This window comes from Fundulus heteroclitus, unplaced genomic scaffold, assembly GCF_011125445.2.
Source record: "Fundulus heteroclitus isolate FHET01 unplaced genomic scaffold, MU-UCD_Fhet_4.1 scaffold_48, whole genome shotgun sequence".
In the NCBI taxonomy this organism is placed as follows: Eukaryota; Metazoa; Chordata; class Actinopteri; order Cyprinodontiformes; family Fundulidae; genus Fundulus; species Fundulus heteroclitus.
In genome coordinates this window covers 2,281,126-2,566,004 of record NW_023396901.1, presented here as the reverse complement: position 1 = coordinate 2,566,004, position 284,879 = coordinate 2,281,126, and the positions used below count along the sequence as shown (strand labels likewise).

General features: G+C 40.2%; 16 protein-coding genes, 2 long non-coding RNA genes and 2 gene segments (V, D, J or C); 13 read left to right on the top strand and 7 right to left on the bottom strand.

Annotated features, from left to right (window-relative positions):
• Positions 1–5,350: 5,350 nt before the first annotated feature.
• On the bottom strand, positions 5,351–5,839 carry LOC105924751. The segment is given in 2 exon segments: positions 5,351–5,697; positions 5,797–5,839. Coding segments are annotated over 2 exon segments (390 nt in total).
• Positions 5,840–18,919: 13,080 nt separating this feature from the next.
• On the bottom strand, positions 18,920–23,211 carry LOC105939879. The segment is given in 7 exon segments: positions 18,920–19,014; positions 19,160–19,305; positions 20,052–20,381; positions 21,300–21,614; positions 21,702–21,986; positions 22,117–22,404; positions 23,151–23,211. Coding segments are annotated over 6 exon segments (1,374 nt in total).
• Positions 23,212–27,225: 4,014 nt separating this feature from the next.
• cabp5b (calcium binding protein 5b) lies at positions 27,226–32,309 on the top strand. Its single transcript, XM_036132220.1, has 6 exons — positions 27,226–27,464; positions 29,196–29,226; positions 29,335–29,478; positions 29,838–29,947; positions 30,062–30,209; positions 32,078–32,309. Exons 1-6 carry the CDS (start codon positions 27,411–27,413, stop codon positions 32,104–32,106), a joined length of 516 nt encoding a protein of 171 aa, XP_035988113.1. The 5' UTR covers positions 27,226–27,410; the 3' UTR covers positions 32,107–32,309.
• Positions 32,310–36,161: 3,852 nt separating this feature from the next.
• On the bottom strand, positions 36,162–44,547 carry asphd1 (aspartate beta-hydroxylase domain containing 1). Its single transcript, XM_012882239.3, has 6 exons — positions 44,460–44,547; positions 40,294–40,761; positions 39,914–40,120; positions 37,526–37,733; positions 36,988–37,101; positions 36,162–36,898 (listed from the first exon to the last, which is right to left on the bottom strand). The coding sequence occupies exons 2-6, from the start codon at positions 40,732–40,734 to the stop codon at positions 36,789–36,791; spliced, it is 1,080 nt and encodes a 359-aa protein (XP_012737693.1). The 5' UTR covers positions 40,735–40,761; positions 44,460–44,547; the 3' UTR covers positions 36,162–36,788.
• Positions 44,548–44,606: 59 nt separating this feature from the next.
• On the top strand, positions 44,607–64,738 carry sez6l2 (seizure related 6 homolog (mouse)-like 2). 3 transcript variants are annotated; one of them, XM_012882234.3, is made up of 19 exons: positions 44,607–44,777; positions 45,458–45,538; positions 46,844–46,972; positions 47,077–47,292; positions 52,047–52,180; positions 52,907–53,099; positions 53,534–53,719; positions 53,815–53,998; positions 55,531–55,694; positions 55,995–56,189; positions 57,769–57,907; positions 58,985–59,181; positions 59,299–59,493; positions 60,389–60,583; positions 60,680–60,871; positions 61,629–61,667; positions 61,837–61,954; positions 63,273–63,384; positions 63,506–64,738. In XM_012882234.3, the coding sequence occupies exons 2-19, from the start codon at positions 45,481–45,483 to the stop codon at positions 63,533–63,535; spliced, it is 2,676 nt and encodes an 891-aa protein (XP_012737688.2). In that variant the 5' UTR covers positions 44,607–44,777; positions 45,458–45,480; the 3' UTR covers positions 63,536–64,738. The 3 variants fall into 3 exon arrangements, with proteins under 3 accessions (XP_012737688.2, XP_012737691.2, XP_012737690.2); XM_012882237.3 differs by having other exon boundaries at positions 45,439–45,538; XM_012882236.3 differs by having other exon boundaries at positions 44,608–44,777; positions 46,844–46,909.
• A 9,690-nt stretch (positions 64,739–74,428) lies between these two features.
• On the top strand, positions 74,429–83,306 carry kctd13 (potassium channel tetramerization domain containing 13). 2 transcript variants are annotated; one of them, XM_021308490.2, is made up of 8 exons: positions 74,429–74,833; positions 75,773–75,856; positions 76,498–76,758; positions 79,195–79,364; positions 80,670–80,759; positions 80,923–80,975; positions 81,061–81,256; positions 81,915–83,306. In XM_021308490.2, exons 3-8 carry the CDS (start codon positions 76,521–76,523, stop codon positions 82,158–82,160), a joined length of 993 nt encoding a protein of 330 aa, XP_021164165.2. In that variant the 5' UTR covers positions 74,429–74,833; positions 75,773–75,856; positions 76,498–76,520; the 3' UTR covers positions 82,161–83,306. The 2 variants fall into 2 exon arrangements, with proteins under 2 accessions (XP_021164165.2, XP_012737694.2); XM_012882240.2 differs by lacking the exon at positions 75,773–75,856 and having other exon boundaries at positions 74,430–74,833.
• A 6,092-nt stretch (positions 83,307–89,398) lies between these two features.
• LOC105939882 (nascent polypeptide-associated complex subunit alpha, muscle-specific form) lies at positions 89,399–97,688 on the bottom strand. 3 transcript variants are annotated; one of them, XM_036132217.1, is made up of 4 exons: positions 97,571–97,688; positions 92,518–93,059; positions 90,840–90,993; positions 89,399–90,432 (listed from the first exon to the last, which is right to left on the bottom strand). In XM_036132217.1, the coding sequence occupies exons 2-4, from the start codon at positions 92,914–92,916 to the stop codon at positions 89,513–89,515; spliced, it is 1,473 nt and encodes a 490-aa protein (XP_035988110.1). In that variant the 5' UTR covers positions 92,917–93,059; positions 97,571–97,688; the 3' UTR covers positions 89,399–89,512. The 3 variants fall into 3 exon arrangements, with proteins under 3 accessions (XP_035988110.1, XP_035988111.1, XP_035988112.1); XM_036132218.1 differs by lacking the exon at positions 97,571–97,688 and having other exon boundaries at positions 92,518–92,734; positions 92,806–92,884; XM_036132219.1 differs by lacking the exon at positions 97,571–97,688 and having other exon boundaries at positions 92,518–92,731; positions 92,806–92,884.
• Positions 97,229–100,990, top strand: LOC118560755 (G-protein coupled receptor 84-like). The gene is made up of 2 exons (XM_036132165.1): positions 97,229–97,270; positions 99,725–100,990. The coding sequence occupies exons 1-2, from the start codon at positions 97,229–97,231 to the stop codon at positions 100,316–100,318; spliced, it is 636 nt and encodes a 211-aa protein (XP_035988058.1). The 3' UTR covers positions 100,319–100,990.
• Positions 100,991–107,979: 6,989 nt separating this feature from the next.
• On the top strand, positions 107,980–108,872 carry LOC118560776 (parkin coregulated gene protein homolog). Its single transcript, XM_036132207.1, has one exon. The coding sequence runs from the start codon at positions 108,081–108,083 to the stop codon at positions 108,753–108,755; it is 675 nt and encodes a 224-aa protein (XP_035988100.1). The 5' UTR covers positions 107,980–108,080; the 3' UTR covers positions 108,756–108,872.
• Positions 108,873–118,989: 10,117 nt separating this feature from the next.
• On the top strand, positions 118,990–119,708 carry LOC118560778. The gene is made up of 2 exons (XR_004929574.1): positions 118,990–119,032; positions 119,587–119,708. It is a non-coding gene; the product is annotated as an uncharacterized LOC118560778 (long non-coding RNA).
• Positions 119,709–120,341: 633 nt separating this feature from the next.
• LOC118560777 lies at positions 120,342–121,027 on the bottom strand. Of its 2 annotated transcripts, none has more exons than XR_004929572.1 (3): positions 120,954–121,027; positions 120,649–120,749; positions 120,342–120,440 (listed from the first exon to the last, which is right to left on the bottom strand). It is a non-coding gene; the product is annotated as an uncharacterized LOC118560777 (long non-coding RNA). The 2 variants fall into 2 exon arrangements; XR_004929573.1 differs by having other exon boundaries at positions 120,353–120,440; positions 120,638–120,749.
• A 4,574-nt stretch (positions 121,028–125,601) lies between these two features.
• On the top strand, positions 125,602–134,941 carry hirip3 (HIRA interacting protein 3). The gene is made up of 8 exons (XM_012882238.3): positions 125,602–125,741; positions 127,880–128,000; positions 128,259–128,400; positions 130,299–130,640; positions 130,739–130,872; positions 131,206–131,353; positions 131,870–131,968; positions 134,407–134,941. Exons 1-8 carry the CDS (start codon positions 125,665–125,667, stop codon positions 134,589–134,591), a joined length of 1,248 nt encoding a protein of 415 aa, XP_012737692.2. The 5' UTR covers positions 125,602–125,664; the 3' UTR covers positions 134,592–134,941.
• Positions 134,942–135,340: 399 nt separating this feature from the next.
• Positions 135,341–140,057, top strand: antkmt (adenine nucleotide translocase lysine methyltransferase). 8 transcript variants are annotated; one of them, XM_036132214.1, is made up of 6 exons: positions 135,341–135,388; positions 136,007–136,127; positions 136,514–136,618; positions 136,696–136,836; positions 138,008–138,058; positions 138,456–140,057. In XM_036132214.1, exons 1-6 carry the CDS (start codon positions 135,360–135,362, stop codon positions 138,681–138,683), a joined length of 675 nt encoding a protein of 224 aa, XP_035988107.1. In that variant the 5' UTR covers positions 135,341–135,359; the 3' UTR covers positions 138,684–140,057. The 8 variants fall into 8 exon arrangements, with proteins under 8 accessions (XP_035988107.1, XP_035988106.1, XP_035988103.1 ...); XM_036132213.1 differs by having other exon boundaries at positions 135,372–135,388; positions 135,967–136,127; XM_036132210.1 differs by having other exon boundaries at positions 135,387–135,474; positions 135,929–136,127.
• Positions 140,058–141,244: 1,187 nt separating this feature from the next.
• On the top strand, positions 141,245–167,486 carry xpo6 (exportin 6). Its single transcript, XM_012882233.3, has 24 exons — positions 141,245–142,056; positions 142,876–142,966; positions 144,894–145,006; positions 145,544–145,741; positions 146,138–146,297; positions 147,555–147,632; positions 147,793–148,312; positions 151,754–151,880; positions 151,964–152,073; positions 152,166–152,274; positions 152,458–152,550; positions 155,128–155,197; positions 155,280–155,439; positions 155,578–155,670; positions 156,157–156,301; positions 158,663–158,812; positions 159,080–159,269; positions 159,390–159,545; positions 160,757–160,871; positions 160,979–161,150; positions 162,935–163,096; positions 163,219–163,317; positions 165,143–165,373; positions 166,825–167,486. The coding sequence occupies exons 1-24, from the start codon at positions 142,054–142,056 to the stop codon at positions 166,924–166,926; spliced, it is 3,447 nt and encodes a 1,148-aa protein (XP_012737687.2). The 5' UTR covers positions 141,245–142,053; the 3' UTR covers positions 166,927–167,486.
• Positions 167,487–170,043: 2,557 nt separating this feature from the next.
• Positions 170,044–176,411, top strand: nme4 (NME/NM23 nucleoside diphosphate kinase 4; the record flags this gene model as incomplete). Its single annotated transcript, XM_012882280.3, has 5 exons — positions 170,044–170,380; positions 172,547–172,680; positions 172,766–172,867; positions 172,997–173,109; positions 174,442–176,411. Coding segments are annotated over 5 exons (807 nt in total), but the record flags the coding sequence as incomplete, so codon positions are not given.
• On the bottom strand, positions 176,037–188,965 carry eps8l1a (eps8 like 1a). The gene is made up of 14 exons (XM_036132169.1): positions 188,770–188,965; positions 186,791–186,910; positions 186,621–186,679; positions 186,121–186,256; positions 184,880–184,968; positions 184,713–184,787; positions 184,471–184,619; positions 184,195–184,389; positions 182,618–182,726; positions 182,389–182,529; positions 182,178–182,310; positions 180,430–180,592; positions 179,721–179,853; positions 176,037–177,045 (listed from the first exon to the last, which is right to left on the bottom strand). The coding sequence occupies exons 2-14, from the start codon at positions 186,906–186,908 to the stop codon at positions 177,001–177,003; spliced, it is 1,545 nt and encodes a 514-aa protein (XP_035988062.1). The 5' UTR covers positions 186,909–186,910; positions 188,770–188,965; the 3' UTR covers positions 176,037–177,000.
• An 8,553-nt stretch (positions 188,966–197,518) lies between these two features.
• slc6a16a (solute carrier family 6 member 16a) lies at positions 197,519–222,460 on the top strand. Of its 2 annotated transcripts, none has more exons than XM_012882277.3 (12): positions 197,519–197,928; positions 207,908–208,127; positions 208,278–208,435; positions 211,256–211,382; positions 211,469–211,644; positions 212,510–212,620; positions 212,748–212,989; positions 213,111–213,291; positions 214,642–214,843; positions 215,739–215,898; positions 216,014–216,176; positions 218,737–222,460. In XM_012882277.3, exons 1-12 carry the CDS (start codon positions 197,926–197,928, stop codon positions 219,085–219,087), a joined length of 2,094 nt encoding a protein of 697 aa, XP_012737731.2. In that variant the 5' UTR covers positions 197,519–197,925; the 3' UTR covers positions 219,088–222,460. The 2 variants fall into 2 exon arrangements, with proteins under 2 accessions (XP_012737731.2, XP_021164153.2); XM_021308478.2 differs by lacking the exon at positions 197,519–197,928 and adding an exon at positions 204,419–204,551 and having other exon boundaries at positions 218,737–219,087.
• A 3,422-nt stretch (positions 222,461–225,882) lies between these two features.
• slc17a7a (solute carrier family 17 member 7a) lies at positions 225,883–250,604 on the top strand. The gene is made up of 13 exons (XM_012882279.3): positions 225,883–226,157; positions 239,370–239,622; positions 241,758–241,876; positions 242,017–242,131; positions 242,210–242,297; positions 242,489–242,575; positions 243,601–243,743; positions 243,855–244,004; positions 245,476–245,608; positions 246,133–246,243; positions 249,627–249,754; positions 249,834–249,903; positions 249,974–250,604. The coding sequence occupies exons 1-13, from the start codon at positions 226,096–226,098 to the stop codon at positions 250,267–250,269; spliced, it is 1,755 nt and encodes a 584-aa protein (XP_012737733.1). The 5' UTR covers positions 225,883–226,095; the 3' UTR covers positions 250,270–250,604.
• A 9,044-nt stretch (positions 250,605–259,648) lies between these two features.
• zgc:55558 (Ras family GTPase) lies at positions 259,649–265,458 on the top strand. The gene is made up of 5 exons (XM_012882290.3): positions 259,649–259,951; positions 260,275–260,387; positions 262,635–262,813; positions 263,253–263,412; positions 264,354–265,458. Exons 2-5 carry the CDS (start codon positions 260,277–260,279, stop codon positions 264,465–264,467), a joined length of 564 nt encoding a protein of 187 aa, XP_012737744.1. The 5' UTR covers positions 259,649–259,951; positions 260,275–260,276; the 3' UTR covers positions 264,468–265,458.
• A 735-nt stretch (positions 265,459–266,193) lies between these two features.
• Positions 266,194–282,794, bottom strand: pold1 (polymerase (DNA directed), delta 1, catalytic subunit). Of its 2 annotated transcripts, none has more exons than XM_021308489.2 (27): positions 282,666–282,794; positions 280,892–281,080; positions 278,176–278,289; positions 277,878–278,018; positions 277,572–277,697; positions 277,207–277,375; positions 276,024–276,138; positions 275,733–275,862; positions 275,461–275,627; positions 275,241–275,345; positions 274,592–274,732; positions 274,393–274,503; positions 274,111–274,302; positions 273,092–273,180; positions 272,877–272,993; positions 272,422–272,535; positions 272,037–272,184; positions 270,236–270,331; positions 269,968–270,105; positions 268,152–268,327; positions 267,899–268,051; positions 267,685–267,787; positions 267,433–267,565; positions 266,917–267,030; positions 266,721–266,773; positions 266,515–266,612; positions 266,194–266,425 (listed from the first exon to the last, which is right to left on the bottom strand). In XM_021308489.2, the coding sequence occupies exons 2-27, from the start codon at positions 281,076–281,078 to the stop codon at positions 266,338–266,340; spliced, it is 3,318 nt and encodes a 1,105-aa protein (XP_021164164.2). In that variant the 5' UTR covers positions 281,079–281,080; positions 282,666–282,794; the 3' UTR covers positions 266,194–266,337. The 2 variants fall into 2 exon arrangements, with proteins under 2 accessions (XP_021164164.2, XP_035988074.1); XM_036132181.1 differs by lacking the exon at positions 282,666–282,794 and adding an exon at positions 282,002–282,013.
• Positions 282,795–284,879: the final 2,085 nt, after the last annotated feature.

Below are 284,879 nucleotides of genomic sequence, written 5' to 3'. Positions count from 1 at the left end.
AACCAGATGATCTGACTGAGGGTCTCTGAGAGACGATGAAGAGTCAGTTACCTGGAAATCTGTTCAAAGACAAACTATTTACAATCATCTGAAACAGGAGAACTCAGAGAGCAGAGAGACAGCAACCAGCAGAAGAGGGACTGCGTTGATTTCACCTTCTTTCCACCAACTTTAAAAGCTAGGAATGACGTCAAGTAAATAATCCCTTTCTAGGAGTATTCCTAAAGAGATGGGACGATTCTGATTCATCTTTAATTGTCAACTTTGCTAAAAGATTTTAGTTTTGTTCATGGATTTTGTTCAGAAGACTAAATGTGGGTTAGAAGCTTCAAAAGAAGGTGTTCTAAAATGGTAACAAAACACTTTTGGCTCAGAGTCCTCCACTCAACAGGTAACAGCAGATGTGCTGCAGGAATTAATGCTTAATAGTTTCACAGTGTGACCGGACTTTTCAAGACTTCAGTTTCTCTACCTTAAATAGTTTAAGCATTTCCTTGAGAGAATATAAGGAACGTTTTTTGGAAGTTCACAAAAGTTGATTTCTTTGCTGTTAAAGCAGTGGCAAGTCAGGTTTATTTGTATAAAACATTTCAGTAATAATTTTATTTGCTTTTAAAATGTAACTTAATATTAACCAAGACAGAAAACTGTGTATTTCTTTTATAGAACAGTGAGAATGTATTTGTGGTCTAAGAGCGCCTCTTCTGGTCATTTAGTAGTAGTAGACATGTTCAGGCTCTGAGGGGTTTTTGTACAGCTCTGCTGCTTATTGTCTCACTGTGGTTGTATCTGGCACAGTAATACACTCCAGAGTCTTCAGGCTGCATATTCTGTCCGTTTAGAGTCACTGTGCTGCTGGAAGTGTCTACATCGATACTGAACTTGTTCTTCAGTGAATCTTTGTAGCGTGAATCTCCATCACTATCGTTCATCCCAATCCACTCCAGTCCTTTCCCTGCAGGCTGTCTGATCCAAGCTGTCCAGTAGATCAGATCATAAGAAACCTGACAGCTGATGGTCAGACGTTGACCTGGCTGCACAGTCACAGAGGCTGGCTGGTTCAGCTGTTCACACTTCACACCTGCAGAGGAAAATGTTAAGTTTATAATTACCACCTAAACAGTGATCAGTCAGTTCATTGTGCTCATGCTGTAAAAGTTTCTGCCTCAGTGAGACTCACAGGATCCAGCAACCAGCAGCAGCAGCAGAGCTACAGAGAACATGTTGGTGTTGATCTGATGGGAGTTTCTCTTCTGCAGCTGACATCAACAGATCAAATCAATAAAACAAAGCATTTAATTTACATAAAGGCAAAACCAGTTAGCGTTTTTGACCACGTGTTGCATAAATATCCATCTGTTTCAGCAATACAAAGAGACACTGACTGAATTTATAACATACGATGAGGTCAAATTAGGTCTGATTTTACTAGAAATAAGACCCATGATTTAAACTGAAACATTACTGTGACAGTAATGTCACTGATTATCTCTTTAACTAGAAAAAATGAGTTCACAGTATGTCAAACAGACATTAAAAAAGCTTTTCTAAATTAATTATGTTGATTTAAGTTGTGACATGATTTAAAAAGAGTTGTTCTAGGTTTCTAGGAAAAAACTGATTAAAAAGACCAGCTGTGTTTAATGCTTTTGTTCCTGAAAGTGGAAAATATGTGAGACCTTTTACTGCTTTGATGTTGCTCAGCAAAATATTTTAGCATGAACACATGTGTTTTTGTTTTTTTATATATCTAACACCAGTCTTCATTTGTTTTGTTTTTTACAGTATTTATGGCGTGACATTTTTTTATCTGGATACTGTGCAGCCAGATGCTTGCGGAATAAACAAAAATGAGGCAATAAAACCTGAAAATGCACATGTACTTATCAGTAGATTTTTTTGTATCATTATCTACATTACATTCTTCTAAATGGATAAACTGTGTCATAAACATGTTGGTTCTACTTTGTGATAGCAAAGAAGCAATATAGTAAAAAAAAAAACAGAAGGCAGTGTTCCAAAGGCACACAGATGACTGGCATGGAGAGGGTGTTAAATGATGACAGACCAGCGAGGAAATGAGAACAGAGGGAGGTTTAAATAGGGGAACTAACAGGTGGGAGGAGTCTGACTGATTGATTAGTAAATAGCTAACAGGTGCGACTGACTGCAGAGGGAGTGAAGTGAAGGCTAAGTGAGAAGGGATGATGAAACTGAAAACAAACAATAAATAAAGTCAAAAACATAACTAAAAACCCAAACAAGGAAGAAAAGTGAAAGCTAATGGTAAACAGAAGCCAAACCAAAAACTAAACCGTGACAAAGCTATGCTAAAATAATAAAAAATGTGATAAGTCTCTAACTTCACTCATGAGAACTGAAGGCAGTTTAAATCTTCTGTAAAAATTATGTGAGAAATGTTCTCTCAACGATAACAAATCTCAAATGTAACAAATCAAAGAAGTACAACTGAGATATAACAAAATAAAACTTTATCAACAGAGACAATGAGACTGTTAACTGTTTACCAACATATTCTACAAATGTGAAAATGCTGTCACGTTTAAGGCACCATGCAGCTGAAACAAAAGTATTAAATGTTTATTTTAATATTAACAGGTACCAGCAGATTTATTGTTGATATTAGCAAACAACACTTTGATTTTCGTGAATATTAAACATCTCAAGAACTTATGTTGTGATCTGTCAGTAGATTCTGGGTCAAAAATACAAGCATTAAAAATAGCTTAGCATAAGATTTTATGGTTTAAATAAAGTCTTTGTTTTTCTAGTCAAACCAATGTTTTGAGCATTGATATTTCTTCTAAGCTTTAAACATTTATTGGTTTTCCTGACTCATCAGTTCTCAGTTTAGTGGAACAACAGTGTTACTTAAAACAAATCAGACCAGCCAACCCTGATCCATTCCAGTGTTTTCCCTCAGCTTGTCTGATCCAGTAACTGAGAAACCAGATGATCTGACTGAGGGTCTCTGAGAGACGATGAAGAGTCAGTTACCTGGAAATCTGTTCAAAGACAAACTATTTACAATCATCTGAAACTGGAGAACTCAGAGAGCAGAGAGACAGCAACCAGCAGAAGAGGGACTGCGTTGATTTCACTTTCTTTCAAGCAACTTTAAAAGCTAGGAATGACGTCAAGTAAATAATCCCTTTCTAGGAGTCTTCCTAAAGAGATGGGATGATTCTGGTTAATCTTTAAGTGTCAACTTTGCTAAAAGATTTTAGTTTTGTTCATGGATTTTGTTCAGAAGACTAAATGGGGATTAGAGGCTTCAAAAGAAGGTGTTCTAAAATGGTAATAAAACACTTTTGCTCAATGGCTGAATATTGACAAAGACAGAAAACTGTGTATTTCCTTTATAGAACAGTGAGAATTTATTTGTGGTCTAAGAGCGCCTCTTCTGGTCATTTAGTAGTAATAGACGTGTTCAGGCTCTGAGGGGTTTTTGTACAGCTCTGCTGCTTATTGTGTCACTGTGTCACTGTTGTCGTTTCTGGCACAGTAATAAACAGCAGAGTCTTCAGGCTGCATATTCTGTCCGTTTAGAGTCGCTGTGCTGCTGGAAGTGTCTACGTCAATACTGAACTTGTTCTTCAGTGAATCTTTGTAGAATGAGTACCAATTACTTTTCATCCCAATCCACTCCAGTCCTTTTCCTGCAGGCTGTCTGATCCAAGCTGTATAATAGCTGCTCAGAGAATAAGAGACCTGACAGCTGATGGTCAGACGTTGACCTGGCTGCACAGTCACAGAGGCTGGCTGTGTCAGCTGTTCACACTTCACACCTGTGGAAATAAATATTTTATGTAATATTAGTACATAAACTGCAAACAGTTAGTTAAGTGTGAACATGTTTTAAATGTCTCAGTGAGACTCACAGGATCCAGCAGCCAGCAGCAGCAGAGCTACAGAGAACATGATGGTGCTGAAGGTGATCTGATGGGAGGTTCTCTGCTTCTGCAGCAGACAGCAACAGATCAAGTCAATAAAACAAAGCTCTTAATTTACATAAAGGCAGAACCAGTTAGCGTTTTTGACTACATGTTGCATAAATATTTGTCTGTTGTTTAGAAAGAGACACATCATGAAGAGACACTGTGCCTGAATTTATAACATAATGAGGTCAAATTAACTCTGAATTGATCAGAGATAAGACTCTAAATCTAAACTGAAACATTACTGTGACAGAGGCTAATTAATTTTCTTTTACTCTTTATGTCTTGAACTAGAAAAAGATAAACATAAAAAAATAGCTTCACAGTATGTTAAATCTAGTTATAAAAAGGTTCCTTTCGAAATGAATCATAATTTCGATTGATGCTGTGAGATGTTTTAAAAACAGTTCTTCTAGATATAAACAAAAAAAACTGTAGAATTCTGTTATTTTCTGATTAAAAAGACCAGCTGTGTTTTTAGTGCTTTTAATTCTGAAAGTGAAAATATGAGACATTTAACTACCTTGATGTTGCTCAGCAAAATATTTTAGTATGAACACATGTTTTTTTTTAGATGTCTAACACCAGTCTTCATTTTTCTACAGTATACAGTATTTATGCTGTGGAATAAATGAAAATTAGGCAATAAAACCTGGAAATGCACATGTATTTATCAGTAGATTGTTATGTATCATATTATCTACTTTACATTCTTTCATTGCAAGGTGTCATTTCCAACCCATCAATTAGTAAGCAAGTCTGTATGTCAAAGTCTCATCAATCTCATTCTGCACAGATGTAATTCCTGAACAACTGGAAGATGAAGACGGTTTCTCTTCTAACAAAAAGCTTCAGTTTAAAATTTCTATTAATATGAAATATGATGGCATTTAAAGGGTATTGCTGTAGATACTATCATATGCTTTAATAAATCTATATAATACAAGTTAATCCTGATTCAACAGCAATTCCTACTTTATCACTACAGCTTACCTTTGTTTTGCCTCTCTGCTGGAATCAGCTGCATCCGTCAGAACCTCATAAAAAATGTATTTCTTGTACTGTAATTTTACTCTTTTGAGTTTTTTTAACGTCTGGGTTTGACATAAAAAAGAAAAAGGATAATTGAAAACTTCTTTTGTTTGTAATATTTTTAGCCATATATTATTCCTGAAATATTAGTCTCTAACGTTACACAAAGAGCGGATAGGTGATTCATCAGAAATAAAATAAATGCAAAATCTGCCTTCCTGTTAGTTTTACTTAGTTTTTGTTGTTTATTCAACTTAAAATGTGACTTAATATTGAAAAAGAAAGGAAACTGTGTATTTCCTTTATAGAACGGTGGTCTAAGAGCGCCTCTTCTGGTCATTTAGTAGTAATAGATGTGTTCAGGCTCTGAGGGGTTTTTGTACAGCTCTGCTGCTTATTGTCTCACTGTGGTCTCTAGCACAGTAATACACAGCAGAGTCTTCAAGCTGCATATTCTGTCCGTTTAGAGTCACTGTGCTGCTGGAAGTGACTACATCTATACTGAACTTGTTCTTCAGTGAATCTTTGTAGTATGAACTTCCATAAATATTTTTCATTCCAATCCACTCCAGTCCTTTCCCTGCAGGCTGTCTGATCCAAGCTGTCCAGTAGCTCAGATCATAAGAAACCTGACAGCTGATGGTCAGACGTTGACCTGGCTGCACAGTCACAGAGGCTGGCTGTGTCAGCTGTTCACACTTCACACCTGCAGAGGAAAATCTTAAGTTTATAATTACCACATAAACAGTGATCAGTCAGTTTATTGTGATCATGCTGTAAAAGTTTCTGCCTCATTGAGACTCACAGGATCCAGCAACCAGCAGCAGCAGCAGAGCTACAGAGAACATTTTTGTTTTGAAGTTGATCTGATGAGAGTTTTTCTTCTTCTGCAGCTGACAGCATCAGACCAAGAGTTTAAACCAGAACACTTCATTTGCATGATGACGATCCTGCCTGTCAGGATCTTTGACCACATATTGCAGGAAGTGCTGTCCTTTATCACAGCATCCAGAAACAGTAACTCTGAAAGTACAAAGTTTATGTTAATATTGTGTTTTTCATCTTCTGAACTGATTTATTACCGTTTTGTTGTGTACACTATTCGTCATGATGTAGTTTATTCAAGTATATTAAAGTTTACCACAAGGTAGGTTTCATAGTGCATGGATTATTAGTTTTCCTAAATTGATGGTCTAATTCTGATTAATTTCAAAGTTTGAATTTTGCTAAAAGATTTTAGCTTTGTTCATGGACTTTTTTCAGAAGACTAAAACAGGGTTAGAAGCTTCAAAAGAAGGTATTTTAGAAAAAGGTAATAAAATACTGTTGGCTCAGAGTCCTCCACTCAACAGGTAACAGCAGATGCGCTGCAGGAATTAATGCTTAATAGTTTAACTCACACTGTGATCGGAGTTTTGGAACTGCAGTTTATCTACATTTAAATTGAAAGAAGATTAAATACATTTTATAGAAGTTCATAAAAGTTGATTTCTTCTCCATTAAAGCAGTTATATGTAACTCAGTCCAATGGCTCCCACTGTGGAGGTTTTATGTTAGAATAGTTCCTGAACTCAGCAGTTTATGAACCTCTTATCTGTTTTAATGCACAGTTTTGGCTGTTTGTTGAAGGGAGAAACTGAGGAATCTATTTATAGTCTTTTATACCTCTTATCCTCTGTCTGTAGATCAGATAGTCAAAGAAGAGAAGTCAGTTAGTCTTTGCTCATCAAGATTTTAATAAAATTAAGAACAACATTTCTCTGCAGTGTTTATACGATATATGTACTTTGTTGTTTTCTGCTACTCTTAGTTTTTGTTGGTTTTAGAGCTAAATGGACCTCTGTGCAAATTATGTCAAATTCCTAAATTTAGAACAGCACAGTACACATGTGCCATGGCCATTTTAGATTTGGAGAAACCTTGAGTGGGAAAACTTTTAGAGTTTACCGTACTTATGAGAGTAAAATAGTGGTCCTAAACGTATCCTCAACCAACATATTATGGTAAAACAAAACTCTGCTGCGTTGGTTTTTGAGTATTTGAGTGACTCGCAATATGATGATTGGGACCATATGAAAGGAGCTTTTTTTCATTAATTTTCCTACACCTCTAAGGAATGCTGAAAAATGTCAGGGTTGGATGTGAGATTGTAAGGGACAGGACTTTACTGTGGAAAATCTGACTACCTCTGTGTGTCTCTACATTCAGTGGTAAGGAGCCGACAGTTGAATTTCCAGTGACTGCAGCATCTGTCCAGGTACATTTATATGGATTTTTCTCAGTGGAATAGAAACATCATCATACAATCCATGACATCCCTCATCATCGTGATCATAAAATCACCACACACTGCAAACTTGTGCTGAAACAGTCTATGAAATGGGCTGGTGGTCTTTTTGATTGTCAGCAGGGGTGTTAATGTGTGTATGTCAGCTCCAGTTTAGCCTAGTCTGCTTTTTAGAAGCGACTTTGGGCTTGTTTTTCTCTAAAGCTGCTTGCAACATTTGTGAGCAGCAGGTTTTGTTTTTTTGGGGGCTTGTTTTTGAATATGAAATCATTTATTTGGACTTGGCTTTTTTTCCAACAGAACCCCTTTTTCTTTTGTGTGTTGGAGTCAGCTACCTCCTTCAGGCCCTCATAAGCAACGTATTTCATACTGTTTTTCTTTTTTGTAAAACCTCTGTGCTCATTTTAACCTCTTCCCCGGTGCAGTAAAACACAGTTGAATCATCTGGTTTCATTTGTTGAAGAGAGACAGAACAGACATTTTCTTTTTAGCCAGATGATGGTATGAGGCAAGATGAGTCCCTAATGTTACACATCCAAAACACCTATTCACACGGGATAAGCATTATCTGGGAACCCCATGTGACAAGTAAATTACTCCCTACAGCTGATTTTTATGTGGAGCATTTGCACAAGATAACCGAAGCCTGAGATTTTAATGAAATTTACTGACATTTCCCAGTTATGATGTTAAACCGAAGAAAGATGTGAACCAGTGAGTGAGTTGATGTTAAAACTACTTTGCAGGCTACAGCTACAGCTCAGCTGTACAACAGAAGGTTTCCAACAGAAAAAAAATATTTTTACCTCACAGTGCATGATGTGATCCACCATTTGCATAACTAATGCACCTTCTCTTCAGCCTTTTCATTTTGATGCTGTACGTTAAGGGCCGATAGGGTTTTGCTGGCTTGGAACCCAAAAAGTTTTCTAAACACGTCAATGAAGCCTCCATTGTTCACCAAAAGCAAATAAAAATGCACGCAGGAACAAAAGTTGACTTTTCACATATATGATCGTGCCCATCTCTGACCAAATCACAGAGAAGCCAATTCATATTGGATCAGTATAATCACAGAACCCCAGAGCAAAATGTAGTAGGAAATTAGCAGGGGACATTTTACCTGTTAAATTACTGAGATTGCTGATTTGCACAGGATTAACAACACAGACTATCTCTGCAATTATTACAAATCACATGTGGTCCCTCGTTACAATGAATCATGTCAGAATAGGACTAGAGCTCTGGTTGGATTGTTGATTCATTAGACATAAAATAAATGCAAAAATAATGTTCTTCTTAATGTTTCTCAGTTTATTTGTCGTTTATGTTGTTTATTTCTTTTGAAAATATAGGAAAAATAGTCATTGACAGAAAACTTTAAGTTTTGTTTATAGAACAGTGGAAATTCATTTGTTGTCCAAGAGCGCCTCTTATGGTCATTTATTGATAATAGACGTTTTCAGGCTCTGAGGGGTTTTTGTGCAGCTGTGATGCTTGTTTTTGTCACTGTGGTTGTATCTGGCACAGTAATACACAGCAGAGTCTTCAGGCTGCATATTCTGTCCATTCAGAGTCACTGTTTTACTGGAAGTGTCTAAGTCAATACTAAATTTGTTCTTTAGTGAATCCTTGTAGTATGAATCTCCAGTATGTTTCATCCCAATCCACTCCAGTCCTTTCCCTGCAGGCTGTCTGATCCAAGCTGTGTTGTAGCTGCTCAGAGAATAAGAGACCTGACGCTGATGGTCAGACGTTGACCTGGCTGCACAGTCACAGAGGCTGGCTGTGTCAGCTGTTCACACTTCACACCTGTGGAAATAAATATTTTATGTAATATTAGTACATAAACTGCAAACAGTTAAGTGTGTACATGTTTTAAATGTCTCAGTGAGACTCACAGGATCCAGCAGCCAGCAGCAGCAGCAGAGCTACAGAGAACATGTTGGTGCTGAAGATGATCTGATAGAGTTCCTCTTCCTCTGTAGTTGACAGCATGAGGTCACGTCTTTAAAAGTTATTGTTTAATTTGCATAACGCAACACACAAGCAGTCTGTCAGTTTTAACAGATCATAGGTGGGAACTTCCGTTCAATTAAGCAGCGTTTGGTAAACTTTTACTGTATTTCATTTAATAAAATAGATGATAAATTTTGATATTATCATTTAGACTGTCGCTCATCCTTGTGATTTTTGCTCTACTCACAGAAAGATTTTTTTTAAATGAAAAAAAATCAACTAATTTTCATTGTCATTGTTATTTACACACAGCAACAATCATCTTACTAGGTACGCAAAGTTAGTTTTCAGATCAATGTTGGAGTTGATAAAATCCAAAATGCATAACTTATATTGTGTGAAATTAGTGGCTCACAAAGCCATCACATTATCATGGTTTTCTCAATATGTCTGAAGACATAGTAAACATAGCCTAAATTAATTCCTAAATTTAAAGAAAGGTATTAAAATGACATCTCTCATTTTTCTGGCATTTTGAACATTTTTGAATTTTTGTAAAGCCAACTGACCTAAAATGGCAAGGTTTAATCTAATTTAATGTCACCGGGGAGGGAAAAAAAATAGCGTTTTATAATAAGTGTGTATAAACATCTGGATTCAACTCTATGTTTATTTATTTGTTTTTGTCAAAAAAAAATCTAAAAAATAAAAACTAGTTAGCAGGACACAGCAGAGACTTGTGGTTTGTATTCTTATGAAGAAGGGGAGAGTAAATAGAGTTTTTTAAGGTGCAATTTGTTTCAGATCATATTTTCGTGAAAAAATTGAATTGTTGATATTTATCTGTATACCTAATCATCTAAATAATTTTAATCTTATAAAGTGTCAAAGCTCACATTCTGTAAAACCCAAAGAACGTTTTTTTTAAATAATCACGACTAGCTTCCATGTCAAACCTTGACTTCAAAGCTCAATTAGTGTCCCACCATGAGGCCTACTTTCAATTTTTTCAGAATGTATTTTCAAAGCTATAGGAAGAAAGGAACAGCCATTGGGGTTGAAAACAAGTTAAGAATCTATTGAATGCATCAGTTTTACTTTCTGAAATGAGTGACAACATGTTTTTATAATTATACAGCATTAACATTTTTTTTAAAATGTACCTGTATATTAGGAGGGTCAGGTTTCAATTGATATTTGCTTTCTAATATCATAATGTTGATTTATATTGTGACATCTTTATAATAATTAACACCAATGATTATTTTCTACTGGGGAACGTGAGCTCTGTCCCCATCTTGTTAGAAAATAAGAAAACATTAGCACAGCAAAAAATCCACCTGGTCTTAATGTCATGAATATGTATCAAAGTTTTCAGAATATTTTGAACATTTTAGAAAAAATTATAAAGAGTAAATATCTCAAAAGTCTTTGCCCTGAACAGGTTTGAAATCTTCAGTGGTCTAAAAGCTCTTCTTCTGTTTTTTTTTTTCCTTCTTAAAGCTCTGAGGGGTTTTGTACAGCTGTGCTGCTTGTTTCTGTCTTAAATAACCCTGAACAAGAACAGTCCCATCAATGTAAAAGGTGCACAAGTTACGATAAATTATGTGCCAAAAACACAAACCTGTCAACAGCCTCAGGTCTAAGTGAAGCCCGGTGACGTGTGATTGCATTTCTACCAGTACTAAATATCCTGTCTGATGGGAAACTAGTTGCAGGCACACGCACATACTTTTTTGCCAAATATTTCACATTTGGGAATATTTCGTCAATGCCCTGCCACTACTGCAGTCTTGCAGTCCTTGTGCAATTAGCTCTGCTGTGTGATCTTCTGGGAAAAAGCTTGTTTGGAGGCAGAAGCGTTTTAACTCCCACTGGTCGATGTAAGGTACAGTTAAGCAAAGACATAGTTGGACAATTAATTAATAAAATAGAAAATAATAACGCATTCTAACTGACTTTAATATATAAATGTACTTTGCAAGACAGTATTTGTGCTTCTGATTTATTGCTGCTGTAAAGCCAAGTGTAAGATAAATGAATTAGGATAAGAAAAGATGAAGAAATAGCCTCTATAGCATATTTATTTCAAATAGACTATCTGCTCTTTGTTATAAGCTTTGCATAATTGAGGTTATCACATCAAATTGGTAAATAATATAAGTCAGCCTATTTTAACAGATAGAATAATTAAAATCTGGCCTTGTGTCAGTATTAGTCTAATCTTTGAATATTTTTCTAAAAAAAAATATTTAAAACATCAACAGTTTTCTTCTTGTAAATCTGTGGTTCTGAATCTTTGGTGGTCTAAGACTGCCTCCCTTGGGCCATACTTGTTATTTCACATCTTCAGGCTCTGGGAGGTTTTTGTACAGCTCTGCTGCTTGTTTTTGTCACTGTGGGCTTTCTTGCACAGTAATACACAGCAGAGTCTTCAGGCTGCAGATTTTGTCCATTCAGGGTCACTGTTTGACTCGAAGAGTCTAAACTGATACTGAACTTGTTCTTTAGTGAATCTTTGTACCATGTAGAATGTCCAACACCAGATCCACCAATCCACTCCAGTCCTTTCCCAGCAGGCTGTCTGATCCAAGCTGTCCAGTAGGTTCTGATAGAATAAGAGACCTGACAGCTGATGGTCAGACGTTGACCTGGCTGCACAGTCAACGAGGCTGCCTGTGTCAGCTGTTCACATTTCACACCTGAGGAAACCAATTCATGACATGTTATAACATCTAAAATGTTTGCTGTGGGACATCAGTGTCTCGCTCAGTGAGACTCACCGGATCCAGCAGCCAGAAGCAGCAGCAGCGTTACATAGAACATGTTGGTGTAGAAGGTGATCTGATGACACTCACTGTATGGAACGTGGGTTTTTATATATGCATACAACCTGGGGAAGTTTGTTTTGCATAGTAAGGACACTGCCATCTAGGCAACCAGTCCTCAAACACTGTAAGAAGAATGTCACTAATCTTTTAAGATGCAGGGGCAAATCTAATTCCTGAAAGGTTTATTATAGGCTTTGTTTTTATCCTAATGTCAAAGATTTACCTTTTCCATTTTATACTCAATTATGTCACAGTAATGAACTTGCATAATATAAGAAAAAAACTAAATCAAATAAGAGGCTACATTTAATCATTTGATTATCTTGATAAAATGTTAGGATAAAGCAACAGAACATGCAAATATTTTTGAACAACATATACCATCATCTAGAATTTATGCCTTAGTAGTTGATCTTACTGCTACATTTGACACCATGTCACACATTTGTAAATAGCTCTAATTGAGTGGATATGTGGGCAAATGAAGGAGTGAGAGCACAGATTTAAAAAAATTAGTATGTGGATGTGCTTGGCATGTGTGATAATGAAAGGATATTTTTTTAATTAGTGATGGTGACTGTGTGAGTAAGTGAATGTGGAGGAGAAAGTGAGAAATAATTGAGGAATGTAGTTAATTTTGTAGATTTTAGAAAGGCAAAGCCAGAATTTGAGAATTAGCACTAGTTATAAATACTTTGTGCACCACATCAGTTGCAAAGTTGCTGTACTATGTATGAAATAGTGGTGCCCCGATACAATACTGGTATCGGTATCGATACCCGGTACTCTGAACAGATACCAATTTTCTTCCTAGGCTCAGCTACGCAGCAACCAAAGACTAGATGCCCCTCTATACCAGGTAGTGGTGCTGTACACCAAGAGGTTGTTTACTGACCCTTCAAAATAAAAATAGAGAGAGAAGATAACTGAAGCTCTAACTGAATTCATCTCCCTTGATGGTCAGTCATTTTGAGCGGTCAATGATTTTGTTAAGTTATTTGTGTTCTATAAGTACCAATTTATTAAGTACTCAGTATTGATACTTGGAATCGGCAAATATCTAAACTGAAGTACTCATACTACTCGGTCTGGAAAAAATGGTATTGGGACACTCCTAGTATGAAATGCATTGTCCCTGTTAAATACACAAATAAATAAAAATGTCTTATTACCTCCTGATCTATTGGCTGGAAAAGTGGGGATAACTACTATACTAAACTAAGTGAAATCTGATCTGGCAAACACAGACTACTTTGTATATTTTGGTAAATATAAACTTGGGTGAGCTAAAACATCGTGGGGTTCCCCAAGGGTCCATTCTTGTACAACTTTTATTTAACATCTACAGTACAACATCTCCTACCAAGCGTATTCAAACAATACATAAGTTTATATTTCCATCTCACCACATGCACACTCCAGCACACTCACTGTTGACTGTTCATAATATAAATGATTGGATGGGTTCAAAATTTCTGCAGGTTAATCAGGATAAAACATAAATTAAAGAAATCAAGCAAGCAGCTGCAGTCAGTGATAAAATGCTGGTGCCTAACCAACACCAGAGAAACACCTCATTTCACACATTTCTACATTACTGCACTGGCTCCCTGTTTGTCACAAAATAGATTCTAAAATTCTGTTATTAGTTTTTAAAGCATTAGATGGTATTGGGCCAAAATACATTTCTGAACTGCTTGTGACGTATAAACTACATAGACCCTTCAATTCTTTTGAGACCTTTTGAGACTAACTTAACTAAATGCTCCCAGGACTAAAACCAATCAGAAGTTAGTTTCGATGCTTCTCAGCTCTGGAACAAACTCATTTGAATACCTGGGTTTTGCAAGAAACTGTTGGTTCCTTTACATCAGAACTGAAAACATATTTTAACAAGAGCTTTTAATAAAAATATCTGAGTAATAAACTGTTTGAAGAGTGAGGTTGGATCCTAGATGCTGGATGGGATATACATTTGAAAGTACATTTCCATCCAAAGTCTAATTTAAATATCTTTATTATCACTATATCAACATCTATTTCTTTTGTGAAATGATTTACCTTCAATGTCTTGTAAAGCAATTTATATTGCCTTGTCTATGAACAATGCTGGGTTAATAAAGTTGTATTGGCTTAAACTAATGTTGATAAAACCCATTTTGGTTCAGTTCCAGCATCCAGTTAACTTACAGCGTGTTTGATTCACCTTATATGAATTTCATCTGCCCCAGTGGAGTTTTATTGATATTTGCTCATGTGCATCCTTTAGCTAGTTCTCCCTGAAAACCAACCAAAATCGTGTTGATGAATGTGTTCTAAAACATGAATTTGGTAGTCAAACAACCCTGAGCACCAACAAAAAATACGATGCAAACACTAAAACAATGTGGATGCAACATTATGCTATGGATATGCTAAGCTAGAAAACTGAAGTTTGTTTTCTATTTTACCATCCCCAAGTTATTAAGATAATGTGAAATTCAACAAAAGAATGTGTTTAAAAACTGAATCTGCGAGAACATCTATGGAATCACCTGAAGAGGGCTGAGAACAAGAAATGTCTTTCCCATCTGACAGATCTGGAAAACCTTTCAAGGCAGAGAGAGTAAATATTAGCAGGTCAACACCTGGGACGCTGACAGACTCTTATCCAATAAGAATGAATCCTAAACTGGATCAAAAGATGCTTTACCAACATGTTAGTTTGATGGTGATCTTTTTTAATATTTACCTTTTTCCGTGCTTGTGTAAATATATTTAACTATTAAGTCTGCTGTACATGAGTGTTATGTACTTGTTAATGTTGTTGTTTTTTCTGTACATCTTAAATTGGTCTGCCTCAAAGCTAATGTCACCATGGCCACATATGGTGACAATAAAGTCTTCTTGATTCTTAATCTCGATTGATTAATGTGTGTTTTTCATTATTGACAGGATGTATAACACACTGCTTGTATAAAAAGCTCGGATTTATGTAGTATGGTATCAATTTGTCAGGTCTCAAAAACCTGCTCTGTTAACAGGGGTGTAGATAACACTGCCTCCCAACTCCATCTAAGGGTTATGGTTGATTTTGGGTTTATCTTAATGTCTGTGACAATTAATCCAATCAAGTACCTCTAAACATTTGTAGCTCTCAGTAATTAATTAGCTAAAACTGAAGAAAATAAACCAATGAGCAAAATGTATTACACTCTTTAACAATCGTGTACAAATGTAAAAACAGTAGAAAAAATCGTTCAGATGTGAAACACAACCACTCTTTAAGGGTTATGCTTGTTTTGCATTAGCAAAAAAAGAAACTTGTTCTCTGTTTCACTTTCATGCTGCTGTAAGCTGCTCGGCCTAACTTCCATTGTAAAATAAATAGAGTTTTAAACATCTTTATCTAACCTGGGTTGCATAAAATAAAATATAAGGTAAAATGCTCAGTATACTGTATATATATACTGTATCTATCTATCTATCTATCTATCTATCTATCTATCTATCTATCTATCTATCTATCTATATATATATATATATACTGTATGTATATATACTGTATATATATATATATATATATATCCGTCCGTCCGTTGTCTTCCGCTTATCCGGGGTCGGGTCGCGGGGGTAGCAGCTTCAGTAGGGAGGCCCAGACGTCCCTCTCCCCAGCCACTTGGGCCAGCTCCTCAGGAGGAATCCCAAGGCGTTCCCAGGCCAGCCGGGAGACATAGTCCCTCCAGCGTGTCCTGGGTCTTCCCCTGGGTCTCCTCCCGGTGGGACGTGCCCGGAACACCTCTCCAGGGAGGCGTCCAGGAGGCATCCTGACCAGATGCCCGAGCCACCTCAACTGGCTCCTCTCGACGTGGAGGAGCAGCGGCTCTACTCTGAGTCCTCCCCGGATGACTGAGCTCCTCACCCTATCTCTAAGGGAGAGCCCAGACACACTACGGAGAAAACTCATTTCAGCCGCTTGTATCCGGGATCTCGTTCTTTCGGTCACGACCCAAAGCTCGTGACCATAGATGAGGGTAGGAACGTAGATCGACCGGTAAATCGAGAGCTTCGCCTTTTGGCTCAGCTCTCTCTTCACCACAACGGATCGGTACAGCGCCCGCTTCACAGCAGACGCTGCACCAATCCGCCTGTCGATCTCCCGCTCCATCTTCCCCTCATTCGTGAACAAGACCCCAAGATACTTGAACTCCTCCACTAGGGGCAGGACATCCTCCCCAACCCGGAGAAGGCACTCTACCCTTTTCCGGTTCAAGACCATGGTCTCGGATTTGGAGGCACTGATTTTCATCCCGGCCGCTTCGCACTCGGCTGCGAACCGCTCCAGTGAGTGCTGTAGATCACGCCCTGATGAAGCCAATAGGACCACGTCATCCGCGAATAGCAGAGACGCAATCCTAAGGCCACCAAAGCGGATCCCCTCAACACCTTGGCTGCGCCTAGAAATTCTGTCCATAAAAGTTATGAACAGAATCGGTGACAAAGGGCAGCCTTGGCGGAGTCCAACTCTCACCGGAAACGAGTCCGACTTACTGCCGGCAATGCGGACCAGACTCTGACACCGGTCGTACAGAGACCTGACAGCCCTTATTAAAGGGTCCGGTACTCCATACTCCCGGAGTACCCCCCACAGGATCCCCCGGGGGACACGGTCGAATGCCTTCTCCAGATCCACAAAGCACATGTAGACTGGTTGGGCAAACTCCCATGCCCCCTCAAGAATCCTGCTGAGGGTGTAGAGCTGGTCCAGTGTTCCACGGCCAGGACGAAAACCACACTGCTCTTCCTGAATCCGAGATTCGACTATCCGACGGACCCTCCTTTCCAGAACCCCTGAATAGACCTTACCAGGGAGGCTTAAGAGTGTGATTCCTCTGTAGTTGGAACACACCCTCCGGTCCCCCTTTTTAAATAGGGGGACCACCACCCCAGTCTGCCAATCCAGGGGGACTGCCCCCGATGTCCACGCAATGTTGCAGAGCCGCGTTAACCAACACAGCCCCACAACATCCAGAGCCTTAAGGTACTCAGGGCGAATCTCATCCACCCCCGGAGCCTTGCCACCGAGGAGCTTTTTAACAACCTCGGCAACCTCAGCACCAGAGATGGGAGAACCCGACCCAGAGTCCTCAGGCTCTGCTTCCTCAATGGAAGACGTGTTGGTGGGATTAAGGAGGTCTTCGAAGTATTCCGCCCACCGACGCACGACGTCCCGAGTCGAGGTCAGCAGCACACCACCCCCACTGTAAACAGTGTTGGTACTGCACTGCTTCCCCCTCCTGAGACGCCGGATGGTGGACCAGAATCGCTTCGAAGCCGTACGGAAGTCTTTCTCCATGGCCTCTCCGAACTCTTCCCACGCCCGAGTTTTTGCCTCGGCGACCAGCCGAGCCGCCTGCCGCTTCGACTGCCGGTACACATCAGCTGCTTCCGGAGTCCCACAGGCCAAAAAAGCCCGGTAGGACTCCTTCTTCAGCTTGACGGCTTCCCTCACCGCTGGTGTCCACCAGCGGGTTCAGTATATATATATATATATATATATATATATATATATATATATACATATATATATATATATATATATATATACTGTATGTATATATACTGTATATATATATATATATATATATATATATATATACATACATATATATATGTATATATATAAAAACATTGAACACATGTTATACAATGTAAGGTAGGTTGTAGATGTAGTGTTTTGTTAGACATTCGTTTGAGAAAATATCAGTTTTTTGTTTCTACATTTTATTTCTACTTGCTTTTATTCTGTTTTATTTTCCTATATTTTAATCATGTAAAGCACTTTGCATTGTCTCTGTACTGAATTGTGCTACACAAATAAATGTACCTTTGCCTTGCCAATGTGAGTAGAAGATAAAACAATCTCTACCAAACAAGGCATTTTTAAAACACTACACAGCCAACAACCTTATTTTCAATCAAGTATCAAAGTGCAGAAAAGCAGTTTTATTGCCACTCTTATATTTTTAAAAAATCACTATGAAATGCACATATGATTTGTTAGCACTTTTTAGGGTGTTTGACCCATGATTGATTGATTTCTGTTGAGATTACATAACTTAAACATAAAAACAATATTTCAACATGAGGCGTGTGTGAGATACAGGGCGTGTTGGGGAGTTATCAGAGCATGGCTGAGACGTTAACGACAGATTTACACGGCAATGAGGTTGATATGTATCTTATTTTTCTAATGCTTCAAAGAACCTGAATCCACAGAATATCAGTTACTTCGTTCACTGTTAATATTTGATGCTTGATCATTTTATCTGAGGATGTAACTCAGGAAGCTGCTTGAACCGAGAACAACAGCTGACATTCAAATGAAAGGAGTCAGATGTGTTTCTGGCATCTGAAAGGTTTATTTATATTTCTGGAGGTTTGTACAGAGTTTCACAGCTGCAGGTGTTTTCTCAAGGGGAGTAGAGACAGCGAGGACGTGGCTCTCTGGGGGAAACTGGAAACCTGCAATTCTTAACTGATAACAGCGAGTCACGCTACGGTGGCTTCAAGAGTCGGTATCTCAACATACTGGTATGCTCTGCTCTGATGACAAAAACCTCAAAAGTTCTCATTTGCATTTTACATGGTTAATATTTGTAGCACAAGAAGAAATGACAAAAATACATAGATGCAAACCACAGCTATTCTTCTTTTGTTTTGTTATCTATATATCTAAAAAAAAAATAATAACTTCAGACTTTGATCAACTTCACCTGGAAAGGGTATTTAACAATTTCTACAAAATGATCAGAGATTAACAGATGACTGAAAAAAATTTTTTTAAAAAAAAAGCATAAATAGCATGAACAGGAAACACAGAACTTTGTGATATTTTCACCTTCAGTTAGTAAAATAGAAGAGATGATTACTGTATTTGTCCCTCATTCCTCTCCTCTTGTCTCTTCTAAAAAAAAAAAAAGAAGCTGATTAAAAATGTATAAATGTAGAAAATATGTTAGTTTCTACAGGTTGTACTGCTGTTCTGTGACATTTTTTAATGTATGCTTTCATTTAGTTTGTCACCAAACACAAACAGCCAATCTATTTACCTTGTAAAAGGTGAGCATCAAGCTGTATGAAAGAGTGAATATGAAGAGGAATAAGAAAGACGAGGCCGTGAACCACAAGCTGCTGAATTCATCTTCATCGCCTCTGTGGTCAGCGCAGCTCAGAGCAAATTTCCAAGTGAAGAAGTCTAATTAAATCAACAACAGACAGACAGATTAGAAAAATCCACATAAATTATATTATTCAACAGTTATGTGACTTCTGAAGGCAACTGGTTGCACTGGATTTTGTTTGAGGTATCAGAGTCATGGGGGCCTGAATACACTGGCATGCCATACTTTTCTGATTTTTAATAGATGGGTGAATGGATGGATGGATGGATGGATGGATGGATGGATGGATGGATGGATGGATGGATGGATGGATGGATGGATGGATGGATGGATGGATGGATGGATGGATGGATGGATGGATGGATTTTTGCTTGCACATCAGTGTCTTATTGTTCATTTGTTCATTTGATCAAATAAACAGAGCTTTGACCAATAACTGGTTAAGCTTTTTCTTTTAATCCAATCCTTATTATACACAACATAACATTCTAATTTAATTTATTAATCTTTGCTGATCTTTTGCTGCAAAAAATTCTATTAACTCTTTTGCATAATTCTTTCTCATCAATCATTCATTGACAAACATACAAAAAGGTACTTCCATGCAACATTTATTAAAATATTTGAGCGCTGGACAATTTGACAGAGACAAATCCATGTAGAAAATTGACCACAATGACAAAAACAAGAGACATGCTGTGTGTTCACATATACTGGTGGCATCACAAAATACACATTTTCACAAAGACAGAGCAACATATTTGCACATAATGGCACATTTAAAGATAAATCTAGACTGTTTCACACTCAGCTGAGTTACCCATGGCCTCAGACACTCCTATGGATTTCATGCGATTTTCACGCCCAGCCGGCCACACGTTGCAATAGAAGATGTAGCCTCCCGTCCACTTCTCCTTGGTGGTGGTATAAACACTTATAACTGAGTAGCTATTTTGGGTCTTTCTTGGTGGAAAGGTGATGCCATCGAAATATGCTGAGTTGCTTTGTCCAACATCTTCAGTCCAGGCAATGTAATAATCCTGAAACACATCACTGGAAACCAAACACACTAGAGTGACCTCAGCTGACGCTTCTTGGCTAGTTTCTTTCTCAGGCAGCATGTGGATCGTTACTTTTGGCTCTGTCCCAGCTGGAAAAAAAACATATAGTTTATTGAGCTATTACAAACCAGGTATCCCTTTTACACCTGGAATTAAAACAGAATACAGCTCCTCGCAAAAGTAATTACACCTTTCGTAACCCTGTCCTTTTTTGCATTTTCTCCCATCACGAATAAAAATTCAATGAATTAAACTGGGATTTTATTTGACTGACCAATACACAATAGAGCATGACTCGGGGGTTGAGGGAAAATGAAAACATGAATTTCAATATTTTTCTGTTCTCGGTGTCTGAAAAGTGTGTTTTGGGTAAGTATTCAAAGGCCTCCAGAGATCCTCAGAGATCCCAGACGAAAGCCATTTCTGGAAGAATGTCATAAGAATGGTTGTTTAAAGTTTGCCACAAATAATGAAAGGGGCGAAAGTAAGCATGTGGAAATAGGTGCTCTGGTCAGATGAATATTCATGTTTGGAATGGCCCAGTTAAAGTCCAGACCTAAATCCTACTGAGATCTCCAGCAAGAAGTGAAACTCTCTATCCAATTTAATGGATCTCAAGATATATTGCAAAGAGAACGCCACACGTTAAAGTCTTTAGATGTACAAAGCTGGTTGAGATACACGCTAAAAGACTTGCAGTTGGGATTACACCAAAATGTGGTTCTACAATGTCCTGACTAACAACAGGGCTGAATACATTTGTTCATCTTACTTTTTAGGTTTCTTTATTTGAAAAATGTTTTGAACGCCATCTATTTTTTTCCCACTTTACAATAATATGTGCTATTATTATGGCCTCTCACATAAAATTCCAACAACATACTTTGAAGTTTGTAGCTGTGACAAAATTCCAAAATGATGTCAATACTTTTGCAAGGCACCACGCATGCAGGCCATCTGAACTGCCTCTTCCCTTTATTATCCACTCTTATTTTTCAGTAACATACCTCCTTTGTTGACAGTCAGATCCCGAACAACTGGTCCCATGTCTTCTGCCACAGCAGAACATCTCACTTTGCTCACGGTCCACCAGTCAGAGTAGTTATAAGTGACGATACTGCGTTTACTGTACTGACTGCCTTCAAACGCTGTTACTTCCTCAAGGTTACCGCTCGCATGTTTTTGTTCATTAATGTACCAGGTAATTTTAGTCCCGGATACAATGACGTTGTCCTGTCCAGAGATGATACACTCTAACTCTACCTGGCCATTGCTGAACATTATTTTAGGACTCGGGGGGTTCAGTGTCACCGTGATAAGAGCTGAAAAACAGAAACAAACGGTTCAAATATTAATGACCTAAAGTCTGTTCGCCAGCTTTAACTGTTGAAGTCTAAATTGCATTTTACCTTTAGAAGCTTTCTTTGTGTATGTTTCTCCAAGGTGAGTCGCTTCACATGAGTAGACAGCTTCAGTGTCCCAGTCCGAGCTTTTCACCTTCAGGACGCTGACGGCTGAATATGAGTCCCCGAGTTGTTTGGGAAGCCAGTCGTTGTGTCCGTACACCTCGTTGCCATTCTTTTTCCACTTGATTGACAGACTTTCAGAAGAGAGATCCTCAACGGTGCACACAAGTGTCTGACCAGCTCCAGTTGTCTCTGACAGCAAAGTCAGTTGCGGGGGGCACATGGCCTCTAAGCATGTGAGGAAGAGAGCAGAACATCTGGCAGTGTAACTAAGATCTGTTTATCCGACATTCAAAATGTTAGGGAAAAAAAATGTCATTAAAGGTATTAGATATTAAACTAATAAGAAACTGCTTACTTTTTACATTCACAGTCTTGGTGCCGCCAGGATGAGTCACTGAACACTGATAAGACTTTAAATTTGCTTCTGGTCTGGAAACTTGAACCAAACTGACTTCAGTGAATCTGTTGTTTGTCCCTACTGCGGGATAGCGCACAGAATCCAGTTGTGCTCCACTCGCATCGCTCCACTCAAAAGAAAGACTCTGAGGGTAGAAGTCAAGAGCCAGGCAGCTAAGGGTGACTTTATCTCTAGAGGCAGAATTAAACCAAACCATTGGCACCAAAGCTGGAGGGACAGGCGCTTCTGTTGAGGAAAATGTTTAACTTTCAATCACAAACTGGGAATAAGGCATGATAAAACACATGATCATTAATCAACCAGTAACCCATAATACATTTTTACTATTTTTCCCAAAGTCAATTTCAAACAACTACAGGCAATCGACATTAATATTCTTGCCTACGAACTACCTTAACCTTAAATTTAAAAGATTATTTTTAGAAAGCTGTTTCTTCTTTAAAACCTTTTATTTTAGCTGTGCAAAATAATTTCACATAACTTTTTACACTATTAACTGCTTGAAGTAATCTATTGCTCCTGATTAGTTAAACTTATTTAAAAAAAATAATATTTATTAAATATAAAAATATAACAATATTTTTACTAGTCATGAATACATTTTAATGTGTTTTAATATCCTATATGGTCATATTACAGGGTATTATGAGTATTGGTATATTGGATTTTTTAATAGGTTTTTCTTCATTATGTTTATTTATTAGATAAAAGCATGAATGTCCTTATTCCATGTGTTAGTTATGCACCATGTAGTTTAAGCCTAGCCAAACTATAAAAATGTGAGGTTTGAAGCACACATTTTCTGGTTTTACAGTTGTGATAGAGTTATGGGACACAATGTAAAAATATACTTTTTAAAACCATGCCGATAGAGTCCTCCAGGTACTTTATTTAAAAAAAAAATCACTGGATAAAAAATGAGAAAAAGAGCAAAAAAAGTTTTTTAAATATTACATGAAAACCCATCCTACCTGAAGTGACTGTGAGTCTGGTCCCGCTACCCCAGTAATCTAAGGCATCACAGTGCTGCGTTCTCACTCACTGCCTGAACAAAAACACAGAGCACTAGAAAACACACGCACACGCCTTTAAATGCTGATAAAACAAATACTGAGCAGGTAAATTTTATACATCAGTATGATATTCTGGAGCTTGTGCCATTCCATAAAACTTAATCAATTTTAATCATGTGCAGGAACAGCAGAGAGAGCAACAATTAGACCATAACAAACATATTTATTATCCTGAAGGAATTTTTAAAATAGATTTTTTTTATTCAGCTTATAAACTAAGCATCAATATTGCTTATTATAGATTTGATTTGAGGGGGGGAAAAAAGGCTTATTTTGTTGTGCTTTTACCTCTTATTTGGGTGGCTTTTTGTATTGCTGTTTTTCTCAGTGGCATAGCCTCCTGCCCACCACTGTGACAAACTTTAATACAAAAACCATCTGTTTAGCTCAACATTAAACTGTACAGAACTCTACTCTTCAGGCCTTTATTTACACTAATTATGATGATTTTCATATTACAACCAATTCAAAACATTTAACATTAGACAATCACATTAGACCAATTAAAAAAAAATTAACGCAGAAACATGGGCTTAATGAAAAGTATGTTAATGTTATTTTCAAAAGGTACTGATAATGGAGCCTCATCAGAATGCATATTCCAATTTATTGAAGGTGACTGGATGTCAGCATTCGAGGCAAATGATATGTAGGCAAGTAAATGAAATATGTTAACCTTCCTTCATGATTAAGACATAACTGACACGGGGACCAATTTGATCAGTTAAAAAAGAAAAGGAAAAGAGTAGTATAATGCTGAAAAACGTTTTTCTGTCAAAAATTAAGTTTGAAAGTTGAAAAAAATTAAACAACATGGATGGATGGATGGATGGATGGATGGATGGATGGATGGATGGATGGATGGATGGATGGACAACATTTCATTGCATCATAAGAAACATGGTGTTATGTGAAATTTTAAATTGAATTCTGTTGATTTTATATTGTATATTTTGCTCTGCAGATGCCTTATTGTAAAATTATAAGGGTGATAAATAGCCTTAAAAGTGACACTTCAAATTCAGAGATGGTCTGTTCTAAAGTCTCTGAATTTGTTCTAACAGTAATTGCCTGCAACTACAGGTACTTCATTTGGATGTGAATTTATGAGGATTTAGAATGGTTATAGGTTTTCCTGCTAATGCAAACACTATTTTTAGAACCATTGTCAAATCAAATGACTGTTAACACTTAACTTTATCATTAGTTAATTTTTTTTTTTTTTTTTTTTTTTTTGCATCAAACAACTTTAACGATCCAGGGAAGAACACTGAGGAATAGGGTACAGTGCTGCGTCTAAAGGAAAAAGCTAATTATCAACCCATCCATCTGGTGATGCACCTGTCGCACTCTGTCATCTCTGGAGAGGTGAAAACGACTCCAGATGTGCAAGGAGAAAGCAATTAAGATCATGTGACCTCTGAACAATAAATACAGAAGACCATTTCTTAATTGTGAAGGGAATGAAACAAAAATATTATTACAAGTAAAAAAAAAGAACGTTTAAAAATCGGCTACATTTCTTTTTCTTATATTTTATTTATGTCTCTTGAACTAAAAATATTAATTTCTTACTGTTGAGCAGGTACATTTTTGTACATTATGTTTAGGATGTATTATAATATGCTGAAAGAGGGACCCCCATTGCTTGTCATCGTCTAGGAGGTTTTTGCATGGGCGGACTGGTGCTTTGGGTCACTGTGCCGTGTGAGCGCAGAAGTACGTAGCAGCGTCTCCCTCTGTCAGACTCCTGATGCTGAGGCGCGCAGTGATGCCCGACTCATCATACGACAGATCAGAACGACTTGCAAAGGATGAAGAATATTCTTCGCTGGACCGCGAATGCCTCCCGATCCACTCAAGGGCTTTTCCTGTCTTTTGCCGTGTCCAGTGAACAAATTCGCTGTTTATGTCAAATCCATTCACAGCGCAGGATATCGTCACTGTTTCCCCAGGCTTTTTCACCACAGAAAATGGTGACTGCTCCAGTCTGATTTGACTCCAGACTTCTGTAAGTCAAGAGATGATGTTGGACAAAGATAAGAAGCACAAAAACACACAATAACCAAAGAGCATTGAGCGTATAAAATGACTGTGTTTCTCACCATGAATGGTGACCGCAACCAATAAACTCCAGGTGGCTGGATTTGTCATTCTGCACGAACTCAAAACCCACTGGTTTCTGATAAGCTTTCTTTTAGGAACTAAACCAGCTCCCAGTTGTTCTGCCACAATATACTGCTGGTTAGAAAGGCCCTTCCCCTATGGCTTTAAATACTGGACCTACTTCTGAACTATTTGCATTATTTACAAAAGGAAATGACTTAAATGGTATCTTTGCAAAGAAGCTCTGTAAAAGCAATGCAAAAGGGGTGGTGATGAGCTTTTTTTAATGTCAAATGCTTATATAGCATTGATTGTTATATGTTCCTTAATGCTAAACTGACAGCTATAAAAATACCAAGCAGTTAATTCAAATATATACCAGCAATAACTGGACATTTCACAGTTAAGTACATTAATCTGATTTGGACAGGAAAACTAGAGCACAACAGCCTGCCATTAAACCTGGCTGAGCTAGATTAGTATCTTTTAGCCATTCAAGAAGGAGAGTTATAAAAAAATAACTTGTCTAACAATCCTCCAGCTGTTGACAGCACCAAAATATCTGACCGTGACTGTTGACCTCATCAAGTTCTTATCTCCCTCGAGAGTTTTTTTTTTTTTTTTTCTGTTTGACAGAGGGAGTTTTTAGGAAACAAGTATACTGAAGGAGCGTGAAGGCTGTGCAGCCTGAAGAGGATGGGACGTAACAGATTAAAAGACACATTTTGGGGCATTTCTGTCCCATTTCTTTCTGTTGCATAGACTATTCAGTTGTACGAGTTAATATCTTGTATGGATACTGACCTCATAAGATGTATTAATTATTTACCAGTTCTCCAGCTTCCCTTATATTGGCTGCTCAAGAGTGTCACTTGCAAGTGAAGAGAATTACTCCATTATGATGACTGGGTTTACCATATTTATTCATTTATTTTTCAGAACGGAAGATCTAATTGTGATATATTCCTGAATGTGGTTAAAAAAAATCTTCAGCCAGCTTGACATTTTTTGCATCTGCATCTGCATTGCTTGCTCCCCCGGGCCAAAACATAATTAGTTTATGTATTAGTCAATACTAAATACAGTTTATCATTAGCCAAATCAGTTTACATCAAAGTACAATATAGCTGGTTGAATGAAACTAATGAAATAATTGTCCGTCTTGTATTTTAGTTGACCTTTTTTATTGTGTGCATTCTGCAAGAGACTTGCTTATACGTTTCGTCTTGCATCGTATGTAACATAATTGTTCGTTGCTGTTTCTTGAAATAAATTTGCATTAAATGGACACAAAAAAGCACTATTCAGTGCTTTAGCGCTTGGCCGTATTCCCTGATAAATGGAAATTGCATTAACAGTTCTTTACAAAGCAGGAGACATTCGATCTGTTGTTGTGAATGCCATCTCTGCTTTATTCATTAAGTATATATCAGATGTGAACATGATTACAGCGAGGGCAATAACGCTGAAAAGAATTTATGCTTTTATCATGTCAGACAGGATTCCTGTTTTACACTGCATCATGATAGCTCTGTTGCCTTACAGCAAGAGGGTCCTAGGTTTGAATCCCAACCTTGCATAGAGTTCTCCCCCCTACATGCATGGGTTCTCTGCAGGTCGTCCTCCCAACAGTCCAAGAACATGACTGTCACTCTAAACTGGCCTTAAGGATGAGTGTACACCCGAATGGTTGTCTGTCCTGTGTGTCTGCCATGTGGTGGACTGCCAACCTGTCCAGGGTGTCCCCTGCCTCTCGGCCAATGAGTGCTGGAGATGGGCAACAACCACTACCCTTTGACTATGTGAAACTATGGTCCCCATTAAGCCTATGCTGTCTCTCCGGACAGGAGCTGAAAAGATAATCCACACGAGACGTCACCGCTCATCGCTGCAGAGACCAGTTCACCACTGCTGGGCTCATACGCAGAAAGATCCTCGTGCTCGTCAAGGATACTTGTAGATGTAGGCAGGTGGAATGTGAGGCAGGAAATTCTATTTTTATTTTTACCAAGCTATAGCTATTAAACAACGATTTAGACTGAGTGTCCCATCATGAGTGTTAAGCAGCCCTGCATCTTTCTCAGAGGAGGAGGAAAGCGGAGACAAGTAAGTCAGTGGGGTTTGATTATTTAACACTAAAGAGTGGAATATATATGTCTTGGGTTTTTTTTATATTTTTTTTAGGGCTGGGCAACGATTAAAATATTTAATCGCGATTAATCGCACTGATTAATCGCGATTAATCGCGATTAATCGCATTGTATTTACAAACTCCAAGAATGAATTCAAAAGTAGTGTAAAGAGCACTTTTATTTTAATGTTCTGCTGCCATATGAACAAAAGTGTTGTAACATTTGTAGCACTTATCAGTAACACATATTTAGTGTAAAGCTCAACTTAAACATGTAAAACAAAAAATAGCAATAATAATAAATTAAAGCTTATTGCCACTGACAGGGAATTCTCTTTATGGGGAAAAAATCTACCAAAAACAGGCAATTTCTGAGGTAACAGCAGGGAGCAGCATTACCATTTTATGTAATTTATTTAAGTTTAACTTGGCAGTGGTTCCAACTAACTTGTTTCTGTCATATTCCATGCTGGAAGAACTTTAAACTGAAATGCTTGCTAACTCGATATGCTTGCGTTTATTTGACGTTGACACGCGGTTTTTTGTTGTTGCTTTCTCGCGCGCATATAGTGAATGGCAGGGGGAAAACAGGCAAAAATACATGGATACTTTGAAACGAGAAGCGACTTCACCGACGGCGTCGATGCAGACCCCCCCGCTCCGCTCCGCACAAAACTTGTTCCGGCCGCCAACTCACCGCCTCGCCTCGCCTAAGCTCGCTCGCGGTACCTGCGGGAAACACCGTCTTCCGCATGTCAGCTGTGTTTTTTTCCGGCCAGCACCTTTCTTCCTCTTTGAATCTGAGGCTGGGCTGACAGCGAGGTTATTGGCGCATTATCGCCACCTACTGTTCTGATTCAAACCCCTACACCGCAGCAACAGACCTTCACAAAATAAAAGCATGTGACCAACATGCGTTAACGCGCGTTAAAGAAAATATCGCCGTTAATAGTCTAATGAGTTAACGCGAAATTAACGCGTTAACTTGCCCAGCCCTAATTTTTTTAAATGTGTCCTGATCTTGAAAAAGATACCAATGCGAATGATTGAAGGAAATTCAAATTCAATAACTAACTAATCTTTGCATTAACATGTTTATTGTAGCAGCCAATCATTATGTGACCTTTGAATTACTGTACAAAAGAAGCTTAAATAAGTGTATTACAGGCTGCGGACAAAAGAGCAAACTTTTGTAGGTTATGGGGATTTGGCAAGTCATCAAATCATTTTTTATATTCAGTTCTTTTGTATTTTTCATTTATGTTCAAAATTTGACCAAAAGCTAAAACTCTCACAGGAAGTCTAAGTTGGAAGGTATACAAAGACCTTATTTTGGAATCTGTAAAATTAGTTACACTAAAATATTTGAATAGGATAAAATATTTTCAAGACTCAACTTTATATGTGTTTTTATAAGTAATAGGATAAAATAGAAGTTTTGTATGAAACTTCTAAAAGGAGTCTCGATAGATGAAACAGTCGTATTTTAGTTTTATTTATGGGTGGATTCTTTATTATTTTAAAAAAATTCCTACCTTGGCACATGTTTCTTATTATGAAATACACATTTACATATTATACATTAAACTTTAATATTTTGTAAACAAACAATTAACATGATTCTACAGAACATAACTTTATAGTGTAATTGATACTTAATCTGAGATATTTTTGACTCTGTAAACAAAGTTTTTATTGCTTCACAGACAAGAAACCTTACACCAGATGAGCTTGAAGGTAATGTTAATTTGGTGTTTTAATAAGCAATCATTAACAAAATAATGTATTTTTAAGCTTTTGAAGTTAAACAAATGTCAGTTTTCCCTATTTCTGTTTTATTTTTAGAGCTACGTGAGGCTTTTGTAGAGTTTGATAAAGACAAGGATGGCTTCATTACCTGCAAAGACCTGGGGAACCTGATGAGAACCATGGGCTACATGCCGACTGAGATGGAGCTGATCGAACTGAGCCAAAACATTAACATGAACTGTGAGTGCTGTGGGTTAAACTGGCCTGGAAAACATGTTTGCCTGAAGTTAAAATGAAGGGCTTCTATTGGTGTTACTATCTCTCATCTGCAGATAATAAAAGATAATATAGGCTTAGAAATAGAGCTAGTCATTTTTGTAAAAGCATGTACTGCCAATCATCTTTTTTTTCTTTCTAGGAATACTCAACAAAAATTAATTCCACCATGAAAACTCAAACAGCACATGTTCCACTGTTTTAGATGAGCAAATGTTTTTAGCTGCACTTATTCAGCATTAACAATAATAATAGTCACAATACCTCCTTGCATTGTGAAATAAAAAGAACAATTCTGTCATTTTATTGTCTTGTTGGCATAGTGGGGGGACGGGTGGACTTTGAAGATTTTGTAGGTCTGATGACCCCCAAGCTTCTGGATGAGACTGCCGGGATGATCGGGCTGAAAGAACTCAGAGATGCTTTCAGGGAGGTGAGCTCGACATATGGTAGTCATTTTTTCTGTTATGCAACATGAGGACTCTTAGGGGATATAAAATGAACTTACTAAAAAACAGATCAAATTTATTCTTCCTTTTTGGTGCAGTTTGACATAGACGGTGATGGCACTATCACGTCTGAAGAGCTGAGATTTGCTATGATAAAGCTTTTAGGGGAACAGGCGAGTAAGAAAGAAATAGAGGAAGTGGTCAAAGACGTAGACAACAACGGAGATGGAAAAGTTGACTTTGAGGGTAAGAAACAAGAAGACACAGTCACACAGACACCGTAAAATGTCAGTCTTACGTAACCATCTGTAGTCATGTGTTAAATTAAAGGATTGCTTTGTGAAATTGCATAATTAATGTGGTTCAAAATGCAATAATGGAACATTTGTTGTTATGTAAAAGAGGATTATAACTAACTTCTTTCTAATACTGCAAGGCAATCTGTTGGCTTTAATTGCTTGAAATGTTTTTGGTCTTTGATCATTTCTGATTTGCTAAATCTAGACTACTCTGTATTGAAAACGAAGTTATTGAATTGAACTTGATTGAGTGAAAATGTTTATAATAGATAAAGTATAATCGTTTTTAAACTGGAGTTTAAACTTTATGTTACTTTTTTTAGGAAATATTGATACAGTGAAATGAATTGTTTATTGTCTATTCAATTGAATTGAATTTATTTGATTTGGTTTTATTTGAGTTAAGTTGACTTAAACTGAGTCTATTTTACCTTATTTGTCTTGAATTTAGTTAAATTGACTTGAGCTTAATTTACTTGTACTAGTTTGATCCAGTTGGATTTTATTTTATTTTGTTTGATATGAGTTTAGTTAAGTTGAGTGAAGCTGGGCTGAGTTTTCTTGACTTGACTTAAATTTAGTTTAGTTAACCTAACTTGAGCCTGATAGGTTTAATTAAGCTGAGTTATCTTGGCTTGAGTTTGAGCTAAGCTGAGCTGCAGTGACTTTGACTTGACCTAAGTTTACTAGTGATTTACCTGAGCTACGCTGAGTTTTTGTTGTCAGTACTATACTAAAATTAATTGAATTGAACAAAATAAAGATTAATTCAAATTAAATTTTTTAAGTTCACTTGAACAAAATAAATACGACTTGATTTTCCTTCAACTTAGATTAACTTAAATTAAGTCTTATTTGGCTGACTTGACTTATTTTAGAGTTCATTTGATGCGATTTAAGGTTATTTGAGTTAAGCTGCGCTGAGCGGAGTTGAGCTGAGTTGACTAAAGCAAGGTTGACTTTGATCTAATTTGACATGAGTTACATTATCACTGAAAAGTTGGGGTCACCCATAAAGTCATGTTTTCTGAAGAAAACTGACATTTTATTAATCAAATGGGTTGCAAAATGAATTGAAAATATAGTCAAGACATTGACTATGAGGTTAGAAATCATGATTGGTACTTGAAATAATAATTTTGTCCTTCAAACTTTGCTTTCATCCAAGAATCCTCCATTTGCACCAATTGTTGCCTTGAAAATGTTTATGATTCTAGCTGTCAGCTTGTTGAGACAGTCCGAGGAAATGTCTCTCCATGTTTCCTAAAGCATCTCCTAACAAGTTGGATTATTTTGATGGGCACTTCGTATGTAACATACGGCCGAGTTGCTCCCATAACAGCTCGTCAGGGTTGAGATCTGGTGATTGTCCTAGCCACTCTATTATAGACAGAATACCACACTGACAATATCTAGAAAGCAATTCTGATTAATTTAATGTAATTTTTGAACTGAAGAAAATTGTGCTTTTCTGTTAAAAATGTAAGGACATTTCTAAGTGACCCCAAACTTTTGAGCAGTAGTGTAAGTTGAGATGTCTTGGCTTAATTTGAGCCAAGCTGAACTGAAATGAATAGAGTTTAATTTTTCTGTTTTGTTTTCATTGAGCTTTTTTTTTTCTTTTTCCTGCTTTCAAGAACAACAATGTTGGTCTGGAAAGTAAATGTTCTTGTTTCTGATAGTGTATTTATTGTTCATTAGGTAAACGTTATGATTTGAAATCATTCCTAATTTTCAATTACCTAATTAATTGGGCACCAGTTTTCGGTGTGAATGAATAAAATAAAAAAGATGTGTTGTTGATTTTCTCCCCAGAGTTTGTGATAATGATGTCAAAGAAATGAGGACAACAAAATGAAGACAGAAGAGGATCCTACATTGTTTTCAATTGTTAAATTATAATTTTTGGAAATAATCTTACTTTCTACTTACATTAGCATTACCGGTATGTTCGCTGATTTTGTAACAATTTCTTTGTTAAAATATGATTGGTATACATTTTCAGGAGCCGTTATTAAAAATAATAATAATAAAAAAGAAAAAATGGTTTTGGATGTATCATTTCACTGGGATTTTATGTTTGTTAAAGTTTTATCTTACATTATTCAGATCTCTTCCAGTAAATTACCAGTTTGTGTCAATTGTTCAAAAAATATTGTACAACTACCCCAGAATAAAGCATATTTTATTGCCATCAATACCTATTATAAAAGCTAAATAGTACAATAGCATACGCCAGAATTTTAAATATAAAAACTGACTGAATTAAATAAAAAGGTGCTTGGCCAGTCGCTGTAAGGGCTTTGGACTTGAACCCTTAACTCTGATGAATAAGGTAAACAAGCTACTTGAGTTTTAGGTGATTATGACATAAAGGTGAAGTTAAGTTAGTGCACTTGCACTTTAATAGCTCAAGGCATTTTGATAAGATAATTGTATGACGTTATGTCCTAGGAAAACGTTTTGAGATGAAAATCCCTTCCTATTCAACTTTCCCAACAGATATTATTTATTTGGTGATTAATGTGGAACACTAGATGTGCCATGCATGATAGAGTGCAGTTTTAGTGGGGCCCACTGTTGTGTGACTTTACTTCGTCCTTATTTTATAATTTGGCCAGATTTTAGATTTCTTTTCTGCTCTGCAGCGATCTGTTGGATGTAAAGCTTGTGTGAATGTCATAATATTTATAATATACCTTTATACGGTCCCTTGAAAAAAGGAACTATCCCATATTTAGAAACAAAAGTATGTATTTAATTAAATTCAGGTTTGAGTCAAACGTTTGCAAAATCATTTCACAACAAAGAAAAAAAAAGATTCATCATGTCAGCAGGGTGGAAGGCAATGCCTGGCCAAGAATGTCCCTTATTTATTTTTCAAGGAGTTGGCAACCCAGTTATGTACAGACAGTAATTGCTATATTTGTTTGACTAACATCATTTGATCATGTTGTTATTCCAAGAAGCTAATTAAACTATTATGACAGCCATACATGTTAAGCAGCACTGAAGAACAGGCAGTGGAAGATATCAGCAGAATTTCATATGAGAACGTCGAGGCTGTGGCCAGTAGAGACACCTCTGCCGTGATGGACTGCAGCTTCTTCAGTTTTACTGGTTGTGTCTGCAGGGAGCTGGTCTGAAGGGGATCTGCCTCCTTAACACAAAAGTTGTGTCTGCCTCCTCAGCATTACTGCAACCTTGAATCAGAAAGGCAGTTTTCTGTCCCATTGGTGACATCTGGAGGACAGTCTTAAAATTGCGTCTCAAAATGTTTAATTTTATTCTGCTTTATTAGTACTTAATCTGAAAGATATATTAAAATTATTTTTAAAACTAAAATTCCACAATTTCTCAAAATATTGTTTTCTTCTTGTGATCTTTTAACAATTTTTGACCAGGTGTGTTTTTTAAGATATATGTTGAGTTTGGAGCTTTTTTTTTTTTTTTTTTGCTTTTTTTTTAATGAAGAACATTAATTTAGTAATTTAAGAAGACCTTATTTAATTAGAAATAAAGTGGAAAATTCCAAAAGATTTTCCCATGAAAATCATTTTGTAAATCTCGTTTTTATGTCATTCTGAAAGCCTTTTTTCTGTTTTGCAACCCATTCAGTATTATTATTTAATTTGTTTTTTGCAAGCCAGGTGACAAAAAAATCTAGAGGATGAACCCCAATGGGCAACACAAACATATAAAATTAGCACAAAACAATCCGCAAATGTTGTAATACCACAAATAAAACACCCTTGTATGTCTATATATATTTGTTTCTGCAGAAGAGTAAGATTTCTCATAATAATATGGTATATAGATTTTTAGCATGTACAGTGCATATGTAAAACTGATTACTGTGTGCTATATAAGTAATGTGCATCCACTAATACATAGATGTAAATTTCGTGCCCAACATTAATCTAAGCAAATCACAAGCTTATACCCACCACATTAATCCCAGCTCAACAAGTATGACTGGCCTGGTATCATGTTTAAATGACAGCTTGCTGGGGAAATAGTGGATTTTTTCTTCTCCCCAACCACTTTGCTCGTTTTGTAGATTTTAACAAATCTTATTGCATAACAAAGGAACCTTTTAATAATGTCAATCAGCTGTTCTTATCAAATAAATATATCATAGTCTAGTCACAATAGTAGGTCTAAACCTTGAATGCATTTATCAAACAAGAATGCAACTAGTGACTTGCAAACATTTCTGAATGAAATCTGGCAGAAAAGGCGATATTTTCTTGCCTACAATCTGCCTGAGGCTAGCAGTGAGTCTCATACTCAGCAATCAGTTACAGGAGCGTTTTTGAATGAACTTGACATGTACCCTTTTGCTTCCTGTTGCACCTCGCCTGCCCTGTATATAGAACAGAGGCAAACGAGTTATACATCCTGAAGCAACATTACATACAATCACATGTCAACAATCTCGGGACTAATCTGTCTCTCTGGGCTGGGATTAGTTCCAGTTCTGTAATCCTCAACATGGGACCCTCAGATGAACAGATGGCAGATAAGATAAAAAATCAGCACACTAATTCTCGTCTACTGTCTAATGACACCAACATGATGAATAGGTAGGAAATTTTCAACATGATGGTGTTGTTTTTTTGTTATATTGAAAATATATATATTTCAAATACATGTGTAAATTTTGCTGGCTATTCACTGGTATAACATCCTCTGAGCTTTTATATAAAACCACATCACTAAGGTAGTCCAAACAGGAGAATTGTATTGAAATTAAATGTAGAAATATAATTTTCTCCTCTTAGGGATGTTTTACAATCTGTATTTTACATTAAATTATTACTACCAATTTCTTTGTCCTGTCAAGTTATAAGTCAAGATTCAATCCACCCATCAAACCATCCATCCATCCATTTCTATGGCCTTAATCCTGTTTAGGGTCACAGAGGGGGCTCCAGTGATCAGTGGGCAAGAGGCTGACCCTGACTGGTCAACAGGCAATCACTGGGCTATCACTTAGACACACAAGGCAGAGAACAATGCACACACATGCTAATAAATGAGTTAGTTAGAATAGCTATAATATGCATGTTACCTGCAGAGATCCTCAAAAAGGATTATTTTAGTTTCATTAGATCACAGAAGATGTCACAGTAAGTTAAGGTCTTTGTCTCAGAGTGTAATCTGGCTTTTTTAAATAGTTTTTGGAGGAAGGGCTTCTTCTTCTCTGAGGGACCTTTCAGTCCATGCTGGTACAGAAGATGTTTCACTGTGGATTACGACACTCACGAACCAGACTAAGACAGCATCTTCACAAGGTTGTTTGCTTTTGTTATGGGGGTTGATGTACACATTTCACACAGAAAAGGTTTCCTTTCTGGGACACAGAAGCTGAAATTTCACACAAGGATGAACCAGACCGGTGGAAGTCCACAGCTTGATTACTGATGTCTTTGATAATATCTTGTGTTTTTTTTTTCCACAATGCCATACAAGGAGGCAGTGTGTTTTGAATGTTGCCTTGAAATCCATCCACAGGTTTCACTGAAGTCAAATATTGTGAATAAACTTACAGAAAGCTTATAAAGACGTCACATCATCATGTGGGCTTTCCCAAAATTGTTTAAAAGTTTAGTAATCTAATCTTAGTATATGTAAACTTCTGACTTTGAAAAACTAATATTGGGGGGGAGGGAAATCTGGTATTTAGAAATTAGAAAATAGAATAATTATAAAATGTTGGTAATCCTGAGATTAAAAATAAAAGTATAGTCTTGTGTAAATAAATATAAGTATAATATATAAACAAAATTTGTGTGTAAACAATTAGTTTTAATTGTATTTTTTATGTTCTTTATTCTGTTCAAATTCCTGTTTTGATGATCTAGAAAAGAATTCAGATTTAGTTATAAGTTCAACAATTTTTTATTCAAGAAAAAGACATCCTTGACACCAACTCTCATTTATATATTTTTTTGACATTTTACTGTACATAAAATATGTAACAACAAAGAAACTAACATAGAGAATTAGTAAAGAAAACTAAAAATATAATCAGATTGTATGTGTGTATGTCATTTTGATTTAAGTATTCAAAGTTGTTTGGGTTTAATCATCAGTAGTCACACAAAATTTCAAAATATGAGTATCTAAAGGTTCCCATGCACATGCAACAACAGCTCAGATACGACCACTAACTATATCTGAGGCTTTGCATGCACACATTAGCATAGTAAATGGCATTAAGGTGCTAAAACGTACTGCAGTTAACCCCAGCTCTGCTGTTTGTGCTTCCAGGTGTCGTCAGTTTCTATTTCTAAATCAGTGTCAAACATTGAAACATAACAGCAAAATTCAGTTCGAACATTTATTACAAACGTGGACCAACTGGCCAACACTGCCTGAATGCATCGCTAATGGCTTCTCTAATTACTGAGGGAGGATTCGCACAGTGATTCGCTGACTGGAATGAGACGCGTGATACAGGACGAGCAGGGCTAAGTTAAGGCATCCCTGCACGGTGCTCACAGGAAGTGCAGGGGCAAACTCAGACGTCGGGGATGAACATGAAGTCCAAAGCTTGTCTCTCGGCTGCAGCCACGTTTGGATGCCACAGGTCCACATTGAAAATGACTCTGGGTCCAGATTCTGGAGAACCTTTAAAGACACAAAGAAACTGGTTGATTGGTGGTTTCATGCAATCAAACTAAAATAGATTTGGTTCTCGCCGGATTTGGCTCTCTTACCCCTGTGAGAGATGGTGTGAAGGAACGAATCATCAAGAAGGAGGCAGTGCCCCTCCGACCAACACTGAGGCTCCCCTCCCACCACCAGCTCACATGAAGGGGGAGTCTGCAAACCTGTGAAAGAGGGCTTTGTGTTGTAATTCAGCTTCCAATATAACAATACACAGAAATGTCCCATCTGTTTTTAAAACTGAAGGGATTATTGTCAGATGGGCCAAAGTACAAGATGCACAACAGAGAAATTAACCTCAACCTCTTGCTAATGCATTTCTAATCATTTACGTAACTTTGAGTACAGTAGTCTCATTGGTGAGTCTACGGTGCTAGCATGAGCTGATTTGTTTTGTAACAAAGTGCATGTAAAGTTCATGTAATTATAGAATTGGATTTAGAGGAGGATCCCTACACTTGTGAAGGCTTGGACGATAGCAGAGCGATGCACTGAAGCAAATTCTAACATTCTATGAAAAACAAACAGAACAAAATCACGCCACGACCTGTGAAGTTGTTTAAACAATAAAGTACATCATTCACATACCAAGGTGACAGCGCAGGCGTGTATTTGTTGGTCCGTAGGAGCTTCCCAGTACAGCTCCGGGGCCCAGCAGCCAGAACCCTGCAGATCCCAACGAGTTGCTGTTTATGAATGTTCGCAGAGAAAGAAGTGTGCGGTATGTGGAGGGACAGGAGCGACAATTTTCTGCCACACAGACACCTGCGCTGTACAAGGGAAACACAGCCTGGCTCTGAAAGGGAAAAATAATATTCCACATTTAAGTCACAGTCATGATTTAAACTTGCTCTTCTTTTTTCTTTTTTTACTTTTTTTTTCTTTTTTTACTTTTAAACACATTTGCTCTAAAACTAATACAAATGAAATCTAAACTGAGCCACAAACTTTAAATTCAGTAATTAGTAGCTGTTTTTTGGAGAACATCTCTTCATTGAAAAATTTGTCAGATTGGGTGGGAGTAAAACCTAACCTTGCTTTCCAAGTCTTAGTGTGGCTTCTCAACTGAATTTAGGTCTGGAGTTTGACTGGCCTGTTTTTACATCTTCATATAAATCCATCAGAACTCTATAAGCTATAAAAGCTTTTTAATCGGGGAGTCCAACATGTCCGCCAGAGGGTCCATTTGCGGTTTTTATTTTGTGTTTTTGTATGACCCCCTGATAGCAGTTCAAGAATGGTAGGAAAAAAAATTACCCTCCAGCAAATGAAGCTGATGCAGAAGAACACATTTTGTAATTTTTTTAGGATGAGATTTTCAATGTCAAATCTATATTTTCCAAAGATGATAATGTTTGGTACAACACAGAGTGTATTTTCTGTTATTAACCATGTGTTCTTTTTTATTTTTATTTGAATATCATAATAAGCATGGCCACAAATGCCCAGCAACGTTTTACTGAAAAACAGACATCCATTCATTAAGTTTTGTTAAATAAAGCAAACGTTTTGGTAGACAGTTTTGTTTTTGTAGATGGGAAACGTTGGGAAACTGTACACCTTTTTAACATCTTTTGTTGTTTTAGACTATGAGAGCTATAATAATTTGGTATTTAGCACTTTGTTTTATTTAAGTTTTGCCTGTTTATTTTTATTGGTGAGCGAGTTAAAAAAAAATTATTCAAAATGATAATATTTTACATTTTTAATTAGAAAAAAACAATCATGCCCTCTGAGTATGTTCAAGTTGCTGATTTTGGCTCATGGTGCACACGGTGTGGACACCACTGCTCTAGCTGATTTTCGTCCAGGAGTGTCCTGTATTTAGTTTTATCCATCTTTATGAAAACTCTAACTAGCTTCCTTGTCCGTGCTAAAGAATAAAATCCCTCCAGCCTGACATTCTCACAACCTCCCATTCTCCTGTTGAGATATTGCGTTCAGCATGATGAGCAGTTTTATTTTTATGACACGTAACATTTTACATATAGGCAAAAAAGTTTTAGGTTTGCTTTCATCTCACAGAGCCCCTACGTTCACTTATGCTATATGTCCCCTACATGTGACAAACTTTGACAGGGACATCTTCTGGCTCTCTTGAATAATGGCTTTATTCTTTCCTCTCTTCGACTAATAGTTATCCTATAGATATAGAGCTATAGATTGTCACACATAAACTGTGGTTCTATGACACTCCGTTTGATTTTACGGGCCTTTTCTATGAATAATGTTCTGCTGGATGGCTCTGTCAGTTTATGTGAAGGATCAGGTTTTAGTAATTTTGCCCCTGTGCTGTAGTCATTCCATTCTCAGGTGATGGATTGCAGTGGCAGATCTTGCATCAGTGGTGCCCTGGGTGAGATCCTCCTTCCACCATCTCATAATAAATCAAAATGTTGGGAATCTTCAAAATTCTGGGGTAGGACAAAATGCAATGCTGTCTGCCGTAGAGTGGATAAAATGAAGCATGGGGCACAAACTCCCCGTTGGCAGCATATGCATTAAAGATATATTAGAAAATATTATAAAAACCCGTTCATGTATTTTATCATCTTTTGCCTGTGGTTCCCCATCCCACAATTTTTGCCTGCACAGCAGAATTTGTACTGAGGTTAAATTACAGGCATGTGGTCTTTAGTCAAGACAGGTGGAGGCACTGGATAATGTTCAATATTCAATGTAAAGGGAGCTATATACAGAAAGACTGCTTTTATTAAATTTTAAATAGCAAAAAATGTTTAAATCCTGTGATTTATAGTATTTAGTTGTCAAACTTTTGTGCCTTTTCATTCTGGTCACTTCTTTGAAGTGAACTTTCAAATGAAGAGAAAAATAAAGTTCCTAATTTCCTATCATCTTGTCCCTAGGATGCTGCACTGTGTTCTTAAGTTTTGTGTTAAAGCAAAAAAACAACAACATAATTTTCATTCTATCCAGTCTATATTTCCTGTAACTCATTAGGTTTCTGTTTTTTACCTTTGGTCCCAGACAGGTCCAGCCTGATTTGGAGTCGATGCCTCTCTGGTAAACAGCCTGAAATTCAGCCAAGATGACGGGGTAGTTAGCTTCCAAGACCTCGATATCATGTCGATGAGCATCACGTGGGAAAAAAGGAACACTTGGGACATCTGGCAGAAAGAAGAGATGAGGCTTCTGTATGGTGGAGAGATCATTCAGTCTGTCCTGAATTTAGAGAAATTACAAATTAGCTTTTTTTATTCTTTTTTTGGCAGTCTTGCTTTGATTTTATGTATTTATTTAATGTATTTTACTGATAAAGAGAAATCTGTGAAAAGTAAAACCTTTTAAATGATTCATAACTCCCAGTGGGGAGGAACAGGTTAGGAGTCGCTCACCTGCTCACGAAGGCCTTTATGAATGCGGCCCATGCCCACCCAACTGTAACGCTTGGCGTACTCTTGGAGTGCTGCGTACAGCTTTTTGGCTTCTGCAGATGCCTGGGCTGGAAACGAGGCATGACTCAGCACTGGCGTGAGGTAGCCCTGTCCCTGCTCCTCATCCTTTGCTGTTTCCATGGAAATGAAAGGAGCAATTTGATCGCTCCTGGACAACTTGGACCTACATTTTGCTCCCATACACACACCACTACGTGAGATCAATGACCGCCGTGAGCCCGACTTTAACTTTCCAGCGTGGCCTGGGACTGGCAGGTCAGAGCCAATCCGGTAGCAGTGCCACAGAAACAGGAAAAGCAGAGTCCAGAGAAGGCCACTAAGTGAATGGACCCCGAGCTCAACATATTCAGGCAAAGGCAGTGTGTTTATTGACCAGTCCATCCTTTGGACGTGGCAGACGCAGAATAACTGTAAACAAAACAGATGGGAAAATAATCAATAGATATATATGCTTAACATTAAAATGAACTGTACTTGTGGTGAATGGCAGACACATTTGAAGCTCTGAAACATTTTTATATTTTGTCATGTTACAACTGCAAACTTCTTTGCAGAGCCGGCTGGAGGCAAGAGCAGAATGTGCAGCTGCTAGCATGGGGTGCCAAAAAGCTGGGAATCTCACCACAACGTGTAGTTTAATAGGTAGATTCCCCACACATTGCATTTTTATGTGCAGCAGAAAGTGTGATTTTAATATCATCAACATCAAACTGAAAATTGTGCTTTAATTTGTTTATATTTTCCCTTACTAATGCTGTGGGAGAATAAAAGAGGACTCAAAAAACTGTTTTCATATGGAATAAAAAAAAAACAGGACTCAAACACCAAAACAGACAAATGATTGCCTCTCATAGCCAATATGGGGGACTTTATTCCAAAAGTATACCCTAGTTACAGCATACTTTAATGTAGCCAGAAATCTGCATCACAATATCCTGCAGCCCCAAGACTTCAGAGCATATTTAAACTAATCCATTGCTGTCTATGTGCTGACGTATTCAGCCACACAATCCTCATACAAGACTTTATGAGGCACCTTGCTTTCTCAGTCCTCTGCTTGTTTGCTTGCTCTTCAGCTCGGCTGGATTCCATATTTGGAGAGAATATATTCGTCTTGCACAAAACAGTTTCCTCAGCACTCCTTACACATTAACTCTGTCCATTTTTGGACCCCTTCTGGCAGGACTCTGCTTGCACTAATATCTTTCAGAAACATCTTTACAGCACTCTTCAACACCGTTATGAAATAACACTTCCACTATAATACACAGTCTCTATGGGATGTTCCGAGTATGAAGTAATATCTTATAAGCTAACTCTGCTAACCTCTACATAAAATCATCCTGAGCCTGTCTTCATCAGACTGATTAATCATGCATTTATATACTTCAAAAATACAATTAAAATCTAGTACAACTAAATGTATTCAGAACAGTGTGTGAATATGCAGTGTAAATTCTTGCAAGGGACTGTATAGTTGTATTTGCTATTTTTTGTATTCCTTTCCTTAAGAATTATAATAATACTAATATTAATAATGAATCACAGGGCTTTCGTCTATCTTCAGCAAATATTAAAGAGACAAATACAAAGGTTTACAGCAAAGAGGACATGTGTTTATTGCCTGCTTAATCTCCTTGTGGGTCAGTATGGATTGAGGGCTTTTCCCAGCATGATATAGGTGACAATTTGATTGACATTTAAGAGCACAGAGCCAAGGACTCTTTGGAGTTTCCTCTCAGCCAAATGATGTCATATACATCTAGATCACATGTTCTCTTAGCAAATTAGAAGTAAAGAAAGATTTACCGCAGGAAAAACATTGAGGTCATGTGTTGAGTGCTTATAGATCTGTCCAAACCAACATGAGGGCAACGCTGACCTTGTTTAGTTTCTGGCTTTTACAAAAACATTGTGATTTCTTACTTTGAGCTGGTGAGGCTGAAATAATTTACCTGAAATGATTGTCAATTCAAGGCAAAAAAAAATTATTTTTGTAGAAACGATCCAATTAGAAACTGTGTCTATGATGTTCAGTAATTTATACACTTACTGAAAATCTAGGGGGGAAATCTCACCTTTATTTTGGTTACATAATGCAATTATCAGTGGGTAGCACTGTTGCCATACAGCAAGAAGGTCCTGGGTTCAAGTCCTACTCTTGCCCTGGGTCTTTCTCTGCATGGAGTTTACATGTTCTCCCTGTGCATGTGTGGGTTCACCAGGTACTCCGGCTTCCTCCCACAGTCCAAAAACATGACTGTAAGGTTAATTGGCCTCTCTAAATTCTTCTCAGGTGTGAGTGTGTGCGAGAATGGTTGTTTTTCCTGTCTGTCTCTGTGTTGCCCTGCGATAGACTGGCGACCTGTCCAGGGTGTACCCCGCCTCTCGCCCATTGAAATGCTGGAGATAGGAACCAGCAACCCTCACCACCCTTCAAGGGATAGACGTGTTAGAAAATGGATGGACGGATAAATAATCCAATTCTAAGAAAAAATGCACATCTTGTAACGTTCTGTTGTGGTTTAGGTTATTTTTTCAGTTAGCCAACTTTTCGGTCTTAGGATTTATTTGTGTTTTGTATTGTTTTGGATTGATGCTTAGTTTGTTTTAAGTTATCTGGTCTTTGTTATTATTTTTATGTCAGCTCATGTTCGTTAGTCTTTGTTTTGCTTTCTATCTTAAGGTTATTCTTTGTTAGTCTGTATGTTCCTTTCATCTGTTTTGGTTAATTGGTCCCGCCCTGCTCCCCTGTTCTGTTCTCCTATTTAAGCCTGCCTTAGTTGTCTGTTTGTTGCCAGGACATCTTGCTTTGCCTCTACTTACTCCGTCAGTGGTAAGAGTCCTCCAGCGCCTGTTTATCTGTCTGTTTACCTGTCCGTTACCTGTCCTGATCTGTTTCTGTTTTTGAGTCTGCCCATGCTTTTTGTTTTGTTTTTTGCCTGGATTACCCTTCTTCTCCTTTAATAAATCTTTTGCATCAGCTCCGTCTGGCTAATATAGGATTCCTCCAAATTCATTACACATCTAAACAAGTGCTTTTATAAACTTGACTTAAAATGACTGAATTGTTGGTACCTCTGCTGCCTCTCTGGCAAAACACCCTTTTATCAACAGGACAGCAGTCATTCTTAAATAACTGGCTGACATATAAGTTATTTTACCTACCTAACCACCTTACTTGCTGTCTTCAGTGGTAAAATAAATGTGTCCTGTACAGTCAGGTGGCAGTAGCTAAGAGAAAATTAGCTCTGAGATAATATGTATTTATACTTCAGGGATACAGAAAGTCTTGGATAAATAATCAGTTTCTCCCACTAACTATAAATGCTGTAAGTATATTATGTTGCAAGATTTTTAAGGGTTAAAAATATTGGAGACAAATGTTCTTCTGTCACATTTTTTTAGTTCTTTTCATGCCATTGTTTTTGTTTTCTTTAAATATTTTTTTTCTGAAATTAAAGGTTGGATTTTCCTAAAACCTTTCTGCACACAATTTTTATACAGCTTTGTTAAGGGAGCCATTTAACAACAAACATGATAGTTATGAACCTAAACTATTTTTAATTGATTCCAAATAAATGAGTATAGATGTGATTTTCTGAATACCATTAAAAAGCTGAGAGTATTTGGCTAAGCATTCAGTCATCTTTAGACCATGAATCCTTCTCAATGCGTTTAGAGGGTTGATAAAGAGGCAACAGTGGAAAAAAATTAAATTCTTTGTAATTTTGTTGCCATATGTGGTTACACTGGGGCAGAAAATCAAAGTGCATGCACAGTTCCGTATGTGTGTGCATGCAAGTTTTGGATCATTGCTTTGTTGCTGCAGACTTGTTGTTGCATCAACATCAGAAATGCTCTCCACTGGCGTCGGATGCTCCTAAATTTGATGCTTCCGTCAGCGGCGTGAGCATTCATTTTGTTCTTTGCTCTGCACCAGCCCGCACAAGCTCAACTGGCTCATGTTTACTCACCACACTGGCATAAACATCCACCATTCACAGAAAACCCTGGCACTAAATGTTTTCCATGCATTAGCATGCCGCACATGCAAGCGAAACTCCCTCATAGCGCCGCAAATCCCACGTCTCCTGTCAGATTACCTTGATGCACCGTGAAGCTCCGCGTCTGGCTGTTTCAGCACCGTGTTGGTGGACAGCTCCTCCAGCTTTCCCAGCTTTCCAGCAGACAGAAATGTGGACTTGCAGTCTGCCGTTCGGCCGCTAGGGCGCACTTGACGCTCCAGCACAAATGCCCTCACATCATAGCCGAATGCGTCAACCACACGGTAACCAGCTAGAGGCAATCTCACCAGCACAAACACAGCCGTGTTTACGGCCTTAAGCAACGCTGTGTCCGCCGAGATAGGAGATATAAAAAACAGCAATAATAAACGGCTGCGGACGCATCTGGGAAGACAGGTAAGCAGCTGGCACCTTTTATTGTTGTTGCGCAAACAACAGCGGTGGTGATGTTAAAAAAAAAAAAAAATCGTCCTCCGCACAAAGAGGGCCGGGTGATTCTCCCTCGAATAACCCCCTGTCATTTATGTCACACACACGGCTGGCTTTTTTTTTTTTTTTAGAGGAAACGCCTCGAATGGCAGCGGATAGGCTTTTTTGACACAATTAACAGGTTGGAAACAATAAAATTAAGGAGGAACCTTCGGGGCTCGCTTGCTGGATTTTAGAATAGCGCATTTTTTTTCGGCGCGTTGTAGCAGATTCGGGTGAGAAATTGCCGAGGAACAAGTCGGAATAATAAACCTTGAAACTGAGTGTGTTCGTATGTATTTTTCCAACATCTGTGACCATGCTTTGCATATAGATTTTCCTCGCTGCGTTTTATTCTACGCACAAATTGCATGTGCAGAGCCTTTTACAGTATCATGTCGAGATGATCTGATTCCAGTCAATTATGGCCTGTGTGATGTAAATAAATCAGTCAGATATGTGGTGACTAATAGATTGTTGGCCTATTCATTACTGCGCTGTGGTTTATTTGCCTCTTGTTGCTATTCTGAGCTTTTAATAGGCAGAGAAAAACATTTGCAAATTCACAGAACTGATTCTTTTCATCCAGCTCCCTTTAACCTTCTCAGGTCATTCAGCTTCATCCAGAAACATGGGGTTCGCACAGCTTGCTGCGATGTTCTCTGTCACCATGATGCACATGGTTTCAGGTAATTTTGTTTGTTTTCTCCAGTGCATAGAAGGTTTTTTTTTAATGATGTATCAGGCTAATGCATGATTTGTTTCTCCCATCTAAGGTAAAGGCATCCCCTCTTTGTCACATTTAGTCAACTTGCAGCAATGAACTTCAATTCATTTTAGTGGGATTTTAGGCTAATGAGCAAATGTAGTAGAGGATAAATGATACGCTGTTTTTAATTTACTTTTTTTGGCAAATCAAAAATGTAAAAAGTCTCTCCTCTCTCTTTATTCTGATCCCTAAAAAAAAACATTGCAATCAGCTGCCTTCAGAAGTCACCGTCGCTTAGTTAGTACAGGATATTTCTAGGAAATTTAACATCAGCAAAAAGATTTTCTTTAAAGCCCTGTGAGGTTTGTCAGAAAACATTAGTCAAAAAATATACCAGACATATTTAGGGTGTAAAACAAAATCCCAAGCTTTAAACCTCTCACAGAGCCCTACTAATGTCAAGCAGTTGAGCAAAACAATCAATAAGAAATCCTGTTTAAACTTGTCATAAAATGGTACAGCAAACATGTGGAAAAATGTATGTTGTTCAGATGAAACAAAAATTTCACTTCCTGGCCTACACATAGCATATAATTGGGTGGAGGACACTAACCCCATGTAACACCCAACACAGTGGTGGCAGCATCTTGCTGCTGGAATGCTTCTTCTCTTTTGGGATATAGAGAATTCAGTCACACACGATGTGTAGATGGATTGGGCTAAATATGGGACAGTCTTGAAGGAAAACCTTCTGGAGGTTGCTGTAGCCCCAGGAAACAGACCCTTAAATACAGCTATAATTAAATGCTATAGGTCAAAACACCTTCATGTGTCAGATGGACCCAGTCAGAATTGGGACCTAAATCTCATTGAGAATTCCAGGTAAGACTTAAAAATGTATTAAACTTTCAATTCATCCTAAATTAATGCTTGAGTTTATTTGCAAAGGAAATAATACTGCAGTCTCTTGACACGCATAGCTGGTAGAAAACTACCTCCAAAAACAGCAAAAGTTGGTTCTGCAAAGTACTTCTTCAGAAGGGATGAATACAAAGACACACCAGACCTTTTAGGAGCTCCTTTTTAAAGAACTGTTTTAATTTTCTTTCACTTTATGCTCTACATTGTTTCATCACACAATTTCCTAATGAAATACATTGAAATGTGAGATTGTAAGGTGACAAAATGGGGGAAAAAGTTCAGGAGATAAAAAAGTTTTTGCAAAGCACTGTGTTTTCTTTTGGTCGTAAATAACAAATATAGTAACTAGTGTTCACTGTTTCAGGTATGACCTTCATGACTCCTGAGCATGATACTTCACCGACGGCAGCTCCAGACTCCTATCCACCAGGTGAGCTGATACACGCTGCCCTGCAAAGTAAAGAGTACCTGGGACAGGTCTCTGGAGGCACAGGTACACCGCCAGAGAACTTTGCCGGAGCTTCTGCATGTACTTTAATCTATTAAGAGATCTCTCTTTTGAGAAAAAAAATTAAATTGAAGCTGTTGAATTTGCAGGTACCACCACCAATCCAACACAGGCCGTGCCTGGGCTGGCACTGGCTGAGTCTACAGCAGCAGCCATATCGCCGGGGCTTCTCACCACAGCTTTAGGGTCCTCCTCTGCTGCAGGCAAGACGGGATCAAGGAGTCCCATGTCTTCGTTCCCCTTAGAAGAAGAGACCACCACCACTCTGATTACCACAACCACCATAACCACAATGCACATGCCAGGTACAGTTTGCCTTCACCTTCTATTGCTTTGAAAGGGATGTTATTTTGGGGTTTTTTATGCACATTAGCTGGTTTTATGTATGTATCAGTCCTTTAAAACTAACACTTAGTTTTAAAGAACTGATGTAGTAAATGTAGTATTTACATTTTGTTTTTGATACTGGTACAAGTTCTACACTTAGCACATTTTAACCCTTCTAGATTTTAAAATAGACCTTTTAAATTGTGCAAATGTGTTTCCTGATTGCCGTCATTTGGGGTTTTCTCCTATAGTTGCCCTCTGTGTCTGCACGGTCATATTCATTCTAACTCATGGTCTGACAAACATCTGAGGGGCCAGGGGAAGTAACGTTTCCCTGTCAAGAACAAATATGCACACCACAGGGCTGGGATTTGAAACCCCCGTTTTCTGATTGAAAGATGCTCACCTGCTCTTACTTTGCATAGATAGCTACACAATTCCAGGAAATCGTGCAATGTTAATATTGTTAAACATTGCAGTGACGTTATCAATTGTGATAAGTTAAGATTGTCCCCACACCTCTATTCATCAACTCTCATTGCAATGCTTTCAACCTTTTGTGGCCATTGGCATTTTTGTCTCATTCACCTGCATCAGGTGTCTGTGTCTACTACTGGCAGACTACAGTTTAAACCAGACATTTGCATACACCATATAAAAGACATTTAGCTTTTTTCCTCACAGTCTGAAATTAGATCTAGCCTATCACAGGAAATCACAGCCACACACAGGACAAACAAACATGGACTCACACCTGAAGTGTGTCTGAAGGGCAATTCAGATAAAAATTAAACTAACAGTCACATTTTTGGACTGTGGGAGGAAGTCGAAGTACCTGGAGAGAACCCACAAATGCACAGGGAGAACATGCAGACTCCATGTAGAAAGACCCCAGGCCAGTATTGGAACACAGGACCTTTTTGCTGCAAAGCAAAGGACTACCAGCTCCACCACTGTGCATCTGTCATTAAAATGATATATATATTTGCTAACTTCCACAATGAAAACACATTTTACCTCATTGTAAGTCAGAGGTTCACATCAGTTTCCTTAGTATTCGGTAAGATGGCCTTTTAATTGGATGATTTGGAAATTTGGCTCATTCCCCCGGTTAGAACTGGTGTAACCAAGTCAGGTGGGTTGACCAACTTCGTCAAACACACTTACTCTAACTTCCTAGCTAATGTCTTAGGATGTTGCTTCACTATTTTCACGTAATAATTTTTCCTCATTGTCACCTATATTGTGAGGCACCAGTGCCTCCAGCAGCAGAATACCCGACACTTAATGCTGTCGATCCTGTACTTCTCAGTTAGGATGGTCTTCTCAGGCTAATGATGCTCATATGATGAAAAACTTTAATTTTAGTTTAATCAGAGTGAAAGGTAAGATTCCAGAAATTATTCGCAAACTGTTAAATGGCTTTTTATGTTTCTTTTGACGTAATGGTCTTTTCTTGGCTCAACAGTCTTTCAGCCAACGTCAGAAAATGACTAGTTTCACTGTTGAAAATATAGATAATGACATTCTCTTACCAGCTTCAATAAACATCTTCAGGAGGTCTTTTGCTCTTGTCTTGTGAATTATACTCGTATTTCGTATCAATACACATTCCTTCCTGGGACACAGAGCCTGCTTTCCCCCTAAATAGAGTTGCTGGACATTCCCACACTCTTCAGGTATAGCTAAGCACCAAATTGTGCATACCCCAGGAAGATTTTGAGTCAAAAATAATTATCATTACATGAATAGGTAAGTTTTTCATAGGAAGTAAGACAAGCATCTCTCAAAAGGTATAGAACAGCATGTTGAAATTATTTATAGTTGCTGATATTTTAATAACTAATATACTATTTTCAACAATCAATAGAAAAAAAAATATCGGCTTTACAGAAATAAGATAAGATAGGAAATCCTTTATAGTCCCATAATAGGGAAATCCCGGTGTGACAGTGGCAAAGACACAGAGTAACACACAGTTTATAGTAGTGGGGGGATATAAGATAATCTAGTTAGTTCTAAAGCAGCAGAAGATGAGCTTTATCAGAAATGCCAAAAAAAAAAGTAACAAATCAATGCCAGAGTAAATAATGCACCCTTATTCATAATATGGCATACTGGGTTTAAAATAATCAAAATCAGCATTATGTTGGAAGGACTTCTTAATCCTTCACCGTCATTGTTTGCTCCTTCCAAACATTTTTATGAGATTCAAGTAGGGGCCACTGCAAAACGATAGTGTCAGTGTCTATGCAGAAGAAACATGCTGGTAAAAGGAAAATATTATTTTAAACCTAAATCTTTCAGGGTATGAATAATTTTGGTCTTAACTGTACATTCTCCTCTTTGCCTTCATTTAACTCCAATGTTTTAAAGCTTGCAAAGCCAGAACTTCATCGTCTGAGTTTCCACAAATTGTTGGAAAGTACTGTAATTTTAGTGTAATTGAATGTCTAAATGTAAATAAAGTAATCAATAATTTTGGCATTAAGCAAACTGAAATAAGTTTGGTAATCCTAACTAACCTGAAACAGAAGGTTTTTGTTTTTTTGTCTAAATCAGTGTCAGACAATGAGAAGGAAAGATGTTTATACAGCAAATGTATATCCCTGTATATGTATATCCTTGCTTTCAGTGGAGTATATACAGTTGCTTTCCAACCCTCGCTACTTTAATAATTTTATGATTTAAAACTGTGCACAGATTAGATTACAATTGTTTCTGATAGGCTCCATACCCCAAACGTCAATGTTTTCAATGGCATTTTAGGGGATATACCAACCAAAAGCAGCGAGAAACTGGAAACGGACACTGTTTTCAAATATTTCAGACAAGAAATCAGAAAAGTTGGATATGCATTTGTATTCATCACCCGTCTCTTTGATAGAACTGAATAAAATACAGTGAACCAATGGCTGATTTTTTTTTTTTTTTTTCATCAACTTGATAATCATGCTCTGCTTTGTGCTGATGGATCACATAAATGTAACACAATGTGACAAAAATCAAGGGCTGTGAATGTTTTTTGGAAGGCGCCGCATACCAACCACAGGGATGAAGATGATATTGAGCTCTCCAGCTTTGAAATTTGATGTAACCCAAAGCAAGAATAGAAATTCAATATGCGTTAGATCTGTTCTATTTATTCCATTTTTTTAGCCTTAATGCATTGGATGGAGTCAATACCAGAAATATGTGATGAATATATAAATAATAATTGTGGCACTGTCTTTGTCTGCCTCTGGTCTGTCAGTCAATACTATGTCTGATGACCAGCATGGGGTGACAGAGATGATCCTGTGCTAATGAGTGTCAGATAAGACACCAGACACCAATACAGCATTTCTATTGGCTCAAGTGCCTGTGCAGCTTTCATAGCTTGTGTTTGAGAGCTGGTGAGCGGCCGCAACGAATGGGAATGAAGGAAATGTGGTCCAGCTGATGTGCAGCAAAAGTGAGGAGAGAAATACCATGTGAGACAGATGATCTCAAAGGGTGTGACTGTGCTTGAGTGAAAAAGATACAGGGAGAATCACCTGGGTCTTGAAGTGCTTCCCTTTTTTGCTGATCTCATGTAGTCTCCAGGATGCATCTTAAATATGTTTGTTCGCCAGGCACTGCCACAAAGTTGCTACCTTTTAATATAATGCTTCAGCTCTCTTGAAAATGTCCGCGTCCCGGCTTGGTTGTGCCGTGGGGCATACTAAATTTGAGTCTGCAACAACGTGTTGATTGATTTGCAGTCGCCCCGCATAAATCTGCAAACGGCGAGGAACAACTAGAAACGATATGGACGAGTGGGAATAAAGCTGGTGTTGGGGAAAATCTCCACCTCGATTATCTGGGAATTAAGGACACAATTTCATGTTATTAAACCCCAGAGTCAAAGGATCAGTTTTAACCCAAGTATATTGTAAAGAGTTGAATTAATGCTAAGCATGTAACCATACATGGACCTTGCTCGCTTCCATCAGCGGATGAATCGCATGCAGACGTTTCTGTTTGGGGCCTTGAGCGAAAAAGGGTGCCTCACCTTAGCAGCACATCTTGGATAGGAAATGTTCAGCTATCTATTTCTTTCAGGCAGGGTGTTGCCACAGTTTTGGACCTGACAGCCCCTTACACAGAAACTAGTCCCGATTTTTCATCAGATGATTCTTCCTTTGCAACTTTTAATTATTTTTTTAGCTTTTCTTTTACTTCTGCTTGTCTACTTTTCCACGACTTCTTCACCCCTTTATCTTCACTTCACGCCAGATGTTTCCGATCAACAACACGTCATATAGACGGGGAACCTCACTCTGCCGTCTACATAATTGCACAACACATTTTCCGAGAACTATCTCTGTCCCCGACCTTTGGCTCTGCACTCACATAGCTTTATTGTCTAGTTCCAACACATTCTGCAACACTCCTGCTCATCAACGTATTCTTAGCCTTTTAATTCTACACTTTAAGCCTTGCTGTTAATTAATGTCCAAAGCTCTTTGCACATTTCTTAGCCTTAAGCAACTATATAAAGGACCATAAACAAAGATTAAAACAAATAATAATTTTTCACACTGGCCTAACAACGAGAGTGTTGTTCGAAAGATACATGTTAGACTTTGTGTTTTTACGAAATGAAACATTTTCACAGGTCTTACCAGAACATCTGCATTATTTCTGTTCATAGACTACATCTTTAGATACATTTTTAATTCTTTTTCCTGTTATTTCTCTGTTTTTATAGTGCAGTGCAATGCCACTTTGTCAGCAATGGAGGATTTTGTTGAGTCTCCAGATCCTGGATCATCGACCTCATTTTCTACCCTGGAATGCACCTACAGCATTACTGTGTATCCGGGCTACGGTGTGGAAATTCAGGTTGTGTGAATTGAAAATCCTTAAGCCTGAATCCTTTCAAATTTAATGAATGTTTTTCTGCAGCGATGCAATTTATTCGGTTTATTTTATCTTAACTTTGAACCGAATATGCAGACAATATAATTTATATTATTATTAAATTGCATCCAAATTTATTTGGAGTACACCTTTCGTGGATATAAGAGCAACACAAAGTGTTTTTAGTGGTTGAGAACAGGTGAACAACACTACAAATTATCAAACTAATTAAATAAATTAAGAGCATTGTTAGGCAAGATGAGATTGGAAATGATATTTTTTAAAATGTATAAAAAACAAAAAAAAAATTTAAGAATCTAAAAACATAAATTTGTAAACATAAAAAAATCAAGATATATTTGATCAAATCCAAAACAATGAGATAGAATACAGGATATAATCTAATCATTTTTGTTAGTAGCAGTAATGGTTGTCTTCAGAGCACAACTTAATAAAGATGGCAACATAAAGCAACATGCAGTGATTTTAAACAAAGATTATACCACCATGTAACATGTTCATGTTAAGACTAAAGTAAGAATAGCAAAAAATAAAGTCATGCACTTGAATATTTTGTAGCCAAAGGTGAAAATCAATATACGGCAATGCAGTAGATTTGCTCAGCCAGTAGGATTATTTCATCAGTAGCTAAGTTGCTTGGAGCTTTATCTACTAAAGTGTGTTCATCTTCTTTTTTCGTCCTCCTAGGTGAGAAAGACGAACCTCTCAAAGGAAGAATCTCTGGTGATTATGGGTCAAGGCGGTTCAGGGCCGGAGCTCTTAGCCAATGAGACGCTGATGAAAGAGGGACAGGTGATCCGCAGCACAACCAATCAGGTTTCCATTCACTACCGCAGTCTCCGGCAGTCCAACCATGGCACGTTCAGCCTTCACTATCAAGGTAAAATAACCTCTGTCTGTTTTAGTGTCACCAGTAAGGCCTAAAAAGAAATAAACAAGTTTTTGCACAGTTCAGTAAAAGCATGTACCATACAGCGCAGTTGGGTCTGTGGAGAATTTATATTCAATGTGAAGCCTGTGATGATGAGCAATACTCAAGTCAGACAAAGGAGATAAAGAATGAGATGCAGCAGCGTTACAGATAGCCTGCCTTACATTGTAATAAACAACACCCTCCAGATCCGTTGAGAATGGGAGCATAAAGGCTGAGTGGAAATGGAAACACAGTGACAATAGGCATCAAACCCATTTGTAGAAGACTGAATGCTTGTCAGAGTGGATGGAGGTGAAACTCAACATTAGGAGATGTCGTAAGGAAGTATCAGACTATTTCTGCATCTTTAGCATTAGCTTTTCTTTTACCTTTTTCGCCAGCCTTTCTACTGTCCTGCCCTTTCCCCACGTCGCCTGTGGGCGGCGGAGTGACGGTGACAGACATCCATCCCGGAGGCCAGGCACACTTCCACTGCGATCCGGGCTTCCAGATCCGCGGCCACGAGGTGTCAGCGTGTGTCAACACCACGCAGCCCCACTGGAGCACGCCTGAGCCTCAATGTGTTGGTCCGTATGATGATTAGGATCCGTAATGATAACCCCAGCGCTGACTGGTTTACAGTTTGTAAAAAAAATAATAATAATACCATTTGTTTTCTCAGTTGTTTCTTGTGGAGGATGGATTCGGAACGCCACTGTCGGACGGATACTGTCTCCGCCTCCTCCACCTGTCAGCAACCACAGTAATGGAAATAATCTGAGCTGCCACTGGCTGATAGAAGCCAAAGAAGGACACAGGCTGCACCTACACTTTGAGAGGATTGCTCTAGATGAGGATGATGACAAGTAAGCTTGTGTTTTGGAGATGTCATATCAATACTCCTGCGATTCTGAATCTATGGTCGCAGAATGATGAAACGGATGAGGGTAGAAATACCAGACTAGTCTCTCTAGTGTATAAACTGCTTTTGATAGCATGAGCTTTTTATAGCTACAGAGGGGATTTCCTGCTCTCGCTCCTCTTTATATTTCACATTTTATAGAGGACACTGTAGTTTGTGCTCCTGCAGGGTCGGGTCTGGGCATCAGCAAAGTAAGTTGCTGTTTGCAGCTTCCAGGCCTGTTGGCCCCCCTCACCCCAAATGTTTCTCCCACCGAGATCTCATAACTTCCCATTTGTACTTATAGTTACATACAGGGAAAAATCCTCAGAATCTGACAGCTTTAACAACAGTCAGGATTTAATGGTGGAAGTTTTTTTTCACCTGCTGCTTGTGTTTGTGTTGGAGGCACATTTCATGCACGTATATTACTGCAAATCATTCCTGATATGTAACCAAACACTGTTCTGTGGTTGCTTGTAGCCGAACCAAATAAACAGCGCCCCTCCTTCCTGACTCTGTTAATAAGTAAGAGTAATAAGCTTGTGTCCACATTTTTTTTTCCCAATAAATTACGTGAAGTGACTAATGCAAGGGTCAATACAATTTATTTTTGTTGATTCGATTGTTGGCATACTATAAGCCACGGAGGAGTGTTAAATGGCCAACAATACAATATGAGTGATGGTTGGATGCCTGACAGGAACAGCCTAAACAGGGAGCGGGCCCCAAAAATCTAAATATTTTTAGGTTCCTTAAAATCCCAGATCAGCACTGAACTGTCGACTTAGAGGGAGAAGGTATGACGGGACAATGTTGAGTTAAATTAAACTTGCAACTGACCAACAAGATGTCAATATATCCTTTATACAGTTCCTTTAAGATCTCATTAGGCAGACCTGTTATCTTTTTCGTTTTATTTTCAGTTTTTAAGTTTTTTTTTTGTTTGTTTTTAAACAAGACGTTCTTTCTTTTGCAGGTGTCATTTGAGCGATAAGAGAGTCAGACAGAAGCAATGTTAACTAGTTTCTTTTTTGTTTCCTATTTCATATCCAGCTGCTGGCCTAATGTAGTTCATTAGAAATTTGGCCATTACTGAATCTAGACTCACAGCAGAGGTTTTTGCCACATGAAAACATTTTAAAGTCATGAAATTGATGATACCCCTTCTTTCAGTCTCACTGGCAAATGCTTCTCCTGTAGTGCTGGGAATGCTTTCCGTCTGAGTTTTTGACCATTACTTTTCTTTTATATGTTTCCTGCACTCACCCCCAGCATTCATTATCATTAGAGCAGCAAGCATAACGGCATCAAGATTATTAGGGGAAATCTTGGGTAGTCTTTCACGAAAGAAAGATCAGATGATGACAAATAGTTCAGAGACCAACATGGTTTACCAAAAAAGCAATTTTCCGTTTGCTTTCCATCCGCATTCCTTATTGAGACAGCAATCGTGGTGCTTTTGCACATTTACCAGTACGTCTTGTCTTGTTTCAGGTTAATTGTCCGTAGTGGGAACAGCTCGTTATCCCCGCCGCTCTTTGACTCTGATCTTGACGACGTCCCGGAGCGCGGGCTGCTTAGCGAGGGCTCCATGCTGTACCTGGAGCTCACAGCTGATTCGTCCTCCATTCCTCTGCTGCTGGCACTCAGATATGAGGGTGAGAGGGTTCTTCAGATGCTCAACCCGCATTTTCCTTCTTACATATTATTTTTTTTTTTCAAATTCTGCCAAACAGGGGAGCTCTAACAGTGTTTTTTTGTTGGAAGAAATATGTAGCTAGGATTTGTTTCAGTGGGATACATTTAATGTAATCTGTTAAATCTTTTAGTGCTTAACATACTTTTTTGGCAGCAATGTTCAAAAATCAAGATCGGTTTGTCAGCAGGAAACTTCATTTTCTCCACAAGTCTTTTCATCTACGCAGTGGTCGCTTATTTCTTCTTCTCTGCTTCTGAAGCTTTTGACGATGAGCACTGCTGGGAGCCCTACATGCCTCATGGAAACTTCAGCAGCAGCGACATCTCATACCAGCTGGGCACCATTGTCACCTTCAGCTGCTCTCCAGGATTCGTAATGGAGCAGGGTTCAGGGACCATTGAGTGTGTTGACCCCGGCAGTCCCCACTGGAACGACAGCGAGCCCGTGTGCAGGGGTAAGTCTGATCTCTGAGCTTTGGTTGCACAACAGAAATACCGTGAGGAAATCACACTTTATTTTCTGAGCTCTATGTTTTAATTTGTATTGTACCTAAAGATGGCTTCGGCATCACTCTGTTCTTATTTGAAGCACGTGAGGTTTCCGGCGCGTCTATTTCTGAACGTTCACGCTGCATTTTGATAAGACGGGTGCCTGAAGCTGCAACATGTTGTATCCACAGTGGTGGTGAGATGTGTCGGTATGCTGTGAAAACGAGGGGCAGGATCAAACCTGTGACTCACATGAAACAGACTCAGCTTCTTAGAACCTCAACCAGGCGTTAAAAGCCAGATACCGCATCAAATTTTCAATTGCTGAAATATTTTGTCAGCTGCCAACCGCAATATTTTAGGGAGGGGAATGATTAGAGAGTAATGAGTTGAACGCTTGAGCATCCGTGTAGCGCAGCAGAGTGGGAACCTCGAGCAGCGCCGGGCTGACAGGCGTTTGTCAGAGCAAGTGTTGGTATCTGTGATTCAGAATATGTGATTCACAGTGTGCAAGAATTTATCAGCATGGTTCTGTTTTGACTTAGTCCTCCTATATCAGCTTGAAGTCTCCAAAATAAGCAGTGATGGCCTTTCCTTAATTTTTCCGATTTTGGTTCTCACAAGTCAGACATTCCTGTAACCTTTTAAATTAGTTTTGCAAATATTGCTTTAAATTTTTAGAGAGCATTTTCAAAGAAGCAAAGTGTTGCTTCCAAACACTGGCCTAAAAATTATTCATGGATGGAAGGATTGATGGATTGATGGATGGATGGATGGATGGATGGATGGATGGATGGATGGATAAAATGAATAAAAATGTGGCATAGTTGGATTATCCACTGATGCATCTCTCAGATCCTGTGTCAGATCGAGATGTGATCTTCAGATGTTTTTTCTTCTGCTGTAGATTATATTTTAGTAAGACCTGACAGTTTTGTGTGGTCAAGTAAAAGGACTTGGCAGGAAATGAGAGAGAAAAGTAAAAGATTTCAGTAAAAACCTTCAAAACCCTGCTTGAAGCCTGGAAAACTGCTGGTTGTGACAATTTTAGGAGATTATGAGACAGACGGGAAAGTAAAAAGAAAATACTGGCAAATGAACTGTACAACCTCAGTATTGAGGTTAAATGTACTCTGATTACTCATCAGGTTAGACTTAGGGCAAAAAAAAAACTTGAAAGTCAAAACCTTTCAACCATATTGTGACTTATGTACAGCTCTTTCTGTATAAACAAAAAAATCCTGCCTTTGTTGTTATGTAATAACATTTATATTACAAATAGTTTGCCTCATTTGATCAGTTTCCCAAAAGATTACAAGTAAGTGTTTTTTTTACAGGAAAATCTATAGCAATGGGATTAATGTGCTTTCCATTTTATTTTCTATCGATTATGAGGCCAAAAGCCTGTTCACAAATGTTTATTTATGCTCTCCCTTTAATCACATTTGATTCATTCAATCTTTCTGTGATCTGTAACTTACTGATTCCCCCTTTCAGCGGTCCAGATCCTTAGTTAATACTTTCCTGTCTGCTGTGCTCTGTAAGCTTTGTGTGGAGGAGAGCTGACCGAGCCTTCTGGTACCATTCTGTCCCCCGACTGGCCCCAGAGTTACTCCAAGGGTCTGGACTGCGTTTGGCAGATCCATGTTAATGAGGAGAAGCGAGTTGAACTGGAGGTCCAGATGTGAGTATATTAATAAAGGAGTGCTTGTCATTTTGTCACAGAACATTATGGGGGTGAAGCGTGCGTTAAAGAAAGAGTGACTTAAATTTTATTCAGTTATTATTCAGATTTTTCTTGAATACAAATGTTATTAAAAAAACTTTTGCTCTTGGTAAAGGAATTGCCCGATGAAATTTCCAGTGTGGCAAAAGCCCCAGTTTCTTTAATTTTCAAATCGAGCTTCTTAATTTTCTTTGGAAATTATAAAGTTGCATGAAACTGCAAATGGCAGTTGTGGCACATGGGGACCAAACGCCAGGAGAAATTGGTTCAAATTTCCAAAAATAAAACAGAATTATTCATTATTTTTATTTGATCTATTTTTTTTTATTATTTTTTTTTTTGACTGATTTTATTTTCATGTCATATTGTTAAAAGAATGGGATCCCAATAACTCAAAAGATTTTCATAACTCAACAACAAAGCATAAATCATTTTTAGGAACATTTCCTCGTGACTACCCACTGCTATATTTTCACATTTAACATCAATTATACAAATTAAAGGTTTACATTTATATTAACTTGCAGTAAATTTGTTTAAAAAGCTCAATTGAAAATAATGAGCATTTATTATAAGTGAATTATTTAGAGAAAAAATGCTAAAACTGTTAGGAAAAGATAAACATGCAGTAATGAGGCGTAATACACAATAATGTCAGTGCATGCTATACAAGAATGTCAGAGTATTTTGAAATATCCCAAAGGAGGTAAATGTGGTCCACTGGGGAACACAGTATTGGTAAATGAAGCAGACATTAATATGATTAACAACTTCACAAAGGCTGAAGAAAGAAAATGGTCTAATTTCAGTTAAATATCAGCTCTTGTTATTTAGTAATTATCAATGAAAGAGACCGAGAAATAACGTCATGGTTCTGTTTTATATAATCTACTGCCTGTAGTGCCTCTCCTTTCTTCTTCTTCCTCTTCTGCACTGACTAAAATAATGCACCAGGTGGGTGGATTTGCTTGACTTAAGAAGCAAAACCTCTCTGAATTGAAAGCTGATTTGTTTTTGTCTAACTTTTTCTTTCAGCCTCAATATTCGGCACACTGACGTCTTGACGGTTTTCGATGGCCGTGACCTCACCTCTGACGTGATCGGTCAGTACCTGGGCTCCAAAGAGCGCTTTCAAGTCGTGTCTGTGGGGTCAGAGGTCACTATTCAGTTTCAGAGCGACCCAAACGATTCCAGTTTCATCCTCAGTCAGGGGTTCCTCATTCATTACCGCGGTGAGTGAGCTTGAAACCCGACAATGTCCACATTGGTTTTCTGAGGTCCTGCAGCTTAGGAGTGGCACGCACAACCTGCTGTCACCAAGTGTCTCTCCTGCTCTGTCTGGTCTGCAGAAGTTGAGCCAAACGACACCTGCCCCACCCTCCCTCAGATCGAGTTTGGCTGGATCAGCTCCTCTCACTCCTCTCCTGTGAGAGGCAGCGTGCTGACCTATCAGTGCCAGCCAGGTTATGACATCAGCGGCTCAGACATCATCACCTGCCAGTGGGACCTGTCCTGGAGCAGCGCCCCACCCACGTGTGTTAAAGGTGGGAGAATCAGTAGGGTGATACGAATCATCAGAAGTAATGTGTTAAAGTTGGAAAGCTAATTTTGTGCCACTAATTAGCTCTTGTGTATATTAACGCCAAGTTATGGTTACATTTAGCAAAATAAAATTACTTCCCTTTCTCCCTCTTGCAGCAGTTTCTTTATTTCCTCATGAAAAAAATGTGCTCTTGTGTATTTCATTAGCTTTCAGCCATTGCCCAAAAGATTTAAGATCCGTAGTTCTTGCTAAAAAAAAAAAACATCTTCTCTTAGACATAGACTACTCCTGCAGGATTCCTGTTTATAAATTGTCAGACTCTTGGAATTAAAACCCTGATTTGCTTATGGCAAAAGTAGAGGAATATTTCTAAGGCCTTATAGCTATATGAACCTTGTAGAAGTATTCTTACTGCTTGAACTTAGAAGTCCTTTAAGACATGTCCACATGTTTTGTACGTCTAAAGACTTTAGATGTTTGCCCGTTTTTCATTGGAAAATAGCTCAAACCCATTCTAACACATGCATACGCTTTGATATTCCTCGACTGGGCTGTATGTGGTCATGATCCGGCTGGTGGGTGAACATCTGCTCCACTCCTGGAGCTCCTAAAAGGTTTTCTTCCAGGATTGTTGTGTATGTTTATCTCTCTGGGTTTTCCTGTGACCCATGATCATGTCTGAGCTGGAGATAAAATATCCCCTAAACAACTGTTCCTTTAAAAAGATGGCTTTACTGTGACTGGACACAAGAATGAATGGGACATTTATGGGACTGCTATTTATCCATCATTCACGTGGCCACTTCTCTCAAGTTTTCCTTGTACAGAATCATTTTTACATTTCTGTTTGCGTTTGTTTAAATCTGTGTCACTCGTTTTACACTTTATCCTCTCAGTCCAACATTGCCCTGATCCGGGAGAGGTGGTGAACGGGGCACGCTCAGTGCGTCCTGAAGCCGGCTTCGCTGTCGGCACCGTTGTGCGTTTCTCTTGTAACCAGGGCTATCAACTTGAAGGCACCAGCCAAATCTCCTGCCACGGGCGGGACACCGGTACCCCTAAGTGGAGCGACCGCAGCCCAAAGTGTGTCTGTAAGGCCTCTTTTTGTCTCCTCCCCAACATTGCACGTCTTTAATGGTTGGTTCTGTCCATTTAAACTTAAGAGTGTTTTTGTTTGATTTGTGCAGTGAAATATGACCCATGCCCAAACCCGGGGGTCCCTGACAACGGCTACCAAACGTTGTACAAACACAGCTACCAGGCCGGGGAAACTCTGCGCTTCTTCTGCTATGAGGGTTATGAACTCATTGGGGAGGTCATCATCAGCTGTGTTCCTGGCCACCCATCTCAGTGGAACAGCCCACCACCCTTTTGCAAAGGTCATTTTTTTCTTTTCTCACCCAAAGGTGAACTTGTGGCAAAAAATAAAATCAGAAAATCTTTTTTCTTTTCATAAATACAAAAAGGTTTAATATATTTAAACAATCTTAGTCATGGATGACGCTTTATTGGTTTCAATAAAAAACAGGCCATAGTATGAAAAATGCAAGCGCAATAACAAAAATATCAAATTCAAATGTTTTGTAATGCACAAATAAATATTTAAAATGTCTTTATTTTACATGGCAAGTAAAAAAAACATTACTGACTGTATAGATAACCAACGTTCAGGTTGAATTGTTTTATGTTTTGAACTAGAGATGATCAAATACAGTCCAGAGTGAAATAATGCAGAACAGAATCCACAAATAATACTAACATAGTGGTCATGTCTGTATTTTCTTCTACAGCTACCAGTGTGCATGGCACTTAGGGGGCACTCATTCCCATACATACAGAAAAGCAATACTAATATTGTTTAGGGGTCAACTGAAAGCTTGAGTTATTTTTCAAGCACTTGTGCTGCCCCCTAACCACATGGCATTTTTCCTTTTATAAACCACCATCTGTTACTTTGGGTCAAAGAATAGATCCTTTGTTTAGACCATCAATAGTTTTAACAAAGTTTAACTTCCAGCTTTGTTGGTTATAAATGTATTTTACTCCTGTATCTCCTTGTTTCAGCCATGTCATACACCTGAATGAAAGCGTACTGATGGGATTGTAACTTTTTTAATGTTATGTCATTGTTCTCAGCATCATACGAGGAGCTTTTTGATGACCACAAATCAGAAGGTAAGTTCATCATCTCGCCCCCTTTTTAAACCTAATTCCTGCTTTATTAACAGCTCCCCTCACGGAGATCTAAATGAGTTTCATTAGTTGTATTTTTTAACACTAAGCAAAAGACACTTTTGCTTAGTGAAAAAAAAAAAACATCACAGTTGACTTGATTTGTTTGCAGTGTCCCAGTCTTTCGAGCCATCCCATCAGATACTGAGTGAAAACATCGCCTTGGCGATAATTCTGCCCATCATCCTGGTCATTCTCCTGATTGGAGGCATTTACATGTACTACTCAAAGTAAGTGTTGCGGTTAACCAAAGTAAACACATAATAATCAGTCACCTTATTAATGCAGAGTGGGTTTTTTAATCTAGGCATGGCTCAGTTATCTGTATCAAGATTTTTATAAGTTCCCTGAACATTTTCCACCAGAGGATTACCATACCAGAGTTCTGCCCAGTTTTAGAAAACAGTGTAATGCAACTTTGCCCCTTCCACACTTGTTGCTGCTCGATCTGTACAAGTGAATAAAATAGACAATCACTGCCATGATTTGGGAGGTTTTTGCCGGGTCAAAGTGCAGACAGGAGTTGTCATAGTGTTAAACTGGATTTAATTAAAGAAACAGATGAACTTACAGAGAACAAGGAGCAGAGGAACATACTGGAGGTAGCATAACGCAGGAGCAAGTCTATATAAACCAGGCAGTTTATGTACACAGGGAGAGTGAAGAGAGAAGGCATAGGAAGCAGGTGTGAATAATCGGATGGGAATGGGCAACAGTTGGGAACAATGAAGGCTGAGAGAGATGAGGGAGAATGAAAATAGGGGCATACAGGGAGGAAGACAGGGAAGAAATCTAAGATAATCCAGTAACTAACCCACAAAAGCAAAAATAAACACCCAAAAGGATAAAGCAAAGAAGGCACGATCCAGAAACTTAAAGTGCAGGTCCAAAACACAACACCTGGAGATGGTGTCGATCCCAGCATAAGTAACCCACCTATCCTGATGCAGCAGAGCACTGTAAAATCCACACTACCCATGCACTATTCAGAAAAGAATGTCATCCAGAGGGACACACACACTCCAAAAACAAGACAGGACTATGTTCCACTAAATCTCCTTCAGTTCTTCCAGGTTAGACCAGTTTAGACCACATGATTTTAATACGCCAGCATACATGGCAAGGTATGGTTTTTGTTAAAGAAACTTTACTAATAAAGGCAGAAAGGTACATTCTGTGCAATTAACTTAAAAGTCACCTGGTTGGCATTTCTGTATTCTAGGTATCAAAATCTATTTAATAAATGCATGTTAGTGGTAACATCATAATTGTAATAATCAGTATGTTATTTCACTTAAAAGCACCAACTGCTGGGTGCTTTTCTGTTTAAAATAATAGCATATCATTATATGATACGTACATTACATAAGTTACACATTTTTGTTAAATATTTGTGTCAATACTGTGAAAGTAAAGTCTTTTAGTCAAGGTTTTTAATAGCGTGAGTTTCTTATACCGGCCCATACCCAGATTTAACGCGGCTTTTTTAAGTTCTTTGCCTCAGTTCTTTACACAGTGTTGGATGTATTCATCTTCTGTCTCTTGTAGTATTTGCAGACTAGAATGGAAGCCTCTCTTCTGGAAGTCTCTCTCTCACACGCACTCCTACAGTCCTATTACAGTCGAATCGGATTTTAACAACCCTCTCTACGAAGCGGGAGTAAGTACAGGACCCATCATTTACTGAAATCCCTTCACTTTGCCCCAGTTAAGCTCTTAGCCTCTGAATGTTCCTCATTTCAAAGCCTAAAGCTCTCCCTCCATTTCTGCTGTGATCACAGGACACACGGGAGTATGAAGTATCCATTTAAAGAAGAACATTTCTGGGTGAGAAATAAAACCACAGAAGCATCTAATTCTTGAGGAAGACAACGTCTTTTTGTATAAAAAGGCCTCATTCCCCCCTGTGTTACTTTTTTTTTCTCTCTCTCTCTTTTTATTGTTGCACCATTACTGCTATGAAATACTTTATATTGATTGTGCTGCATCTGCCAAAATTGAGACCCAGGTAATAGTCTAACTTTCTGTATTGTTAGGACTGGTGCCTTATGAAGGATGGGAAATTGATTTAAAAAAAATAAAAAAATAAAAAATCTGAAACGATTGTCGGCAGAGAAACTGTAAATGAGAAAAGGGGGAGTTTTTAATTTCTGTTATTCTTTTAGGACGAGGCTAAAACATGAGAGAACATGGCAATACTTTATTTGAAACAATCAAAGATTAAGTTCATGATCCTGTAATACATGCTGAATGTTTGTTTCAACTTTCTAAAGTGGTTCTTATTATGTTTTACGGAGTTTTGCAGCAAAGAGGGGGAAAAAAACTCTTTTAAAAACAATAATCTTTCTCTTCCTCTCGTTTTTTTCCCTCACAGGTTGTAACAAATTCACACTATTTGAATGTAAATATTTGACTTAATATATAAACTCGGTGGCAGGAGGTTATATATATTTTCCTTATATACATATAATGAAAGTTCTGTGCCAAAATATAATGTTAAATAATTTAATGTCTCTTAGTGTTTCATCCGTTGTTGGAATAGTGTTTACAGAGGCAGTGTTTATTTTATTCTTCGCTGTTTCTGCCGTCATCAGCAAACTGTCACGCCTCACACTGTATAAGCAAAGGTGAGGACATGAATGTCATAATGCTTTGAGCATGCACTGATTGTAAATTATACTGCTTATGCTCAATCTCTTACATTAGCATTATAGTTACTGGCAGGTATCATTGTTATCAAATTTGGTGTTGTATGCAATACGTTGATGAGAAACTTTCAATCTTGCCGCTTGCTGTGATGCGCATTATGTATTTATTTACGAACGATAGTTTGAACAGTGAATTTCTCGTATTCACTGGACCAAATGAGGGGGTTCCTGGAGACTGTTGCTTTGTTGACTTAAATCTTCTACAATCATCAGCAGCATTTCTTTGCTTCATATATAGACACATTCTTTCTTAAGACAGTGAATCATTTGCAGAATTGGAAATAAAGTCTTTGTTGAATGGTGTAACAACTTCTGAAGTGTGTTTTCATTTTCAATATAACTTCTTCATATGAACTCAAACATATAAAATCATTAGATGAATAATTTACTTTAATTGAGGACAACCCTGGTGAAGGAAATATGAAAGAGATTTATTGATTTATTCTATATATCTACGCACTTAGTGGCTGCTACGCCCAGTAAAGATGTGACAAGGCCTTTGTCATGATTGTTTACCGATGTACTCAGGACGCGCACACGGGACTAAAGGTTTTAAGAGTTTTATTACAAGAGGTTGCTGGATGGTGGGTGATGAAGTCCGGAGGGTCAGGGTTGCAGAGGATCAGAGATGTAGGTGATGATAGGAGCTGACGGCCCGGAGCTAGAGTCCATAATGATCAAAAGTGGCCAGGAAGCTCTGTGCTACTAGTTAACAGTTCTCTGGAGACACTGTGGCACAGAGCAGAGCTTCTCCTGGGCGGCTAGTCAGGTTAGCAGTTCTCTTAACAAGAGAGCAAACAAATCTTCCAAGGCAAACCGAGGACTGGCATGGAGAGGTGGGTGACTGAAGACGGACCGGCACAAGAGTGAGACAGAGGGAGGCTTAAATAGGGAGACTAGCAGGTGAAATGCATCTGACTGAATAATTACCAACAGGTGTCACTGGCTGCAAAGGGAGTGAAGGGAAAGCTTTAAGTGAGGGGAAGGGAGGAGCAAAGACAAACAGAAATAAAGGTCAAATCATAACTACAACCTAAAAGAGCTGAAAACTGAAATATAATATTAAACAGAAAGCTAAGTCAAAACTCTACCATGACAGCCTTGAAATAGACTTTTGTTTTATTGCAGCAGTTTATGACCTGAAGAAATTAAAAAAAATACTTTTATTTATTTTTTACTTTCTGTAATGTTCTGAGGAAAAGGACCCAGAATTCAGCCAGACCCGCAGAGGTTTCTTTAAAAAAAAAGCTCTTTAATCACCAACTCAAAAAACAGGGGAAAAAATCCAAACAGACTGTTGAACAAAAAGATGACACAAAAAATAAACAAACGAGCACGGCAGACAAGGCAGGAACAGACCGGACAGACTGGCTCAGGTTTCTGGAGAAAAAGGGGTCAAAAAATCCAAAAAGCAAACCTAACACACAGAATTTGCAGGAGGAGACTCACTCATACTCAACAGGACAACCTGGCACTGATGTCTGGTCTCAGCAGTTTATATGGAGGTGGAATCAGGTGAAACCGGTGAGAGGTGATTGCAGCAGGGGTGGAGTTAGGCAGGTGTGCAGAGTAAGTAATTAGACCAGACATCAGTGCCGAGGCTCAAAACAAGAACAAATAAAAAAAAAAAAAATAAGAAACTTCTGAAGACATAACAGAATAAACTACAACAGTAAACACTAATCTAAACAAGAAACCAGACTAGACAGAACTCAAAACAGCCAGATAACAAAAGACAGGAAAGAGAAGGAAAATTAACACTAACAAACCATAACAGAACCCCCCCCCCCCCCCCTCAAGGGCGGATTCCAGACGCCCTCATGTGTATGAAAGTCAAAAACAGAACAAAAATAAATAAATAAATAAGCCCGGGCGGGAGGAGGGGGTTCCAGGACGGAGGGTCAGGGTCTGAAACAAAAAACGGTTAATAAAGTCCAAAAAAAGTCCAAACAAAAAACAACCCACATAGGGCGAATCCAGACTAACTGAAAAATTTCAAAAACAGGTTCCTGAACAGAGAGTCTGGTGAGCGTCCCGGCGGACGACCCCAGCGAATCAGGACGTCCGGCAGTCGTCCCGGCGGACGTTCCAGGCGAATCAGGATCTCCGGCGGGCGGCCCCGGCGTGACAGGTTCTCCGGCGGACGATCCCGGCGAGTCAGGATCTCCGGCGGTCGTACCGGCGGACGGCCCAGGTGAGACAGGATTTCAGGTGGCCGCCGGCGGAGCAGGGCTACAGGAGGCCGTCGGCGGAGCAGGGCTACAGGAGGCCGTCAGCGGAGCAGGGTGACAGGAGACCGTCGGCGGAGCAGGGTGACAGGAGACCGTCGGCGGAGCAGGAACCTCGGACCCCAACTCCTGCAGAGGGGGAAAACAGAACAGGGTGCCGGACTACAGGCCAAGGGAGGCGCCGGACTACAGGCCAAGGAAGGCGCCGGACTACAGGCTAAAGAAGGCGGCGGACTACAGGCTAAAGAAGGCGCTGGATTACAGGCTAAAGAAGGCGCCGGACTACAGGCTAAGGGAGATTGCGCCTGCTTAATGGCGGCGGTACCAGGTTACTGGCTAAAGAAGGAGCCTGGCTACAGGCGTCTGAAGAAGGAGCCTGGCTACAGGCGTCTGAAGAAGGAGCCTGGCTACAGGCGTCTGAAGAAGGAGCCTGGCTACAGGCGTCTGAAGAAGGAGCCTGGCTACAGGCGTCTGAAGAAGGAGCCTGGCTACAGGCAACTGAAGAAGGAGCCTGGCTACAGGCGACTGAAGGGGGAGCCTGGCTACAGGCGACTGAAGGGGGAGCCTGGCTACAGGCGACTGACGGGGGAGCCTGGCTACAGGCGACTGACAGGGAGCCTGGCTACAGGCTGCTAAAGAGGGAGCCTGGCTACAGGCTGCTAAAGAGGGAGCCTGGCTAAAAGCTGCTAAGGTGGGAGCCTGGCTACAGGCTGCTAAGGAGGGAGCCTGGCTACAGGCTGCTAAGGAGGGAGCCTGGCTACAGGCTGCTAAGGTGGGAGCCTGGCTACAGGCGGCTAAGGTGGGAGCCTGGCTACAGGCTGCTAAGGTGGGAGCCTGGCTACAGGCTGCTAAAGAGGGAGCCTGGCTACAGGCTGCTAAGGTGGGAGCCTGGCTACAGGCTGCTAAAGAGGGAGCCTGGCTACAGGCAGCTAAGGTGGGAGCCTGGCTACAGGCAGCTAAGGTGGGAGCCTGGCTACAGGCTGCTAAAGAGGGAGCCTGGCTACAGGCTGCTAAGGTGGGAGCCTGGCTACAGGCAGCTAAGGTGGGAGCCTGGCTACAGGCAGCTAAGGTGGGAGCCTGGCTACAGGCGGCTAAGGTGGGAGCCTGGCTACAGGCGGCTAAGGTGGGAGCCTGGCTACAGGCGGCTAAGGTGGGAGCCTGGCTACAGGCTGCTAAGGTGGGAGCCTGGCTACAGGCTGCTAAAGAGGGAGCCTGGCTACAGGCTGCTAAAGAGGGAGCCTGGCTACAGGCTGCTAAGGTGGGAGCCTGGCTACAGGCTGCTATAGTGGGAGCCTGGCTACAGGCTGCTAAGGTGGGAGCCTGGCTACAGGCTGCTAAAGAGGGAGCCTGGCTACAGGCTGCTAAGGTGGGAGCCTGGCTACAGGCAGCTAAGGTGGGAGCCTGGCTACAGGCGGCTAAGGTGGGAGCCTGGCTACAGGCGGCTAAGGTGGGAGCCTGGCTACAGGCGGCTAAGGTGGGAGCCTGGCTACAGGCTGCTAAGGTGGGAGCCTGGCTACAGGCTGCTAAAGAGGGAGCCTGGCTACAGGCTGCTAAAGAGGGAGCCTGGCTACAGGCTGCTAAGGTGGGAGCCTGGCTACAGGCGGCTAAGGTGGGAGCCTAGCTACAGGCTGCTAAGGTGGGAGCCGGGCTACAGGCTGCTAAAGAGGGAGCCTGGCTACAGGCGACTGACGGGGGAGCCTGGCTACAGGCGACTGACGGGGAGCCTGGCTACAGGCTGCTAAAGAGGGAGCCTGGCTACAGGCTGCTAAAGAGGGAGCCTGGCTACAGGCTGCTAAAGAGGGAGCTTGGCTACAGGCTGCTAAGGTGGGAGCCTGGCTACAGGCTGCTAAGGTGGGAGCCTGGCTACAGGCTGCTAAGGTGGGAGCCTGGCTACAGGCGGCTAAGGTGGGAGCCTGGCTACAGGCTGCTAAAGAGGGAGCCTGGCTACAGGCTGCTAAGGTGGGAGCCTGGCTACAGGCTGCTAAAGAGGGAGCCTGGCTACAGGCTGCTAAGGTGGGAGCCTGGCTACAGGCTGCTAAGGTGGGAGCCTGGCTACAGGTGGCTAAGGAGGGAGCGTGGCTACAGGCTGCTAAGGTGGGAGCCTGGCTACAGGCTGCTAAGGTGGGAGCCTGGCTACAGGCTGCTAAGGTGGGAGCCTGGCTACAGGCTGCTAAAGAGGGAGCCTGGCTACAGGCTGCTAAAGAGGGAGCCTGGCTACAGGCTGCTAAAGAGGGAGCCTGGCTACAGGCTGCTAAGGTGGGAGCCTGGCTACAGGCGGCTAAGGTGGGAGCCTGGCTACAGGCTGCTAAGGTGGGAGCCTGGCTACAGGCTGCTAAGGTGGAGCCTGGCTACAGGCTGCTAAAGAGGGAGCCTGGCTACAGGCTGCTAAAGAGGGAGCCTGGCTACAGGCTGCTAAGGTGGGAGCCTGGCTACAGGCTGCTAAGGTGGGAGCCTGGCTACAGGCGGCTAAGGAGGGAGCGTGGCTACAGGCTGCTAAGGAGGGAGCGTGGCTACAGGCTGCTAAGGTGGGAGCCTGGCTACAGGCTGCTAAGGTGGGAGCCTGGCTACAGGCTGCTAAGGAGGGAGCCTGGCTACAGGCTGCTAAGGTGGGAGCCTGGCTACAGGCTGCTAAGGTGGGAGCCTGGCTACAGGCTTCAGGAGGCCCCGGGCTACAGGCTTTGAATGAGGAAGTCTGGCTCCAGGCTGGAGTGAAAGCCAGACCCTTGGCAACAAAAAGTCTTAGGATCTCAGAAAGCGACATCCAATACAGTCTCTCCCAGAGTTGGCTGTCCATGAGGGCTATAAGGGGTCTAGGTTTATACGCAACACCGAGAGGCTCAAAGTCTCCAGGGGACCACAGTTGCTGAATCCTCTTTGGAAGTCCAGGGTGCCCGAAGAGCAAAGGATCCCTCCGAGTCCCCGCCTCACAGGTCAGTGACGGACCCCTCTGGGTTCCCACATCGGATGTCGGCGACGGACCCCTCTGGGTTCCCACGTCTGACGTCGGCAACGGACCCCTCTGTGTTCCCACGTCGGACGTCGGCGACGGACCCCTCTGGGTTCCCACGTCGCTGGTCAGAAGAAGCAGATCCTCCTGGACCCCCTTCTGTGACTTGGGTGGAGGCAGGTCCTCCTGGACCACCTCTCTGGACTTGGGCAGAGGCAGGTCCTCCTGGACCCCCTCGTTGGGCTTGACAGGAGCCGAGGCATCGGCCAGACCCTCGGGGACAGACTCAGGAGCCAAGGCGTCGGCCAGACCCTCGGGGACAGACTCAGGAGCCGAGGCGTCGGCCAGACCCTCGGGGACAGACTCAGGAGCCGAGGCGTCGGCCAGACCCTCGGGGACAGACTCAGGTCGGCTGTAGAAAGCCTGGAGTGCTGACCTGTAATGCCCCTCCACCTCCTTTAATTTCTTCTCCAGCTCCTCTGAATAATGGCTGAAGAGAGCCTCCCTGAGGCGTTTAATGAGGGGAGCAAATGTCCTTATCTTCTCCTCCAACATCCTGCGGTCATTATCTGAGGAGACACTAGGAGGAGCTGTGGGATTAACCGAGGCAGAAGGCGGAGGGTGCTGGTCCTCTGGACAGGAACTAGCCGCATGACCCCTAGCGACAGGGACCAAGGTCTCAGCCAGACCAACTGCTCGCCGGCATTTGCGACGGCGAGGCGGCTGCAAAAAAGCACTGCTGCCTAAGAGGTGTCGTCTCGGACCAAACCCGGGGGGACAGACCACCAGCCTGGAACCCTCAAAAAATGCCCCCTGGTCTTCAGCTCTGCCGGGGACAGAGCTCCGGGATCACAGCAGGCTCATGCTGAGAGAAAAAATAAATAAAAAATAGGGGAGGGAAAAAGCAAAAAAAAATGAAACGTGCTGATCTGGCGATAGGTCCTAAAACTGGCCAGGTTGTACTGTAATGTTCTGAGGAAAAGGACCCAGAATTCAGCCAGACCAGCAGAGGTTTCTTAAAAAAAAGCTCTTTAATCACCAACTCAAAAAACAGGGGAAAAAACCCAAACCAAAACTAAGAAACTTCTGAAGACATAACAGAATAAACTACAACAGTAAACACTAATCTAAACAAGAAACCAGACTAGACAGAACTCAAAACAGCCAGATAACAAAAGACAGAAAAGAGAAGGAAAATTAACACTAACAAACCATAACAGAACTCAGAATTTTACACTTTCTGTGTGTATTTCTTTAAGAAATACTTGTTTTTAATAAAATGTTAATACTTTGCACAATCCGCTTTTGAAAATGGAACAGCACCACTTTCCAGAAAAATTACAAAAGGTTGAAGCATCTAGAGATAGAGGCCATAGGAAAAAGTTTTTTATTGTCTCGTAAGCTGTGTTTTTTTTTTCAGTGTGTTTTTTTTTTATTATTATTTATGTATTTTATGCACTATGACATGGTCCACCGGGTCCTTTGGAGGGGAAACGGCACCAAAGCATCAAAGGTAGAGTCTATGATTTTTTCCGGAAGTTCCTCCAAGACCCTTTTTTAATAACTGTGCATGTGCAAGACCGTCTTACCTGCTCTTCTGCTCCATCAGGGGGATCGCGTAAAAAGAACATCTCCCAAATCCAGTATTATTTCTTTCTACTGAGGCATTCCTCTTCTTCTCGTCATAAACTTGTATTTGGTTTGCCTCTTAAGACTCACGACCACTGTTCAAAGTATACAGTGAGAGCAGCAGAGCTACAATGGATGGCTAACACCAAAGCTAACTGGATACATAAACACCAGGGCTCTCAACTCTCACGCATTGACCGTGTGACACACGCATTTCACTGACTTCACATGCTCACACGCAACACATGACATTTCACACGCAAACATGGAATTTCTCACGCATAAAAATCACAAAGCCCGTCTGGGCTGCGGACGACAAAACTCCACCTTCTGCTGAGATGTTTCGGCTTCTTTCACAGCTTGTGGCCATCAGTAATTCCTGCTGCAGTTCTTTTTAACAGAGCAGCAGGAAGAGTGATCAGAGTTATGAATAATTTTAGTCTTAACCAGTGGTGAAAGTGAGCCGGTAAGGTCCTGTACCACGTACACAGGAGGGGAGGGGGCGGGGGGAGCTGCTGCCAGATGACCGGTTCATTCAGAACCAGTCATGGCTGCACGCTGGATAATAAAACAGTTCTGCTAAACAGATGCAGTTTAAAAAGCCACTTAGTCTGTTTCGTTTTTATTAATTCTGCATTTTTTAACTACATGCACCGTATTTCTGTGCCTCCGCGCTTGCTCTCCCTCCCCCTCCTTTCCCTCGGAGCAGGTGCTTTTATCACCATTAACCATTCAAAACGTGAATCACTACGTTTATTGTCCTCACATCGGTAGCAACATGTGCCAGTTAAAGTCAATAGGAGAGTTACTAGCTGTGTTTCATGCTATTTTTTTTTAACAACATAGATTCAGTGGCGCTTCGGTGGGCGTGCTGCCTCGCGCTTTAATTCAGGTGCGCACTTTTAAGGGTCATTTTAAAGAACTTGTAACATCAGGGGCTTCATCTCAGATCTGTTAGTACCCCTGTTCCCTTTATAAGAGCCCTTTACAGTATTTAGTTATGCATTTCCCCACTGTTTATCCCTCGCACGCAGCGCACGGGGGTAAAATCCGCCCACCTCACTGCCCAGAGCGCACTGACGAGAGCAATAGAGATTTGACTGATCAGCGCGCCGACTGACTGAGAAACCTGTCGCTGTGAAAGGTGATGAGAATGTTATGAACTGTAACAGTCTAAAAGTGCATTGAGCTGAAAGGAGGGAGACATCAGCAGCTGGATCGTGCGTAAAGACGCAGCGTGAACCTCTGTGTGCTTTAGTGTTGCTGCTGAGGGGAAATGTTGACCATAAAGGCTTGATGAAACTCAGCCTGATTCACCAATCAGGTTATAGATTTACAATGATAAACAACCCATAGATGAATGTGTAACAGTGTAATAATTCGGTCAATAACTTAAAACTACTTAATTTTATTCAGTATTTTTTGAACAATTGTGTATTTTTTTATGTCTTAATCCATTAACTGAACAATAAAGTATTAATACGTCTCTTTCTCTTTTTAACAAAAGTAATACATGTCTACTTCATTGTCTGGTGGGATAAAAATGAGATGGAGTTGACTCCACCGGCTCTTCCAGGGTCCGGTTAGCCCCGCCCCCAAACAAGCCCCACCCCCAAATTAGCATAATCTCACTCTTAACTTTTGATAAAAGTTGAGAGGTCTGTAAACACTAAAAGTGTGCATGTGCAGCCAGCAAGCGGAAACTAACAAGGAACGAGTGCACTGTGAGTGCGTCAGAATGATTGGCATGTGGGACAACGAATAGATGAGGTGATACCCCCAGAACTTGGTCCTCTGGGACAGAGGGGGGTGAGGGCAGGAGCAATCTTCTGACCAATCCCTCCCATGCGGTCTAAATGACAGGATTAGTCAGAGTCTTTACAGACCTGCTGCTCTAACAGAGATCTGTTTTTTTAACCTCCTTTTTCTGAATATGTAATGTATTGACTACCGTCAGGATAGATAGACCATTTCACCCAGTATAAATGGTAAAATGGTAAATGGCTTGTACTTGTATAGACCCCAAAGCGCTTACCACTACAATCGGTCACACACAGATTCACACCCTGGGAGTGGTAAGCTATGTTAGTAGCCACAGCTGCCCTGGGGCAGAATGACAGAAGCAATGATGCCACCGGGCCCTCTGACCACCGCCAGCAGACAATTCAGGTGAAGGGCCTTGGCCAAGCACACAACAACTGAGACCGTTGGAGCGGGGGATAGAAGCGGCAACAAATTAATTGGCAACCCGCCAGGATGAACTCCCTAACTCCTGTACCACTGTCGTATAACAAAAGTGTTTTTGCACAGGATTACCAACTATAGCTTTAATAGTGGCCATGAGGTGCTTTCCTGACATTCATTCTTTGTTCTGTTTTATGCCAGACCAGGATTATTTACTGGCAAAAGCTCAGTCTCATTGGATCAAGACACACAGTTCCTGTTAAGTTCTAACGTGTTTATCCCAATATTCCTTCAAAACCGCCATTTGGCTTGTAAATAGAATCTATTTTTTGTTTTGGAGACTTAGAAGCCCTAAGTTGCCACAGAGCCTGATACAGTTTTTTAACAAAGACCTTTGACAATTTTTATGCCCCTATTTTCATTCTGCATGTGGTGGCAATATAAATATGAGTTCTTTCCAGTGTTATTTGCCTAATTTCCAGTTTTGTAATACTCAATAAAGCCGCTGTACTTAGAAACGTGCAAGTTTAAGCAAGCAGCAATGTTCTTGTATTTGCTGTCTTATACAGATCAAAGCATATTTGCCTTGTGTTCTCTTCTCTTTCTTTTTTTTTTATTGGCAGTAATGATAAATGGGTCTTTGTTTCGTCATACCTGTAAACCAAGTAAATTGTGTTTTTCCAATTATTTTTTTGCGCTGAAACAGAATGCAAAACGTAGACAAATAATATTTTAGCGTTACTGAGTAGAGAATTAACCTTTCTTGCGTAGAAATTTCCCATTCTAACCACTTGGAGGCAACAAAGCTTAATCTAACTGCAAATGTACAAAAAGGCCATTTCCTGTCCCGTCAGGCATTCTCAGAAATAACTTTTATGAGTATTTTTAGGCATTTTCTCCTATGCTTTTAAATACAAGTTCGGTCAAGCAAACAACAAAGGCTCAGCATCTGAGACTGAAACTAATAAGAGCTGCCAACAGGGGGCGGTAGATTTCACTGAACTTGCAGAAAGAAGCGGAAGAAGATCGTCTGGCTTTCATTTCCGAGTGACCTAGTTAGCTTCCAGCATTAGCATCAGTTGATAGTCAGCGTCTGAAACAATGGAGATGGCCCCAGACGATATTATAATGTGCTTATTCGATTAGCACATTTAGACTGGCCATCACAGAAGAAGCGGTACTCGGCAAATTACATTTATTAGCCGGAAGCGTATGAAACTGCAGTGCCGTTGTTAGCTTGTTTATATGGGAAGGTGCTTGCGGTTAAAGAGAGAGATGTCAGTGCTAGCTGCGTCGTAAATGGTCGTGTGTCGTTTAGCTTGTTTATACTAGCTGACAGTGCTTGCTTTATTTATTAACGCTACTCTCAGAAGAAGAGTTTCCCCCTTTTAGCACCCTTGGATGTTCAGCGTGGTGAGTACATTTTATAACACAAGCTAGCCGAGAGTCATCTGCGTGTTTACGTTTGATATGTCCGTGTCTCGTCGTCTCAGGTGGACAATAGTTGGTGCTGTGATGTGCAGTCATGTCTTGTTTTTTTTACTGGAAAGTAAATTTAAGAATGTATTTGCAACTAAGAGAATAATACCCCTTATAGATCCAAGAACTTGGCTGTGAATTGTGTTTTCTCAAATTGGAAAAGGATTAGGCAGGATTACAGATAATGAAGGAAATTCCGATGAGGACGATAATCGATAAAATGTAGGCCCAGTCTGAAAAGAGGGACTCTTATCACAGTAGCCTATTTAGTAAAAGAAATCCTCCCACGCATTTGTCTTATTTCCTGATTTGATGATAACTGCTCAAACCAAGGTAGGCTTTCAGTTTACTCACATCACACGACGTGATGAGGTTATATCTTCTTTTTTTTATCATTATTTTCAAACTGTTTAAAACATCCTGTAATATAACTGGTATAGCTAGTGTCATTTTAAGAGATCACTTAATTGAATCTAGAATTTTTTTATTTATCTATTTTTTTAAACCAGAAATGTTTTGTTTTGCCGTCTCAGTGTAGATCTTTAGTAACTTTTGCCTAAATATGTCAAAGTTAACCCAAACTGCTCCAGTATAATTTAGCTCTCATCATGCCAGAAATGTTAGATCCTCTAACTAGTTCCAGTTTTTGCTTGTTTCCTATATCTGTACACAAAAATGAACTGAAACTAAGATTCAGATTTAGACCAACTAATGGCTGTTTTTGCCCTTTCAAAACTCAGGGTTTTTACTGGGCCTTTAAAAAGTCATTTATTTAGAAGTGCACAATATGGAGAACCTTATTTTGATTAATCTGCATTTTCCTCCCTCTTGGATCATAAGCATCCCGTAAACTTGCATCTCTATGTGCAACAGGGGTGGGGAAGCTTCATCCAATTACAGATGCAACAATCAACTGGAATCCGCCACTTCTTCTTTGTGGGTTCTGGTAACTAACAGGTCAACAACTGAACAGCTTTTTATTGTTCTTTTAATTTAATACAGAGAAATTAACAACTCCCTTACTTGTTGGTCTATAAAAATGCATCAACCAGCAGAATCTACTTTTTTGCACTTTTTTCAGTCTAGTCCATCAGTGCACCCGACTGTCCAAATATAATATCACCATCCAGGGTATGAATGCATGCCATTTCAAACATAATAACCTGTAATGCATTGTCTTCATCTTTTTTTCCTCTTTTTTTTTTATTTATTTATTTTTTTGCAGAAGTAATTCTAATCGGCATACACTGTAGTGATGTCAAATGAAGTTAGTTATACTGTACATCTCTAAATGTATTTGTTTTAATGTTGGGCTTAGAAATGTCTTCAGCATGGCAGCTTTTCTGGATCAGGTCCCATTTAGTTGCATCTTAAATGTGTATGTTCGTCCCCTCCATGCTTCTTTGATAATTTTCTTGTTGATTTGTTACTTTTGTGTTTCATCTTGGACCTAAATAGCTGCTATAGTAAAGTCAGCTTTCTGAAACTGGGAAAAATCCAGCAAACAGCTAAAACAGTGTGATCATCACCCCCATTTTTAACTACCTAATTTTTCTGTTTATGGGAGAAATAAGCTATCCTGTTCTTGTGCTCTGCAGTCAGGAAGTGAGCCCACAGCCCCATGTCTGCGGAGGCTTCAGTCGGCAGTCATGATGCCGACTCCGTCCAGTCTGCTGTTCCCCAGCCTGCCTGCCACAGCACAGATGAGCACAGAAATCCGGGTCTGATGGGGAGCAAGTACGTCAAGTTAAATGTTGGCGGCTCGCTGCATTATACGACCATCCAGACGCTAAGCAAAGAAGACAGTCTTCTGCGAAGCATTTGCACTGGAGCAACAGACGTTACCATAGACTCTGAAGGTGAGTGGATGTGGCTGAAAGCTATAAGCTAACCTGATTGTATATTGTACTGTCTTGTGTCTTGAATGCATAAAGAAAGTCACAGTCAGCCTTCTACCACGTGGAGAACATTTCCAGGATTAAAGGACTGATGTCCCAACGCGATCTAGAAAAACACCTCCGTGCCTTTATCTTAGTCACATTACTGCTGCAGTGTTTTCACAGGTCTGTCCAAAAAATCAACCAGAATGCAGCTGCCCGCATTTTCACTAAAACCAGGAAGATGGAGCACATCACCACAGTCCTAAAGTCCTTACACTGGCTCCCTGTAGCTCAGAGAATAGACTTTACAGTTTATATAGATTGCTTTGACCTGTTTGAAGAAACTGGCAACCTCTCAATTTTCTTCATCACCATCTCAGCAGAGCAAAAGACACCTCCTGCAAATGAGTTAACCCATTTTCATTGGTTTCACTCATTTTCCCCACCCTTTTGCAAAACAGTTAACGCAGATGTCATTCATGCAGTCCAAACTCCATTGCTTTAGCTGTGGAAGCAAAACAGAAACCACATGTTCCAAGCTCTTAGAAACTTCTTGATCAGAATGAAATCACTGAAGCACCTGATTGACACTTCTTTACACAATTTTTCAATTTGCAATCAGTTTGCAGGCTTTACGTAAAAGGTGTCATGTTGTGTGTTGTTCTTTGCAAGCTTAGATGTTCTAAGGCAGATGAGAGTCAGAGTAAGAGGTAGATGGGTCAGGGGAAGAAGATTATGAGTAAGAGGAATCCATGTGTGAGGTGGAGGTGTAGCTGGAAGGGCTGAAGTTACAGATGAAATTCAGGCAACTATGATTGATCATGTGGTAAATCATGGCATTTCACTTAGAGGTGCAGGACAAAGAGTCCAACCTTTTCTAAATAGAAACACGGCTGCATCCATTGTAAGAGTTTTTCGGTGGGAGAGCAGGTATTGCTGCTATACAGTATAAACAGATATATCTCTATCTATTCCTATAGAGGAATTCTTCAGTGCATGGAGATGGAAAGTATATGATCACGGCTCCTATGAGCAGATGCCGTTGCTCAATGCAATGACTGCTGCTGCCCTTGATATAGATACAGAGGCATGTCAAGGATGGATCAGGAATGCAGGAAGATTTTTCCCAAGGTGCATTGCAAGGGAAAATATTGAATATGACGTAGATGAGGCCATGTGGCCTATTCATCAGGTCAGAATGGACTAGAAGGAACAAACAGCCCTAGTATTTTCTGTTGGAATCTTTAATTTTTTGGAATATTTCATTTGTTTATCTGGGAAAAAAGAATGAAGAATCAATCAAATTTACATCACAACATATTTGCTTCTGGATCCATTTTTTGCAAAAAGGCAAATTTGACTACAAATGACACTGACATGCAAGCTGCATACAGTCGTTGGCTACAATGAACCAGCAATGCTGCACTGATTCACATTGAGTGTGGTGTTTTGAATTTTGTTGCCCCTTGTGTAACGAATGATTGGAAGGGCTCAAACATTTGTGTGCAAGTTGTGTTGTTTGAGGGCAAAATGTGCTTTTGGATCATATGTTAAATGTTTTGGCAGAGTTGGAGCCTTTTGCAAACAAAATGTTTAATTTTGACCATTGGTGCCACTGTTTAGGCCTCTGCGTTAACTGTTTTGAAAAATGTGGGTTTTTGAGTTGACTGCTGCGTCAAAGCAACCAATAAAAACTGTAAAATACTTCTGTTAGTTTATAAATCTCTTTAAGGCTTAGGACCAAAATACATTACAGACCTGTTGTTGCTGTATAAACTCTCCTGATCTTCTGGTTCTGGTCTACTCTGCATACCCAGAACCAAACATGGAGAAGCAGCATTTAGTTCCTATGCTCCACAAATCTGGAACAAACTTCCAGAAAAATGCTAATCAGCCGAAACACTGAATTCCTTTAAATCAAGAATGAAAACCCACCTGTTCAGATTTGCTTTCAGCCCATAATAACATGAACACTGACCAACATATTTGATCTGTATTGATGTTTTCACCTGATACAATTTAACGTTTGTTACTGGTCTCACAACCGGTACCTGTTTCGACGTGTTTATGATGATTTTATGTTTTCATGATGTAAAGCACTTTGAACTGCCTTGCTGCTGAAATGTGCTACACAAATAAACTTGACTTGAATGTCAAAAATGTCAACATTTATTTATACAGTACTTTAAAAACAGGTGTATAACTGCACCAAAGTGCTGTACAAGAACAACAAGAACACAAATTGATAAAAACAGAGTATCATGAATGCTGGGTCAGTTTTAAGAACCCTGGTCCATTTGATAATTTTAATGTCAGGAATGTCAATGATCATTTCCATGTTTGCGAATCTATTTACTTGTTCCTCTGCAGTTTGCAAAGAAACATCAATGTGAGAAAAATGTTCCTGTTCTATAGGTTGGGTGGTTTTGGAGCGGTCTGGCCGACATTTTGGATTGGTTTTGAACTTCCTGCGAGACGGCTCGGTTCCACTTCCAGAAGACCACAGAGAACTTGACGAGGTCCTGAAGGAGGCCCAGTACTACAGAGTACAGGGGCTGGTCCAGCACTGCCTCAATGTCATGGAGGTAGTTAGAAGAACTTACAGGAAAATAAGATTATAAAATGAGCTGGAAAATGTCACATTATATATTTATATAATTTTATATAAAATAATATTTTACATTTATATAATAAATATAATATATAATATATTATATAATTTATATAATTCATGTATTTTGTCCTAATTATTTCAGTGGGTTAACTTTGATACTTTCCTAACTAGAACTATGTAATGACAATTTAATTATTTTTGCACTTAAAATAAGAACGATTTATATCCGTTTTATGTCAAGTACAGGATATCTAATTACTTTATTTTAGGGTTAAAAATACTCATTCCATTGGCAAATAGTCGTATTTAGCTGTTCAAATCAAGGAAAAATATACTATTTTCAAGAAAATCGTACTTAATTTTAGTTCCCTTTTTGCTGTGCGCCCCTCCTGAGAGGGAGAGCTATCAGTCTCTGCCGGGAGGACAGAGTAGATGGACTACACTGCCCTGTTTCTAACATAAGGCCAAAATAAACGTAACTTTTATATTGAATTAACTTACTAGGTTTATTGCTGCTAGCGCGTACTCCGGGCACGGGCTGCCTTACATGAATGCACTTCTAGTTTCGACATTACAGTCAGGCAGTCTTGTAGACAGCTAAGGGGTCCAATCAGGTAGTGACACAGTGTACCGTAATGCTCCGAATATCCATTGAGCGGAGCGGCATCGTTGCTAACCAAAGTCGTACTTGCACATTTTAACAGATTTTTGAGCACTATCAATTTGTGAGAAAATGTAAGGATTTTAAGTGTTCCTTGTTGTCTGAAAAATACAGTAGTCATAGTTAAAAGATTTCATTCATTTCTTTTGTAATCAACCTATAGTTTTGTTTGATTCCTTTAACTAATACTGAGATCCTATTGCTTTGTCTCTTATTTTACAATTTGTCAGAAAATATCAAAAGAAAGTTATCCGGCTTTTTTATATATATATATCAGAATGGTCTGTAATTTTCATTTCATTGTCATTTTGACTTAATTTAAGTAAACTGTTCAAACACTTCATTGTTTTGAGAGCTCGACACCAGGAAAGAACCATCCAAACGCACCTCAGCGTTCACTAGAGGGCTTGTTTTTCTGTATCTCTGCGATAAGCTTGAGTCGATTCAAAGTTTTATAGAACATTTCCAAAATATTTGTCATTAAAGGGTGATTTTATTTTTTTTATTATGGTAATGGACATTTCTCGTTAACTGAGACATAAATTGTTAAAATTTTCTCATGTTTCCTGCACGTTTGAAAATAATCTGTTGTTTTGCCCTTTTCTTCACGTTCAGAAACAACAGGATGTTTTTGAAAGCGTGTGCCGCATTCCAATGATCACATCAGCCAAAGAAGAGCAGAAGATGATTGCTACATGTAGAAAGGTAACTAAATCTAAAACTCAGAGGATAAAACAAAAACCCTATGGGGGAGATATTGCTGTTTTCTGTTCCCAGCCACATTAATCACCTTTCCTCTTTTTGTTGTGTTTTTAATGACATCTAATCCGCCGTATTTGTCTCATTTATTTGTGTTTCTGATCTGCAGCCAGTAGTCAAACTCCAAAACAACAGAGGGAACAACAAATATTCTTATACTAGGTAAAACACTTACCGAGCAAGTTTTCTATAGATGTACATTGCTGATCGTTCTGCTCGTCCCAATCATTCTCTGTCTCGTCATCAGCAACTCTGATGACAACCTGCTGAAGAACATCGAACTGTTTGACAAACTTGTGCTCCGGTTCAACAACCGTGTGCTGTTTGTGAAAGACGTGCTCGGCGATGAGATCTGCTGCTGGTCTTTCTACGGCGAAGGCCGCAAGATCGCCGAAGTGTGCTGCACCTCCATCGTGTACGCGACAGAGAAGAAGCAGACCAAAGTAAGCGTCGCGTGGATCCGCAAAACCACTCATTCACTCACTGGTTTAGGCTGAAAGATGCGTTCAATTGCCAAGGAGATAATTTTTACACACAAAACAAATGTGGAAAGTGGTGTGCGTTTGTGTTGAGCCCTCCTTGCTGATACCACAGAGTAAGAGGGGTGAAAAAACCCCAGTGGATTCCCAGCTGGACAACTGTCAGTGACCCGTTCCAAAAGTCTGACCTTTGATGAAAGCAGAAACTATAAGAAGTCTAATTTATAATTTAAAACCATGTAAGAGAGACGGTAAACATGTTTTAACGAGGTGCTCTGGTCAGATTACACCAAAGTTGGACTTTTTGGCATACATGCAAAAAAGGCTCCACCATTCCCATCGCCCAGCAAACACCATCCACTCACTGTGAAACATGGTGGTGGCAGCATCATGCTGTGGGGAAGCTTTTCTTCAGACAGGGAAGCCTGTTGGATTGCATGAGACGGTGGCTGGAGCTAATTACAGAGCAATCATGGAAGATTGTTCCAAGCCAAATAAGCCTTAAGATTGGGGTGAAGGTTAACTTTCCAGGAGTATGAATATCTTTAGAAGGCATCTGTTAAAGCAGTCATTTTTTTAAAAAAACAACAAAATAAACAATTTGGCACGTTTCTGTTTGTAGGTTGAGTTTCCTGAGGCGCGGATCTTCGAAGAAACACTCAACATCCTCATCTACGAGAACAACCGATCCGGTCCAGGAGGGTTGCACCTTTTAGATTCCAGAGGCTCGGGTTCGTCGCTCGGGGCTGGCCAATCAGAGGAGGAAGGAGCCGTGGGCGGGGACAGGCGAGTGCGGCGGATCCACGTAAGAAGGCACATAATGCACGACGAACGAGGACACGGCCAGCAAACCGTGTACAAGGACTAACTGTGACGACAAATACAGCATGGAAGATGTTCATTATGTTGGTTTTTGTTTATTTTTTTTTTGTATGTTTGCAAAATGAAAGCTGTTCCTGTTCACAGCAATAGTTCAGCCTTTGCTCATTTCCTCAAATGTCTTTAAGCACACTCTCAGAGATCCGGTGGTTGACTGATTTGCAAGCGAGGAGAGAGTTTGTGATGTTTACAGAAAAAAAATGATAATTTGCGTACGTTTTTGTTTTTTTTTTAAAGTCAGCTGCGACTGAAACCTCCTGCATGTTACTGAATGAGCCTCGAAACCCATTTGTCTCACAGAACAGGCCACCCGCCGTGTACATGGGTGTAAATAGTTTGTCCTGGCAGCTTCGTCTGTGTTTGATATGTAGGAAACATTTATCCAGGCTGTGATGCATCCGGTTTCTCCGTTGGGGGGGACGATGGTACTGCTGAACCGAGGCCGACTGACAGAAGTCGGCGAAGTTGAGCCGCGACACGTTAACACTGGAATTAAAAAGAAAAGCCATCAAATAGTGAAGTTGTTGAGCAGCTCGGGTTTTCTCTGTTTAAATTATTATAAATGCTGCTTTGAGCTTTTTCTTCTTCCTTTTTTTTATTAATTTATGAACTTAATTTATTGTTTGGTATTTAACTTTTGTAAATGAAATCAATCTTTGTTACCTGATGCTTGAGTCCTGATTCTGCCATTATTGAGCGCGCTTCATTGCGCTCAGCAGATTTGTTTTTTATTTGCTCCTCTAGATTAATACAACCGTAGCTTTTGGCTTTAGTTCAGTGTTTAAAAAAAAAAAAAAAAAGAGCTGTGACTATTTTATTCTGTACGTCTTTCTGAGCCATGTTCTCTCTCCATATATTTCATCTTACACGAAATCGCAGGATTTAGCTTGAATGAATTAGCCACAGTCGGTAAAAACGTCATGTAGACTTTACGGTGGTTTCAGGAGAGGGTTAAGGTACTGTTTTCGTTCTAATTTTCACTAGTAGTTAACGAAGCACTCTTTTAAAGAAGGAAAAAAAAAACATGTTGAATGCAAATATGTATGTACGACCCTTTACCTTGGAACACCTTGGAAAATGCACTAATTCAACTTCCGTCCTGGAAATGTTCAAAATAAATAGCTTATGAAATCTATTGTCTGCTTCCTATTTTTATTTTCTTCTTAAAATGGATCAAACCAGGGCGATAATTAAACAAATGATACAATAATAGATTAAAATACCATTTGACAAAAGCGTGTCTATTCAAAAATGCTTAGTGGGGGCATGTTACTGGTAAATTCATACAGTCCAGAATAGAGCCACACACAGAGTCAAATTAATTCATAGGACTCCAAACAGTTTTTTTCAAAGATAATCAAATGTCTTGTTGAATCATTATCATTCTATTTCCAGTGAGTTGGACACTTTACAAAAGTGCGAGGCCTATTACACACACTGTCAATATTTTATTTGCCAGAAACATGCTGTGACTGTTCCTTTTGATTTGTACTTATTTGCGGTGTAAACATCCAAATGGGGCGACTGTGGCTCAGGTAGCAGTGTGGTCTGGTTCTCAGCGTGTCAACATGCCTAATTCCTCTTGGGCAAGACACTAAAGCCCAAGTTGCCACTGATGCTGTGCATCGGAGTGCGAATGTGCCGAGGTCTCCCTGGTGCGCTGGTTGGCTCCCTGCATGGTAGTGACTGACAAGTGTATTAAAGGGTAAATGTTGACTTGTAGTGTAAATGCACTTTGAGAGGTTCACAAAACCATAAAAGCGCTAAAAACCTTTACCATATTGACATAATTTTAGGGTCAAGTGAACCGTCCATATCCATGCAGTCATAAAAGCCCAGTGAACCACATCACTGAAACTTCCCAAACTCCAAGAGGTACGTGGATACAGTGAGATGACTTAGAAATATTTGCTCATAATACAAAAAGACATCAACTATAAACTACACTAAATAAAACTGATAAGACTTTATGAAGTTTCTTCATAATCATCCTTTCCCATCAGAACTCTATACATTTATGCACGTGTATCTGACCATACAAATTATTTTTCAAATGCAACAATAAAGCGCCAGTAAACATTGAGCTTAAGTTCCATTTAAAGATTTCCTGCTTTTTATTTATGTTTATACATATTTGATTCCATTAGAATCTGTTGCATGCATCCAATTGACAGGCAATCTGTTGCTTCTTATGCCAGCTGTGCCTTTGGACATGAATGTAATGGGTACGTCATAAAAACTGTATAAACGCCTCTTTTTCGTCACAACACACAAACTCCACACAGTGATTTGCCGTGATGTCTGGTGTTTTTAATAAGTGTTGTCTCTGAATGTGCACTTTCAGGTTCTTTTGTAGCAGTTCCAAGTTGCACAAACAACATCTGGTTTTTCTGTGCTTTGACGGCAATATTTTGGGGGTCTTCACCACTGTTGCTGGAGCTATGGGACAAGTTTCAAAAGCCTTAGTCTCTGGCGCCAATGCTGGTGAACCTGTGGTCCTTGTCTGCAACGCTGGTAAACCTGTGGTCCCTGGCATCAAAGCTGATGGACCCATGGTTCCTGTCTGCAAAGCTGGTTGACCCGTGGTCCCTGCTGGCAACGCTGGTGGACCCGTGGTCCCTGTCTGCAAAGCTGGTGGACCCGTGGTCCCTGCTGGCAACGCTGGTTGACCCGTGGTCCCTGTCTGCAAAGCTGGTTGACCCGTGGTCCCTGCCGGCAAAGCTGGTTGACCCGTGGTCCCTGCCGGCAACGCTGGTTGCCCCGTGGTCCTTGTCTGCAACGCTGGTAAACCTGTGGTCCCTGGCATCAAAGCTGATGGACCCATGGTTCCTGTCTGCAAAGCTGGTTGACCCGTGGTCCCTGTCTGCAACGCTGGTGGACCCGTGGTCCTTGCTGGCAACGTTGGTGGACCCGTGGTCCCTGCTGGCAACGCTGGTGGACCCGTGGTCCCTGCCGGCAAAGCTGGTTGACCCGTGGTCCCTGTCTGCAAAGCTGGTTGACCCGTGGTCCCTGCTGGCAACGCTGGTGGACCCGTGGTCCCTGCTGGCAACGCTGGTGGACCCGTGGTCCTTGCTGGCAACGTTGGTGGACCCGTGGTCCCTGCTGGCAAAGCTGGTTGACCCGTGGTCCCTCCTGGCAACGCTGATGGAACAGCCACTGCCATTGCTCGGCGTAGACATAGGCACTTCTTAAAGTGAGTGAAGAAGTACTCTTTTCTGATAATAATTCTGGGGCAAAAGCCACAGTGATAATGACCGTAGGCCACACAACCCAGGTGGCATTTGTAGACTCTATATCCTTAAAGAATGACAAGAAATTTATTTTAAACACCAGTGTTGTACATGCATGCATTGATACATTTTCAGAGCAACAACTTTGTCAGAATATATTTGTACTTGATCAGAGGGTCTATGCATATAAAACCTAAAATTTTGCAGACTGAACGAGTGAGCCTCAAACTGAGCTAACAGTCAAAAAACGATTGTATCATTGTTTCAAACACTATTGGAGGCTCAAAGGACACATGAATATAATATGGACCCAAATAGCAACTAAGTCCACAATGTCTGGATGTTTCTCTCTCAGGTTGAATCAATAATGCCGGTTAGTATGGTTGGTATTTTATCATACTACTGCCATAATTAAAATCTTATTAATTCCCATCTCTAGTGATTATATATAGATGGACATACCTCCATAGTTAATGCAGGCCCTCTGGTGGCTTTGTAAATGCGGTACTAGCCTGTGATACGGCCCAACCTTCGGGCAAAACGGGCACTGGTAAGAGTCAAGTCCCAATCTCTTCATTTCTGGCTTTGTGCCGTCTTCAAAAGTTGTTATGTTGGTCTGTAGGAAAATAAAATATAATTAAGGTCATTCTTCCGAGCTTTATAAGTTGTGACGAGAAATAAAGAATCAAAAATCAAGAATCTTTATCGTTACCATGCATCACCATGGTGAAATTTCCTTTGAGACAGACAATAGGATGCACACGGATAACGTAACACACACAAACACAGAGTATAGTTTTTTGTTTAGAGCATGCAAAAAAAAAAGTCAGGATGTGATAAAATTTGTATCCAAGTCCAAGAATTCTGATATCAGTCCCTTTGCAAACAATTTCAATTACCGTAAAGTTTTAAACCCTCTGCACTCCTAAATGACTAATGCAAAGATATTTCTGTTTTTTGTATAATAAAGTCTAAAACTGCATAGCTCACAACATAGGTATCAATTCCCAGACTCAACCAGTACCTCATGTTGAACAAAGGCCCAGTCCTGCTTACATACACCTGAACACCTGGCTCCACTAGCCTTTAAATTCACAGAATAAGGTAATAAAGCACAAAATAAAAAGCTATTTAATTTAAAATGTGCATATCCACATGGAAACAGAATAACTTCTAAAAAAAATCTGTTGCCATGTGTCAATCTGTCATATTGGAAACCGGTACTTACTTTAGAGCCAAACAATACACACGGTTTCATACATAAACTGTTGTGGGCTGTCTTTGTCATGCTGTATTACTCAGTTCCTAGAATAATTTGGTGCTCCTCTTATCTTAAAGATGTGCTCTGGGAAAAATGCTTCAGCTCAGCCACAGTCAGACTATCTTTGGTGATATGCATGTCTTTGAATGTACTGCTTTTAATTATTCTGAGCACTGTTCTAGTAACCTCACGCTCTGTGAAACCTTCCACTAGACCAGGGGTCTGCAACCTGTGGCTCCAGAGCCGCATGTGGCTCGTTACACCTTCAGTTTTGGCTCTCAAAAACTTAAAAAGACCAAAAATGTGGGGGAGGAAAAATTGGTCAATTTTTCTCCGTATAAAGGTAATTTAAAATTGCTAGCTTAAGCATGAATTGTGCAATATATGCACATTTCCAGAAAGAAAGAAGCTAATGGTGTATGGAATATTTTACTATAGATAAATGAAGTATCTTTTTGTCAGTAGGTTGCAAACGACTTGCTTTTTCATCATTCTGATGCCATTTGCTATAAAAATTAAATGTCCAACTGAAGAAAATGTATTAAACCTAAACATAAAACTACTGTTAGTTAAATAATAAAACTGTTGATCTTTAATTGAAGATATTTAAACAGATTTACTATAGTATACTATAACAACAAGCTCTTGTTTCAAAGAGATGTGTAACTTTTGTGGCTCTAAACAAAATTTGTTTAGCTGGACCCAGGGCAAAAATGGCTCTGCGGGTTGTAAAGGTTGCTGAGCCCTGCCTTAGACCGTCATCAACTTCCTTACACAAGCAGTTAAAGCTCAAGTCTGTATCAGAATCTAAGATTTGACCACCACGAGCCCAAAATTCTGTACGTGGAGGTAATGCAGCGTACAGGTAAAGGGTCAGTTTTACCAACCCTTTACCTGAACTGCAACCACTGGTGTTGACACTCTCTTGTTTATGATGGGTGCTGCTACGATCGGCTCAGTCTCGGACACAGATGCTACTTCCGCCTCATCTGCCGACTGGTGCTGGGCTCCGGCCTCTGCTTCCTGCGGTGTTTGCAGTTCATCAATGAGGTCACGAAATACCAGCAGACGAGACATCCCACGGTCCTCCAAGCTCCTCAGTTGTTTACTTCTTAAGAAATCAACAATGAAGTCAAAGAGTTCCACCTCAGTCGAATCCTCCCTTAGCACCTCTTCTCCCACCTCATCTTTGCATGATCCTGCTAGCTGGTGGAGCAGGTCTCTTCTGGCCTCATTAACCAGCTGGTGAAGCTGCTGTTGGATTTTCCACTGCAGCTCATGCAGGGCGGCCATCTCTGGACACCAAAAGTCTTGCACTTAGGTCATCGGCTCACAGAACAGGCATTCACGGTTATTTGACAGATGGCACCAGTCCAGCGGGATGCACTATCCCGGACGGGCCCCCAACTTTGTCACCCGTCAATTGATGCGTGATGCTGCGGGACAGAACAGATGAGACGCACGTTAAGCTTCTTTTATCATGTCAACAAGAAGCTTTATTCTTTGTAGAAGCCACACCTAAGTGAACACACTTGACACAGCCTACTTCAGGTATAACGGAGCTACAACAGATAGGCGTCAAGTCACAATCAAAAGAAGGCCAGAATATGCTTTAAAAAGGACAGGAGTGTTTTTAACAAGCCCGGTTTAGCAGAATAAATTTTAGCACATTACTACATCTTTTTACAGAAAGCTTTAGAAATTTATACTACAGTAACTTGAATTTCAGTAAACTCAACTTAAATATCTTGTCATTTTGTCTTAGGTCATTTGTATGTTTTATTTTTATTAACATCATAAAATATGAATTTGTTTTATTTTTACAATTTTATTCAACACATACGAACTACCCTTTCCATTTTAACCTTTAACTGTTCCCACGGCTTTAACAAACTTCATAGCTTTGTCTCCTTTGACACCGCTATGTCTACCAAACTCAAGAAAAAGTGTAATGCTGCTTTAATGGCGTGTCTCTTCGCCAAGCTTTGCTACCATATAGTGTCTCCCGTTTTGGCAATAAACCATAAAAAAAAATAACTTTCTGCAACCAACACTAGCAAAACAATGTAATTTTGTATGAAATTGGTTTCAGGAAATGCAAAATGAAAGAGATTCAAATGAATTCTAGTGATGTGTCCAGTGTGTCGATGCTTCGGAGCATATGTCAGGTAATCCAAACAGAGGGTTTGTCCAAAATGTTCTAAATATCGCTCCTAGCTCCTGTTCCTTCACCTTTCATGGGGTCAACAGTAAGAACTCTATCGTGGGAAGGAAAGGAGCTTCAGACTGCTGTGCTGATTTCAGACAGCCTTTAACTTGTATGTCATAACCTGACGGAAACGCAGCTGGATGATTCTAGCCAATCTGGGCCTCCAGCCATCCGAAAAAGAAATACAAAAAAAATGAAAGTTAGGTTTGGTACCTACTCACGCACAAATATACAGAGGTCTGTTTTGTATTGTGTTATTTCTTACGCTTTCCCAATGAAACTTATACAGACTTTCTAGTTCAAACAGTAACAGGTCCAATTGCTTGTTATTGTCTTCTTGCTGGTGATTTCATTGCTTCCTTTAATTTAAAACTTTGCTGACACACTGTTGGATCTTATTTCCTGCAGACAACAAAGGTGCAGATGGCTAAAGGCCTCTTATCCACATGGATGACCAACAAGTCATGTAATATATGAATTCTCTCCTCTCCAGATATTTTTGTTAATTTCCATGAGAACGGCTGTGCATTTATGTTTATACATATTTCATTCCATTAGAATCTGTTGCATGCATCCAATTGACAGGCAATCTGTTACTTCTCATGCCAGCTATGCCTTTGGACATGAATGTAATGGGTACGTCATAAAAACTGTATAAACGTCTCTTTTTCGTCACAACACACAAACTCCACAGAGTGATTTGCCGTGATGTCTGGTGTTTTTAATAAGTGTTGTCTCTGAATGTGCACTTTCAGGTTCTTTTGTAGCAGTTCCAAGTTGCACAAACAACATCTGGTTTTTCTGTGCTTTGACGGCAATATTTTGGGGGTCTTCACCGCTGCTGCTGCTGGAGCTATGGGACAAGTTTCAAAAGCCTTAGTCTCTGGCGCCAACACTGGTTGGCCTGTGGTCCCTGGCATCAAAGCTGATTGACCCGTGGTCCCCGCTGGCAACACTGGTTGACCCGTGGTCCCTGCTGGCAACGCCGGTTGACCCGTGGTCCCTGTCTGCAACGCTGGTGGACCCGTGGTCCCTGTCTGCAACGCTGGTGGACCCGTGGTCCCTGCTGGCAACGCTGGTGGACCCGTGGTCCCTGCTGGCAACGCCGGTTGACCCGTGGTCCCTGTCTGCAACGCTGGTGGACCCGTGGTCCCTGCTGGCAACGCTGGTGGACCCGTGGTCCCTGCTGGCAACGCCGGTTGACCCGTGGTCCCTGCTGGCAACGCTGGTGGACCCGTGGTCCCTCCTGGCAACACTGGTGGACCTGTGGTCCCTGCTGGCAACGCCGGTTGACCCGTGGTCCCTGTCTGCAAAGCTGGTTGACCCGTGGTCCCTCCTGGCAACGCTGGTGGACCTGTGGTCCCTGCTGGCAACGCTGGTTGACCCGTGGTCCCTACAGGCAGCGCTGATGGAACAGCCACTGCCATTGCTCGGCGTAGACATAGGCACTTCTTAAAGTGAGTGAAGAAGTACTCTTTTCTGATAATAATTCTGGGGCAAAAGCCACAGTGATAATGACCGTAGGCCACACAACCCAGGTGGCATTTGTAGACTCTATATCCTTAAAAGAATGACAAGAAATGTATTTTAAACACCAGTGTTGTACATGCATGCATTGATACATTTTCAGAGCAGTAACTTTGCCAGAATATATTTGTACTTGATCAGAGGGTCTATGCATATAAAACCTAAAATTTTGCAGACTGAACGAGTGAGCCTCAAACTGAGCTAAAAGTCAAAAACGATTGTATCATTGTTTCAAGCACTATTGGAAGCTCAAAGGACACATGAATATAATATAGACCCAAATAGCAACTGAGTCCACAATGTCTGGATGTTTCTCTTTCTCTCTCTCAGGTTGAATCAATAATGTGCCAGGGTTAGTATGGTTGGTATTTTATCATACTACTGCCATAATTAAAATCTTATTAATTCCCATCTCTAGTGATTATATATAGATGGACATACCTCCATAGTTAATGCAGGCCCTCTGGTGGCTTTGTAAATGCGGTACTAGCCTGTGATATGGCCCAACCTTCGGGCAAAACGGGCACTGGTAAGAGTCAAGTCCCAATCTCTTCATTTCCGGCTTTGTGCCGTCTTCAAAAGTTGTTATGTTGGTCTGTAGGAAAATAAAATATAATTAAGGTCATTATTCCAAGCTTTATAAGTGACGAGAAATAAAGAATCAAAAATCAAGAATCTTTATCGTCACCATGCATTACCATGGTGAAATTTCCTTTGAGACAGACAATAGGATGCACACGGATAACGTAACACACACAAACACACAGTATAGTTTTTTGTTTAGAGCATGGAAAAAAAGTCTTAGGGTGTGATAAAATTTGTATCCAAGTCCAAGAATTCTGATATCAGTCCCTTTGCAAACAATATCAATTACTGTAAAGTTTTAAACCCTCTGCACTCCTAAATGACTAATGCAAATATATTTCTGTTTTTTGTATAATAAAGTCTAAAACTGCATAGCTCACAACATAGGTATCAATTCCCAGACTCAACCAGTACCTCATGTTGAACAAAGGCCCAGTCCTGCTTACATACACCTGAACACCTGGCTCCACTAGCCTTTAAATTCACAGAATAAGCTAATAAAGCACAAAATAAAAAGCTATTTCATTTAAAATGTGCATATCCACATGGAAACAGAATAACTTCTAAAAAATCTGTTGCCATGTGTCAATCTGTCATATTGGAACCGGTACTTACTTTAGAGCCAAACAATACACACGGTTTCATACATAAACTGTTGTGGGCTGTCTTTGTCATGCTGTATTACTCAGTTCCTAGAATAATTTGGTGCTTCTCTTATCTTAAAGGTGTGCTCTGGGAAAAACGCTTCAGCTCAGCCACAGTCAGACTATCTTTGGTGATATGCATGTCTTTGAATGTACTGCTTTTAATTATTCTGAGCACTGTTCTAGTAACCTCACGCTCTGTGAAACCTTCCACTAGACCAGGGGTCTGCAACCTGTGGCTCCAGAGCCGCATGTGGCTCATTACACCTTCAGTTTTGGCTCTCAAAAACTTAAAAAGACCAAAAATGTGGGGGAGGAAAAATTGGTCAATTTTTCTCCGTATAAAGGTAATTTAAAATTGCTAGCTTAAGCATGAATTGTGCAATATATGCACATTTCCAGAAAGAAAGAAGCTAATGGTGTATGGAATATTTTACTATAGATAAATGAAGTATCTTTTTGTCAGTAGGTTGCAAACGACTTGCTTTTTCATCATTCTGATGCCATTTGCTATAAAAATTATGTCCAACTGAAGAAAATGTATTAAACCTAAACATAAAACTACTGTTAGTTAAATAATAAAACTGTTGATCTTTAATTGAAGATATTTAAACAGATTTACTATAGTATACTATAACAACAAGCTCTTGTTTCAAAGAGATGTGTAACTTTTGTGGCTCTAAACAAAATTTGTTTAGCTGGACCGAGGGCAGAAATGGCTCTGCGGGTTGTAAAGGTTGCTGAGCCCTGCCTTAGACCGTCATCAACTTCCTTACACAAGCAGTTAAAGCTCACGTCTGTATCAGAATCTAAGATTTGACCACCACGAGCCCAAAATTCTGTACGTGGAGGTAATGCAGCAACATCTGTCAGTTTTACCAACCCTTTACCTGAACTGCAACCACTGGTGTTGAGACTCTCTTGTTTATGATGGGTGCTGCTACGATCGGCTCAGTCTCGGACACAGATGCTATTTCCGCTTCATCTGCCGACTGGTGCTGGGCTCCGGCCTCTGCTTCCTGCGGTGTTTGCAGTTCATCAATGAGGTCACGAAATACCAGCAGACGAGACATCCCACGGTCCTCCAAGCTCCTCAGTTGTTTACTTCTTAAGAAATCAACAATGAAGTCAAAGAGTTCCACCTCAGTCGAATCCTCCCTTAGCACCTCTTCTCCCACCTCATCTTTGCATGATCCTGCTAGCTGGTGGAGCAGGTCTCTTCTGGCCTCATTAACCAGCTGGTGAAGCTGCTGTTGGATTTTCCAATGCAGCTCATGCAGGGCGGCCATCTCTGGACACCAAAAGTCTTGCACTTAGGTCATCGGCTCACAGAACAGGTATTCATGGTTATTTGACAGATGGCACCAGTCCAGCGGGAGGCACTATCCCGGACGGGCCCCCAACTTTGTCACCCGTCAATTGATGCGTGATGCTGTGGGACAGAACAGATGAGACGCACGTTGAGCTTCTTTTATCATGTCAACAAGAAGCTTTATTCTTTGTAGAAACCACACCTACGTGAACACACTTGACACAGGCTACTTCAGGTATAACGGAGCTACAACAGATAGGCGTCAAGTCACAATAACAAGAAGGTCAGAATATCCTTTAAAAAGGACAGGAGTGTTTTTAGCAAGCCCGATTTAGCAGAATAAATTTTAGCACATCACTACATCTTTTTACAGAAAGCTTTAGAAATGTATACTACAGTAACTTGAATTTCAGTAAACCCAACTCAAATATCTTGTCATTTTGTCTTAGGTCTTAGACTTAGACTAAGACTTTATTGTCATTTTGTATACACAGAGTGCATACAGAACGAAATTTTGTTTTCACACAGCTCAGAAAGATTGCAGTAACTCTACAGGATACCTTGCAATGAATTACAGTACAGGATAAAGTGCAGTGATAAATCGCAGTCACTTGCAGGATATGTTTCAATTGACTTCCGGATAAAGTGCAGCAGTGAACAGTAGGCAGTTGAAATGTAAACAATGTAAAACAAATGTAAACAAATATGCAGTAAGGTGCAGCAGTGATTTAAAAGTAGACAGTTGTATTGTAAACAGTTTTGCAGTACGTTTCTGGGTAAGGTGCAGCAGCAATTTTGCAGGATACGATACAAATGTGCAAATGTGCAAATGTGCAAATCAGCGAGTCGAGTGTGGTACACAGTCCATTTTTATACTTCAGCAGTTTAGCAGTTCAACAGTCTGATGGCAGCAGGGAAAAAGCTTTTGCAGAACCTGGTGGACCTGCAGCGGAAGCTGCGGAACCTCTTTCCAGAGGGTTGCAGGGAGAACAGTCCATGGTGGGGGTGTGAGGGGTCCCTGATGATGTTACGGGCTCGAGACACACAGCGCTGCGATGAAATGTCTTTAATGGAGGGAAGAGGAGCCCCGATTATACCTTCTGCTGTCCTCACCACTCTCCTCACGTTCTTCCAGTCGGAGGCACTGCAGCCTCCACACCACACACACAGCTGGTCAGAATACTCTCTATGGTGCTTCTGTAGAAGGTCGTGAGGATGGGCGGGGGCAGGCGGGCTCTCCTCATCCTCCGCAGAAAGTACAGTCACTTCTGTGCCCTCTTCACCAGTGACGTGGTGTTCACAGTCCAGGTGAGGTTGTCCGTGATGTGCACCCCCAGGAACTTGGTGCTGCTGACCACCTCCACCGCTGAGTTGTTGATGAGCAGTGGAGCATGGTGAGGCCGGTTTTTCCTGAAGTCGACGATGATCTCCTTCGTCTTCTCCACGTTCAGGATCAGGCTGTTGTCTCTGCACCAGTCCACCAGCTGCTCCACCTCCTCTCTGTAGTCCTGGTCGTTGTAGTCTCTGATCAGGCCCACCACCGTTGTGTCGTCTGCAAACTTCACGATGTGATTGGTGGTGAACCTGGGGACGCTGTCGTGTGTCATCAGGGTGAACAGCAGGGGGCTCAGGACGCAGCCCTGAGGGGAGCCCGTGCTGAGGGTGATGACATCAGAGGTGTTCTGTCCGACCCGGACTGACTGAGGTCTGTTGGTGAGGAAGTCCAGCAGCCAGTTTCGTAGGGGTGTGTTGAAGCCCAGATGCTCCAGTTTTCCCACCAGATGTTGTGGGATGATGGTGTTGAACGCTGAACTGAAGTCCAGGATCAGCATCCGCATGTGGGTGTTCTTCTCCTCCAGGTGTGCCAGGCTCAGGTGAAGAGCAGAGGAGATGGCATCCTCAGTGGAGCGGTTCCGTCGGTAGGCAGACTGGAACGGGTCGAGTGTTGAGGGGAGACTGGAGACGATGTGTTCCTTTACCAGCCTTTCAAAGCACTTCATCATGATGGGAGTCAGTGCAACAGGCCGGTCATTTGTATGTTTTTATTCTTAACATCATAAAATATTAATTTGTTTTATTTTTACAATTTTATTCAGCACATATGAACAGCCCTTTCCATTTTAACATTTAACTGTTCCCACGGTTTTAAAAAACTTCATAGCAGCTTTGTCTCCTTTGACACCGCTATGTCTACCAAACTCAAGAAAAAGTGTAACGCTGCTTTAATGGCGTGTCTCTTCGCCAAGATTTGCACATGGGCAGCCAATATAAACTCAGATTACACTACCATATAGTGTCTCCCGTTTTGGCAATAAACCATAAAACAATAACTTTCTGCAACCAACACTAGCAAAACAATGTAATTTTGTATGAAAATGGTTTCTTGGAAATGCAAAATGAAAGAGATTCAAATTAATTCTAGTGATGTGTCCAGTGTGTCGATGCTTCAGAGCATATGTCCAAAATGTTCTAAATATAGCTCCTAGCTCCTGTTCCTTGACCTTTCATGGGGTCAACAGTAAGAACTCTATCGTGGGAAGGAAAGGAGCTTCAGACTGCTGTGCTGATTTCAGACAGCCTTTAACTTGTATGTCATAACCTGACGGAAACGCAGCTGGATGATTCTAGCCAAATCTGGGCCTCCAGCCATCCGAAAAAGAAATACAAAAAAATGAAAGTTAGGTTTGGTACTTACTCACGCACAAATATACAGAGGTCTGTTTTGTATTGTGTTATTTCTTACGCTTTCCCAATGAACTTATACAGACTTTCTAGTTCAAACAGTAACAGGTCCAATTGCTTGTTATTGTCTTGTTAAACAGATATATGCATTACTGGTATATGCAAAAATAAACAATGTGTAACACATAAATGACCGGTTTAGTTTTCACGGTTAACATATGTATATATACAAATTACATGTCATCACATCCAAGCTGGTGATTTCATTGCTTCCTTTAATTTAAAACTTTGCTGACACACTGTTGCACTATCGGATCTTATTTCCTGCAGACAACAAAGGTGGAGATGGCTAAAGGCCTCTTATCCACATGGATGACCAACAAGTCATGTAATATATGAACTCTCTCCTCTTCGGATATTTTTGTTAATTCCATGAGAACGGCTGTGCATATAGGTCATGTCACGCAAAGGATTGTGGGATTTCTTATGGCTCCTTAGCCCCAGTAAGGGACATCACCAGCTCCCTATGTTAAAGGAGCTTTGATGGGACCCATGCAGCCTCCTTTTTTTATCTCCTTCCTTACTGACTGCACTATTCGGACAGCACCTATCATGGCGACCGCTGATGCACTTCCACTTTGGCTAAAGGGTCCTTACCAATTAGACTTTTTCGGACGCAGCCAGATTTTTTATGAAGCGCACATCAAGGCTTGTGTTGATGACGTAGGTGGTGACGACTGAAGCCTTGAAAGCCAGCCGTACCACGTGACTGATTCAAGAACTTAGTCACCGGGTTGCGCGTCAGTCGAAGGGACAGCTAAACATGTCCAATTACCCCATCACATCTTGTTGTCTCAGCATCATCTGCAATATTCAATTCCGACTTCCTTTAACTGAACAATGATAAAACTGAGATCCTCCTGGTAAAAACCAAACCTATATTATCCAAAGCTGACAGTTTCTCCTTTACACTTGATGTTGTTTGTTGTTCTATCTATATAGCACTGCTTTTTCTGTACATTGTCCTTGAGTGAGAGCTTTTTTATATATAAAATGCATTATTATTATTATTATTATTATTATTATTATTATTATTAATAATATGTAATTTTAGCTAATCGGCAAGAAAGAAGAGTGTTGGAACAGAAAAAATATTTAGCCCAACTTATATAAACTTGCTGTTGCTCTTCTCGCTCACTCACTTCATCTGTGACCTGTTAAAAGATATTTTATAAACCAGTTGTGACAGCTGTGTCCAGATGATTTCTGTTGGTGTAGTGGTTAAGTTACGGCAATTCACTGGTGAGTCATAGGTTCACTTCCCCGCCCGCTAAGGTTTATAATTGCTCTGTGTTAGCTTGTAAAATAGATTTATTTATTTTTTACTTGAATAGGCTTTACCTATAAATGTCATCATTATAAGCACAGTTACAAAGCAAGGTAAGCGGATTTGCATCACAAACCTCGACCCTTAGTCTTTCCCTTTGACTTCAGCTATTGCATCAAGAAGACAGATTAGGATCATAGGAAGATCATGACAAGAATTTGTTTATTATCATCACACACATCGCTCATTTATTCCGTTTAAAGCTTCACAAACCGAAGTCATGTCGTCGATCACTGCCTGCTATATATTTATTATCCGCTTGGTGGCGCCGCAGAGCTAATGAACTGACCTGATGCCTCCACATGAGTGGATGGAAAGCCTCAGCGCGTCAAAAGACATAATCTTACCATCACTAATGAATTCATCAGTCTTTCTGTTGTTTAACACACTACACCCAATGCCGACAGCATTAGTATGAGTTAACATAGAGCAATATGCTCCGTTTGATAGGCCTTTATCAAAAGTACTCATCAGAAACAACCTCATTCAAACATACTAGTCAAGTCACAAACATATAATCTGTTTAACTCTTGAAAGCCAACAATATAAGACGCTTACTGACCTGCTGCACATAACAGATGAGATGAGGCACACACGTCCGGCTTCTTTTAACTAATCAACGGCCGTTTCTCAATTCACAAGAACGCGAGTCCGTACTCGCGTTCTCGTCAAGTCTGTTCTCGGTAAGAACACAGGAAGATCGGACTTGACGAGAACGCGAGCACGCAGCACGTATTGTGCATTGGAACAGAAGTATACTCGTGACGTCATCACACCCACAGCTCTTGAGCATTCCTTTAACGTTCAAAACTATTTATACACTACACCATCATATCTTATTGAAAACGTTTTTTATTTAAATTATTTTCTAAAAAGTCTAAAAAATATCTAAAATAATTACAGAACTGTGGGTATAAAACCAGCAATAGCGTGAATTTATTTGTTGGGAGTTGTAATTGGTGTAGTTGCAGAGGCGATTGAATCTTCTTTAAAAATCAGCACTTTGTAGAAGCAAAATGAGCGATACGAGCAATATTACTTTTGCTTCGGTCGTTGGTCAGCTTTACCAGCAGGCTGAAGAGGAGGGGATGCAGTTGAGGAGGCAAATCCGAGCAAGGAGAAGATTGATGCAGCAGAGGAGGCTCAGAAGGCAGGCTTTGCTCACCCATCTATTGCCAACTGGTAGGCATTTTAAGATTGACAGCCTATTTCCCACTTTTATCTTTAAAAAACCCATTGATGATGATATTAAAAACGTGATCAGGTTGAAATTGTGACTATTTTTCCTATATTAATAAAAATGAAGACCCAGTTTTAACATTACAGTTTTTATTGGTTGCTTTGACACAGCAGTCAACTAAAAACCCACATTTTTCAAAACAGTTAACGCAGAGGTCTAAACAGTGGCACCAATGGTCAAAATTAAACATTTTGTTTGCAAAAGGCTCCAACTCTGCCAAAACATTTAACATATGATCCAAAAGCACATTTTGCCCTCAAACAACACAACTTGCACACAAATGTTTGAGCCCTTCCAATCATTCGTAACACAAGGGGCAACAAAATACAAAATACCTCACTCAATGTGAATCAGTGCAGCATTGCTGGTTCATTGTATCCAAAGACTGTACGCAGCTTACATGGCAGTGTCATTTGTAATCAAATTTTCCTTTTTGCAAAAAAAATTTATCCAGAAGCAAATATGTTGTGATGCAAATTTTATTGATTCTTCATTCTTTTTTTCCAGATAAACAAATGAAATATTCCAAAAAATGACAGATTCCAACAGAAAATACTAGGGCTGTTTTTTCCTTCTAGTCCACTCTGTCCTGACGAATAGGCCACATGGCCTCATCTACGTCCCATTCAATATTTTTCCTTGCGATGCACCTAGGGAAAAATCTTCTTGCATGCCTGATCCTTCCTTGACATGCCTCTGCATCTATATCTTGTGCAGCAGCAGACATTGCATTGAGCAAGGGCATCTGCTCATAGGGGCGGTGATCATATACTTTCCATCTCCATGCACTGAAGAACTCCTCTATAGGAATAGACACAGATGTATAAACTGTATAGCAGCAATACCTGTTCTCCTGTTGAAAAACTCTTACCATGGATGCAACCTTGTTTCTATTGAAAGAAGTTTGGACTCTTTGTCCCGCCCCTCTAAGTGAAAGGCCATGATTTACAACATGATCAATCATAGTTGCCCAAATTTCATCTGTAACTTGAGTCCTTCCAGCTACACTGCCACCTCGTACACGGACTCCTCTTCCTCATAATCTTCTTCCCCTGACCCATCTACCTTTTACTCTGACTCTCATCTGCCTTAGACCATCCATGCTTGCAAAGAACAACACACAACATGGCACCTTTTACGTAAAGCCTGCAAACTGACTGCAAATTGAAAAATTGTGTAAAGAAGTGTCAATCAGGTGCTTCAGTGATTTCATTCTGAGCAAGAAGTTTCTAAGAGCTTGGAACATATGGTTTCTGTTTTGCTACCACAGCTAAAGCAATGGAGTTTGGACTGCTTGAATGACATCTGCGTTAACTGTTTTGCAAAAGGGTGGGGAAAATGAGTCAAACCAATGAAAATGGGTTAACTCATTTGCAAGAAGTGTCTTTTGCTCTGCTGAGATGGTGATGCTGAAAACTGAGAGGTTGCCAGTTTCTTCAAACAGGTCAAAGCAATCTATAAAAACTGTAATAACAGTACCTGCTCATTTACAGGAAGGTCAGGATTGCATCAAAAGCTCTGCTCCGCTACCGGCTGAGTCGAAACTCTTCCAGGAAGAAACCTGCTCTGTCAGCTCAGGGGACGGATGACAGCGGAGTGGAAAGTGGTGTGGGGAAGACATGCAGCTCAGAGATAAGCAGCCAAGTAGAACCAGACCAAAGCACAAACGAGAAAGAAAAGGCTGTTGTCCCATCTCAGAGCTCAGCCGCACCCCTAAAGTCATCAGAAGACAGGCCAGCGACCCGGACCGCTGCTCCCGCTTCTCACGCCACAACTTCGGGAGATGATAGCGAATTCAAGCGAGTGACCCGCATGTGTTTCACAGTTTTTCTCTGCTTTGTGTTCTGCTTCGTTCCCTTTATGTTACTGAACATAGCCGACAAAAACAACCGCGCCCCCCAGATGCTGCACATGTTCTGCGCCAACCTCACCTGGCTCAACAGCTGCATTAACCCCGTCCTGTACGCGCTCATGAACAGACAGTTTCGACAAGCGTACGGCGACCTGATCACCAGAGCCGCCGCTCCTTTCAGCTGCCTCTGCAGCCGACTTCAGGCCCGCAAAGTCTGAACTCCTGTAACTTACTTTTGACTGACGTAAACTCAAGGGATTTTGAGCCGCTGCCGGGTAAATTTATTCCTTTGTTGCTTCGAGCTTCCTGGCTTCTGTGGGTTCATGCATCAAAGTTCAGGGAGAGCTCCCGGTGCAACAAGAGCAAGAGGCCATAAAAGACAATTAAAGGCAAATTGTGGTATAGATGAAGCAATAAAATTAGTGTTGAACAATGCATTGCAATAAGGCTTGGTCTTCATCGTGGTGCTTTTCTGGAGGGGGGTACACACACCTGGCCTGCATAATTTAACAAAAAAAAAGGAATAATGAAAATAAAAGTAATGACATGTGATGAACACAAGGCAGAGTGCCATGCCACAATGATCCTGATGAAGCTTGGTCCCAGCATTGCTATTCAAAGTAAAGCCATTTTCAATGTTTCTCCCCTTCTCCATAGAGACCTTTGTTAATTTTTATGGCCTCTCATTTCAGCTTATCTTAGAAATTGCTCAAAGTAAAATTTTTCTGTGCAGTTATTCGATCGTGTAAAAAAACAACTTGATTTTACATCACAGCTCCCTGCTTGTATATCTCATAGATATTTACATATATTTAATTTTGAAGTCCATGTTTAGGTTAGACTTTTAAAGTGACTGTCCACAGATCTTTGTACAAAATGACCTATTATTGTTTGTTGTTTTTTATCGGTTGCCTGTGTCATGAGGTCATTAAAAATGTGAAGGAAAAACCGGCCTATTTGTCATCACAGCTTTGTGGAAAGGTCAATTACGCCACACCAGAAAAGAGTCGTTGCTCAACCGTTTCAGGCCAGCCCCGGCTAACACAACACTTCAGCAATGCAGGAACTCGTGACTCGCCTCTGTCTCAACCCTGTGTTGACTGTGCTGACTGGACATGACTAAAACTACCCATCCAGGTAAATTGCCATTTATGAGGATGTAAAAATGGGTGGAATATGTTTGGGCATGCACACCAGAGAAATGCTAAAGCTTTGCTCTGAGAACCCAGACTGTGTTTTTTTGGGGGGGGATTTTTTTGAGGGCCTGAGGACACAGATCACACCTGACCCAGGTTTATTTAAAAGACAATAACAGCTGCAAGGTGTTATCTGACTCATGATAGTACAGGTAATACTTAGACACTCTTTAATCTACAAATCACAACTATGTTATTTAAGTGATTCATACTCCCCATGATAAATTAACCCATTAATGCAGGAACTATGATATCATTCAGGAAGTATTTACATACATCTTTAAAGCTATAGTTTGTAATCCTGTTCAGAAACACTTTTTGTAATACTGGGTAAAATGGTCCTTCCATCCAGAAAGTAGTAAATATATTATGTAGTCACAGAAATCATACATTTTTTTTAGGTTTCTTTCACTTAATCCTGGACTGTTTCGCTGGGAGATGCTAATGCCCGTCAGCCGCTTCCTTGTTTTAACCTCTGCTGCACATGCGCAGTATGTACTTCCATTAAACTAACAAATTGATTAAAAACAAAGCATAAAACATCAAAATAACAACAAATACGCCAGGAGGTTGTGGTAATCTTTCATGAAAAGATGCAATCCCTCTGAAGAGCGTAAGGGCGAGGTAAGCCGGTTTAGCTTATGCACGGCTATTCACAGAGACTTGGGGAAACTTCCGGAAAAATCGCCGACCCTAGCTTTAAGAATAAATAACTGCAATTAATGTATCAAAACATTATTAGAAAGTATTGAAAGTTCTTAACATGCACACGCGAGTGGACAACATATGTTTTGATTGACAATAAACTACTATTATGAATCTTAAATGTGGAAATTTAAAAGAACCAACAACTATTATCTTCCCGACCGGAGGTGTCATGACTGAAGCACAATATTGTGGAAAAGAGGCCCAGGGTCAGGGTCTGTCTGCTGTGCAAAGACTCCCCCGTTCCAAGTGCTTCAGTCCCACCTGGCACCAGTCGAGGCCAGAGAACAGGAGTCTACGGAGGCAAGGGCTCATCCATGTGGGGGAGTTGTGGGACATTCAAGGGCCAAAGGAGCCGTCTGCAACTGGTATCAAAGGAGACGGTGGAAGTGAGATATGGTTGAGGAGAGTGGAGAGGAAGTCCATAAACCTCTCCACCCCACAATTGGTTGTGCGACTTTTAGGACTTTTTCTTGCATTTTTTTTTTACAAGAATAACCTGCGACACCGTTTAATTGTTACAGTCCTTTGTATTTCTGTATTTTGTTCACAGATCTTGCATTTGTTTGCTTCATTTTAAAAATAAATCTCTTTTTTTGAGCACATTTTTTTATATATACACAAAACCTAGCTTCTGGGAATTTTTTTTTTCATTTGCCAAGTGTCCGTGATTTAAACACTCATCACTGGTTCCTGACTGAGCAAACAAAAAAGGCACACCTGAGGTTTTAAGCTGAGTCACTTTGACTCCCTCCCAGGGTCACACAGAGAGGCTAGAGAAGGATGGGCAAACTGTGGCTCAGTGACTAGAGTATTTGTCTTGCAATCAGAAGATTGTGGGTTTGATTCTTGCTTCTCTTGTGGTGCCCCTGGGCAAGGCATTTAACCCCAAGTTGCCTACTGATCTCTGTATCAGTGTACTCATTAGTGAGTGCAATTGGGTGAATGTAGTGCAAAGCCCTTTGAGGGGTCCGTATGAGTAGAAAAGCACTATATAAAATCAGTCTATTTACAAGAAAAATAAACAAGATAAAACTAAATAAAGTGACCACATCTTTTACCCTTTTCCAAAAAAGAATTTGTGTGTGGTGTAGTGGGGATAGTTGATAATGAAAAAGAGAATATTTTGACTGTGTATGTCCCTGTATTGTCCCTCCTTTTAACAGCTGTTAATCTTGACTATTCTGACCCTCAGTTGTTCAGCAGCGTATCCTAACAAACATTTTATTTTGGCAATGAACTAAAAACAGTCAAATAAGCTTCTTCTTTTTTAGCTTCCTGATACCTTTTGTGTTTTAATCTTCAGGATTTAAAATTCTGTATGGTCAGCTCCCTGAGCTCTATCATCACCAAGTCTATAGTCTTTTATTTTCAGGGGAGACATTCATGTACCTAATCAATGTCAGCCTCTTTGGACTAAGATGCTTGGTCGGCAACCCTCCCTGCCTCTCTTTGTCCCGTTTGTGTGTTTTCATGCATTGTCTTTTTATTTATTTATTTTTTAATGGACGTGTTTTAGCTTGTAGCAATGTACAGCACTTTGTTTCAGCTGTTGGCTGTTTTTAAGCGTTTTATAAATAAAGATGGTATGGTACTGCACCTAAGACTTACAAAATTAAAATCCATTAACTGCAACTCACATCAAAACCAATCTGCAATATTTAGTAAACGACAAAATAAACAAAGCTGCAGTGGCTGAGGAGTGGACAGAGCTGAAAGGGTGGTGGCTAAGAGGCGGCAGGGGTGATTCAAGAAAAGTCTGGAAAAGTCCAAAACAAACAACCAAAAACTCAATTCATGACATTCAGATCTGGTGAGTGATGCACAATGTCCTCTTTTATTGGCAGATATTTCGTTTTAATTTCCTTTAATATAAAAAGACTCCAATATGTAAACAATGATCAACCTTTGGGTGGCTGGTGTTACTAATATGTGTAATGGTGTCATGGATTATGCAATCTAATGATTAGATTGCCGCACAGTGAGAGACCAAAGAAGTGGTGTGCTTTGAGGAGCCTGGAGGTTTAGCTCCACCTCAGGAATATTAATCATTGACAGATGATAAAATAACCATCAGCGGTAGCACCAGTTTCCACTGAGACCGTTTTCAGGAACTTCTGTGTGCATAGATTACAATTACCTGTGGCAAAACAGGAAAGCTTTAGTGAAGCGCAACAACAAAGGGAGGTAAGATAAGGGTAAGCCTTTAACATTCATTTGAGACTCAGACATTCATTGGTTGAAATAAATACAGATGAAATCAAGATTTGTATTAAATGATCAAAGATATTTTCAAATAAAAACACAAGTGGTTGTTTGAGCCCAACCTCTCTATTGAAGCTCAGGATTGATGTGGTGTCCAGGCTTTTTCTTTTTACCTGATCGCTGTCTCTTCACATAGTTACATTAGTTTAGGTGGACTATTGTGTCTTGATAGCGTTGTAGATTTTTTTTCTGTTTTCTACTGATAGAACAATTGAATTATGAATTTGATTCGATTTCATTTTTTTAAACTTTTAAACCTGAAAAATGTGTGTTTACCTGTAGTGAAATGCATTTCATTAACTGTAATGACTCCTAAATGCTCCTAGAGTTTTAGGAGTTTGGAGCATGGAGATTTGTTAGCATAATGCCAAGTAGGAAAGACATCAACAATGACCTAAGAGAAGCAATTGTTGCTCCCCATAAACCCAGGAATGTGTCATAAGTTGCAGCCACTGTTTTTGTTGGCTATCTTGATTTTGGACCATTTTGGCTCCTTATTGTTTCGGTTCTTTCTTAGATTCTGTTCCTTGTGCAGTTGTTTAGATTTTTTATTTCATCGTGTAGCTTTTTGTGTTAGGTTCACTTTTTAGGTCCTTTCAGTGTCCGGTTGGATCCCTGTTTCTTCATTTCTGTGTTGAGTAGTCATTTTCTATCAGCTTCTCTGTTCAACTTCCACTTTCAACTGTGTAGCAACAAGATGTGTGAATAACAACAGAGCAAACACAAGCTAGTATTTAGCTTTATATGTTGAAAATGTATTATTCCAAAATACAACTTTTGGAGACTTTTTATTGTATCCTTAAAAGATCTAACAGCCATGACTCTTTTTAAAATGTTCTTAATTGATACTTCTTTAAGAAGTTTGAAATGTTTTCTTGAAAAATTTTTATGTCATGTTTTTCATAGAAAGACACACTGAAGCTGGGCTTCAGGTATTTCTGAACACAGCTTTGAGGGGTAGCCTCTCAGAGATAATATAGTACAAACAGAGAAGACTCTCTCCTGCTCTTCCTGAGAGCAATAATAACCACTGAGCCTCCATACTGACCAGTAGTGACCAGACTCCAGCCAACAATGAGGGATTTTAATTAGATAGCTGCATTATGTCATGCAGGGGGCTTTTTTTCAGATGGATAATGTGGCTTTGTGCCTAGAGCCTGCATGTAAGCACTGCAATTCAGTTTTATTCAAAGATACTTTATTAATCCCAAAATGAGATTAAATATTGATGTAACTCGTTTTATGGCAAGAAACTTTACTTGCTATAATACTTTACTTGCTTTAATACTGCTGTACATCCGAGAAAGCTCAAACTGAAGTTAGGCTCTCGTTTGCATTTTAATCAAAGAGATGCTTTGGGGGATATTAGGAAATCTCAAATGTATTTAAATATCTTTAATTCTAAATTTTACATTTTTAGACCGGATAGATTAGTGGTTCGCAAACTCTTCAGTTTCTGATCCCCCAAAAATACAGCGAAGGAAAACTTTGTCACAAACAGCCAATGTATGACTTTTATGAATTTGTTTTAAATCAAAACTTTTTTAGTATAAAATCTTTCATTCATTTTAAGGACTTTTTTATTATGATATCTCTCGGAATAAGTGCCTCAATAGACTGATAAAAGTAATATATGAAGGTCAAACCTGGATTTTAATACAGATGCTTTGTTGATGCACTCACTGATGACTTGGTGTGCTGAGACTTGAAATCCTGTGGGGATGCCGTTTGCGTTTTTCCTAAATTGGTGTATTCCGACGTTGATCCTTAGGACAAGATGTCCTTCCTCCTCTTTTTATGATTTCTTATGACGGTGGGATTAAAATGCTTTGATGCATTATCGTCAGACACCAAAATAGACTGTGGATAGGGAAAAAAAGTTTAAAAACCCTATTATAGGGTATAAAAAGATTTTAAAACAGCTGTTGTCTGTTGTTTCTTTTGTATCATGTCTATAAGAGAAAAATGGCAATGGTATTCCTTCAAGACTTTTGTTAAAATCAGTTCATTCCCTCCAACATAAGCTTTTACAATCAATCATTAGATTTTGTTCAAATTTTTATTTTTGCTGACCAAAATTACACCTACCCTGTTATGTTCTTTCATTCCTTCATTTCTTTTTTGTTTCCACATTCTATCCCTACTTGCTTTTATTCTGTTTTATTTTCCTATATTTTAATCATGCAAAGCACTTTGCATTGTCTCTATACTGAATTGTGCTATATAAATTTGCCTTGCCTTCATTATGTAACAAATCAAGCTAAGATCTCCTTAAAACTCAAAATAATGTTCTCTCTTTTTTTTCATCTTCCCAACTTTCCGTGAATCCTGTAAAAACATTTTTGTCATACTATATTCAAATGTTTTTTTTGCAATTTTTCCTTATTTCTTTTGGTATTAATGCTGTTTTACTTTACTACATTTGACTGTTCATTCAAAGCAGCTATGCTTTGCAGCTCTGCTATGTTTATATGCACGTAGATTATATATAGTTTAGTTTATTCACACGTTAGACATGAAATTCAACACATTGTGGGAAGCTATTAAAAGTTTTTAGTAGAAGTCTGCACCATCTGAATACAACGCTGTACAAACAAACTCACAATAGACAACAAACTATTCCGACATTCTAGTTTTGTTTTAGAATAGTTGCCACAATCAAGATCCATTGGCAAATAACAATATTAGTAATAAATCAATAAGTTCAATGAAATAGAATTAACACTGGAGTACCAATCAACTTATCTCTAATTAAGTTTCCCAATATAGTCAGGAAAGGAATCCTTTGATCTGAGTTGCATTTTTGTTTTTTGAGATGGAGATGGAATTTGACCTCTCATCAAGCTCATTCCAAATATTGAAGGTGGTATGTTTGGTATGTCTTGCTTATATGTATGATTTGCTTTTGGAAGATTTCTAACTTTTTTAAGGTAAGTTGGAAATTTGTTTCTGCAAATTATGCAAATGTGGCTTGAGAAAGGTTTTATAAAGGGTGAGAAATGCAGAGAGCGAAAGGAAGGGCCTCAAGTTGACAAACAAAGTTAAGACATTTTCTGGGTGACTTAACTCTAAAGTGATTAATCTGAATGTTAATCTGTTCATCTTAAAAGCATAAATACTGCTACTAATGCAAATCTTTTGCCACTTAAACTGAAAACCCTTCATTTGCCGTCTACACTGTTTGAAATTATATTTCTGCTTTTGTTGCTGCCATTTTGCATTACCACAGCTTTTGCAACCATATCATTATTTGGTAATTTGTAATTTTAATAAAAATATGTTACTGTTTCAGTTGTTTCTATGTTTGATTTCATGGTCTGTGCTTCAGAGATGAAACGTTTACATTTCACACACACAGTTATTCAGCCTCTACAATAATTTTTGATCGATTTGTCCTGTAGGCCTATTTTATTGCTGTTTAATTGAATTTTATTTTATCGATTTTTGTACTGTTTATAAATGTGCCCCTCTATTTATCGCCCATGCAGGGTAAAGCGTTTTGTGTCACGCTGAACTGTGTGAAAAGTGGTCTAGAAACAAAGCCGAATGATCGCTGGTGAGACGCGTTTTGTGGGAACTATATGTTGCACACGGCGGAGTGATACCGTGACAAGAAGGAAGTTTAGCGTCGCTCTTTCAACGGACGCGCATTCTTGTCACTATGGCAACCACATGCCCTTCCTCCTCAGCGTCCACAGCTCCATAGCAACGGTGAGAAAGTAAACAGCTCTGAAGTTGTGCATTAAATCGTTATCGGAGCCTTTTTTTCCCATCTATCTGGCTTCTTCGGCTCCGCTGCGAAAGGAGCTGTGACATGTCAAGAACCAAAGGCAAGGCAAAACCGGACGGTTTCACCGTCAAGGCCTTCATGAAGAACTCCGTGGTTGAGGGTCCTCCGTCGACAGGGGTGTTTCACCCACTGTCGTCCAAACCCACCACCTTCCGGACTTACTACGAGCGCAGGGAGCTCCCGATCGCCGTGGACTACAACAGCAGAGGCAAGAACATCGCGTGGAAGGTGGACATCGAGAAACTGGACTACCAGTACTACCTGCCGCTGCTCTTCCACGGCCTCTGCGAGACCGAATACCCTTACGAGTTCCTCGCGCGGCAGGGGATCCACGACATGCTGACGCGCGGAGGCCCCAAGATCCTCCCCGTCGTGCCCAAGCTCATCATCCCCATCCGGAATGCCATGAACACCAAAAACCACCAGGTGATGTGCACCACCCTGCGGATCGTGCAGCACCTGGTGGCGTCCGCGGACGGCGTCGGTGTGGCGCTGGTGCCTTACTTAAAGCGGATCCTGCCCGTGTTCAACCTCTTCAAGAACAAGAAGAGAAACCTGGGAGATGCCATCGAGAGCCGGCGGCAGAGAGAGAGCATCGGCGATCTGATCGAGGAGACCCTGCAGACCCTGGAGCACTACGGTGGCCCGGACGCCTTCAAACAAATCAAATCTATGATACCCACCTATAGTCCTGCGTGAAGAACTGACAGATGGAGCTATTGGACTGATTACTGCAAGGCTACTTCTTTTACTTTGTTCCTTAGGAAGTTGGTTCCAAAGTTGCTCAAAAATATACCAACATTTGAAAGAAGCACATCAGTTTAATGTGTTATTCATTTATTTAATTTGTTTACTGAAATTCTTGGACTAGAGCCAGTTTTGGGGCCCTGTCTGTAGGTATGTTGCTATCAGCGAGTCTGCTGGATTTGCACAGAAAGACACACTGAAGCTGGGCTTCAGGTATTTCTGAACACAGCTTTGAGGGGTAGCCTCTCAGAGATAATATAGTACAAACAGAGAAGACTCTCTCCTGCTCTTCCTGAGAGCAATAATAACCACTGAGCCTCCATACTGACCAGTAGTGACCAGACTCCAGCCAACAATGAGGGATTTTAATTAGATAGCTGCATTATGTCATGCAGGGGGCTTTTTTTCAGATGGATAATGTGGCTTTGTGCCTAGAGCCTGCATGTAAGCACAGCTTAGCAGCGCGACACCCTATTGGTGGAAACGTTCAGTAAGGTCGTTAATTGGATAACAGCTTTGAAAAAGAGGAGGGAAAATATGTTTTTCTTTGAGCGCTCTGCAATGGCGTACCGCGCACGTGACGTCACCATCTCATGAGCAACGCCCCTTGCCGCTAAGGTAGGGCAAACAGTGTCACAGTAAAAGACTTGTAATGTGATTTCAAATAGTAAAAACAGCTGTTCAGCTGTAAATCAGCAACCATCACACCAACTCTAGATTTAAAATGGACACACCAAAGGCGACATGAGACATAAAAGAGCAGGGGAAACAATGTTAAGTCAGAATTGTGTGGAAATGGGGCTGTTGTCATTGGAATCTGCATATTCAGTGCCGGCCCGAGGCAGAAGCAAACTTAGCATCTGCTTAAGATCCAAGGGCTACAAGAGGGTCCCCAAGAGCAATAATTGTTTTTTATTTTTTTTGCATGCACACACAATTTTTATCTCAGTGTAGTAATTAAGATTTATGATAACAGAGTGCATATTTTGACATTATCTTTGATCATGTAGAAATTATAACTTCTCATGAAAAAAAAAGGTCTTGGGGGCCCTCAAGTAGGTGTGCATTCTGCATTGGTAATATTAGCTTGCAATGAATATCAAAACTTCTATAGCACAAATAAAAGACAAGTAGACAAAACGTTATCTACATTTACAGTTTTAAGAACTCATATTCTTTTTTTTTTTCTTAACAGTGTCCTGTCCGGCAATGTGGCAATAAGAATTGTTGTCTTAATGCCAAAAAGAGCTCAACAGATTTTACTTTCACTTGATTTATGTATGTAAATAGTTTTATTATAATTCATGCAAGGAGTTTTTCAAGTTATATGGACACTACAGTGAGTAAGTAGAAGAGCAAATAAAATGAAGAAAAGGTGAAAGAAAGAGGAGATAAAAGGGAGAAAATAATAGAACGCTTTCAGTCTGCTTAATCACCTGCAAAGAGAGATGTAACAAGAACTTTCTTCAATCATACTCTATTTTTTCATTTTTCTTTAAAAATGAAACAGAAAATTAAGAAGCATTACAAAGGGTGCAATTTGTTTATTTGAATATCTTGTCATTAGCGGAGATTAAATGTTTTCTATAACAAAGGTCAATTTCTTTTTTTGTCTTTTAGCGTTTTTACAAAATTGCACTTTTGGCATTTTTACAATGGACTATATTTTAAACCATTTGCTTCTTTAAAATTAAAGTTTGTGCTTGCTTCACAATCAACAAGTATTTCCTGTAAATTCTAATGTGCAAAACTCAATAACCTGTGATTTTATCCAAATAATGTCGTAAAAATTAATGTTTTTGGACATTTTTGTCTGTACGACAATTTCTTTTAAAATGTATGCATATTTATTAATTTTCACAGCGAATCACTGTGAGTTTTATATTTTCTTAGCGTAATATTCAGTGTTTTCTCCAGTCACTTGATTAATCATTATTTAATGTATTTATTAAAGTAAAAGACCGCTTTTGGTTTCACGGTCTTTTACTGTTGCTCTTTGACGGTGTTTTGCTGTATATTTTACTGACTTTTTTTACAGTGTAGGGTTAAGCTACTTTATTGCACCTCCTGACCTTCACAGCATTGATCATTAAGAAAGGAAAAAAAAAAACATTTTTATGTCTGTCCACCTTTACAGTGATTAATCTATAAATTATGTGCAGTTAGTTCAGCCCATTTTTTCAGTGAAATGGTAAAAATACCAGAGAAGGGAAGCCATTTGTTACATTTACTATACAACACTATACATTTTACCTGTTCTTTCTTGAGAACTATAATAATCTGCATGTTAAACAGGTATAGTTTTATGCATAGAAAAGGTGACAAAAAACAATGATGGTAACATTTGGCATTTTTTATTTACATGAAGAAACAGAAACAAAATATGTGAGGATAAACCCCTCTGTGCCAATCCTCCAAATATTTTTTAATGAAGGGGACCTGAAACCAGCCTTCTAGCTAAACAGGTCCACCATCGTCCTCCTCCTTCAGCTGCTGCCCATCCAGAAGGTCCATGGATGGCCACAGGAGATAGAGGTGCTGGTGACCCTCTGCTGGCTGGCCTGTGGTGCATCCTATAGGGAAACAGCTTGCCAGTAAGATCTCTTACCTTCTTGTCCTTAAATAGAGCCAACAATGACACACAACTGATACATAGATTATATTAATTGGATAGAAGATTAAGACAGATCAGCATATTACCTAAATTACAAGTTAATTTTATATTTGGTACAGGTCAAGTGGAGGCACGCTACAACAGACACCACACCGATGCTGATTAACATTATTGAGCGTGCCTTTGGTGGTCTGAAGACACGGTGGCGTTCCATCTTCTTAAGGATGCTGGAGGTCCGCCTGACGTTTGCCCCAAAAGTAATCGCCGCCTGCTGCATCCTCCACAGTATTAGTATAGTAGCAGGTAACCAGCTGGACGTGGAGGACGAGGAGGTTGACCCAGAGGAGGACGAGGAGGTGGACCCAGAGGAGGACGCCATCCAGCGGCTGAAGACAGGGAGCTGCTCCAGCTGGCTGCATGTTTAAGTGAACCTGACTCCAACTGACCTAATGTAGGTCAGTTGGAGTCATGTTCACATGCTGCTTTATTTCATTTTTTCACCACCTGTGAAAATACATTAAATAATCGTTAAATAATTTCCATTCCAACTATTTTTAATTGTAAGTTTATAAGCATTGTCTATTTGTATGAGATCTTAATAGGAGTTATTTCTTAGTTTTAAACCATGTTAATAACTGTTAATAATTTGTTGAATATATTACACCTTCATTCTTTTCCAAAGATTAAACATTTGTATAAAATAAATGTCTGTTTTTTCATATTTTATTACTATTATTTTCTTTCCCTCTTTCTCCTCTCAATTATTCGTGTCCTGACTCAGAATAAACTCACTTAGATAGGAAAAACATTTATAGAATTTATTTATTTTATATGCTGCTGCCGTCCTAGGCAGACATATACAATTTATTCCAGCAAGTATTGAGTTAATAAAGCAACACACGTCAGTAAGATAAACACAAAACAAATAAATAAATCATAACCAGCGGTATTATGCACTCTACTTCTTTTAATTACCCACTAACTCTGTAAACAGGCCACATAGAGAAAACTTAAAAGTATAATGTTCTCGTCTCAAACTATCTTAAAACGTACTTTTGAAGAACAACAGCAGCAGAAAAGGGAATTTTTAACTTACCGCTATGAGCTCTGTTTGCGCTGTCTCGAATCAAGCTGCGGCCGCGGTGCATTCTGGGCAAGCGGTCAGTCTGAAGAACGCACAAGTCTGCTCTGATGCATGCTCGATAAAGAGGGCGGGCGAGAACAACATCCGGGGAATTCGGCGCGTTCTCGATTTGGCGTTCTCAGCATTGGAACCATAGACATAATAAGAGTAGACGCGTTGCTGGGCGGGTTCTGCCTATGCTGCGATGCGTCAGAGCGTCCGCCATCTTAAATGTGGCAAATCTGCAGTTACTCAGCCACTTAAACAGTATCAGAGGGACTTTAATCTCTGAATATACTTTGTATTCGTAATATTTTTTTGTAATATTACAAGTTTATTTTCGTATCCCTTTAGCTTCATTCTCCTGAATTTATTCTCCTAAAGAATAAATATATTTAAAATAATCTAACCTGGCCCTATTACTCCAGGAGTGAAATAATTCTGCAAACTGTGACTATTCTGGAAATGTTCCCCCTTAATTCTCATAATATGATGTTTTTATCATAACAATATCACTTTTGTGTTTGTTTGTTTATTTTTACTTTATTGACCTAGGACTTTTTTTCCTCATATTATTAATTTTACCTCTTTAATACTCACCCAAAAAGTTCCTAAAGGTTCACATGTGACACGGTTTAATGAAATAATGAAGACCACAATGTTTAGATTTAACAAATTGATCCTTATATTCATAACACATACACACACAAATATATATATATATATATATATATATATACGTGTGTGTGTGTGTGCGTGTGTGTGTGTGTGTGTATGTGTGTGTGTATTTATTGCAGCACAGGAATGAGGCATCTTCTCTGATTCACGTTCACAATAACAGAACTTAACTTTTTTCTGCCACATACAATATGGCGGTGACGTTGACGTGCGAACCTGCGCCCTATGACGCGTCTACGTATATATGTCTGTGATTGGAACAGTGCTCAGGCTGGGGGGGAACGGCAAGATGGCGAAGAGAGCGGATGCGTAGCTTTGAGCTCTGGGTAGCAAACTCCTTGAATAAGAGTAGAACAGCTATGAGGTCTTGAATTTACACATAAAAAAGGAATCTCGTTGTGAACTAACAATAATAACTTAAAGCCTCCTGTGAAAACGGGAAAGAAAACTACAAGCAAGAGGAAAACATTGACAGCAATGGCTAACAACAAAGCTAACACCAAATCCAACAAGGCTCTGCTAACTCACGACTACTGCATGGACACTGATACCAGAGGGACGAAAAATACCCTTACATCACCATGCAAAACCGCTGTACCACACAAGAAGGCGAAAGGAGACGATGAGGTCAGTTGCAATGCATCCAACTCCAAGATTTTAGAAGTAGTTGAAAATCTACAGAAAATGATGCTGAACTTTGGAGAAGAAATGAAACAGAACACGCTCTCTCTTACAAATATTGCCAAAGCGGTGGAGTTTAATAGTGCTGAAATTCAAGATTGTAAGAAAAAAAACGAAAAGATGGAAAGTGAAATAGCTCAACTTAAAACCACAAACGCCGAGCTGACAAAGAAGGTCCAAGATTTTGAAAGAAAAGCGGCGGAATCCGAGCGCTATAAAAGAAGATGGAATCTGCGCATCAAAGGCTTAAAAGAGCGAAAGGACGAAGATACAAGACAGGAAGTCGCAAACCTCATCAGACAGATTATGCCGCATTGGAAAGAAAAGATGGACTTTATCCTGGACACTGTACACCGTCTTGGACCAAACAACACCAACCACCCACGGCAGATTATTGTACAGTTTTCAGGACGGGTCTTCAGGGACGAACTCTGGCGATCCACTAAACAACACCCCATCTGCAGGGAGCTCAACATCCGTTTCGCTGAAGACCTCACCAAAGAAGACCGAGAAGCACGGCTGGCCCTGTGGCCCAAAGTAGAGCAAGCACGAAAAGCTGGAATAAAGGCGGTATTTAAAGGTCCATATGCCTTTATCAACGGTCAACGAGTTACTCCTTAGAGACACAATAGTTCTACACGACATTTCTAACTTCAAATAATCTTATCAGTTTAGGAGTTATGTTACCTACAGCTCAATTTGTTCTCAGGTAAAACCCATTTAAATATCGTTCAACGTTATTTTATTTATTTATTTATTTTTGTTATTATATTAATTCCTTATGTTTAACTTGAAAAGTGAACTTTCGCTAATTTCTGTTAATGCAAGGGGCCTAAGAGATTTGACTAAAAGGAAAAGTTTCTTTTTATTTTGTAAAGGGAAAAATGCTAATATAATATTCTTACAAGAAACTCACTCAAAACATGATGATAGCAACTTTTGGACTAAACAATGGGGAGATGAAGCTTATTTTTGTCATGGTTCTTCAAGATCAGCAGGGGTCGCTATTCTTCTAAAAAACTTCCAAGGTCAGGTAACCTCAAGTAAAATGGATGAAAATGGTCACTGGTTATTCCTCACTGTCTGTCTGGATAACCTAACTCTTATTTTGTTGAATATATATGGTTATAATAACCCAAACCAGAACAAATTATTGCTAGAAGAAATAACCCTAAACTTAGACCACCTAAAATCACTTTACTCAACAAACAATGTTGTAATTGGTGGAGATCTCAACCTCGTTCAAGATGAATATTATGATAAATGGCCTTCTAAACATAACTCAAGTTATCCAAACAAAATATTTAACAATTTTTGTAATGAACAAAATTTAGTAGACGTATGGCGTCATCTTAACCCTAATTGTATAACATTTTCATGGTTTAGTTCAAATAGCAAATCAAGACTTGATTACTGGCTTATAACAAATGAATTATTAATCAATGACATCAATTCAGACATTTCTGCTGCACCGTTAACTGACCATAGTCTTATTTCCTTACAAATGAAACCTCAAAACTGGAAACCAGGCGCAAATAAATATTGGAAATTTAACTACAGTCTTCTAAAAAATGACACCTACTGTCAAAAAATCAAAGAATTAATCCAGAATATAAAGCATTCTGAAGAATTAAATGACCCTGTTCAAAAGTGGGAATTCCTAAAGTACAAGATCAGGCAATTTTCTATCTCATTCAGTAAACAAACTAAAAAAGAACTTCAAAGAAAAGAAATTGATATTATACAACAACTAAATATATATTGCAATAAACCCAACCCATCAACTGAAGACAAACAACAAATAAGAATCCTCCAACCTAAACTGGATGAAATGTATATTCAAAGGGCCAAAGGGGCCTTTATTAGATCAAGAGCGAAATGGATCGAGGAAGGAGAAAAAAACACGGCCTACTTTTGTAATTTGGAAAAAAGAAGACAACAACAAAATTCTATCCAATCCTTAATAATAAACAATGCTGAAACCAACAATGAAAAATTAATATCAACAGAGATCTTTAAATTTTATAGCAATTTATATACCTCCAAATTCTCAGAATCAAAATCTTACACCTTTCTTAATCAAATTGAAACATTTATCCCTAAAATAGATGATAACTACAAAAAAACCTGCGACAACATTATTACAATAGAAGAACTTGATAAGGCTGTTAATCACTTATCATTAAACAAAGCACCAGGTCCGGATGGACTGACTGGGAACTTTTATAAACACTTTTGGGAAGACATCAAAATATTACTGCATCAAGTTTTTACAGATATCTTTAAAAGTCATACTATACCTACCACAATGAAACAAGGAATTATTATATGTATCCCAAAACCAGACAAGGACCCCAGAATTATTGAAAATAGAAGACCCATTACACTCAGAAATTCAGATTATAAATTATTAACATACATATTTACCATGCGTCTACAATCCGGAATCTCAAACATAATTGCAGAATCTCAATCTGGCTTCCTAAAAGGAAGATCAATTCACAACAATATTAGACTGGTAAAAGACCTAATTGAATATAGCGACATGATCCAAGATGATGGCTTTATTCTTTTCCTTGACTTTTATAAGGCTTTTGACTCAGTGGAACACCAATTCTTATTCGCAGTTCTTGAACATTTAGGTTTTGGAGCAAACTTTGTTAACTTAATCAAAGGTCTATATCAAGGCATTAATAGTTGTGTAATACTTCCTAAAGGCACCACAGCTAGATTTAACATTAATGTTGGAATTCCTCAAGGATGTCCCATTTCACCATATCTGTTTAACTTAGTTGCAGAAATGTTAGCAATCTATCTTAAAAACTGTGCAGACATTAAGAAATTAAACGTTTTCGATACAGAATTAATCATTAGCCAGTTAGCAGATGACACCACCGTTTTCTTAAAAGATCACAAACAAGTTCCAATTGTAATTGATAAAATTAAACTTTTTTCAGAAGCTTCAGGACTAACGCTAAATATTAAAAAATGTGAACTTATAGCTATCCATGACACCCCTCTAAAAGAAATATCCAACATTCCAATTAAATCTGAAATTAAATACTTGGGAACTATTGTAACCAAAAATCAAAACTCAACCTTAACTATTGAAAACAAAATTAAAGAAGGTAAATCCAAACTTAACTCATGGCTCCAACGAGACCTCTCTATTTTAGGACGAATTTACTTATCCAAAATGTAATGTTTGTCAAGGTTAATTTATTCAACTTCTAGTACTGCCATCCCAAATAGCATAACCAAAACTATTAACCAAATGAACATGAACTTTATTTGGAGAAACAGGCCACACTACTTACGAAAAAGTCATATGGTCAAAGAAATTAAAGATGGCGGTCTGAAAGTGATTGACTTTGAATGTCTTAACGGAACCCTTAAGATTAATTGGTTGAAATCCTGGATTAAAAATTCTCATTTGTTCTGGTATTGTGTTCCTAATTATATATTTAACAAAATAGGTGGTCTAAAACTTGTACTCCTAGCTGATTTCAATATACACAAATTACCCATTAAACTATCAGAGTTCCATCAACAAGTATTACTATACTGGAAAATGATATATGTTCATAACTACTCACCACATTCCTCTATCATGTGGAATAATAGATTTATTCTACATCGCAATAAATCATTATTCTACAAAGATTGGATGGAGAGGAATATTTGGTCTATTATACACTTAATGGACACTAATGGTTGCATATTAAATTACGAACAATTCTGTGCAAAATATCAGTTCTTCCCTCCAAAAGCTGAATTTACAAGATTACTTAACGCCTTGCCAAAACAATTTATTAATCAGATTCAAAATATAATAATATATCACCCAATTACCCCACAACTACCCAATTTATCTATTAATGGACTATCAATCACTGACCAAAAATTCAATAACCACACAATTAGGAACTGTCTAAACGAAACTTTATTCCCTGGGAAAATGAATAAAAATAACATTCTTTGCAAATTTGAACAAAAATCAATTGAAATACTGAGAACCTTTTATTTAAAACTTCCCATACAACCAAAAGCTAAAGAAACTCATTTTAAAATTTTAAATGCAATTTACCCCTCAAAAGAACTACTAAGTGTTCGTTTTAATATTGATGACAATAAATGCTCCTTCTGTGAAAGTGATGTAGAAACGATAGACCATGTCTTCTATGAATGCAGTCAGACTAAAACATTTTGGAATTGCTTAGAAAGATGGGTCAAATCCAAAATTGCACTCCCTAACTCTATCTCTAGAGATATGGTAGTTTTTGGAGTACTATTGGAAGACAAAACAATAGAACTCTGTTGTAACCTAATTTTATGTTTAGCAAAATTCTTTATTCATAAACAAAGAGTCTTGAGATCATCCCCAATCTTTAATATTTTTTTATCTGAATTCAAGTTATATTTAACATCTCTTAAATGTATAGAATCTTACAAATACATAACTGAAATACTAATGGAATTGCCCACTGATGTACAACAATCTTAACATATAAATCCCCTTGTTGTTATTATGTTAATTATTGTTTCATTATCATTACTCACTCATTCTTTATTTTCCTCATCAATGTTACTTTGTATTTCCATTTTGAAATCTGCCTCTACTATGCCTTCCATAGAATTGCACTGTTGCTATTGCCTTACTTGTTTGTACTTACTTTGTTTAAATAAAGTTCATTAAAAAAAAAAAAAAAAAAAAAAAAAAAAAAAAAAAAAAACAGTGCTCGGGCTGAGGCTGATGACGTGTCACGAGCACACGAGAACGCTCAAGAACGCATAGCTGTGTCTCAATTCGGCGGCTGCGTCCTTCGAAGGACCCAGCCTACTCAGCCTTAGGAGGACCCAGCCCTCGGAGGATGCTCCGGAGGATCCTCAGCCGTTGGTAAATGGGACGGTCTAGCCTTTGGAGCACTTCCTGGTTGCGACACGACGTCATCACGTCTACCCCAAGCCCGGGGAAAACCAGCACCAGCGCCGATAAACGACGCAAAAAAATGGATATTGAATTGTTTTTTTTTTATTTACTTGTTATTGGAGGAGGAGAGTCGGTTTACACGGCTTCGGCGGCAGCAAAACCGGCGACAAATTTTTCTCAGGCTGGGAGAGCGCAGTGGAGAGGTAACATTTACCTGCTATTATTTTCACCCACAGGGACCTGCTAATGATCATAATATACCAGTTATTAAACAAACGCTTGTCAGCAGATTGACGAATATGTTTAAATATAAAATGTTATATTTATTTGTAAGACTTGATATAAGCTTATGTTTGTAACTTTAGTAATTTGAATTGAATAGTTAAATGTGTACAAACCCTGTAAATAACTGACTTAAATCACTACTTTTAGTATCACTAATGTGTTGAGAAGCCAAATAAAACTAATATTGAGAAATAAATCATTGTCTAAATTGTTATCCCCTTACTGCCTGATTTTATTTGTAATTATATAACGAAAAAATAATACAGGAAAAATAAATCTAAATGTATAACGTTAAAAAAAAGAAGTTAAATAGTGGATCTAGATGAAGTAAAATAAGTAAAGGCCAGAATTGTTTGGTCACAAATTAGCAACACCAGGCGTTAAGGGGTTAACATTCACTAGAATTATATCAGCCAAAATGACATTGCTATCATCTAATCCTGTTGTTCTTAATCTTCATGTCTCTATCCAGACAAGGCCGATGTACCGCTGCATCAACTTAAATGCACAACATCTGCCTGGGAGCCGGTGACATCATGGCCCCAGACGATGAAGTGCAGGACGACATGCCAGAGGATGAGGAGGGGGAGAACGTGTTGGAGGCAGTCAGTGGTGCTCCCTGGCGGGACCAGCTGTCTGCCGAGGTGTCTGCCCTGGAGGAGGGTCTACCTGACCACGATTACATTTAGATGGCAAGTATAATCACTTTTTAGCTTTTCTCATGTAAGGGTTATGAAAACAGTTGTAGTAAAGTCATTTTCTGCATCTTCTTAAACATTTTTAGGAACATGGCAGCGGTCAGTTGGGTCAGCCCTGCAAACCCTGATGGACGATGTGGAGAGAGGCATCCCCCATCCCCCAGATGATGTTCCACTCGCAGTCAGAAGACTCCAAGGTCATCTGTGTGGCATCCCATCCAGTCCAGCAGCACCACCAGAGACTCCTGCTCAGTCAAAATTGTATACATGTTCTTTAGTAATATTTATTGTATATCTTCTGTAAATAGTTGTAGTAGTTACTTTTAAAATCTAATGTAAATAGTTAAAATGTTTTTGATAGTTTATTGTAAATACTTGTTTCTCTAAAAATAAATTGATGTTGTCACTGAGAAGTTGTTCTAAGTTTACTTAAATTGTAAAGTGATGAAACAGATAATGTAACAGGTTAAAAGACTTTAAGAACACACAAACAACAATAACTTTTATAAACAATTTATTAATTTAATTTAACAATAACAGCAACACAGAACATGAGGACAAACCATGGCCAGGTGGCAGCAGTAGGCTTCCCACTGACCCCCTGCCCTGTCCCTGGATCTTTGCATTCCTAAAGTAGAGGAAAACAATTTGTGTCAACAGATGCAATTTTCTGTAGTGTTTTTTTTTTTGAAGCTAGAAAAAAGGAGTGTTTCATATATATATACATACATATATACATACACATATATATATATATATACACATACATACATACACATATATATATATATATATACACACATATGTGTGTGTGTATTTCATTACATTAGCCAAACCTGAACATCCTTTGTATTTTTTTTTTTTCAAGTTGTCCCACTTTTTTTTGGCCTGTTGTGGCTCAACTTCACCCTCCAGGCCCGTTTTTTGCAGGATTGTTCTAAACAAGAGAAATAAGAAGAGATAAACACACAAGGATCCCTACTATCACAACTATAAGATTAAAAAAAGTGACATCTGGGCATCATTTGATGTGATCAAAAGATTATATTTGTACGTTGGTGTTTGAACAGGACTTCTTTGAACTTGTGTGACTTTTACATACAAATGCAACATGTATATGGAATTATGTCTCAACTCTTACCTCCATCCGACTGCGGCAGTGTTTTTGGCCCCGGTAAAGAGGTGGTTATTTTGCCCACGGAGTTTTATCAACTCTGTATGCTCCCTGCTGCCTAGAACAAAACGACATGTAAAGCATATTTCTGTTATGTCAACAGGAAAAATGACTGTTCTGTATAATTACGCCGGTGTTGTTCTTCAAGTGAATTATACTTTAAACCTTATTATACTGTACTGTAAATTAACTATACGTTATTGAGTATTCAAACAAAACGTTTGCAGTATTGACAACCCAGTACAGCTGGACTGATGTTATTTCTTCAGCTGCATTAAGCTTTGACAGTCCTAATCATTTGTAATAAACTGTATGAGAATAAATTGATCGAATTTGTGAGGGACACAGTTATCCGCGCAGTTACAATAAGATGTAGGTTAAAATAAAAAATTGTAACATTTTTATGAAGGCTTTTAATGTTGTTGAACGTCTCGTATCAACAGATTAGCTCTAAGCTTTAGCTTTAGCTGGTCCTACAAATTCCGGTGGCTCCGTTACCGTCATGTATTTTAATAATGTTCAGTTAAAAAATAAAATAAAAACAAACTACTTACATTTAAAGCTGTACACAGCACTACTGCCAGCGCTGCTGCTGCTTTCCAGTCTTGATGAAAATCCGCCTTCTTTCTTTTTTTTCTTCAACTACTAAAAAAAAAAAAAAAGCGAGCAAAGCACCTCGGGAAATTTTATGGCAGGCGAGGCCACTAAGGATGGTAGCGGTGCATCCTCAGAATTCGGGGAAAAGGAGGACGCATTTGAAGGCTGCATTTTAAGCATCCTCAAAATTTTGGCCAAATGGGACAGCCTCCGCGCATCGCTGTGACGTCACCGGCCTTAAAATGCGTCCTTCGAAGGACGCAGCCGCCGAATTGAGACACAGCTTGAGAAACGGCCTACTAGTTTTATTTTTCTTCGTCTGTGCGCTCATCACCCTACTCCGTGATACCAGACTAGTGATACCCTCTAGCGGCTGGATGCCAAACAGCGCTACAAACAGAGTGCGAAATATGGGGGGGTCCGGGGGGGCTCGACCCCCCCGATTAACCCACGAGACCCCCTGAAAGCCTCAAAAGCAAAATTTAAAGTGGGTCCTAAATTGTGTCAAAAAAATTTAAAATCAAATATTTTTTGTCACTAAAATGTTTTTTTAACTCAACATGTCCAGTATTCAATTCAATTTTTTTTTCACAAATATGTTCTGTTTTTTGCCAAGTGGAACCAGCCAATCCTGTTTACGTATGCAAATTAGCCATGTGCGCGCGCAAAACAGAAGAAAGACATAACGTTGACAACAATTAATACTAAAAATGTTTAAATTTTGGTATTAGGGACTGATCTTATCTGTTGTGCCTGTGCACTTTATCTGTTTCACTGTTGGTGAATGAGAAACATCCTCTCGAATCCTTGTATGTCTGGTGAATGTGAAGAATTGACATTAAAGCTGGCTTTGGTTTTGACATTATAATGTTATAGGCCTACTGCATATTGAGAAAATTTAGATCGGTATTGCGCAACAATCGGGAGATGAGGACCCCCTCAAACATTGACAGGTATTTCGCACACTGGCTACAAACATAGCTGAAGTGACTGCAGGACTCGTGAAAAAAGTTAGAAAGTTTACAAACTAAAACAAAAATAATTTTATGGTTGTCTTATTTTCCCACTTTGTACTACCTAGTGTTTCATTTTGCTTAGAACACGGTGCCCACCCCTCTACTCTAGCATTTAAAACTATAATGTGTAAACCTACAGGCGGGAGTGTTGTCAAATCCAAAATCAACATTAATCAGCGTGGTGTGTTTTATAGCGGCTGCGGTTGCAGAGAGGCCCTTCTCTTGAACAAGAACAGGGGGTTTGTTTTGAATTCACACATTATACAGACGTATATTAACAGTTATCACAGTTACATCCAGATTTACACAAATGCCTCAAAAAATTTAGTCAATAAGATAGGAGCAGCTATTATAGTCCCAATATAATATTAATATTACAGTAATTAAGAGGATTAGTGATGATGTATCAGTAAAAGGCAAAGGCACATTTATTTATATAGCACAATTCAGTACAGAGACAATGCAAAGTGCTTTACATGATTAAAATATAGGAAAATAAAACAGAATAAAAGCAAGTAGGGATAGTGTGGAAACAAAAAAGAACATTTGAAAACAGTAAAACATTTACACAGTATACACAGGAGAAATTATAGCAATTTTGTTAGCAGTGCAGTGGGTGGAGGAATAACACCATTGAGAGTAATTGTGTGTTCAGATTCAATGTTATCATTAATTAGTTTACAGAGAAGTCACTCAGACATTATGAGACAAATACAGCAAACATTATATAGAATTCAAATGATGGGGATTGCAGTAATACTTTTGTGGGTACCAGCACATATTGGAATCAGAGGAAACAAAATGGCAGATAAGGCTGCAAAAGAGGCCACAGAACGAGAGGGCATCGATGTGGCAGTTAACATCAGCAAGATGGGAATAAAGTGCATCATTAAACAGAGGCTGAAGAATAGGTGGCAAAAGCAATGGCAGGAAGAGAGGAACGGACAATGGATTTACAAAATTCAAAGGACTCTGGGGGAAATCAGAATTGCAGGAGGGAACAGGAGAGAAGAAACAGCTATATCAAGACTTAGATTTGGACACACAGGATTAAACAGCACTTTATTTAAAATATGTAAACATAATACTGACAGGTGTGACTGTTGTGGGCAACAAAAGACAATAGAACATGTCATTTTACATTGGAAGAAGTATGAGAAAAGAAGGGGGAAATAATAGAAAACATTAGAATGGAAATAATGCATTTTAATTTTTTTAGAAATTCTTAGACTAAATTCAAGACATAAGTAATATGTAATTGTTTTTCATTATCTTAGAACAAGCAATATGATTGAGAGGATCTGAGTCTTATGTCTGTTGTGTTGATTGTGTTCGGTTTGTTCTATTCTGTTGTCTTAGCTTGTTTTAGAATGAAATAAGTAGTGATTTTTTATCCACACTCCATACCAGCTGGTGGCGGCAATGCACCGTTTCACTGTTTGACTCTCAGAGAGGATGATAAAAATATACACAAACAGAAGAAGATTAATTACAATCCCAAACAACCCCTAACAGCAGGGTGTGTGTGTGTGTGTGTGTGTGTGTGTGTGTGTGTGTGTGTGTGTGTGTGTGTGTGTGTGTGTGTGTGTGTGTGTGTGTGTGTGTGTGTGTTTGTAGAAGAAGAAGGAACGACCCTGGGGTCCGTTCTTCGAACGTTGCTTAAAACATCCAAGATCAAATGACACATCCAAGATGATTTCATCCGGCTAAACATGATCCGGCTAAGTGGGTTCTCCGAACACACCTGTTGTTTACGATTAGTATGGCTGGATTGAGTTATCTGAGATAACTGCGCGTCCATGCGTTTGTTTAAAAGGGGAAATGTATCGATAGTAGAAACAATGATCAGCAGCGCTGCTATTGGCTGTTCAGCAAAGAACGCCCACAGTTTTTTCTCCCAAGCAGAACAAGAGCTTGGAAGGTTATGATGAATTTGAGTCATTAATTAAAACACCTAAAAATCTGTCCAAGCCAGGAGAGAGGGCTGGCAAAAAGCAGCAGACAAATTAATGCGTAAATACTGTCCATGGTAGATGTTTCTATCACTTTCTACAGCATGAATTTTTGCATTTTAATAATTTGATATTATTTGTTCTTTTATATCAGAGCCTCCACGGGACCCACTAGAACATGGGGACAAGTAAAAGTGAAATATTCTACAAAATGGTAGCCTTTAATTATTACACTTTATTTTAAAAAGGCACTTGTTATGTCAAGAGATCCAAATTTCAGTGTCATTCCTTAGAGACGGAAAGTAAAGGACATGTGCAAACTGGGAATTTTAACAAAAAAAAATCTTTATCCATAAAAAATGAAAATCTTCCTTTTCCAATTAGTCATCCACAGTTTACACGGTAAAACTTTATTGCTCCGTGTCTAGATAATCCGTCCATACGGCTCGACAGGAAGCAAGCCTTTCAAAGTAAAACTAAACTTCACAATAAAATGGCCCGAACAACTCTTCTTACTGAATATGATAAAAATAAAAAGCAAACTATCATACAAATAACTTAAATATTTTAGATTTATGGCTCCAACATCACTTTTTCCTCTTTAAAAGCCACTGTTAAATGATGTGTTTGTCTGTTTATAACAGCCACCAAGAAAAATCTCTCTACAATCACACTGTTGCGCTGCGCTAAAGGATCCTGTCTATTGCGCAATACGCGATTAATTCGAAAAACTCTGCAAATTATTCTTGCACCTTCCGCAACAGGTTGCAGTCGTAAAAATGGACATGGCTACGACAGACTTTCCTATCTCCTCCGGTTATACAGCCGCGATCTAATCTTGTTTACATGAAATAAGCCTGCTCTGGAGCAGGCTTAAGCTGGCGCACATGTTGCTATGACAACAAGTGCAGGAAGTCTTTCGAAGAACCAAACGATCCAAGATCATGCCAAATCGTCAACAGTGAAATCCTGCTAACTGAGTTAGCGACGTACGAAGAACGGACCCCTGGTTGTTGTTGTCTATGGTTGTTGTTGTGAAGGAAACGCGGTTGTACTACGTCACTTCCGCCCACGTTCGAGATTCCCGCCTCGCCGTCAAAAAGCCAGCTAGTAATGATGGCGTCAGAGAAGGAGAAAGGTAGTATTCGGAGGTTTGTCAAAGGGCAACTCCGCGATGGGCCAGACCTAAGGTAGGTTTGCGTCTCTGCTGCAATTTTTTTAAACTTTGTTTAAGAGCAGTTTGCCTTAATGGTGATACCGAGCGAAGATATATATGCAAGGGTCATTTAGACACTCAGACTGGCGAAACGTTCTGCATTTAGGGGTTCACAGCTGACAACAAGACAGTTTGCAACACAGAATGTGAGGGTTTATCACTGAGCTATATAACTCATTGGGGTTTATGCGAGTTTTTCTCGTTGCACAAACCAACAGGTAACATTAATCATATCCATTGTCAAGCAGCTCCCTCTGGTGACAAAACGCCGTTACTGCAGCGAATGGATCGCTTTAAAAGTCATGTTTTTACAGTTTTTTTTAAAATCATTTTTTACCTGACATGACTATATTTTAGGGAGATTATTGCTTTTATATAAAGTCTAAAATTAATTCGTACGGTATTTTGTTTTGAAAACTTGCAGTTGATGGTCTTTGGTATGCATTTTTAAAATAAATACAGCGCTTAATTGTAGAAAGCAGTTTTAATGTTGGCAATGAAAGCATATTGGGCTTGTTCCTGTTTCAGATGTGCAGACACGATACAAAGAAAAGATTCTGTGTAATTTAGGGTTTCATTATACCTCGGCACAGGTGCGGTGTACACAGTGAAACGTATTCCATTAAACTGTTTTCTACAGGTTATATGAAAGCTTTAAAATAATACTTAAGTATATTGAAAAAGGAATGAGAAACTGAACTATTAACTGATAGGTGAATATTTAAGTATTGAGATATTGAAAAACAAGGAAGTATGGTGAGTCAGGTGAGATCAGAAAAATGTAGGAATTATAATTTCTCTGGATTTATAAAAGTCAGACTTATTTTTGTTGTGGTTGACTTTAACAAGAAGTTCCATGAACTGAGCAGTCTAGACTTTTCCTGAGCTGTAATCAGCAGCTGAAACAGGCTGGTTTTGGGGTCTGAGAAATCTCCAGTGTTGTGCTAATGGTTGTCCAACATTTCTTGATGGAGACGTGTCCTGCAGGGGCATGCGAGCTGACCTGGAGCAGCTCTCTGCTTTTTCAGAGGGCTTTTTTTTGGGATTAGTCCACCTGGCATGCACTTTTTTTTTTTCCTAAACTGACAAAAAAATTTAACATTTTAAAATAATTTTCATGCCCATGGATTTGTATTTTTTTGAAGCACATTTGTTACAGTCAGGTTGGGTGGGGAACATCAGTAGAGACCCTGGTCTTTCTGGTTTAAGTCGAGGCTCTGGCTCCAGGAAAGTTGAATCACCGCGTCGCTCTGAGGTCCAGAGCGCTCTGAAGCTGGAAGGTTCTCTCCATGAATACCCTTGGCTGCTGTCCTCTCACCCTTCACGCAGACTTATCACCCAGTTTTGATTTGGTTTCCAGATTTCTTTTTTTCTCTGCTGTTCTGACCCTCTTTAAGGTCCACCTTGATGAAATCCAAGATGGCTGAACTGTCTGTCTGGTGGCGCTGCCACAGAGGCGTGATCAGTGGAGCGCATTATCTCTTAGCTTAATAGTTGTCCTTTTGGATGCTTCTCCTGTATCGACGAACGAACAATGAAGCTCCATGTAGGTGACTCACGGGTTCCGGGTCACCTCTCGGACCAAGGCCAGTCCTCCAGCATTACTCTGTGTGGTCTAGATCTAGGGAGGCTCCAGGTGGTTTCAGACTTCTCCCTCTTCCAAAACAATGGAGACCAGACAGTTTTTAGCTGGGGTGTTCAGTGGTGCTGGAGATTTTTGCACCACAATCAACCTAGTTTTATAGGTCTATTAAAAAGCCCTTTTAACTTTATTTCTTCGTTTCTGCTCTGATAATATCTCAGTAAAATCAGATGCACCAGAGGTAATTTTTGAGTGTCTTAGCAAAACGTAAGGATGCTTTTATTCCGAAGACTTTAAAATATTTTAATTTCCTTTTTTTTCTTTTTTTTTATGAATGAACAAAATTCTCTGAAACAAATGTTTTGGGGGGCTGTTTTGTATGTATTAAAAATAAAAAATAAACTGGGCTCAAATCGTTAGTAGAATACGCGTGCAAAGTTTCACACACTGAAAACCCTGGACTTTACTTAGTAGTTTTTCATGGTTTTTCTTGTTTTTTTGTGTTTTTTTTTTTTTTTTTTTTCTCCCAGCACGCTGACTTTAGGAATATTGAAAAAACGATATCTGGCTCAAGAAGGATGTGAATCGTTGACTTCTGAAGCAAAACAATTCATGAAGCAAGTGGTGGGAGAAGAACTGGCCAAAATGCAGGTATCTGAAATAAAAGGCCTTCAGCTGCCTGCACCAAAGTTAGGATTGTTGTCTGTTGCAAGTCGGTGAAGCAAAAAGGAAGAGAACCGTCCCCGAATGTTCCCTTGTTTCCTGTTACTAAACGCTGAACCTGTATTGTTTTTATTAGTAACGAGAGAGCGGTTCAGCTTTTTCTTCTTTTTTTTATTGCTTATGTGTGTAATGCTGTAGGAAGTATTACTGTTTATTTTTACAGTAAATAAGTTCAGTTCATTGTAGGAAAGCAATGGCGGTGAAAGCGAGCCTGAAATCAACAAACCAAAGCGGAAAAGGGAGAGAGAAAAAGAGGAGCTGGAAAGTGACGCTGAAACCAAATCCGCAGCAAAGAAATCACGATCGGGACATAAAGACTCGCCATCAGGTAGTTTCTACATCAATGCTGAGCGCAATACTGCTTGGTCAATGTTAAATCTGCAAGAACATCACGAGCACAGCTTTTTTTTTTTTATATATATAAATAAAGCTGCACTGCGTAGAACTTTTGCACCCAATAAATGACAAAGTGCAGCATGTGTCCTTTTTTTTAAATGAGCGAATAAACGGGATGCTGGATTTAGAGAAAAATGCAACAAACGGCTCAATAGTCAGATGCACGGTGAATAAAACTACAAAATGGTGAAAGGGTCAATAGGACCAGTTACCCCACCAAAAGTCACATAGTTTGTGAAATGACGTCCAAGGGTCACATGACCGATTAGCATAAGCACATCTTTTCTGAGAGGCAGAAAGTGTGGGAATTGTAGGCAAGAAATGTAGGCAACAGTACGCTGGACTATGAAGGTAAAACATCAGAGCGGAGTCCACTAAGCTCACAGTATGCGCACTTTACACAGAGTCTGTGGGATCCTTTAGGCAGCCCAGAGTACGTGCTAGTAACAATAAACCTAGTAAGTTAGTTCAATATAAAAGTTCAGTTTATTTTGGCCTTATGTTAGAAACAGGGCAGTGTAGTCCAGCTACTCTGTCCTCTTGTTAGAGACTGATAGAGAGCTGTGTGCATGAAGGAGCGGAGTGATATTACACACTTGGGAAGAATATTAAATGCGCTTTAAAATCCGGTGCACCTTATATGTCGGCAAAGACGCACAGAGACATGTTAATTCACTGTGCGTCTTATTGTCTGGAAAATACGGTAATGTGTTCTCCTAGCCCCCGCCACGGCTGAGGTAAGATTTAAAATGAAGCTTTAATTTACAGCTAGATGCGTCTGAAATCCACCGGGCGAGGCAGCGGGTCGCTTCGCAAGCGTCGGCCGCTCCAAGGCGAGCTGGAGCTGGGCGAGGTCTGACAGCTGGGAGAGTAAGCCCAAGAATAATGAGATCATTTCACTGCGGTTAAAATGTTTTTATTAACGTCCCCTCGCCCCACCATGGCTGAGACAAAAGATCTCGTTTGAAGGTGTAAATATTAATATTTTGTCTGTGACTGAAAACAGCCGTAAGAAGGACCGGTCCGTCCCTGGCACCTACAGCGGCTCCAGGCTCCTCTAGCTGCCGATTAAAAATAGTTTCACTGCGTTTAAAATCTTTTTTTTTTTTTTTTTATTAACGTATTCTCCTCGCCTCCGGAGTGACTGAGACAAATGATGTCATATAAAGGTGTAAATATTAACTGTGAGTGTAAACAGCCTGACGAAGGAGCGGTTTGCCCCGGGAACCTGCAGCAACACTCTCACAACACGGTTTTAAAGCAGAGCTCAGACAGGATCTGCTTTATTTTACCATTAGATGTGGGATCCAATTTATCCCGGAGGATTAATCTTTAAAAATATCTAAGACAATCTTGCATGTACAGCTATAGAAACATTATTTAGATATTTTAGTTTATGTTTTATTTATAATGGTGTATGTTTAGCATTTACCATTTCTCACAGATTTCTTTAATGCGTCAACTGGGGGTGACTTTTAAATCAGCATTTAAAAGTAAATAGATTTTTTTTATTTTGTTTTTGGAGTCCCGCTACGCAGTCTCGTATCCACATGTTATCTGATCAGAATAATTTTAGGAGTTGCACTTGCTTTAAACTGTTGCTATAACACAATAATTTTGATAATTAACATAAGACTTTCTCTCATGTTTCTAAGTGGTCTCCATATCCTGCAGTATAGCAAGGAGTTCAGTAATTCTCCATTGGTCTTAGTCTTATGCTGGATCTTCTGATAGTTTTGTGTTTGAACTGAAACATTATGGAAAGAATAAATGTTACTTGCTGGAGAAAATGTCACTAAGCCTTTCTTTCTCTAATAATTTTCACTGCAGATTCAGAGGATGAGCAGAACTCTGAAACAGGAAGTCAAAACAAAGAGCAAATCAGCTCTCGGTCTGCAAGTGAAGAAGAAGAAGAAGAATCAGAGCATGAAAAAAGCAAAAAAACTGGACAGCGTGTCACAAGTGATGAGTCTTCAGATGAAGAGGTTGAGTCAGAAAATGGTCGGAATGAGAATCTAACTCCCAAGGAAAAAGTGAAAAAGAAGGCCAAGAAGAGAGAGATAAGAAGCGTCGATTCAGGTGGAAGAAACACAACGACAAAGAGCGATAAGGAGAGTGGGAGTGATGCAGAGCGTTCGTCAGAGAAAATTGATTCCTCTGCTGATGACAAAGGTAATTATTCAACATGGCTTTAATATGCGTACGTATTTATGCCATAACATGGTTACTGTGAACATGCTGTTGAATGCCTTGCTCCTGTGCCAAACAAGAAAATGGGAAGAAGGGAAACGACTCTGACTCTGATTCATCATCATCACTGCCTTCTGTGGACGACGAGAAGAAAAGGAGCCCGGCTGAAGCAAAAGATAAGAAGCAAAAGAAAACAAAGACTGGAGGCTCCAAGGTGAGCTTGTTGCTGAAGGCCGATACAATGAATCTCAACAGAAAGGATCATGCTTTCATTTTTTTTTTATATTGATTTTCGTGATAGTAAGATGACTATAGGTGGTGTTGTATTGTGACTTTTTGTTGAATTTTAAACCAAGGACAAAAATTAGTTAAGCTTCATTCCTTTAGTCGGCCATTTTAATATAATGTACAAAAATAACTTGATTAAAAACGCTGCCGTATAAGTTACAGAGAAGATTAAATCATTAAGTTCTATAAAAAAAAAAATATCGAATTTTGAATTTGCAAGGGGGAGTGTGAAAATGTGTCTTTTGTCTTGTTCCTGCAGGATGAAGAAAAGTCAGTCGTGCGGCTCAAACGCTACATCGCCCTGTGTGGCGTGTGGAAGAATTACAAGAAGCTGCTAGACGGCTGCCGCTCCACTCGCTCCAAAGTGGCTGTTCTGAAGCAGGAGCTTAAAAACCTCGGTGTCAATGGTCAGTGGGGATACGATCAACCTTTTTTTTCACAGATCTGGGGGCTTTGTTTTTAAGTGACACTACAACGCTGTGATCAAAAGTTTAGGTGAAATAAATAGTACATTGTACAAACTGTCTTCAGTAAGAATTAAATGGTGTTCTTTGTGAGCATAATCCAGTATTTACACTGAAATTGTAGATTCAGCATGAATCAAACATAATAATTTACTGACATCTGCAGCATCTATCCATTGCAGTGAAACGATTGAGAGGTGAGAAATACCCGCATCAGGAATGCAGTGTAGTTTACATTGGGATTTAGGAAATGAACTGATTAGGAAATAAAACCTTGTTTTGCTGATTTTTGTTAGTCTGAATATCTAAAGGAACGACGCTGAGGACACCCGAAACATCGGCTGTGATTAACTCCTCTGTGTTCAAGGTTGATTCAGACGGGGGGAGAGAAATCCCCAAAAGACTGTTTTAATAAGCTATTACTCTGCCTTACAGTAATATGGCTCTTCTCTTAATTAGGTCACCCCTCTATTGAGAAATGTAAAAAGATTCGATTGAAGAGGGAAGAAGCTCAGGAACTGGCTGAACTTGACGTCAACAACATCATCACCACTGAAGGTTTGCTTTGTTTTTGTTTTGTTTTTTTGGGGGGTAGGGGGGTGTTCTTCCTAAAGCCCCAAATGAGTAAGTGTCTAATATAATTACTGCAATGTTGTAGATAGTTGCTTCTTTATTATCTAGATACATTAATTGCTGCAAGCACTAATAAGATGCAATACCCGTACTAACACGGTGTTGGTAAAGTTGTTCAGTGCACTGAAGAAAATAGCCTTTGGATCACTGTTTGCCGTAAAGTTCCCATTAGCATTTATGTTGAGGAGAACAGTCAGGTGCTGTTCTACAGATACTTAGGACTCATGATTGACTCTGTGCTGTTTTGGAAAATCTAGACTGTACTCGGGTCCGTTCTTCTTACGTTGCTTAAAACATCCGAGATCAAATGACACATCCAAGATGATTTCATCCGGCTAATTGGGTTCTTCGAACACATCTGTTGTTTACGATTAGTATGGCTGGATTGAGTTATCTGAGACAACTGTGCGTTCATGCGTTTGTTTAAAAGGGGAAATGTATCGATAGTAGAAACGATGATCAGCAGCGCTGCTATTGGCTGTTCAGCAAAGAACGCCCACAGTTTTTCTCCCAAGCAGAACAAGAGCTTTTAATGGAAGGTTATGCCGAATTTGAGTTAATAATTAAAACGAACACCTCAAAGTCTGCTAAAGCCAGAGAGAGGGCTGGTAAAAAGCAGCAGACAAATTAATGCGTAAATATTGTCCATGATAGATGTTTCTATCACTTTCTACAGTATGAATTTTTGCATTTTAATAATTTCATATTTACTTTGTTCTTTTATATCAGAGCCTCCACGGGACCCACTAGAACATGTGGACAAGTAAAAGTGGAATATTCTACAAAATGGTAGCCTTAAATTATTATACTTTATTTTAAAAAGGCACTTGTTATGTCAAGAGATCCAAATTTCAGTGTCATTCCTTAGACACGGGAAGTAAAGGACACGTGCAAACTGGGATTTTTAACAAAAAAATATTTATCTATAAAAAAATTAAGTTCTTCCTTTTCCAAGTCATCCACAGTTTACATGGTAAAACTGTATTGCTCTGTGTCTAGATAATCCATCCATATTTTTTTTCTAATACAATATACGGCTCGACAAGAAGCAAGCCTTTCAAAGTAAAACTAAACTTCACAATAAAATGGCCCGAACAAATCTTACCGAATATGATAAAAATAAAAAGCAAACCATCATACAAATAACTTAAACATTTTCGATTTATGACTCTAACACCACTTTTTCTTCTTTAAAAGCCACTGTTAAATGATGCGTTTGTCTGTTTATAACAGCCACCAAGAAAAATCTCTCTACAATTACACTGTCGCACTGCGCTAAAGGATCCTGTCTATTGCGCAATACGCGATTGATTCGAAAAACTCTGCAAATTATTCTTGCACCTTCCGCAACAGGTTGCTGTCGTAAAAATGGACATGGCTACGGCAGACTTCCCTATCTCCTCCGCTTATACAGCAGTGATCTAATCTTGTTTACATGAAATAAGCCTGCTCTGGAGCAGGCTTAAGCTGGCGAACATGTTGCTATGACAACAAGTGCAGAAAGTCTTTCGAAGAACCAAACGATCCAAGATCATGCCAAATCGTCAACAATGAAATCCTGCTAATTGAGTTAGCGACGTACGAAGAACGGACCCCAGATCTCTGAGAAGACAAAACAAAGGATGTATCACTTTTGGCGCCTGAGGTCTTGTGAAAGAAGCACAGAAGTTACGATTTAGGATTTTTGTTAGGGTTTTTTTTTTTTTTTTTTTTTTTTTGTTAAAAAAAGCTAGAAACAAAAAGGAAATCATTCAAATAATTTTTTATTGTTTTATTTGACACAAAAAATCAGCAAACCAAAATGAATTTCCCTATTGGGCTTGAAGTTCAAGCCTTAAATTAAGGCTAAATGAATAAAAGGTTCTGCTTGAACAAAGATAAGTGTCCTGTTGCGATTAATAGTGCAATAACTTGCCTTTCACAAAACTCACACAGCGACAGCCTGTGAGACAGCGCTGAGAGAATAGCCAGCCCACACACAGTTGTTGAGAGTAAGGGCAGACCGCTGCTTTCAAGTGAAGCTGCTAAATCACCAAAAACACAGACAGTGTACTTCCACAATATATTTTACTAAACAGATATTCAACATTGCAAGCTTTTACCAAAACAATTTCCCCTTTCAGGACCGACATAGTTGTTGTTATTTTGCACTGGCAAAAAAACATTTTTTTTCCAAAAATCAAAATCTTCATGAATTGCAAATTCGAATTAATCAATAAAATCGATTTATCGCCCAGCCGTACTCAGTAGGCTCGGTAGTAGGTAGGCAGTCATGATATCTTTCTGTCCTGAACTGGTCATTTTTGATGCTGTTTAATAACCCTTTGTCATGCATAAACGGATTATATTTGAACACCTTTCAGGCCGGCCTAAACGCAGAGGAACCTCAGCCAATCAGATACGTAAGGACCCTCCATCTTCTTATCAGCGCACTCTAAACTCTGATTCTGACAGCCATCAGGAAAGTGATCCTCACAAAGGACGCAAAAAGATGTCGGAGTGGGCCAACCTGCATGGGATCATCAGTGATGATGCAGACACCAACTGAACACAGACTGTTGCACTTTTATGATGTTTATTGTTGACTTTTACATTTTTGATTGTAAAATCATTCATTGTAATTTAATTTGATAGTGACTTGTTTTAAGTGTTCCTGTTAAAATAAAATTTATATTATAACCTTTTTGACAGATCTTTTTTTTTATTATTATTTAGGCCAGTGGAGTACATTTTGTCTGCCAGTGAACATTTTAAAATGTTTGACACAGAGGGTGAGAGGAAGATAAAACAATCGCTGTAAATAATTTACATTTTGTTTGCAAATCGATTCTTTTTCACTGCGTTTAACCATCACATGGTTGCTTTTATTACCAGAACTTAAATAAACTCAAACAGGAAAACAAGTTTTAAAAACATGTCTCCTTGTTATGATTGGTGTATATTCATATTTTTGTTTTGACATTTGTATTCTCTAATTGTTGATTTCAATCACAAAAAGTTACGTTTAAAATATATTTGTGGTTATGTGAGGGTGAAATTCAACCCATTAAAATCAACTTATAGGTTTATCCCAACATTTATATTTGCTAAAGACTAATCCTTTTGCAATTTTCACACAATATCAGCTTTTATGACCGACTAATAGCTCCATGTTACCCATTAGAAGGCAAAAACTATCTCAGTATTACAAAAACCTTTTTATTATTTGAACATAATTTAACAATTAGAACCGAAATGTTGAATAAGACTCCATTATTTTGGAAAACGACACCAAGTGACGTCGAAAACACGCGTTTCCGGAACTTGAGAGTACGGAATGTTTCGTAGATGGACCTGTCCTACACGGTAATGCGTCCGCTCTCACTGCTTCGGATCTTCACGGTTTTTGCTTCGAAGACAGGATGAGACCTGAGATTTCAATTCTCTTTTACGTTCGTAAATTGGACGTTTGCTTTTCTTGTTGCCATGTGGGGATTTGTTATTATTTTTTCAGACAACGTTACAGAGAAAGAACTCCGTGTTCCCGCTAAACGTAACCTGGCTCTGATTTAAGTACAACTAGTGCTAAGTGCTCAAAAACGAATAACTTGACTGTTGTCTTAATCAAAACAACCTAAACTGTTTGTGAAATGTACTACATCACGGATATGTTCTTTTTGTATTATAATAATTGTTATTATTTTGTAAGTGTATGGTCTGTTAAAGGCTCCAGTCTGAAACAGTATTAGGCAAATGTTGCGACAGGTCTTTATCATCACGTCTAACCATTTATAGTAAAAAAAAAAAAAAAAAAAAAAAAAGGCTAATGTAATGTGCTACTAAAGTGTCGTGAACTGAATCAGAATCCGTTTTATTTGTAGTCCAAATATTCTCTATCCTCACCAGGACTACATATTTGTTGAACTCCTACTCGTTTCCTACAGAAATGGATGACAACACTGATGAGCTCTTTGCTGACCTTAGGACCAGACACATCGGAGGCTGGGGAGTTCTGCAGATAGCTGCTGGCACTGGGCTTGCTGTCTATGCCATGTGGGCTGGAGTCCTGCAGCCTGGCTTCCGAAAAGTGCCGCTGAGGCTACAGGTCTGATGTGCAGCGTTCTCAAAGTATTGTAACTGTATGACGGTGTTTGTATAGCCTCTAAAAATCACATAACACAGAATGTTATGTGATTTCAGAGGCTATATGCTGCTGTGGGCATATATCCATGTATGTATGTTTGTGCACCTGTACATTACTTCCACCTCCAACATGTACATAATACAATAATGGTTAAATTTACTCCTGCATTCCTTTAACACAATTTTGCAATGAGCAGAGTGCAATCTATTTTGTTTATAGTGTGTTCAAACGTGTTCTCTAAACTTCCAACTGCTTGATTTTGCATCCAGAGTCAAATTCCTTGTGTGTGCGTACACATACCTGGCAAATAAAGCAAATTCTGATTCTGAACATCTAATTCCTTCCAGGTTCCCTACATTCCTGCCAGCAAAGCTCAAGTAAAAAATGTGATGACTCTGATGAGAGGTCGAACGGGAGGACTGGTCGATTTGGGATCCGGTGATGGTCGTATTGTAAATATGATTGTATGAGCAGAAACCGTCTCGCCACAATGATTATCAGTTTTAAATTGTTTCCTTTATTCGTTCAGGTTTTGGAGGCCTGTCATCAGAGCTTTAGTCCCGTTGTTGGCTACGAGCTCAACCCCTGGCTTGTGCAGCTAGCTCGCTTTCACGCCTGGAGAGCAGGTCGCCACGGAAACGTGTCGTACAGACAAGAAGATCTCTGGAAGGTTAGAAAATTTTTACTCATGTTAATAACTGTTTTAGTTCACAATACTAGTTATCTATATATACATATCTGTAAAAACTATAGTACTATCCACCTGTATATTATATTCAGTACATATGCAGCTGTAAATTTAGTTCACAATACTAGTTATCTATATATTATACTCATAGGACAAATCTATCAGTAAAATTCTGTTTATAATAGTATCCATCTCTATATTTATTCAGTAAAAAACCCATGTCTTGTACTTATGGAACCATTGTTTATCCTGCACTTGCTGCTATTGCACTTCTGGTTAGACCTAAGCTGCGTTTCGTTGCCTTGTACCTGTACCTGTGTAATGACAATAAAGTTGAATCTAATCTAATCTAACTCTACCAAAGCCACTGGAGGTAGAAACAAAGTTTGCAACTGCTCAGCTCCCTTCCCTTTGGGCCCCGGGAATTACACGAGGACTTGAATTTACAAATGTACCAGTTATGTACATTCTAAAACCATCATAATGTGACTGATACATCACTGGAGTCTTATTTTAATGCTAATTGGATCATTTCTGCTTCATGTCTGAGTTGCACATTGTAAGCAGCTCCATGTGCAAAAGCAAATTTGTCTGTGTTTGCATGTGAACAAAACATTTCATTTTGCCTATTTCCGACTCTCTCAAGTGCAAAATAACTAGAATGGGCCTAGGTAGAACTGGGACCCTAAATTAAACTCCGCTTAGGGGCTCATGCAGCCCCTGGCTGGGCCTGAGCTCTACTACCTCGGCCTTTTTTCAGTCAGAAGCGGAACTTTATTTCAAGAGCACAATATCTGACCACAAATAAGAACCTGCAACCAGAGAGAAGTTCTCCAATCAAAAATGCTTTATTAGCAAAACAGTGGAGTTCTTTTGGAACAGACTAAAAATAAAAGTTGGCAATACACTTAAATTAGTGAGTATTGAAGACAATTAATAAAGATTTAAATATTAAATTCAGATACGTTTTAAGCTTGCGTGTGCAAACCTTTGAACCGATTCCTTCCTAATCGGAAGTTCTGTGCTACCATCAGTGACACATAAGTGACTACATTATTTAAGAAACTATTATAAATACAAACCACTTTTTTTGCTGTATTCTTTTGTTTAAGCCTGTTGGTTGATTTACGTCCTGCTTTGTGTTCCATCTCAGGTCGACTTGTCAAAATGCAAGAATGTCACGGTGTTCCTGGCTCCCAGTGTGGTACGTCTTCTTATCAACCCATAGCTCTTAGCTGGAAGAAGGTGTGGCGCATCCCTTGCAGGCTTCTGCCTGCAAGGGATGCACAGAAACTAATTTCTTCAAACCAAAACTCCTTTGACAGGTTGACTTACTGAAATACTTTTTGAACCACTTAAGTCATATTGTATGTGAACCATGACCTACTTTGTTTCAATTGTTATTCAACGGTAGCCTCTTACCTGTGTGATCTAATACTATGCTAATAAGTTACTCTTTTAAAAAGCTTTTCGACATATCACATTATTTCAGTGATACAAAACAACACAAAGAATTTAAAACTAATGCAGCCCATTGACCAAACAGACGTTTACTTACGTGTTGTGTTTTGCAGTAATTTCTTGTTTTCTTGTGTTGCTAGCTTTCATTATTACAAAAAAAGTTGCATGCTGAGCTTCCTGATGATGCCTTAGTGGTGGCCGGCCGTTTCCCATTCCCAGACTGGAACCCGTGCCGGATTGAGGGACAGGGTGTGGACAGGGCCTGGGCGTACAACATGCAAGCTCTACGGCCGCACGGCAGTGAGAAAAACGAAAGCCTCAGCACAACAGCGAGCGACGTTGACAATGAACTTGTTCAGGAAAAGTGACGCACTTTGAAGATAAATTCATGCTGTGATTCAGACTAACAAATACTGACTTTAAGCTAACCTATTCTGATGTAGTGAAGTTTTAAGACTAATCTGAATACTTTTAAATTTTAAAACAGTGAGTATATCCTGAAATGTTATCTGTTACACGGGCATTTGTTAGTTGAACGTTACATTTGCAAAAGTCACGCAAGTCAGGAGCAACAACTCACTATACGCTGTGTATTTATTTAACAGAAAGTAAACAAGATCACCGATCTTAGTCGAGCTAAGTAAAATCTGTTACAAAATGCAAGCACATCGAGCAGAAATGCAATCACATCACAGTGCAATATAAGCCTAGACCTAAACTGAGCCATTTGAAAACATTTTGCTGTTGATTTGCTGCTACGGTTGGAAAGGCTTGCCTTAGATTTAACTGTCAGAGGGTGACTAGTTCCTGTGGCTGTTTAAAAAAAAACAACAACAGTAAACACTATGCTAGACAGTTTTTATTTATTGTTTATTGCGGTTTTAGGACATTACTTGGGAAGTCTTGTGGATTTTTTTATTTTTTTTTAAGATGTATCAAGGGATCAGTTTTGGTTTATTATTTAGTAAAAATAACAGACAGATGAATGTTTCAAACCAGCAAATGGTTCAGAAATTCTTAGAGGTACTCAGAAACCACTATTAAATAAGAGTATTTGATCCGCAGCACCTGGCTGTGGCTTAGCCTTCTGAGTTTTATGGAACCAGTCAGGTCCAGTACCTGTTCTTCACACTGTTTCTACGTTTTGACTTGGTATTAATTGACTGCATAGGACAATTCTCGATACCTGTATGTCGTGTTTTCTTTTCCATCAGAAGTTCTACATATAAAGGGTCTACTGAGCTGAATGTTGTTATTATTATTTATTATTATAACTATAACATCTGTAAAATCAAATACCTAAAAGAGAGTATACTGACTTATTAGAGGGTTTTATATTGTGTATGTATTTTGTTTGGTTGGTTCTTTTTAATGGCCGTATCATATTTTAGCATGTTTTAAACCAGAAGTCGATGAGCAGAATAAACTGTCAGCGTTAAAGATGATCTTTGCTGATAAACTATTTGTGATTTGCTGTTCATCTTTTTTGCCTGAATCGGATGATCAGGGTGCTGTTTTGTGACTTATAATGTGCGTATACCCAAAAACAAATAATGTCCACAGTTTAAAAGGGCACAATTTTTCATGTTTAGTTTTAATGTATATTTATGTTACACGTTTTTTTGTTGTCTGACAGAGATTGCCTTATTTATGATACGTATTTACATGCACTTACCTTAAGCTGTAAGTAAAAAGTATTGCTCTTGTCTGAATATGGCTATTAAAAAAACCTTACTGCAAAATGTCAGTGTTTTCTAATTTTTTTCTCTCTTGACATCAGCTCAGTGTTTTCCAACCAGTGCAGAATTGCACTGTAAGTATAGTTGTGTGATTCCCAGGTCAGGTAGTAGACTTTTTAAACCATTGTCTTTATTTCCAAACATTTTAAAAATAAATATAACCATGTTACATAAACCTACACAGGTAGTTTTTACAGGTCAATGCATAAAATGTACTGCAGTTTTCAAAATAAAAGCTGAAACAAAAGTAGATACTGAAATATGTTTTGATTAGAATTTGATGTTTTAAATTATCTATATATATATATATATATATATATATATATATATATATATATATATATATTCAACATAAGGTAACAATGTTAATATTTAGACATTTCGCCCGAATCATCCAATAATTTCAAGTCGGGTAATATATTTCCCAAACAGTTTTCTTAGGATATATATATAAACGGTTTTTTACAATTGTTATTTAGATTTACATTTAGATAGAAAACTATTTTAAAACAAAGTGAGTTTATTTTTATTTCTACAGAAGCCGAGAAGGGGCATTTCTAGAGCCTTATTAAGTAATAAACCATTGTCTTTATTTCCTAACATTTAAAAATAAATATAAGCATGTTACATAAAGCTGCACAGGTATTTTTTACAGGTCAATGCATAAAATGTACTGCAGTTTTCAAAATAAAAGCTCAAACATTAACAATAGATACTGAAGTATATTTTGATTAGAATTTAATAATTTAAATTGTCTATATATATATATATATATATATATATATATATATATATATATATATATATATATTGTGGAGGAGTAATATATATATATTCAACATAAGGTAACAATGTTAATATTTAGACATTTCGCCCGAATCATCCAATAATTTCAAGTCGGGTAATATATTTCCCAAACAGTTTTCTTAGGATATATATATATATATATATATATATATATAAACGGTTTTTTACAATTGTTATTTAGATAGAAAACTATTTTAAAACAAAGTGAGTTTATTTTTATTTCTACAGAAGCCGAGAAGGGGCATTTCTAGAGCCTTAAGTAAGTAATGGGTTATCTCATTAGTGTTGCGGTAATAGAGCTTGCACTCAATACTGAAAGTATTCAGTATTTATCAAATACGACACCGGATGTTGTGTGCTTCTTGCCGCTTTTTGACTTGACGCAAGCTGATTGGGTTGATCGTGTCAAAAGAGGAAGTTGTGAACCAGAGCCTGATCTGGAAGTAGCCGCCCTAAAAGCTTTGAAAAGGGAAATAACAGGGACGGACGTGCGTAGAGTTAGTGGGTTTATTATTGCAAGACTGCAAGATAAACCCGGCGTATAAATATTAATCTGAGCCGAAATTGTAAACCGCGAGCCCAGTCCGGTCGTGAGCGGCGGCCACGCGTGCCCGCGGTTGACATTTTAAGCTAACGAAAAGTGATGCCTTCAGCCTTCTAGAAAAAGCTAACAGCTTTAGCCGCGTCAGCTGCAGCGGCAGCAACTGGGTAATTAGGCGTCGAAAATGGCAGACTTTGAACGCTGATTAATGCTTCGTAACGTCGGGTGGGACGGGCGAGGCGACGCGGGCTCTCCTTTCGTCAAAAGCTGTTTTTTTATATTGTCAGTCTAACGGTAAACGGTAAACACCACGACGATGCAGCTAACTTTACACTTTGAGATAGACGCTTTCAACGTCCAGCCCGTTTAACCCGTGCCGTTTTACTACAGCGAGGCAGATATACTGGTCGTGCTTTGTAGGTGGTTCTATAAAGAAGTAGTCGGCTATGTCGGCGTGCGCCGTGTTGCTGCGTGCGGAGCACCAACCCGGGAGTTGTGCACCATGATGGAAGCGGTGTGCGGCGACGTTAGCCAGCGGACACCTTAGCTTGTGTTAGCTTAGACTTTACCAGCGACGTGCTAATGGTGGCCTGCGACGGCCAGTTGATCGGCGACTCCATAAACTGAAGGACGCATCTGGGCCAGCCTAACATGGTAAGTATGCCGAGCAGTTGTCTCCCCGGTTTGGTGGCGCTGAACCGACGCGGCTCTCCGGGCTAAGTAAATGTCCGCGCAGCCTGAGTGGATATCCCACCGAGCTCGTGTTGTCGTGACATCTAACGGTTTTCGGGGCCAGGTATTTCCGTGAAATCTGATAACCCGTCTGAGCCATCTCACGGCGCAAGACGCCCATTTTGCAGACAAAAATAAAATTAAAAAAATCTGCTCAGAGACATGTTTTGGCCTGGGCTAAAGTTCTGGCTTATTCTAGGAATCCAAACCTGCCTGTCATGATTGCTGCTGCTGCTGCCTTAAAGGCTCATCGCTTCTGCCAGACAAGGCCCGGCTTCTCTTGCAGCAGAAAGCAAGATCGCTGCATTACATACAACGAGACTGTTTTTAAAAAAGAAGGGGAAAAAAAGGTCTCGTTATTGCATGAAAACTCTCTGAGTGAGACGATCACGTTTGCAAGTCAGGGCATGCAAAGGAAGCGAGCTTACCAAATGCCTCCCCTGAGCTACTTTAGGCTATAGGGAGCCTAATTCATGTGCTGTTTCCTTAGCTGCACCGGCCTCAGAATGAAAAATGGCCAAATGGTCCCGCTCAATATTGTGACACATCTTGATCGGTTTTACCTGGTTGAGTTTGTTTTAGAAACACTTACACGGAGCAGCTTTATCTGGGTTTTGGCATGCGAGCAGATTTTTATCTTCTATGAAGAGGCATACCCTTTTTTTTCTTTTTTTTTTTCTCTTGCTCGTCAAATTCCTACCCTGTGGTCTGAGTGCACTGTCTGCTTTTATCATCCTCCAGGCTTCGGACGAATCATCGCTGCGCGCGCTGGAGAACCTGATGACAGAGTTCTTTCATAGCTGCACGACTAATGAGCGGAAACGGGAAATAGGTAAGTTCAGATTTCTGAGGAAATATGAACGCAATCTACAGGTTAGAGATCCGAGGCAGTCGTCGTATAAAGTTTATGCTAAGAATATTAAAGCCTGTAAAAATAGCGATGTATCAATTTGTGTACAATCCCCCCCCCAAAACCATTATTGTTGGGATTATTTTCTCTGTTGAAATCATTTTTCCACAGATGATTTGACAAGAGGACCAATAAATGCTGCATTGTCATTTTAAAATGGGGCCGATCTTAATTGTGTACTGTTTAGCAGCCCAACTCCACTAAATATAACTTTGATGGCGCGCTGGCCTTTTTTGTTAATGGGTAATGTATAATTTTAGGCCGTTTGTTTTTCTGAGGCGCTGACTTTATGCAGAGATAGATTTCCAGCCAAAACGACTTCCATCCAACTACTTTCCAGTGTCTGTCTCCAGCGGTCAGTGAGCGAGAGTCGGCGTACACTTTGGGCATGTTGCCCTTCTGTCATAGGGCAGCATGGATACACACACAACAATAAAAAGAACCATTCACAGACACACACCTGTGGGTAATTTTACACAGACCAATTAACCCGAACTCGTGTTTTTGGTATGTGGGAAGAAGCCGGAGAACCCACGCATGCACAGGCAGAATATGCAAACTCCATGCTGAAAGACCCCAGACTGGGATCTGAACCCAGGACCGCCTTGCTGCAAGAGGCTCCCGCAGTGCAGCCCTCTGTAAATCCATCAGTTTATTCATCCATCCACTCTCTAACCATCGTTTAGTCACCCGCCCGTTGATTTATCTGATTGCCCACAATCCCTCAGGTTTGTCCATACATCCGTCTGTCCGTGGTCCCCCACAGTACATAATGGGCGAAAGTGTGGAAAAGTACAGATTTCAGCATGAAAAATATTGCACTCTGCTAGGAGAATGGGGTTATTCCTTCTCAGATGAAGGGCATGTAAAACTTAAAACCAAGTAATGGATTGGACCATAAAGTTCTCTGTAGCTCACATTGGAGGATGGCGGAAAGAGCATAAAACGGCCTTTTGTCTCACCGCTACACCGTGTGGTCTGAGTCAGTTCTTCTAAGCTCCAGTTAAAACTCGTGATATTGCCAATAGTTGTTTTTTTTTTTGGCTAGATGTTCTTGTTTTTTTTTTTTTTTTTACAAGGCATTGAAGAAACACCAAAAAGTTTACTTATAGAACCTGAAAACATTAAATCTCCGCATTTTAATACCAACTTGAACTTTACCACAAAATCGTAACGCTAGCTAGTGTGTCCACCGTCGTCTGTTCTGCCATCACATTCGTTTACCACCTCCAGATGTTTAGTATGTGTATACTCCCAGTTTTAGTGTAGCAGAGGAAATCTTTTACTGGGTTAAAAAAGAAGCACTACACATTGGTTAAATCCCGTTCAGATCGCCTGCAGCTTTAAAACATCAGTCGCCTGTAGTTCAGATGTAGGCCATCAGAACCGTTACTGCGTGCAGATCCCTCCTACTCATTTCCTATCGGCGACGCCGTCATCGTCGCGGTATAAAGCCAGAATCCCTTTTGTGGCATTGAAAATAAGGTTTGCAGATGTCGTCTTATCGCCTCGTTTAAAAGCACGCAGCTTCAGTTCATACAGATGTCAGATTGATAAGGATTCATCACACGACGCTCTTCCCTACAACATGCATCTGTCTTTAAAACGTCTGGAACCCCCAACGTGCCGTATACAGGAATTAAATGTCAAATGATTCGTAAATACTACCAGTTAGCTATGTGCTTCTTTTTTTACGTGACATTATGTGCTTCCTGTGTTGCAACATTTTACTTTCAGTTTGTCTGTAGGTGAAGCACTACAAAGTCATGCAGCTCTCTAAGATCTCACGCTCACTTCCTCTTCTTCTTCTTTTTTCTTTTTTCTTTTTTTTGTTTCCCCCCCACTGCAGAAGAGCTGCTGAATAACTTTGCACAGCAGACGGGAGCATGGCGCCACTGCTTGTTCTTCCTCTCCAATACTCGGAATGAGTATGTAATGATGTACAGTCTCACAGTATTTGAAGTAAGTCCCGCTGGTGGCAGGAGGAAGTTCTTTCAGAGTCTCGTCGCCTTTTAAATGTTTTAGAAAGGAGACGGTTTACAGAGAAAAATAATAATTTTATTCATTGGAAGATATAATGATGTGATCCGTTGCTGATTTAGTGGATTTGCTCCACTTGACAACTTGAAGCTTCAGTTCCTGACCTAGATTTTTGTGATTCTCAGACTTTTCAGAACCACCTGGGTAAATCCCAAATTAGCCAAGCACTGCCGATTTTAACCGGTGTTGTAAAGTGTAGGCGGGCTTTTTCAGTTTGCCGTTGCCTTTAAAAGCAACAACAAAATATATGAATTCACACTCAATGATTGTTTAATGGATGTGTTAGAATAATGCTTTATTTGTAGATGCATGGACTGACAGAAATGAGTGGGAGCCGGGGGTTTCTCGCCAGCCCTGAGCTCAAAAGCAAAACTTGGTCCCTGAATTTATTCGGTGACGTTTGTTGAGAAAACGTTGTTTGTAAAATTGTCGCCGTCTGTTTTGTTTTTTGTTTTTTAGAATCTGGTGAACAAAATGTGGATTGGATTAGCTTCCCAAGACAAGATGGAGATTCGCAGCTGTCTTCCCAAACTCCTGCTGGCTCAGCACAAGTCGGTGCCGTATTTCATCCGTAACAAACTCTGCAAAGTCATTGTGGACATCGGGCGTCAGGACTGGCCAATGTTCTACCACGATTTCTTCACCAGCACCCTTCAGGTGAGCCCGCCAGCGGTTGTTCTGCTAACGCCAGGTTTTAGGCGTCACGAGCCGTGCGCCGAATTGCGTTTGAAGCGTGAAAGCTGTCCAATGAGTTGCCTTTGACAAACCCTGCAAAACCACAGCTTCTCTTATAATGAACATGTTTACTTGGGTAGAATAAGCAGTTCCAACAAGCTGACTAAGCACTGTTAAAAAAGATGTTTCAGTAAATTTGTACTGTGCTGATGTATTAAAAAAAAGCATGCAAAAAGCAAAAAATGACACAATGTAAAATGTTGAGTTACTTAAACAAGAAGCCCGCGGCACTTCCATGTTCCTGCCTTGACACGGAGGGCAGGTACAGCTCAAGTTGGTGGCAGAATTTCGTCATCTCTTTCCACTTTTCCTCTCCAGCTGATCCAGACCCCAGCTCTTGCTCCTTTGGGTTTGATGATGTTGAAAACCACATCGGAGGAGCTTGCTTGTCCTCGCGAAGACCTCAGCGTTGCCAGGAAGGACGAGTTGCGCAAACTGCTGCTCGAGCAGGTACCAACAGTGCTTGGGCTGCTGACAGGTAGGAAGTGCCTTTGAGATATTCCTCTGCTGTGAACAAACTTGGACACGAGCCTCTTGGGCCTCGGGGTCTGCAGAATTATTATTGAATGGTTGCGTTTAAATACTGAGTGTCTGGCAAAAGTATTCACACCCTTATAACCTTTTTGTATTGAAGGGAGTGTAAAAGTGCTGTGTGACTTTCAAAAGCTTTACAAATCAAAACTGGAGGAGTGTGACATCCAGTTGCCATCAACCCCTCTATTCTGATACCCCAAATAAAATCCATTGCCACCAGTTAACTTCAGATGCCATCTAATCAGGAAGAGTCCATCGTGGTGTAAATATTTGGCAGCTGTTCTGTGAAGGCATCAGAGGTTAGAAAACCTTAATCAACAAGCGCCAGGTTTAAGACTAAGGAACGTAAAGTTAGATGTGAAATTAAGTTGTGGAGAGTTTCAAAAGCAGGGCTGGGTTATAAAAGCATATCTCAATGTTTGGACATTTCTGAGTTCATTGTCAGAAAATGGAAAGAGTGTAATAACGTCTGCACGCCTATTATGTGATCACCCTCTGCCTAAACTGACAGGCAGGGCAATGAGAGCATCAGTAAGAGAGGCAGCCAAGACATTCATGGTATTTCTGGAGGAGCTGCAGAGGTCCACAGCTCAGGTGGGATAATGTGTTGTCAGGAGAATTGTTCACCGTGCGCTCCACAAATCCGTCTCTTTTTGAGGAATGGTAAGAAAAAAACCCATTGTTGAAAGAAAGGCGGGTGAAAAAAGATGTGGAAGACGGTGCTTTGGTGTTACGAGACAAATAATATTTTGGCCGGCAGGGAAACTTGTGGCCCACTTGCGTCGTCCCCATGTTGAAGCATGGTGTTGACCGGAGCATGTTGTGGGGATGCTTTTCTTCAGCAGGGGCAGGAAAGCTGGTCAGAGTTGATGGGGAGGTGATGGAGCTGAATGCAGGAAAAATGTTGAAGGATTCTTGTTAGGAAACCGTAAAGCTCCAAACATAGACGTGTTAGAATGACCCCCGTGAAAGATGGGGAAAACTACCTGCTGTAATCTGCTGTAAGGCTTGAAATATTTTATGTTGACGTATCACATATGTTCCCAGTAAAGAGCACCATAAGTTTGTGACCGGGATGTGAACGGGTTAAGGTGGCATGAATGCTTTCTCTAAGCGCCATATTTAAATCAAAATCTTAGAGCCCAGCGGTTAATCTGATGAAACCTTCTCGTGAATGACTGAACTGCTTTGTTTCCAACAGGTATCTTAGAGACTTACTGGGACAAGCACAGCGTCATCGCTTCTACCCCGCCTCCATCGCCCACTTCAAGGGAAGGTGGTAAGTGAATTGTCCTTTTTTTTATTTGTTAGTTTTATATAAAAGCCTAATAATTATGACTTTATTTAAAAAGAAAAATGTTGCTGATGAGTTGTAACATGTCTTTCATCAAGCAGTTTGTAAGTTAACATTACCGATTTTTGTTTCTTTAATGTGTCAGTGGAATTGCTGGGCAGTTTGTTTCAGGGCAGCCAATACTCAAAGCTGCTTTGTCAGCCTATGGCTGCGTTGGACAATGAGAGTCATCAGCTCTGTTGTCTTGTTTTGGAGTGCTTGGCTCACCTGTTCAGCTGGATCCCACTGTCCACAAGTATCACGCCCACCCTGCTGGCGTCCATTTTCCACTTCACACGCTTCGGCTGTGATCTGCGGACAAAGGCCAAGACGGGCCCCCTCATCTCCTCCCCCTCTAATGGCCAGCTGAACCCCGGGGCGGTGCGAACGCCAAACGGAGAGGGTCGCAACGGGCAGCAGAGCGAGGTCAACAAGGCGGACCGCGCTCGGCTCGGCGTGCTGGCCATGACCTGTGTCAACGAACTGGTGTCAAAGAACTGTGTGCCAATGGACTTTGAGGAGTACCTGATGCGGATGTTCCAGCAGACGTTCTTCCTCCTGCAAAGGCTGACGCAGGAGAACAACGCTCACACGGTCAAGAGCCGCTTACAGGAACTCGACGAGAGGTACGGCTCAGTACAGACGCAGATCGTGTCCTTGCATAAAGGGGAATGTTTGGTGTGGGGTTTGCTTTCTGAAAAAAATGGTTATATTTAGCTTTACACTAAAACCGACTTAGCAGAGTTCCTTTGAGTAAGACTCAAACTAGTCAAGTGCTGTACCAGAAAGACCGACCCAGTTCTCCAGTAATATACTGTGGTCAGCAGCGTCAAATGATTCGCTGAAGTCCAATAATACCATTATAACCATCTGCATTCATTGGCATATCATTGACAGGGTTCCCACGGGTCCTTGAAATCCTTGAAAGTTTGTGAATCTGAAAAAAAAATAATTCAAGCCCTTGAAAGTTTTTGAAAACAGCCAAAAAAAACACCTTGTCCTTGAAAGTCTGAATTTTTTTGTGGGGTTGAAAGTTCACACGGATGACGACTCATGTCATTATTTTACTACCACACGATCTTTTAAAATTATGTTGATAACGCAGACTTTTAATTTGCAAAAGTACGTTCGCTCTTCTTCGTAAGTTGGTAGGCTACGGTTTAGGCCTACGTGTGTCCAATAGGTTACATTCATGCAGTGTTGCCAACTCATCAAAGATGAAAGTAAGTGAAACAAATTGATATAATTCTGAACATCTCAATGCTGCACTTTTTTCCATAAAATTCCATGAAACGGTAGGCTAATGTACATCTTATATGTAATGTAGTATGGCATAGCCATGTACTGTGGATATAAATGTAGGCTATGAATATGACCAATATCAATGTAGGCTATAAATTAAGTCCACTTTCTTGCATTGCTTCTGACCCAACAACTTCTATGCCATTTAGTCTTTTATTGAATTTGCATTGTATTAAAATATGATAACCTATTTAGCGGTCACAGTAGGTAAATGCTGCCACGTGTGGTCCTTGAATTTGAGGAAATTGGTCCTGGAAAGTCCTTGCAAGGTCCTTGAATTTAATGTTCACCAAGGTGTGGGAACCCTGCATTGAACACCTTGATATGGGAGGTTTCTATGCCGTGGTGAGCACAAAAACCTGACTGGAAGACGTCAAAGCTGCCGGTCAGTCTTAAAGTGCGGTCACATTGGCGAGACAAAGTCGCCACTTTTGCGTGTCGTCGCTCGCCGGACATTATCACCGGCACAGCGGGCGAAAGGCCAGAAACACACCAGTATAATGGCGCTATCTAGTGACGCCACACTTCCCTGTCACTCCAGCCTCCTTACTCACTCTTCTCCAGGCTTGGTCCTTTCTGGACTTGTCTCAGTAGTACTCGGTTGAGTCATATAACTCAGGCCGGCCGCAGACCGTCATTATCATCTTGTCTTCCACGATGAATATAAACTGCTTTGCCTCCGCTGCACTCCACGTGCAGCCACATCTAGTTCCTGATTGGTTGTCTCCAGGCAACTAGACACTAAAGTTCAGCTTTTTCCAACTTTAACAACTGTCGCCTTACATCCCTCGCAGGTTTCTTGTCACCCTGGCTTCGCTTTGATTGGCAAAATCGCGCATTCTGCGTCGCTAGAATTGTCTCTGTGGCCTCGCTTAGCGGCACTTTGCTCCATGTCGCTCCTGTGTGGCGTCTGTGCTTAGGGATATCATGTAAATCTGTCACTCAACCTGACACATTCACGCTTTTAAGGCAATTAATAGTTGATAGTTTTATTTAATAACATTACTAATGAATGAATGAAAATTGGACACAAAATTGGAAATCAATTGATACGCCATGACTGGTAAAACATTCTTAAAGAAACCTGGGTAAATTATCAACAAGCGTAATTGATGTAAGAGCTTTTGTTGTGCGTTTGCGTGTGTGTGTGTGTGTGTGTGTGGGGGGGGGGGATATAGTATCTTTTACTTATACTTATTCACGATTTAATGTTAATATTGCCATATTCTCATGTTTATAGATGCATCAATCGGTCTTGTTCTAACATTTATGGCTGTACAATAAATTGCATTTGCAATATGATAGCAATTTAAAGAAAAACAATTTCCAAATCACAGAGGTCTCAAATGTTTGGCTACGTAACAATTAATGGTCTGACACGACCCTTAGGTGTCTGGAATATGTTATTACTTGTTTTACAGTTCATATAGTAAATACTGTTTTTTTTACCAGAAACTTTTAGGAATCTCACCATAGCATTAAGTACTGGTCAAACCATTTAATACATAGACTCGTTTGTTGGTTGCTATTTGCACTTTATGTTCAACAAAGATTGATGTCCAAGCTATTCTCTACAATAAGAATATTCTGATTTTAATTAAAAAAAAAAGATAAATTTCTTGTTTTGAATAGTCCTTCTTTGCAAGCATCTTATATTTTTGTTTTTTGTGAAAGTCCTACTAACATATAAGGATATAAATAGAGATTATTTTTCCATAGTTTACTGCCACAGACCATCATTTATTTTATTTTTTTACTTTAGGGAAAGAGCCAATGTCACACCATCTGAGATGTAGCAGTCACTGTGTGCATGGCTTAATAATTATATAATTAGCAGGGTTGGCATTGTTAGTAGGCTGTTTCTTGTGTTTGCCCAAGAAAATGGACCCTTATCTTAAAGCTGAGATTGTCAATTGACATGCAGCGGATAAAAGCCCGAAAGGATAAAACAGAAACTTTGCTCTACTCAGTTCAGCCTTCCTGCATTCTTTGAGTAGCCTCTGTACAAAATGTTTTTCTTTTAATTTTGATTTCTAAAGCTGTTTTTTGCTTCCTCCAACTTTAGCAGAGGAAGTAATGGCCGCCATACTAAAGAGTGCTGTTGCTAATAGATCTGGAATCGCTGCATGCAGTGCATTCGGTTGCATGTTCATGTTTTTAGGCCAGCCGCCCACCAATAAGAGCTGATGATGAAAATCCTGGTAACCAGCTGAATTCTCAGTGTGTCTCAGGCTTTTATGGATAATTTTTAAACCAAGTTTTGAAACGCGAGTCCAGGTGTGACAGGGACCTAATAAAAATGGAGAGTGAAATAAGGAAGCAATACATCTTTAAAAAGCCTCAAATCCTGATTGATTTGCTCAATACAGAGATCAGTGTAAACGATTGCATTTAAGAAATTATTTGTGGGGAAAAAAAACAGTCAACGTATATTTTTACCGTAGAAGCAGGCAAAAAGCAAGTGAGCGACAACATTCAGGAAAACGTTTCATTAACTGCAGTCTTTCAATGAGCTGGTTTAGTTGTTTTTTTTATACCAACAAGCTCTTTATTGCTTTTTCCTTCTGCATTGTTTATCATATGGACTTTATGTTGGTTTTCAGGTGGTTTGTTGGGGAGATGTTTACTTTGTGTTGCCTATCACAAATTGCTAATTAAATACATTCCGGTTTGTGGTTTTGATTGGACAAAATACGACCATGTGGTATAAATACTGTTCATTTAGCGACTGCCTTTATATTAATTGTGTCTCTGTGATCTTGCAGTTACTTGGAAAAGTTTACAGATTTTCTGCGCCTGTTTGTGAGCGTCCACTTGAGAAGGATTGAGTCAAGTCCTCAGTTTCCGATTGTAGAGTTTCTCGGTCTGCTTTTCAAGTACACCTTCAACCAGGTAACGATGGGTTTCATCACTAATTACCATATTTATTCATTGCTAGAGAGTTTATACAGAACTGCTTCTCCTTGAATCAACAGCCTACGCACGAGGGATACTTTGCCTGTTTGGACATTTGGAGCGTGTTTTTGGATTTTCTCACAACCAAAATAAAAAGCAGACTTGCTGACAGAGAAAGTGTACTTAATAGGTAAGTCTTATTAACTGCAAACAGTACACCTGTGTACAGCTCTTTTAATGTCTTTTTATTGGGACTAATTGCGTTCATGTGGGATTTGACAGGTATAAAGATGCCTTAGTTCTTCTGCTGAGGGAGGTTCTCAATCGCATTCAGTTCAGATACAACCAGGCTCAGTTGGAGGAGCTGGATGATGAGACTCTGGATGATGATGTAAGAAGATTTATCAAAAATAAAAATGTTTCATAGTTGCTTTATCACCAAGTACCAACCGGTGGTTTATAATATAATATAAATGTACTGCATTATTAGCGTAACAATCTTTGAACTCCTTACACCGGCACATCTCTCTCTCACCTCAAAGCCTGAATGTTCTTCTTCATTCTATCACTATAGCAACAGACTGAATGGCAACGGTACCTACGGCAAAGTCTGGAGGTGGTTGCCAAGGTGATGGAACTGCTCCCATCCCATGCATTTTCAACCCTGGTAAGACGGCGGTTCTCATTATGCCGGCATTATATTCCATTTTACCAGTTTAGCATGCCTTTTAAGTAAATTACTTTCCACAGTAAATCCACTTGTTTAATGGCTTGTCTGAGCCGAAAAGCTTCCTGCACGTCAACAATTATGTTAAACAACATCATTAATTCACGTTCTTGCAGCTTAATGATGCAGCTGGAGTGCGTTTTGCACTCCTGCATTTAATTGTTTTTGTATGATGATCCTGAATTAAAATAGTCAAATATTAGAATAATTAGGTTGTGTTCCTACAAGACCGGGACGTCTTACAAATACGGTCAATAGAAAGTCCATAATTAAAAATGTTCCAGGAGATGGGAGGTAGGTCACAAGGATGGAGGAAAGTGAGGTAGGATGCAAGGAAGGGAGATAAGACAGGAGGAAGGAAGAGAGTGAGGTAGGACGCAACGAACGGAAGTAGGACATATGGAAAGAAGAAAGCGAGGTAGGAAGGAAGGAAGAAGGCAAGGTAGGGTGCAATGTATGAAGAAAGCGGGGTAGGAGGCGAGGGAGGAAGAAAGCGGGGTAGGAGGCGAGGGAGGTTAAAAGCGGGGTAGGACGCGAGGGAGGAAGAAAGAGAGATGGGACACGGAAGAAAGCGAGGAAGGAACAAGGAAGGCAGGAAGAGAGCAAGGTAGGATGTAAGCAAAGAAGAAGGCAAGATAGGATGCAAAGAATGGAAGTAGGACACATGGAATGAAGAACGCCAGGTAGGATGCAAAGAAGCAAGCAAGGTAGGATGCAAAGAAGGGCACAAGGAAGGAAGGAAGGAAGGAAGAAGGCAAAGTAGGGTGCAATGTATGAAGAAAGCGAGGTAGGACGCAAGGGAGGAAAAGAGAGGTAGAACACAAGGAAGAAAGAAAGGAAGGTAGAACACTAGGGAAGAAGGAAGGTTGGACGCTAGGAATTATTTCTGCTCTTAAATCCAAATGTACTGTTTTTATTTTGACACTGCATTTTATTTTGAAAGGGACTGCAGCGCCCTTCCCCTCTGAATCGCTCTATTATTAATCATGTGTGAACCTGCATAAGCTGAAGAACTTCAGAGATTCTGAGAAACGATAATGTTCTGCGTACTTTAAGAATGCGTTCTGTTTCTTTGTACTCCACAATAAGAATGCAGCTGTGTTTACTAGAGCTTCTAAAGCCGGGACAGTTTGTCCCGTGAGAAGTCGGCTGCTGTTTGCTAAAATGGGTTATGATCAAGAGGAAATAGAAAAAACAAATCTATACGAAAAAGCAAAGCTGCAATTGTTCTGGAAGGATTACCTGCTATGCTCCCAATGTTCCTCTTTTTGTTTAAAGTTTAGTTTATCTGCACTTTTTTATAGGATTTCTTCTTATGAGGATATTTTTTGTTTTTAAACCAAGGGTAAAAGCATTGGTAAAACTAAAATATCTAGGGTGGTACAGTAGGGAACACGGTGTTCATCTGTCATTCACATCTTTGTGCAAAAAGTTTTTAAATAAAATTTTCATCTTTAGAAGGCAAGCACAGTTCATCCTTTGACTCTCACTTTGAAAAGAATACAATGTTAAAATAGGCCGCTGTTGATTGATGTTGTTATAAACCTCAACAATTAACAGGATAAACTTGGCTACAATTTGATATCTTTGATACTTTCCACGATCATGCAAATACACGTTTTGTGGCCTGTAACTTTTAATCGACTTGTTAGAATGTCAACAAATTCTTAACTTATGACGTGTGAATCTGCAGTGCTGTAAGTCAGACTGTTTGATTTCAAATTTCCTTTGAAAGGTTTTCCTACTATGTTTTTTTTTTTTTTTTTTTCATTATTATTTTGCAAGCACAGTGTTGCTAACGTATCAAAAACCAGAGCTGTATTATTTCAGGGAAAATAATAATTGTGACATTATTCCTGAACATCACAATAACTACACTGTATATGAACTATGATCTATAATCATAATTATGAATTATAATTGTAATCTTTATTTCCCAGACAATTAATTTAATCATTTACGTTTCCATTGGGCCTAGCATCTTGGCAGCTAAAGAAAAATGCCTGATGTGCTCCGTGAGGGAAGCTGGAGTCCAACAAACTGGACAATAGATATAGATGTTCACAGCTTAAATCTATAATAACAAATCTATAATTTGTTCAGTGCTTTGTATGAAACGCTTTATAAATAAAATGATAATAATAAAACTTATTATTATAATGTGCCCTACCTAGTATTGCATGTATGCAGTTCACTGTGACTGTGGACTGTTATATCATCGTGCTTTATTTACTTAGTTCAAAGAACTGAATTTGAACTGTGATAACTTTGAAATTGTTCCTTTTTTTTTAACCCACTTCCTCCTGAGGGACACTTCATTTTGTAATCGCTTGTTGAGCTTTACTGTGGCTTCAATGTCTTTATTCAGCCCTTTACTAACAAGCCTACCCTGTCCTTATCCGTTATGTGCTGGTTTTGCTGCACGTCTACCCTAAGTTGATGAGACATTAAAGTAAAGGATTTTTTTTTTGCATATATTCCAAAAGTCTCATTTATTCCGGCCCTCTGTCTTTCCAGTTTCCAGTTCTGCAAGAAAATCTGGAAGTGTACCTGGGTCTGCGGCAATTCATCGGCACCACTGGCTCAAGTACGTAAAGCGCGGACCATTTTCTGATGTCTGTTGATTTAATTCGAGAGCGTTTACTTAATTATAATTTATTTTCTTTTAGGTCGAAGGCTGAACATAACGGCAGAGAATGATTGCCGGCGCCTCCACTGTTCCCTCAGAGACCTCAGCTCGCTGCTACAGGCAGTCGGACGCCTAGCGGAGCATTTCATCGGAGAGGTTTTTGCTGCGCGCTTCACTGATGCTCTGGCTGTGGTGGAGAGGTCAGTCCTCTCTGAAAGAGGCGGGGGGGTGCTAGCATTAATGTTCATGTTCTAACGTTTCTGTCACGTTTGTGGTATTTTTATGAAATACGTGGCACATAATGGACTGTTTTTTTTTTTTTTTTTGTCCTCTTTCAGGTTGGTTGAGGTGACTTGCTACGGCTCTCAGACCGGCCTTTACGACCTGGAGACAGCTGTGCCTTCTGTGCTCAAACCCGACCTCACTGACGTGTGAGTATCACATGTCATGAATTCACTCTAAGCACCGCTGACTTACAAAACTCAGCTCAACTTCTCTCTTGTTGGTAACGCTGAGTGTGAACAGTTTAAAAATGCTGGTGTGAATTTAAACGTCTCCGGCTGTGAATATTTTTTTCTAAGAAATGCTAAAAAGCCACCCCGGCAGCCTGGGGGGTGGGGGAGTCGACGGTTCCTGTTTAGAGCAGCTTTATGTTCGTACATTATGCAGTTACAGGATTAAAAAGAATGAATTTTAAAATAACTTCACTGTCGTTATTCGTCTCACTCAAGCCTAAGATACTTTCTAGTCTTTTGAACAATCAGGGTTTCTATGTTTTATCTTGTCTTGATGATTAAAAAACAAGGTTTTGTGTTGATCAGTTGTTGACACCTATTGGTGTCATCAGCACTTTTCACAAAGCGAGCCATGTCTCCTGTTTTGTCTAACTATGCGCCTCTTTGCTTTGTTTATTACAGACATGCGCAGGCTGTCGCTGCTTTGCAGGCCTATTCCCACTGGCTCGCTCAGTTCTACAGCGAAGTCCACAGTCAGAACCAGAGCCAGTTCATCAACCTCATCACCTCCGCTGTGAATGCTAGTAGTCCACTCCTCACAACTAAGGTGCTTACCTCAATTTTATTCCCTCGTTTGTCTTTTGGTGAAACTTTAAAAGGATGTAAGAATATTTTTTCTCAACGTTTGGTCAGGAATGCCCTGAAAGTGTTTCTCCAGACTTTACAAATGTTTAATTGGATATAAGAATTGAAATGCAAGTTTTAGAGTTCTCTTTGTAGTTATATTTAAATGTAGTACCTTGATGAAATAATTTGTTTGTTGGAATATTTCCATTATATATATATATACTTGCAGTGTGACTTTAATTCACATTTCTCATCACATTTGATATTTTGATTTTGTCTTGGGTGGCAAGCTTTGAAATGTGTTTAGTTATGTGGGTCCTCTGCTGGATTACAGAGGTACTGCATATTAATGCAGTCACTTTCTGAAATCCTAGCTAAGGCCCCGTTGCCATTGAAGGAAAATGTTTGTTTTTGCGAGTCAAGTGAACAGGTCAGACGTTTTTAGAATAAGTGGAAATGCTCAAATCTTGTCCAAATCTAATTTTCTAAGTCAGATTTGAGCCACTTCCTTATATCTTTCCTATATGTGGTTTGAATGTGACTTCAGTAGCAACCACCAAGGCGGATTTGATGCATCTTTGACGTTAGTTTCAATCGACATTTGTGAAAACTTTGAGCCATCGGCGGTTGTAAAGGATAGCAGTTAACATTAGCAAGGCAGACGGCAAACCTCATTAATATCAAATAGAGATCGAACAGCTCGTATTTGGACCCGTTTGCATAAGGATGTAGCTCAGGGCTGTGCAAAAATTGGTGTACAGTCCTGCATACGGAGGATTTGCAATGTCGAAAAGGTTTTTACTCCTTGCAAGCTACTGTGCACATTTCAACAGGAGCAGCGTGGGGTAATCTGGCCCCGTTGCAAAGGGATACAAAGGCTTGCAACAAGTGTCCTGCCTTTGGAGTCAAGAGGAGAGGCGCTGACATAGATGATTAAAAGCCCCACTAAGCTGGATGATGTAGAAAAAAAGCGTATTGATAAAATAGAAATCATCTTGATCGATATCGATAATTATCAACAAATTAAAAATTGGCATTTTACAAAGCTTTGGCCAGGGCTGCACTTAAAATGTAAGAGTTTCACTGTCTTTATTCATGCTCTTCCCCCTCAGCCACACAACAAATGGCTTCCGTTTTCCGTTGGACACCATAAAACCCATTTCTTCCATGTTTGCTGGACCAATCATTTACTTTTTCTGTTTTTTTTCACCATTACAATGTATATTATCATTTTGACTTGTCGACCAAAGCAAAAACACGGAATAAACATCTGGCAGGTTTGGTAGGTTTAAAGTCCAGCAGCTCAGCCAGTCTATTTTCAACCAGACGATGTCGGCTATTGTAACCAAGAGAAAAGTGTCGGAGCCTCCTTTAATCTGCTGGCCAAAAGTGTGCAGCAACTGGTGTGTGAGGATGTTGTACTGTATTATGCGCTTCATGGTAGCAGGTAGATCTGCACTCTGTCGTTGGCATCCTCTTAAAAAGACTTCAAACTGTAGGAATTGTGTGATAGAACATTTTTGTATTTTTGAAACCAGTTGCTTTTTCTTTTTTTTTCTTTTTTTTAGAACTGTGGTGTCTCACTTTTACATGTTGCCAGCTTTCCCAGCTACAGTGTTTGTCATTTCAAACTAAGGCGAAGGTTTTTCAGAACCACATCATTGTTTTACTAGGTCTCTTTAAAGTCCTTAATGGGAGCTGTCTGACGATTGATGCAAACTGCAACGTCTCTTTAGCCGAGATTTACTTCTTTGAGTTGCCAATTCCGTAACTCAAAGAAGTAAATCTTGCTTTTGTATGTCATTACCTAAGGTATGTCATTTGTGTATAATGAAAAAGGCTATGCATGAGCATAATCCATCTGATTGATGGAAAGAATAGCTTATATAAAGAATCTCTTATCTTGGAATGAGTTTTAAATGCATAAACTGAAGCTGCCTGATACCTGATCAGAAAAGCAGCAACAGCGGTTTGAGGAGGTAACCAGTAAAAACTGCCAACCTTAGCTTCACAGAAAGATTTCTCTATTTTTTTTGTGGACATTGCTGGGCCTTTCAGTTTTGGTAATTAGTTGTTAATGTTTCTCACATGAAATGACCAAAAACAAAAGTTCTATGTTTAAGTTTTAGGCTTTGGGTGTGAGCAGCTGGAAGAGCAACTCAGATCAGCAGACCTGATCTACTTGATGTACCTTTACCTCTAAATTTATTTTAAAAGAAATGATCTTACCTCCTTCAAAAAAAAACTGGGGTGTTTGCAATAATTAGATTTTTTTTTTTTAAATAGCAGCTCCCAGGAATCTGAGTCCTTATGGTAATCATTTATTTTATTAATATTCCAGGTACCTGAGAAGCTGCTGCTCTCAGCGAGCCATCTGATGGTTTCCATCACTGCTACAGTGAGGCCGGTGTTTTTAGTCACTTTGCCAGCTGTTCAGAACATCTTCAACCGGATTACTACAGAGAACCAATCCCACCGACTTCCCCAGGAGGTAAAACTAGTTGGCTTTCAACAGCGTTTACGTAACGTTAATGTCATTTACTGATGATGCACCATTTCTATGTTGAAAGTTTTGTTGTTAATTTAGATTTTATTGCCGTCGTTTTGTGAATCGCTGCTTAAATGTCACAATTTACCATCTTATCCGGCTGTAGATCCTTTTTGAATTTTAATGTATTTCCCGCTTCTGAAGATGAAACATTTAGAAATGTTTTCTGTGACTGAACTAACCAAATGTGTCCGTCTGTGTTTCGTCCAGGCTCACATTCTTGTGTGCAGATCTTTGTCCAACATGCTGTTGCTTCCATGGCCCAACTTACCCGAGAGCGAGCAGCAATGGCAAACGCGCTCCAACAGTCACGGCACCCTAGTGGCCGCTCTCACGCGGGAGTATCGTGTTTTAAGAGGAACGGTGAACATCAGTGCACGACAGCCGGGTCTAGATAATGGTTGGTGGAACGTTCTCGCTGTTCAGTAACTTCCGTCTGAAAGGTTACGCTGCCTGCTTTCATTCTTCATGATCCATAAGCATCTTTTTTTTTTTTTTCTCCTGTTTGTCTCCTCCCCAGTGAAAGCAGTGATACATCACACTCTGCCTGTGCTCAGGGATATAGTCGACAGCATCTCGAGTGAATCCACCAAGTCACGGCAGATCTGTTACCAGAGTCTTCAGGAGTCAGTCCAAGTGACTCTTCACCTGTTCCCAGTTTTTATTCAGCAGCCAGGTTCGTCTCTCAAAGCCAGTTTGATTTAGAGTCGAAACTAAAAGTGTGGCCACATTAAATGTTTTTTCTTCACATTTGTCTGATTTCCTGCAAGTTGTAAACGCAACACGGCAGAATTAAATCCTAGGTATCTTGTTCTGCAGACGCCACGCTAACCTGCATCCTTGACCTATATAAAATGCACACATGAGTTGGGGCTGCTTCTCCGCTTCCTTCTCAGGAGATAGAGCTGGGCGATAAATCGATTCATTCAAATCTACCATTAAGATAAAATTTTGGGAAAATCTGGGTTTTATTTTGCCAATGCGCTGATTGGGCTTCCATGAAGAGAATAGCCTGCAATGCTCAATACAAGTTTAAGAAAATATATTGTATAGAGGAATTTTTTTTTACCATAAGATGAGACACTTTAATTTATTCCTTTATTTATTTATTTTTTAAGTTAGTTTGAAGTTACACAAGTGAATCCTGTTCTCAGCTCACTGTGTGATACAACTAGCAGCAAACATTTTGTTAGATTTTCATTGTTTATAATGGCAGGGCCGCCATCTTGTTTTACCAGCATGTTACACTGCTTGTATTTAGTTGCACTTTGAATTCAGGTTAACTCTCAGATTAAATGCTTGAAATAAAAGAAAGTTTTTAAAATAATTTCTTTAATTTTGTTTTGTGAAATGAAAAGGACGGGGGAAAAGTGATTAATCTGATTTGGTAGAATAAAATCTGAGATATTATTCTTAAACCATATCGCCCAGCCCTATCAGGATATACAGTTTTCTTTTATGATTTATCCATTTAATCTGTCCCTAAACTGGCTTGTCTTATTGCTAATGCTTCTTGACGTTTGGAGACATTTTTAATTCTCACAGAAAAATACCGTCGTTGAAACTTGTGTAAACGTTTGCTTCCTAAAAACACTAAAGTGTAAGCAGTGCTGTGCAGAAACAACTTTAACCAACAGCTGGGTCAAAGTTTAGCTCACCCATGTTTTAAATAAAGGAATTAAGGTTAATAGTTCAGCATCTATTTAGCATTCAGATTGTTAACCAATTTCATAGTTGCAATATAAACTAGTTCTTGGTCGTCCATTAATACAAAGCATATTATGTCAAGCAACATGATAAAGATCTGAAAATAATACTCTAACATGAAAACTTAATGTTTAAGCTCTTTGACTTCTGCTTTTGTGATTGTGACTTTTTCTGTCGCAGATGTGACCGATGAGATGCTGGCCTTCTTCCTGACTCTGTTTCAAGCATTGCGAGTCCAAATGGGCGTAGCTTTCACGGGACAGATCATCCAAACGTTCCTCAGCATGTTCACAAGGTAAAAAAAAAAAAAAGGAAACTTTACATCAGCATTCGTACCGAACATGTTGTGTTTTTACATCCTGTCTTTATAAGAAGTGTTGATATGACGTGATGTTTCTCCAGGGAGCAGCTGGCTGCCAGTATTTTACATGAAGGCAGCGCCGGATGCAGGGTGGTGCAGAAGTTCCTGAAAATCCTGCAGGTGGTGGTGCAGGAGCCTGGTCAAGCTTTCAAGCCCTTCCTGCCCAGCATCCTCTCTCTGTGCATGGAGCAGGTCTACCCAGTTGTGGCAGAGGTCAGTTGGTGTTTATGACGGATGTCTGGGAAGTAATCTTCAGACGGTTGACTGTTAAGTCTCCCTCTTGCATGAAACAGTGCGGTACAGTTTTACTTAGTATGAGACTTTCTAGTCTCATCTTACACCGCACGCAGGATGTTATTCGCATCGTGTGTTTGGTTGACGTGGCAACCATTTTGCACACTTTGATCTGACTAAATGAGAATTGGAAAAAGTTAGTAATCAGTATTGAACCAAGTACACTCCCTAAGACTAGAACCACCAGAGGGCGCTATTTTGAGCTTGCGTTAGAGGAACCTTGGACGTTTCTCAATTCAGGACTTGCGTTCTTGGCAAGAACACAGGAAGAACGGACTTGGGGAGAACGGGAGCACGCAGAACGTATCTGTATTTGAACAGAAGCGTACTCGTGACATCTCCACACTCACAGCTCGTCTGGACCTGCATATCACCTCCTGTTATTAGTAGTCTTTAGATGATAAGTTATTACCTATATTGATCATAAAATTAAATAATTGTATGAATAATGTATTGGTTGTTGAATGTAAGAGGTAATATTTTGTTAAATAAATTATAATTTAAGTTCTTTATACTTTTAAGCTTGTTTTAAAAATGTTTTCAATAAAATATAGTGTGGTGTATAAATAGTTTTGCATGTTAAAAAAAGGCTAATGTCCTCGCCTCAAACTAACAAATCTGAAAATGTACTTTTGAAGAACAGCAGCAGCCAAAAAGGGAGAAACAGCCCTTGACTGCAAACAGGACATTTAAAAGGGCTGAATTTCGCTTCTATTCAGTTGTTTTAGAAATACAATAAGAATTCAAGGTGACCAGCAAAAAATAGGAAAAATTACAAAATAATAGGATTGGATAGAACTATATTCTCCTTGCCCTCTTTATAAGCTAGTCCTTGCTATATTACTGGATTTGACCCCTTTTGCTTTCAGAACCATCTTAATTCTACTTTTTAGCCCATCTGCTTGATGGTTGGATTTGTGAGAATCCAACATATCTTGGTTGTAAAAAGTGGTTTGTGACTGTTGCCTTTCTATCATCTTAAACATCCTTTCATTTTTTCTATTACTTCTTTTCCACTTTTTGGGATCATTCACTGTAATCCTGAAACAGAATTATTCTGGAGACTATCCTGTCTGGTTGTTAAAACCCTGCCACGTTCAAAGTTGCTTGAATCCCACTTCTTTCCCATTCTGATGCCCGGTTTGAACTCTAGCAAGTTGTCTTCCAGTTGCTGCCATGTCGATGATTTTGTTTTGTTTTTTTAATCAGGTGTACCTAATAAAGTGGCTGGCGATTTTTCTAGTAGCTTACGGTGTTTATATTGGTTATTTTTCAGCTAAAATTTATAAAATATTGATCAAAATAATAAACGTTTTTTATTCTAATGATTCATTATTCAGTAATTTAGCATGTTTTGTTCGTCAAGATCTTTTAAGAAAAGTTCAAGCTCAAGGGATTCAGAGGGAGATCTGGAGCGCTGCAGAGGCTCAGGGAGGCAAATGAACCTGCCTAAAGCACTGTTAGTGGAAAATACTCCGATTAGAAGGCAAATAAAAACAGTCATGCCATATTGTATTGTACCATGAGCAGTGTCATAGCATGCTTTGTTCTTTCTCTTCTTTAAAATCCTGAAAATTTTTAAAAATTGTTTACTAGATAATGAAGGTAAAGACAAATGCTTGACCTGATAATGAATATATAATAAAGAGATTTCCTGATTGTCCGAATCTCATTTTCTTCCTGAATGTTTTCTCTTGGAGCAGCGGTCCTCCCCGGATGTCAAGGCAGAAATGTTTGAGCTGCTGTACCAAATACTGCACCAAAACTGGAGGTACTTCTTCAAAACCTCAGTCTTAACAAGTGTCCAAAGAGGAGGTGTGGACGACACCATGGAGAATGAGGCCCAGTTCACAGCAGCCATGCAGGTGTGTTTACCCGTCTCCCGCCTATCGATATAACAAAGAATAGATCCGATTTTTAGGACATTTGCGTTTTGCAAAGACTCGCTCAGCCTCATTTGCTGTTATTTGTCAAAATATCTTTTCAGGCTTTTGGACAGTCCTTCCTGCAAACTGATATCCACATCTTCAAGCAGAATCTGTCCTATTTGGAGTCACTCAACAGCAAGCACAAGTTGTATCACAGAGTACGTTCAGCTTTTCCTCCGTCTTCTTACAGTTTGAGCTACTAAGTTATTAAGGAGTTATTATGTGTAGGGATGGGTTCCTTTCACGACGGTCACACTGTAACTGATGGATTGCCGGTTTGATTCCCGCTCTGACCATCTCAGTCGTGCTTGGCCAAGACACTTCACCTGAATTGCCTGCTGGCGGTGGTCAGAGGCCCCGGTGGCGCCGATGTATGGCAGCCTCACTTCTGTCAGTCTGCTCCAGGGCAGCTGTGGCTACTAACATAGCTCACCACCGTCAGGGTGTGAATGTTGTGTAAAGCGCTTTGGGGTCGTCAGACTAGTTAAAGCGCTATACAAGTACAAGTCATTGACCATTTTACACTTGAACCAATACCCAGTACCTGCACTGCAAAAACGGAACTAGAAATAAGCAAAATATTCTTAAAATCAGTGTATTTGTCCTTGATTTGGACAGGTAAATAAGATGATTTGCTAATGGAATAAGATTTTTGCTATTAAAATAGGAACAATTAATCTCCATCTTATTTCAAGTTCAGGATGTCTAATTATCTTATTTTAGGGGTACAAATACTTGTTCCATTGTCAGATAGTCTTATTTACCTGCTCAAATCAAGGATAGATACACTAACTTTAAAATTAACATTTTACTTGTTTTGTGTCTTTGTGGTAATAAATGTTAGTTTAATATTCAAATTTAACATCTCATTCTCAATATACAAACTTGTTTGGATCTACAAATTAACCCTATTAAATAATTTGACTTTTAATACATTGCCTGAATCCACACCACATAAAACACATTTTTAGCAAAACAGCTATCAGAGGCACAGAGTGGACGAGGTGAATGCAGGATTGAAGCTGTGTGTGCATAAAATTCAGGGAATAGTTTTAGTGCAACAGTTTCAGAGAAGAAGAAAAAATATAATATTTTATCCCGCTTTGGTAATCCAGGGCGAGGTATGTTTGCAATAAGGGAACAGGCTCTCCTTTCTGATCTTTGCTCTGACTTCTTCAGGCAGGTTTCAAGACAAAGCAGCAGCAGCTGTCTGTGAGACCAGGCTAAGAGAAGTGTGAAGGAGCTCACAGCAGCGCTCGCCGCTGCCTCAAGACAACTTCACATCGATTGGTGCTTTCACCGGAAATTGGCAATAACACAATAGAAAGTCGCTGGATTTTTCGCTAGTCTCTCTTTTTTTTTTTTTTTAAAAGGTCACTGCATAGGTTTGAAGAGTCGCTAAATATCGGGAGAAATGTACTAAATTGGCAGCAGTGACCTGTGCTTCATGAGATTAGAAATATACCTGCTGCTGGCCTCGCTCTACGCCTCACAATATTGCCGCCAGCATAATCTGCAGCGCGTTTTGAAAAGTGGAGCTATACTTTCGACCGCTTTCTATCAGCCATGCTTGGTTTCCTGATGCCATCACGCACTTGTGCGTGCAATGCTGCGTTCGTGTTCGCATGGAAAACTGCCCACTCTTACACTTACTCAGTGTCACAGTGATGCATTTAGGTACCATTAGATTTCTCGTGAATCAGTACTCTATAGTACCGACGTGATTCGGTCGGTGCCTATAAAAGTACAGAATTTGGTACCCATCCCTCCTTATCTGCGTAATAATAAACAATATTTAGAATTTAATAATATTGCTTCTAGATCTCATAGAGTTCCAGTTTTTTATGCGATGAATGATTTTTAAACCTTCAGCTGATTCTGTTCTCGGGGACCTGAAACGTTTAAGGGTTACCAACTTTCACATATTTTGGAACACCTTTTATTATAACTCACCTTCCGATTGTATTTATTCTGATCCTTCAGAAGCTTTTCAGGACCTCGATGCTCTTCCACTTCATCAACGTGCTCCTGCAGGTCCTGCTGCACAAAAGTCACGACCTCCTCCAGGAGGAAATCACCCTCGCCATTTACAACATGGCGTCTGTCGACTTCGATACCTTCTACTCGGCCTTCATGCCCGAGTTCCTGAACGGCTGTCAAGGCGTGGACACCAATCAACGGGCCGTTCTCGCACGCAACTTCAAGCTTGAACAGGTGAGCTTTCTCTTCCTCCCCCCCCACGACTCGTCAAGTAACATCTTTTGTCTTTTGTTTTCACTCATTTGTTTTCACACATTCTGCGTTAGATAAAATCACGCCTTTGACACCACTAGGCCTGACGCCTTACAGGGAGCTGTCCTTTAAGGCAGTGCTGGTTGTATTAGTGCTTTAATAATCTTTTCATCTTAACAGTCAACCGTCTGAAATGGCTGGATGTGATTAAAAACACTCAGGCATTGAACAAAAGTCTTCGTTAAGGGAGTCTTTCAGGTCCAGTGTAGCGATAGAGGAGGCAGATAAAATTCCCAGCAGCCACTCTGAACTCATTCATCAGTGATCTCCGTACACATAAATAAACCCTAAGTCACAATACCTTGTTCCTTGTGTGAAAGTACAGCCTTAAAGAATATTCATACTCCTTGAACATTTCCAAGTTTTGCCACAAACCCTCATTGTATTTTGTTGCCATGCGTTTTAAGTTGCATGTGTGAGGTAGAAGAGGATGAGCAGTTCGGCTGGTCTCGTTAATGGTGACCAATGTAGTGCAAGTTTCATCATCACCGACGTGGTTATTAAATGACCATGTGATGTCGTAGACCAACATGAAGTAGAGTATAGTTGTGGGGTGGAAGAACAGTGACGCGTTGATTTGAGTTTAGTTTTTCTTACAAATAAAAGTGGGGTGTATTTCTTTTCATGTTCCGCTCAGACGTACACCTGGAAAAAAAAACACCTGCCGCAATAATAGCTGCAGCTCTTTTGCAGGACTTCTGTACCGGCTTTGCACGTCTAAATTAGCAAATTGGCGCAAGCAGCATCAGGTTGGATGTAGATGATCTGTGAACCTCAGTTTTCAAGCCATTATCACAGATTGGATTTAGTTTTGGACTTTGACTAGGCCATTGTTTTTAGCTCCATATTTCATAAGAAGCCTATGGTGAGAAAACATCTTCCCTGCAGGGATTTTTACATTGGTTTACCTTTTTTTTCTGGTTGTTCCTGCTGTAGTTTAGCAAAGTTGGTAATTAAAGCACAGTTCAGGTGAGCTGGACAAATACCGGTGCTTCTTTTCTTCGCTTTCAGCTGAAGCAAAGTAAATGAGAGGCTAGTTAAATACCACATTAGCATTCCTCATTGTCACCACTGGACCTGACTTTTTCACACTTTGGAGTCTGCAGCTCCTCCTACGCACCTCAAATCCAGCCGGATTCACAAATTCACATAAAGCCATTGTTTTTCATTGTTTGACTCCGAAATATCTGTTGAATATTGCACTCCACTTCAGAGAGGTCCTGCTTTTGTCGTGTGAAAATGACCTTTTTAAAGCATAAAACCCTTTTTGAGCAGATTTAATGAATGTCCTCTGCACCCTGAAAGCATCATCCATAACGCTTACGTCAACATGACGCTTCCTGTAAATTAATTTATCTCCAACTCCATTCCAGGACCTGCCCTCGTTCACTCAAAGCGTGCAGAGACTGGTGAACGACCTTCGCTACTACAGACTGTGTAACAGTAGTTTGCCCACTGGTACCATCAAGCTATAGCCAAACGACTGCTTGCACCTCTCCACCCGTCAGCTGTGACCTTCAAAGACTGCCTGTGCTGACCACTCTGCCCCACACTCCTCCACTTCGGCTTCGCTCCGCACAAAGCAACGGCAAGGAGCATCACACATTTCTTGGTTGAGTAAGAGGGGGTGGGTGGGCATGCTGCTGATAACGTTTTTTAATCTCTACTGTAAAAGGTCGACACATTGGTTTCTTTCTTAGAGCAATGTCCTCCTTAGTGTCTTGCCAATGAACGTTTGTTTGGTGGGGAAACGTAAACCTGGTCTGCAGTTGGCATCTGTCCAGACCCGGAGCTGTCTGAGCCAGGCCTTCTCTCCCATTCTGCCACAACAAAGCTGGGCTGGAACTGAGCACTTTTTAACTCCATTTTTGAGTGGGTTTTTTTTTTTTTTTTTTAAATGTCTGCTTTTATTCATTTTTGCCTTTTTCATCTCCAAAGGAGACAGAATCTCATCTTAAGATCTTTCATATCATTCCATTCTGAAAAACGTGAAAACTGCTTGATTAATAAATTGCTTTTTTCTTCTTCTTTTTTACTACGGCCTGTGTGGTTCCTTTGTTACTGTTAGAGTGTGATGCTGAATGTCTAGTGGTTAGAAAATATCAGTGTTATATACGTAATATCAGGTAGTAACTTTTAGGAATAGAATTGCGGCACCGACTTGGTTGAAATTGATTTTCAAAATCTGTTAGGTTGTTGCAGATTAAAGTCAAGCAGTGTAATACGGTAGAATGTTTGCAATATTTTCAGTTTCTAATCTACCAAATGGAAGAAAAACAGCTGTTGCTTAGACTATTTGGCAAATCTACCTTCTGTTTCAGGGATGTGGGAAAATATGCAGGCTGAGGTTAAAAAACAGCACCACCTTAAACATCTGACTTAGCAATGCTAAGTTAGCATACCTGATTTTATCCAGCTAAACTGTTGCAGCTGTGGGGTTTTTGTATAGTTGCGTTTTAAAGTAGCAACAGAAATCCAGCTCTGTTAACCAGATGAATGGCTGTTTTAGTAGAAATTATATTTCCTGATGGCAAATCATTTAGTCTCTGCTTCAAGCGGATGAGTTCAAGTGTCTGGTCTGTTGTTCACAAATGATGGCAGAATGCAACGAAAGATGGACCGATGGATTGGGGCTTGGTCTTCAGTAATGAGGGCGCTGCTCAGAAAGAGCTGAGCCTAACAGCAAAGCTCTCGATTTACAAGTCCGTCTACGTTCCAACCCTCACCTATGGTCATGAGGTATGGATCATGACCCAAAGGAGATAAATGAGCTTCCTTTAGAGGGTGGCCGAGACGGTTGGGGTGGTTTTTTGGACATCTGAACAGGACGCCCCCCCGGGTTTGGAAAACCTCAGAGATTTACCGGCACGTCCCAATGGGAGAAGAACCCGGGGAAGACCTAGAACCCACTGGAGGGACTGCATATCCTGTCTGGCCTGAGAACGCCTTGGAGAAGGATGTCTGGGTTTCTCTCCTGGACCTGTTGCCCCTCGACCCGATTTCGGAAAAACTAAAGTCGACAATGGATGCAACTCATTCACTACTAGCTGTATTTGGGTAATGTGAAATTAATAGAGATGCATGCTGCTGTTGATTCTGTGCAATTAAAGTGCGCCATAATTCAGAATAACGGTGTGAATTTCCTTCTGTGAGGTCTTTTTAATCTGAAAGAACTGCTGCAAAAAAAGGTGAAGGAGAAAGGAGGCAGGTGACTGTCGTGGTGCGGTTCTGTCTGCGTATCTGTGCGGTCTGGACTGTTCCAGATATTGTTCAGAAGAACCCGTACCGTGAGTAAAAAGTCAACTCAAGGGAAAACATCAAGTGCAATAATTGATGGGTTTCTTGACTAAAAATACAAACTAAGACCAGAAATGTGGACGGTGAATGAAAATCATCATTTGAACATGTTGAAAAATGGCCATAAGGGTCAAGGCCCTGCCCATAATCGGCTCTGGGGAGATCAAAGCTGGTCCAGAGTTACCTGTGAGAACTGTAACAATTACAGGATGCTGGTCGACCCTCGATATCAGTAGGGAGCCCCCAGAGTCCCCGTGTTCAAAAAGAAGTCTGCCCTAGAGGTCACAATATGTCAAGGGAACCATAAAGAGCTAGATGGTCTCTCCAAAGGAAAACTGATGATATGGGGGAAATTTCCACAAGGTTCCCACTATACACACAATATTCACAACAGGAGCACATACTAATAGGAGTTAATGTTGAGAAAAATGGCCTTTATAGTGAAATGGGTTTTTAGATGATCATGATCCTGGCCTCCATGGTGTGATGAGGAACGGTGTGACATCTGCTCAACTCAGCTTTACTTTAAATGGCTCAATCCCAAGAGAGAAGCCATTTAAAAGCGCTTTACAGGACAAACACAAGAAAGCAACCAAACAGGAAAAGTTCAAAAGATTTAAACGCTCTTTTAAAACCATTTGTTGGCCTTAAAAAAAAAAAACAGCCAGTCCAGTTTAGACTGGCTTTGCTGTCGGTATCCAAAAGATATCTTCTGATATTTTAGATAAGATTATATGGAAGTAGTGACAACAGTAGCCTTATATTTAAGAGGGAGAATCATTTTGAAATATTTAATCCTCGATTTTACAAGAAATAAAGGCTTAACACACGTTTCCTCTTCAGCTCTTATACAAATGTCAGTTTTTAGTTAAATTGGATAATTGAACTCTCCCAATTTAGAGAACCGCCGCTCTTATCTGGACCATCCTGCGAGGCATTTCAGATTATTTGAGGCCTCTCTGTGGCTCTGACAGACCCAGCAGGGCCAGGGGTTTATTAAAGCTGAGCAGCACTGCAGGGCCGAACAGGTTGGGCTCAATCCAGGCGTGACTTGACCGGTTATTCTGCTTTAAATGTTCCCTTTCAGATTAGCTGCTGTTTGCATGAGATCTCTACTCCTTACCGCGGAGACTCCTGCAGCCTAACATCAATGATTCATTCAAAGTTATCGCCGCACTTTCAGATAGTGGCTGCAAAAGAGGCAGTTTTTTTTTTTTTTTTGTTTTTTTTTTGGAGGAAAGACAGGATTGGCTTAAAAACCCAGAGATGCTTCCGAGCGTCGCTTGAAGGCATAAAGCGGTTCCGCGTGTTCTGCAGATTCTGTGGAAATAAGGAAGGAGGGGAAATCTGGCACGAGTGGAGTTAAATATTCAGGAGTGAGTGTCAATGAGTGGAGCCAGAGCGCGCGGGGGGGTGGGGGGACTCGTGAGTTTTTATTGGGGAGGATCGACTTCAGCCGAGGGGCTGAGAAAACACGCGTGGAGCGCACCGTCATGTTGCAGCGCAGGCTTTTCCACGCAGCTCTCAGACACTTTTTCTCCGGGACTCAGCAGACCCACCAAAGTCTGCCATGCGGGCTGCCCTGCGCGCTTCGGCCGGGACACGGGTTCGTCTGGCACCGGAGCAAATCCAGTAAGTGAAGAGGACCGTTTTGTTTCATGTTCATCTTTTTTTGTTGTTGTTTTTAACCAAGTTGAAGACAGGGAGGTGACAAGCTGGTTGGTCGTACGTTTCCGTTTGCCGTTCTGCGCGTTTTTCCGCATAAATGGTGGTTCCACATCTTGGATTTGCTCTTTCTTTCGCTGCCGACCCGAACAGCCGTGAAAAAGCTCTTTCTAAACGTGAACCGTGTCTGGGCAGAGTTCACGCGAGTCGGAGACTTCAACCCCGAAACGCAACGACGGTATTTGACAACAGACTCGCTCGCCAGGCGCACCGGGGTCGTGAACCACAGTTGGGTTTAGCGTTGCAAAGATCCGCGGCTCTGACGTGTGGCAACAACAACAAAAAGGTGCCCAGACGCGCGCCGTTTCCGTCCCAATCTGCGCGTCCTCTGCGCGTTTTCCTTTTCTTTCTTTTTTTTTTTCCTTTTCTTTTTTTTGGTGAATTTCGAGCACCGCCGCGTAGATCCGAACTTTTCTGGATTCGGACTTGCAACCAGTCGGCTAACACGTCGCTGTCGGAGTCCTGCGCGTTACGCCGGCCGGCTGGTCCGGCCTCTCAGCTGCTCTCGTGGCGGGTCTCGTGTGAACTTAATGGATCGCATGCTGTCATTCATGCGCTCCCGGTGCTGTGCGGCCCCTATCAGTGGCTGTGGAGTAGCTGCAACTAAGCTGCTTTGAATCATGTTCTGACATGGCTAAACATTCACAGGAAACGAGACGCGTTGTGTGCTTTCTTCATCTGACAATAGAGAAGAAACTGTTGACTACATGTGCAGCATACCGGGCTGTAGAATAGTATTCGCACCCCCTGCAGAGCTCATCTGTTTTTGCTATTTTCTTTGCCACACTTAGATGTTTCAGACCACGAAACACATTCTAAAACTGGACACAGATGTGTCTGAAATGTTATCCGCCCGGCCCTATTTGGATAAGTAATTACTTCCTGAGCCCAATTCCCTGCCTTTGACAACAACTGCTCTCAAGCATTTGTGTAACAGGCTATTGTCTTTTTATTTTACATTTTGCTACAGAGCATCATGGTGGTTTTACACCAGATAAAACAGGACAACTTTATTCGCTAGAGTCCACAGGTTATTAGTTAGTTATTTTTTATTCAAAAGGTGTGGAGATCATCAAGATGGTGTTTGGCAAATGCGAGACGGGTCTTTGTTTGCTTTTTCATCAATGTTAGTTCTTGCCTGGGAACTCTCCAAGGATGCCACTTTGAAGAGGGACCGCAATGAGACGAGTGAGGCCTGTTGTGCGTTTTTTGTGATCTAGATGAGTCATCAGTGAAAAAAAAATTTTTAGTTGGCCTGCGATTCCTGGGAGGGTTCATTGAAGTCTGATTCTTTCTCCATTTGTGGATGATGGGTCTCACTGGAGTCTGCAGGAACCATAATGCCTTAGAAACGGCGTTTGTAACCATTGCAGTGGCGATGTATGTGACTTTTGTTTCTCACCTGTTGCTTCTTGGCATATTTTAACCTACTTAATGATGTCAGACAGGTTATGTTTAAGCAATACATTGATTCGGATGGTAATACGGCATATACTTTGTCGGAGTGCAGTATAAAATGATTAAAAATCTTAAAGATTTCCAATAGAATGTAAGGAGGGCTATTCTACTTCTTCTTTTTCTGAAAAAAAAAAAAAAACAGCTATTTCCCTCTGGGATTATTAAAGTATGTCTGATTCTGATTCTACTTGTTCTCAGTGTAATTTAAAAGTTAAAAGCAGCTCCCGCAGCAGCACATGCTGCTATGGTTGATGTTTTGCAGGAGCGCTTTGGTTATTTCAGCCAGATTATCAAAACACCTCCTGTTACCATGAAAACATGCATGAATGCACAGTAAAGGGGCAAAGGGGTTAAAGTTCCTTGTGCTCCTCAGACTGATCACTTAATATAGAATCAGAATATAGAACAGGACCAGGCCATGCAATGAACTTTAGCCGCACTGGGATAAAACAACCATGTCTGCTTGTAATATTGCTCTGGGAGATGTGTTTTCTTTCTCCGAGTTGCTGAGTTTGGATAATCATTAGTCATCCTCCCTGTGGAGAACGAATACTTCCACCAACATGGATACATTCGAGCTGTAGATTAACCTTCCTGCCTTCCCTCTGGTCACAGCGGGACTCCCGGATGTGAGGGAGCGGACTCTCATTGCCGTAAAGCCGGACGGAGTTCAGCGTCGTCTTGTTGGGCAGATAATCCAGCGGTTCGAGCAGCGAGGTTTCAAGCTGGTCGGGCTGAAGATGCTGCAGGTACATATGCGTTCTGCTGTGCGTTGGCTTCGTGTGAAGCGAGCACCCTCTTTTTCAGTCCTGACTAGCTATGTTTGCTGTGAAGGCATCTCAGGATGTCCTGTCTGAGCACTACTGCGGCCTGAGGACAAAGCCTTTCTACAACAGCCTGCTGCGTTACATGACCTCCGGACCCGTGGTTGTGATGGTGAGGACTTCCTTTTTTTGGGCTGCACGGTTTTGGGCTACTTTCAGCTCTTTACATTGTGGGTGCTTTTATCTCGTACTTGCTTATCAGGTCGCTGCAATGCATGTGTGTCGCTTTATCTGCGTTTAGGTGTGGGAAGGGCACAACGTCGTTCAGACGTCTCGGACTATGGTGGGACACACTAATCCAGCCGAGGCGATGGCAGGAACAGTCAGAGGGGATTTCAGCATGCATGTCAGCAGGTAACCCCCTGTCATCTTGTTTGCATCTTGCACAATAATAAATGCCACTTGTTTTTATTTTATTTATTTCATTTCTAAGATTTTGGTCTATTTATATGAGGGATCAACACTAAGCAGTGTACAATTGGGAACTGAAAGGATAATTATGACTGGTTTTCAACATTTTAACAAATAAGAATCATAAAAGTGTACAGTGTATAGACGGCCCCCTGTTGCTCTGATTCCCCCTAAATTAGACCCAGTCCTGTCAGTATAACCACTCCTGTCATGTGAAGGCATTAGATGCTTGCTTTACACCATTACTGATCAAGCAGCACCTTGAAACCCAGGAAAACCCAAGCTCTGGTAACCTCACAGAACACTTTGCAATCTAGCCATCATCCGAATATGAAAGGAGTTTGGGTCAACCGCAAAGCTACCAAGACGAGGGGTGATCACCTAAACTGACTGGCCAGGCACACAGCTAACATATTCAAGAAGCGGCTCTGATCAGATGTACCCAAAGCTGAAATATTTGGTCTACATGTTTAAAAAAAAAAAAAAAAAAAAAACCTTTACGGTAAATAACTCTGAGCACAACCCTGAATGCACTGTGTTCTTGGTGAAACATGGTGGTGGCAGCAGAATGATGGCTGCGTGGATGTTTAACTGCGGCACGCACAGGGAATCAGGAGGAAAGCTGGTTGGAGTTGGTGGGAAGATGAAAGACTCATTCTTACAGCAAAAGCTGTAAGAATGAGTCAAAGGTTCAACCTTCCAAAGGAATAGCAATACTAAACATCCGACGTATGGTCCCGCAATGGGGTGGTTAAGAGCAAAGCGTGTGCAATAACGGGCCAATCAAAGTTCATACCTAAATACAGTTGAGGATCTTCGACAGAGCCTGAAACCTGATGTTTAGAGATGTTCTCCGCCCAATCTGATCAAACTCCAGCTTTGTTCAGAAGAAGGATAGCCAGACGTTTCCATCCCTTGACGTGAAAAGCTCTCTGAAGAACCCTCCAAAGTACTTGAAGCTGTAATTGCTGCTGAGAGTGGTTCTGTAAATTATTGACAAATGCATGTCACGTTTTTTAGATTTTTAAGTTGTGAAATGTTGGGAAGCCATGTCTCAGTTTCCTTTCCTACAACAATTGTGCACGACGTTAGTCTGTCACAGAAAACCCAAATAAAACAATTATGATGAGAAATAGTAAAAAAAAAAAGAAAAAAAGAAAGCTCAATGGGTTTGTATGTGTTTGCAGTTTAGTGTAGACACCCTTTGTGATCGAACCGTAAGTCAATAACTCGTGTCTTTGCGATCAAGTAATCCAAAGTGTTGCTCGTTTACAGGAACGTGGTCCATGCCAGCGATTCGGTGGAGGGGGCTCAGAAGGAGATCCAGCTGTGGTTTCAAGCCAAAGACCTTGTGGACTGGGACTGCTGGGTCCAGACCAGCACCAGCGAGGTGTGAAGATGGCGCCGATGGAAGGAAGTGAGCGATGGATTTACCGCCTCTTTTCCTGCTGCTCAGTGGTCCGTCACGGTGTGACCGAAGGCGATTGAAGAAACATGAGCCATATTCAGTGATCTATCTCAGTGATTTTACCTCAGAAGTGCACTCAAACATAAAAAGCGTCTACGTTGTGTAAGATTTTAGTTTTCAAGTTTCACTTGGAACAGCTCGCCTTTTAATGACTTCTAATCAACATGTTTCTGACTAATGGTTAAGTTACTTAAAGGTTTACTATGCATAGTTTTGAATTAAGAGTATAAAAGATCCTGTGTATTATTTTTTTTTTTTCATTATTTTCAAGTTTGAGTTGCTCATCCACATGCAATTTCTCTATGTTTAAAGGAAAACATTTAGTTTTGTCCCATGTAGTGTGTGAATGTGTATTTGATCAGTTGTCTGGCAAAGGCATATGAAAAGCAGTCAGTATTGAGCATGCGACTAACATCGCCACAACGTCGCCTTTTTAACCAATTTTTCTACATCTCACAAAGTTTGTTTGGAAGCTATGCACTAGAAATACTGTCAACAGAGGAAAGAGTGGTTACCAATGTCAAAAGAAATTAAATAAAGCCAGAAGTGTGTCTAAGTAGCCGCCAACGATGATTAAAATCTTCTTTTTTGAGCAAAGTGACTGTCCAAGTTGCTGCAACCTACTGGTACGGCCAAAGCAATGGAGCATTTTTTTATTTTATTTTTTATTTGCTGTCATTTCTGTTTTCTCATCTAGATGATGACATATCTTTTAGAGGGGAAAGCATGAATAACAAAATATGATTAAGCTTCTGTGGGTCAAGGGCTTGTTTTTATTTAATCATTCCTGCCTGTAATGCTTTCAAAAAAGAAAATGTTCCCACTTGCTGATCACTGCAAAAAAGGACATGCAGAAACAGTGACATTCAACACTGGGGACAAAATTAAGAACATCAATCTTTTCATAGTGACTTTTGCTGTGTTGGAGGAGACGGGCTTGAAAAGTTGCATTTACGCACAATAATTGCTCATATATAACGTTACATGCTGTTACCTGAGCATTTTTCCATAATTCTAGCTTTGGCGGGACATATTTTAATTGTTCACTGTTACCTGCTAGCTTAAATATTCCCCCGCAATTGTGGAATTTATCTTAATTTATGCATGTGTTTACTTGTCGTTCTACCTCTCTGAAATAGCACACAGCGATGGCACATTTGTAAACGTTATGCATCAAAATATCTGAAAAATAAATGAGTAATAAACGCATGAAGCGGATACCTCCTTTCTACCTGTGATGATATGAAGAAGAATCGGGGCAAGCTTGCAAAATCAGAACAGGGGTCATCTGAAAGTTCAGCTGATGTGTACGCAGTAAAAAAAAGTTTGACCTCTGGTTATTTGTGAAACTCTGGTGAAGCAACATTGGGTTCACATCATGTTGGTTTACCTTTTTTTTTTCTGCTGTAACCGAACGGGTGTTTTTGCATGTGTTGCCATCGGCAGGGTCAAAACATGTTTTAGGCCTCTTGAAGGACTGATAACACTGACCTAGAAGTTCTGCTTGAACTGGGGATCGAGAGGGTAATGGGTCAGAGGGTTTACCATGCTTCAACTAAACGATACAGACGCATAGACCCTGTGTTGTGGAGTGCCGATGACAACATTCTGATTATGTACTTTGCCTGTGTTGTAAACTATAATGAACAGAGAGTTCACTGCCTTGAACACAATAGAAAATCAACACTAATGTTTTTTTTAATGAGATATTTGTACATTTAGAGTGAAACAACATGTGGCTGTACAAAGTGACAATAAAAATGAATGTGAAATGAAAGCAAAAGCGGATAATCTATGACCAACACGTTCTGTGTGTTCTATGGGAAAATTCAATAATTTTACCTGTATTTTGTCTCGTTTTATAAATTTACATTGTTGGTGTCCATATATTGGTTAATAGGATAACAAATATGAAATATAACTGTAACAAAAATAAAAACAGTGGCAGCAAGTTTCTTTTAAAAATGTCTAAAAAAATAAAAAAAGATGTGGATATTGCCTTGTGTCATTAATACAATTCTGTAACCTTCATGTTTAATGAGAGACGGCCTTTCGTTTCTTTGTAATGCTGTTTTCAGGAGGCACAATGAACCCATTGGTTAGTGTTTTTAAACAGACGCAGACCTCTAAGGAAATAAAAACGGCAAGAACAAAGTTAGCTGAGCTTAATTTAAAAACATTAAATAACATTTGTGTCAGTGCAGGTATTACTGCATAATTAATACATTTATGTAACCTTCATGTTCTTGAATACCTTGTTCATTTATGGAACCGTCATTATACAGTAATTCGGTTTCGTATGCCTTAAAATCATCATTGGTTTCTTCACCATCTATCATGGTCTAACTCAGGTCAGTCGTCAGATTTCACTTCTCCACCACCGTCTCCAGTCCAGACACTTGGCGCACGTTCTGGTAAGAAGGAAAGAGTATGTTGATTGAATAAAACAATTATAAACACAAGCAAACAGTTTGCCCCCATTGCAGATTTTATCAGGTTTTGCTTCCATGTCCAATAAATCCGATTGTCTCGTTTTAACATCACAGAATGATAACCTGAGTAGATGTAAATGTTTTTTATTTTATGAGGTCATTTATTAAGTATCCAAACCAACCTGACCCTATGTTAGAAACAAGATTACCCTCCTTGTTAAATGAGTTAACTGTGATTAGCCACAGTTTTTGCCTAGGTCAAATAAATTAATCCCTGAGCTGTTGAAACAAGAAATTGCTTCAACAGCAACTGCCTAATGACATGAAGTCGGAAAGCAACATATCCTGACTTGATCTAAAAAAAACGTAAGAACAGCTGAAAACTATAAAAGATGTTCAAGTTAAAAAAGAATAATTGACATCGATCCATCTGGAAATAGTTATCAGGCTATTTCTAAGACTTTGTGCAAACCACAGTGAGAGTCATCATCCACACATGAGGAAATCATAGACCAGTGATGAAGGAGTGGCTGCCAACATTAGTCCAACAACAGGTCGGCCACCCATTAGACCCGAACCCGATGTGACCAGACATTGCTTTTGAATTGTGGAATCATTAAAAAAAAAAAAATGAAACAGGCATGGACAGAGCTGACTGAATCTGTAACATAATATTTAGTTGTGCAAGTTTTTGAGGTATTTTGGCCCACTCCTCACGAGCAGACTGCAACAGTTGTCTCAGGGTTTGAAGGGTGCTTTCTTCAGACGGCGTGTTTCACCTCCTTCTATAGATGTTGAGTAGGATTTAGATCGGGGCTCATAGGAGGCCACTTCAGAGTAGCCACATAGCCGTTCTGGGTGGTTCTAGCTGTGTGTTTTGGGTCATTATGCTGTTGGAAGACCCGTCACCTGCAACTGAGACCAAGCGTTCTGACACTACGCAGCACATTTCTCTGCAGAATGCCTTGATAGTCTTGTGATTTCATTGAACTCTGCACAGATCTGAGGCAGCAAAGCGGTCCCAGAACATAACCGAGCCTCCTCCATGTTTCACAGTAGGGACAGTGTTCTTCTCTAGGTGAGCTTTATTTTTGTCTGTGAACAGGGAGCTGGTGTGCCTTGCCAAAAAGCTCCAGTTTTGTCTCATCTCTCCAAAGGAAGTTTTGCCAGAAGCTTTGTGGCTTTAAAATATGCATTGTGACAAATTCTAGTCTTGATTTTTATGATTTGCCAGTGGTGTATCTCATGAAGTTCACTTTGGCTCAAAGAGTGACAGATGGTGCAATCTGACACTGATGTACTTCGACCTTGGAGTTCACCTTTATTTGGAGTTTGTTCCGGGCCCATTGGTTACCATTCGTATGATCTTTCTCTTCAATTTGTCATATATTTTCCTCCTGCTGCTACATCCAGGGAGGTGGGCCTTACACCTCTGAATAATATGTGCAACTGTAGTTGCAGGAGCATGACGCTGCTTGGAGATCGTCTTATAGCCTTTACCTTTAACATGCTTGTCTATAATCTATAATTTGCTTTCTAATCTCCTGAGGAAACTCTCTCTTTGCTCCCTGTGATCCGTGTTCAGTGTGGTACACACCATGTGACCAAACAGCACAGTGACTGCACAGTAACCCTTTAAAAAAGACTGACTGACTGACAAGCTTGAGGATGTCGGTTTAATTATTCTAGTTTTTCAATGATGCTTCTGAACCACAATTGAAAAGTAATGTCTGATTTTCATTGGTTAATGTTCAGTAAAGTTTTATTTATTATTACTTTTGTCACTTTCAAGTTATTTCAGTGACCATTGTGAGATTTTCCTTGATTATCAGAGGGGTGCCAACAGTTTTATCCATGACTGTATGTGACACCCTTACTTTATTCTCCTTTAAATTGTCGTAAAATGGAAATTTGTCCTTTCTCTTACTTTATTTAGTGTGTAATTATGGAGAGTAAACATCTGGGCTTTACCACTGGATTTAATAATTCTCTCTGTGGATCATGTTCTTTAATGCTACAGATATGAAGGGGCGTCCTCAGATGGTTCAGGGGTGGTGAGTATGACCCATGTATGAAAGCCTTAGTCCTCGACACGAATGACCCGGGTTCGATTCTGGCCTCAGGTCCTTTGCTGCATGTCCTCCCCCCTCTCTAAAACCCCCTTTCCTGTCAGCCTACTATGTAAAAAACAAGCCACTATTGTCATTAAAAACACAGACAAAGAGTTTATTAAAAAGAAATATGGATATGAAGTCATATGTTGTGCCTTGAACCAATTTTCACTTAACCAGATTCAGGCGAAAGTCACTGTTTATGGGTCAAAAAGGGCTCTAACTTTATCGCTATCAGTCATGTCTTATTAATGAATTATAAATTGAAAAGGTTTTAATGATGTCTTCAATGCAAATGAAATTATATGTGAGTTATTAGTTAATGAGAAATCTAAAAGAATAGGAATTGAGTACATTCTTGTTCTTGCTCGCGCTGAATGTAGGTTAGTTTAGTAAGTAAGTGATGCAAGTAAGTGATGCAAGTGTGTCCATCAGTCAAGGCCGAGCAAACAGACGGCAGTGGCCACCTTAACCTGAGCATAACCGTACGAACACAGAGACAAGCAAACACGCGGGATCATCCAGAACAAGAACCGTACAAACCTCGAGAAGAGCCTTCTGTCCCAGGATCTGCAGGTAAACGCTCTCTCCTTCTAAGGGGCACACGTGGCGGAGCTCCTCGTTTTTCAGGGAGAACAGCTGGGCTCCGTTCAACACTCCCAGACTATGGACTGTGCTAACGGAGGAGTTGCAAAAACAAAGTTTAGCTTGTTGCCGACTTGGCTTCAAAAATGGAAATTAAAGACAGAGATTTGAGACTGACAGCTCATTGGAGAGCAATCGGTGGTTTAAACTGGATGGATCTAAAGCTGACCCAAAACCTAACATGACCCCCCCCCCCTCTCAAGTTCACCTCAGAGAAACCGGTATAAACTTAGTTTTAAACCATTGGAAAACCTGTTTATTTCTCTTCAAATGGCGGCACACTTGTAAGGACATTGTGTGGATTCAGCTGTAAAAGTGGGCATGTTGGCTGTATGAAAACTCCCCAAATCTTCTCTGGCCAACTCAAGACTAAATTAAAAAAAGAAATCGACCAAACACAAACTCCATTACGTTTTGTGCTGATTTCAGTTGAAATATACAGTGAATAACACGGTTTTACATAATTTTCCCAAATCATTTCTTACGAAACAACCCCCTGTTGAACATTAAATTACTTCACACCAGCTGACCTTCTGCTTTTGATGTTGTTACGTGTACGCAGAGCGACAGTCGGCATAATCTCTCTGAAGTTTTAACCAACACTCACTTCTCACTGAAGCCCTTCGCAGAGAGCCAGGCCTTCACCTCGGCGCTTGGGGAGTGGTAGTTCAGGGGGACCGGGACGCTGTCTGTGGAGGGAACCTCCATCCGATCAAGCGAGTTTCTTTTTTTGGCCAGCCGCTGCAGAAGCTCATCGTTCATTACCATGACTGTTAAAAGAGCCAAAAACCCCCCCAAAAAAAACATGTGAAACAGACATGGAAAGGAATTAGATTTCATGGAGTACAATGCACTGACTCATTTTTTTTCAGATATAATTTAGGCCTTAAAAACCCCTGAACCGAAGGTAAATGTTAATAAAATGTGTTGCCTGATAAGAATGGACCTTAAGTGCTTTTTCGTTAGCAAAACGTAGCATATCTAGCACAATTTGACAGATTGAATAAGGATTTTGCAACAGATCCATTCCTCAAGAGCTATTGACTGAAAACCGAGGAACTGAAGTTCTCAGGTTCGCTTAGATCTTTATTGGATTGTTTTATTTATTTATTTGTAGTACTTTTTAGATACTATCATCCATTGTGGACACCTCATAGGCCTGACACTTCCCTCAGAAATATTTTCTAATTTTAGATACAAGTACAGGACCGTAAGTGAAAAAGTAGGCAATGTCCAAAGAAAGACTTTGAAAAACCTTCAAAAACCTGGAGAGCTGATCATCAAGACTGCTTTAAATGACAACCAGATAATGTTTCTGCTAGAAAGCAAAAAATAAAGAATTAATATAGCTCCAGTTCACAGTTTTCCACAAGCTAGGAGGCCCAGTAAATGCTTTTCTTAAAAGTGCTTTTCTTGGATGAGACCTTTTTTTTTTTTGCCTGCCTTGCCTTCAAAACATTGTGTGCTAAAATTAAGCCCTCTTGCCAACATGGAAAACATGGTATTTGTTTAAAAAGTACCGCTGCACAACGCCTTGAACACCCCTGCTATGAAACATGTTGGTGGCCGCATCCTGTTGTGGAGATGTTGTTTCTCAGCAGGGTTAGGCAAAGAAGTCAGAGTTGATGAGAAAATGGTTGAGATGAATAAATAGTGGTCAAAATCAGAGGAGAACCCATTAGAGGCTGCAAAAGACTTGACAGGAGCAGAGGTTCACCTTCTAGCCAGACAGAAACCCTAGACATACATCTAGCATTACATTTGAAGTCCAGTCGATCTGACTGTGCTAGAGCTTTTTGGAGGATGGGTAAAAGTTCCAGATTTTTATTTGTAAAAGTAAGAAAAAAAATCCTGTTATTTTCCTTCCCCTTCCCAGTTATTCTCTACTTGTTTCACACAAAATCCCCAAAATACTGCAGTTCTTGGTTGTAAGGTTACAAGACGTGGAAAAGTTTATGGGGCCTTCATGCAATTTTCATGAGGTGCTATAGATCAGAAAAATCCAATTCAAATTAATTCGATTCAAAAATCCTCCATCAATCCCAAAAGGAAATTAAGTTGTTGTAACTTGCTCTTTCCAAGTTTCAGAGTCACATTTCCAAAAATAGATATGCCCTGTACGTTTTGTTTAGTTTTTTACACAGCTTTCAGTTGTAATAGCGTTCCTAAATCCTAAATTTGGGAATTAGTGTAAATATGAAACCTTTGCAATTGATGTGTAAATATCAAATTATTTTGGGGCCTTTCTGGATGTTGAACATCAGGGAACAGAGAAGAAGTACAAGGGCTTTGATATTTATTTTGTCAGCTTTGCAGTACTTTAACTTTACTGCATTTCATGGACCGGTGTTTTACCTCGCTCGTCATCTTCTCTCAACATCATTTTAGGTGCCGGGATCATGCTCTGATGTCGCCCTGCTGGACTGGTCCCGTCTGTGCTCGATGGAGCATATTGGAAAGACATTGACCGAGGGATGGGAGCTGCTGCCTGTTGAGAACAAAGCTGGAGTTAGTCAAAATTGAGGTCGGAGAGTGTTTTCTTAAACAGACGAGGCAGTGTCCGTACCTTTGACTCTGTTCGAAGCAATGTGCGGTCTCTCTCTGTGTTCCTCACAGCAGACAGAGGCTCCAGAATATTAGAGGGAACAAATCCTATCTCGCTGTATGTATTCCGACACTTCCACCAGTTCTTTGACGAATCAAGGACCTGAGGAAAGTTAAGTTGAATCTGTCTGGTTCTGCTCATACATGTCGGCCCATCAACTTTGAGACCCCTTTGAAGGTGCGCACAATACCTCTAGTGTTTCTCCACGTAGCACGGAGAGTTCATTGCTGTTTCTGGCCACAAAGTCATAACTGCAGTAATACAGTCTCTCGTCGTTCGGAGGAAGACTATTTTCATTTCTGAAATGACATGCAGAAATTGCGTAAAACAACAAAAAATGACAAAGTATCGTCACCAAGCTGAGTCTGAACCACAACATCCTTCTTTGCTCTCTGTGCTGGCTATTTGAGAGCTCTTCTGGGGTCCACAAAGAATGCAGTTCTAGCAGTGCAGTGTGACCCATTCAGCACTGCATGGCTTGGTCATCAGAGAATCTGAGGGATTAGCCAAGATGGCCACATGCCAACCTAACCACAGCTTCACCTGGCTAGCAGGGCTCCAGGTAATTCACTTTTACCGCCTTAACCATGCTGCTGACATGCACGTCTCCTTCAGCCACTAATCTGGCTGCAACAAAATGTTTTCGGCATCAATAAAAACATCGGCATGGTCAGGCTCCTGCCAGACATCCATCAGATATTGTTGGGCTACCTGTGCAACAAAGCTCCTGCTTGAGAGTAGCACGCACACACCTCCAAATTGCGCACAGACTGGTTAATGGAGGCCTAAGAAAATTAGGTATTCCTTAGGCTTTAGTTTAAAAGTACTATATATTTCTTTTACTGTTACAGAAAAAGCCTTTGCAACAAATTCAGCCACACAGAGGGGATTGAGTAAAATATAGGGGTAGACAAAAATCAAACAAAAAAAAGCAAGAATAGACTCATTTATGAGTTAAAAAAAGTAAACTTCAGGTCAAAATTACTTTTGGGATGACTCAACTATGGAGGCCATTCTGTGTAAATGAAGAGCTCACGCATGCATTCTCCCTGTTCTGCTAAAAATCTGATGATAGCCCTAATGATTTTTCCTCCTCCATTAAAAACTCAAGTAAAACTGATGGTGATGGCACAGAAACCTCCTGTCCGTCTCAAGGTAAATAACATAGATTGTGAGGATACATTCAACTGTAATTGAGGTACCTGAGGCAGTAACATTGTGTAAGGTGGCTGGAAAAGCTGCAGGTAAAAACCTATTTGCAAGTAAAAAGAGTGCACATAATCCTAATGTTTCCACATTTGTTCCAGTGACATTAAAAGGATCAGGGGGAGATTTCAGTCCAATGTGAAGAGGACTTTCATCCAGTCTCACTTAATTTACATTACAACTACATCCAGTCACGTTAAAAAAAAATTACATGCTTTCTGATTAGACTTGTTTGACATATCAAAAATACCTTTTAAAAGTAATCTTTAGGCAAGTATTAGACAAACTTTTTATGAAGTCCACCTTTTTGTATTAAAACATTGCTTTTACTGGTCTGATGTTATATTCTTAAATCCTGTATTTTCGTTAGCTGGGCGTGGAAAAATCATCATAATTAAAAGAAATGAAGACTTTCAAACATCACTCTCTGTGTAATTAATCCATAGAGGAACTTTTCAATAAAATTCTTCTTTACTGAATATATCTATAGAATCACTTGACATAATTGTCATCATCTCACATATCCTATCGAACATGGTTTTCCAGAGACAGAAGCCTTACAGTTTATTTCTCCCTTCTCCGTGGTTCTTGGCTTCAGGTTGGGTCTGTTCCCGTTCTCTTTGCTTCTGCCTGCTTTCGTTTAAAGCGTCCTCCTTGTGCTGTAACTGGATGGGATCGTCCGTGACGTTGTCAAGAGGTTTCCACCCGTCCAGGAAGACAGGGGCATATGGAGGAACGCTGACGTTCAGCTGGGAACTGAGGTTCAGAGAAGGGTCTCGTTAAAACAGCGACGCTTTAAATTGAAGCCGAGATTGGTAGACAGAGAAATACACAGACCCGTAGGAGGTCCAGTTGGGTCCCAGAGATGTCCACAGCTCCTTTTCCTCTTCAGTCAGGTTCTCTTGGAGCAGAGAAACAGCGCCTCTGGTCAGAGCTGGACTCACCACAGACGCAGCTAATGATGGCCCTCCAGTGGTCTTCACCATCTGTAAAACAGACGATAAATACCGTCCCAGTTACAGGAGACCGAAGCAAGAGGGGAAACAATAAAGCAAACACTCACACACAGCAGGTCCTACCAATCTGAGAGGCAAAAAGATGTGGTGAACTAGATCTGGTGCGTCCGGCTGTGAGATGTGGGACTTCAGACGACCCTGAATCAGACAGGAAATAACTTTATATGCGGACACTTCACAGCTATTTTATTTAACCTCCCAAAACTACTCTGTGGATAAATGTGTATTACCAGTAAACAGAAGGAATACTTCATCTTCTGAAAGATGTTCAGAAATTCCTGCTCGGATGGAGGGATGGCTTTTTTGTTCAACAAGTCGTCTGTAAAAAAAAAATTTGTGCAAACATAATTACAAACAGGACAGCAGCGTGCAACTAATGAAGCGTTCGCCGAAAAACAGACGCAGAGTAGTTCCAGGTTGTTACATTTGTAAAGATGGGTAGATGGTTAAATGTTGTTTATTATCTGGTGTAAGCATGATTGCAAGTGTGCAGAAAAAAAAAAACAACCAAAAACCTGTTTTAATATTAACGTACACTTCTGTCCAGCGAAGAAAGGCGGAGCGGGGGAAAAGCATGATTTAAAACAAGAATTAAATAAAGGCAACGAATTAAACACTTTTATAGTTTTCAATGACCTTCTGCATAGTAAAAAAAAAAAAAAAAACTAAATTACAGTGTAATTGATTAGGAATGATATCACTGTCAATATGTTGATGGTTAAAACAGCACATTAAACAATGAACAAACTCATTATTTAACCAATAATCATTAATTGGAGGTAAAGAAGTTTCCCAGGCTCGCTGCTAGAGAACCACACCAAAAAGCGGCCTCTAGGTGACACCACGCCTCCATGACAACATTCATTTTAATGGTTTTGTGCACATTTTTACCAGGGGTGTGAATAATATTTTAATATTGCTGTGGGTACTGTGTCAATACTTTTATTTAATAATGGCTGCTCGGTCGTCACCAAGGAATGAAGTTAGTCATCTTCCTGCGCTGACTAGATGACGTCTTTGTTTTATTTCTCAGCCTCACAAATTGAATTACAGGCTGTGACATGAAGCCACCTACGGAAGCTATGTAGTGAAGTCAGCTTTATTGAACTGGCAACAATTGATAATGATTTAAGGAGTGAATGTAGGTGTGTTGTGGGTGTGAACCAAAACAAAGCAGCATCAGGTGAGTGATTAATAGGGCTAGGTGAGCAGAATTCCAGGTTGACCATCCCTAGTCATTAGGCTGCTCTCTAAGGTTGGTAAGGCCTGCCTTCAAGACAAAAGGTGGGGACGTCACAACAAATGCAAGAATTCTCTGAATCACGTTTTTCTGCCTGGCTGGCTTGCTTTTAGTGTGTAAAACTAAATGTCTGCAAAAGTCAGCGCAGCAGTATATTTCACAAAAGCTAAGCTTCAGATGAGTTTTTCCAGCTTTGTAACCCTCAGAGTTTGATTTACATGCACAACTCACCTATTTTCTTGTCGTTTTTTATGCTTCTCTTGCTCTTCCTTTTGCTCCTTTGGTCAAGGATGCCCTGGGCTTCTGCCGTCTGTTGCAAGCGAGTCATGAATCCCTCTATTTCGTCAAAGCAGTGATTCAAGATTTCCTGCGGAATATTAGACACGTAACCGATTTTGCAGCCATGAAAATAAACAATTGTTACCCGTGATATGTCAAACAATAGCTTTTAAATATTAAAAATAGGTTATTAGGTTGGGCATATAGTTTGTCTTGAGAATACAATGGCACGTTAACCAAAGTCCTATTTCAAGAGCACAAACGTTTTAGTATATTCTAGGTGAGCTATGTATCTGTTTCTGTATATTGTGGGGCTTCATTTTGGTCAATATTAACGATATATTTGTAATTTCATGCTTATTGATGATTCATCAGATTTGATTTCATCTGCAGATAAAGACGTGGTCGCTACGTAACGGGAAACAAGCACCCAAACATTCAGCAGGACTTACAACTTCTCTGTCGGCTGTCTCCAGCATCGTGTGGCTTGACTTCCCGCCGGCGCCGTTCTCTGAGACAACAGAAAACAGCCGTGTTCATGCAAGACCCGATCCACTTTGGAGACGTACTCTGCCCCATGTGTCAGGCATATCACATGCAGCAAATTTGAAAATTTGAATACCTTTTCCAGCGTCTGTGATGGTGGGCAGCCCAACCGGAGAAGGATGCTCTCGGATCGGGGACAGCGGTTTGACAGACGAAGGCTTTCTCGGAATCACTTTGGGAGGTGTTTTCGACATTTCTTTGACGGGGATGCAAGCAGAATAAAAGTCATCTTCCGATACAAATTAGGAGGATTGACTGGCAACATTAGTTGGCTACTCTGGCGAAGCCGTGTTTTAAGCACAATAACACCCTGAAAATGTAGAGTATATTATCTGATGCATTCTACGTGCCAAACAATTTTCTGTCCAACCATCACAAGTATAAAAGTGTGAAGTATTCTGCACTTCATTGAGATTTTAACCTGATTCATGCCCTTTAGTCACGTGTGACAAGGATTAGGGTATTGTGCAACAAACGACCAGTTTGGTCAGGTGTGAAACAAATAACGAATGACTGGTAAAGTACCTTAATATGCTAAGTATAATGGAGGATCACTCATGATGTGGGCTTCATTTTTCCCCCTTTAGACCCTTTGGGACACATTAGACACTTCAGGAAGTTCCTTTTGTAAAACCGAAAATAGGTTGTCGACTGTCGAGGTATATAATCCAAAAGGCAGTGCCAAAGTCAACAGAGAAATAGCTTCCTTGACATAAAATCAACTCTCTTCCCTGGGACTCTATCCTCTTTCTGACAGAAACATACAGGGCTATGAAGGATCCAGGACTCTGGATCGTCTGCAGAGATAGGGCAAAGAGAATTGGTCAAAGAGCCTTTCTCTCTGTATGCTCCAACCTTGTCAAATGTTTTGGGAGACAGTAGTCTGAAAAGACTACTGTCTTTTGGGCAAAACATGGTTAAATAAGGTATGAAAGACAGGGGTAGTAATGATTGTGCTCGCCTGCACTCAGAGAATAGGCTGGGTTTTTTTTTAACAGTGTTTCAACACCTGTTATGTGTAAAATAGTTGTAAAACTAGTTCAGCAGTGTGCAACATTGGGAACCTGTGTGTCGGCCTGTCCCACCAGCAGCTTTAGTAAAAGGCCTTTCAGTCCAATCAGTTTCCTCAAAAGTCGTTGTTGTTCGAGACTTTTTTTCTCTGCTTGTGTTTGAGATTGGATGAGTTGAGTCTTGCTAAAGAGAGGCCTGTAAAAAGTCAAAACCATCAGGTGGTAATATATAAAAGGGGGTTTAATAAAGAAGTGGGCATTCTCTGTAAGATATTAAATAAGCCCTCCACGTGTCAACACTATATCTTAGAGTAGTAATTGGTCCTTAAATTTAACAAGCATGTATAAGAAAAAGTTATATTTGGTTGCATTAAAAGGAATTTTATCTTAGAAAATGTGTAGCCTTAAATCAGGTTTTGCACAATTTGCCTGTTTAATTCCTACAGAAGGCAGAATTTAACCATTTATTTAGATTTCGGTGTGATTTTTGACACATGTATTGCTGATTTTTGTCTGAAATGTTACACTAGAAAATGATTGCATTAAAAAGCTGAAGGATTATCTGCCTCCTTATCTTGTGTTATTGCTAACAAAGAAGTTCTGTTTTGAAGGCTTTCTTCTGGTAAAATGCTGAGTTACATTTGAAAACAAATAACAGATAAGTCAATTCAGGAAAAGCAACCATGACCAGGAGGCATGCGGGTGACACAACCATCAGATTTCAGGGAGAAACTTCCCACGTTGAATGAAAGGATGGGCGGTTTTAGGCTACTCTCTCCTCATAACAAACTGTTTTAAGCAGTTAATTAATGAAATGCTGACAAAAACACCTTGTATACAGCAGAAATGAGCCAATTATCCAAATATCAAAAGATGGATGTCAGATTTCCAAAGATAATAGTTACTTGTTACTAGCACAAAAATAGCTCCTGGTCATCTGACAGGTGCATCTTCGTCTTCATTTCACATTTGCTTCATCTTTGTCTCTCCTCGTCAAAACAAAAAGACAACAACACACAGACAAAATCAAGATTCATCACTGTACCTTTTGCTGAGATGAGAGCGGTGAGGTCCAAGCCACAGTCACCAATCCTCCGGCTTAACTGTCTGTGCACCGAGTTTTGGGTGTTTACAAAAAGGACGTCCTACCTTCTTGAGATGTGCCAGAACAGGAAAAACAAGTCTGTCTTTCCTTCTGCTGTCTCTCAGCATTGTTTTTCCTCTCTGATTCTCCCATCCACACACGTACATGGCATTCGTCGTCCCTCCCTGTCTTACTCTGTGTAATTGTCAGCTTCTTCCTGCTTGTGCCATAAGGTCAGCCAAATGTTATTCCAAGAATGCTTGTGGCTGGCTTAAAGCCCTGCCAACGAGCAGTTTCATTCGAAACTGTTACAGCAAACTCCAGAGTAAAACAGTCATTCGTAGAAAGGAGAAGATTGAGAATTAAAGACCAAAATGTTCTTGATTCTGGAGGGATTGTTTTTTGCTATGTGGTGTAAAAAGAACACATTCATTTGATCCAGCTATCAACCCAAATATTTTAATTATGAAAACCTTAATTTGCAGGAAATAATTTAATCATCAGTAGTAGGTATCACTTAGACACTGTATGGGATGTATTTTCCCTTAGAATGAAATCTGCGATATCTCCAACTAAATTGGAAGCTATTTTACACAGTTTCAGGATAAGGCTGAAGGTTTCTGATAAGATTACAGAGACATAATCAATACAGTCCAAACAGTGCAGACCTCATGTCTTTTACAGAACAGCAGACTTTGTGGGACATGGAGGTGAACCGCTTTCTTTTATGTAAGTGAGTAGTGACACCCACTGGTCACTGGGTCTACATAACAGGCTTTGCTCTGCTTACCGGCTGCATGGTTGGTCAATCTTCTAGACAGAAATCACAGAATAAAATGCGATCTGGACTTAATTAATGGCCTGATTTCCAATCGTCTTTTCTTGCACTTTGTAATTTCAAAATAAACAAAGATTTTGAAGGAAGTTTGTCCGAGATTGGAAACAGTGCAAAATCAACACAGAGGACGTCTAACGAGTTTCAGTCTGACCTTCACCCCTTTCACTTTTAATTCACAGAAAAAGAACAGTGATGTTCTTCTGGCAGAAGACGTGGAAGTAGAAGGCCTTGGGAATGCGAAGCATCTGCTTGTTTACACACTGCAAGAGGAAGTATGAGAGGAGAACAACGCGTGTTATTTTTAAACACAGGTAGAGGTTGCTGAAGTAGCTAAAAGGCTCCATGGTGACAGGCAACCTGGAGTGGATCTGAGGGACTACAGACCGTTATGGTGGCAGACTGAGGGAATGGTCCCATGAGTTAAGAAAAGCAACCAGTGAGCATATTCCAGTTATCCAGGAAACACACTTATTAGGCTCCTGGGGAACCATTACTTCAGGGTTCTGGACAGGAGAACCATGGGCTCAGAACCGACTCCAGGTTGGGAGTCGCTCTCTGCCTGGAGCGGGGATGTTCATGTATCCTGAAGTTTTGTTCACGCATGATTATAGAATGCAGGATGAGGAAGGATAAACTGTCTGGGATTGTAATAGCAGTAACAAAGGCGCTGCTTGGGTCCATCATGATTAAGAAAGAAAATCTCCTTTTCAGGTCTGACTACATTCCAGCCCTCCCCTGTGTTGATGAAACAAGTATCGTGATCGAAAGAATAAGATCCTAGACACAAGTAGCTGAAAGGAGCATCTTCTCTAAGGTCCATGGGCTAAGTTTTAGAGACGGGATGAGGGTCTCCATCATCCGGGGACTCTGGATAGAGCTGCTACTCCTATACGTCACAGGGTGTCAGCTGTGGGGATGTGCCTTTTCTGTAATTAAATCCTCAATTAAAGACTTGATGGAGAAAGCAGCCTCTCACTGCCGTTTCCTTCAGGAGGTACTGTAGTTCACAGACGTTTCCTCAAATCCTCTGCATCCCACTTCTACAGGACAATCCTGCATGTTCAGTTTGGAGTATCTGTCGTTTTTTCTTGAATTTGCTTCTTCAGCATCATCTTATAATTGGAGCTACTATCTCCAACAGCTGCCAGCTTAGCTGTAGTTGACCACAGGGGGAAAGTCTGAATCTAGGTGTCAGGAGAAAACATTACCTTCCTATCATGATTTACTTCCTTTGTCCAATCTGGTGCTACTTTATGGCGCTTCAAGAGTTTAGTGAATTAATGAATGAAACCAATCAGTCAAACTTTATTTATAAATCACTTTTCATGCAGTCAGGTATAACACTAAGGCACTTTGTAGAGATTATAACAGATGAACAGATATTGAACCACAAGTGACACACTCACAATAAAACGATTAAAGTGATCAAATCAAGTAGAGACAAAAAAAACCTAACAATTATATTGAGTGTAAGACAATGAAGAAATAAAAGTAGAACCAAATCAGCCAATTACAGGTTGAGGAAGTACAAAAATGCAGTAGATCAACGCAGGAAACACAAGGAAATAATCAAGGAAACAGAGGAGATATATGTAAATTTTTCTAGGGAAGAACAATAAAGCTAAGACTATTTATAGACAACATACAAAAACAGAAATAGTAAATAACAAAATCTTGAATGGTAAAGAACAAAGTTCTTTAAACATATGACAGTTTCAGTATTACCATGGTTGTTGACAACTTAAAAAGCAGTAAAAATAATACATTTAAATAAATATGTTAAACATACTATAATAAATGTATGTAAAAAATAAAAAATAAGTAAAAGCCAGACTGAATAGATGTAAAAAGCCAGACTGAATAGTTTGTCCTCACATCTCCAGAAAGGGCCAAAATTGGTGTGGTGCAAGTTCTTTTTGCTCTTTCAGGTGATGGAGCTATAGTTGTAATAGGAACACCAACACACCAGAAGGCAGAGCATTTCAATCATCTATTCTACTAGTTATAAAAGCATGAACTAAAGTCTCTTCATTGGACTGGGAGGGAAGTAGAAGGTGTTGTCAATAGGTCCACCAATACCAGTATTGGATGTTCATTCTGATCCGTATACCTGAGGTCAGTGCAGTTTCTGTACTGTGACTGGATCTAAAACTAGATCGGTATTTTTCTGGATTCTATTAGAGTTTGAATAATGTTTAGTTGATTAAAATTAAACTGCAGAAAAACTTGACCACCAGTAGATGGTGTACATTACTCTGCATATGACAAGTTTACTGAAATAAAAACAACAAATGAGGGAAAAGAAGTGTATATCTGCACGTCTATGTTCTGTTATGTTCCATTCACAGAGGAACCATGTTAGATTTTGAGCTCGGAAATTTCACTGGGACCTCTGACTTTCACCCTTGTAAAAGGAGGCTTTTTACAGCCTATGTTTTAGAAAGTGGAATCTGTAAAATCGAACTTCCTAGTACAAATAAAACATGTTTGTGGCTTGTTAAAGAAGATACAATCGCAGTTTCGTTGTTCAGCCATTTGCCCAGGTCTAAATAATTTAAAAGTAATAATTGGTTGTTTTCTTTTATATCGTTTTCTTTATTTATTTATTTATTTATTTATTACAAATAAAAGGTCATGTGGTTCTTCTGTTTGTCTGTTTTTATTATTTTTTGGTTAGAGTAACACAAAGACACAAATAAAGACATCCATGGAAAAACAAAGAATGGGTATTTTTAGGGAAGACCCAGAAAATACAAAAACACAGTAAAAGAAGAACTAAATAAAAAAAATATATATAAAATGTAGCTAAAGGCTAAATTTACAGTCAACCTGTACAGCAGAAGATAAATACTTATCAGGAAGGAGAAAATACAGTGCAATTGTTAATAGATAATAATAATAATAATAATAATAATAATAATAATAATAATAATAATAATAATAATAATAATAATAATAATAATAATAATAATAATAATAATAATAATAATAATAATAATACTAGATGATCATAAAAAAGATAAGTCAGATAAAAATAAAATGTTTATGTTGAATATACCCAACAATTCTTCCTGAGAAGCTAAATGGTGGGCAAATATTCCTTAGCAACTGAGGAAATTTAAATATTCAAGTAAAAAAAGATAGTCATTTTACAGAACAATGTAAAATACTGCGCAGTTGCGTGAATGTACCAGACAAACACTCCCAAAGAAGTTAAAAAGGTGTGCAAATCTTCATTATCGAAAGATAAAATGTTCAAGTTAAAAGACAAAATGTGCCATTTGCTTGGATGCCCAAACAAACACTCCCTGAGAAGCTAAAGAGTGTGCAAATTAATCTTGCCGGCAAGCTGAATTCTCGCAGTATTTTGTCTGTTCACAAACACACAAGAATCCATCAATGTCTCCTTCCGTCCGTCTCTGGCTTCAATCATTTTTGACCGAAAATAAAAACAGTTCAGGCCAATCATGTTGCAGTATTGTGGTTGAAGGCGGGACATGCCGCTGCAACAAATGCAATAGTGTCCAAACCCACATGAACATGGCAGCGCAGGAAGACACATGCCTAGCTGCTGCTATCGCGTCTGTTTTGTAAGTCTTCATCTGTTTTCTTCTTTGATAGAAGAACAAGAAGTGCCTTGACAAGCTTACCATGTTGTGATTTCTCATAGCGTCTGCTGCTTCCATTCTAACTTGATACCATGATTGGCTAAAACTAACCTTCGGTAGGCGGGCATTAGGTGTCACTTCGCCCAATCAGCTTGGAGGGTTCTGCTGAATGCCCCTTCTTTCTCCAAATGGATTCAATGGGAGCAGTCCCAGATTGGTAATGTGCAGAATGTAGAGTGCTACACATTATCAATCTGGCTGGCCGGGTTATGTGCAAATAGTCGAGAGCAGAAATGTAAACGTTCCAGTTACATTAACATGTAAGAGACAATGTAAATAATGATTGGATCTAGAACCTGTGGAACCAGTAGTTTGTTTGTAAACATGTAACAGACTATGAACTGGGCTGGTGGTTTAAATAATTCTCAGCAGGGGGCGATAGCCCGCACAACTTTGGGAAAAAATTGTTTTTAGCTCTGTAAGTTTTTGACAGAATATTTCTGAATTGTTTAACCGAGGGAAGTGGGACACTTGTAGGTGGGATCTGTGGCAATACATCTGGGCCTTTTTCTTGACTTGTGTAGGCAAGGCAAGGCAAATTTATTTATATAGCACAATTCAGTACAGAGACAATGCAAAGTGCTTTACATGATTAAAATATAGGAAAATAAAACAGAATCAAAGCAAGTAGGGATAGTGTAGAAACAAAAAAGAACATTTGAAAACAGTAAAACATTTTAACTTGAACATTCAAAGGCAATTTTAAACAAATGTGTTTTTAATCTCTGTTTAAAGGAACTCAGGCTTTCAGCACTTTTACAGTTTTCTGGAAGTTTGTTCCAGATAAGCGGAGCATAGGAACTAAATGCTGCTTCTCCATGTTTAGTTCTGGTTCTAGGTATGCAGAGCAGGCTGGAGCCAGAAGACCTTAGTGGTCTGGAGGGTTTATACGCTGATAACAAGTCTGTGATGTATTTAGGTGCTAAGCTATCCAGGGATTTATAGACTAACAGAAGTATTTTAAAGTCTATTCTCTGAGACACAGGGAGCCAGTTAAGGACTTTAGAACTGGGGTTATGTGCTGTACTTTCTTAGTCTTAGTGAGGACGCGGGCAGCAGCGTTCTGGATCAGCTGCAGCTGTCTGATCCACTTTTTAGGCAGGTCTGTGAAAACACCATTTGCAGTAATCAATTCTACTAAAAATAAACACATGGATTAGTTTTTCCAGATCCTGCTGAGACATTAGTCCTTTAATCCTGTATCATAAACCGTGTCTAGATCTTTTAGACAGCATCCCACAATCCCCTGTGCTCACCTCGCCACCCATGCTAAGTCCTTCCTCTCCTGTGCTGTGCAGCCCCCGTACCACACTGTCACGCTGAGACACAAGATACTTTTAATGGGGCCCTATAAAAGTTTATTAGCAGGTGAGTAGAAAGTCCAGTCCGTGTCAGTTTCCTGAGAAAAAAGAATGATTATTGGGCCTTCGTCGCCTTTTCACCAGACTTTTTTTTGAGTATTCAAACCACATAAATCACATGCATTGATTGATCCGTCCAAGGTCTTTGGCACATTTTGTGCTAGATTTAAAATATCAGGGCAATGCACTGTTTGTCCCACTTCCATCAGATAAACGATTCAGAAAAATTAAATCAAACACTAATAGACTCAAAAACAGCTTCTTTCCCAAAACTATGAGGGCTATTGCCTGCTGCTGAGAATCAATAAACCACCAGCCTAGTTTATAATCTGTTGCATGTTTACAAACCTGCTTTTCCACAGGTTCTTGATTCGAGGGAGAACTATTTACACTGACTCTCACATGCTAATGTCTATTTGCACACATTAACTTTTCAGGGGGGGTTTGTTTGGACATCCATGCACATTGCAAAGTTCTTTAACTTGAAAATTCAAGTCTTTGCTAATGACTATTTGCACACCTTTAACGACTCTGGGAATGTTCTTTCATGATCTTTGATTTCTCCAGCGCTTTCAACACCATTCATTCACGGCTCCTGAAGGACAAACTAGAGTGGTCAGGAGAGGACCACCACCTGTCCCCGTGGACAGTGGATTACCTCACTGGTGGACGACAGTAAGTGAGGTCAAGAGGATCCACCTCTGACGGGCTGGTCTGTGAGTACGGGAGCACCACAGGGAACTGTGCTGGCACCGTTTCTGTTCACCCTCTACACCAGTGGTTCCCAACCGTGGTTCTCAAATACACCTGTTCTGCATGGTTTAGATGTGGGTCTGTTCCAGCTCACGTGATTCAAACCATTGCATGACCTCCTCTGCAGCCATCAGTTGCTGCAAAAGCCTCTTAATCATCCATTCATTTAAATCAGCTGTGTGGCAGTAAGGAGACACCTAAAACAAGCAGGGCTGGGGTGCTACAGGACCAGGATTGGGAACCACTGCTCTACACAGCAGACTTCTCCATCAGCTCACCAGGTTTTCACCTTCATAATTTCTCTGAGGACTCTGCCATAGCTGGTCTCATTACAGATGAGGACAACTCAGATCAGCAGCTGATCAGTAGCTCAGAGGAAGCGGCTGGATAAACTCATTAGGAGGGCCAGTTCTGTCCTGAGATGCTCCCTGGGCACAGTGCAGTTGGTGGTAGACAAAAGGACTGAAAGAAAAATAACATTATTGATGGACAATGTGTCCCATCCCATGCATGGAGCTGTTGCAGAGCTAGGGAGCTCTTTCAGTGACATGCTGCACCCAAGTTGTTCGAAAGAGCATTATCTTTTCGTCAGGTCTTTCCTCCCAGCTGCTGTTTATCTCTGCTGCTCACCATAAACTCAACAAGTTTTTTACAGCATACTACTGGTTGCACGGCTTCTGTTCTGATCATAAATCGTTTACACTGTCTCTCAGATGCTGATTTCCCTTTGCACACGGTAAAGTGACTCCTATCTGTCTTCTTTGACTCATAGATTTAAATCTTATCAAATGCTACGGACTATTTGCACACTTTTAGCTTTTCAGCAAGTTCTGTGGATCTGTGGCGTCTCTGGATTTGGGGCCATTGGGGCCTGGTCCCACTAGATGTCACTGTGGAGCTCTATGAGCTCCACACTCAATAATCCGTGGGACATGATATTTCTTTACAACGTGAGTGAGAGAGAGATTCCCTTACCAATAAAATGTTAGAAACATTTGTGTTTATATATCTAAGTCTAGCAGAATACTGACAAGCTCAGTAGACTAAATCCTCTTGAGGCGCCTTGATATTGCCCCCCCCCCCCCTCCAATTTTAACCATATTTTAACCCAATAAATATCTTAAATAAGATGTTTATTTGGTTAAACATCTTATTTAACCAAATAAGATGTGCGTTATTTGGTTAAATAATGAACATCTGAAATTTCAGTGCGCATGCCTAACATCTCAGTAGATGTGGGGCACAAATCCTATGGCCCCAAGTTTGGATCGTCCAATCAAAATACCTGAATTGCACACGTTAATGTTTAGGTTCTGCAGGACGTGGCCATCTAGGCAAGGCAAATTCATTTGTATAGCACATTTCAGTAAAAGGACAATGCAAAGTGCTTTACATTATTAAAATATTGAAAATAAAAACAGAATAAAAGCAAGTAAAAAAAACACTGTTGGAATAAAATGTAGGAAAATTTAAACAAAATAAAAAAATAGGAAAATTGAAACTAAATGCAAATATTAATCTAGTGTTGGTTGTCCTTGCTGGCTCATTGAAGGACAGATGCGGATCTTCTCTGTTCGATAAATGAACATTATGAGTGAGCCTTTATTTATAATTGTATGTATGAAAATTAAATTACATTTAGCTTTTATAAAATGGATTTTCTTGCGTGTTGGTTTATGCTAATGTATCTGTTTAATGTAACATTGATCAAAGTCAGGTTGCATGCATCACAAAATTTTTTTTTTTTTTTGCTGCTAATAGGTGTTGAGTGTTTGTGGCCCTCCTAACTCATCATACCAGAGATGCTGCTGTGGATGCATTCAGCTATTTTGTCTGTGTGCGAACCTGCGTGATTTAGAGCCAAAATTTCATTAAAGATTCTTGATACACTGTGTTGCTAATTTAGCATTTTTCCAAGCATATAAAAAATACATTTTATTTAATTTGCAATAATCAGACTGATTTGTTAACTCATCATTGCATTTCTCTCTCTGTCCAGTCAAATCGCTGATTAATATTAAGAGGGGGAATAATCATCCATAAGAGTGTCCAGCACTCGTGCATTTTATTTGAGTGTGACAGAAACACGCTGGAAGGCAGCAACAGGCCGCTTTAACCCACGCCACGGAACAGTAGCGGCAGTGGCTTCCTCTCTGCAGCGTCGCCCTGCCCCGCTGCGCTGCTCCGTTTGGGGGGGACGCCTCGCTCAGCCCCCGCTGCCTCCTCATTGGCTCAGCTGTTGGAGCCGCTCCTTCGCTTCTTCTTACGGTCGAGACGACACTTTGTTCCAGCTGCCCAAAAGTGCCTTAAAAATTCTCCAAAACAGCCCGGTGGAAAGTTTTGCCAGTCAGAAAGATCACACGCGTCGCCCTGGTAGAGATCGAAAAGAACTAAAAGCAAAGAGTCGAGGAGTCCTGGTGAGAAGAGGAGCGGAGAAATCAACACCAGCAGCTGGACTCCTGGAAACTCTACTCCTCTGGGGGGACCGTGCGCTCACATGGTATGTCCACAACACACCGTTGTTTTGCCTTCACCCTGCGCATTACGCGGCTTCGGCGTCCCGACACCTTCTTGCGCACCAGGTTTTCCAAACTAAAACGTTCTTGATTCTTTATCTTACACTTTACTGACTCTTTTTTTTTTAAATCAGTTAACCCATGGGTGTTGCTTTGAGGCTGTGGCTCAACTTCTTAAAAGATAATCGCTTCTGAGCATTTTTAGGCAAACAGCAATCCTGGGACTGAATGTGTACAGCATGTTTAAAAGCGCAGCTGTCTGCAGCTGCAGCCAAGTCAAATGCAGGCAGGTTAAAGCCCCTATTTTACGCTGCAACACACTTTTCTACCTATATACCGCACTGATGGGTGCATATAGGCCTAATCAGATAACTTAAATTACTTCATCTGCAAACACCTTAAAACTTAGAATGACTAAAACTTCACATGTATTACCTTTAATCAGACCTAGACATCTCACTTGTAGACATGTAAGAAAACTAAAGATTAATTACACTTTTTCTTCAATTTCTGATAGGATGTGCAGCAGGTGAGGGGTATTTTTCCACGAGCGGCCATCCAAACTGTAGGTGGGGGGTTACTGTGTGTTGGTGCACTCTTGGTTTACAGCTGCATTACTACATTTTCAGGGAACGAGGATCTTATGCATGTACACCATGTTGTTTATCTGCCTATAAAGGCAGGTCCACGACATACTATTTATACATAAGGTCTTTGTCCAGGGGGCTTTTTCAGGGAAAGGGTGAACAAAGATTGTGTCTCATGCTTCATGACTCAGTCATAAGCTGCAGATTTTATTCCTCGCTTTAGAAAAAAATAAAAGATAGCTCAGTAGTTAACAGACAGTCATTCTTGGGATGTTTTGCAGTGGACATGATTTTGTGTGCTATAATGATTGCATGTTCAGGGAAACCCGAACCTTTATTTGTTATTTTTTTCTTATATTTTGCTGACATTGCAGATTTGACAGTTGATCTTCTGGTGGCCGACTTGAAAGCGAGCTTAACACAAACACTGTGGTAATGTAGCTGATGTTTTGATAAGTGAGACTGTTTAGGTTACTTTTCACCCACTACAGAAACGTAAAAGTCCTCAATGCGCAAACATGCACAGGAACATGTTAAATTACATGCCACACCTTGCAAGAATATATATATTTTAAAATATATATATATTTTGTGTTAAAACCACAAACTTCAATGTATTTTATTTGGGTTTTATGCAGTAGACCAACACAAATCACATCATCATTGTGATGTGCAGGTAAAAAATAGAAATCTTAAAAGTTTGGTTTGTACCCGACCAGCTCAGATAGGCCAGTGCAACTAAATGTCTTCAGAAGTCTCCTGATCAGTAAACAGACTCCACTTGTTGATAATTTAATCTTGTTTTATAAATAGATGTTTTGTGAAAGCCTGAGAGGTTTGCTAGAAAACATTGGTGGACAAATAACATCTCAACGACCAAGGAACACGACAGGTCATGTCAGGATTTGAACGTCTCATAGGCCACAAATACAGAGTTCAGTGGGTTATCTGAAAATGTAGCAGCAAACCTGTGAAGAGCTTTAGCCGCAAAAGCTGCCAATAAGCCTCTGCTAACTTTGGAGGAGCTGCAGAGCTCTACAGCTGGGGCCGGAGAATCTGTTGGCAGGGCTGCTATTAGCTATGCACTTGATCACTGCCTTCCAGAAATGCAGAAATCCTACATTTATGGAAGAGGTGCAAGAAGAAAGAGAAAGCTGCATAGCTAGTCGTGTTTGCAGCCGTGTAAAGAGCACATCAGACATGCGGGACGGGGTGACAACGTTTCATCACTCTTGCAGAATCCGTTTTGTGTGGAAGAGAACAAACTCTGCACATGACACTGTACACATTATCCTGACCAAGAAACAGGGTGGTGGCAGCATCATGGTGTGGCGACGCTTTCCTTCAAGCAGGGACAAATAAGCTGGACATTACTGATGGGCAGAATAATTTGACATAAATACAGGGCACCCTTGGAAGACAACCTATTACAAGCTGCAAAAGGCTTGAGACCCGGGTGGATGTCCAAGTTCTAGCTGCCCAGCTGCCCAAAACATACAGCCAGAGCTACCATAGAGCGGTCGAGATCAGTGCATATAACGGTGTTGTATCAAGGATGCACGATATACTGCAAATTACCATTGTCATCAAATCAGTATATGCAAAAACAATCTTGAAAAGAAAATATCATCATCGCAACGTTCATCAACAATATTGCATGTTCCATGTTTTTCCTAATATATTGCCTCCCTAGTTAGAATGGTCTTGTCAAATTCTAAGCCTGCATGCAATACTTCAAGATTGTTGTTCAAAAGCGCTCTTCCTCCTATTTGACTATGCCTGAACCAGTCTGAGCTAGTCTGCAAAAACAGGGACCATACATTTCAGTCTCTAGTGTAAAGCTGTTTGAGACACATCCCAAAAGATAAGCTATAACTGCAGCAAAGGGTGGTTCTACAAAGTATTGACCCAGTGGGTCTCTCAAAATTCCCCCCAAAGATGCAGTGAAGTCTGTAGTCGTAACATGACAAAACATGAACAAGATCAAGAGTTAGGAAGTCTTTTGCATGGCGCTGCAGAAAAAATGCATAGAAGAGTTGAGACCGACTTATACCATAAAAAGCGACCCACACAAAAACAAACTGAATATCTTCATCTGACATAAACCTCAAAGACCCACAGATGGCACAACCCTGAGCCTTCAAGTCAGATGTTTTCAGTTAATGGACATATGCATATATGTTCCCCTGACAGACTTTGTTCTTTGTGATGTGCATGTTTATTTACTGTGTAACCTTAGGGTATTATGGGATATCAGTACAGAGTACATAGTGTACGTAAACCTGCTTTTCTTGATGTTCTGATGCGTGTGAGAATAATCCCAACTATGATTTAGTACTGAAAGAAAAAATCTTTTTTTACAACTTTAGTTTAGCAGGTTAAACTGAGTACAAACTGTGGTTGCCTGTTTTTTTTTTTTTTTTTACCTACTCCCTCAAAAAGCTCCTGTTTGACCAGAACCAGAAATATACCAGAGCTCTTTGTGAAAACCTGGGCCATTCTGTGGGTGTGTGATGGGTGCGCTGGGGTGAAGCAGACCCTTGGGGACGAATAAAAGTTAGGGTTAGCCAAGTATAGAAAAGAAAAAGGAAATATACTGTAGTTGTTTGGATTAGTGTCTTTGTCGGAGGTTAAAATTGCAGGTTGAGTTCAAACTAAAGATTCAGGTTTGAAATTATACAATACGCTGAAAATGTATAGCTTTTGAAGAATACAGAACATAAACCTCAACTTTTACAATGATGATTATTGATAAACATAAAGATTTTGGTTCTAAGAGGGGAAAATATATATATATTTTTTTGCACAGACTCACTGTGTTGAGAAAGATTGGAAGCAGAGGTAGCCTGTGGTTTGATGGGGCCTTAAAGGGGACATATCATGCCTTTCAGTCCTTCCTTCTCACATTTAAATCATTTAGTTGTGGTCTAAATAAAGTGGAACTGCTATGCGTTGGTTTTAATTCATGTTAATTTAGCACCACAGGCTTCTCTTTTACAGCTGTTCTAAGGTGCGTCTGAAAGCAACTCGTTCTGGTGCGGTCTCTTTAAATGCGAAAGGTCACAGAGCCTCCACTCCACATCGTCTGTTGTGTCTTTGTGTCATGTTATTTGCGTACTTCCTATGCCAGTGTCCGCCTCAAAGGTAATTTCACCATGGTAACGCATGGTGGCAATAAAAGATTCTTGTTTGGCCATTTTTGGAGTATGCTGGGGGACGGTGTAATGAACAGCTCAACATTTTTACTTGGCCACTTGTAGCTTCTGCATCCTTTCAGCTTGGACTACAAAATCGCTCAGAAAAATAAAAATTGGGGATTCACGAAAAGCCAGACCTCCTGACCTTTTTTAACAGTTCTGCAGCAAAGGCGGTGACATAATTGTTCCAAAACATTTTATAGAAAGCAGAGAAAACTAAACAGCTTGTAAAAATGTGGCCCAAACGGAATATAAAGATATATACGCAGCTCCTGGACAGCACACGTTAAAATGTGGATTTTGCATGACACTTTTGGGCAGAATTTCACCAATCACAATAGCGACGCTAAGTAATCTCTGATGCTAAGTAATCGCTTTTAATTTTGCTACATGCAAATAATACAACATATTTTAAAGGTAACTGTGCATTAAAATCAATAAAAAAAGATAGTGTTTTACTTGACAACCAGATCTGTCCCTAATTATTTATTTTAATCAATAAAAGTTGGGATAAAGTGTTAGAAAGTACAAACTGTACATAGATTGAGGACAAATAATTATTTGACCTTTTTATTGCCTTTGGAAGTGTTGTCTTGAGTTCAGCCTTCAGAAGAGAAGCACATCAGTTTTAGGAGAGTCATAAAGGATGGCCCCAGTCGTTTTTTTATAAGGAATAGGTGCAAAATGTCACCCCAGAAAGCAGTGCTGTGTAATCTTTAGCCAATAGGGAAGCTTGAACTGTAGCTTCTAGGTTTAGCACCCCTAAAGGCCACTGGCAACACTGCACTGTCACAAAATTAAGCAGTCTTCCTCCATGTTTTGGAATCTGATAGCAGACCACTTTGGACCAGAACATTGAGACGTCATGGAGTTACTTGTAAATATCAAGATCACATTCACCTATCTAGATTAAATCCTCAGAGAACCAAAAATATGTCTCATCAGGAAAGTGTCATACCCATTTTGTTGCAAACAGCTATTTTAGCCTGGGAGCTCAGCATTTAGCTCCTACAAAGCTGAAAAATATAGACTCAGACATATTAATAACTTGCCAGTCTAATAATAACGATGCTCCATCCTGATAATGTTTTGATGGTCGTTTTTGTGGATAAAAATAGCCCCAGCACCGGGCACGTTGACCGCATATAAATAGACGTGTTGGCATCTACTAGCAGTATCACAAAACTATCATAATACTGGTTTGCTTAATTAATAAATCACTTGTAACTAATGGCAGACCAAGCCTGACCCTTTGCAATGCCTCACAGTAAAGTGGTAGCTTAGCGTGATCGAAGACGAACTGTTATTAATTAAATACATAGATCTACAGCAACTTTAAGAGCCTCATATCAGAACGTTTACTCACGTCAGTCAACTCTGCAAACAATTTTTTGCATTTTTTTCCCCCACTGGATCTTGGACCATTCTGCATTGTTTCTCTGGGAGATGGTTATAGCCGTTAGCCGCTTCCTTGTTTTATCGCCTGCTGCACATGCGCAGTGTTGTACTTCCTCTGTTATTAAAAATAATCATGAAAGGCTTTATTTACTATCAAATTGAGCAAAAACAAACCGTAAAGCGGCAATATAATTACTAATACAGCAGCAGGATCTGATAATCTGTCATAAAAACTTTGTATGCAACCAAAGTGAGCTACTGAGGTATACATTTTAAAAAAAAGTCAAATGACGTGGCTATGCACCTTTAAGGGGAGCTCAGACTGCCATATATGGTGCTCTAGGTCACATGATCCTTTCAGTGATGGATCCAACACTTTCAAGTTACAAGGGCAGATGTTTGAGAAATGCACCAATTGACCTGAAAAATCATTTATTATATTAAATCAAGCTAATATCTAGGTAAAAACCTACATATTACTGCTCTAAAATCAAAGATGTATATTACATGGGGGGTAGCCCCCTCCTGCTGTGGAAATCCTATGCAGGTGCTTAGGGGTTCAGGTTCTTTGATGCCTTTAACTGCATTGGACTAGGAGTGGGGGGGAAAAACATGGTTTAATAAACATCAGTACCGAACCAGGTGACATTTCTGAAACACATTGGCTACATGTACTTACATGAACTATTAAAGATTTTTGCAATCAGAATCCAAATTTCTACCTTTGAACATCCAGACTGACACATAAGCGTTACGCATGAATACTTATACAAAGTCATATTTTGTAATTCTTTACAGAACTATAATCTGTAGTTTGTGGAGCTAACTGAGATCCAAACATTAAGAGTTTTAAGTTTCGACATCAATAAATTGACCACAGCCTATCGTCTCCAGTTTTCCCAGCTTCACCTACTGCCTGCTCTGCATGCACCTCAGCACCACCCACAGTACCAGCCAATGCAAAGCCAACACCTCCCAACAGATTTTCTTCCCTCCAGCTCCCATTCACTGAATGGCTGCGCCTTGCCTAGCCTCCCCTCCTCTCTACTTATATATGCATATTTCTGTCACAGTCTCGCTCGCCTCCGCCTGTGTGTATTTATTTCTGAACACACCTGCCCTATCTGGCTGTGTGTCTTCAACAGTCTTTCTGGGTCAGACGCCTCTTGTAATTTTCCATCCTGACTCGGTGATACCGACAAAGGTTGCTTCTAAACCATGTGGCTCGATGAAACCTCGAAGCCGGCTCAATCTATTTTGGACCTGGCCGGCTCATCTTAGCAGACTCGGGCTGCGGTCATTCAGCAGTGAGATTCGGCTGCTCATTAGTGCGCCGCTGCATGAGATATTCCCTACAATGTGTAAAGCACTAAAGCTGACTTTGGGGTTTGAGCCTGTCTCTAGTCTAAATTCAGTGAATTTCAGGTAGTAGTTTTATTTTTCCCCTTTTTATTTACAGTTTGATTACAGATCCACAGCCTCTATGTATGTTTTTGGAAGTTTTGTTTGTTGACCAATTGACTGAGCGTATTGATGGCTTGACTTCATTATACTCAATGCTGGAATTTCACCAAGGAAAAAATGGGTTCATGGTCATTTTCACAGTGTGTGAAAGCAGGATATGCTTAAATCCCACATCATGTTTCAGATTGTGTACTTTATGTCAGTACAGACTTGTTTTGCAACAGAGAAAATCATGTTACAGTGAAAACAATTTAAACAAAAAAATGTAAACACAAACATCTTTAATAAGATAATAATAATTAATCAACAGATCAAATTTTTATCTTGGAAAAGAAAGGGATTTATTTCTATTTAAACAACAACAATTTATTTTGTTTTACTTATTAAACAAAAGGCAACAACAGAAATGTGTCTTAAACTGTGGAAAAGGTTAGAACGCCTTACCCTCTAATAGCTATTATCCTTGGCTAAAATAACTTCCATCCTCTCTCTTCAGCTGTGAGATCTTTTCCACTTTTTAACAGGATGGAGTTATAGAAAACAAGAATAGATTTAGCCTATGAAATAATTCATGTTTCTGCATTGACTGGGCTTAAGATCAGGGCTGGTCTGCTTAAAACAGTTTAAAACAACTGAATGAGTCTTGCCTGGGTGTCGTAATAATTTCTAACCATGGAGCAATAAAAAGCGCAGGATTATACCCCGCATGTGAGTCTGCAACCATGCCCTTGTGCATAATTCTAGTGAAGGCTTTCTTAACTGGGTACATTTTCTAACAAACCACGATCAGCAGCTGTTTAGTCAGCTTTATGTCTCAAGGCATGTCATTCAGAAGTAGAGTAACCGTGTAGCTACTCCAATGGTGTGCTCCATGCTGAACGTTTTGGAGATTGGGTTTCTGTGGTGTGGATTCAGACACAGTCCAGTCTGGCCACTACTCTATTAGTACTGAAGGGGAGATGGGTCTGCCCTTGGTCAGGTGTGAGGAATCGGGCTGTAATTCCCCAGTAAAACGTGTGACATAACTTATTTTTGCCCTATGCAATTCTGCACAGCATTGCACTGGACAATCAGGTTTAATTTGCAGTGTGTCGAGCTAACATGGCACAGATTATTAAATGTTTGGCATAGGGCTGTTAAAATAACAAGATATTATATATCATTTGCATGGTCATTATTTGGTTGAGGCAAAGTGTTTCAGGTTTTTGCATGTGTCTTTGGGTCTTTAATAAATCCCCCGTTTTCTTTCTGACACTTCAAAATCAGAGAGCAATGTCTCATTTTTCTACCATACTTTGCTCATCTATCTTACAGATTCTGTGGGTCAGGCCATTCAAAATGTGAATAAAGATGGCAATTGTGTGTAATTGACTATTGTGCTGTATGTAGTACAATTCCATAAATCTGTGAAATTTAACAGGAGCCCCGTATTGTTTTGATTTTGAACGTTTGCAAAAAGCACACAATCCTCTCAACTCCAGCTAGCACTCTGCAAACTATTAAATATATATAAACAAATAAGAGTTGACTTTCAGTATTGGTCTGTAGAGAGATGTTTATTATTCATCCTTTAGACATAGCGACATGGCATATGTTGTATCAAGGACAGTCAGACTTTATCCTGATGACAGGGCAAAGTTTTGAAGAGATCAACATTAATTTCTCATTTATTAAGATTTATAAGCAACTCTAAACCGGAAGCATTTGTGCCAGCATGCTTCAAGACTGGTTATGACATTTTTCTCTACATACATTTTTACTCTGCACCGAACTAGAGCCGCTATACCTTGAACTTGGCTGTCCAGGAACGCAAAGTTTCACAAAGTCCTTCTCTATGGGTTCACTGACAAACTCCAATATTGCTTTTGCAGAGTTCAAACCTTTTCCTGGCACGCTTCCCACACAAGTCAAACAGGAGTAGTATGTTTGGGGTCGTGGACTTTGACACGAGCAGCCATCGGCGTTATCTTGAGCTAAATTTACCAGGTAGATCAGGCTTGGACTAGTTGACACATCTGCTGATGATGTATTTTGTCACAGTGGAGGGAATTGATTGATTTCAGCATCCTTTTGGAGATCTTTATTAAACATTGTCGAGATTGCTGAAAAACCGGAAAACTTGCAGCCTTCCTAGCGCGCAAAGGACAGCCACACCTCCAAAGCTGAGCTCCAGCTAGCACTCTGCTAACTAATAAAATAGTATTTGACTTTCAGTTTTGGTCTATAAAAGATGTTTACTCTTAATCTCCATTTATAGTGTTGATTTTTTCTGAGAGTTTACTTTTTACTCTCTCTGTGAAAAGGACTGGCCTTTATTCTCCACACCCCACAGGTGTTGTATAGGATAGTTTACAGGTCTGAGGACAGAGATGGCCAAGGAAGAAGGTTCATTCTGTGTCTGGAGACCCATTTCTGCGTCATCTGGACATATGTTTTGGATCATTAGCCAATTGAAAGACTCATCATCGGCCAGTTTTCAGTTTTTCTAACTGAGTCCACCAGATTGTTACTTGACTTCTCCTGGTTTTTGAAAGAATTTGTGATGCCATGTTTTCTAACAAGGTTTTCAGGGGCTTTGGAAGAGTGACAGACTCACAGTATCATAGCTCCTCCACCTGGCTTGACTATGGGCATAAGGTGCTTTAGCGAGTGCTTGTTGCTAAAAATAATTCTTATTCACATCTGACTCTTGATAGCACTGAGAAAACGCCCTACTCTCATAACAGTGGTGCACCAAAGGCTTTTTCACCTGCTAGCCAAACACCAGGTTAGCATGTAGATGGTGTCTAATGGTTGTTATGGCAGCATGGTGATCCCAAGATGCCTGTTTTTATCTAGTTTTCTCTCTTAAAACAAGTGTTGGAGATTGTTTTGGACCATCCCTGTGTATAATCCACTTCGCTTGATGTCAAGATTATCTTGGCTCCTTGTCCAGCTTTCTTATTTGTTGATGTGATTGTAGATATCTGAAGATTTAGATAAGAAACTGTTTTCTGTACCAAGTTCTTGATGTATAGTACGCCTGTCTTATTCGAATGGTTACAATTACTTCACTGGTGGTTTCTGTTTTTTTAACATGTGATTTTTGTTGTTGTTGAGTGAATTGATTTAAAAAAAATCTTTAAACACAATTCAAAAGGTGGATGCTTCCAAGTATTTCAATGTGAGATGGCCCCACTGCAATTACAGTAAATAGTTTTATGGCTTTTTAGACATCTTTGCCGGACATCCCAATACATGTGAAGGGTGCTGTATTTTAGTTAAACTGAACTGGTATCCTTTAGATTGATCCCTCTGCTTCCTTTGATTGTGGTTAGATGGAGAAGCCTGCTCTGGATTCCAGCGAGGAGAGAGCCTGGCTGGGAGAGGGCCAGTCCGAAGTGCAGCTTGCAGCCAGTCCTGATACAGCAGACCCAGACGATGCAGATCGACCCGCCTGGGATTCCAAAATCCAGTACGTGTTGGCTCAGGTCGGCTTCAGCGTGGGCCTGGGGAACGTCTGGCGGTTTCCATACCTTTGCCACCAAAATGGAGGAGGTGAGGGCCTTGGAATGAAGAGTTTAATCCTGGAGGTTAAACGTAGCGAAACCCAGGACATGCCAACAGTTAACAAACTTGTTTATTGAAAACGGAAATAGTAATTGCTGCTTGTGTTTTTGTAAATCTGTCTTCTTTCCACTCTTTCAGGGGCCTTCATGCTCTTGTATGTTTTTCTTCTACTGATTGTGGGAGTCCCCCTGTTTTTTATGGAGCTGGCAGCGGGCCAAAGTATTCGACAGGGAAGCATTGGCGTATGGAAGCACATCTCCCCGAAGCTGGTGGGGATCGGCTACTCCAGCTGCGTGGTGAGAGTTGCTCTTTAAAGCTGAGGCGTGTAAAAGCCACGTGGAAGCAGGAGGATTCTCTGTTTACTGTACTTGTGGTTTGCACGCGAGCTAGTGAAAGGATTACTGATCGGCGATAATAAGGTTTCTGGCTTTTAAAGGCAGAGCCGTCGATTTGTCTGTTTAAGTAATCTGCAGATTCCCTGTCATCCGCTGCTTAGCCTGTGGTGTTTCTTTTCTCCCACGTTCTGTAAACTAACTTTCTTTTGATCAGTCGCAGCGGCGTGTGTATACTTAGAGATGGTGGTCACGTCATTTCATGCTGTAACTTGAGAGCGGAGCAGATCGCTGCAGCTCTTTGCTGTCAGACTGTTGTGTAACAACTTTTCTACGCAGACAAAGCGACCTCACAGCCCAAAGAGAATACATAACAGTATGTGCAATGTTATAGTAAAAATATTATTAGTAGTAGTTTTTTAGGATCTAGTTTTTTTTCCATTTGTTTTTTTTTTTATCTCATTGTCAGTGTTGTAAATGGTCAGGCCATATATCTTGACACAGGAATACAAATTTAAGTGCTGGTCAAGGACATCAAGGTCCCCCCAATTTAAATTTTGAAGTCTTAAATCTTTTGGGGTTTTGAAGCCAGTAAAATAAATAAATAAATAAGCTCTACCATTTAAATGGTTTAGAGTCCTTTTAATAAGATGCCAGGGCAGTATTTGACAAAATATATCTCTGGTTGTTACAAACATACAGCAGCACAGAGCTCTCCATCCCTATACATTGCTGCTTACCTCTGCAGTTTTAACCCCCCCCCCCCCCCCCCCCTTTGTTCGCTAAGAAAAACAAAAAGGCCAGACTAAGGTTTCCCAGAAAAACAAAAACAAAGATCAATACTTCAATACTACTTTGGACATGTTTGCTATATCCATATAAGCTGTTAAGAATGGAGGTGGAAATGTCATGGTTTGGGGTGCGATGCAGCAGGACTTGGTCATCTCACCATCACAGAATCCTCTACGAATCCTGTTATTTATCAAACTATGCTTCAGGGAAACGTGAGGCCAACTGTAAAAAAAAATACAAAATAAATAAAAATAATAAAGCTAAAGCAGAACTGGATCCTGCATCATAGCCATGACGCAAAACATACCAGTAGATCCACTAAGAACTGACTGGGAATGGAAAGTCCTGGACAAAGCCTGGATCTTAATCTCCTTAGGATCCTTTGATTCTACCTAAAATGTGCTGTCCATACAAGAAAACCATCAGACGGGTCACAGTTGAATATGAGGAATGGGCCACCTCTGCTCAGACTGATGTCAGAGAGCGGTAGATGTCTGGAAGACAGTGTTTATTTTGACAACACATTCTAATTAGTTTTAGTCATAGTTTTTTGACTATAAATGTCTATATTTCAGTCGCTTTTAGTCAACTTTTGTCATTTTAGCTTTCGTCTGGTTTTAATGTATTACATCTGAGAACATTTAGCTAAATTCAGTCAACTAAAATATAAGTCACAGAAGAAAATCTTTCCCAGGGCTTCATACATCCTTAAGACAGAATATTTTTGAACCTTATATAACCTCCATATATATGGAATAAAGATGAAGCAGTATTTTTTAACACTGATACACATCATTTGTTTTAGTTTTTAAACAACTTTTATCAAGATGATTCATTAATACATTTTCTAAACCAAAAATCTTTAAATAAGATCTTAAATAAACAAACAAAAAAAGAGCTAAAAGGCTCAGATACAAAAAAAAACATGCATTATTATCAGCCCTGCTCTAGCTAAACAATAAATGTATACATCAAATGTATCCATTTTTTTCAGCAGGACACACATTCCTCTGAAATAATCAGGATGAAACAGCTACCTCACTGTACCACTAACTTTAACAGCACAGCAAGTCATTACTTCAATTTATAGACCTATAAACAGGTGGTGTAAAACTTTCCCACATGTCCGCTCCTTTTTTAACGCCGTCGACCTCTTCTCACATCAGACCAGGAGCACCCCCCAAAAAAAACAAGTTATAAAATAAAGTACATCTGTGTAAGTGCCACTGAATCCATTTAGATAATAGCAAATGAGATTAGACATCAATATGTGAAGATTTCTTTTTAAGCAACTCAATGTTTAATAGGGGGGTTATCTAATGTTTTCAAATGACTACGATCTTTTGAAAATTCAATGAAATGATGTAAACTTTTTTTCAAGATCTTATAATGAGAAATGAAGCAAAGAATGTCGGGGTAAAAAAAAAACCCCATCTAAAGCAGATATTCAGAAATAAGGAAAACAAATCAACAAACACATGCAGCAAGACCTGAGAAATGAACTGATTTTCATTTCATCAACTGAATGCGAACTTACCTCCTTGGGAATATTTCTTTGTGTTTTCTCGGATACATAGATTCAACTGAAGAAACTTGTTGTTGAAGAAAGTTGCGTCTCTGTGACAATCTGCTGATTCCAGCGTGCAAAAAGATCCAGCTTTAAACTGGTTCTTTGCCAAGTTGTTTGTTGTTTGTGCAAACCCTTAGAAGCCTTTTTATATGCCTGAATGATTCATTCAGCAGAGTTTAGTCACTTAAAAACACACCTATAAACTGTCCCGCACTGAATGTTGAATTAATAAAAAAAACAGCAAAGGTCTAAAGAAAACTTAAATCGTTTGTCAGAAAATGCTGTAAAATCCGTTTATGACCACTTGAAAAGATTAATAACAGCCTGGAAGGAAACTATAAGACTTTTTCTCACCGTATGAATCACGTTCGAGTTCGCTGTAAAAGAACCCCCAACTGAAGCCCGTTTTTCTCCTTCCCTAGGTTTGTTTTTATGTAGCTCTTTACTACAATGTCATCATTGCGTGGAGTCTTTTCTACTTGGGAAACTCCTTCCAGTATCCGTTGCCGTGGGAACACTGCCCGATTGATGTCGCCACCAATGACACAGGTACTGGCATAGCGGAGAAGTTTAATCAAATGTGACCTGTAAGCGCCTGACCATGGTCTGCTCTGTTGTCTGTCTTCAATAAACAGTGAAGGAATGTGCGAGCAGCTCCCCAACGCCATATTTCTGGTTCAGGAAAGCCCTGAACATCACCAACTCCATAGAGGAATCTGGAGAGTTTAACCCCATCATGACAGGCTGCTTGTTGGCTGCTTGGGCGATTGTGTCGCTGGCTATGATCAAGGGCATCAAGTCGTCTGCAAAGGTAAGAGAATCCTAACCTCAACGATGCATCAGTAGGTCTTTGAAAGGGCTGTGAGGGACATTTCTCCATTGCTAACACTGATGATCGGTGGGTTCTGTGCAGCCGTAAAATACAACTGAAAAACAAGATGGGTTTAGATGATTTTGGCAGATTTAAATATTTGTAGTTTGCAGACGTGACTAATTTGCTATCGATTTTATTGATGTATTTACATTGTGTAAAATGTAGAAATTGAATTGTTGTTGTTTATGAATAAAATATGTGCTTATGTTTTTCATTTAAAACCTGCAACATGCAATATTTACAGTTTTTAATCCCCCTTGTCCAATTACAAAAACTCAGTTTAGATAATAGCATGATAATTAAACGCTGTTTAATACCCAGCTGTAATAATCATGTGGCCCCAATTTTGGATTGTCCAATCAAAATTCTTGAATTGCACACGTTAAATTTACAGTGTGCCGAAAAGTGTACGACCATTAAGTGTTGTATGAATCTATTCTGTTCAATAAATGAACAATATTAGTGAGCCTTTATTTGTCATTTTATGTATAAAAGTTGAATTACATTTAGCTTGCCATAAAATTACAATTCCAGTGCGATGGTTTGTGCAAATTTATCTGTGTAATGTAAAATTGATCAGAGTCAGGTTATATGCATCACAAAAAATTAGCTGCTGCTAATAGGTGTTGAGGTTTTGTGCCCCACTTAACTCATCAGGCCAGAGACGCCACTGGTAATACTTACTTTGAGCGTTTTTTTTTAGGTTATATACTTTGCTTAACCAAATGTTTTAAATCTTGCTGCTTTTAAGGAAAAATAATATTCTTGGAAATAAACAATTCTGTGTCTTTTCTCACCGTAGGTGATGTACTTTTCTTCGGTTTTTCCCTATGTGGTGCTCTTCATCTTCCTCATCAGAGGGATGTTATTGGATGGAGCCATTGATGGGGTCACATATATGTTTTATCCAAAAGTAAGCAAACCACAAGTGTTTTGTTCTGAATTGCATTTCGGTTGATCCCAAAAAGAAAATCAGTATTAAAAAACGCTGAGAGGACAACCTGGTGAGAATTTCTCATTGTATTTTTTTTTTGTTTCAGCTGGAGATTTGGGGCAACGTACAGGTGTGGCGACAGGCAGCCACGCAGGTGTTTTTCGCCCTGGGTCTGGGCTACGGCTCTGTCATCGCGTATTCCTCCTACAATCCGATCCACAACAACTGCCACAGGGACGCCCTGATGGTCTCCTGTATCAACTTTATGACATCGGTGCTGGCCTCCCTCGTGGTTTTCGTGGTGCTGGGGTTCCGGGCCAAGACCATCGCCCTGCACTGTGTTGCTGAGTATGTATCCCTGTGTGTTTGTGACTGAAAATGTTTTAATCTCACTTTCACGTTGTTATTATTATCTTCCCACAAAACTGCCTTCCTAATCTTTTCTTTTTTGCTTTATCCGATCTTCCAGAAATCTTGGCGTGTTAAATCTTATGTCTTATAATGGGTCTGGCCAGTACTGGTGGCCTTCGTTCAATGTGACAGATCGGAGCTCCGTGACGCTACCTGAATACAGACAGTGGTACGAAGAGTACGGCTCCAAGCTGGGGCCTCAGTTCACCGACTGCAATTTGGAGGAGGAGATGAACAAGGTGATGCTGACACTGAATAAGCTCTATTCAGCCTACCAGTAACAACTAATGTTACTGCTTTCAAAATGTTTCCATATTAGTTATTATGATGAATGATAAATGGCTGTCTTTTTTTTTCATAAAGAATTTGATAATCAGTTTTACTTTATGCAATATAACTACATTTCAGGTATTAAAGTTTATTATTCAAGACCAGGGTTTGTTAAATCTGCCAAAAAAAAGTAAACAAAATCAACTTTGTGAAAATGTTTTAGACCTCCAGCTCTGACTTGGACCTCGGTGCAATGCAAAGAGAAAACAAAGTGCGAGTTCAGCCCCTCATAAAGTAAATTTTCTCTAGTCTTTTTCATAATTAGCCTGAATGAGCATATTTTAACTCAAACAGTACAAACAGTTTAAATAAAAAAGAAAATAACAAATTCGCAATAGCATCTCAGTATTCAGGTGAAATCAGTTTAAAGGCAATTCTATCAAGTATTAAGGAATTATAAGTAAAACTTCTAAATTTGAAGAATTAAAAAAATATCAACTACAGAAAATGTTCTCACTTATTATTCTGGCATTTTATGCAGTGCATGTAATAAAAAATGTGGTAGCAAAAGTTATATAAAATGTGCATGAAAAACACATGCACATTTGTGTTTATTTAATCATACTTAAAAGGTACGACTGAGTGATCATTTTTTCCCACTTCAATGAAAATAAACTAATTTAATTAAGAAAAACCTATTGACAAACAAATCTAAAAAAAAAAGCAAATGAAAGTACAGCATAAAGTGAGCAATGTCACACTTAACTGAGCTTTTGCTCCAACAGAAGAGCTGTCTGTTGAAACAGTAAATGCTTTGAAATTTATTTTAAGTTTTAAATATTTGATTCACATAGAAATAGCCACAAAATACTTTATAGGAAGATGTACATAACTCTCAAACCTCTTTTCTTGTCAGTGTGCTGTACAGTTTTTACTATCTTGGCTGGTTGTAGATCAGATATAGTAGCAGGAACAGATGAAGTGTTTAAGGTGTAGAGAGGTGAAGATGCACGGCAGTATTGACGAGCAACAGAGATAAAAACCCTTTTCTTTGCAGCCATGCATGAGAAATAGGAGCTGTAAGAAGATCCTGCCTAGAGAAGGCTTGTTTAAGCAATAAAAACATTATAGGAAATTCTGCTATAGCGGAAAGAAACAATAGAAACAGAGGAGGTGCATACGGTCATGTCATCTCTTAGTGTTTATGTCGTCTAAAAATCTTTACAGTCAAACAGAAAGCATCAGGAGGACTAGACAGCATGATGTGTACTGCCTCAGTTTCTCTGCAAGCTCCTCTTTGTGTGTGTGTGTGTGTCCAGGGTGTCGAGGGGACGGGCCTGGCATTCATAGCGTTCACTGAAGTGATGGCCCTCTTCCCGGCCAGCCCCTTCTGGTCCACGCTGTTTTTCCTGATGCTCCTCAACCTGGGCATGAGCACCATGTTCGGGACCATGCAGGGAATCCTCACGCCTCTCATGGACAACTTTAAACTCCTGGGCCGCCATCGGACCCTCCTCACAGGTCCTTCAGCCCACGCTCAAGCACCCGCTTTCTCACAGCGATTGTTAGCTTGTGAATTTTTTAACATTATTCAAAATTATCAGCATATTTAATACGTTAAATATGCATATTAAGCATATATTTTATTACAACCACGTACCTCAATGTATTTAATTGAGATTCCACCTCGTAGCTCATAATTGTGAACTGAAACTAGAATTATGCTATTATTGTTTTTTTGTTGTTTTTATTTTGGCATAGGCGTAAACATCTTTGGTCTTCTTGATGCTATTTATTCAATGGTGTTCTCTAAGAAACCTCTGAGGCCTGCAGAGGACAACTGTGAAGGCCTCAGGTGTTTTTCTAAATTGTCACTTATTGTCTTCTGACAACTTAAACCTATCAGGGTAAAGGAAGTTGAAAACAAATGCACGCCACACTTTTCAGATTTTTCTATGTCAAAGGCTTTGAGACCTGTGTATCAACCACATTACAATTAAGCACTAACTTATGTTGGTCTTTTAAATTAAATGTTGATAAAAATACATTAAGGTTTGTGGTTATACAGTGACAAAACCTAAAAAAAAAAAATAGTTAAAGGAGTGTGAATACTTTTGCAGACAGCATAGAAGTATTTTAAAGGGCAATAGATATAAACTTAAGTACCAGAAACACTAAATCAGCTAATTAAGCGACGTAACGGCATTGAGTCCCTGGCCACCACAGCAAGTCTGTACGACTTTCACACAATCTTGGCAAAGTTTTATGCCCTTCCTGACTCAACCAGGATTCAAACCCAGGTCCCCCATATCAAAGATGCATAGCCCACTATGCCACAGATGGCCTGTAAATGAAGAATGATTATCGCATCTTGTTTAATTATTTGTATCGTACTCTGTTCCTACCTGTTTTTCAGTGTTCAGCTGTGTGTTGGGGTTCATAATCGGATTATTGTTCACCCAGCGATCTGGCAATTATTTTGTGACTATGTTTGATGACTACTCTGCAACCCTACCACTAGTCATTGTTGTCATTTTCGAAACCATTAGTGTGTCGTGGGTTTACGGCACAGATCGGTAAGAGACGCTCTTTCATTTCCAAAATATTTATATAAAATCTTTTTCTAACATGTTTCATGATCATGCCTAATTTTTTATGCCCGCCTTTGTGAAATATGTCCCATCTCTGCAGGTTCCTGGATGACATCGAACTCATGCTCAAGTGGCGCCCCCCGGTGGTGTACAAATATCTCTGGAAGTACGTCTGTCTGCTGGCAATGGTTGGTCTCCTTGCTGCCAGTTTTTTGCGAATGGTTTTCAAGAGGCCCACGTACACCGCCTGGAATCAAACGGCAGTAAGATTTGCTTATTTAATCAGACATGTTTCAAGATATTTAAAAGAGAAATTGCAATCCAGCATGTCAGTGAGGTTTTGTTCAACATGTCAAGACATGGGGAATGTATCAGTAACCAAAGGGTTGGTATTGAAAGCTTTCTCTGAAGGCACATTTGACCCTTAACTCATGGTGTGGTCCTGACCTTTGACCTGGCTTATGTGAAAGTAAAATTCAGCTCAGTCAGATTTAGACCTCAGGGTTTATGTTACCCCAGAACATTTGCCTCATCACTTCACTGAAAATGTGTTCTAGCTACTTTTACTGTATAAAAATATATCTCAATGAATTATAATAGCATTGATCTTTTGTAATAAACTCATATGTCTAGATTAAGTATCCGCTGGGGGGGATATCATTTGTGTGTTTTATTTCTGTTATATTTCTCTTAGAAACTCCAGTTTCAGTTTTTCCAGAAAACTAAAATATTACATGACACAAAATAACCTTTCTGAATGCAGAAATGTCAACCTGCTGAAAAGCATGTCTATTTGCTGTAGGCCTACAGCATTTTCTGTCTATATTTGGTTGACACTTCTTTTGCATGCCTTACTGCAGCGTGGCATGGAGGTGATCAGCCTGTAGCACTGCTGAGGTGTAATGGAAGCCCAGGACCCTTTAATAGCTCCCTTCAGCATTTCTACGGTGTTGAACTTCTCCTAAATCTTCCCCACTTTTTCCTTCCAATCAACTTTCCATTAAGTCAGGTTTATTTGTGTAGCACATTTCAGCAGCAAGGCAGTTCAAAGTGCTTTACATCATGAAAACACAAAATCATCATAAACACGTCGAAACAGTCACCGGTTGTGAGACCAGTAACAAACATTAAATTGTATAAGCTGAAAACATCAATATAGATCAAATATGTTGGTCAGTGTTCATGTTATTATGGGCCGAAAGCAGCTCTGAACAGGTGAGTTTTCATTCTTGATTTAAAGGAATTTAGTGTTTCAGCTGATTAGCATTTTTCTGGAAGTTTGTTGCAGATTTGTGGAGCATAGGAACTAAATGCTGCTTCTCCATGTTTGTTTCTGGTTCTGGGTATGCAGAGTAGACCAGAAAAAGAAAAAGTTAAAGGCTGTCCAACAAAATGTAGCAAGTGTAACTTTTTTTTTGGACAGGCGGCGTAATACTACCGGTGGTTCCATAAACCTTTATCAGTCGGTTTCTTATAGGTGTCCATGCCAATTCAGAACCAGAAGATCTGAGTGGTCTGAAGGGTTTATACAACAACAACAGGTTTTTAATGTATTTTGGTCCTAAGCCATTCAGTGATTTATACACTTTTTGAAGTCTATTCTCTGAGCTACAGGGAGCCGGTGTAAGGACTTTAAAACTGGGGTGATGTTTCTCTATCTTCCTGGTTTTAGTGAGAAAGCGAGCAGCAGCGTTCTGGATCAGCTGCAGGTTGATTTTTTAAGCAGACCTGTGAAAACACTGCTGCAGTAATCAATGTGACTAAAGATAAAGGCATGGAGGCGTTTCTCTAGATCGCGTTGCAACATCAGTCCTTTAATCCTGGAAATATTCTTCAGATGGTAGAAGGCTGACTTTGTGACTTTCTTTATGTGTTCTTGAAGGTTCAGGTCTAAGTGCATCACTACACCCAGATTTCAGGCCTGATCACTAGTTTGTAGTTGTAATGACTGAAGCTGCGTGCGGACTCTAGTTCGTTCCTCTTTAGGTCCAAAAATAATAACTTAAGTTTTGTTTCTGTTCAGCTAGAGAAAGTTTTGGCACATCCATGCACTGATTTATTCTAAGGATCCGTTCAGTGCATGGATGAGTTCAGAGTCACCTGGTGACATTGTAATGTAGAGCGGTGTGTCCTCTGCATAGTTATGGTAACTAATCTTATCTCTTGTTTTAACCTCAGCTAGTAGGAGAATATTGAATAGAAGGGGTCCCAGGATTGAACCTTGGAGTACCCCACATGTGACTTTTGTCTGCTCTGTGGAGAAGTTACCTACTGACACAAAGAAGTCCCTGTTCTTTTGGACTTTTTAAGGAACGTTGTAGGCAGGATATCAAGACAGCAGGGGGAGGAGCTTAACTGACTTATAATTTCTTCTAAGCCCTAAATAGTTGAGTAGTTGAAATGTAGCCATTTTTTCTGCATTTATGTTTGAGCACAGCTGTCACCTCATCAGTCTTCCCTATCTGTTGCATATTACAAGTCTGTTTTTATTCAGTTTTATAAAATATTTAAATTCTGTGAGAAATATTAAATATTCAAATCTGAATATTGAGGTTGCATCAGTTGTAAGCTATTATAATGATAATTAATATTAATAAACACTTGAAATGCGTCACTCTGTGTGTAATAAATCTATAAGATAGGGGAGTTTACCTTTTTTAATTGCTAATAAATCAACTTTTCAGGGTTTTTTAAGTTCAGATGCTCTTGTATGGGATTAAAATTCAGTGATTAATAAGTTAAGAGCATCACAAACTTCTTTAGCTTGGCTTTTAGCTTCAGTGCCATCTTCTTCACCCTCTTGTCTGCTGTTTGTCTTTTCAGGCTTCCGAGATGACCCTTGAGTACCCGGGCTGGGCCCTGGCTATGATCGTCATGCTCATAGTGTTCGCCAGCCTTCCCATGCCCATCGGCTACATCTATTCCACGCTGAAAAACCGCCACGCCCTCGACGTCCCCCCCCAGGAGGGCCCCGGCCCGCAGGTGCACCGCGAGCTGTACACCAAGTGCAACTCCACCGATCAGCTGGACTCCAACTCTCATTCGGCCCCCTGTGAGGCAGACGGGATTCGTCCCAGGACTTCCTTCCTCCCGGTGGGCAACGAGCAGTACCAGCTCCTGCCCCAGCAGGAGGAGGAGGGGGAAGAGGAAGAGGAGCAAGACACAGGGGTCTGAGGGGGGATACTCGGGCCGATAAAATGCTTCGGACTGGGATGAGGAAAAGCAAGACGAGGGAGAGTACAACATTACAGACTAAAGTGAAAACAGTCAGTTACAGCATTTTTGTTTATTAGAGCAAATATCCCTGTTGTATATGTTTATGTTTAGCAAACACTAGTGTTAATAAGATACAAATCCTTTAAAGTATTCACATTAAATCCAACTCCTCTGTTTGGCTCCCTACCTCCACTTTCTGAACCACGCATAAGCTGTCTGAAGAATGAAGCGCAGCTAGTTCTGACTACCTTAACTTCGTCTGGGAGTCCTAACCGAGCGGCCGGTGATGAATCCAGCCAGCAATGAGCTACGGGGGAGTAGGTTTTTTAGATAAATAAGATTTCATTTGCTAGAAACTGTGACGTATTTGCATGTCTGCGTGTGACAGTGGTGTAGATGTGCGTGTACCAGGTGTGGATCAGGCATTTTACCGTTTTTGTTTGTTTTTGTGATCAGTGTTTTAAGATTGGAGTTGTTGAAAGATGGAGCTCCACGTTCTAACGTCTTGACAGGACAACATATCAGGTTCCATCCCAGCCTCAGAGCAAACTTTATTTTACTTTGATATGCAATATTTCGGGGTTTGCTCGACATTTTGTTTTTTGGGAGGATTCTTTCTCCTGCTTTTTCACACATTGCAAGGTTGGCTGCTTGGTTCTACGCTGTCCTGTTTATATATTTGTGGCTGCTGAGTCCCATTAGCTCATTAGCCCAGAAAAATGTCCAACAACCAGCCCCACATACATCAAATTGTATTAGATAACTGGTCTGCTGTCTTGCGTTGTTGTAAAAAGGGAATCACAGATATGTAACCAAACAATTTTATTTATCACTTTAAAATTCTGGCTTTGTTTAACGTACAGGTAGCATTCTTGACTAAGTAAATGAAAAACAGAGGAAATGGTGAGGAAAAGAAACCAATTTGAACCAAGAACATCGGAATAAGGGCTTTGTGTTTTGCTGCACCTTTTTGGCTTTTTTTAACAGCTTCAGTTCTTTTAATAATGTAAAAAAACATTTTATATAAATCTCTTACTGCCTCTTACTAGGAATTGGACACTGTATGATAAGTGGGACATTAAGTCCTTTAATGTCCCACAGTGGAAAAATTCAGGTGTCCCGGCAGCACGGTGATTCGTAAATGGAAGAATGCAGACGCACGCAATGGTACAAAATATAAAAATAAGAATAAAAGACTGTACAATAAGGACCAATTTACAACATAAGAATAATACTGTAGAGTTATCAGCTGTTAAAAGTGGCATCCTCAAGAAATGAGGGATGTGTGCACATGAGTAGGGTGATTTGAAGAAATCTGCATAAGTCATTCATCCTTGTAAATGTATTTAAAAGAGTAAATAAACTGCAAAAACAGCAGCGATGGAAATACTTAATAAGTTTGTTGGGGGAAGAGATGGTTATAAAGTCTAACAGCTACTGGGAAGAAGAACGGCATCCCAGAACGGAGCTGAGCTACCTGATAACATACCAAAGTGTTTTTTTGCAAAAAGGTTACACAAAATATAAAACGATAACATTTTGCTTTTATTTAAAACAGTCTCGTGGAGTTATTCAAAAAGTTTGAATTGCCAGCCGTTACGTTTAGCAGTAGTGTTCAGGTATTTATGCTCATTGTGCAGACTGTTCTAACTTTAACTCTTCTGCTGTTTCTAGAATAAGAGTGGATGTACATAAAGCTGATATTAGCTGTTTATCTAGTCTGGCTATCTGCTCCAATAACAATCCAGCAGTTGGTTGCTCAACAGACATTGAGTTCATAGCTTACCAGCTATGATTGTGAAACATCCATCCAGTCCCTAATCCGGTTTATCCATAGATCTCCAGTGGTTGAGAATCTGTATGGGGGGAAGCAGGAGTACCCAGGTAGAACCCATGCATGCACAGGGAGAACGTGCAAACTCCATGCAGAAAGGCCCTGACAGGGATTCAAATCTGGACCTTCTTGCTGCAAGGCAACAGTGCCAACAACTGTTTGTTTCAGGACAGTGAATATCTCAAAACAACTGATATAATCTTTCCTTTAAGCAAGGGGGATCAGCAGTGTGCGGCAGCTACACAACTCTAGTTCCAAACAGCTGGTAAAAAAAAAAGCAGCTTTCCAACACTATCTCTGGCATCTAGTTAAAGAAAGACTTTAAAGTGTAGTAATAGTCTGAAATAGTTAGTGGTTTTGAAGCTAACCTTTCCAAATCGTGTTATCCTTTTTATGGTGGTAACCAGCCTACATGTAGTTGTAACATTTTTGTATTGCTAACATATCAGCGCTGCAGAATGGAGACCAGACGCTTGTTTTTCCAGTGTCCGCCATACATTGCCTGTTAAATTCAAACCTGGACTGTTTACTTGGCATACTAAGTTGTGAACCATTTGCTCAGCACACATATATTATCACCCTGAAAAACATGTTTATCATCAAACTACTTAAATAACACTATTTTAGACTGATTGAATAAGGAAACAGTTTAAAGTGTTGCCGTCTGGCTGGGTTTTTACTTAAATTTGCCCCATTCCTTCACTTGATATGCAGACGAGAACCTATCAGAATGTGCTTGTTTTTTTCTGTTAGTCATCTTTATGTCTTTCATTGAAAAAGTACAAACAACCATATAGAGATGTATGATTAATCACTGAACATACAGTCATCCAGTCACAAACAGTTTGTGCTTCTCTTTAATTCACTAAAATCTTGTTTTCTTTTCCTGTTCTTTTCTTTTTTGGATGTGCACTACAGTTCTAGTTTGGCTTTTCTCTAAATATTTCTCACACTAAAGTCAACATTGACCCACTTTTCTACTTATTTGTCTTCCGTGTCTTTAGTGGGTTTTCTGTTTTTAAGGTGTGTTGCTTGGAGCTTTGATATCTTTCTTGGACAACTTGGATGTTTCCTTCCCACAGCCTTTTTAAGTTATTTAACCCATAAAACTGTAGAAACAACAAACAACTTGAATCTTCCTGTCAATTGTTACATTTTTACTTAACACTCATTTGCATTATTAGACATATGCAAGTATTTGTTTCAAAGATACTAATAAATGGGAACTCCATATTTTTTTCTCCACCAATGATCCCAAATTTTTGTCATTGCTTTGTTCTGAAAATGTATTTAACATTGATTAAAACAATGTCCGTACGTCTTCCACAGAAGTAATTTCCTCTTTTCTTTCTTTGTTGAAAAAGCAACCACTGTAGACGAGCAGCAACAGTAGGTTTCCGATTTGTGTGTATGTTGTGTTTTTCTGAGACCAGGGTGGTTTGAGAGCATCTGATCTGAACTGGTTTGGTTTTGAAATAAAAAATAATGTGACAGTAAGACAGTAACTTTATTTTGTCTTGGGTTCTATCTCAGAAGATCACGGTACAAGTTTACGCATTTGTAGCAGTGTTGTGCAAGATGGCTACAAAACTATAGCTCTGAAATGCATCTGCTTGACCCTGACTTTCACTATTCACACATTCAAAAGTCCTTCTTTTTTTTATGTATATATCATTTTTTGTAGTTTGGTTCAAAATAAAGTTGCTAGTTTAATACAAAAAAAAAAAAAAAAAAAAAAAAAACAGGGCGAGCTAGAATCTGCTCATCCAGAAAATTGCAAAAAGTCACCACCTAAATTTAACTTAGTAAATAGGTGGGAACCTCCCATGCAAAGTTACTTCATGGAGGATTGCATTTCTCCTGGCAGCTAGTAAATAAACCCAAACTGATGCAATGAGTCCTTTCTCAGTTCTTAAGCACCCTTCTTTATGGATGATGCGTCCTGTGGTCATGGAAAGGTTGTAGCCTGTTTCAGAGACGGACAATCATTGGTATGTATCAAACAAGGAAAACATCTAAGAAGTGAGGAACCATTGTCTTTGTGGAAGATTTGTGGTCAGAAAAAAAACTTAAATGATCGTGATTATTCCATTTTAAAAAAAAGACAGCAGAACTCCCAGCTGTGTTCAATAAGGAAAATTAGAAAGTTTCTGCACCCATGATGCAAAGGTGATTTAAGGAATTAGAGCTAAGCAACCCTATAGCTTTTAAAACGTCATCTGCTCAATGAATGAGGTCATCTGACTACCTCAATATACCTAATGACCCCCAGTTATTCCATCTGGGTATCTGGGAGTATTTCCTGATGGGTCAGGCATGTTCCGAGTTGACCGTGGCAGGATTCATTGGGCCCAAATGGTGAAGGAGTTGTCCAAGGAGCAAGGAGACATCATTTTCACATGTGGATTGGCTAGATTATCAATGTTTGGGGCGTGCTGGAGATGAACTTGCACAGCAATCCGATTTTCCCGTCATCTTTCTGGGCAAAAAAATGCTGTCGCTTACAAAAATTATGTTTTCAAAATGTTATCCAATAATGTTGCAGCAAATGGATATCCTAATTAAAGCTAAAGGCTGTCCAACAAAATGTAGCAAGTGTAAGTTTTTTTTTTTGGACAGGCGGCTTAATACTGCCGGTGGTTTCACAAACCTTTATCAGTCGGTTTCTTATACTTTTCCATGTAAATTCAGAATAACCCAGTAAAAAATTATTAAACCTGGACAACATATGTTCAAGATAACAAACTTTTCACCTTGGGCAACAGCTTTGGGATTAATGTACAACCTTATAATAAAAAAGACTCATGCTGTGTTGAATTTTGGTACATTATTGACTTTTGTAATAAACACTTGTCCTTTTGAAAATTGTCATTTTCAGCTGTTTACCAACATGTGCAGAACTTAAGATATCTCTGGTAAATATTTCTGTTGCAACAAATAAAGTAAGCATTTACTTAATAATGTGGTTTCCAATAGAAAAGGTTGAACACTAATATTTAGTTAATAACTCCCCTGTATTTTTTTTATTATTATTATTATTTTTTTTTAAGATCCAGTGAAATCTTCCTTTGGAGATCATTGATGCACTTGTCCGGCAGTTGATAAAGCTATAGAAAAACTCTGCAGATCACACCTTGTGTTTAATAATGACCGAAAGCACGTCTCTCAATCCAATCTAAGTGAATTATATCTACTCTCAGATATGTTAATTAGAGGTGGGTAGTAACAAGTTACATTTACTCAGTTACATACATTTACTCAATTACATTTACTTGAGTAATTTTGTGAACAAAATGTATTTGTAGGAGTAACTAAAGTGCATTGTACTTTTTACTTTTACTTGAGTCATATAATTACTCAAGTTTCGCTACTCCTACTTGAGTAAAATTTCTGACTACTCCACCTGCTGCGAGTAACTTCATAAATAAAGAACATAATAGTTTTAACCAAAAATGCACCAGTGAGACAAAACCCTAGAGTTTATGTTAAATGAGACTTCTTATTTGTGCACAACTTTGTTATTTTAATGGTATTTTCTATCTGCTGAGCTCAATGAGCCATCTGGAGGTCAAATGAACGTCCAGTAGATATTGTCACTGAAGTACTTTGCACTGTTCTAACATACTGAACACACATTATCTGGTGTGAGTATTGTTTTCAAGTTTAATGTTGAAATAATTATTTAGAAAAGTGTTTCTTCTGCCTGAATGTGTTGTTTTTGTAATTATGGTATTATTTAAGCTTCTAGTTGTGTCCATCTGGATTTATACACACTGTAGCAGGGCCGGCTCCTCACCTGAAAAAAACATCTATCCTGATCCGTCCGTTTGCTCCAACTTTAGGCCCAGTTCTCAGCTCCCTGTAAAACAAAATGTTCAGAAGAGGTTGCTTTTGAAGAATTACAATCATTTAAAACATTTCTCTGGAAAACGTTTTTGCAGTTTTTTAATCTCATCATCTAACCAGGGAAATAGACCATGATTAAAGATTTGAATGATTTGCGTTAAGCTGCTATTTCTGCCATTTTGTTGCTCTCTGATACCGAATTTCTCACATTACATCACATCATTCAACTCCTGTGCTGAAATCCAGACACATCTTTCAGGCAGGGTTTTTTTTTCCTGTTCATCTGGAGAATTGGGGCTTCCTCAAGGCCCCATTTTCTTCATGTCTGTCTTTTCAGAACAGATAACCTCTCACTATATGACTCCATGCAGTCCTTGCTAGACTGTCAGTGCATTATACATTTTTTAGTTTATTAAATTCAATTCCTCTTGCCTTCCAAACTCTAAGAAACAGTGGTGTTGTTTAAAAAACATATACAGAGCTTAAAACAAGTGACAATGTACATGTTTGTGCAACGCATGCATTTGAGACTGTAATTCATGCTTTTATTATTTCTTGCTACATAAATTCTGATCATAATGTTTGCCTGTACGCTTGCAAGAAGCTGTTCAGTCACGTCTGTTTTAGCCTCCCTGCAATGACTCCCAGACTATTTCTTGGATAAGTTCTCCTGATAGATCGAGGTATCGACATCAGTTGCTTTGGATTTTTTTCAGATCCAGGCTCAAAGAGAGAGGCGATAAAAGCAGTCTGTACAAATTGGATCTGTCTCACATGCGATCATTTGAAATCGCTTAAAACCTGTTTGATCACACTGGCAAACATGTTAATTTTTATTTATTTATTTGGTTTTATTGTCTGTTACAATTTATATAAATTTCTGAGAATAACTCATCATACAGTATTTGTAAATGATTCAAAACTACTATAAAAAAAACCATCCTATTCACAGTTTTATTACATCTTTTCCTTTTTTTTTTTTTTTTTTTTTTCCTGGCTCTCAGCAGTCTGTGACCAGTGATGACGAAGGTTTGGACATTAATATTTTAAATCTTGTGCCACTCACATGCTCCACTCTACCTCGTAGACATATTTCTCAAGTGCTTGTATGAATGTGCAGGGAAACCAAAAAGCCTTCCACCTGTCAGACGTGTTGGTGCGGTCGGGGAGGGATGAGAGAGGGAGAGGGATATTGACCGTCAGAAAGAGGAGAACGGCGCGCGTTCAGGCGGGACAGCAGGGCGCGCAGGACATCAGCACACCGGCCGGGTCAAGGAGCTGCAAGGATGGACATCAGACCGGACAGGTTCAAGGCAGCGGCGGGTAAAACCTTGGGGAAAATTCACAGGTAGGCAATCACGATCCAGTTTAAATATTTCTGCGCGCAGACTTTGACCTGTGCCAGCGTTTTTACGCATGTTTTCTCTCGGACGCAGCGACCCGCGCGGCTCTGTGTGTTTGTTCGCTTGGTTTGAATTTACAGTTTAGAAAGTTTATTACATACAACTAGAGAGAAAATACAGTTCTGATCACTTGTTTTTACGCCACAAAAGTAGCGTTTTGTGCGCCGCTTTGGGAAGTGTGAGGACTGACAGAAGTGGATAAAAATGGGTCACCTGATGTTGAGGTTTTTGTTGTTCTCTCTCTTTTTTTCTACATTTGCATAGTTTTCACCCAAAAAATCCATATTTGCAGGGTCAAAGTGAGGTTTCATACCAGAGGAAATTCTGGTTATATAATACTTTCGTGTTGGCTGGGCCAGTATCTATCTATCTATCTATCTATCTATCTATCTATCTATCTATCTATCTATCTATCTATCTATCTATCTATCTATCTATCTATCTATCTATCTATCTATCTATCTATCTATCTATCTATCTATCTATCTATCTATCTATCTATCTATCTATCTATCTATCTATCTATCTATCTATCTATCTATCTATCTATCTATCTATCTATCTATCCGTCCATCAAGTTTTTATTTTATTTTAATGTATTATTAGAATTAAATTCCTGAATTTTATTATATGAACTGATTTATTTTGTAGTCTTTGCAAAAACAAAATACATCTTTCAGTAATGTATGAAAGAAATTATAAATTGCAAAACATAAATACAAAATGAAGAAGCTTGTAAAACAAGAAAGAAAGGCAGAAAAGGGCGAAAGAGACTGATGTACATCCTAATATTGAAGATGTGCAAAAAAAAATATTATAATAATAAGAAAAATTGTGCACTTTTTCTTTTTAGCATGGCTTCACACTGTGAATGTACTTTTTGTAAAGAACCAACCTAGGAGATTACGTTCTGGCACCTTGTAGAGTATTGGTTTATGAGTACATTTAATGTCCCTTTTTAATATTTGACACGGCAGAGAAAATGGCCGATGACGCAATGGTTATTGGTATTTGGCTGAACAGAACATACTGTCTTCAGGACGTCATGTTTAATTTTTTTTACTTGTGCTTTTGGCTACTTTAATATCTAAAATATGTTTCTGTTGCAACCAAGAAAAAAAATTTATTTCTTGTAAATAAAAACCTTTCTTAGAAGGTCACATAAAGTACAAGGCCTCATTTGCATTCTTTAAATGACGTGTTCAGGTGCCTCTACAGTTTATAAAGAAACCTTTACATACTATGAAACTGTGTCTTTATTTGCAGAAAGTAAGTAAAGTGGTGCGAATATGTTTAGGCATTTCATATCTACTCCAGAGTTGCATCAGGAGCTGGTCTGCTGACTATATTTCAGGGGGGAAGAGAGAGAGATTAAAGATACTGATAGAACCTCATGCAATAACCACCGCTTTAAGCTTCCGCTCTCCCAGGATTTGAGGTAGCAACCAAACGTACAAATCCCGTCCTGAAATAGCCTGTTTTTCAGTCCAGCTGTCGAGCCATGCAAATCCCTGAACTCTCCCCTCCCACTCGCTCCATCCTGCCTCCATGTCACTTCCTCCTGCCGCTGTCTCCTCCTCCTCCTCCTCATCATCCACATCATCGCCGTCACGCATCCATGAAACAAAACTATCCAGGCAACTCTTCAGCCTGCTAAGGGTCACCCGGTTCAGCACCTTTAAAGATTTAATTTTCAGATTGGTTTTAGTGAAGGTTTTTGGGACTTTTGTCATCATGCCTCGACAAGCGTTCAAAGCGGCTCATTGTTTCCCTTTATAGTTATGAATCTGCACAAAAAGATTTAAAAACGTGTTCAAACACAGGCCTGGACTGCTGTGTCTTACTAGTTGGATGCAATCTCTCCTCCGCGCACACAAAACCACGATCCCCGCTGATGAAAGCAGTCAGAAATTCATCTATTATTTAAACATTTCCTTCCTCAGAAAGCATCTCCTGTTTCTATATTAAACTGCAATAGGTAAGCACAAACTTCAGCGGCGTAAGGTCAAGTGTGTTCTAAGTCTCTGCAGTAGATAAATCCTAAAAAAAAAAAAAAGATCTGTTTTCCTCGTGCCAGGGAAACCTCCAAAAATATGTATACTGCTGCAGAATCACAGCTATCTAATGGAAATAGTGATGAAATGTAATGGCGGGTTTTCAATAAAGGCAGCTGCGAAAAGAAACTCTAAAAAATAGCAGGCGAATACATCTGTTGGGATTGCTTGAGAGCTTGCCTTCGCTACACACTAGGCAATACAGAAAATAACAGGTAATCCATATTTAATCCACTTGACTTGGAGCACAGTCTGCATGTGTCTGTTACTACCCTTCATTTTTCATTGTAGAAGTGGCTAGAATAAAATATTCAAACAAGGCCATGATGAACTGTGCAAATAGTTCCCTTTACCCATGGTTGGACGTCAGCGATAGTTTTTTTTAGGGTTATAGTGCATGCGGCTGTACTCTTAGTTATTTCAGCACAGTTAACTGGGTCAATCTGGTATGTAATGATGTGTGTGGAAGTGTTTTAAGTAAAAAAAAAAAGGCTTTTTGCAAATGACGCATGCAACATAGATGAGCAGTTTGGAGAGTCAGCTGCATTCACCCAGCATGCTTTATTTTTCATGCCGCAATGTTGGTACGCATCCACGTTATCAGCCCGGCTCTGCTGTATTGTTCAGTGCGCTGTTCTGGTTGTGCTTTAACCACAGCGCCACATCAACAATTGGTCGTTTTGTAAGGGTATCATGAAGATAACGAGTCTATGAAGGTCACGCGTGTGGCTATTTGAACTCTGGGTGGGTTTCGGTGCGTGCGTGAGTCGGCAGGAGAGTGGGGGGAGAAAAAAAAAGTGCTGTGACAGGATGGGGAGGAGGGTGTCTCCCTGGGTGACACAGTCCCACCGAGACCCAATCTGTTCACTTCAGGGAGAGAGAGCGGCTCACAAAGGAAGGAGGAGGGGGGAATCACCACTTTCCGAATCACTAACAAAACGCATTCCTTTATAATGTATTTGGCGTAAATTCTCAAAGAGGGGACAACGGGGATCAATTTTCTTAACGTGAAAGCAGAGCAGAAGCTGACCAGGGCATGTGCCGTTATATAATATTTTTGCCCCCCACACTGGCTTTCGCTCCATCTCTGTCATCCTCATAAGAGAGGATTATGCAGAACACACAGTGAACTGCAGCACTGGTGAATTTGATGCACAAACACCAGACCCAGGTCACTGAGCAGGCAAGGCCAAACGCTGTCATCACATTATGGCAAACTCAAAAAATAAGATCAATTTCAATCACTAACTTCAAACACCAAACTAAACTACAGGTAAATCTTGTAAGTCTTACATTGTCACTTAAAGTTATGTGATAAATAGTAAAAATCATCACTTTTAATCTCTGTGCTCCTACCTGGGAAGGTTTAAAATGCTCAAATGAGCAGGTACAATGTCTTGCATTTTATTTTATTTTATGTGACTGACCAACACAAGGTAGTGCAACATTTTTTGTACAAATAATAAACTCAAAAGTGTGGTATGCTATTATTTTAGTCAGGTCCCTTGAGTGAGTACCTTGTATAAACACACTTTTTAATGCCTTCAAGTGTTTTTTTTTTTTTGTTGTTGTTTTTTTTTGTCGGGGGGGGGGGGTTCTACCTGCTTTCTATATCTAGAGACTGACACTATAACTACAAACACCATTTCTTATGTGTGAGGCTTCTTTACAGTCACAAAATAAAATGACCCTTTTGAAGATTGAAATGTTTACTCATTCTGCATATAGCATATTTTTGATTTTTTTGTTTTCAACAATGGCTTTTCTTCTTGCCGCTTATCCAAAAATAGGTGAGATTATACCTGTCTGGTGTTCTGATGTTCATGTTCTCAAACCCCTGTTCTGCCTTTAGAGAACGGCAGCATTTATACTGATTTAAACTTCCCACAAGTGGGCTCTGTTTAATGATTTCTGGAGGCAATTGGATCCACTGGGTTTTATTTAGTGGATTTAGAGTTAAGGGATATGAGAGAAACCTTATTACTGGATTTAAAACTTTAAAGTTTTAAATCCATCAGGATGGATGTAAAGTTTGCTGATCTTAAAATTTAATGATCAGATCGATGTAAATAAATCTCGACATATTCGTCGGTCCATTTAGGCTCTGATTGCTGTGGTCCATCGTCAGCTCAGATGGAGATATGAGTCTTCGCCGAGGCCGTTCCTGTTCTAATTATGATGTTTCAGAGAGCCCGAGGTCACGGGGCTTCTGCCTGCTCATGCTCTCCTGCTCATTAATTGTTGCCAGCTGAGACCAGTCAGGTTCTCGCTACGCTACGCTGTGGGCAGACGCTGAGTGGAGGTTCAGCCGGTGAGGTTTCCAGCTCTATTGTGATAGAGCGGCTCAAATAAAGGCGAAACGACCCGGGAGACCCTTCTTTGCCCCGTGCCTCTGACCTTTGGTTTTCACAACCTGTACAGGTGCAGGAAGGTTCCCTGTTGGCAGCCTGTAAGACCCCGATCTGCTCTGCTATGTTATGGTACGCTGAAACCCTCACAGGGCAGAGCGAGAGTGGCCTTTGGTGGGAGACCCACGTAATTACCAACCATTTTTTTGCTCTGGGCCGCCCTCGTTAGTTAGCAACATATGCGTGGATGTCGAGCTGCAATCTGTTTTTTGATGTTTAATGAGGATCCTCCTGCAGCTCCCGCTACCTCTGAAGTCTAATTCAGCTCGGGCTCCACTCAGGGGGCTCGAGTCAGCGTGTTTGTTTAGCACGCCGAGGACAGCGGCGCGAGAGCGGCCAACTGGCTCAACCCAAAGTATGTAAGCAACGTCGCAGAGGGACCTCAGTTTGCAAGGGTTTAAAGAACACAAACTAGTTTTAAAGAGTTTGAAAGAGTCGATAAAAGTTAGAAGTTTCCAAAAATGTCTGAATAAGCGACGAAAAAAATCGAGTGATCAAATATCTGTATTTTAAGATCCCATTGTCTAAAAGTTCATCCATCCTTTTATTCAACCCTCCATCCATCAATCATCCTTCTAACCTTTGTCCATCAATCTGTTCTTCATCTGTCAATGTCTTCTTTATCCATCCAACCATCCTTCTTTTCTTCCTGTCTCCATGTTTTTTTTCCCAGGATCCATATTCTAAGCTTTTGAAATTTGTTGTATTTTGGTTAAACTGGTTAAAAAGGACCATAGTCGGGAGAATACCTGTCTTGAGACAGGCATTTTGACATAAAAATGTGTGGGAATGGCCCCACAGCTTGCATTTGTATTTTTAGTACTGTGACCCGCATGCTAATGCATGTCCTTTGGCTGATTCTAACAATCTACCTGTTTCCCCACCTGTCATCATAATTACATATACTAAATTGACGATATAGTCCCTACTGTCAGGCGGGCAAAATCTCAATAATGTACTCATCTTTGCGTCTGTACGTGTTTAATACGACGTATGTGTTCAGTAAGAGATTAAGTTTTTAAAAAAATGTAATCTCTACAGAATGTCAAAAACAGACGAGTCACGTGTCAGCATCACCTCAGACATTCGCCGTGCCAAAGGTAGAACATGCTGAAGCATGTCCGCTGCCTGCTTGTCTCTCCATATTCATTTCCGGAAGTAAATCATTTTTGTAATCCTAATCTGAACGTGGCGACAGATTAAGAGAGGGACAGAGAGAGAGAGAGAGAGAGAGAGAGAGAGAGAGAGAGAGAGAGAGAGAGAGAGAGGGAGGCTGCAACCTCTCTAATCTTTTCTAGATTCAAAAAAATGCTGCTTTTCTAAGTGTTTCTTTTACATTTCCCATTCTTTTTTTAAGCAAATACAATCAGAGATTTCAAGTTGTTTTTCCCCCTGTCCTTGAATGAGTTATGTATATTTGTTTTCTTTGATTTTCTGAATGTGTTCTGTACGTATTTACTGCTTTGCACGGGTGGGCAAACGGATTAGCGAGTCTGCTGTATGAAAAGAGGAAAGGGGCTGGAGTGGATTCTGCAAGCATGAGAAAGAAACAATAAACACATTATGGCTAAAACCAGCTGCACATTCAAAGAACCACCAGCCAGTGGATGGATAGACTGTGGCAGACCATGGTCTGAAAAAAAAAAGATGGAGTGAAATATTAATGCAACTCAAAAACATGTTAATAATTAACCGCCACCAGAGTCGGTCTTTCCCTCTGTTCGAGTTTGTGCAGAAGTTTTCCTGGAGTTTCAGCAAGCCAGAGGAGTTTAGTTAGCGCAGCACAGACACTATGATTTCTTCACTTCAGCTCCAATCCTCCTGGTCATCGTGCCTGGTGGACTGAATGATTCTCCAGCACAGCGACTAACTGGATTTGCACCATGCGAAGCGCAGATCTGACAAATGAGTGTGTGTTTTCTGTGAAGTGAAACATGATAAAAAAAATAAATAAAACACTCTACTCCCACAATTAAATAGAAAACACTGAGGTGGCTTGGTTTGATTTCAAGTGGATCAGAGGTCTGCTCACGTTATGCTTGTATGCTCATCCACAGATGGCCTTTCCCCTGTTTGACTCCTATAGAAAAAAATGGACTCCGGAAAAAATAATCCCATACATTTAAACAACAATACATACCAGAGAGAGTTTTGGATTTTTCTTTAAAGAAAAACTGGATGTTTTTCTTTTCTGGACACACGTTCACGCCTCACAGTTGTAAAAAAAAAAAAAAAAAAAAAATAGTAAAATCTGTTTGTTTGAAGGTTTGTAGCTTAAAATATACATTAAACTTTTATACCCTATGCTTTTTTGCTGATGTTTCCTTAACAATGTCATATTTCAAAACATGTAAATTATTTGGAGTTGAGGACTGAGTCAAGTGATCCTCATACATGTTTTAATTGGAGGTGCATCAATCAATCAGCCAGACCAACCAACATTTCCTTGATCAGCTGGGGTCAATGTTCAGCTTGTCGGATATAGATAAAAAACATTTTTGTCCATTAAATGCATCAAAACTTAGAACTCCCAGCAATTCAAAACTATAAAAGCATCTGCCGTTAGCTTGTGCCTCACCTTTTTGTTTTTTGTTCAACCTTCTGCTTTTTTGTCACAGGTAAATGTTTCAGATCATCACACAAACTTGAAAGTTGGACAAAAATAACCCAAGTGAATACAAAAAACAGTTTTCACATTTATTGAGAGAGAAAAGCTAGTCAAACCAACTTGAAAACATACACATTTTTTAGCACATTTTTGGGGATGGTAATCTCAGTGCCCATATTCACAAAGAATCCCAAGACAAAAAGTAGCCCTTGGTGACTTAGAATTTCCTGAATTCAAAGATTTTTCTTAGAATTTTACCTTTATATGATAAAAGTTATTTATAAAGCACCTTAGGCCTTAAGAGAGCTCCTAAAGTGACTAAATGTTAGGAGTAGTGAGGAGGACTTTTAACAAGCCTAAGAGTGTCTAAAGCAGAAAAGATGGTGGAAACAGAGAAAGCTGATTGGCTGAGCCGTGGAGGAAATGAGCACATAAACTTCTTTAACGATACAAATATTGATATGTAGATGATATAAACTTTATCATCCCTAAAGAGAGAAACGAATTAGATTCAGTGCCTCAACAGGTTAAAGGCACAGAGGTAGTAACGTAATTTTATTAAGGATAAGTAAATAATAGGAAATAGTGATGAATAAAAAGTGGAGAAATTTACAAAGAATATACATAAAAAATATTTTCTGTATTGTACATGTTGATGTCAGTAGCCTAAATGGTCATCTAGAACAGGGGTCACCAACATGGAGCACCAGGTAGCCCCCAAGGACCACATGTGGTGCCCTCAAGCCTGTTCAAAAAAATAGCGGAAACCTCCAGTGAGCTGCATTTAAATTGATATTTAATTTAGTTGCTCTTTCTTTCTATGCATACTTGTATTTACATAGATTTAAAAATGACATTATATTACATAAAGTTAAGGTGAGCTTGGACTCTTCTAGTTCAAAGGTCAGTACAGGTAGCCATTCGTATGACACAGTAACAATGTAGTAGCTCTCAGTTTCAAAGAGGTTGTTGATCCCTGATCTAGAAGTTCGCTTGTGTGCCATCTCCTCGCTTTTGATGCTGCACGGAGCGGTTTTCACTTTCCAGGCTGGTGCATAAAATCACCAAGACGCGCAGAGAGAAAGATGTACTCATCTGTGGCAATATGCTTCAAAGTCTGTGTACTTGTATCATGATCCAGGGACCAATTTACCTTTTAACTCTCCTCTATTCTCCTCCAAGAGCGGTGCGCTGGGCAGCAATTAAATAAGCAAATCCTAATAATGAGGATGTAAATAAGGTGTGTTAAAAATTTTTTTGATGCTTTACACTTATTTATGATGGAGAAGACCGATTGTTTGCAGGGAATATTACTTTCATCCCAGGTGACAAATGAAAATGATTTAGGTTGATTTTACAGTAAATATCTTAGTTATAGCTTCTTTAATATTAATATTGTTGCTCTTTAGGTTTTTTTTCTGGACTTCCTTGGAGAAAAACGTTGCCATTTCTCCTTGCCCGTCGGCCAATCACTGAGAAGCAGTGTGTTCACGTCCAAACTCCGCTCGAATTCAGCAAGTCTGCCTCTTAGTGGCTCACAAATTAAGCGTTTGGAGTGACCAAGTAAAAGTCCAGAGAAAAAGCTGTGGTTGCCACATTAAAACATTTCTGCAAAGAAGAGTGGGGCAGAAAATCCAACCTTGAAGGCACAAAATACTTGTTACTAGTGATTGCGTAATTTGATGTTGAAGCAGCAATTATTCAGAGCATAGTTGGGTGTGCCAATAGAGACACAACTAGTTATTCAGTTTTTGATTTGAGAAGGGTCTCAGTATTTACTCGGGTTAACTTTAGTTTTAAAATTTGTTTAATGTGCCAAACAGGTCTGTTAGGGAGCAAACATATTTTCACAGCCGTACAGCCTTGATGCACATTTATTCAGTTCATTAAAAATCAGGAAAATGTTAAAGGTGTATATTTTGACACATATAGTGTAGGATATAGGATAATATAGTATTGTCCTCATTTTCTACCGAGTTTAAAACAAATGGCTCTTTCAACGAACAAGTAGCATTTTTCTTTCTTTTATGTGTTGAACAGTCCTTAAAAACCAAACATCAGAAATGCGTCCAAATCAGAATCAAAAGCCTGATCGGTTTGTGTATATTGTTTTTTTTTGTTGTTGTTGTTGTAAACTTTGGAAGTTTAGGTAAGTTAGCCTCACAGATGCCTGTTTAAAAAGCTGAATCTAACTCAAAAAAGTTAAAGTAAATTTGTACGTTTATAGTTGTGAGAAAGAAGATGGAAGAGAGTGAGCATTGACTTCAATATCAATAAAAAAAAATCCAAGCATTGAATAATCTTCAGTTTAGACTATCTATATAGTGCCAATTCAAAACAATGATCACCTAAGGCACAGTAATAAACTATATTCAGTGCCACATTTCTTTAGTCTGAGTATATTATCTTTAATAACTATGCAGTCCGTCCGTCCGTCCGTTGTCTTCCGCTTATCCGGGGTCGGGTCGCGGGGGTAGCAGCTTCAGTAGGGAGGCCCAGACGTCCCTCTCCCCAGCCACTTGGGCCAGCTCCTCAGGAGGAATCCCAAGGCGTTCCCAGGCCAGCCGGGAGACATAGTCCCTCCAGCGTGTCCTGGGGCTTCCCCTGGGCCTCCTCCCGGTGGGACGTGCCCGGAACACCTCTCCAGGGAGGCGTCCAGGAGGCATCCTGACCAGATGCCCGAGCCACCTCAACTGGCTCCTCTCGACGTGGAGGAGCAGCGGCTCTACTCTGAGTCCTCCCCGGATGACTGAGCTCCTCACCCTATCTCTAAGGGAGAGCCCAGACACACTACGGAGAAAACTCATTTCAGCCGCTTGTATCCGGGATCTCGTTCTTTCGGTCACGACCCAAAGCTCGTGACCATAGATGAGGGTAGGAACGTAGATCGACCGGTAAATCGAGAGCTTCGCCTTTTGGCTCAGCTCTCTCTTCACCACAACGGATCGGTACAGCGCCCGCTTCACAGCAGACGCCGCACCAATCCGCCTGTCGATCTCCCGCTCCATCTTCCCCTCATTCGTGAACAAGACCCCAAGATACTTGAACTCCTCCACTAGGGGCAGGACATCCTCCCCAACCCGGAGAAGGCACTCTACCCTTTTCCGGTTCAAGACCATGGTCTCGGATTTGGAGGCACTGATTTTCATCCCGGCCGCTTCGCACTCGGCTGCGAACCGCTCCAGTGAGAGCTGTAGATCACGCCCTGATGAAGCCAATAGGACCACGTCATCCGCAAATAGCAGAGACGCAATCCTAAGGCCACCAAAGCGGATCCCCTCAACACCTTGGCTGCGCCTAGAAATTCTGTCCATAAAAGTTATGAACAGAATCGGTGACAAAGGGCAGTCTTGGCGGAGTCCAACTCTCACCGGAAACGAGTCCGACTTACTGCCGGCAATGCGGACCAGACTCTGACACCGGTCGTACAGAGACCTGACAGCCCTTATTAAAGGGTCCGGTACTCCATACTCCCGGAGTACCCCCCACAGGATCCCCCGGGGGACACGGTCGAATGCCTTCTCCAGATCCACAAAGCACATGTAGACTGGTTGGGCAAACTCCCATGCCCCCTCCAGGATCCTGCTGAGGGTGTAGAGCTGGTCCAGTGTTCCACGGCCAGGACGAAAACCACACTGCTCTTCCTGAATCCGAGATTCGACTATCCGACGGACCCTCCTTTCCAGAACCCCTGAATAGACCTTACCAGGGAGGCTTAAGAGTGTGATTCCTCTGTAGTTGGAACACACTCTCCGGTCCCCCTTTTTAAATAGGGGGACCACCACCCCAGTCTGCCAATCCAGGGGAACTGCCCCCGATGTCCACGCAATGTTGCAGAGCCGCGTTAACCAACACAGCCCCACAACATCCAGAGCCTTAAGGTACTCAGGGCGAATCTCATCCACCCCCGGAGCCTTGCCACCGAGGAGCTTTTTAACAACCTCGGCAACCTCAGCACCAGAGATGGGAGAACCCGACCCAGAGTCCTCAGGCTCTGCTTCCTCAATGGAAGACGTGTTGGTGGGATTAAGGAGGTCTTCGAAGTATTCCGCCCACCGAAACACAACGTCCCGAGTCGAGGTCAGCAGCACACCACCCCCACTGTAAACAGTGTTGGTACTGCACTGCTTCCCCCTCCTGAGACGCCGGATGGTGGACCAGAATCGCTTCGAAGCCGTACGGAAGTCTTTCTCCATGGCCTCTCCGAACTCTTCCCACGCCCGAGTTTTTGCCTCGGCGACCAGCCGAGCCGCCTGCCGCTTCGACTGCCGGTACACATCAGCTGCTTCCGGAGTCCCACAGGCCAAAAAAGCCCGGTAGGACTCCTTCTTCAGCTTGACAGCTTCCCTCACCGCTGGTGTCCACCAGCGGGTTCGAGGGTTGCCGCCACGACATGCACCGACAACCTTGCGGCCACAGCTCCGACTAGCCGCCTCAGCAATAGAGGCGTGGAACATGGTCCATTCAGACTCAATGTCCCCCGCCTCCCTCGGGACGTGTTTAAAGTTCTCCCGGAGGTGGGAGTTAAAGCTCCGCCTCACAGGGGACTCCGCCAGACGTTCCCAGCAAACCCTCACAGTACGTTTGGGCCTGCCCGGTCGGACCGGCTTCCTCCCCCGCCATCGGAGCCAACTCACCACCAGGTAGTGGTCGGTGGAGAGCTCCGCCCCTCTCTTCACCCGAGTGTCCAAGACATGCGGCCGCAGGTCAGATGAAACGACAACAAAGTCGATCATTGAACTGCGACCTAGGGTGTCCTGGTGCCAAGAGCACATATGGACACCCTTATGCTTGAACATGGTGTTTGTGATGGACAATCCATGACGAGTACAGAAGTCCAACAACAAAACACCACTCGAGTTCAGATCAGGTGGGCCATTCCTCCCAACCACGCCCCTCCAGGTCCCACTGTCATTGCCCACGTGAGCGTTGAAGTCCCCCAGCAAAACGAGGGAGTCCCCAGGAGGGGCACTCTCCAGTACCCCTTCCAAGGACTCCAAAAAGGGTGGGTAATCTGAACTGCTGTTTGGCGCATAAGCGCAAACAACAGTCAGAACCCGTCCCCCCACACGGATGCGGAGGGAGGCCACCCTCTCGTTCACCGGGGAAAACCCCAACGTGCAGGCACCGAGATGGGGGGCAACAAGTATGCCAACCCCAGCTCGGCGCCTCTCACCATGGGCAACTCCAGAGTGGAAGAATGTCCAGCCCCTCTCAAGGAGACTGGTTCCGGAGCCAGAGCGGTGCGTCGAGGTGAGTCCGACTATCTCTAGTCGGAACCTCTCAACCTCGCGCACAAGCTCAGGCTCCTTCCCCACCAGAGAGGTGACATTCCACGTCCCAAGAGCCAGCTTCTGCAGCCGAGGATCGGAACGCCAAGGTCCCCGCCCTCCACTGCTACCCGTTACACATTGCACCCGACCCCTTTGGCCCCTCCGACAGGTGGTGAGCCCATCGGAAGGGGGACCCATGTCGCCTCTTCGGGCTGAGCCCGGCCGGGCTCCATGGGCAAAAGCCCGGCCACCAGACGCTCGCCAACGTGCCCCACCTCCAGGCCTGGCTCCAGAGTGGGGCCCCGGTGACCCGCGTCCGGGCGAGGGAACACGAGGTCCAATAATTGTAGCTATAACTATGCAGTATTCTTTTTATGTTTTTATGCCCTTACTCTCTTATTACTCTAATTATGTGTTTTTATATTTTTTTTGTACCTTTGTGTGTATCTGCATGCCTTCATTTGCGTTTCCCTTTGCTGCTGGTACGCCTGAATTTCCCCAACATGGGGCAAAAAGGACATTTCTATTTTACTTTATTCTAAAAGAGTACATGTAATCGATTATATGTAATCGATGTAAAGGTCTGTATATACACAACACAAAAACATTTTGAGTGAAATGTCTTGAAAATATCAGGGTATATAAAATGTATATTTTCATGCTTCTTTGATTTTAATCATAATTCATGTGTAATATGGCTTTATTACACATGAAAAAAAACATATTTTAGGCGATCCACATGCTTAAAAAGCCCAATGCTTGACTCATTTGTGCTTTTTTTCCTTTTCCCCCTTTTTTTGTTAACATACTTTAGGCTCATCGAGAAACGACAGGCAAATGGAGAAACCATTGAGCTGTCAGCTGAAGGCCGCCCGGAGCTGGTGGAGGAGAAGGAACTGCCTGTGGTGGACTGCACCTGCTTCGGCCTCCCCAGGCGGTACATCATCGCCATCCTGTCTGGTCTGGGATTCTGCATCTCCTTTGGTATTCGATGCAACCTGGGCGTGGCTATTGTTAGCATGGTCAACGACCATACCGTCTACAGAGGAAATAAGGAGGTGCTTGTGGTAAGTAGTGAAAAATACTTTGCAAACATGTAGGTCTTTTGCACTAGCATCCCATATCTGCCTGATTTCAGGAGATTGCTTACATTTGTTCCTTTCCTGTTTTATAATGCTGATTTCAGGTCTGTGGCCTTTGCAAACATAATATCAGTATCATTTGAATATAAAAACAAAATATAAGGTCTTTGATAGAGCTTACTTCCATTATTATGTCAGTTCTCTGGTTGTGAATTAACATATTTACATTATGTGTCATAATTAGTGATAATTAGTAGAGTTTGTGCCTGATTCACTAAATGGTTGCACCTCTTTTTCGAAAACTTACAAAACAGCAAACTGCAGTTTATAAATCCATCTGAAAGAAAAACTTGCCCTTCAAACTTTGCTGCCTGTCAAATGGTTTTTCTCAGCGTAGAATTAGCTTCCCCGTGTTTTGGATGAGGCATTTCATATTCAAGAAAACCACCCTGATTTATATTAATGTTTGTTTTATTAGCAGCAAATGTAGATGTCAGTAAAGAGTCCTAGCATTTTACTGTTTAATACATTAGGTTACATCTTACTACAGCAACATGGAATATTATGAAATCATGCCTTATTTTCTTCAAACAATGTTTTTTTTTTTAACTTCCTGTGAATAGGTACAAGGGAAAATTCATGCTACCGTCACCAACAGTGTACCTACATTCTACTGTTTTTGCTTTTCTGTCACAGCCCAGTTTTGTCTCAGATCATCAAAAATAAATTTGAAGACAGATAATATTACGTAGATTTACAGAAGGAAATATAAAATGAACTTTTAAAATATTGAATCAACCTGCCCCTACCTGAAAAAGAAATCGACCCGTAAACCCAAAAGGGGGTTATCAACAGCCATCAGGTGTTTGCAGTAATTAGGAATGAGTCTTTTGTATTGCTGTGGAGAGATTCTGGCCCATTTAATTTGTTCATTCAGCTACACTGCAAAGCTTTTTAAAGATGACCAGCCTGTTTAAAGTCATGCCTCAGCACCTCAATATGGATTTATGTCCAGAGGTGGACTTAGCCACTTGTGTTTTGTCTTTTCTGCCCCAGCTAGAGGTGGACTTTATTCATAGTCATAAACTGAAGACCAGACATTCTCCTGTGGGACTTTCTGACAGAGAGCAGAGTTCATGGTTTCATTTCTGGCAAGTCATCCTGGTCCAAGCAGCATTCCTAGAGTATCACACTACAACGCCACTGTTTAGCTGTCAGTATGAGGAACAGAGAAGTGGAAGATGTGCAATAAATATCCATGTTAAGAAATCTAACTCGGGACAGCTACTTCAAAGACTTTAGCCTCCATAATACTCACTCCATGATACTCGCTTTCTGAAAGGCTGTGTTGTCAGATAAGTTCAATTTGAGGGATTTCTTAAATCAACAGGACCGGATTCAATCCGGCCAAGGTGTGGCTGGTAATATCAAACCAAAACAACAGTTAAATAAAGCCGAATCTATAACATTTTTATTTCCGCCCAGATTAGCTTTGATTGCTTTTTTCCCCTTACTAAATTAATAATTTTTCTTTATAGATACTCAAGTTATTTTCGTCTGATATTAAAATTAGTTTGGTGCTCTAAAGCAATTAATCTTCATTTTTTAGAGGGAACTCACTTCTCACAGCACTGTGCATCCAAACTTTATGGAAAGTCTCCTGACGAGGCGGAGGTTTACTCTATGGACCTTCTTGTTCAGAGGCAATAATGGTAACATCTGCCTTTCTGTGCCATCTTGGTTTAAAACAACCTTTTTAGATTTGTTTCTTTCCCGATGGTTAAAGTTTTTTGTTACAGATACAGCAGGTACCTAGACCCGAATGCAAAGAAGCCTGTTTGCCTGTTTCTCTCTTCCGCTGCGTTCACAGTGGAGGGGGGGCATTTTAGGCGGTAAAGCAAGAACTGTGATTAGACACAAACGGAGCACACTCCTCCCACCTACTCATCTTGATCGGCATATTTGTTGACATCTCATTACCTTTTGCTTGGGTAATTTGACAGAGAGCACCTATTAGACACAAATTATGTGCAGTATAAACGAGGGCTTAATAGTAGATGAATGAAAAGAAATGCATTTGTTAATGCTGCAAGCTGATGAAATGTAATTCTTCCTTTCAGGCGGCGCAGTTCACCTGGGACCCAGAGACAGTGGGGATGATCCACGGCTCCTTCTTCTGGGGCTACATAGTTACACAGATCCCCGGTGGCTTTATATGTCGGAAATTTGCAGCAAACAGGTTAATATTCCCAAATATGGCCGATGTGTAATCTACACCGTAGCTTCTGCAGGAGGATTCTACATGTAGTTTATTTTAGTGTAAGCCTGTATTTGCGGTTGGACCATGATGACACCTGCTTGCCTTTTGTGTGTTTTAAGAGTGTTTGGCTTTGCCATAGTGGCGACGTCTGTCCTCAACATGCTGATCCCCTCGGCAGCGCGCTGCCATTACAGCTGCGTCATACTCGTGAGGATATGTCAAGGCCTCGTCGAGGTACAGTATGTGTCGGCGTGCAGATCGCCCCGCTGGACCGAATAGACAAGCACGTCCCGACTGTGTTTTGTCCTTCAGGGTGTGTCGTACCCGGCCTGCCACGGGATCTGGGCCAAGTGGGCCCCTCCTCTTGAGAGAAGTCGATTAGCCACAACGGCCTTTTGTGGTAACAGTCGTTTGCGTCTTGCTGTCCGATTTCCTTTTCGTGTCCGGAACTTGATGGAACGGCAAAACATGTTTCTGAATTTTAAGAGGGCCTAGTAATTATAAACATTATAACAGCTAAAATGTGTGCTAAAGTTATGAAGGAGAAAATTATTCATGTGTTGTTTTTCTTTGCATTTGCTTCTTTGTCAGGATCCTATGCAGGGGCAGTGGTGGCCATGCCCTTAGCTGGGGTACTGGTGCAATACGTCGGGTGGCCTTCTGTATTTTACGTCTATGGTTGGTATCCTTATACTGCTTTTTGCAGGGCCTTGCAAAAGTATTCATATCTGTTGACCTTGTCTCCATTAACTTCGAAATGTGTTTAGATTCAATTCTATTGCAAATTTTTGAAGTAAAAGGGTTCATGGTTCATGAAAAAACAGTACAAGCTCAGTCAGATTAGATGGAGAGCGACTTTCTGCATACATCTTTAATTGTTGCCAAACATTCTCAGTCGGATGTAAGTCTGGACTTGGTCTGGGCCGTTCCTGAAAGTCAGATCTCAACTCCGCTGGTTTACCCCCACATTCTGCTTCTTATTATCTTTCACACAAGGAGGGGTCAGGAAATCACACAAGGATGTCAATCAACTTCAACCACACGGCGGGATAAGCAATAAATCCCTTATCTGGGAGAACAGTCCATCGGTTGCTCTCCCTGTTTGAAGTACAAACAACAAAACATTCCTGCAAGCCAACTCTTGAAACAGACCGAATGCCTTTAACTTAATGAAAATAAAATGATCACATTTATATTTTTCTAACACTGGTCTCATTTGATCCAGATTCATCCTCTTCCATTGTTTCCTGCCCTCTTCTAGGTCGTTTGTGGCAAAACTTTTTTTTCGCCACACTTTCTCAGCGGCTTTCTTCTTGCAACTCTTCTATAAATGCCAGATTCATGAACAGAAGTTCACAAGTTAGAGTTGTTTAGTCCACAGATTCTCCCACCTGAGCCGTGGACTTCTGCAGCTCCTCTTGGCTGCTTCTCTGATTAATGCCGTCCTTGCCCGGCCGGTCATTTTAGGTGGGCTGCCATATTGGGTAGGTTTGGAGAGGTGCCTGCTTTTTACACTGTAAGATAATGAGTTGAGTCATGGTTGGTGGGATGTTGAAAGCTTTAAATTATAACCCTGCTCTGTAGTTCACCTCAACTTTTAAATTTCTCCTCTTTCTCTCTTTCATTTAAATACTGTTTTTCAAATACTCTCTCTCTCTCTCTCTCCCTTTTTCCCAAAATTTCTGCATCTCTTCCTCTCCCAGGCAGTTTCGGGATATTCTGGTATTTATTCTGGATTCTCGTCTCATATGAGAGCCCTGCAGCCCATCCTACTATCACTCCAGAGGAGAGAAAATACATCGAAGAAGCAATTGGGGAATCAGCATCTTATCTTAATCCCCTTCATGTATGCAACCACGAGCCACTCGAATATATTTATTCATACATTCACAAATAATTGAGATCACAACAATGCTAGATATAAATACTTTTACTCCCGTTTCCCTTTTGATGGCAGAAATTCAACACCCCATGGAGACATTTCTTCACCTCCATGCCAGTCTATGCCATCATTGTGGCCAATTTCTGCAGGAGCTGGACCTTCTACCTGCTGCTCATCAGCCAGCCTGCTTATTTTGAAGAGGTTTTTGGCTTTGAGATAAGCAAGGTGAGTTGCCTTGTATTCAGTGCTTGTTTTTATGTGGGACATGCCCTATGCGCGTCATTAGCACTCAAAAAAAAAAAAAAACTCATATCAGCTGTGTCCCAACAAGTCTGCCTTTGCTTAGTTGCATGTCCGGTAAATGTTGAGCAGCAGCCTCATCCCCATGGTGTTTTGTACACTTTAAGCATTGAACTGCAGCCTCCAAGTCAGGTTATTTTACTGTTTTAAAAAAAAACAAATCTGAGCCACATGTGATTATTAGTAGCCTAAAATGCAAAATACCCAAAGGTATGGAAAGGTATTTATATAGAAAAATGTTTTGTAAAGCGCACAACTAGTATTAATATTTCTATAATTTCTGATGTTTATGATAAATTCCAGCATAAAAAGGAAAACAAAATCCAGAATGGTGTTTATCCAGGGAGTAGGCATGTGTGTGGAACAATCGCCTTATTTGAATGTATTTTAAGGTTTTAACACGTCTAAGCATGTCTAAGCTATGAATTATTGATGCTTCAGTGCCTACCTGATTTTTCTTTTTATTATGTCTTCAACGAGATATTCTCTCATGCCTAAGTAAAAAAAAAAGGGCATTTAAACTAAATCGTTTTCTTTTGGGTGTTTTACATAATTCTTTAGAAGTCTCAGGAATTTTGGAAAACTTTCATTTTGCAAATAACTTGGCAATTGTTGGAAGATTTTCTCGCATGCCCATCTGTTTAAAACCCCCTATTGAACTTCCATACATCCTCTGGTGATATTTGCTTTTTGGTTCTCAGTTATACCTGCAGTTCAGATGACGTTGCTCCATCCTTTTCTGAGCAATTTTTATTTTTCATCAGTTTCTAGGGAGGGTTTAGGCTTTGCCAGCTTGCATGGAGAGCCATCCTGAACTCCAGTTAAAACAAATAATCAATGTCCTCCCTTTTTTTTCTTCTCCATCATTTGCTGTGGTCTGTACTAGTAAAGTGGTGTATTATATTTGAGATGTTTGGCGTTTTTGCTGTTGAACTGAGGAAGTTATATTCACTATGGTTGCTAATTAGGTTGGGGGTCAGAACATTTCATAATTTCATCTAAGTAATCAGTAAATTCTTTTTATGGCCTATTATTCTCAGATGCAATGACCACATACCCCCAACATTCAAAATACTTCATATGTAATGGGATGCAGTACAGTAGGCAGAAAGAGTTGTAAATACAAACAGATAGGAGATGGTCCTGTGTTTTTTTGGATAATTTTTATAGGTTTTTGTAAGTCTGACTTTCTGTCTCATCAGGACTCGTTCAACTGTCCAAAGAAAAAAGAAAGAACAAAAGAGAAATGATGTTTTGCATTTGAAGACAATCTAAATTTGTGCGTTTTTATTAAGAACAATAGAACAAACCCAGGCAAATTCCCTCTTTGCCTGGGTTTCTAACTCATAATCACTGGCTCACTCCTCTTACCCACTCCATATTTTTCCCGTTTCAGGTGGGCTTCGTGTCAGCTTTGCCCCATCTGGTGATGACAATCGTCGTGCCTATCGGAGGCCAACTGGCCGACTACCTGAGAACCCACAACCTGATGTCCACCACTAACGTCAGAAAGCTCATGAACTGCGGAGGTGAGAGCATCAGACATGAAAGGAGGATCTGCGGAGAAGCACTGAACATGAGGGAACCAACAGAAATAAACACCAGAGAGTCATAAATACTATGTAGCGATTGAAAAATTAAATATTCTTGGTTAAATTTCTTTTATTTCTTCTTAGAGTCTAAAAACATTTTTAAAAAGAAAAAAAAAATAAGTAAGGGAATAGCAAAAACATTTCCCATCTTCTGGATTAATATGAATGTGCAATAATTATGCTAAATGACATAAAAAAAATGAACAGTGTTATAAATATCAGTGACTCATTTATCAACGCCAGCTCTTCTCAGCGTTCAGTATAAGTCCTTAAAGTGCAGCAGTATGCAGAATTAGAATCATATTAATATTTCAGCACATCTTGAAGGTCATATCACCATGTGTTAAAAAAACATGGTTGGCATTTCTGACATATTTATGATGCACTGCTTGGTAATCAAGAGCAGCGCCAAGAAAGGCTTTGAAGGTTTTGTTAACTGTGGACTTACTTCCCTGTTTCAGGTTTCGGGATGGAGGCCACCCTCCTTCTGGTGGTCGGATATTCTCACACCAAAGTTATTGCCATTACTTTCCTGGTCCTCGCTGTGGGATTCAGCGGTTTTGCAATCTCAGGTAAGAGACACGTTTCATACAGTGCTCAATGATTTAGACTAAATTTTACTAACCTTATGTCATCTTATCAAAACAACAATTCTGAAAAGAGTTTTTTTGAATATTGTGGATAAATGATGCAAATGCAACATATTGAAAAGTATTCATATCTCGTAAACCTATTTTCCCATTTTGTTGTACGTAGTCATCGCTAGCAAGGGTAAAATATATGGTTTTCATGACATTTTGACAAATAAGAGTCCAAAAATTGTGGCAAGCGCATGTATTCAGCCCCATTTGCATTGTTACTCCTAAATTAAATTCCCATGTAACCAACTTCCTTTAGAAGTTCCCTGACTTCTAAATAGCGTTTATTTGTGTAATTTAAGATTAGCATGAACAAAGCTGTTCTTTGAAGGTCTCAGAGGTTTGTCAGAGAAGATTAGTGAACAAACCTCAGGAATACCAAGGACCATGTTTTAAGCAGACTTGGGTCATGAAGCTATACCCCAAGCTACAGACTGTAAACACATGGTCCTCCACCTAAACTGCCAGGAGAGGAGAACATGGCCTCCATGTGATTTCATGTTGGTCTTTAATTAACGTACAGATTCTCCTTGGGCAAATCAGAGTGTTTTGGGTCATTCTTCTTCCAATCAGATTAATTCATCATACCTGTCAATCAAAGTCACACCACTGGCAGATTAGACGCACAGGTGCGGAGGTCACTCAAACATGATGCAAACAGAGGAGTCAGACAATAACAACAAAAAGACAGGAGAGAATGGCGCCACAAAAGAAACCGTGGTGATTTATTTCCAAAACAATAATTTTACGAGGCTTTTGCTGAAGGAAAAGTAAACGTGGACAAAGGAACTTGGACCAGATCGACCACATTCAAAAAATCCAGCTGCAGGAAAGTGACTGCAGGGGGATTTATGTCTGAGTAGAGTTTATCCTTGTTTATCCTGAACCTAATCACAGTTATAAATCAGTAGCCAGACTTAAAACAACAAACAAAGAACACAGATGCTGTTCATCCCAACAGACTTAGCTTGAGCTGAAATATTTCTGCCACTAAAGCTGGCAGAGACATGGCCATGACAGCGTGCACCTATTGCAGCATAAGGTTGGTTTACTAAGTGTTGGCTCAATATAAGCATGCCGCACCTTTTGTGAATTGAAGTTTGTGGTTGCAACCTGACAAAATATGAAGGGGAATGAATACTTTGGAAAGTATGTTTGTCTTTCAGGTCACATCAGTCTTTAAGGAATATTTACACTGGAGAATATTTAAAGTCAAGTTTTTCATTGACCCTGCCCTCCCTGGTTGTCGCTGTCATTAGGAGAGTGTCTATCTATCTGACTAGTAGGTTAGTTTACTAGTTGTGCCCATTACAGCATGTTAACCCACAACTTCTCATCAGTTTATTAAAACTGAGGAAGGGTTTTAGTTGAAAGTAAACTGCAGATCTGCATACTGTAGATCCAAATGCTGAAGAAACATCATTTGTTTGCACACCAACTTATCCCACATGCTGATTTCTTCATCACCAGGTCCAGAAACCAGGCAGGCTTCTCTTTAGGTTCGGCTTGGTATAGGTCTATATTAGGGACTGTGGCTTAGATGGGCTCATTTAGATCATTACATGTTTATTTTTCTTTCTTTTATGTGCTTATAAAGAAGAAAAAAATGGAAGTAAGTGAAGTCCACTGGAACACAGTACAGAATCAGAATATATAAGATTAAACAAAGCCCTATAATACCAGTAGGAGCTAAATTCCTTATGATGTTAAAATATATATATATGTCAAAATGTACTCTTTAAAAAAAGAGATTTGAATTTCTACTCCCAAGGTACAAATAGATCAAGTTAAAGTAGCATGTCTGTCTTCTTTGCTGTACTGGGAGCCCAGTGGTCCTGGCAAATCCTGACCCCACAGCGAAACAAAGATTTTCAAACCTGTGGGACTCAAAAATGTGAGTAGTTTTCTTCTAGGTCTGAGTTGGGACATTCAGCATCTAAATTATACATAAGTGTTAAGCAAGGGAATGAGGATTGGTTTTAGAATATTCCCCCTTTTGGGTAACGGACCTATGACCTATGTAGATATAAAATGAGGATTAACAGGGGCAATGAACACAGGTAGCATTTATGTGATGATAGTGGTGTGAAGCTTACTGGCTTATTCACAAGTGGAGTCTGGACTGGTATGATGAGTCCAAAGAAAGAAAAGAAAATCTTACTCATCGATAAAATAACAACCTTCCCTTTGGAGGGACTGAATTTATATACCACTTTTCTAGTCATACCGAACACTCAAAGCCGTTTACACTTGAGCCACATTCAACCAGAGACACGCTGATCAGTCAGCAACCCATGGGCACATTGACATGTGACAGGAGAAAGCTGGACTCAGACCCACAATCCTCTAAGTGAAAGATAAATCTGCTTCACCCCCCGGAGCCACAGTCACCAAAGTGGAGTTCACTGGAATCCATGCAGTTTCTTTTAACAAATAAGCTGCAGTTTTAAGTTAAGATAAGAGACAAGATAAGATAGGCTTTATTGATCTCACAATGGAGAAATTCACTTGCCACATCGGTTCATACAAGAAGGTGCAGAGTAGGAAAGGTGCATTCAGTTATATACAGTGAATCTTCATATATACAATGGATCAAAAATGATACAAAAAATATACAAAAGAAATAGGGATGAGCATATGCTGTCTTATTTACATACATAGCAGAAAAGAGCATAAAGTGTATGTCTTATGGAGCTCCTGTGAGACTCAGTCTCATTCAGTTCGAGTTTCTTACTTAACAGAATGGAAAAGTCAATGCGGAGGATAGTGGATGCATTCCATTCATAATTTATGGATTACCCAAGCCCTTAGTGTTCTCAAAGGCTTTACAAGTCAGCAAACAAATGTCAGTACATATCATAGTATCTCTACAAGATGTACTGGTCTGTTTGATGCTCTGTATTTCTTTCTTTTTTTATTTACAGTAGAAGCTATATGTTTCCTTTAATTTCTACCTCTTTTGCTTGTAAGTGGGTCATGCGTTCCTGTAGAGTTATTTTTGTGGTGAAATCTTTCTGTGTTGATTTCCCCATTTTTTTTAGATCAACATCCTGTCAAAAAAAACATCCTGTCTGTTAGATTTATACTTACAATTTTCTGGTATATCAGTTATTTCATGGTGCTATGCGAACTGAGAAGGTTTCCAGATCCTCTGCCGTGCTTTCCAGTGGACACCAGCTAATCTAACTCTAAGTCTTTCTATAATCTTGACCACAGGTGTTAATAAATCTGGAGGCATCTGGACTATTAGGGAGGAAAAAAAACGTTTTAACCCCAAAAAGTTGATGCGCAGTTTGTTTGTTTCTTTGTTTTTTAAGGGTTCAATGTCAATCACCTGGATATTGCTCCTCGATATGCCAGCATACTGATGGGAATTTCCAACGGAGTGGGAACGCTATCAGGAATGGTGTGTCCTCTCATAGTGGGGGCCATGACCAAACATAAGGTGACTGATTTACTTGCATTAAGCCAACCACAAGGATTTAGGTCAAACGACACTAAGCTGGATCTTTTTGTAATTTTAGACACGTGAGGAGTGGCAGTACGTCTTCCTCATAGCATCCCTCGTTCACTACGGAGGAGTGATATTTTATGGTAGGTGTGGTTCTCCGACATAATCAGTCGTTTACAGCTAAAAGCTGATTGTACCTTCTCTCCCACTCAGGGATCTTTGCATCCGGGGAGAAGCAGTCGTGGGCCGACATAGAAGACACAAGCGAAGAGAAATGCGGTATAATCAATGAGGACGAACTGGCCAATGAGACGGAGGAGCTCTACCGTGGAGGCGGCCAGTACGGGGCCATGGGCCAGCCAGTGGTTGGTACGAATGGAGGAGGAGGCGGAGGAGGAGGCGGAGGAGCAGGATGGGTTTCAGACTGGGATAAGTCTGAGGAGTATGTGCAGCCACCGGGATACAACTCCTACATGCACCCTGGAGGGAAGGAGGAGAAGCTGACATAGAAGACTGGAGTGATTCAGGTTTTTAAAAATAATAATGATGATTTATGGGAAGGGGTCGAAAGAGTTTTTGAGGTACTGAAAGGACATTTACAGCAGCACATGTCAAGAGTCTGGATCCACGATGTTGAAGGTGTGTGAGTGTGTGTGTGTGTGTGTGAGTGAGTGAGTAGGTGTGCAGCAGTCAATGCAGTGGGTTTGCAAAAATTTACATTTTTGATTTGCAAAATCTGGACTCCTTTCCCAGACTTTCCCCCTGCTCCTGACTTCACGATTGAGGGCCAGAGTTGTGTTTTCACAACATCACTGAGGGGCCTGTGTGTCTGTGTGTGTGTGTGTGTGTGTGTGTGTGTGTGTGTGTGTGTGTGAGATAAAAGAGTGGTGCTCCTTTTGCTGTATTTAAATATTTATTTGTGAGCTGTGTAATTTATATTTTGGTTGTTTTCACTTTATGGCACAAAGCAGTGTTTAAATGACTAAATACAGAGTGTAAAGGTGCAGTAACAAATACGGTATATCAGTCACAATGGGTGTTTGGGTGTTGGCTCAATGCACATAAATGCTAACTGAATTTTGGGGGAACCTACTGACCCGTGTGTGTGCGTGTGTTCTTGTACTTGCAGTTGAGCAAGAGCAATTTTTGCTAATTTTATTAGTAAAATGAGGACCTTTTTTGGTCCTTGCTTTTTCTCTGGGCTAGGGGTTAGGTTTAGCACAAAGGTGTCATTTAGGTTTAGGTTAGACTTCGGTATAAACTGGTAAAGGCTAGGGTCAGGGTTAGAACATAGAAAGACTTGAAAATGAATAGAGGTCTATAGAAGTTAAGGCACTTTGTACTTTACACCAGGATGTGTGCGTGATTGTGTGTGTCCCTGGTTTTAAAACACGCCTGTGGTGTTTAGCAGTGTGTCCCTTGGGTCAAGCCAAACTACAACACAGACAGTTCTGGTCAGAGGTTTATATGCACCTTATGATGCATTTCAGCCGTTCCTTGTGCAGGCTGGATTGATTGGACAACATACAACTTCAATGAATTTGAAACATAAGAACTGTGAGCATGAGCATGAATTCACTGTGGATTTCCTCCCTTCCACGCCTCGTGAAATTAGACAAACAGACTCGAACGTACACATATAGTGAGCAGAATACTAAACAGGTCTTACAATGTTTTTCTATGTAAATATTTTTTTTTCTAAAATCTCTATAGATATGAAATGTACAGCAGATTTTGCAAACAACCCAAATAGTCCACAAATGAAGCTGTAGGCACAAGATTGGAATGACACAGGGGGGAAAGTATTGAACCCCCTTGAAGAAATGTTTTAAGTACTTAAAGGAAAAGCACTTTAATTGTCATGAAAACTTCAAGATGTCTCCTGTACCGTGAAACTAGTTGCTCCGTTCATGCTTAGGTGGGATTTTAACCCCTTCTTCCGCACAAACTACTTAAATCTTGAAGGCCCTGGGTGTCTGGTCTTCCACATTCATTTCATTTTCAGATCCTTATCAAGAATGCCCCAGTTAAGTCTTCCAGTAGCATGTGCTGTAAGATCCTACACCTTGATGTCTCCTCATGCAAACCTCGCCTTTGGCATGGCGGCTTTTGGTTGACGTGCAAAACCCAAGCACGGTGTGTGCAATGACATCCAAACAGTTCAGCTTTGGCATTATCTGACCAGATTCCATTCTGTAAATATTTGTTCAGATCTTCCGTAGCAGACTTTCCAGCGAGGTTTCTCTTCAGTAGGTGAATCGAGTGCAGTGAATGTGCATCAAGGCCATTGCATGTACGTATTGTGTTGCTGGGGAATAAAAGGGTACACGCTTTCTCCAGGTCATCCCAAAACTCTCTGTTAGTGCTCCTTGGCTCTCTCAGTTTAACATGGCCATGGACTGGGGGGGATACCAAACAAAAAGAAGCCCCTGCAATCAGTGTCTGAAATTAACTTCCTGATTCACCGGCCAAGTTAATTCTGACTGACTCCTGCTAAATATCTCCATAAAGTCCCGCTACGTAATTAGCCTGAGCTAAATGCTAGTTGTTAGCAAACGGACACGATGTAGTTGCTGTCGTTTTTGCATGACATGTGCAAGTGTGTGTGTGTGTGTGTGTGCGTTTGTTGTAATACGAGCTGAAAGGAGTGGAACATAAAGAAGCATCCATCCAAAATGATGAAATATAAACACAATTTATTTGCTGCAAACATTTACTCGCCATGTGGCAGCTAGCCGTCTGAAACTTACTCGCCAAACGGAAAAATGTACTTGCCGTCTTGGTGAGTGTTGATTTCGGACCCTGCCTGCAATAAACAAATCCAAGTCTACATGTCTACATGAACAAGCCTTTTGGAGCAATGATTTATAGTCCCGAGAGATAAAGATTGAGCTAAGAAATGTCTTTGGAGCTGTCAATTTGAGGCTTTTATATACATCTAAGAAGACTTGATCATCTGTCAAGTATAGTGGTGGCAACATCACACAGATGGCTGGTTTTAGTGCCACTGTTAATGGTGTGTTGCCCGATATAGGTAGAATAATGAAAAAGTAAAACTACCGCCAGGTTCTACAGCTTCACCTCAAGACAAATTCTGGTTGGTTGAATCTTGGACACAGTTGGGTGTCCAAACAGTACAGAGATCCTAAACGTACACCAAAAATGGTTTTGGGATGAATAAAGCAGGCTGAATTTAAGCTTCTAGTATGGCAGAAACTACAACCACACAGAAAAATGTGTTGACTGTGTTTAAAATTACGTCCATGCCTGGAGCCAAACTTATTTAATTGAACTGTGATGAAAGAATTATACAGTGACCTAGTTGATGGCTATAGAAAAGTATACATGGCATCTCTGCAAATTGTTATGGGACATTTTAATCAAGTTGTTTGTTTGATAATGATTCCACCCTGGAGAGAAATCTCTTCCGATAAATAATTGATATGACCTTCCCAAAGATGTTGAGTGTATGCAAATTTCCCATCTGAACTGTACATCAGGTTAGACGTTTACTCCCTCTTTTCAGGGATGTGACAGAGAATACTGAATAAAGTGTAACAGCAGCTTTACTGCTTCTCTACCAGATCAGGACAGCAGTTGCAGTGAACCCCAGTTCAAGGGGTCATGCCTTTCCTTCTGCCTCCTTCCTTACTCCTGTCCTTTCTTTAATTTCATGTCTCTGTCCTTTCTAGCTTAATTTTCAGTCGTGTTTGTGTCGTCGGGTCAGGTGTTGCGTGTGCAATTGTGGCGGTAAGTGTGCAGTTGTGTGCAGGTGCTGTTGCTGAAACATTGTGCGGTGAGCATGTTTTAATTTGCACAGTTATTCCGCAACTTTCCAGCCCTCTCTCTGGTTTAGTCATAATACACAACAACAACAACGCACAGAGGGTTGCTTTTCATCCATGCACAGCAAAGTGCAAACATGCAGAAGGAATGGCGGCACACGGATTTCCGTCGTAAGAGAGAACCCACTACTCTACTGCCAATTGATTGGACAAACGGGCATTTAAAGGCAAACTGGATCAGCAAATATGTAAAATGCAGCCCATCAAAATCAGTTTTTATTTTCTGTACATCCTGTTATAGTATCTATGGTATTGGTGGATCTTTCCTGCAGAGGAACCATTGAACTGTATGACCAGCTGAGTGTGTTGCATTGAATTCATAAAATGTGTGGATGCAGAAACACATAGACAAAACTCCTGCTTTATTCTGAAGAAACAGCTTTCAAATAAAAAAAATGTATAGATGAGTCCTTTTCAGTTCCCACTTGTGATCAACAAAGAATGTTAAAAAAAGGATGTGGGGGCATAACAGTGACAAGTGTTGGTAGCCTCTGTTGGCATAATCATTGTTCAAAAGTGGGTGAAGTCAGATTTTGTTTTGATTGTAATGTATTTAAGACATGAATGATCATTTCCTGTGTAAAATTTTATTTACATGTGTTGTATCATTGTATCTTTAATGAATTTTCTTCTCCGTCAAACTTAATGGCTGTTCAAATGTTCTTCTCTTCTCTCTTGATGTGTGGTTGTTGGATGAGAATCGGTGCACAAGGATGGTGGGGGGGGGGGAGTCAAAATATTTAAACTAGCAGAAATGTGGAGGAAATATTTTATGTATAAAAATGTAAATGTGAGATAAACCTTGTGTAAAATAAAGACTGGAGCGACTTCAGAGGATTTCAGCACAACCGTGTCATCGGGATTCATTATTTACGCTGAAGGTCTGCAACACTGCAATGCTCTGGATCAGTGTTTTACACGGAGGGCACAATGTATTTCTCTCTCTCTTTCTCTCTCTCTCTCTCTCTCTCTCTCTCTCTCTCCCCGTCTCTCTCAGGACAGATGGATCCAGGATTATTGCTGTGATTTTAGGCAAAGATTAGATCGGAGAGCAGATGCACTCAGTGGGAAGCGTAAGGCAGGAACATGGACGTCAAAGACAAGGGAAGTGAGAATGATGAGGCAGAGGGTGGGGCATGCTGCGTGTATGTGTGTGTCCACCGACTGAAGGACATAATGTATCCTTAAACTGGGTGTGAGACCTACAGGAACATGTATCCACTGTTGAGTTGGGTCAAAATTGGGGGTTTTTTGTTTTGTTTTTCAAAGTCAAAACATTCATCTTTTTATATTATAGAATTTAATGATTTACATTATAATTTCAACTTCACAACTTTTTTCAAGTTTAGGTTTTATTTTTCCCAACGATAAATTTCACCCAATGTATTTGGAAATTGCTTGGTTTCTATCTGATATTTTACAGTTTCTTAATTAATTTAATGATTTAACAATCAATTCTAACCCTGATTAGCCAAACCTCAGCTATTCACATTCACCCTGTTTTCTGTAGTTGCCACAAATCCAATAACGTTTTAAATAGAATAATCATTTATTGTCCCTCAGAGAAGAAATTCGTGTGTATCAGCAGAAAGCAAGGGTAAGGTTTACAACAGAAGAAAAATGACCATACATTTATTGAAAAATTGCATATTCATATTAAATTAAATTAAATGTGCAATGGAATAGGATGACAAGAAAGTGTACAAAATGTACAACAGACTACAATTTTTTTTGGAAAAATAAACTAAAATTAACAGCAAGGATAAAAACAACTTATTGAGCATGTTGGGAGCAGTGATGGTTGTAAAGTCTTACACCTGCTCAGGAGAATGAGAACGATGTCTCCCACTTCCTGCACCGGTTCGAGGAAGAATCCTAGCACAGAGCTGGCCTTCCTGATGAGCTCATCTAACCTCTTTCTCTCAGCGATAAGCTCCAGCTCCAGCAAACTGCACCACAGAAGTTGCCTGATGCCACAAAAGAGTCAGAAAAGGTCTTCAGGAGCGACCATACACTCCAAAAGCCTCCTCAGCAGACAGTGGTTCCTCTGACCCTTCCTGTAAAGAGCATCAATGCGGTGATGACTCCCGTCCAGGTCATTGTTCGAGTGAACACCCAGGTACTTACATGAGTTCACAATCTCTGGATGTTCACCGGCGTCACTGTGGTGGATCTATGTTTGCGGAAGAGTCATCTGGGAACTTCTGAAGATGGCAGCCTGGGGAGTTAATGGAGAAGTCTGAAGGATGGAGTGTGAACAGGAATGGTCCAAGCACGGTTCCCTTCGGATCCCCCGTACTGCAGACCAGTGTGTCAGAGACAGAGCCCCCTGTCCTGACATACTGTGGTGGCTACAGTATGTCAGGACACAAACTCTTTATTAACTCTTCATCATTACCACCAGAGGGCGCTGCAACTCCTGGAAAAAATCTAACAAAGCTTTCACATGTTAGGGGTCTGCAACCTGTGGCCCACCAGGAACCAAACTAAGCATGTTTTTATTTTATTGAAGTGCTTAAAAACACATTAGGTTTTCTACCTTCATCCAATAGCTGCACAGAAATAACACAAAAGAAAGACACCAATAGTATGAGGAAAAAAATTTGTTTAGTAATTGTTTATTCTTAGTTCACAAACTACATGCTTTGTTCATCTTTCAACATAAAGATGAAAAGTGCGATGCTCTCATTTAAACTGACCATCAGATCGGGGGAAGAAAAGGAAAGGAGACAGATAACTATGTTTGTAGCATGTTTTTGTTTTTTGCGCCTCTCAGTATTCAGAGGCTGCTGATCGACTAGGAATTTCACTCACTGTCATCTTTCAGGTTTACAGGGATGGCTGAAAAATGTACATATCCACTCAGCAGCAGTTGTGTGGCTCATGCTGGTGGTGGAGCTACACACTTTGTCTGAACTGAGCATTATTTATCTAACATAGCCAACATGCATGTTGGTAATGCCCATTTCCATCCATTTATCCAGGGGAACTATGCACCATGTCACAAAGTCTCAGATCATCTGGATCTGGTTTCTTGAACAGGAGAACAGGTCCACTGTGGGCTCCACGATCACTAGATCTCAATCCAAACAGAGCCTGTTTGGGATGTGACGGAGCAGGGCTCCAGCAGAGCTCACTCGTTTTCAGGCAACAAAACCACAGCAACTGTGCGATGCTGTCATGCCAATATTTGGCCAAATTCTCTGAGGAATGTTTCTGAAACCATGTTGAGTTCATCTCACAAAGAACGAGGACGGCTCTAAAGGCAAAAGCAGGGACTAGTGGAGTCAATGGTGGTGAGTGTAATTCTGCGGGGTTTTGTTTTATGTTTTTTGCTTTTGTTACTGAGAGTGAATTGATTACTTTTTTTGCCATATTTGTCTATAGAGCAGGGGTGTCTAAAGTGTGGCCTGGGGGCCATTTGCGGCCCCTTCATTGATTGTGTGCAGCCCCCAATTGCAATTGAAGAATTATTTGGCCCACCAGCTGGTAAACTTGTAAGTTTAGACTTCCACCCACTCCCTTGATTATGTAACTCATAAAAGCTCTGACATTTTGTTAAATCTTGTAAATGTTCTTGTACATATTCCAAAAAAATTGTAAATGCTTAAAAAAATGAAATAAAGGCTGACCCGGATTTTGTTCTTATTGCTGAGAATAGACCTTTGTTTCTGTATCCCCCCCCAATCAAGCTAAAGGATAACACCCCTGTACCAGAGCCTTTACTCCACCTGGCAGATCAGGGAACATGCAGAAACGTGCACCTGCCCACACTGCCAAAGGTGTGGGCAGGTGCCACGTCCTGATGGAAAATAAAGCATCTACAAAACGCTTGTCTCCAGAGAGAAGCATGAAGTGCTCTAGAATCTCCAGGTAGACGGCTGAATTGAGTTAACCTGACCCTAGCCAGATGGATTTTGCTCCGCCTAGCTTCACTCACATCCATCTGGGACATCTTCCATAGAGTGATTTTTCCAACCAATTTTATTGGTTGGAAAAATCAATCAGGACGCAGGGCTGGAGTTTCATAGAAGTGACGTAGTGGAGAAGCGACCGTGAGACTGTTTTGATTCAGATAGCAATGGCGGCTTGCATCGAGGAAGCAAGCGTTAGCATTGATGCTGCTATTTCTTCCGTGTTGTCCAATCTACCTGATATTGTTTTATTAAAAGAACATCAGAGAACGGCTCTGAAGGCTTTTGTTGGTGGAAACCATGTTTTCGCCCTTCTCCCGACCGGATTTGGCAAGTTTTGTTTTCCGGGGCGCGCCCGCAGCGGATGCGGACGCGCCCCGAAGCGGTTAGCATGAACCATGTTAGGAGGGCTTTAGTCCTTAACGCGGTCGGCCCGGGATCGACTCCGACCCACGGCGCTTTGCCGCCTGTCTTCCCCCCTCTTCCTGTCAGCTCACTGTCAATAAAACGAGCCGCAAACACATTATATATATAAAAAAAAAAAGTTTTGTTTTTTTCCTGCGTCGCTCTCATCACAGGTTAGCTTCGGTGTGAGTGGTTGAAACAGCACGTCCATAAAGATGACAGACAAGTGGCTTATTCAATCATATGCAAGGATTTTTGATGAGGCCCAACCTTCTGAAACGCCATTCCTATGAATCTGTCCCAGATGGATGCGTGGAGCTAGGCGGAGCAAAATACATCTGGCTAGGGTCAGGTTAGCATTGAGTGTGGGCTTCAAAAAACGAAGACCAACACCAGCAGATGGCACGGCACCCTGAACCATCACGGACTGGAAACTTCACCCTGGACCCCAAGCAACGTGGATCATGTGCCTCTCCGCTCTTCCTCTAGACTCTGGGACCTTGACTTCCAAATTAAATACAGAATTTACTTTCATCTGGAAACAGGACTTTGAACTATTGAGCAGCAGTCTGATTCCTTTTCTCTTTAGCCCAGGAAAGACGTTTCTAACACGGTCTGTGGTTCAGGCGTGGCTTGACACGAGGAATGTGACAATTGTAGCCCTTGTCTAGTATTCCTCTGTGTGCAGTGGCTCTTGGTGCACCGATTCCAGCCTCAGTCCACTTCTTGTGAGGCTCCCCCAAAATCCTTGAATGGATTTCACTTGACAGTCCTCTCAAGGCTACGGCTCTCCCTGATGCTGGAGCACATTTCTTCCTTCCACTGAATTTACTGTAAATATGCTTGGATACAGAACTCTGTGAACAGGCAGCTTCTACCTTGTGCAGGTTGTCAATGACTGCATTCTGGACATCTGTCCAGTTAGTAGTCTTCCCCAGACCCAGAGTGAGAGGCCGTTTAAAGGCTCAAGAAAGTTTGCAGGTTTTCTGAGTTAATTAGCTGACTAGGGTGTGACACCATGAGTTTCCGATAATTAACTTTTTCCACAGCGTTCTAATTTTCTAGAGACACTGAATTTGGGGTTTTCGTTTTTTGTAGGCCAAAACCAACAAAATGATAAAAAAAACAAAGGCTTGGAATATATCACTGTGTAATGATTCTATATAATATATGAGTTTCACTTTCTGGGATGACTGGCAAAAAAAAAAAAAAAAAAAAAACACTGCACGTTTACATATAATTTGTTTAGATGTACCTATAGAGTCTTTTTTTTTTTTTTGTAACGATGCCATAATGGAGTTGCAATTAACAAGAGTCGCCATCAGAGTGCAGCAAGCATTCAATCATCTCTAGGGATTCGTGGTAAATATTCCGGGTAAAACTTTCAAAATAAGCCATTGGCATTGAAGCGGCGTCCAAATAAAGACGAGATACTGGTTGAAATTTGCTCAGACGGAGAGTTTGAAACGACGTAACGCAACGCCCCGTTAAATAACTACCGCTCATCAGCATTTTCAGCGAGCGAGGCGAGGTTAAAGAGAAAGGAAGGATCTGCTAGAAAGGAAAATCTGTCCGGGGAAGCCGCGCCCAAGTAAAGACAACCGTTGATGATTGGCGGATTTTCGCAGTCGTTGGGCGGAGCTTTAACCCAAAGCCCTGCTGCGATTGGACGGAAGCGACGTCATTCTTTAACGCCGTCCATCGATTGGCCGCCCGACGAAACGGATTGACGCCTCACTTCCAATGAACCTCAGCTGAGAAGAAGTAGGAATTACTACTACGTTTTCTTGCCTGTAAATCTTCGCGGAAAGTCGGACTATTTCACCCGCGGACTCTCACGGCCGTCCAGCTCGACCCGTCTCGTCTTCAGCCGTCTTGGCAGACAAGTCGTCAAACACCGACGCGCTTCTTTCTCGTGCTTTGAATAAGGAAATAGTGCCTTGCTAACGTTATGTAGCAAGCTAATCTCATTTCACTGTCGGAAACCCAACTTTCATTTCTCAGTCGCTACACGGCCCGGCGGACAGGTAAGCTCGGCGGAGGGTCTTTTCTTACTCTGGGCGCTCATTCACATGGACCCGGCGCGGATAAACACGGACTAGACTTGTGTAAAAGCGCCTGTATGGGGAGATAAATCTGATTTGGACTCCTCGCCATGTCTGTTCGGGGAGGAGAGGGTTGTCGCCGGGGAGGAGGAGGAGGAGGAGGGGGGGGGGAAGATCTGTTAATGATCACCTGGTACTTTCTGGATAAGGGGATTATGAAATCGCGGCGTCTGAGTTTCAGCAGAGTCGTCCACCTGTTGACTCGGGGTTTTGTTTGTTTGTTTGTTTGTTTTTGTTTTTCGCAGGCATGACCGAGTACAAACTTGTGGTGGTCGGGGCTGGAGGTGTGGGGAAGAGCGCTCTCACCATCCAGCTGATCCAGAACCACTTCGTGGACGAATACGATCCCACCATCGAGGTGAGAGGTCACTGACGCCTTGTTTGCTCTAGATCCACGTGTGGGTGTGTAGAGGACTTTTTAGAGGCAGTCTGATCTGTCATGACGGAGGCTCAGAGGACTGAAGGATGGACGTGTAAAAATAAGTTATAATAGTTTGTTTTTTGTATTATTATTATTATTATTATTATTATTATTATTATTATTATTAGTCTTTTTCTTATTTCTCTCTGGATTTCAGCTTTCAATCTCATGTAGGTCCACCCTTTTTATAGATTGTTACGCATGATTTTATCCAGATCTCTTGACTTTAATTCCTTGACGTCAAAACCTTAAATTCTTTTATTCGTGTAGATTATGCCTGTGCTGGTGCCCTTATCATATTCTCTCAAAATAAAGAGTATATAAAGTAAAAATATGATGGCATCTACAAATAATTACTGCTACAGTTTGGTTTCGATGTAGAGATTTCAGCTAAACGAAATCTAGAATAATCAGATGCTGAAATTTGTTGTTTTGAATTGCTTAATATATGTAGCAGATTGCACCTTTTTTTAGCCTTTCTGCTCTATTTCAAGCAGCACTGGAAATATCTCGAGCTCATATTACCATGTGAATTAGTCTGGCCATCTAATCAGGATGCAAAGGCTGCTGGCTGCGTCTTATTTGACATGCAGGCTCAGAGCTTGCCAAATGCAGTTTTGAAATATTTTATGCTATAATAAGAGAAATGAAATGTGCTCCTTCTTACTTCCACGCCACGACTGCCTAATTGTCGTGGCTGGAAATATTTCCTCGTGTTTCTTACAAGAAAGAAATTTTTCTTTTAGGAGACTTCCTTTCAGCTCGCTGACTAGCAGTGTGCAGCATCAGCAAAGTTCTGTGCTCCATACTGCCAGATAATCAGCAGCTCAAAGAGTAAACCAAAGTAAGCGTGGAAGTGGTGGAAAATCTCAGGATAACGATAACCGGCTCATTCCTCAACATGGGAGCCTCTGTCTTTCTTTCTTTTTATTTCATTGCATTGAATTTACGGCTGGACGATAATTCAATAACAATATATATCGTTCAACAGACGTATATCGACGATAGAAAAAATGGTCAATAAAAAGTTCAATTGAACAGTTTTCCTTCCTTTTGCACTGTAGCCATGTAGGATAATACTACAGTCATTACACCCAGCCCTTATTGAATTTTACAAAAAAACACAAATTGATTACAATATTGAAGTATAGGCATCAATCGCTCTACAACTTTGAGTGAAAACCTGTGATGCTGTGACGTAACAATCCATTGACAAACTCGCCGTCCTGCACCGCGATTTTAATACCGCACAGTTAAAGTCAATTGTTAATTTGGTACCAACAAGTTGCATTGTTTACATTTCAATTGCTTTACTTTTAAATTCAGTGCTGCACCTTATACTGTACTTTAAATCTACGGTAAATTACAAGCTGTATTCTTGCACTAATGCCCTTGCACAATCAATTCTGAACATACAAATGGTTTTAAAAATACTCACCTGTACACTCTGACTTCTCCTGCATTGTCTACATTTAAATTGTTTACTTTTAAATCACTGCTGCACCTTATACTGTATTTCAATTTTTACTGCAATTTTACAAGCTGTATGCAACGAAATTTTGTTCTGTACGCTCTCTGTGCATACAAAATGACAAATAAAGTGGTCTAAGTCTAAGTCTGGTTAGGTAGCCAGTCTGCAGTTGGCTGCTTAACAAGCTTGCCAGCAGTAGATTAGTTTTAAAACAGCATTACCTCAATAAGATGACGGATGGCACGCATTTAGTTCCCGCTTTATGGCTGTATTTCCAAGCAGCCGGACTTGTGTGTTCTGTTTCAGCCAGCTGACCAGCAGCGTGCAGGAACAGAGGTTAGCGCTGGTGTAACTTTTTTAAAAAGCTCGGTATGCCTCGATTTAACAGGCCCACGCTTAATGTGGATGCTGTTTTCCCCTCAGCAGAGATGCTCCCAAATCACAGCTGTGAAGTAGATGCAAAAGGACATCGCGCCTCATAACGCCGGCATAATGAAGCGGAGCCATCTTTTCACAGATCACAAGCACGTTTCAGGCCGTCTTTTCAGCCCTCCTAGAGAAAAACTGTCTTAACTTGCTGCAGTCGCATCTGGGAACTTGAAGCCTGGAAGACTTTCAGTTTAATTTACTTTAAAGATATATAAATAACTGATGTGTCATTGACTCTTAATTAGCTCAGCTCAATTAATTGTTTGGATTTTTGTGTGATGCAGGACTCGTACAGAAAGCAGGTGGTGATCGACGGGGAGACATGTCTGCTGGACATCCTGGACACTGCGGGTCAGGAGGAGTACAGCGCCATGAGGGACCAGTACATGAGGACTGGAGAGGGCTTCCTCTGTGTGTTCGCCATCAACAACACCAAGTCCTTTGAGGACGTTCACCTTTACAGGTACAGAACGATTAGAGAGGGGGGAGGCAACTCTAAATGCAGTAAAATGGTGCTAGAGTGAGACGACGTGCTGACGCAGAACAGTTTGAGTTTACCTTTACTGTTCACACGTCTGGTTACTGCAGGGCTAAACAGTTTATCTACCAGGACTGTTTCCTGCAGAGCAGGAACTGTGCTCGTTTATCTCGAACACACATGCTGAGTGTGGTTAAAAGTTCTGTGGCCATTTTGAATCAAGACAGCTGCTGCAGCTTTGTTGCTTACCTCAAATCGAGGTCAACGGGGTTATTAGGGTTTAGATTCTCCACCCGACCTTTTTGCGGTGCAGTTTATATTCAAACAACACGACCTAGTAGCCGACCCAGAAAGGTGCGTGGCAGCACCTGTTCAGCAAGGAGGGCCTCGTTCCCTAAGGGCTTTTTTTTTCTTCTGTCTTTAGAGAGCAGATCAACCGGGTGAAGGACAGTGACAGCGTTCCCATGGTGCTGGTGGGGAACAAGAGCGATCTGAGCACCCGCACGGTGGAGACGAGGCAGGCCCAGGAGCTGGCCCGCAGCTACGGCGTGCCGTTCGTAGAGACCTCTGCTAAAACCCGACAGGTGAGTGGAAACGGCAACACCAGACCGTCATCTTAGGTAGACAACAATGCAAAAGTTTATTCCTCTCAGTCATTGATTTGAAAAAGTGAAATCTGTAAATTTAACAGATTTGTTACACAGACTGAAAATATTTTGTTAGTAATATGAGGATTGTGGCTTACAGCTAATAAAACCCCCAAATTCCTCTTGACAATCCCCCATAGGGGTTTAGGTCAGGCCTAATCATCCTGGGTAGGTCTGTGGTAGCCTCTAAGCGCCAACTTCATACCTTGCAAACCCTCCACAAAACTCTTCAAAGTTGCGGATATACATGTTGCTTGTGCATTTTTTCCTTCCACTGTACTTTCCGTTAATATGCTTGAATGCAGCACTAGTCTGAACAGTCTTTCCTCCTTGTGAAGGGTTTCAAAGACTGCTAGAAAATGTTCACTTTTTTTTTTTCCTCCATGATTGTGGAGACGGTAACATAGCTACAAGCTTTCTTTACTAAAAATACTTTTTTTTTTTAAATAATACATTTTATTTAAAAGGCGCCTTTGTGGACACTCAAGGTCACTGTACAAAAAATAGATAGAAACACATCAAAGATAAAAACTCAAAAATGTGAAAAACAAAATCGAAACAGAATAAAAACCGTTTTAAAAGATACAAAGGTTGAGACAGGGAAATTGACATTAAAAGTTTATATTATTGTTCTTTTGTAATATGTTAAATATAAGAGAAACTGATTTTAGGGTTTTCTTTACATGTAAGCTATAATCGCCAAAATTACCGGGAGGGAGGGATCAGCTGAGATATTTCACTTTGTGCTGAATTACTGAAACAAACCTTTTGTAGGTGATTCTGACTTTCTGTCCAGCGCTGCTTTTATGCAGAGAAACTAGTGTTGTTGGGTAACTGTTGTCTGTGTGACCCACATTTTATCCGTTTTGTTCTCGCAGGGTGTGGAGGAAGCCTTCTATTCGCTGGTGCGGGAGATCAGAAGATACAAGGAGACCAACCGCAGCAACAAGAAGAGCAAGAAGAGCAATCAGAGACGTTGCATTATACTATAGCACACACGTACAAGCCAGCATCCCTGAGAGCACTTGTATCGTACTGCCCCCCTTCCACCCCCCCCACCCCACCCCGACTTGCACACTGCTCCTCTCTGTGGAGGCGTCGGTGACCGCTTCTATGGTCGCCATGTTTGTCATTTATTCAGTGTTCATCTGCTTAAGGAGGATTTTACTGTATGCTGTGCAGAACTGCTCTTTGCACAACAACGTGGGGGGGAGGAGCTCTATCTGCCTTTTGCATTAATTTGGCTTCTTTTTTCTTTTAATCAAACCCTAGGGTTTGATGCAAGAGAACAAATACATTCAATATAGTTTTTTTTTTTTTTTTTTTTTTTTTTTCATGGGAGAACATTTCCTCATTGCTTTGGTCAGGTTTTTCCACGGATTAAATATATTTGTTTTGCCATCGTGTACTTTATTAATAGAACATTGTTGCCTCTGAAACACAACAGCGGCAGGTCCTTCTGCTAAAACCTTCAGACCGCGTTTCAGTCTCCCCTGCTTCACTTTATACTTTTCAGTTTGTGTTTATTAGACGTCAGGATGAGTTTGTGCCACTTTCAAAGTTGACTCAGGAATATGCTTTTATTTTAGTTTTTTTTTTATTTTTCCTCCCCAGGCACAGAGTAAAATGACTGCAGGCCCGTAAAACTGGCATCATGCGTAACAGTCGGTGTCGGTCGTTGCATTTCAATCTCGCTTGTCTGCACACACACACACTCTGTTACAGCACCTCATCACCGCCGCATGTGGGTTGTGAAAAACATTTGCGTGGTAGAACTTGCACACTCATGCTTTCAGCCAGCGTTTCATTTTCTGATTGTGCGCGACGCTGGGTGGCCGGTTTTAAAAACAAAAAGGTTTTTGATCATTTGTCACTAATAGTTTTCTATTTTTGTAAAACTACTTGATGCATCTCCCCCCATTCCTCTCCCAGTGTAAGAAAAATAAAAGATATATAATGCTGAATGCACAGTAAATTAAAAAACATCTGTCGTTGCATTCTTGAGAAGCCTCTCTGTTGTGCTACATCAGTTTTAATGTCATTTCATTGTAAAACATGGTGTATACAGAATAATCAACAGATTAATGGGAGTCGTTAGATAAACTGCAGGAATATAAAGGTCGTTTAGCAGCTGTCGTGCAGCCATTTAGGAAGGTCAGCACTGAAAGATCCTAAAGAAGGTGAGGATCCTCCTGTGAGCACATTTCAGCTGTAGTCCCAAGCTGAGTGCTAAACTCAAAAGTGAATTTATTAGACATGCAAGATCTTAATTGGAGCCATGTCTGATGGAAAATAAGGTATGCTTATAAAATTACATTTAGCCTTTTACATCAGTTTTACCTTTGCTAAAGTGGACCACTGTTAGGTTTTCTAAGTGATTGCTTATTGCAGAACAGAAATATCCTTCACTGTCCTACAGCTCGGAAATTCAAGTGCAGCAGCAGCAAAGTGAAACTTTTTTTATGACTTATGAAAGCAAAAAAAGTATTACTTAAGACTGTATTGCACAAATACTATTCTCAGTCTGTACCGAAACAAAGTACAGACTGAAGGTTTTGTCTGCCGGCTGCTAAACAAACCAGAGGAAGAGCTGTGGTTTCTGAGGTCTGACAGTTTAGTCTGACGATGTAATATTGGCAAGTTGGAGCAGAACATGACTTTTAATCTCGTTAACCTGTTCATCTGACGACCAAAAAATTATTACCCAACAGCCACAAGTTCATATTTCACTTTATTTTACAAAAAAAAGGCACTACAAATAAATGTATTCATAAAAGAAAGCATGGGATTTTTACAGGCGCCAAAAGACAGAACAGAGGTAGAGGATCGGGGTCCAGCTTCGTCTTCGGGGATGCGGTTTTATCACCATCCGAATCGAGACACCAGCTTGCTCTGGTCATCCAGGTCCTTCTGAACCTTCTTCCTCATGTAGAAGATTGGACAATCACGGCTGCAGGACAGCGGGGGTGAACAGTGTTACGTTTTTACAGCCATTAAAGCTGAAAGTTACCGGTTGTGATGAAAAACTGTCGTCTGTACCTTGTGCAGAGCACATCCTCATGGAGCGACCCTTGGCAGCGTTGGCACTGAGTCCACAGACGGGAGAAACGCTCCTCCAACGTGTTCAGGTGGAAGATCTATGATTATTTAAAAAAAAAAAAAAAATTAAAGGGGAAAATCTTTTCATCCCATTAGTAAAAAGAGAAAAAAAAAACGGAAAAATGTTATTTCGGCTGCTTGCGTACCTCTTTCTGATAAAGTTCAGATTCCTTCTTTTTGCAGAAATCACACACAGCCGCTGGGAAAACAAGTATAAGACGTTAAAAATAAATCTTATTCTTAAAAAATAAAACAATTGGAAAGCTAGAGGTAGTTATCCAGAAGAAAAGCCCTTTAATGCAAAGCGTTGGAACGATGGAGGGAAGGGAAAGAAAAACCCACTATCTGTCTTGAGCACAGCTTTGCACCCGATGCAGGTGCTTCTCTTCTGAGCGAACGCCATGAGGCCTCCAACCTTCGAGGTCAACACCGTCTTACAGCGAGTGTGGTCGCCCTCTAAAAAAAAAAAAAAAAAAGTCAAAGAAAAACCTCAGACTCCTACATTTCTCTTCTGAAAGACACGGGACGCAGCTTGGATGTTTTTGTCATCACATTTCTAGAGTTCATTTCCTTACATTGGATGTTTGTCCTGACCTGAGAAAGTATTCACTCCCCTCTAAACCACATTTTGTCAATCTACAACTACAAACCCTGATGCATATTATTGGGATTTTATGTAATAGATCCACCCAAAGCTGTGCATGATTGTGAAGTAGAAAGCAAATATAAACCACAATGGTGCGGCACGCTTTTGTGTTTAGTCCCCTTAAACCAAATGCAATGCGACTAGTGGTCTTCAGAAACCCTCTAATTAGCAGACAGGCCACCTATGTGTCATTTAATCTGGGGTTCTCGTACTCAGCAGGACGCTCTCTGCCTTGGTCTCCCCCAGGATGGGCTCAAATATTCTCAGCAGGGGTTTGGACAGCTGCTGCTCCAGGTAGTATTGTGTGTCGATGGGGATGGTGTTCTCCAGCACGTAAATCGGGTCCTGAAATTTGGAAGAATTTAGGAAGGACAGCAGAATTTGAAGACGTGTGAGAAAGGAGAGAAAATAAATAAATAAATAATACAACACATCAACCTAGAAGGTGAGAGATTGTTGCAGACCTCTGACTTCATGTACGCTGCTGCTCCCTTTGCAGCCTTGATGATGACGTAGGGAACCCTGTCTCCCAGGTTCGGGGCGCTACCTGCGTCCCTTTTCCTCATCCTGTCAAAACACCAGTGTTTAAAAAAAAAAAAAAAAAAAAAAAAAAAACAGAAAAAATGCCTAAACCTCAACTAAAATAAAGATGTTGAGTTATCGGATAATCAACCGGACCTTTCGGCGAGCTCGACGTGTGCCTGCTTGCCGGCGTATTCCTGGGCTGTACGCGTCAGCTCCTTAGTGATGACCAGCTGACTGATGTCGATGCGATTGCACAGCAGGTCTGAGATCACTTCTTTTGCATGATCCACAGCACCTTGAGGATCCCTACAACGATTAAAAAAACAAAAAAGTTGATGCTTAAAAATAAATATAGTAGATGTCATCTTTATTACACTTCAGTGGGGCAAATATACGAGTGCCGTACCTGTCAATGAGGATCTTCTGTAGACAAGTGTTAATAAGATTGGCCACTAGAGGGCAGTTGTCTCTGCGGACTGTCTCTATGCCCTTACAGTCCATCTTGTCATGCGTGTCTGGACTGGAGGAGAAATAGAGGCCGGCGTAGCGCTTCTTATTGATCAGCAGGTAGGGGTAGTACACCTGTGGAGATGAAAACGCAGACCGTCCTTACTCAGGCTGCCCTCTGAGCCGCTTCAGATAATAACAAGAAGCCTGCAGAAACTATGACGGAGTATTAGGGCCACACATGAAGGGAATTTTTTTTTTGCCATGACGAGATTAAACTCGACATGTCGACTTTAAAGTCGCCATGTCGACATTAAACTCAACATTTCGAGAATCTCAAATTCAGAACTGCGAACCAGGGTGAGCATCACTAGGGAAAGACGTTACGTTATTGGTAGGCCACCGCTTCCAGTGATGATTATACAGTTGCAGCACGGCAAAGACTACCTTCACACTTAATTAAAACGCAGAGACTGCAGTTTTGGAGCGCGGTTGCTCTTTTCTCCAAACTTTGGAATGTCGAGATTAAAGTCGCCACGATATATCAACTTTATTCTCGAAATTGGCGAGTTTAATGTCGACATGTCGAGTTTAATCTCGTCATGGCAAAAATATTTTTTCTCTTCATGTGTGGCCCTAATACTCCGTCGTAAGAAACCATTTTATCATGTTTATCCAACCGGACATTTTCCAGCATAGTCAGTCAACCTTTGTCTGTTTTTATATGCATACAAATCAAAGCTTAATTTAAACTTGAGTAAATATTGCTAGAAAAGTGGCTCTTTAAATAGAAAACCTGCAAAAACAGGCCAATAATTAAGCACAATTTTATTGAAACTATTGCTTAAAAAAAAAAAAAAAAAAAAAGACAGTGGTTGTGGCAACTTTACTTTAAGAAATCTGGTTATTGATGGATGGATAATAGAATAGGGAATGTAGCCTGGAAGTGAATATTTTTTTCTACCTTTTACTTTCTGTTTGGATGCTTGTCCAGATTTTTCAAGAACCCTTTATACATTCGATGCACATTAAGATATGCTGATAGTAAAACTAAGCTATAAAACAATCACAGCATGCTAAAAGTGATGTGAGCGGTTACTTAAGATTCTCATAAAAGCAAAAGCTAGCAGATTTGCCGGCTTTAACCTCGAGCCTGAGTTAGGAGTTACTCAGATCAAAATGATGAGCGTTTCAGAGTATGAGGACCATTCTGTGGTAAACTTTAAGAGGCCTAAATGCAAAAGCAATCTTTTCTAAATGGAAACATTGAAATCATTAGTAGTGGCTCAGCTAAACTCTCAGGTACAGTCTTCACTGCACAACTTATCAAGAATAATATTTGATATGTTGTGCAGCATTGTACAGCAGTAAACAGGAGATTCTCACAGTGTGCAATAGTCTTATTGCTCACTGTGAGATATATACAAACTTCAGGGTGTTATGAGTTTTCATTTTCCACTGCTAATGTAATATTTAGACAGCATTTTGACATTGGTCAAAATGCTAAAAGGTCACATAGAGTGATGGACTAGAAAGAGAGCAAAGCAGAAAATCTGCTTATATAGCAACTGATATCATCACTGCAACATTTACCAATATTACAGCCATCACTAGATTTTCTAATATTGTGCAGCCTTACTGGAAAACGTCCTTCAGTGGTCAAGTCTTGTCTGTAAAGTAACCAGGAGGAAGAGGAAGCTCAGCAGGCTGCGTCAGACGGCCGTTTTGTTTTTAAACGATCACTAATATAGTCGTGTTACTCATCAGGTCGCTACCTTCTCAAACTCCAGCTTGATGGGAGGCGTAAAATGAGACGACACCCACTCAGCTGCTTCCCTGCCGATTTCCATGGCTTCCTTTACGGTAGCAACACCCAGCTTCACCATGACGGAGTCTGTGTCCCCATAAACCACCTTAAGAAACACAAGAGAAATAAAGAATGAATTCTGTTTACATTCTTCTGCATAATTATCTAAAAACAAAGCAACCCCTGAACAACCAACGTGTGTTTTAGTGAGGCTCGGACACACCGGCGTGTCTCACCTTGGCATCAGCTTGGTAGCCGTTGGAAATGGTGTATTTGGACTCCACCAGCTGCTTGGTTTTCTCAATCATCTGTCGTCCGAAACCCGTGACGCTCTGAAAGAGACCAAAGCAAACATTGGAAAACGTTTCCAGTCGATATACGTAAGCTACAAAAGCAGGTGGTGTGGAGCCAGTCGACCAACTGGGGGGTTTGAAACAACTAAAGCAAATCATCGGGGCTGTGACGGCTTCTCGTTAAGCAGAGAGGCTGCAGTGGTTTAGCATTTCCCTGTCAGAGTCTGTGCAATCCGACGCTTACAGTTGATAGACATTTGCATACACTGCACAAAAAAAGACAAAACCACATTCATATTCAAAAGTTTACATGCATCTCCTTAGCAACATGTAGCTTAGTTTGGACTTTTGAGCCTTTCTTCCAGTCAAAATTGCTGTGAGTTTGTAAACTGCTCTGATCACACAGACCTTTGCAGCTCCAACCACAACTTTTCTATAATTACAGTAAAATTATGTAACATCGATTCTGTTGTCCTTAACCCGCTTAGTAACTCATCAGCATCACTGTCCCTCTTGGAGACCCATTAGTACTAGGGCTGGGCGATATGGATTAAAAAATAAATCTCAGATTTTATCATACCAAATCCGATTAATCAATTTTTTTCCCTCATTTTTGTTTCATAAAAATAAATTAAAGAAATTATTTTAAAACCTTTCTTTTTATGTCAAGCATTTCATCAGGGAGTTAACCTGAATTCAAAGTGCAACTAAAAACAAGCTGTGAAACATGCTTGTAAAACAAGATGGCAGCCGTGCCATTATAAACAATGAAAATATAACAAAACATTTGCTGCTAGTGGTATTACACATTGAGCTAAGAACAGGCTTCACTGCACTTGTGAACATCAAACTAAGTTAAAAAAAAAAAAAAAAAGTAAATGAAATACCTCGTATTATGGTAAAAAAAAGTTTCCACTTAACAATATTTTGACAATAATTTTGCCTAAACATATATTCAGCATCGCATGCTGTTCTCTTCATGGAAACCCAATGAGTTTATTGGCAAAATAAAATGCAGATTTTCCAAAAATGAAATCTTAAAGAATTGTAAATTCAAATTAATCGATTAAATCGATTTATCGCCCAGCCCTAATTAGTACCCAAGTTTCCTTTTCTGTGCTAATCTCCTCGGATGTTTCTTCAACAATCCCACATAATGTTCTTTCCCCATGGATCCATTTATTTAGTGAAGTGCAGCAGTTCGTCCTGCAGCAAACACCTATACTTCACAATTCATGCTGAGGCTTTTTAGGTTTGCGACCCTTTCTAAAGCCTCAGCATGAATCTTTAAAAGTCAGAGACCTACAGAGCCAGAACATCATCATCTGGGCTTTCTTAAGCTGTTTAAAGCAACGGTAGCGCTCATGTACGCAAACTTCTGACTAAAAACACATTCGGTCTCTAATTATTGTGGCGTTTAGCAGAAATAATATTGGTTATTTAACCAACCAGAAAGAGATGTTTACTGATTTAAAGTCAGAAAATGAGGGGGAAAGGCAGCTTTTTTTTTTTTTTTTTTTTTTTATAAAAACAGCATAAGTAAATATCTTGTTTCATTTGTACATCTCCATCTCCACCTGTTCTGTGGTTTCTTATCTTAACCCTACATCTTTGCCGTTTACTCTTCCTGCCCTTAATTTACATCTGCGCACAACAATAAAAACTGAAAGAAAAACAAAACAGCTTTTCAAGGCCAAAAGCGGCCATTCACCCCTAGACGAGCCTTTGAACAGACGGCGCTCACCTGTGAGATCTCCAAGCAGGGCAGTTTGCCCACCTGGGCCCCGGTGAAGCCGTACACAGAATTTGCGCTGATTTTCAGGGCGAGCTGTCTACCATCCAGCACCTGCTTCTTAAAAGGGTCGGTTTCCTTCTTCAGCTCTGCTTTAGCCCTACGGGGACAAACAGCAATAAACAATGTAGATGTTAAATATGCAGTGATGTGCACAGCCAGATGAGACTAATTATACACCATTCATGGGGGGGGGAAAAGTCATCTAATGCAGGCTTAATATGTTGCATTATTCATTTTCTAGAGCATCCCCTGTGAAACTGGGCATCCTAAATATGAAACAGCTCGAATCCAAACTCTAATGCAATGACTATATTAATTTTAGAGTACTTCAAACCTCTTTCGGGCAGACAGCAGGTTCTCTAGGATCTCTGGAAGAAGACCTTTTCTCACAGAGCTCTTGACGAACTGATCACCCGTGGGAGTCTTGATGAAGTCATCCGACGACAGTCTGGAGGGACCCAAACATAAACACCATTAACAGCAAATGGCAGTAGGTCTGGAAAAATGTGTGATTCAGGCCAATTTAGTCAATGATCTGATCTCCAGGTTCTGTGAAGCTTTGGCCTAATTCGTCTCACTGAAACTCATTCTACATCTGCTTTTCCTCAAAGAACTTCCACACTGAAGAGGGTTGTCCTGAGGGCGTCCTGATCGTGCCGGCATATGTTGCTTAGGGCCCACTTATTTAATTTCCCTTTGGGATCAATAAAGTACATTGGAAAAGCCGTTTCTTTGTCGTCCGTTCCTGGTGGGTTGGTGCCGACGCAAGAACGGACTAAAAATGCTCACCCCAGTTTCTCAGCGGAGCCCTTCTGCAGCAAGGTGGTGTAGCACAGATTGTGAGCCATCATGATGGACGGATACAGGGAGGAAAAGTCCAGGGTGGTGATAGGAAGGCTGTAATATCTTTAAAAAAACAAAAATTATAAATGTTTAAAAAAAAATCTGGAGAGCTGTGGTCCCTTGGACACACAGAAGCCTAAAGAAGCAGCAGAGGTACGTACCCTTTCTCTGGCTCAATGACCGTTGCTCCTGTGTAGTCTTCTCCTCCCTCTGTCTTTACAACAGGCATCACCAGATCCTGCTTCATTGCCTTAAAAGCACACAAACACACCTACATTTGGAGGATGTTTCAAGTGCATTAACCAAGCGCTGGTGTACCTGTTCTACCTGTAAGTTTTGTTCATGAGTGAATCCACGCATGCATGAATACCAGCATAATCTGTTGTCTGTCTTTTCCACTGTGTGGTTTTTCACAGCGTAGAAAGGCTCAGCGTGGTTTTGGTTATTATTGCATGTGGTGCCATATAACCAATACCAAGTAATGCCAAGGCTCAGCTTAGCTTGTGTGATGAAGTGACAGAACGATCCTGCAGTGTTTCGCGCCTTAAATTCTTTATTTGCTGACATCGTCAGAAAGTCCAACGTAGGGCTGGACAATAATTCAATAACAATGTGTATCGATCGATAGATGTATATTGATAATAGAAAAAAAAGGGTCAATAAAGAGTTAAATAGAATAACAGTTTTCCTTCCTTTTGCATTCTAGCCATGTAGGTTAATATTACAGTCATTACGTCCAACCAATCACAAACGAAGATCCAGGAAGCCCCGCCCCCTTTAAAGAGTTCAGAGAATACGAGTTCTATTTTGTTTTTCAAAAACTTGCAGCTATTGGTAAAAAGTTGGTTGAATCAAGTTTGAATTCAGTGTTTGTGTGTTGGGTATCTAAAAATAAGTCGCTAAACAACAGCATAAAATGTTTTGAATTTGTTGATATGATTAATATGATTTTTATTTTATCAATATGCTTTTTTTCTATACATCGTCCAGCCCTAGTCCAACACACAACTTACAACATAAATGCGTCCCAAAAAGGTTTTGCTGCCAGATTCTGAATTAAAACCCCGTTACTCCGAGAGAAGCAGTCTCTCTCTGATGGGAACGATTTTACGAGTCCTCCTGCGTGGGAGCATCTGCTGAATGAAAAGGAGGCAATGTAAGCGAAACCTGAGCTTCCTACCTGCCGCAGCAGCTGGGAGACGACTTTGATCTGCTGTCCTCTCGAGAGCAGGTAGGTGAGCGGCACTCCCGTCACTCTGGCCATTTCCATGTAGTTGATCACGCACATCAGCTTCTGCAGCAGGCGCAGCGGCAAGTAGGCGTCTTTCAGGCAGTAGACCGCCAAACGCCGCCGTGTTTGTTCGTTTCCGTTCTGATGCGGAAGAAAAACAGGCGGTGAACCAAGTAAGGACAAAAAAAAAAACAATTATGATCTATTTTTTAAAATAAAACTATGTATTACCTGCAGATCAGTGATGATGGAGTGCTGCACATCCTCCTTCTGTTCTTGCAGAAAATGGAAACTCACAGCGTTCAGCGTGTAGGAGCGCAATTTGTAATCCCTCAGGAGAACCTGCGAGAAACACGCCGGTCCATGATCATCCACACATTTTTACACGCGTTTACGTTTTAAATAGATGAGCCAGGCTGTGAGCGCTGACCTGCAGCAGATCAAACTGAACCCGGCCCTCTATGTTGATGGTCTTGTTCTCTCTGCGTCCCATCTGCTTACTCTGGAAACTGGAATCGCGAAGGACTGACCTGACGCCACGCACTCGGCCCAAGAATGGAAAGTAGTTCACCTGAGGAGACGGCAGAAAATGTGCTTTTTGTTGTATTCTTGCAAAGTATTTTAGGTGTTAGAATTTAATTAAATTCAGATTATTTTATTTATTCATGACAAATGTTCTCAGGGCTTTTTAAAAAATTCTGCTTATCTACAGAAATGTACAATCCAGGGTTCCTACTCATTTTATATAATATCAAACGTTAAAGAGTTCAGAGGTATAAAATTCTCCCATCGCCTCATTTTTTTCATTCTTATCCACACCTGGAAAAACATTTAAAGCAAACTTGAAACAAAGACTTTCCCAGGCTGCGTAGTAACCCTGATTAATGAAATCCGTCCAATCAAGTAGACAAATCTAAATTTAATTACTTACATTTTAAGTTGGATTCTAGTTATAATACAATTGCAGTCAAATTGAGTTTGTAATGCCAATTAGTAAGAGGATTTCTATCGAAGGAAGGAGAAATATCAAATAATATAATATCTATTCAAGGGGCTTTTAAAACGTGGATCAAACCAACCTTCAAAGCGTTCGCTCTGTTCAGCAAGTAGGGGAAGTCAAAGTTCTGGATGTTGTATCCGGTAATGATGTCTGGGTCCACTGTCCTCAAAAACTCGGCCCAGCTCTGGTCAGAAGGAAAAAAAATAAAAAATAGATATAGTTTAAAGTCAAATAAAGAAAACGTGTTCAAACCTGCTGCACGAGTTTCTTATTCTTCCTCCCTTGAGGAAGGTCTCTACCTGAAGAAGCTGCTTCTCCTGAGTGAAGCATAATATCTGAGAGCCAACGATGCTCGAGCACGACTGGAGGGTGAAAACTGTGCGGATGAACGGCTCCGTCTCCCCCTGCCGCTGGACCATGGAGGCTATCTGAATCACTGGATCTTTTTCGGGTTCTGGGAAGATTCCTGGACAAAAAAAAAAACAACAACAGATAAACAGAAGAGGCATCAAGGTGTGTCTGACTGGTGTCGTGGTTAAATAATGCAGAAGAAACCAGAACAAGAAAATACCTTTTCTTCCAGCACACTCTATGTCAAAGCTAAGGACCCTGAGCGGCGCGATCTTCTGCCATTCTCCCTCTGCGGGGTGACTTATCAAGTCGGTCCATGCGACATCAACTTCATACTGACAGAAAGAAACCTGCAGGACAAATATAAGAGGGGCAGTAGCACGGCTGTTTTACTCTGACGACAAAGTCAAATCAAAAGGAAGAGGAGTGAACGACAAACCAAGCAAGCAACACAGGTGGGATGAGGAGAGTTAGCTATGGGAATATACGATGTAAAAAAATCAACACTAACCTTCCCTGGGATCTGAGAGTCTGCGTTTGCTGAGCTCTTCTCCTCGCGCACTCTGTACTTGCCTTTGGGAAGTTCAATCCAGCAGCATCCCACCACATCACTGTCCACCATGAACCTGAGGAACATGAGCCGGCTAATTAGGCTGAGCAAAAGAAGCTGGGCACGTCCTTTGAGTTTTGGTCCCTTCACAACCACAAACATTTCATTAGGATTTCAATACCGCGGTGAAAATGCATGAGGTGGATGGAAAATGATTAATGGTTTACATTTGTTCATCAGTAACAACATAAACGAGTGGCATGCATCTGCATTCAATGCTTTCTAGACTCACCTTAAGCTGCAATTATGGCCTGCGGAAATTTTTTACCACAGCTAACACCTGGTCAGATTGGGTGGAGAGCAGCTGTGAACAACCTTTATAAAAAAAAGGTGCTGCCCTAGATTCTCTAGTCATTTAAAAACACAGATGTGCTTTAATATAAACCACTGCACTGCAGCCATGTACGGCACGCTACATGGTTTGCACCAAGTTGCAAAGAGGAACTCTAAACACCGGCTTTATTCTCTCTACTCTTCATTCCACCTGAGCCGTCGATCAGTACAGCTCCTCCAGAGGCTTCTCCTCTGATTCGCCTTGCCAAGGTTGTCATTGTTGGTGGTCAGCCGTGTCTTAGTAGGGTCACAGTTTTTCCATACATAAAAAAAATTTACTTGCTAGTTTAATGATAGTTTTTAATTCACATATTTCTTTTAAACCGTTAATCATTTTATTTACACCTTACTAGTTATGTACTACTTTGAGTTGGTCTATCACATCAATTATATTGAAGTTTTGGATTGCAAAGGTACAAATTATGGGGAGGAAATTGGCCTTTTAGTTCTTTATTCTCCAATCTTGTGCAGAAATTTGATATTAATTGTGTTGTGATCTAGAAACTATTAAAGCGATTCTTTTTTTAATAAAGCAGACCATGCTGGTGAAGATTCTCAGTCATCCAGGTCATGGTCATTCCAAAAAAAAGGTAAAAAACAAAGCAACTGGACTTGTTTTCCATAGTTTCAACTACGGAAAACAAGTCCAGTTGCTTTGTTTTTTACCTTTTTTTGGAAAGCAGACCATGTTATAAATACTTAGATCAAGAAACTATACACTGAACACTCTTTTCTCACCCAATCTACCCACCTAATTTCAAAATCTATGTTGGCCTCATAGGCCTGGTAGCTCTGGCTGGGAAAAGGCCCAAACTTGAAGCCCAGCTCCAGCAGCCGCTTGGCCGGCGCGATGAGACGCGGCATCGCCATCGTTATCCTCAAGAAATCCAGGATGCGCTTCCCGTGGTAACCATACATGCCTGTAGTTGAAAGAAGAGAGAAGTTTGGGATTTTATCAATATTAAAAAACACTGTTATATTAAAAAAACACTGCCCTGATAGAGGCTTGTTATTTTATAATGGCATCCATTATTTATAACCCCCCCCCCCCAAACAGTGATCAGAGCTCACAGTAGCTGACAAAGTCCTTTAAAAGCCTCATTTCTATGTACTTACTCTCTTTGCGGCAGATGTCCACAGCAAGCACCGTGGTGGATATATTGTCCTTATTGGAGCGCATGTCCTTAAGAACAACTGCGTTCAGCTCTCTTTTAAATTCCCCGAGGTAACTAGAAGTGAATCCTTAAAAATAAAAAAATAGATGAAAATTTTGTAGGATGCAATATTTTGCGCCAAATAAAGATAAACTAAACAGGAGATTGACACCTCATAGAACCAATGTCATTTTTTGCAAGCAATTATTGTATAAAGTTGACCTTATCAGAAGAACCTCAGTTAAAAAAATTTATGTCAAGCACTCACCGTTCGGTGCAGGAACATAAAAGTAAGGCGCAAAGCCGTGAACATGACAGCACACACTGTTGCCGCTGTCCGTTACACCAAACATCCGAATGATTGGTACTTTTCCTTGGGACTGACCAGGCATGCCAGCTATAGAGTCACCTGCAGGCCAAGCAAAAACAACTTTTTTTATTATCTTACATAACCTGATCTGTCTCCGCGGTAAAGCTACGCGCCCTAACTTTTTTTTCTAGCCCTTTTAATCCTACAGGGCGTCCTTGTGCCATCTAGATCAATCTTATTTTCCCTGAATATTTACCGAGGTAATAGTCGAGATCGATCTGCTGGAAAACCAAGGTATCAGAGGATGGGTCCAGCGTGGGAGCGTGAGGCCTCTTCCAACGAGGGTTGAGGTCCGCTGAGAAAAGGTCACCTGACAGGACAGGAGGGTAAGGCAGCGTTAAGACTTGAGGACATTATGATATCACTAGAGGTAACCGTTATGGTTAAACTGCGACTAAAGATTACATGAGGTGCTACGTGATCTTAATATTCTATTTCATCCCTCCTGACCGCCAGAGGCGGTGCTGAAAGCACTGAATGTTCCCTTCAGGCATGCGCAGTTCGAGTAATTATACCAACAGAGTCACACCTGTGATGCCGGATGACCACTCGGAGGCTATATAGCCTGCTGTCATCCTTGGCTCTGTTCCTTTTTTTTTTTTCTCGCAAGCGGTTTGCTAGCTTCCCCGTTGTGTGACGCCCCATCGCTCGGAGTTGCAGTTTTTCCTCCGCCCTCCCAGGGCTGCAACGGGTTGATTGTGGAAGTTTTTCGGAAGGTAAGTAAGCTGTTTGTTGGCGACGGTAGCGTTCGCGCCCCCTCTCCCAGCTCACAGCTTTTCGTTACCCTGTTACCTACAGCTGGGGCTGTTGATTGAGTACGGCTAATGTTGTTAGCCCATTTCGGTTTACCAGTTTATACCTGGTGACGGCAGCGTGTTCGCCTCCTCTCCCAGTGTGACCAACTTCATTTACTGGAGTGTGAAATAGGGCCAACGTCGTTAGCGCCTTTGATTTATTGGTTTTATACCTGGTGACGGTAGCGTGTTCGCCCCCTCTCCCAATATCAGCCTCCTTGAATGACTGAACTGTAGTGTAAAGCGCTTTGGAGGTCGTCAAGACTAGTTAAAAGCGCTATACAAGTACAAGCCATTTACCATTTACGTTTTCATCCCGGGGTTGAATTGGGGAGGCCAGTGACAGTTCCATGCAGTTCCTGAAGCAGCTGCAGCTTGAACTCCCACAAGGAGATGTGTCCGACTCCGGGAGTGCCTTTTTCAGGCGCGGACGGGCCCCTGCTCCATTTTCTGTACCTCCATCAAAGGAGTACCTTAAGGAGTTGCACGCTTGTTGGCGGGACCCGAGAGCGTTATCACGGCTCTCCTCAGACGGTCGGGTGTTGGCTGCCATGCACGAGTCGGTGAAAGCCGGCCTGGACCGTATGCCAGCAGTTGAACCAGCTGTTGCTTCACTGATTGTGTCGCCAGATGAGGCCCTACGTCCTGAGGTCAGGTGCCCACGGACTCAATGTCGGGTTACGGATGACCTCCTGTGTAAGGCATACAGTGCAGGAGCGCGTGCGGGCTGTCTTGGTAACTCCCTGGCACACCTCATGTTCGCCCTCTCTACATCCGTTCAGGACGCTGGTGGTGCAGCTGCAGCGGTTGTCTTTAGTGATGCAGCGTTGCAGGCCTTTGCGCTGATGACCAGAGAGCTCGGTCGAGTCATGTCATTCCTTGTCCAAGCTCGTAGACAGGTCTGGCTTGCACAGTCTTCTATAGACCTGGTGGTTCCTATCCCCGTGATGTTCAGCAGAGACCCAGCAGGGACTTTCGTAGGCCAGTCGGCCGCCCAGCTAGACAAACCCGGGCCTCAGATCCTGGACGCCCTCCCCCCAGGGCTCCCAGAGGTTGAGGGGATAGAAGATGACGCCACCGGGCCAGCCGTCGGACATTTTTCCCATCAGCAGCTACGTTTCTGGGCTGCTCACTCTGTGGATCCATGGGTGGTTGCTACCCTAACCCATGGCTACAGACTCCAGTTCCGACGGCGGCCCCCTCTCTCACGCCGGGTCAAAATGACCATTATCACAGACCCGGTGAAATCCCTGGCACTAGACCAGGAGCTTTCCGCCCTCCTAGCCAAGGGAGCAATCGAGGCTGTGGATCCTCTGCGGCAACCCAGAGGCTACTATTCCACGTACTTCCTCGTGGCAAAGAAGACTGGCGGTTTTCGCCCCGTTCTAGATTTAAGGGGACTCAATCAGTACCTGAAAGTCCTTCCATTTCACATGCTCACCACAGCAGAGGTCCTTCAGACCGTCGTGGCAGGGGATTGGTTTACGTCAGTAGATCTGACAGACGCCTACTTTCATGTGCCTATTGCGGCAGAACATCGGCACTTTCTCAGGTTTGCTTATCAGGGTCACCATTGGCAATTCCGGGTGCTCCCATTCGGGCTCTCCCTTTCCCCGAGGGTGTTTACTCGTTGCATGAAAGCGGCCCTCTCTCCTCTGCAGGCCCCCGGAGTCAGGATTCTGCCATACCTTGACGACTAGCTTCTCTGTGCTCCCACTCAGGTACTGGGTGAGGTCCTTTTACAAGGTTATGCTTGGCCCTCTCAGTAAGGTATGTGCTCAGGATTCCTTGTGACATAGTTGCAGGGTTTCCTGCAGCGCTCTCTTGGCGAGGCGGCTGCCTCACCGCCTCGGCAACATTCCCAAAAAAAAAATAATGCTTGCATGTTTGACAGTAACAAGCGTTTTTTTGTTGTTGCCTTCGCGCGTGCATATAGTGAATGGCAGGAAAAAAACTGGCGCTCCGCCCGAAGGGAACATTCAGTGCTTTCAGCACCGCCTCTGGCGGTCAGGAGGGATTTATAGAACCGTAGTTACATACGTAACTTTCGATTTAGAAACGTGTTTTTTTGTAAAAGTAATGTATAAAAGCTATGCGTGTGTGTGGCCCAACACTCACCCACAGGGATGACATCGTGTCCCGCCTGTCCCTCCATGACCTCCGCATCCATGTCCGCGTCGTCAAACATCGACAACTCCTCCTCAAACTGGGATGGGCTGTCCTCCCATTCGCCAGTCGTTTTACCGCGCTTGGCCTGGGATGCGCCTCCCATGACGGGGCCGCCGTTGCGTCGTTTGAACTCCATACCTACGAGCGATTTAATTCAAAATAAAGAGGCCGCATGCTAAATCAAAACATTTAGAAGTAGAGACAGAATGTGCTTAATGAGCACAGAAAAATAAAAATAAATTAAAAAAGCAAGAAGCTATAGATACATTGGGTACAGATTAAAGAAAAATATGACAAAAAAAAAAAACACTAAACCTCCATGTAACATATTAAAACAAGCACCATAGATTCAGAAGTGACCCAGTTGATAAATAGAGTCCACCTGTGTGTAATCCCTGTATAAATCCAGATGTTCCATGAAGCCCTCAAAAGGTTTGTTAGTGAACAAACCGCATCATAAGGACTAAGGGACACACAAAACCGGTCAGGGATAAAGTTGTGGGTGAGTCTAAAGACCGAAAACCATATTCCAAGCTTTAACCATCTCACACAGAGCAATTATTCCACATTGCTGAAAAACAAAATTAGTATAGCACCACTGCAGACTTACCAAAGAGAAGGACAGCTATTACTTCTACATCTCCAAGTATGTCCTCTCTTTCAAACCCGCCTTTGAAAGAAAGCTGTAAGGTGTCTGCAGTTTGCCCAAAAGTCGTGCAACGGATGCAGAAAACACGCAAAAGCTCATCAGAGGACATAGAAACCTAACTTTTCGGTCTACATGCAAAACACTTTGAATACATAAGCCTGATAGTAAAAACATGGTGGCGGCAGCATTGTGCCATGGTGATGCTTTTCTTCAGCGGAGCTAAATACGGGGTGGTTCTGGAAAAAACCCTGTTAGAGATTGACTACAAACTGGGGAGGAGGTATACTTTCCAGCAGGACAGTAAACAAATAGACAAAGAATATTAAAGTTATTCAGCTCAGTTTGGAAAATAAACAACAGAACTGAACCAAATGAGAATCAGTCAAAACTAGTGTTTACACAATACTCACCAGACAAACCTGAGTCTGAGCCATTTTGCAAAAAATAAAAAAAATAAAAAAAAATCAGTCTCTAGATGTGCAAAACGGAACGTACTTGAACTAACTTGCATCTGAAAACTGTTTCTAGAAAAGTTAGCCCAAATGTTGGGGCAGATTACCAACCTTTGACAATGTTCACTGCTTTGCATTTCCCATCACAGAAAATCCCAGTAAAATTAACTGACTTTTATGATTGTAACGTGACACAAATGGAGAAAGTTTCAGGGGTTCACTACCAAATAATAGTAGTAGTATCAATGCTGAAAGAGTCACATCATCAAGGCAAATTATGATGCATAAATAGCCAGCAGCTACTCTTTTCAAGAGCCTAAATAAAACGCAGCTGCAAGTCAATTGCATTCAGCATTTACTTGTTGGGTTAATTAAAACACACCTAGAACAGTGGAGAACAGTGTTCAATTTAACAGTGGAACACGTGCTTTTCATCGCAAACTCGAGGGCAGCTGCTTTTTTTCTTTACAGCAAGCTACAAAACGCAGCTAGCAAGCTCGAATATAAACACAACTATGGTCTCGCGCTGCGATTTCTCCAAAGTAGCTAAAGGATTATGTCCGGACAAATCTACCCGAACAATTATCAACGGCCGATGCGTCCTTAATGATGTTATAAATACCTGTAAAACTTGCTCTTCCGCCACAAACCCCCTCTGACAACAACTCCCGCCACTCGTCTTTGAGCTTTCGCCGTCGAAAGCGCGGAAAAAGGTTTCCGCGTTGCTACTGGATGTGAATCTAAAGGAACCGACAGTGACGACACAGATAAAGGCGGACCCGCATCGACCGCTTTCGCCTATGGGCGCTGACGAAATTTAGGGGCGCCATCTTGGGACGGTCGACAGCTCAATGTAATGTGTTGACCAGGCGCAGAATCAGTTTTAATCAACTATAACTCCCTGAACATTGAACTAATGTTCACGTTTTTTATTGCAGAAAACTTTAAAACTATAGCTATTAAAACAAACAAAAATGTCCAGTGCATTTAAATAATCTTAGTGGGGTTAAAAGTAATAGAATATTCTGACAGGTTGTATATATGTTGCAAAAAAACAGTCACCAATACATTTTTATAATTTTTTTATTACTATATACACAAACACATTTGTACATGTATACACATATTATATATATATATATATATATATATATATATATATATATATATATATATATATATATATATATATATATATATATATATGTATGTATATGTCTATGCCTCCATTGGCACCGCAGAGGAAGCTAAACCAGACTTGTCTACACCTTGTAGCAGAAAACAAATGGCAAATTGACATCACACCAGACCTATTCCTCTCTTTTATTTTAACACGGAATTTTTGAGATATGGTATATTCAAACTGTATTATGATGTTATACCTGTTTTTTATTAGTAGTAGTAGTATTGTTTGGTGCGCTTTATGTTTTAGCTTGACCCCGCGACCCCATGAGGGATTAAGCGGGTCAGAAAATGAATGGATGGATGGATGTTTTAGCTTGAAGTGTACTGTTTTCATCTCAATAAAGTTTTGTCCAAAAAAAAGATTTGACACCTAAAAAAAAGAAATTAACACGTGATGGTGTTTTTATTTTGCTTTCAATGTTTCGTGTCTTTCAATAAATACTAATGTTCAATATGTCAAATATAATAATAATAATAATAATAATAATAATAATAATAATAATAATAATAATAATAATAATATAGTTGTTATTAAAATTTTGTGGATAATAAAAGTGCCAAAAAAGTTTTAAATCCTCTTGCTAATGATTCCTTGAAACTTTACCAGCATTTTAAAAGACCCTTTTCCAAAGCACAAACTTATAAAGCAGTTAACAGTTCGTTTTGGAAAGAATTTGATTAGAAAATAAAAATAATGCATTTGAACACACCCTTTGTGATCTCATCATACAAGAAATAACATGCCATGGAGCTTTGTTGGTGGAAATGCGGAAAAAGATGAGACTATTCACATATATTTTGGGTCTGTCCAGTGTCCAGTAATCGAGGGATTCTGGAAAGAGGAAATCAATAAAATTTTAAAAACAATATATATCACTTAACCTACTGTGGGTCCTGCCAGGACGCATAATGTAAAATAACAAGTGGCACAGAGAAAGTGCATATTTTAACAATACTTTTATCATGATAGCCGTTAACTAGAAAGCAAAAAATGGCATATAAATAAATGGACTCAGAAACTGACATTTTTAAACAGAGATAGTCATGTTGGTAGTACTGTTTCCTTGTAGCAAGAAGCTCCTCGGTTCAAACCAATGTAGGTTGCAACTTTTAGTCAGACAGTGTCATTCTACAGACATGAATAAGTATGTAAATATTCAACCATTGCTCAAAATTGTTGCAAAGTATTCTTGATCAATTTGTATGTGACCCTGCATGGCTACATAGGTATGGATAGATTCTGCAGTATTAGCAGATTTGTTGGCGATGTTGGGAAGTTATTAACTCAGCATGACTTTACATTATTAAGCTATCAACTGTCCAGACCTTTAGAAAACAGATATCTGTTCTAAAAATGAATCTGCTTGCACAATGTGTTTGTTTTACTTATGTCTCAATGTTTGTGGTGCTTTAGCTTTTTCCTGACTCAAATGTACACAGTAAGGTCACAGGTCACAGAGCAGGATGGTGAAATGCTCTGCCACTTCAGGAAAGCAGGATTGGGCTGACAGATGTTTACAGATAACAAGCAATGGAACATCAAGGGGTGAAGAGTTATGCAGACATGCATCAGTTAACTGTTGATGAGCTGCTGCGTTCCTAATATGTCCACCAATGTGTTTCACCCATTAGAGTGGAAGATGACCAACAT

Bases quoted from the DNA above. Each gene is read 5' to 3' on its own strand.
- sez6l2 (XM_012882234.3), top strand. From the start codon at position 45,481: ATGGGGTTCGCACAGCTTGCTGCGATGTTCTCTGTCACCATGATGCAC. The intron at 53,999-55,530 runs GTAAGCTTGTGT...GTCTTGTTTCAG, and splicing joins CTAGATGAGGATGATGACAA to GTTAATTGTCCGTAGTGGGA. The intron at 59,494-60,388 runs GTGGGAGAATCA...TTATCCTCTCAG, and splicing joins CCCACCCACGTGTGTTAAAG to TCCAACATTGCCCTGATCCG.
- asphd1 (XM_012882239.3), bottom strand. From the start codon at position 40,734: ATGGACTGGTCAATAAACACACTGCCTTTGCCTGAATATGTTGAGCTC. The intron at 40,121-40,293 runs GTGAGCGACTCC...CTCTAAATTCAG, and splicing joins ATAAAGGCCTTCGTGAGCAG to GACAGACTGAATGATCTCTC. The intron at 36,899-36,987 runs GTAAGAGAGCCA...GTGTCTTTAAAG, and splicing joins TCACACCATCTCTCACAGGG to GTTCTCCAGAATCTGGACCC.
- eps8l1a (XM_036132169.1), bottom strand. From the start codon at position 186,908: ATGTCGAAAACACCTCCCAAAGTGATTCCGAGAAAGCCTTCGTCTGTC. The intron at 184,969-186,120 runs GTGAGTTGTGCA...TTTTTTTTACAG, and splicing joins AAAAAACGACAAGAAAATAG to ACGACTTGTTGAACAAAAAA. The intron at 180,593-182,177 runs GTAAAACACCGG...CTCTTTTAACAG, and splicing joins GAGAGAAGATGACGAGCGAG to TCATGGTAATGAACGATGAG.
- hirip3 (XM_012882238.3), top strand. From the start codon at position 125,665: ATGATGGCGTCAGAGAAGGAGAAAGGTAGTATTCGGAGGTTTGTCAAA. The intron at 130,641-130,738 runs GTAATTATTCAA...GTGCCAAACAAG, and splicing joins TTCCTCTGCTGATGACAAAG to AAAATGGGAAGAAGGGAAAC. The intron at 130,873-131,205 runs GTGAGCTTGTTG...TTGTTCCTGCAG, and splicing joins CAAAGACTGGAGGCTCCAAG to GATGAAGAAAAGTCAGTCGT.
- LOC118560755 (XM_036132165.1), top strand. From the start codon at position 97,229: ATGTCGTCGATCACTGCCTGCTATATATTTATTATCCGCTTG. The intron at 97,271-99,724 runs GTGGCGCCGCAG...CTGTAATAACAG, and splicing joins ATATATTTATTATCCGCTTG to TACCTGCTCATTTACAGGAA.
- LOC118560776 (XM_036132207.1), top strand. From the start codon at position 108,081: ATGTCAAGAACCAAAGGCAAGGCAAAACCGGACGGTTTCACCGTCAAG.
- cabp5b (XM_036132220.1), top strand. From the start codon at position 27,411: ATGAGTGTTAAGCAGCCCTGCATCTTTCTCAGAGGAGGAGGAAAGCGG. The intron at 29,227-29,334 runs GTAATGTTAATT...TTTTATTTTTAG, and splicing joins TACACCAGATGAGCTTGAAG to AGCTACGTGAGGCTTTTGTA. The intron at 29,948-30,061 runs GTGAGCTCGACA...TTTTTGGTGCAG, and splicing joins TCAGAGATGCTTTCAGGGAG to TTTGACATAGACGGTGATGG.
- kctd13 (XM_021308490.2), top strand. From the start codon at position 76,521: ATGTCTGCGGAGGCTTCAGTCGGCAGTCATGATGCCGACTCCGTCCAG. The intron at 79,365-80,669 runs GTAGTTAGAAGA...CTTCACGTTCAG, and splicing joins ACTGCCTCAATGTCATGGAG to AAACAACAGGATGTTTTTGA. The intron at 81,257-81,914 runs GTAAGCGTCGCG...TTCTGTTTGTAG, and splicing joins CAGAGAAGAAGCAGACCAAA to GTTGAGTTTCCTGAGGCGCG.
- antkmt (XM_021308465.2), top strand. From the start codon at position 135,509: ATGTGGGGATTTGTTATTATTTTTTCAGACAACGTTACAGAGAAAGAA. The intron at 136,837-138,007 runs GTTAGAAAATTT...GTTCCATCTCAG, and splicing joins GACAAGAAGATCTCTGGAAG to GTCGACTTGTCAAAATGCAA. The intron at 138,059-138,455 runs GTACGTCTTCTT...TTGTGTTGCTAG, and splicing joins TGTTCCTGGCTCCCAGTGTG to CTTTCATTATTACAAAAAAA.
- xpo6 (XM_012882233.3), top strand. The intron at 160,872-160,978 runs GTAAAAAAAAAA...ATGTTTCTCCAG, and splicing joins TTCCTCAGCATGTTCACAAG to GGAGCAGCTGGCTGCCAGTA. The intron at 165,374-166,824 runs GTGAGCTTTCTC...ACTCCATTCCAG, and splicing joins GCAACTTCAAGCTTGAACAG to GACCTGCCCTCGTTCACTCA.
- LOC105939882 (XM_036132217.1), bottom strand. From the start codon at position 92,916: ATGGCCGCCCTGCATGAGCTGCATTGGAAAATCCAACAGCAGCTTCAC. The intron at 90,994-92,517 runs GTAAAGGGTTGG...ATTTTCCTACAG, and splicing joins CACCAGTGGTTGCAGTTCAG to ACCAACATAACAACTTTTGA. The intron at 90,433-90,839 runs GTATGTCCATCT...CATTCTTTTAAG, and splicing joins GGCCTGCATTAACTATGGAG to GATATAGAGTCTACAAATGC.
- slc17a7a (XM_012882279.3), top strand. From the start codon at position 226,096: ATGGACATCAGACCGGACAGGTTCAAGGCAGCGGCGGGTAAAACCTTG. The intron at 243,744-243,854 runs GTATGCAACCAC...TTTTGATGGCAG, and splicing joins CTTATCTTAATCCCCTTCAT to AAATTCAACACCCCATGGAG. The intron at 249,755-249,833 runs GTGACTGATTTA...TTGTAATTTTAG, and splicing joins GGGCCATGACCAAACATAAG to ACACGTGAGGAGTGGCAGTA.
- pold1 (XM_021308489.2), bottom strand. From the start codon at position 281,078: ATGGAGTTCAAACGACGCAACGGCGGCCCCGTCATGGGAGGCGCATCC. The intron at 272,185-272,421 runs GTTTGAAGTACT...TTGTCCCCGTAG, and splicing joins CTGCTGTCTGCCCGAAAGAG to GGCTAAAGCAGAGCTGAAGA. The intron at 268,328-269,967 runs GTAGCGACCTGA...TCATCTCCACAG, and splicing joins TCAAGCTGGAGTTTGAGAAG to GTGTACTACCCCTACCTGCT.
- slc6a16a (XM_012882277.3), top strand. The intron at 208,128-208,277 runs GTGAGGGCCTTG...CCACTCTTTCAG, and splicing joins TTGCCACCAAAATGGAGGAG to GGGCCTTCATGCTCTTGTAT. The intron at 211,645-212,509 runs GTAAGAGAATCC...TTCTCACCGTAG, and splicing joins GCATCAAGTCGTCTGCAAAG to GTGATGTACTTTTCTTCGGT.
- zgc:55558 (XM_012882290.3), top strand. From the start codon at position 260,277: ATGACCGAGTACAAACTTGTGGTGGTCGGGGCTGGAGGTGTGGGGAAG. The intron at 260,388-262,634 runs GTGAGAGGTCAC...TGTGTGATGCAG, and splicing joins AATACGATCCCACCATCGAG to GACTCGTACAGAAAGCAGGT. The intron at 262,814-263,252 runs GTACAGAACGAT...TTCTGTCTTTAG, and splicing joins GAGGACGTTCACCTTTACAG to AGAGCAGATCAACCGGGTGA.